General features: G+C 35.2%; 4 protein-coding genes across 15 annotated transcripts; 2 read left to right on the top strand and 2 right to left on the bottom strand.

The window, feature by feature from the left end:
* The first annotated feature begins 70,506 nt into the window (after window positions 1-70,506).
* GPR45 (G protein-coupled receptor 45) lies at window positions 70,507-72,153 on the top strand. Its single transcript, XM_003765677.2, has one exon. The coding sequence runs from the start codon at window positions 70,933-70,935 to the stop codon at window positions 72,052-72,054; it is 1,122 nt and encodes a 373-aa protein (XP_003765725.1). The 5' UTR covers window positions 70,507-70,932; the 3' UTR covers window positions 72,055-72,153.
* A 21,241-nt stretch (window positions 72,154-93,394) lies between these two features.
* Window positions 93,395-153,721, bottom strand: TGFBRAP1 (transforming growth factor beta receptor associated protein 1). 5 transcript variants are annotated; one of them, XM_031958800.1, is made up of 14 exons: window positions 153,503-153,592; window positions 143,988-144,209; window positions 137,506-138,790; window positions 136,199-136,903; window positions 130,489-130,683; window positions 128,317-128,471; window positions 119,182-119,264; window positions 115,193-115,534; window positions 112,985-113,042; window positions 111,577-111,720; window positions 108,001-108,147; window positions 107,010-107,169; window positions 98,091-98,524; window positions 93,395-96,277 (listed from the first exon to the last, which is right to left on the bottom strand). In XM_031958800.1, exons 4-14 carry the CDS (start codon window positions 136,884-136,886, stop codon window positions 96,101-96,103), a joined length of 2,583 nt encoding a protein of 860 aa, XP_031814660.1. In that variant the 5' UTR covers window positions 136,887-136,903; window positions 137,506-138,790; window positions 143,988-144,209; window positions 153,503-153,592; the 3' UTR covers window positions 93,395-96,100. The 5 variants fall into 5 exon arrangements, 4 of the variants coding, with proteins under 4 accessions (XP_031814660.1, XP_031814658.1, XP_031814659.1 ...); XR_004232865.1 differs by lacking the exons at window positions 137,506-138,790; window positions 143,988-144,209 and having other exon boundaries at window positions 93,395-95,077; window positions 95,930-96,277; window positions 153,503-153,721; XM_031958798.1 differs by lacking the exon at window positions 137,506-138,790.
* Window positions 153,722-160,503: 6,782 nt separating this feature from the next.
* Window positions 160,504-199,358, top strand: C3H2orf49 (chromosome 3 C2orf49 homolog). 3 transcript variants are annotated; one of them, XR_002769889.2, is made up of 6 exons: window positions 160,504-160,665; window positions 163,121-163,287; window positions 165,840-166,206; window positions 167,433-167,510; window positions 193,251-193,299; window positions 199,257-199,358. XR_002769889.2 is itself a non-coding variant. In XM_003765679.4 (5 exons), the coding sequence occupies exons 1-4, from the start codon at window positions 160,567-160,569 to the stop codon at window positions 167,487-167,489; spliced, it is 690 nt and encodes a 229-aa protein (XP_003765727.1). In that variant the 5' UTR covers window positions 160,504-160,566; the 3' UTR covers window positions 167,490-167,510; window positions 169,254-170,505. The 3 variants fall into 3 exon arrangements, 2 of the variants coding, with proteins under 2 accessions (XP_003765727.1, XP_023356213.1); XM_003765679.4 differs by lacking the exons at window positions 193,251-193,299; window positions 199,257-199,358 and adding an exon at window positions 169,254-170,505; XM_023500445.2 differs by lacking the exons at window positions 193,251-193,299; window positions 199,257-199,358 and having other exon boundaries at window positions 167,433-170,505.
* FHL2 (four and a half LIM domains 2) lies at window positions 181,249-278,157 on the bottom strand. Of its 6 annotated transcripts, XM_031958793.1 has the most exons (7): window positions 277,986-278,157; window positions 222,584-222,655; window positions 220,494-220,673; window positions 199,275-199,449; window positions 187,926-188,095; window positions 186,223-186,409; window positions 183,345-185,543 (listed from the first exon to the last, which is right to left on the bottom strand). In XM_031958793.1, the coding sequence occupies exons 3-7, from the start codon at window positions 220,647-220,649 to the stop codon at window positions 185,344-185,346; spliced, it is 888 nt and encodes a 295-aa protein (XP_031814653.1). In that variant the 5' UTR covers window positions 220,650-220,673; window positions 222,584-222,655; window positions 277,986-278,157; the 3' UTR covers window positions 183,345-185,343. The 6 variants fall into 6 exon arrangements, with proteins under 6 accessions (XP_023356209.1, XP_031814653.1, XP_031814651.1 ...); XM_023500441.2 differs by lacking the exons at window positions 183,345-185,543; window positions 222,584-222,655 and adding an exon at window positions 181,249-182,023 and having other exon boundaries at window positions 277,986-278,131; XM_031958791.1 differs by lacking the exon at window positions 222,584-222,655 and having other exon boundaries at window positions 277,986-278,155.
* Between the last annotated feature and the right edge of the window lie 10,201 nt (window positions 278,158-288,358).

Genomic DNA, 288,358 nt, shown 5'->3' with positions numbered 1-288,358 from the left:
TAGTCTCTCAGACCAAATAATTTCTAATGTTCCTCCCCACTCTAAATCCTAGTATTCCAAGAATAGTGTTCTTTATATTATACCACATTCACTATCTTTCTTTTTCTGTCTCCACCTTTCTCACAGTTATTTGGTAAAATATGGACTTTCAGACCAATTTTCTCAGCTGTCCCTGAATCTGTTTCATGGGCTTCTAGGGTGCTAAGGGGCATGCAGGAGTTTCATTTAACACCTGTAAGAACCCAGCAGAGAGTCAACCAAAGGTGCTGGGACCTGCTAAGCAAAAGCATCAAGTTAAAGCAAATTTGTATTTGATTTGGGTGAGTGATGTAGAGAAGGAGGAGAGAGGAAGAATGGGAAGGAGTCAGTCACCTTTGTTAGAGATGTGTGTGTGTGTGTGTGTGTGTGTGTGTTTCTGGGCTCAAGATCCAGGCTGTACTTAGATTTGCTGAGATGGTTTACTTTCCCTTCTAAAACATATTTGGATTGACCTTGTGGATTGCCTGAAAGAGAATTGATATTGCCAATGAGACCAATTCTAGAACCTATCTCAATGTTAGTTTAACCTAGGGGAGGAAGTAATGTTGTTAGAGTCTGGAGTGGACTGGCATGTATCTGGATTAGATTGAGGCTCTCCTTATTCTTGGGAACTCACAACAAAGTTATTAGTTCTGAAAGTAATATGAGAGCTATGGGAGTCAGCTTATGATTTGGTTTAATACATTTGGAAATGTTCTAGATCAGTGATTAAGATCAAATTACAATACTTCAATTTGTCCATTTGTAAAAGAGGAATAATTAAAAACTTCTATCTCTGATTTAAAACAAAGGGAGAAGCAAACATAAAGTAAAAATTGAGGTATCTCCTGTTTCATGGTGAATGGAAGTATGATAGTACATCTATAGCTAAAGGTACTCTGGGTTCAGATTTTAAGATTTGATGGTGTATTTGACTTAGAAAACCATAACTTAACATTAGATATGCTGTATTTTTATTTTTTCACTAAACATTTAATTTTATTTTGTTAATTTTTTTTAAGTACTGGGATTTTTGTTGTTGTTAAACATTTCCCAATTACATTTTAATCAAGTTTAGGCAGCACTTGGTAAAATTGAGGTTGCCTTGGCCTTTTGGGCATCCCACAAGCTACTGTGGGAAAAACAATGAATTTGTAGGCAAAGGCAAAGTCTAGCTTCAAATCTCAGTTCACTTCCCCTTCAGGCTTCAATTTCTTCATTTGTAAAATTCGGATAGGGTGGACTAAGTGTTCTCCAGGCTTTCTACTCCATCAATCATTGTTAGTCTAAGTTAGTAAACTTACTGGATTCACTTTATCTTAAATGGGACTACATCCCAGAGTGCTCGGCAAAGGATAATTTGTTCTTAGATTGGCTAATTCATTGTCTTATAGATAGAGAAGTCCTTTTCTAGAGGGGAAGTTACCATTCTAGTCTTTCTGGATTAGCAGATGGAATAGTGATCTTTATCTTCCACTGTGTGCAAGAATAATATTCCTTGTCAGCTCCAAGTTCATGAGGGCTCCTTTCCTGAGCTACTCAACTCTTCATTCTCCCTTCTATCTACCCAATTCTTACCTATGCTTTTTCTCCAGTCCTGTGTCATCTCCCCACACCCCATCATAAGATCTAAGAAAACCATCCTAGGATACAGTGAGTCCTCTCTTGTCTGAATTTTCTTAGCCTTTGAGGTCTGTTGTGAAATTTAATTATTTGCCTCCTTGGTTGGTTAACTTTGCTATTTCATAAGGACTGTGTCTTTATTTCTCCTGTTAATATCCTGAAGTTCAAGAACTTTGACTGAGGATCATGAAATTATCAATTTAGAACCAAAAGAAACCTTATAGATCATCAAGTCCAATCCTCTTGTTTTTAAGATGAGAATATTAATACCCAGAGGCAGAGAAGTCATTGATTTATCTAAAATCACTTAGCTAGGAAGCCTCGAGGGAACAATTCAGACCCTGGTCTTTTTGATTTCAAGTACAGCATTCCATTCATCACACCATATTTATGCTTGACCTCAATTTTCTCAATTTGTAAAATGAGGGAGTTTGGATTAGATGATTTAATTCTTTTGAATGTTGATCTTGTATAGTTTCCTAACTTTTAAAAAAAATTTCTTCAATTGCTTTGAATTATATATAAATGCTAGAGGCAGCTAGGGCTCAGTGGCTAGAAAGGTCTCGCCTCCAGCACTTACTAGCTATATAACCCTGCGCAGATCATTTAACCCTGTTTGCCTCAATTTCTTCATCTGTCAAATGATGTGAAGAAGTATCTTTTCCAAGAACATCTTAATGGAGTTAAGAAGAGTTGGACATGACTGAAAAACAACTGAATAAATATATAACTGCTATATATGTGGAGGAAAAGGGAGTTATTGTGATCAGATCTATGACTGCAAATATAGGGAATTCTCTGTGACATTCTCTTAACTTCCTCTATTACCAAAGATCAATACCTGTCCTATTAGACAGCTACCTTAGGGTGGATTTGTTAGTCAATTATTTCAGTTGTGTACAACTCTTTGTGGCCTCTTTTGGGATTTCTTGGCAAGGATACTGGAGTGGTTTGCCATTTCCTTCTCCATCTCATTTTACACATGAGGAAAGTAAGGCAAACAGGTTTAAGTAACTTGCTCAGGGTCACACAGCTATTAACTGTTGGAGGCCAGATTTTATTAGTCTTCCTAATTTCAAGCCCATGTTTCTATTCCTTGAACCAACCTAACTGCCCACGGAGTATGCCCTCAGAAATGGAGACATTGGTTTGTGTGCTAGCTCTACCATACTGGCTGGCAAGTTTTTTAAACTTCTTAGTGTCCCGAGCATTCTGTAAGACCAAGCTTATATAGATATATGATGCTTACTAAATGAATAAATGAGTTATGGGGGCAGGAGTCTTCTCAGCAGTACTGGGAAGCCTCTAGCCATTTTGTCTCCAGGGCTTGGAAAATAAATTTTCCTTAGCTGCACCAAGCTTTTCCATAATGGTATTTGGCATTGCAAGATAACCCCACAGTTCTAAAGAAGCTCCCTTAATTCTATCTTTCTTTAATAAAGGATTTGTGATTTCTGTTTGAAATCAGTCATTTCAATTCTGAGGATTGTTTCCACCCCTAATAGAAATCAATAAGACAAGCTACTGCCTAAAGGAGAAAGAAAGGAAATATCTGGCTACTTCAGGGTAGTAAATGAATGTAATCACTCAAAGTGTATGCTTGCTAATTTATAGCTATATTCAGGACAGTTGGTTCAATGCTTTGTCCTCTACCCTCCTGCTGAACAGTGCCTGTACATGGATGGATGGCACCCCTCAGGGCAGCATGTTCAAATCCTTTTTTAATATACTTCATATATTAAACTCCTTTCTGAGGTCAGGCAACTTTGGAAAAGCTTACTGAGATAATGTTACAGAAAGAAAAACCATCATCTTTGTTATATAGAGCTGAAAAATAGTTTGGGAACTAGCTAGTTGATTAACTTTTCATTCAAATTTCATTAATTTAAAACAATTATATGTCAAATACCTACAATATGCATAATACTGCAAAAAGTCCTCAGGATGGGGGCACAGGAAGTATAGAACAGGGCTAGTTGAGGAAAACACAGATGAAATATAAGAAAATATATAAACAAGGGAATGATAGCCTTATACACATTTTGTTCAAATCAGCCAAAATGTACTGAATGCCTATTAGGTATCCTTAGGGGGTTGGATATATCAATGTGAAAAAATAATCATCCCTCTCCTTAAAGAACTTATTGTCCAATAAAGGAAAAATGACATAAATGCAGAAAATTGAATGTATAAGAAAAGTATACAATGACCTATTCATAGGACAGAATCCTTCTATATACTCAACTAGATCCATGAGCTTATTGATGTGGATATTCTTTCTAATTTTGCAGATTGAAACTCATCCATATCACTTTGTCCTGCATTACTTTTCAAATTTTCTTATAATTTCCCCATAAGATAGGAAGACAATCCAATGTGCTAATGGCTTTCCTCAATTTCTTTAGATATGGCAGGAATATAGTGAAGAACATTAGCCACCTAATGATTTTTCCTTACTTTAAACACTTGAGCAACCCCTAGAAAAAATTATATAATAAACCAGAAAGGCTCTTAGATTTTATTGTTGCTGTTGATTCATGCCCAATTCTTTGGGACCTCATTTGGGGGGTTCTCTTGACAAAGATACGGGAGTGGTTTGCCATTTCCTTTTCCAGTTTATTTTACAGGTTAGAAAAATAAGATTAAGTGACTTGCCCAGGGTCACATGACTAAGAAGTATCTGAAGCAGGATTTGAGCTCAGGAAGATAGATCTTCTTGACTCCAACTCTTGCATTTTATCCACTGCCTGCCATAAGATATATATATATATATATATATATATATATATATATATATATATACACATATGTGTGTGTATATATATTCTAATACCAATTTGATACTAATTTCAGCCATTGTTATCTATACTATCTACCCAGTAAATCATATTCAATATCTAAAACCATTTCCTATTTTTCTGAAAATATTTAGTAACAGGGATAACATAAAATTTGATGGACTCTGATCCATTTATCAAATTGAGGAAGGGAATAAACTGGCTTTCTCTGCTTCTATCCTTACTCTCCTACTAAAAAGCAGAGAGCAGAGGAAAATTGTGAACTGTTTGCAAAGAACTTTTTAGGGAGGTGAATGTTTGAAGGAGACTGTAAACACACTGCCATGTAGAGCCTGTGGGCAAGTAAGGATAATTGGAATCCTGTTCAAAGAAGACATTTGCAGCTTTTTATCACAAGTTTCTACTTTATTTTTCCCCCTACTGACAGATCTATCTCCACAGATATTTATAGTTCATGTCCCCAGAGGGTTGAAACCTTTCTATCTTTGTTGCTCACAAGTTTTCTTCTTCTGACAGAACAGAGCTGACCCTTTCCAAAGCAGTAATGCTAAGGTTAAATAGGTTAGACAGCCTACAATCTGTCAGCAGGGATCCAGCAGAGATGGTTTTAGGCTTTCAGTCAAATGAAGGTAGTTTCTACTTCTCCTTATGGAAAAAGAAGCCCCAATAGAGTAATTTTAGCTGTCTCTTCCCATATATAGCATGTGCTATACAACAACCATGGTTTTCCTAACAGAAATACATTTCTTCCAAATAAGAATACAAATCATTCTATATTCAAAGATTATTTTATGACTATTATTAAGCATAGATAGCAGAGTGGATAGAATTGCTTCTTCTGAAGTCAGGAAGATCAGAGTTTGAATCTTGCCTCAGATATTAGGTTTGTGACTCTAGGACCTTTCTCAGCCTCAGTTTTTTTTTTTTTCCATCTATCAAATAGATGTTTAACAACAATACCTGGCTTAGAAGATTATGTATGCAGTGTTTTGGAGACCTTGAATTTCAGTTTTTATTACTATAGAAGTAATGACCATTTTTTGTGAGCTTCACTTCACTAAAGAGGAAACATCTGTGCCTTATTATCTTATTTATGTTAGGACTATAAAATCCTCATTAAAGGTGTACTCTGATGGTATTATGGTACAAACTAATGCTTTACTACTCCAAGGCTAGACCATTGGAATCTAAGCTTAGATGAATCTTATCACTGTAATAAGGGATTTAAGAACTGCTGTTTTGGGATTTGAAGTATAACATAAAACATGCAGTCCCAGGCAAGCATCTCCCTCTCAGCCCTGAAAAGCGATTGTGGACCAACTTGGTCTTTGAGCCAGAAGAAAGAACTAAGTCATGTTATAGAATTATTAAAGATATACACATAGTTTGAGAGAGACAGACTGAAAAAACTGTGGAGGCCTCAAGAGTAAACAATAGAGTCTGAAGAAGAATATCAGTCTTCAAAGGCACTTCAAAGTCAAAGATTGGCTCAAGCCACTGGAATTACTTTTACCTGGAAAGATGTGCGCTTTCTTCAACTTCTGTCCTTCTGCCTATCCATTAACACATTTTGTGACATGTTCTCCAAAATTTTCTGGTAACCTGAATTTTGCTTCAACTATAAAGAGATGAGGCTAGAGAGAAACTATGTCAATCGGGACAGAGCCAAATCTTTGCCTAAATGTTAGAATATTTTAACTGGGAGCTCTAAACAACTATTATTGTACTACTAACTTTTCATATTATATTCATAATCTCTCTAAAGTGATAGAGGATGGAACCTGAGTTCACTGTATTGTCCTCAGGGTAAAAAATGAGCTAATGTAAAGTAGTAGGGATGATTTACTCTTTGGAAACAAAAAGGAGTAGGAAGGAAAGAGTGATGGGTGACAACTATTGTCAGTCACCTGTACCCTCTAAAGCAGTAGTCCCCACCTTCAAGGAACTTATTATCCAATAGAGGAGAAAGCTTGTACCCTAGATCTTACACCAGAATCATAGGATTTGAAAGTGGAAGGGAGCCTCAGTGGTTATATAATCTAACCCATCCATAAAATAAAGTCATGCTAATTCATTGCCCATAAACCTCTGATTAAAGACCTGAATTGGAATTATTTTTGAGCATAAGCAGAAGGATAAACTGGTTATTTTCTGAGGACCTATTTACCTAAGCACAGAGAGGTTTGTCGCTGACAAACCTCTCTGTGCTTAGGTAAATAGGTAATGCATGTTTCACACTGGCAACTCTTAAGGATCTGCAGTCTGTCTTAGTGCAGGAGGCTACCTTCTACCTCAGGAGAAAATTATCTCCCTCTCTTCATATTTCTTACAGCAGCATTTCCCTTGGGAGAAGGTAGGCTTGGGTGCAAGATTATAAGTTCATAGAGATAGTCACTCTAATGCAACCTACTCATTTGACAGGTGAAAAAACAGGCTGAGAAGTTAAATAACTTAAACAAGATGACACATTTGAGCAGCAGAGCTGGAGTTTGAACACAAGTCCTGACTTCCAATCTAGTTCTCTTTATACCTCATTATCTTTAGTAACATTATATATTTTATATTGCTATGCACCCATCACCCAACTCTCACCTGTGGTTCCAAAAAACTGCACCATGCACAGTGATCACAGCTGGATAAAACCGTCTCTGCAGATGGGCTAAACCACACTGAGGATAACTGACAGGTCTCAGATTCATCTGTGAGTTTGGGGATGTCTGTCCCAAGCATGTGAAAACTTTGCCCAGTAGAATGGGTAGATGAAAAGAGTTTGTTCCAAAGGCCATATATAAAGGTGGATAGCCAACAAAGATACCAAAGTCATTTTGGCATCCTAGGCTGTCACCATTTGTCTTAACTTTTGTCCTGCCAGTGGATTTCATAGACTCTGGAAGAGGTGATGACTTTGCGCAACTCTGCCTCCCTTTAATCCAATTCACAAGCAAGTCAAAATATCATTCATCATCCACTATTTTATTTCCAAAATCATGATGTCATCAATCCTCTTTAAAAACAAAGGATGAATAACATTTTATATTACTTGTGTACATGCCTTATCCTGCTCCTATTAGATTATAGGCTCCTAACTATGGAGACTGAATGTGGATCAAAGTATAACGTTTTTACCTTTTTATTTGTTTTTTCTCTCTCGTGTTTTTTTCCCCCTTTTGTTCTGACTTTTCTTTCATAACATGTCAAGTATGGAAATATGTTTAAAATGATTGTACCCATACAAATTATAACAGATTGCTTACTGTCTTGAGGGTAGGGGAGGTAAGGGAGGGGGAAAATTGGCATTCTAAATCTTACAAAAATGAATATTGAAAACTATTTTTACATGTAATTGAAATAATAAAATACTATTGAAAAATTAAAAGAATAAAATACATACTAACTGAAAAAAAAAGATTATAAGATCCTTATGGGCTGGAACTTTGTTATTTTTCATCTTTGCATACTTAGTATTTAGCATAGTGCCTTATACAAAAGAAGTTCTTAATATATGTTTATTGACTTGAGCTAATAAAATCCCAGATTTTTCAAAGTATCAAGGTATTATAAATTAGTTGAGAGGAAGATGGCTTCCTTCTCCCTCATCCTAGGTGACATTCTGTTTCTATTGTGAACAAAATGAGCAAATATATTAGATGTCCTCAAGAGGATGATCTATCTGTCACTAGTTTTCCAAAAGCCAAAAGCTATAGAATTGGTAATGAGCAATAATGGTAGCACCATGCTTTGGAGTTAGCTCACACCCTTGAGAAATAAATCTCCACCCTAGTAACAATTCTCAGGTCTTTTCTATCTGGTCTTGTAGGACTGTGTATTCTTACTCATTTTTCTCATGGAAGCAAGTAGAGAACTTTACTTCTTTATGGGTTCTTTATTTTTTTTCTAATTCTGGATCCCTTTGGCAATGTGGTAAAGCCTATGGACCCCTTCTCATAAAAAAAATCAAGTGCAAAAAATAAATACATAGAATTACAAAGGAGAACAATTATATCAAAATAGAATCATCAAGATTTTTTTTAAGTTCATAGACTCCAAGTTAAAAAATCTTGCTATATATTGTACAGTGTAAATTTGAGTCTCACATAACTGACTTCTAACCTCTCCAAACCAAAGTTTATCCCAATCAATGCACAAATCAGGAAAGATTCATTGTGTCCAGACACAAAACAAAGGATTACTTATTGATTTTTTTCCTCTAAAACCAACTAGCTTCTTGAGAATTTCTACAGTCCTGATAAAAGTGGTTCCTTTTTTCCTCCTGAAATCACAAAAATTATAGGCTATAATTCAGATTCTACCCCTCTTATGCCCCCATAAAATGGCTGGAAAGTAAAATGTTATCTGAGAGCTGCTATGTAGTACAACAGAGCATAAACCTCTCTAGCTTCACTCTTCATTGTTTACTAATTTACAGAAATTTCATCTTGATGATAGAAATGATCTTTTAATGAATCTTTAAGAGGATCGCAAAGAATTGGATACAACTGAACAACATAACTGCTATTTATTAATTGTGTGACTTTCAGCCACACCTTCACCTATGAAGTCTAAGTTTCAGTTTCTTTCATCTGAGATGAAAACATTGAACTAAATTACTTGTAAGGTCTCTTCCAGCATAAACCCAATGATCCTTTGCACAAGTGGGGAATTACTGACTCGTACCTACATGGCTTCCATAGCTTCCATAGATAATGTAGTTTCCTAACTTATTTCAGCAGCCATCTGGCTTGCCACCAGGCATATGGAGGCTACAACTGGGAATTTAATATTCTAAACCCTGCAATTCTGGTATCATGCTCCAAAGTGGTGTTCCTCAGGTGCTGACACATTCAAAACACTTCAGTACCTAAAAGAGATGTTCTCTTTCCCATCCCACCCTTCATTTCCTTTAAACCCCACCCCCACCCCTCCCACACTAGCCCCACCACCACCACCATCAAAAAACACTTAAAAGACTTCCCTAAATAGGTTTGTTGCAACCTATAGTCTACCCTTAGAGGGAAAATATCATTTATTAAAGAGGAAATCAACAAATTAGCAGTGTAACCCAAAACTACAATCAACCAAATCTAATCACATTTACAAAAGAAAAAAATATACTAGGTTGATTGTTTTAGCTTGATTTCTTAGAAAGATAGCTCAATGCATGTCTATCACTGAATCTGTATATCTATGTGGACCCAATCTTAAATCACCTCATTCTATACTCTTATGTATTTATGGTCTGCCAGGAGGGAGATGAGTATATTCTATAGCTAAGTTAGCAAGCCAGAAAAGTTCTCCCACCTCACTCCATTGAAAGTTGGAGTAGAAAGGTAGTGTATTTTTTCAAATGATCCATCATTTTAAGAGGCGAATGTGGCACATCCTTCATCTCAGCTGGAATTTAGTTTCCCTAGGAGCAATTTTGCCAATTTCATAGGTATTTCCATGAGTAATAAAATTACAGAATGTCAGAGTTGGAAGCAATTTATCCTTTCATTTTATATGTAATATGGTCTGGCCTTGTTTAAAAATAAGATGTGTCCCCCTTAAAGTAGATTTTGCTCTTTGATCTATTATATCTGCTGAAAGTATAAGAAAATGAGTGAAAATAAGGCCAAAAAAGGTGAATCCCAAAGAAGTCAAATAACTAATCTTAAGTCCAACAGCAATTAGAACTCTTTGTTGTTTTTTTTTTCCAATTTTTTTATGAACAGACAATTTCCAGATAAAGGAATTAGTGAACATCAAAAATCAAAAATATGTGATATGGAACAGAAAAAGATTGTACATGAAACTATAAATCTCTATTATATAGTGTGCTTTTCTTTTTTCAGCACACAACAAATTCAGTGTACAACCTTTAAAATTATCCTACATTTCTGAATATCCTTTTCTTCTTTTTTTATTCTTCTATTCTAATTATCCCTCACCATTCTATCTGCTTCCTCAAATTAAAAAAGACCAACAATCCTTGCAACTAATATGCACAAACAAAACAAATTCCTATGTTGATAATGTACAAATATATATCTTTGGAATCCATCATGAAATCCATATGATAGAATCCATCACTTTTCTCATGATGGATAGCATGCATCATCGCTGGTCTTCAAATCCTATTAAAAACACCAGAGAGTATAGGAATAAATGGATTTTTCCTTAAAATGAGCAATTGCATCTATTTAAAACCATCAGCAAGCAACATATATAATGGGGAAACATTAGAACCATTCCCAATAAGGTCAGGGGTGAAGCAAGGTTGTAAACTATTACCATTACTATTCAATATTGTATTAGAAGCTTTGGCAATAAGAGAAGAAAAAGAAATTAGAGGAAACATTTGCAAATGATATGATGGTATTTTTAGAAAACCAAACTACTAAAACAACCCACAACTTTAGCAAAGTTTCAGGCTACAAAATAAATCCACATAAATCATGAGCATTTTTATATACTACCAACAAAGTCCAGCAGCAAGAAATACAAAAAAGAAATTCCATTCAAAATAACTGTTGATAGTAAAATATTTAGTAATCTATCTGCCAATGGAAAGTCAGGACTACATGAACACAACTACAAAACACTTTCCACACAAATAAAGTCAGATCTAATCAATTGGAAAAATATCAAATGCTCATGGGTGGGCTTAGCTTATATAATAAAAATGACAATGTTTCCTAGATTAATCTACTTATTTAGTGCCATACCAACCAAACTCCCAAGAAATTATTTTACAGATCTAAAAAAATAATAAAGTCTATCTGAAAGAACAAAAAGTCAAGATTTTCAAGAGAATTAATGAAAAAAAATGCCAATGAATGTGGCCTAACTGTGCCAGACCTAAAACTATATTATAAATCAGCAGTCATCAAAATCATTTGGTACAAGCTAAGAAACAGAGTAGTTGATCAATGGAATAGATTAGGCTCACAGGACAAAATAGTCAATGACTATAGCAATCTAGTGTTTTGACAAACCCAAAGATCCCAGCTTTTGAGATGAGAACTCACTATGTTTTGACAAACCCAAAGATCCCAGCTTTTGAGATGAGAACTCACTATTTGACAAAAACTGGGAAAATTGGAAACTAGTATGGCAGAAACTAGGCATTGACCCACACCTAGATTATTAAGTTTTTGTACAAACAAAACTAATGCAGACAAGATTAGAAGAGAAGCAATAAATTGGGAAAATACATTTGAAGGTTCTGATAAAAGTCTCATTTCTAAACTATATAGAGAATTGGCTCAAATTTATAAGAATAGAAGCCATTTTCCAATTGATAAATGGTCAAAGGATATAAACAGACAATTTTCAGATGAAGAAATTAAAACCATTATTAGTCATATGAAAAAGTGCTCTATGAATCACTATGGATCAAAGAAATGCAAATTAAGACAACTCTGAGATACCACTACACATCTCTCAGATTGGCTAAGAAGACAGGAAAAGATAATGATGAATATTGAAAGGAATGTGGGAAAACTGGGACACTAATATATTGTTGGTGGAATTGTGAACAGACCCAGCCATTCTGGAGAGAAGTTTGAAACTATGCTAAAAAAGATTATCAAACTGTGCATACCCTTTGGTCCAGCAGTGTTTCTACTGGGCTTATATCCCAAAGAGATCTTAAAGGAGGGAAAGGGACCCACATATGCAAAAATGTTTATAGTGGCAAGAAACTGGAAACTGAGTGGATGCCATCAGTTGGAGAATGGCTGAATAAATGGTGGTATATGAATGTTATGGAATATTATTGTTCTATAAGGAATGACCAACAAGATGATTTCAGAGAGGCCTGGAGAGACTTACATGAACTGATGCTAAGTGAAATGAGCAGAACCAGGAAATCATTATGCATAGCAACAAGATTATGCAGCGATCAATTCAGATGGAAGTGGCTCTTTCTAATAATGAGAGGATTGAGGCCAGTTCCAATGATCTTATGATGAAGAGAGCCATCTACACCCAGAGATGTGGGAACTGAGTGTGAATCACAACATAGCATTTTCAGTCTTTGTGTGGTTGTTTGCTTGCATTTTGTTTTCTTTCTCATTTTTTTCCTTTTTGATCTGATTTTTCTTGTGCAGCAAGATAATTATATACATATGTATACATATATTGCATTTAACATATATTTTAACATGTTTAACATATTTTGGATTACTTGCCATCTAGGGAAGGGGGGAGGAGGGAGGAGTGGAAAATTTGGAACACAAGGTTTTGCAAGGGTCATTGTTGAAAAATTATCCATGCATATATTTTGAAAATAAAAAGCTTTAATAATAATAATTTTTTAAAAACTCAGAAAAAAAAGGAGGGAAAAAGAAGAAAATTAGACCTGACCTCCTGAACTTCTTTGGGCCACTACTGTTCATTTTCATCACTGAGGCTATAGTTATAATTCAGGAAAATCAAACTAGACTGAGATTATAAAAACCATAGAAACACAAAATATAGAGTTCAAAGTATTCTCATTAGCCATTTAGTTCAACCAACACCTGTGAGAGAATCCACATTATAATGTATTTAATAAGTGATTGTTCAATGGTCTCATCCATTTGATTTTTCCTGTGTAACTAGTTATAGGGGTATATGGGAGAATATATTCCCTAAAGTATTGGGAGGAAAATGTTTGTACACTTATTATTGGTATAGTTTTGAAGTAAATATCACATTATAAAAAGCTAATTTGTGTAGAGTGAACCATGTACATTTATATAGGACTATTGGTTGTTATTTATATAGAATGAAACTGGTACACTAGTCACTAGATTGTGTGTGAAACCTTAGGCCCTTTTAAAGGCTAATAGCTTTTGGTTAAATCCCTAGTTGTTATAGAATTATAGCTATAAGAAATTAGCCTGGGGGAAGACCCTCAGAAAGTTGTATTGATGAATATTTAGGGATGGAACTATGTGGCCTCATTTGACAGATTCTTCTCCTCTTTTGCTCTTCTATTACTAAAATTGAATTTGCATGATTTATACTAACCCATTAAAAAGAAATTAAGTATATTAGAAAGTTGAGTCAAAATCCCAACAGTTTTGGGATGGAAAATGCCATCCACATCCAGGGAGAGGATTAAAGCATAGTATTTATTTTCATCTTTGGTTTTTTCTTTCTCATTTTTTCCCCTTTTGGCCTGATTTTTCTTGTACAACATGACAAATATAGAAATATATTTAAGGAAATTGCACATATTTAACCTATATCTGATTACTTGCTGTCTTGGGTAGGGGGCAGGGAAGGAAGGGGAGAAATTTAGAACACAAAATCTTACAAAAATAAATGTTGCAAACTAAAAAAGAAAGTTGGTCTCAAAACTACAGTTTGAGTGGTCTCTGGGAGGATTGGTTTGCAATTTATTTCAGTTTCTACATTGCATAAGTCTTACTAAGATCATATCCAAAAGTTAAATATGGATGGTAAAAGACTCAGTGAGTTAATTACAGTAGATCTGGGATTATTTCCAAAAGTCATTTTTTGCTTCTTTGCTCCTTGTGTCATTGATGCATTAACTTTGAAATTATCCATGGACTCTGACTACTGGATTCCTGTGGCTCATCCTCCTAACCTTTCACAACTCCCAAGGTTGACTGGTCTTTCACCAGATATAATAACCTAAGGAATCATTAAATGAAGCCAGAAGAAGCTAAGCAAAAGAAGAAAGAGAGAAAATTGACAGACCCTTTTGAATACCTCTGCAAATAATCAAAGATCTTCTTCAAAATGTGGTGAGCATTTTGTATGTACAGTATGTCTACACATGTACCACAGTCTTTCCAAGGCATTTTTCTTACACATTACAGTTTTTCCAGAATCAGACATCATCCCAAATTCCCATGTAATGTACTCATACATCAGATCCCTTTACATATTCAGTTGTTTTTGGTGAAGAAATCCACCATTCAAAGAGTTAAACCTGAGCTTAACATCAAGAATAAGGCCTAAATTAGGCAGTCAGGAGGGGAAAAGATGCAAAAAAAGAGAATAAGACAGGGTTTTGGTCTATCAGAAAACTGTTGGTAAGGAGTAATAATGCCCTAGAGCAAAGTAAAATAAGGAACAACAAAAAGAAACTGATCTTATTGAGAATGGATCATTATCCAGGGAGTAAAAAGTAGTGGTTCCCCAAAGTATGAACTCCAGAGAAACAAAAGATTTAATATATGTGAGGATACAAAAACCTAAGTTTTCTTTCCCTGAGGCCAGTTGAGGTAGTATTTGATAGTTCTTTCCCTAAATGTCTATGGTGGTGACAAGAAAGGGGAGGAGAGGAAAAGGCTCAAAATTTTATGTAAAATGGGGAGATTCTTCCTCCATTGCTTTCTATAATACGCTATAGTATTCAACATATTTTAATTATTGAACTGAATGTGACTGATGGATCCTTATTCTAGCTAGTCCTCCATCCTTTTGGGAAGCTTTTGTGTACAAACCAAGGCAAGACAGTGATTATGAATGTAATTTTCTCTTTTTTTCCTTAGTGGAAATTGGAAAAAAGCCAAAGTGCCTAGTATCTCTCTCATTCCTAGTTGTATTTTCCATTCTGGGAACTCCTTGCCAGGTGAAGACAGTTCTTCTGTACCTTCTTAATGCCTTCTACTGCCTGAAATATCTTTTATCTTGTTTCCTTGTGACTTACTTGCCAACCATCTATAACACAATATAATCTCTAGATTGTGTTTATTGGGGGGGAAAGAACTTATATCTTTTTGATTGTGTCAATAGGGAGTGATTTTTTCATTATAGAGGTTTTCTCTTTGAGTGATTTTATGCTTTCCTTTATTTGTTGATCCATTATAGTTTAGAAGGAATAATTTTGATAGTATGTGAGACAGAGATAGAGAAACTGAGAAACAGACAGACAAAGAGACAGAAGAGATAGACCTTTTTGACAATCTGGTAAAGCCTATGGAATATTTCTCAGAATAATGTTTTTAAATGCATAAAACAAAATACATTGGATTACAAAGGAGATGAACAATATTAAAATACAATTCCAAAAACAATTTAAAAACCAAGTTCACATGATTTATATTAAAAAACACCTTGTCTAGAAGGTATTATGGTGGAGCCAAGTAGCCTTTGACTTACAGCCTGGACTTCAAGTTCTCTCTCTAGCAATAAGTGCTATCCTTACCTCTTGTAGGTGTGAGTATCCTGGCTCACAGGCATTGATATTACCTGTTGGTTTAGATGTAAAGGAAATCTCAGGCAGCTCATCCAAGCTGCTAAACGGGATTCAGTCCTATTCAGGCGATAACAATGAAAAGACAGCATCCTCCTTGCCTCAGATAATGGAATTAGTCAGAGGAACTTTCAGAAGAGATCCTACTGGGGGCTAGAGCATAAGGCGAGAGATATAGCATCAGCATTAGTAAGTGTAATGTTTTTAGAAGCAGCAACAGAAGCCTCCTGCTGGTTCTTAGTGTATTTTGGTTCCAGGTCACTGAGAATTCCCAGAAGTGTCTAGAGTTGATGTTGTCAAATCTCCTCCCCAATGCTGACATGGCCTGATACCCTCCCTGGGCCTAAACCTGATGAGCTCTCAGGTGCTATATAATGCTACTGAAACTTATCCAATTCCACAATTCTTTCTCCTGGAAATTTTGTTCATAGAAATCATATGGCATCATTTCTCTCCAAAGTCTGGATGGGGGGATGGAGCAGATCTAACTCTGGCTCTATGACTCACTAGCTGAATAATTTTGACCAAATTATTTGACCTCTTTGGGTCTTGGTTTCTTCACTTCTAAAATAAAGGAGTTGGACTAGACGATCTCTAAGATCTCTTCTAGTAGTAAAGTGCTATGCTAGGGGAAATGAATTGAGATGGGGAATAGGACAGTAGGACATAATTGTATGTATTTTTAAATTTTAATATGAAAATAGAAAATGTCAGGGAACTTTGTCCTGAATTCTTCAGAATTACAAAGCTATTGGTTTCTTTAAAAATAGCATTTTTAGGATCACTAAATTTCAAAGTAGAAGGATCATGAAAGATCATATAGTCCAATTATATATATATATATATATATATATATATATATATATATATATATATATATGAAACTTAGGTCCAGAGCGCTAAAGGGTCTTGCTCAAACATTTAGTCTATAAATAATATATTGAGAATTTGGACCCACCTAATGTTTAAAAAATGTTTAGGTCATGTCACTAGGAGCAACTCTAGGTTTCACTGGCCACTCATTTAACATGCAAACCTGTTGCAGTAAGTTATTAAATATGTACTGATCAATCAAATGTAGTCACATTGCTATTTATTCTGAGAGAGTTGTATAACCTACTCACTGTGAAATCAAAAAAGTAAAATATGCATATGATGAGAAGCTAACTCAAATGAGAATAGACTATAACCAACCAAGGCTCCAATCCAGGGAACACCAAAGATATTTCTTCAGAGGAGCAAAGTATTTATAAGAAAAGCAATATGCCAGGGCAATCCTTTCCCCTGGTAGCAATTCTGGTACTTGTAGCAAGGAGCAGGAAATAAATTCTCAAAGTTAACTTTTTCAGAGAAATACTGATGATGTAGGTTGAGACAATAATTTTAAGGAAAGACTCTGTACCTCAGGATACAAAGCCCCTTTTGGTGAGAGAATTAAGATAGATATCAACCACAGTTGGGGAAGTAGAGAGAACAGGGCTGGATGAAGCTGTGTGCTCCTACAAAGCATCTACAGGGTGCTAGGTCTACAAAATAACATAATCATTCTGAATGGGAAGCCCATTATTCCAGGAAACATAATTATTTACTGAAAATTGCACTAGTCAGAAAATATGAGCTTGACCTTTGATTCCAACTACTAATGTTCAGTTCCCTCACATACAAAATAAGACCAATGACACTTGCACTAACAACCTCACTATGGGGGCAACTAGATCTGTCCTCAGACACTTAGTAGCTGTGTGACCCTGGGCAAGTCACTTAAACCTATTTGCTTTAATTTCTTCATCTGTAAAATAAATTTTAGAAGGAAATAGCAAACTACTCTTTGCCAAGAAAACCTTAAATGAAGTGACAGAGTCAGAAAAAACTGAAACAATTCAACAACTACCTAGGGTCATTGTGAATTTCAAATGAAACAATGCATGTAAAGAACATTGTGATCATCTGGATAGCCAGTATTATTATTGGCTGTTTAATGGGGAATAATAAAAAATTTTTGAGTTAAATAAATGTCAGGATCAAAACTGTGCATTAGATCTGGCAGTATTATATCCCATCATCAAATATCTCTTCTCTTGCTTTCCCATGTCCTTTCAGTGCTTTCTGGTTATGTGGCAGCTAGGTGGTGATTTGGTGGATACAGTACTAGGTCTGCAGTCAGCAGTACCAGAGTTTAAATCCAGCCTGGAATTAGTCATCTGGCTCTAGACAAGTCACTTAACCTCTATATATCTCAATTTTCTCAATTGTAAAATGGCAATAATAATAGTATCTACTTCCCAGGATTATCAAGCCCTTAGCACAGTTCCTGCAACAAAGTAAGTCCTATATAAATGATACCTTATTGTTATTATTATTATTATCATGTATATTATTCTTGTTAATTATTATTTAGGGCCCCTGAGACCTGATGTCCAATCTCCTTAAAAACCTTCCCATGTATTAGATATTTGACTCTCTTAAAATAAGACTTTACAGCATATTTCTAACAGGAAATTTCTAATAATAATAATAATCCTGACGCCCACAAATAATAATAATAAACAGGACAATTTCTAATAAAAATTTCTTATTTTGTGTTTGCCCCACCCTCATCCTTAGCCAACTAATTTGATTTAATTTAAATACACACAGAGTTCAATATGCAGGAAGTGTTGATAAGTTAGTTCAATCTATCCCTTAGATAGAATATTTTCAGACTATGATTTAACCCAAAGAAATGATATTAGTAGTGAATATTTCCCACTAGTGGGGAAGATTTTTTGGAGGGGTAGAATTCTTGATGTCCCTAAAAAATATACCACCTAGGTGGATTAAGTACCTACTCCAGCTATAGCTTATGGTTCATTTTGTATAAGATACTTTCTGTTTTCTGATATTATTTCATAGTTAGATGTTGTCCATCTTTGAGACAGATTGTAAATTCATATTTTCTCTTTGGAGGATTTCCACCAGTAGCCCAAACAGTGCTTTAAAGAGTAAATACATAATGAATGTTTGTAAACAAGGTGGAAGGGGATAGTGTAATGATCCCTGGGCTTGATACCAAGAGACCTGAGTTTCAGTTCTAGCTCAAACTCTAGCTTTAATTAATAATAAATAGGCTTACCATTTAAATACCCTGATATATGAATTCCCTAATCTGTAAAATGGGAATGATAATACTTGTTCTATCTTTTTTACATGGTTTCTGTACCTCAGAAATGACATGTAAGTGTGATTCATATTACAATTTACTCTTTGGAACTTAGAACAGAGCAGGAAAGATGATTCATTTATAAGAAAAATACTTTCCTAAATTCTCCAGAGCTACCAATATCTATTATCACCATAGAAAACTACATTATCTTCCCTTTTTGTGAAAAGGTAGCTTTACCCATATTCCCATTGCTTTTTCCTCTTTGGCCTCCCATCTTCTTCTGATTGTGAAGATCTGAGATTGCTTTTTATAACCTTCTTGTTTTGGCAGATTTAGCTATTATTAGACCATTTTTATCTGTTTCTAATGTATTCAAACTTAATTACATGTTTTTCTTTTTTTCTTTGGTTCGATTGTACTAATTATGTGGTATTAAGTCTGTCTCAAGTATATTAATAGACATTTCATTGTCCCTCCATTTACTAAATTGCCCAGGATTTGTACTTTTAGAGTTCTTGCCATTCAGTATCCTCATTTGTATAAAAAAATTTTTTTTAAATAGTGCAAGCTAAATCCTGTATAGTTGATTCTTTATGTAAAACCATACTTACTGGGTGAAGGAGGACTGGATGCACTCCAAGAGCCTTACCCTACATAGAAATAAAATTCTATAGATTGCTCACAATCCTACTCTGGGGAGTATGGAAACAAACAGGGTTGGAATAAACATTGGAAGTAGAATAAAATATCCTAACTTCATACACTGGATCTGCCACTAAGTTGTTGCTATGTCACTTTTAGAGCCAATCACTTTTCCTTTCTTTGCCTTATGTTCTTTTTCTGTGAAATGGCACGATTGGTAGTGTAATGCTAGAAGGGGCTTCAGTACCGAATCCTAATTCAACCCCTTTTACAAATGAGGAAACCAAGGACTTAGTGAGGTAAAATGATTTGCTCCAGGTGATACCTTTAGTCTTCATCAAAGAAAGGATTTGTACATAAGTTATTAGATTCTAATACCTGTTATAATTGTTTAGCTTCTTTAGGATCCTGCCTTTTCCTTCACATAGTCTCCTTTTTGACCACTGCATTACTTGTTAGAATAACCTAGAGTCTGGGTAGGAACAGGCAAAGAAATGAAAACCAAGCAGTCTCTATTTTGCTTCTCTTGATAGCTCTGGTAAAATGTTAATCAATTTAGAGGAAATTAAAATAAATTAGTAAAATAAAGTTCCCAGATGACATAGGGACTTTAATTCTCTATCCTAATCTTTAATAAACACAAATAATTTTAATATGGTCATAATCTGTGTAAGTATCAATTTTAAAAGCTATTATCCTGAATAATCTAGACAAAATACTAATCATAGAATCTAACAGCTACAAGAAACACAAAAAATCATCTAATCTTTCTCCTCCTTTATTTAAAGATGAGAGAACTGAGACTCAGAGATAGGCAACTTTTTTTCAAGATCATGTAGCTAGTTCATTGCAGGGCCAAGATGAGAATCCAGGTGCTCAATCCTATTATGCCATATTGACTCCAAGTTTTGTTCTTTTACTCTGGCCTTTCCAGAAATTTTATACAATGCTGGTAATGGTGACTTGACATAGACCACAGAACTCTCAATAAAACATTAGAGCTGGAAGGGACTTTAGACATCATTTAATCTAAGTCTTGTTTTGAAAAAAAAGAAAATGAGATCTGACTTGCATTTTTGTTTTTCTTGCCAGGTTATTTTTACCTTATGAATCCAATTCTTCTTGTGCAACAAGAGAACTGTTCGGTTCTGCCCACATATATTGTATCTAGGATATACTATAACATTTAACATGTATAAATGACTGCCTGCCATCTAGGGGAGGGAGTGGAGGGAGAGAAGGGAAAATTTGGAACAGAAGTGAGTGGAAGGGATAATGTTGTAAAAATTACCCATGCCTATGTTCTGTCAATCAAAAGCTATAATTTAAAAAAAGAAAAAAGAAAATGAGATTCAGAGTTAAGTGATTTATCTAAGGTCACAAAGCTATTACATGTTGGATCCAGGATTAAAATCAGGTTTTATCGCTATCAGTTTAGGAGTTCAGGGTATATACTACACTTCAGTTGATTTTTTTTCATTGTCCTATCTCATCAAAGTTGAAAGGAATATTATTTCTGTAAAGACCTGATAATTCTAAAGACATAAAAATCAATGTATAAGTTTGGGGGCAGGGGTTATATGAATGTGAGCTTCTATTTGACAAATTTATTATATAATTCTGTATTACTGATCACCCTGAAACTGCAGTTAGAACTAACTTATTTCTATGCTAAAAATCCATTACATTGGAATATTAATGAGGATTTAGTAGTAAATTGAGAAGAAAATCTTATTCTAATAAAGGCTATAGATGTGTGAATACTGTCAATCACTTTCCTTGAAAAAATAGTTTAAATATTTTGCTAATTAAGTTAAATTAAAATAAGAATTTTAGTATTTTGGGCAATGAATATCTTGTTTTATTAAGGAATGAAACATTTGAATTATGGGAAATGTGAGATGGATAGAATTTTTCTTATTTCATGAATAATACATTAAGACAAATAAGAGATTTTAATCACTTATTTAGGTGGCATTAGTGTTCAGAGAAAACAAGTACTTTTGGTGTGAGAGTTTGCTGAGCACTGAAAAGAGCTTCTCATATATCTTTGGTATCTGCTTATGACCTACCTCTTATATATGGCTCCAAGAAACTAGAGCATGTACAGTGATCACTCCTCAGTAAAACCATCTCAGAAGATGGGACAAGCCTACTAAAGGTTAAGAGTAACTAATAGGCTCAAATCCATCAGTGAATTAGGTGAATGTCTGCCTCAAGTATGTGAAGACTTCTCCAGATAAATAGGTGCATGAGAATGATTTGTTCCACTGTCCAATGAAGGTGGCTGAAGCAGGTGCTGTAGAGCACTTAGAGCATGGTCAGACATTGAAGATACCAAGGTCATCCACTGCATCCTGAGCCATCGCCAGTGATCTTGACTCTTGTCTTGCCATTGCACTTCAGTGATTCTGGATGAGTGAAGCTGATGATTTTGTGCTCTTCTTCCTCACTTAAGTCTAGTTCATGACATGAGTTAAGATATCACCCCATGATGTCTTTGGTCCTCTTCAAAAACTAGGAACAACATTCATATATCTCCCAGAAATCATAACATCAGACCAAATATACTCCTTGAATCAAAATAACAGGAAAAAAAACAAAGCCTCAAGAAGGGCTTTCAAAAGAATTGGAGTCAAATTAATCTTGGCATTATGCTGTAATAGAGATGTGATATTTTCCCTTTTCCTAAGCAAAACATACTTAAAACTCTCCAGCAGAAAGTGCTTAGAAGTACTCAGAGGAAGAGTTGTTCATTGGGGATGGAAATAGGCTAATTAGAAGAGAGGATTGGGGATTGACTATTAAGGAGGGATCAATATGAAAGTTGTATTCACAGCTCCAAAGAGGTCCTTAGAGGACAGTATTCTCTAATTCTGTACAAAAAAATCTCAGAAATTAGCAGAAGGCCCTGTGGATGGACTAACTCCATACCACGTCTGTGTCCTTGTATTAATACTTTAAATAAGCATGGGTTGCTGACCTGAAAAGGAAGTGATCTCCAGGGCATTGAGTGGCAAGACTGAGAGACAACAAGCATGTATCCTGGTACCCTAAAGATAGAAAAAGAAAAGAGTAAGTCCTCAAGTTTGTTGAGTAGAGCATTAACTGGGAAAGTCTGGGTAAAAAGTAGAGAAGAATAATATAGGTAAGAAGCCATGGGAGAGATTTCAGTCATCATCAGTGGAGAAAGAGCCAACACTAAGAAAGATATTATTCAAAGTGAGGTATCATTCAGGGAATCAGAGGAAAACACAAAACAGTGACTTAGAGAAAACTAGGTGCCAGAGTGGATAGACTGCTAGATTTTGAGTCAGGAAAACCCGAATTTAATCCTGCTTCACACACTTAATAGTCATGTGACTCTAGATAGGGCAAGACCCTTAACCTTTCAACCTCAGTTTCCTCATCTATAAAATGGGGATAATAATAGCAGTTACATCCCAAGATTATTGTGAATCACAAATGAGATAACAAATGTAAAAACTTAGAGAATCATATAAATACTATTTTATAGTAGTAGTAGTAGCAGCAATAGTTGCAGTAATACTACGGTATTAGTAGTACTATTAAGTACTAAGTACTACTTAGTAATAGTAGCAGCAACAGAAGCAGTACTAGTACTATTAGTAGTAGTAAAGACTTGCAAGAGATTATCTCTTTTCTTTATGGGTTGTATATGAGTCCTGGATTCATAGCATTTCTTAACTAAAAAGGGAACATGGAAAGCCACAGCCTCAGAGATATCAAGGCTTTTGCTTCCCAGATAAGCAGTAATCAGTGAAGTTAAAGTCATAGAGTGGGTAAAGCCAGAGACTAGTCAGATTTGCTGTTACTTTCTAATTTGATAGTATTGAAGAAAGTCTTATGAGAGTATATACTTAGGAAAAAAAAAACAAAAACAACAACAAAAATCTATACTGTCATTAGTTAGTGCCAACAAAGCTTGTATAGATTTTTTTCATTCACAGAGGAATTACCTGTGCCAATGGAATAACAAATTTGGACCAAACAATTTTTGCACAACATACTCCTTTCTGAAAGAGAATCTTTATTTCTATATTATGCTCAGCAAAGTAAAATATTTTGGGATTTTGCATATGAAAATCTGTTTCCTTTCTTATATTTTCAGCAAGAATATCTTCAATATGTGTGTGCTGTACACCATTCTCATAATCATTTTGTAGAGCTGAGAAAGAATAGAATGCTGTCTTTGTTATTTTTTGGTGATAACAAAATACTTTATTTTTTTCTCATTCTTTAAGTCTTAACTTGAAAAATCTTTGCCACCTTCAGAATGAATATCTATTATGTGTATATGATATGGGTCAGCTGATGATGAAGATACATTGCTATAAAAAATGTGTCCTAATTTCTTCATATTTGTTGTCCTTATTCCAATTTCACCCATAAGTGATTTTTGAAATGATTATGTTTAGCCAAATCTTGTACAAAGTTTGCTTCAAAATTGTTTGTTCCTTCATTTTTTAACTGTTTTGTGAAGTGACAACACTTATAATCTTCTATCATTCTATTTCTTAATGATTTTAAGTGATTTGTACTCCATGTTTCTCTGCTAAATGAGGAGCTGACGCATTTATTGGCTAAAACAGGTTCTGAGCTCTTTTGTTATCCTTGTAATAATTGTTTTATCTATCTACTAGATTCAGTGATTTTTATCTTTATCCTCCCTTTTTTTTTTCAAATGTAGTAATGTTTAAGTAGATCCAATTGGAGATCTATTTGTTTTCATCTTTTTGTAATTGTAGGCTGTATCTTTTACTAATCTTTATCCTTTCTGCTTATTTCATATTGAATTTGATCTTTATTCTAACAATTTGATAATATGACTGTACACAAGCATCTATGTTCGAAACAATTCCCACATCTGTAACAAACCATTTCCATGGCTCAGCCCTTCTTTTCAATCCACAACTCAAGGATAGGACACTGTTTAACTGTGGGAGGAAGAAAACATATATATTTCTGGAAATTAAGGGATGTTACAACAAAAGGGATGTTCACCTTTTGTCTGGACATTGAGAAGCCCATATAAAATCCACCATATGGTTCCAACACTTAGCTGGTTAGTATGATATAGTGATAAGAGCATTGGCTCTTGATCTGAATCTTGCTTCTAATATCTACTGCCAGTGGTTAGTTAGATGACTTGCCCAAGGTCATGGGCAAGTAATCTAACCATCCTGGGCCTCAGTTTCCTCATATGTAAAATGAGGAAGTTGGATGAAATGGAACTTGAGGTCCCTCACAATTCCAGTTTCATGATGCTAGGATTTTGTAAGCCTAGTTCTAATTGCTAAAAGCTCACAGAAAGCTCTCCAGAATGAGAGAGGAGAAAGAGAGCACTTGGCCTAATGGAGGTGCTATTTCTTTGCTGCACAGATTGATATACTTAGAAGGAATAAAAACGTATCAGGTAAAATCACAGAAAGCCCTGATTTCTGCAGATACCATAAGTATATGGAAAGACAAAATCTGGAGTGTTACTTTTGTGAAGGGGTAATTACTTAGAGGTTTGTGCAGAGGATAAATGCAGAAATTACTAAGAAATTCAAGCCTTTGGAAGAGAGATCAGTAATGAAGATTTAAAGAAAGCCTGCCAAAGAAATTTTAGCCAGTTAGGAAGTGAACACCTGGAGCCTCAGAGGCTTTTAAAGCCAGAGGGAATGCCCTTACTATTCTTAGCAATCCTGGCAAAAGACTACACTGTGATAAATATGGAGATGAACAGGTGATTTTTGCTAGGTCAGACCCCATAATTATCACAGGGATTTTGAAACTGACATTACCTTAGAAAAGGTATCAACTTGCTCATTAGAGCCATTTTCCTACAGGAAATACTAATGCGCTCTCAAATATGTTGAATGACACACACTTTTACAAAATTAGAGGGGGAAATCCAGAAAGAATAGAAGAAAGAAAACCCTCAGAATTCATATTTTGCATTTCTTTATTTGCTTCCATCTTTTGTAATTGAGGCCATATCTGTTATAAAGCTCTTCATTTTTTTATTACATTTCCAGTGCTTAACATATCCCATAAAATTAATAAATGCTTTTTTTTGTTTTTAACGTTCAGTTGACTGCCAGTAATCATCCATTTAGTTTCTCTCAACAAATTTCCCATTGGCCATGGAGTGGTCCACAGAAACACAAAATCTGCAAGTGCTTTATTTTATCAATTAACATTTTGAAAAAAAAATCAACACCTCTAAAAGCCATCTCTGCATGATCCAGAAAAGATTGTAAAAGAGAAGTACATAGATTCTATCCTACTGAGTTTCTGGAAAGAGAAATAAGAGAAGTTAAGGTTAACAAACTTAGCCAAATTACTCTAGGATGATAACTTAAAACAAAGAGCTGCAACATCAAAATGAAAATGCTGAAAAAAAAAACAGAATTAAACAAATAAACAAAAAACCCTGCTCACTCTTACAGGCTTACATAGAGATGGTTGATTTCATTATAGTTAGATCCACTCTGAGGAGACAGGGAGTCATTTTGTTAATGTTTCTAATTCCATTCTATAACAGAAAATAAACAAGAGAGAAGGGATGAAAATAGAACTGGCATTTATTAAGCACCTACTATGTCCAAATAATATCTCATTTTATACTCACAACAACCCTAGAAAGTAGGTGTTATTATTATCCCTATTTTATATGAAACTGAGGCAGAACTTAAGTGACTTGCCCAGGGTCACACAGCTAATAAGTTTCTGAGGCTGCATTTGAACTCAGATCTCTTGACTCTAAGCTCAAATTTTTTTATTATTATTATGCTTTTTATTTACAAAACATAAGCTTGGATAATTTTTCAACATTGACCCTTGCAAAACCTTCTGTTCCAACTTTTCCTCTCCTTCCCCTTACCCTCTTCCCTGGATGGCAGGTAGTCCAATACATGTTAAATATATTAAAGTATATGTTATATATTATATATGTATACATATTTATACAATTATCTTGTTGCACAAGAAAAATCGGATTTAGAAAGAAGGTAAAAATAACCTGAGAAGGAAAACAAGAATGCAAGCAGACAATAACAGAAAGAGTAGAAATGCTATGTTGTGGTCCACACTCATTTCCCATAGTTCTTTTACTAAGTGTAATTGGTTCTTTTCATTACTGAACAATTGAAACTGATTTGGTTCATCTCATTGTTGAAGAGGGCCACTTCCATCAGAATTGATCATCATATAGTATTGTTGTTGAAGTATATAATGATCTCCTGGTCCTGCTCATTTCACTTAGCATTTGTTCGTATAAGTCTCTCCAGCTTTCTGAAATCATCCTGTTGGTCATTTCTTACAGAACTATAATATTGCATAATATTCATATACCACAATTTATTCAGCCATTCTCCAATTGATGGGCATCCACTCAGTTTCCATTTTTTACAGGCTCAATTTTTTATCCATTGCATCATTCCTCTAGGAAATCTGGGATTTAGTCAATGAATCATAGGTCCTAAAAGGAACCTCCGTGGTCATTTGCCACCTTTATTTTACATATTTTTTACATTTTGCATACTGCCCAAAATAACACAAATAGTAAGCATAAAAGATAGAATCTGAACCCATTTCTCCTGACTTTACAAACTATATCACATTTCTGGTCCTGCTATCTACTATTTATGTGACTAAAAGTGCAGAGACTAACTAGTCACAGAATCATTTTCACTTCTTAGTAACCTAAGAGCCTAGATCTTTTCCTTTTATATCCTTCATCCCTCCTTAAGCAACCCACTAGTTTTCTGATCCTTCAGGCTCAGCATATTGATGCTGAATTAATGTGACACATGGTCAGTACAACCTGCTACAACTCAGAGCTCCTCAGCCTCCCCAGGAACTGGGATTACAGGCCTTTGTCATCCTGCCCAGCCAACTTTTTCATTTCATAGACAAAGATGCTAAAGCTTAGTCTTGCCCATTGTCACACAAGTAGTTAGTGTCAGAGGCTGGATTTGAACTTGAGTTCTTTGACTCCAGAGCCAGTATTCCTTCTTCTAATTTGTACTGCTATCTTTTTAAGATGCACAATGCACAATCTGTAATACCCATTAATATTCAAAGACCCACTTGAAGTCCCTTGGCGTCCATAATGCCTTCCCATATCCTCATGAGATCTTTTTCTCCTTCATCTGGACTTCTCATTTGTCCTTTGTCATTTATTGTCTTTTATTATTAGGTATTTGCTTTATTTCCTTAGCTAGATTCCAAATGGTGAAAATAGGGATAGTCATATTGTATTTTGCATATATAAAATATTGATTTTAATAAATGCTTATTAATTAATCAATTCTTGTTGATGGATAATTAAGCACAGATGTATCTTTTTCTTGAAACTCCTGCTCTTCAGCTGTCAACAAAAGCATCAAATGACTTCTTAGTTCCTTGCTGGTGTTAACTCATCTCAATGGGCAGAGACTCACATGGGGTCACGGTTGCTCATGAATGTGCTGATCTGGTTTCCATGGCAACACTCATTTGAGTGGAGAATGGCAGTCACACTGAAGGAGGCATATCAGTTAATTCCAGGACTGATCAGATGACAGTTCTATTTTGGTGCACTTTCTTATCAATTAGAAGAAAAAGTAACTGACATGCATAGATTTCTCAGCAGTTTTGCCTTTGTGTTATTTTATAAGCACCAGGGAGGAGAGCTCAAACTGACTTGTAAAAGAAAAGATCACAGAGGATTTTGATGGACTGACTAAAGGTTATGGTAAAAATAGGATATGAAAATTTTTGCTTCCTAAACTAAAAATAGAGTTTTATGGACATGTGACCTCCTAGTGTTTCTCTTTGAAAATTACTGTCACTAATGATTATAGTTAATAATTCCTAACATTAATATAGTGCTTACTCTATGCCAGGCACTGTGTTAAGGACTCTACAAATATTATCTCATTTGATCCTCACAACAACTCTGTAAGATTAATACTATTATTATCATTATTTTACGGATAAGGAAACTGAGGCTGACAGAGTTAAGTGAACTGCCCAGCAATCCATATCTAGTAAAATGTCTGAGGCTGGATTTGAAATCTGGTCTTTCTGACTCTTGACCCAGCACTCTGTACAGTGTGCTGTACAATGATCATAGCAGGAGAGGAGGCAAGGAATGGGCAGATAGGAAGGGGAAAGTTAATCATAAGGTTAAAAAGAGTTACTTTTAGGTAGGGAGTCAGTGGAAAGAGTATTAGGCTTGGAGTTAAAAAAAACAAAACAAAACCTAGATTCAAACTACTATCTTTAATACATTGTAAGACAGTGGACAAACCCAGGCAACTCTTTTATGACTTTGTAGATGTAGATGTGTTACTTAGTGGAATTAGTGGAGAGTGTCTACACCACAAGATCCCTATATTGATAATCAGTCCAACCCACTCCCCACCACCACCACCAAAAGAAAAGTTTGTTGCTTTGAGTTGATGATTCTAGGAAAGGAAAAAGAGCCAGCAGAAGAAAGGGGAGATTGAAGGTCAGAGAGTGAAAGAGGGTGATCAATGAATGACTAAGAGTTCCAGAGGAGAGAAGAGATGAGATCAATGGCATATGAAAAAAGGATTAACCTTGAAAAGCATGAGGGCCACTATCTCATCCTTAAAGATTAAAATGAAAGAAAAGAGGAGAAATGAATAAATCTCTATTCTGTACACATCAAATGCAATGAAATATACAAAGAAGCATATTGTATATTGAAGGAATGGTGAATCACCTTGATGTCTCCTTCACACATATGCACATTCAGGTCAAATGCTATGGTATTAAAAAATTCTAGGAGATTGTACCTCTCTCTCTTTATCTCATTTTTTTTTGTTATACCTGCATTTAATTACATTATATATTGTTTGAGATTTACAATTTTTTTTACTGCATAGAGGTTTTTTTTAATGGTATTTGATATGAGGAATTTGACTTTTAGTTTCATGGAGGTGCTAATATATTATGTCAAAATATTTTCTTATATAAAATGTTTTTAAAATTTTGCACTTTAATTGCAAATGTGCTGAGTATTTTTCATTTTTAGCCAGAAGATCAAGTTTCAAACCTGCTACCTCAGTCCTATTTACAGAGCTGGTTTTGGGTACATCATTTAAACTCTCTGGGCCTCAGTTTTCTCATCTGCAAAATGAATGGATCAGAATGGATATCAATAAAGACACTTCCAGCTCTAAATCCGATGAAATCAATAGTTTTAATTTAAGTGATCAGTTGGTATCTTATTTTAAACAACTATTATGTGCAAGACTCTGAATTGTATAAGATAAAATGAAGTATAAGAAGTAGTAGAAATGAATAGCAGAAGTTCAGAAATGAATTAGCAAAGGAAATAGTCTATGAATTAGAACTTCAAGGACAAATAGAATTTATATTTATTATAACTGGATAAAATTCTGTTTGGTTATCTATTTTATTCTTAAAATAGAATAAAAGGATGTAGATTTGAATCTTGGAAGTGCTACTTTTATGTGTTATGTGTTATGTGAACTCTGAGTGTCAAGTTTTCTCATCTACAAAATGGAAGAATTGGACATGATAATTTCTAAGATCCTTCAGTTGTGAATTCTATAATCTTATTCTTTGCTTTTTTAACACCTCACCCTCATCATTGCACATTAGAGCCATTAATTTATTTATACTCACCCAGAGCATTTACCCTTCTTTCAGATCACTGCTTTGGTCAATTTATCCATGCTTCTGGGGAAAAGGTCCCAGGTTGAATGTAAGACTTCTGCTGAATAGCCAATGGAAATTTGAAATACACTCAAGAAGTAGCAAGATGTTCAGTATTCCCAGAACACTGTCTTGCTACGGTTGAGCAATTTGTGTGTGTGAATGGCAGTCCTTTAGTTCATTTCTTGCAACATATATGTATTCAAGGCATCTAGGTGGAGCAGAAGATAAAGCACCTACCCTTGAGTTAAGAGGACAAGAGTTTGAATTTGACCTTAGACACTTATTAATTGTATGGCTCTGGGCAAGTCACTTAATCTCAACTGCCTCAAGAACAACAAAAATATGTGAATGCCTTAAGAAGAAAAATGCCAGCAAGATTCATTAAACAGATGCCTCCTCAGAGCCAATAGGAAGTCCAGAATAACATGCCTTTTTCACTTTGTAGTTTCCAAAAGCAATACATTGCCTTTAGGGCACACATTGTGGTTTATTTTGCCCTAAAACTTTAAGCAGAAGTATGCACAGCCCAGGGAGAAGTACCCTTTCCACAGCCTTAAAATCACTAACTCAACAGACACACAAAAAGAACAGATATTTTAGATTCCTTTAGAAAGAGTCATGGCCTCAAAATTGATCTAGTCCTACCTGCCTAAAGAATAACACTTGGAGGCATTCACTTTTCCTCACTCTTTTTATACAGTCTCAAAACTATGACTTGAATCCAAATTTGGTAGGATTCTAAGCTGTGTAATCTAAGGATCCAAGTCATGTCACAAAGCTTGTTTTTTTTTTTTTGTTTTGTTTTTTTTTACTTTGGTACACCCTCAAGCAAGTTCTTACTAAACTGTGCTTAGAGACTCGAGCGGATTGGGTGAAGAATCTCCCCTTAGAGCTTAGAGTCCTCATTGTGAGTTGAGAGAACATTAAGCTGAACCCCTTTGAACTTCTGTATGGGAAGCCCTTCTTAACCTCTGACATTCTTGTATCAGAACAGCATCTGGTCACTCAGTTGGCCGCATAGCTTGGTGCAGTCCAGAAAGCCCTTTCTGAATATGAAAATGAGCATCTCTCTAAACCTACAGATGCTCATACTCAGACTGTCCCCCCTGTAAATCCCAGCGCCGTGGTCTTGGAAGCCTCAAGGTGCTGACCATCTTGGGATAAAGTGGAAAGGTCCACACAAGATCATTCTGATCACTCCAACATCAGTGTAACTGGAAGGATTCCCCCAGCTGGACTCATATTTCTAGGATTAAAAATGCTGCTTCTGTTATCTCTCCTTCAGATAGCTCAGAATATTCCTGTGAGCCCACAGAGGACCTGAAGTTTCTCTTCCACAAGACCCCTGAAAAATCTCTGGAGAAAGAAGGGTGGAATTGTCTGTCTTTCTCTCACTATAATCTCCTTCCTTCCTCTCACCATGAGAACTCTACTCCTAATACTCTCTCTCCAGCTTTCTTGGTGTTACTCTGTGAGTCCTCGCCAGTGAGGAGATAACTTCCTGGTCAGACTAGGGAACCCTGTGGGTAATGGGGGTGTCCAGGATTGTTGGGTGTGCCCTCAACACCCCCGAGGCAGCTCATAGATATGACCTAATGCATTTTATGCAAAGGTCCCACTCCCAAATGTCACCATCTCCACCCTGGAGGTCACCCCATTTGTACTAGTTACCCTCCAGGGGAACTACTCTGATCTGACTCCCGTTTTCTTGCTGGGAAAGATCTCATATTTAGACATTACCACACCCATACCACAGAGACAGTAGTTGTCACCGTGGTCCATAATGGCCACATTTAGATCCCTGATGTGGGGATGCTGACTTGTAACATTAATAGTGTTGGTGCAAGTGAGTGTGACTCCTCTCAAACCTGCCACAATTTCACCTCAGCAACCTGTACCAGCTGCGCAGAGGGGTCAAGGACTAGATGTACCTATGACTGTGAACCATCCTGAGAAATATCTGTAGGATTTCCATTCCAAGAATATCTTGGCAAACTCACTCATAATGCTTCTGCAGCACCTTCTTTGAAGCTTCTTCATAACCTCCTGAAAACTAATTTCCAATTGATAGAATGTCACGTAACTACAATCATCCTTGGCGACAAGCAACCAGGAAATTACTAGAGAACCTGACTTCAGGTACCATCTGAGCACCTAAGGGATATGCTTTTCTCTGTAAAGTAAGTTCTCCATTCTACTTCAATGTTTCTAAGGGGCCTGTTAAGAGGAATACTTCTGACTGGAACCCTCCCCAGCCTGCAATTAATTCCTTTTAAGCACTATGGGTCCTAGGTGTGTTCTTCTCACCGTATATAATGCCAGTACTTCAAACACTGCTCCCACCCCTTCAAGGTGACAAAGACAGGGATTCTGGGAAATGTTTTGTGGTACTTAAAGAAAGGCACAGCAATGCTGGTTCCCTGAGTGGGATGCTTAGAACATGAAAACATCCTCTCCAAGCTGACTGCCATAATCAACCAGCTGGCCAATGAAAATGCACACTCTCTCCCGGAGATCCAAGAATCTTTGGACTCTCTTGATAACATGGTTTTAGATAACCGAATGGCCTTGGATTATCTCCTTGCCTTGAGCAGAGGTTTGTGCCCTGGTCAATTCTTCCTGCTATATGTACATCAACAACTCAAGGAAGATTGAGCTTTGTACTGAGAGAATCTTAGAGGAAGCTGGCTGGATGCAAAACATTCATGGAAAACTCCTCACACACCCCCAGTCTTCTTCTGGGTAGGGTTCCTGGTTATGTTGTCTACTCACCCTTATACTAACTCCACTTCTAATTATTATTTTTTTACTCATATTTGGCCCCTGCATTTTTAATCTGCTTGTAAGATTTGTTTCCTCCAGGCTCCAAGCTACAAATTTTCAACTGCTCCTTCAGCCTGAAGATCATGACACATCTGACTTGAACACATAGCATCCCTTAGATGCAGCTGCAGATCTCGTACTTCCCCTCCTGGCCTGAACTCCCACTGAACATAGGGACAACTCTACGACCCTTGTCAGCTTAAAGAAGCTACAGAAAATGAAACCTTCATCTCTTTGCCCCAAATGAATTTGGGGGGACTGTTTGAGGAAATGATATAAATTGTGTCCCCTTTTAATCTGCAGGGGGAGGGTTGGAAAGGAATCTTTGGGGGAAGGGCGATTCAGGGTGGAGGGACACATCCTCCTGTTCCTAAGGAGAACTCTGAAGATAACTAATCTCATTCATTTTTGAATTGAATTGAATTGAAAATAAGTCTCTCAGATTCATCTGGAGATTGTCCCCTTGGCTGAGGGCCAAAGATCAAAGCAGCCCCAATATATCTGCTGTATGCCCAGACATTTTACAAAATTATCCTAACAGGATTCTTTGCCCACTAAGAAAGCTGTCTTCTTGGTGCAAATGAATCCCCTTTTGCCACAAACTTTGGATTTGCAAATTCTTTTGCAAAGAATCTGCAACATCGACCAGAGGGGATCTCTTACCCTCAGTTCTTACACCTCAACATTAGGGGCAGCTGCATGGTAAAATGGATAGAATTCTGGCCTGAAAACTCATCTTCCTGAGTTCAAATTCAACTTTAGACACTTACTAGCTCTGTGATCCTGAGCAAGTCACTAAACCCTGAGTTTCCTCATCTGTAAAATGAACCAGAGAAGGAAATGGCAAACCAGTATCTTTGCCAAGAAAATTCTAAATGGAATCATGAAAATCAGACACAACTGAACAACAAGACTCCAGTTTTAGTCAATGTCCTTCATTTTACCAATAAGAAAACAGGAGAATTAAGGTATTTGCTCAAGGGAACACTTACTTTAAAAAAAAAATGCATTGACTTAGAGGTGAAAGGAAATTTAGAGGTCATTTTCTTTTTCTTTCTTTCTTTTTATTCCTGTGAACCACTTCAATTTTTTTCTTAGTGTTTTCAAATTTTTAGTGTATTCTCTTTTTAAAGAGGAAATTACTTATTTATATTCTGAACAATAATCACCAAAAATAAAAAGAGCATTTCCTATACAAATTAGAACACAAAAGAAGATTATATATTTATGAATCTTGATTCAATGACTTACTCTTTTAAAAAAATATATATATATATATAAAGTAAATTCAACCCATTGCTTTACAGGAAATCTGGTTCATCTGTATCTCCTTATGAACTTCCTTTTTCACTCTCTGAGAAATTTATTTTAAAAATTGTTTCAGTGTCCCTTCTCATTTTCTCTATCTCCCTTTTCTCTTCCTTCCTTCTCCTTCCTCCCTCCCTTCCATTCCCTTCAATTTTTTTTCCTTTTTAAAAAATTTATTTGGTATTATTTTCCCTCAATTATAAGACAATTTTTAACATTCATTTTCAAAACTTTGAGTTCCAAATTCTCTCCCTTTCTTCCTTCTCACTTTATCCTAAACAAGCAAAAATAAAAAAAGCAAATCCCCAAAAAAGGTAATAATAAAAAAAGCATATGCTTTTGAAGGAGTATAGCTTCTATGGAAGACAGTAGTAGGGGAGGTCTCCCTGACCTTGGGGTACTTCTGTTCTAACAATCTGTCAGTGATTCTAAAGTCTTCTGGCTTTAGAATCAGTGATCCTGAGGTCCCCCCCTCCCCAACTTAGAGTGCTATTGTTCTAACAATCTGTCCGGCAATGATTGTCTCAGGATTCCTAATCTTCCCTAAAATCTAAGGGGAAAATATTATTATATTCCTAGATCAAAAGATTTTTACAATCATTGATGGACAGATTGTTAGAAAATAGCACTCCAAGGTTGGTGCACCTCAAAACCACTGATTTTAGAAGATTTTAGAATCATTGTCAAATTGTTAGAACAGAAGAATCTAAGGTCCAGGGGGAGGGGGAGACTCTCTTACTACTGTTTCCCTTAAAAATTTTATCCTGTGAGTTATACAAAACTGCCTTTGAACCCAACCTTCAGGCTTAAAATGCAGTGCTCCAGATCCACTCCACTTGACTGAATAAAGTGCTGACTTCTGAATTCTAATTTAAAAAAAAAAAAGTTGAATTGATTTATTTTCTTTGACAAGATGAAGCTTGTCAGGATTCAAAGAAGAGCATTCCAAGTCATTAGGAAGGGGAGTGTAATGATTCAAGTTTTGTCATCATAGGAGCAAACCTTGAGGAGTCAGCCTCTCCTCTCTGGCCAAGTTTTTTATTTTTATTTTTATTTTTTTTAATGTGCCTGTTAAATGGCAGAACCACATATTGTTTAGTTGTAGAATTACACACTATGGGAATTAGAAGGCAACTAAGGGATTATCCAGTTCCTGTTCCTTATTTTATAGATGAGGAAATTGAAGCAAACAGGGTACTTTAATCCAAATTTAGCATTTTCTTCAGTTACTTGTATTGTTCATCCAAGCATGTAAGGACTTCCCCCTGCAGAATGGGCATATGAGAAAAATTTATTTTTAGTGGCCATGAAGGAAGTTGAAGCAGGTACTGTGGAGTGCTTAGAACTTGGTCAGGCATTGAAGTAGCCACTGCATCCCAGGCCATCACAAGTCATTTTGACTTTTTTCTTGCCACTAGACTTTGATGACTGGAAGAGGGAGGCTGACAACTTGCTGCAACTCTGCCTCACTTCAATCCAATTCACAAGTCAAGATATTGGTCCTATTTGAAAATGAAGGATAAACAACATAAGTAATTGGAAAAAATGCTAAGTTTCAGTTAGAGATCAGTGATAATTAAGATACAGTTTTCTCTCATCTGAGTTCCTGGAACCCCTGGAATTTATTCATGCACTACTAAGGCATTCATTCATAAGTTCTTCTGTAACCCCTAGTTTTGACAGTTTTTGGAGTCTCTTCCAAATCTATGATGCTAAGAATTTCAATAAGCAGAGACGAATATTTTATAGGGGAAAAATACCATTTTTAAGTAAAATATTGTTTTCTCTTTTTCCACATTCATGTTATAACCTTCTGCCCTTGTTCAGTGTAATTCAATAATCAAGGATCTTCATTACAGAATCCCTTTTGATTTATCTCATAATGCATTTTCTCCTTATTGTTTTCTATACAAAACGAGGGAGCCTTATTACTATTGTTGCTTTAGTAATTAAGAGAACCATTTAATCAGGCACTTGAGAGAAATGAAAGGGCTGAGAAGTTGCCCAAATTATAAATATTACTAGAATCTCACCTCTCAGGCGAGGTTTATATAATGCCACTTAGAGAACAATCATTAGTTTTGGTTCAATTTGTTCAGTTTGGCTCTTTTTAATTTGTATCAAGCCACCTGTAATTGGAGTCTTTTCTTTGCCACTTTGCAATCAATGAAGGAAGATCAATGCTCCTCCTTCACCACTCCTTACCCTGTTTTGTGCATTAGTCAGTATTCTCAAAACACTGAGGAGCTCCCAGAAAGGTTCAACTTCTTATTTTCCAGAACCTTTGCAAGGTATTGTAGGAGGTATAGCTAGAGCATGATTTTAGGTCAAATTCAGAGAGAAATGAGCCACTTGCCAGTCATTAAACATTTAATACAACGAGGTTTATTTTGCCCAAAACAACAAAAAAGGCCACCTAGTTTCTCTAGATGCAATTCTTGCTACCTTTTCCACTAGCCTAGAAGCCCTCTCATGTAAACTTCAGAAATCCAACAACTGTGAAGGGCCTAGGTTCATGACTGGAATTGTTTTAGTCCTTAGATGACCAGAAGGGCAGCTAGGTTGCTCAACAAATAGAGTTCAGAGGTTGGAATCAGGGAAACTCCTCTTCTAAGTTCAAATCTGGCCTCAAACAATTTAATTATTGTGTGACTTTAGATGTCACTTAATTCTTGCTTCAGTTTCCTCATAAAATAAGCTGGAAAAAGAAATGGCAAATTAGTCCAGTATCTTTGCCAAGAAAATCCCAAATGGGATCACAAAGTGTCAGACATGATTGAAAAATGACTGAACAAGATTACCAGAAAACTGCATCAGGGAAGCTAGAGGCAGTCAAATCCTAGGAATGCCCCATGGTGGCTGTGATGGGATAGAAGAGGGAAGGAAGGAAAGTATTATGAGGAGAGGCCATAGAAGGAATATGGATCAGGGAATTGGACAGGCCAATCATGTCCATTGGTAGTTTGTCTTTTTTTTTTTTTTTGTATAGCTTTTTATTTACAAGTTATATGCATGGGTAATTTTACAGCATTGACAATTGCCAAACCTTTTGTTCCAATTTTTCCCCTCCTTCCCCCCATCCCCTTCCCCCAGTGGCAGGTTGACCAATACATGTTATGGTAAAGTATAAATTACATACAATATAAGTATACATGTCCAAACAGTTATTTTTTTATACAAAAAGAATCAGACTTTGAAATAGTGTACTATTAGCCTGTGAAGGAAATCAAAAATACAGGCGGAGTTTTGTCTTTTTTTAAATAAAGCATCTCCAAGTTGTAGAGGAGAGGGAAAAAAATGTATTGGGGAAACCCTGGTCCTGTACGGGTGTGCCATTCTTTTTGTTTTTGTTCTCCTTTCATTGTTTTTAGGTGGTATCATAAAAGCATCCTACTGACTTTAAAGTCAGAATACATGTTTCCCAATTCCCACACTCCCCACCTTCCCCATAACCTTTACCAGTCATAAGATTCAGAGCATGCAGATCTTAAAGATCACCTAGTACCCCCTCCTCACTTGACATATCTGGAAACTAAGGATGCACAAAGAAACTAAAATTCAATGAGGTTAAATGACTTGTGCAGTGACACACAATTGAAAGTAGCAGAAATAGGAATCAACATCAAGGATTACAATATAGTGGATAGATCACTAGGCTGGGAGCTGAGAAAACCTAAAATCAAAGTTTACCTGAGATAACTTGTTAACTATGAAATTATTTAACTTCCTGAGTTTCCATTTTCTCATATGAAAAATGAGAAAGGAGCAATAATACTGCTTTCCAGAGGTATTGTGAGACTCAAATGAAATCATGTATATTGTCACTTTTTAGATTATATATTACATATTTTTTAAATTACATGTAAAAATAGATGTCTTATTATTGTCTCTTAGCTCTTAACTAAATCTCTCTGATAAACATGATGATAGGGCCAAGCATATCAATACATGCTAATATGCCAAGGCTGGTGTTTGTAGTTGGGTGTTCTGAACTGCTGACAAATTTGGGTGTCAGCTATGGAGAGATGAACACATCTAGGTTGGAAACAGCAAGTCAGAGCTTCCACACAGATCAACAATTGGCCAGACTGAGAGTGGCTGCTGTTCGTCTAGTTTGGTGAGATGGAAAGCCCCAATATCAACATATAAATAATCAAACAAAACCCATGCTCATAAAAGCCTTAATCTTTAAGGCTCCTGAGTTGTGAGTAGGTCAAAAGATCCTTTCTCTATAGCAAAAGGCAGTGTGAGTAGAGAATGAACTGGGATTTCAGTCCTAGGCTCTTCTTCTCACCTCAGATACTTACTAGCTATGTGACCTTGGGCAAATTATTGAATTTCCTGAATTGTGATTTTCCCATTCGTTAAAAAAAAAATCAGGATTTTACAAGATTGTTCTGTCAGATGAAACTTTATGTGTGTGTTTGTGGAGTATGTATATGTGTATATGTGGGGATATATATGTTTGATCATTTCAGCCATGTCTGGCTTTTCTTTTTCTTTTTTTTTTATGAATCTTTTTTTCCTATTTTTTTATCTTATATTTTATTTTTTATTATAATAACTTTTTATTGACATAACCCATGCCAGGGTAATTTTTTTTTTACAACATTACCCCTTGCACTCACTTCTGTCCCGATTTTTCCCTCCCACCCTCCACCCCTTCCCCTAGATGGCAAGCAGTCCTCTATATGTTGAATATGTCATAGTATATCGTAGATACAATATATGTGTGCAGAACCAAACAGTTTTCTTGTTGTACAGGGAGAATTGGATTCAGAAGGTAAAAATAACCCCGGAAGAAAAACAAAAATGCAAACAGTTTACATTCATTTCCCAGTGTTCTTCTGAGTTAGGTCTCTTTGTTGAAGAAATCCACTTCCATCAGAATACATCTTCATACAATATCGTTGTTGACATATATAATGATCTCCTGGATCTGCTCATTTCACTTAGCATCAGTTCATGTAAGTCTCTCCAAGCCTCTCTGTATACATCCTGCTGGTCATTTCTTACAGAACAATAATATTCCATAACATTCACATACCACAATTTACCCAACCATTCTCCAATTGATGGGCATCCATTCATTTTCCAGTTTCTAGCCACTACAAACAGGGCTGCCACAAACATTTTGGCACATACACCCTTCTTTAGTATCTCTTTGGGGTATAAGCCCAGTAGTAGCCATGTCTGGCTTTTCATGAGAACATTTGAGGTTTTCTTGGCAAAGATACTTGGAGTGGTTTGCCATTTTCTTCATATCATTTTATAGATGAAGAAACTGAGGCAAACAGGGTGAAGTGACTTAGTTTACACAGCTGAGTCATACAGCTCATGTTTGAGGTTGTCTTTGTAATTAAGTCCTCCTCTCTCCAGTCCTGGAGCTCTCTCCATTGTGTCATTTAGCTGCTTATATATACACACATACATACATGCACACACATACACATTTATGTGTATATACATATCTCTACAAACACATATATAAATATAACAAATAATTTAAAAACCCTAAAGTGACTTACAAGTATGAGATATTATTATCCTCTTTCCCCAAATATCTTTTAGCCATCATGTTTGTATTTGTTTGCATCCAGTGTCTTTTCATCTGAAACTAGAATTTTCACCTGCTAGTTTTAAGCAGTTTGATTCAAATTCAATTTCTCACCTCATCTTAGATGTCAACCACAACCTTAGATCCAGACTCTGTGTACACTGGAGAGACCTCTGAATATCAGAATATCTGCAGGGATTTTCCCTTTATCCTATCAGAGCAAAAAATAAGGTTTGTTCTGGAAACCTCCTAATAAACTATTGCTTGAACCTGTTATGCTTAGAGGACTTTCTTCCTTTCTACAAAGGAACAACTATCCCACTTCTTTCTAACCAGCCTTTGTAAGTCCAATAGGAATAGGGATTGGGATTCATTGTATAATTAGATCATATTTATGTATACACAAATACGATAAAGAACTCTTAGGAATTTGACCTCTAGTTTTTCCCTGAAGGAGAAAAATATCCTTTTATTTTAAATTGTGGGTTTTTTCCTGTTTTTGATATTACATGTTTAGAGAAAAGAAGACTTGCATGATTTACATTAGCATTTTCAAAGGTATTGGTTAAAAGTTGTTTTGAACAAAAGAAAATGTGTGTTTGATTTCACTAAGTGCAATTGGTCCTGCCTTTGCCCTTTCATTTCCTGTCTCTCCCCATGTCTTATAATGAAAAATATATTATTTTGTTAGATTTTTAAAGATTATTTACATTAACCTAATGACTATACCAGTCTCAAGGAATAAACCAACGGTCAGGCATAGCTTTTCTTTTATCCTCAAATTGATATAGACATTGACTAAACTGAGGAGAACTGCAGGGGAATAAGGGACTGCCTTGAGTCAGAGAAGCACTAGGTGGAAGTGGATAGAGCTCCAGTGTTGGAGTTAGGAAGACCTGAGTTCAAATCCAAGGAAATGGCAAATCATTCCGGTGTCTTTGCCAAGAAAATCCCAAATAGAGTCATGAAGAGTTGGAAATAACTAAAACAACTGAAAAAAAAAATCAATATTCTTGGTCCTTCTTTGATTATCCTTTGACTATCAAAAAAAATTAGAAAACAACCCAAAAACTTCTTCTTTTTTCCTTAGACCTACTGTCTTCTGGTTTCTTTACTCCATAGACTTTGCAAACGGAGGTGTTCAGTCTTTTCAAATATTAAGTGCAAGGTATAGGACAGAATTTGGAGCTAAAAGATTTGGGTTTGAAGTCTAGCTCTGACACGTCCTACAGTATGACCACTCACAAATTAGATGACCTCTCTAGAGCTCAATTCCTCATCTATAAAATGAGGAAGCCAAACTGGCTGGGCAAGCCAATCCTAAATCTATGACTTCTTTTGTCAAGAAATCAAATAAATGTTCACATGATAATAGTTGATAGTACATAATGACAGAAATCTACAAATTTAACAATGTTTCATTTAAATTAAAATTCACTTAAAATGAATTTGTATTTTTATGAATCAACAAAATTATATCTCATTTGAATAGAATACATATGTGTGAGATAGTTATTCAGACTATAGAAGTTTGCCTATTAATATTCCTATATAAATTCAGATGATATCTAACCACTTGCAATAGCACCACGATTTTCTAGAAACTCCTCCAGACCCCAGACTCGGAATCACTGCTGTAGAGTTTTATGCATAGTAATGATGTGTTTGAGGTACAGCACACCAAATGATGAGATTGATGTAGGCACACCAAATGTTGAGATTGAGGAAATGGCACCAAATGTTGGGGTTTGATACAAAATGTTGGGGTTTATTCATGTGAAGAATTCATAATGGCCATTCTCTTTCCCAAAAGGGACATTTATTTAGGAAAGGAGGTTACAGACAAAATGAAGAGGTAAAATAGGTAAAGTGGTAAATATGAAATAGATTTGAGATAGTATTATAACAATTAATAATGGAAAAATCAAGTTCGTGTAACTCAGTTAACCAGAACAAAGGAAATACTCCCTGAGGTAGAGTACTGCCATCAACTGGCAGGCTAAATTCATAAAGGAGTTTAGTACCCTAAAAGATTTAATTAGCTATTAGAAGTAGAAAAATACCAGGAAGCATGAGGTAAGGGTGAGGCAAAATGTGATGGCATGATCCCAAGGCCCTTCAACACTCTGCTTGCCCTCCCTTCCCACCCCTGACAATTTCTAGCTTACTATTGTACCTCCTCATATGTAATGCCCCAAAGTAAGCATTATATTCCAATATGTTATCAGATCAGGAAAGAGCACAGCCAGCCTTTTACCTACCCTAATCCTCAACAGGGGTAGTTAGTGCCTCAGTTGATGAGGACTTTGAAACCAACTTATTCTCTTCCCTTATCCGAAAGAAGACCAAGATAGCTACTATCAACCATAGTGAAGTCTGTTTGTGTAGAATGATGAGAAATGAAACTTTTTTTCAGCCTCTGCAGTCTCCATCCTCTCAGAGACTATCTTGATTAGTGCATCTTTAGACAGGACTGGGATCTGATCAGCTAGATGGATTCCACCTGGCTCCTCCTAGATTTCACTTTTATCTTTCCAAACTCCTCTTTGATTTCTCCCCTTAAGGAGAAATATAGGTCCTGCCTCTGCTCTCCTGAGACTTTTCTGACTCTAGTCCTGGCACAGATTACAGAGTTTTACTATTTATTATGTTTTCCTTCTAATGGCTTCTGGTTAATTGTGAATTCCATCAGAGAACTTATCTCTCCCCTTGTTAATTCACATAATAAATAGTAAAACTGTAATCTGTGATGGATGGCTTCTCATGGTTGCTCTATGTTGTGAACTGAATCTTTATTATGCTATTTTTATATAACATTCTTTTTACAATTTATTACTCTCCTAAATCTATTTCTATTAACCATCCCAAATGCCTATTTTATCTCATCACAGTGAGAGGGCCAAGACTAGAGGCAGAAAGACTCTTCTTGAGTTCAAATTGAGGATGAGGATTGAGGAATGAGGAAACTGAGGCAAACAGGATTGTGACTTCCCTAAGGTCATACAGCTAGTAAGTTTTCTGAGGTTGGATTTGAACTCATGTACTCCTCACTCCAACCTTGAAGCTCTAAGCACTGAACCACCTAGCTGCCCCTTTGTCTCATTAGATTAGGCCAAATGTTTTAGTATGATAGGATTTTTAAAAAAAATCTTATCCCTCTCATCTTTGTATTTCCAACAAGTTTAATGAACATGTCCTCTGTGACTTTATACACATGTAAGGATTAGTCAATCAGTCTTCCCATCCCACTTAGCCTTAGCCATCACCAGATGAAAAAAAAAAAACAATTCCTCTGAGGCAATCTTTCCTAGCAGCCTCTGCAGAATAGTGTGCATCCTCTGGAGCTCAGGACAAATACACTGAGGAAAGAATTGGTATAACAATCAAGCAAGCAAGTATTTAAGTATTTTCTAGCTGCCAGGCACTATGGTTGACAATGAACATGCAAGAGAATGAAATAATCCTACTCACAAAGAACTTGCATTATAATGGGGGAGATAAGTACATATAAAAATACAGCATCAATATAGAATAAATACAAATATACATATATATATGTATATATATATACATATATATGCCCGCACATGTACACTGAATCAGTTGATCAAAAACATTTCAAGTAGGGGTGACAGGGAGTCTGGATCAGTCACATGCCTTTGGAACTTTTAAAAAATCATTAAACTAGTTTAGAATTGGGAATTTAAGACTAGCAGCAGAGAACAGAAAGCCATTCCCTGAGGAAGAATCACTTAGAGGAGAGGAAATAAACTAGCTTTGGTTTCTTCTTCTCTCCTTGCCCTGAGGAGACTTGTAAATTTTACAGAACCAAATCTTTTCCCGACTTCCCCATATTTGTGTCCTAATCCTAGCAGCTTCTCCAGAACAGCTGACTGAATTAGGAGCCAAGGACAAAGGAGACCTGTGAGAAAAGGTAGCTTTAGGATTTTGCAAACCCAGTAGAGCAACTAAGCTATACTCAAGAGGTACTTCGTAAGTATGCCATGAATGAAAGAAAAGAACTTAATAGCAGCCTGGAGCTTTGAGTTTACCCCTTTGCCATATGTGTCACTCTTCCTGGACTCTGTATATACTGTTAGGAAAGTTTGTTACAAACATTTGGGGAAGTTTACACCAGTTGTTCTCACCTTGTAGGGTTTTGTGGGCATCCAATGAAATAACATAGGAAAAGATTTTGCAAACTTTGAAGTGTTATATAAATGCTATTATTACTGCTTTATCTTAGGAAATCCCTAAAAACTACTTAGGTCTGGCTAACTGGACATCAAATGATAATCATGAGAGGAAGCACACTTGTGGGAATTTGTGAATTGTAGAATTAGAAAGCTGTCTCTCAATCCCTTAGGGCTATGCCTGTTAGGAGAGAGAGCCACTCTCAAGGATCCTGACCAGTTGCCAGTAGGGATCATAAGTGCCAAAGTGTGCCCTACCTGAGTTATTGATAAAAATATTAAACACTGGGCCAAGCATAGATGTAGGGCAAGCTCATTCCCCCAGACCATCAGGTTCATTCCTGACTTTTCACTGTCTTTCATCCCTCATATTCAATCTGTTAACAAGGCTTGTCAATTGTACCTTTGCAACATCTTTTGATTATGTCCTTTTCTCTCTTCTGATAGTACCACTTCTCTGGTACAAGCCCTCATCACTTCAGAGATGAATAATTGGAATAGTCTTTTGGTAGGTTTGCCCTGCTCAAGTCTCTCTCCACTCCTATACATCCTCTTTAAAGTGATTTTCCTAAAGCACAGGACTGACCATGTCAGTTCACCCTTATTCATGCTCAATAAACTCCTGTGGCTCTCTAGCTCCTCTAGTTTCAAATATAAAATTATTGATTTGACATTCAAAGTCCTTCATAACCTAGACCTTCTCCTTCCTTTCCAGTTTTATACTTTATCCCCTGCCATATATTCTTTCATCTAGTGGCACTGGCCCCTTTGCCTTTCCATAAATATGACACTCCATCTCTTGACTCTCCATATTTGCTCTGGTTATCTCATCCCTGGAATGATATCACCTTCTCATCTTGACCTTCTAGTTTCTCTGGATTCCCAAGTTCCAACTAAAATCTCATCTTCTAGATTAAAACCATTTCTAGTCATATGAAAAAATGCTTTAAATAACTATTGATCAGAAAAATGCAAATTAAGATAACTCTGAGGTTCCACAACACATCTCAGATTGGCTAAGACTACTGGAAAAGACAATGATGAATATTGGAGAGAATATGGGAAAACTGGGGCACTAATACACTGTTGGTGGAGTTGTGAACTGATCCAACCATTCTGGAAAGCAATATAGAACTTGCCCAAAGGGCTATCAAATTGTGCATACCCTTTGATCCAGCCATGTTTCTACTGGGTCTGTATCCTAAAAAGATCTTAAAAAAGGGAAAAGGACACACATGTTCAAAAATGCTTGTCACAGCTCTTTTTTTCCCCTCTGAGGCAATTGGGGTTAAGTGACTGGCCCTGGGTCACACAGTTAGGAAGTGTTAAGTATCTGAAGCCAGATTTGAACTTAGGTCCTCCTGTTTTCAGGGCTGGTTCTCTATCCACTGCACAATCTAGCTGCCCCTGTCACAGCTCTTTTTGTAGTGGTAAGGAATTGGAACCTGAGCGGATGCCCATCAGTTGGAGAATAGCTGAATAAGTTATGATATATGGATGTTATAGAATATTATTGTTCTATAAAAAATAATCAGCAGGATGATTTCAGAGGCCTGGAGAGCCGTACAAGAACTGATGCTAAATGAAGTGAGTAGAACCAGAAGAACAGCATACACAGCAACAAAATTATATGATATTCAATTCTGACGGATGTAATTCTTTCCAACAGTGAGGTGATTCAGGTCAGTTCCAATGGTCTTGTGGTGGAGAGAGCCATTTACACTCAGAGAGAAGACTGGGGGGACTGAGTGTGATTCACAACATAGCATTTGCACTTTTTGTTGTTTTTTGCTTGCATTTTGTTTTCTTTCTAATTTCTTTCCTTTTTGATCTTCACATTCAGCATGATAAATGTGGAAATATGTATAGAAGAATTTCACATTTTTGACATATATTGGATTACATGCTGTCTGGGGGAAGGGTGGGAGGAAGGAGGGAGAAAAAATTTGAAACAGATTTTGCAAGGGTAAATGTTGAAAATTATCTATGCATATGTTTTGAAAATAAAAAAGCTTTAAATAAAATAAAATCACATCTTTTACAGGAAACCTTTCCAAAGCTTCCTCTTAATTCTAATAGTTTTCTCTCTCTTAATTATGTCCCCTTTATCCTGTATATAGCTTATTTGTACATATTTGTTTGCATGCTGTCTCTCCTAGTACTTTCTGAACTCCTTCAGGACAGGGACTATTTTTCCTCTTTTTATATTCCCAGCACTTAGTATAGTGTCTTTTTGTATTCAAGCATTCAATTATATGCATAGTCATATAATTATACTATAGCCATATGATCATACTATCTTCTAGGTCAGGGCCTCTTAAACATTTTGCCTGAGAAATTTTTCCCTGACACTAGGTATATAGATATATAAAAATAGGTATAGAAATTCTTTGGTATACATATAATTTTAGCATTTAATAAAGATGAAAGCAAATTTGCAAACTAATGAAATGGATGTACTCGTTTATTTTTATATAAAAAAATTAAATCATGGTAGAATATCCAATGCTTTTTACTGTGGCTAAATTTTTCATGATCTTCACATTCAGTTATACAACCCCATATAGGGTCACAATCCAATATTTAAGAAGCTTTGTCCTAGGTCATATGTCTGTATCTCCTGAAAGAATGTTAAATATGTAAAATGAAATTAGCAATAAATTATAATATACTATATTTGATCATATATTATATATCATGTATTATATATTTTGGCTATATATGTAAACTTAAATATGTAAAATTAACTGATGAATTATAATAGATTATATTACATATAAATATGTAAAATAAAATTTAAAATATTTTGTAAAATATAGGTAAAGTGAATCTATGACATTCCTCTGATCCAGTTTTAGTTTAGTTGGGTTTTTTTTTAATCAAAAAAGAAAATTAGATTAGTCTGGGGCTACCTTTTCTTGAAGCTATATTGGCTCTTCATGATTATGTCTTCCTTTTCCAAATAATCACTAACCAATCCTTTGATAAGGCATCCTAATTTTTTTTTGGTAATTGATGCCAAACTCATTGGTCTCTTTCCTTTTTTGAAAATCCAGACATTTGTCTTCATCCAATTTGATGAACCTTTCTTGTTCTCCACAGTCTTTTATTTTCTTTTCTTTTAGTTTAGTTTTTTGCTGAGGCAATTGGGATAAATGACTTGCCCAGAGTCACACAGCTAGGAAGTATTAAGTATCTGTGGTCAATTTGAATTCAGATCCTCCTGACTTCAGGGCCAACACTCTATCCACTATACCATCTAGCTACCCTTTTCCATAGTCAATGATTCCATATCAATGATTTTAAAAATCATTTATAGTTGCTTATGAATTACACTTGCCCATTCTTTCAGTGCCCTAGGATAGAGTTCAGTTGGATCAGATAATCTGGGCTCATAAAAGGTGCTCTTTTACAATTTTGCTACTTTCTATTGGCTATCAATCCCCATTACCAATTTTCCATCTGCCCCTTCAAGTCCAAAGGTTATTTTTTTTTGTTAGAGAAAACAGAAGCAAATTGAGTTAATCAGCTCTGCCTTTTCTCTGAGTAATTTCTCAATATAACTGTTCTCTTTAGTTTTCCTTACTTGTATCAGTTCATTCTGTGTTTTAGTACTCTTAACACTGCCATTATATGGTCATACTATGTTTTTATATTCATTCTTCTTCACGTGCCTTTGCTTCTATATACATTCCCCATATAGGCAGCCAACAAAGAAATCACATATATGTTTGTGATCTAGATGATACAGAAGCATTGTTTTTGCAAGCTGAAACTGTATTTCCACTATGGAAAACAAATATTTTCTACTATTTGATTATATGAGCACAGGAACACTATAAATTGTTAACTTGAGGGTCATTTTACCCACCTCCAGCTTTGACGTGTAATTCACATGTTTCAAATCTCATCTGTTTTTGAAATATGTTCCTCATCCTATGAAAGACATCTGTGGTGTCACCAGAAACCTGAACATTTAAAATATGTTTGTCATTATTAGAAATCTGAGCATCTGGCATAAGTACATATTGCCCTAGGTTTGATTTGGTGAGTTGACTTTTTAAAAATATAATTATTGAAAAGGGGAATATTAAATTCTACTTTGGGATTCAAAAAAGAACTTGACTAAAATCTGGAAAATGGCCTATAATGGTAGGTTATATACCTCTCTCCTTTCTTCTTCCCCTCCACTTCACCCTGTTCTGATAAAATCTTGACTTTAACTAAGGATGCTTTCAAATGGAGAAGGCAAAGTATTTATTAAAGCAGGCAGCAATATAGCAGGGAAGATTTGGAATTCTTTCCCTGGCTGGTCTTTCCAGAACACTTTCTTGACCCAAATCACATGTGACAGCAAAGTTTTTAGAACTTAATATTCCCTTCTGTAGCTTTATAAAAATAAACAAAAACAAATTTCACCAAAATCTTCTTAAGAAAAATAGTAGCTTTATACACAAAGGGAATAATAAACTATTTGAATTAGGCATATCCTACATAATTGTTATTCTACTCAAATCTTGTAATAATTGTATTAACACATTATAATTACCATTATTCTCTTCCTTCCTCATCACCACTTCAAAATAAAAAATCCTTTTGAGATATTACTTTGGTGATCACTCTTATCGAAAGTTTATCCTACTTCTGCACACTCACAGGATGCCTGTTACTATTGTTCAAGGAAAAGGTCAGGGAATTATTTGAGGAACTCATTTGGATGCCTTTGGATCTGATACACATTTCTAAGCAAACTTAGATTTGAATTAATCTCCCTAGCGTGGGTTCCAAAAACTAGCTGCAAAACTGAATTCCATTCATACTCTCTATATATTTTTCTACTTCTAATGTGTTTCTTATTAACAATATATTATAGGATTCTGGTTTTTAATACAATCTGCTGTCCACTTCTGTTTTATGGGAGATTTTATCCCATTCAAATTCATTGTTAAGATGACTAATTTTGTATTTCCCACCATACTATTTTCCTCAGATTATACTTTTCTCTTTCTTGTCACCCTTTCTCTACCCACCAGTGCTTTGCTTCTGATCAACACTCCCTCAATCTGTCTTCCCTTTTTTCAGCTCCCCTTTTCTTATTTGTTTTCCCTTCTACTTCTGCCCTCCCTTCTATTAGCCTCCCCCCTTTTCTTCCTACTTCCCTATGGAATGAGAAAAATTTCTATACCAAGCTCTCTCTCTCTCTCTCTCTCTCTCTCTCTCTCTCTCTCTCTCTCTCTCTTTCCCTCTTTGAGACAATCTGATGAGATTAAGGTTCAAAAAATACTTATCCCCTTCCATTCTTTTGTTCAACAGTAATAGGTCTTTTGTTCATGTGACATAATTTACCTCCCCTTTCGTCTTCTCCCAGTACAATCTTTTTTCTACTCCAATTTCATTTTTATGTCATCACGTATACCTACACCATCTAAATATATCCTTTCTAACTACCCTGACAAAGATACATTTCTCAAGAATTACATATATCATCTTCACATATAGGGTTGTAAACATTTTAATCTTTAAAAAACCTTTCTGGAAACTGAGGAGATGCACATCAGTTGGAGAATGGCTGAATAAGTTATGGTATATAAATGTTATGGAATATTATTGTTCTATAAGAAATGATGAACAGAATGATTTCAGAGAGGCCTGGAGAGACTTACATGTAACTGATGCTAAGTGAAATAAGAACCAGGAGATCATTGTACATAGCAACAACAATATATGATGATCAATTCTAATGGACATGGCTCTTTTCAACAATGAGATGATTGAGGCCAGTTCCAATGATCTTGTGATGAAGAAAGCCATCTACACCCAGAGTGGATGAGAGTGGAACTAGAGAGTGGGAACTTAATATAGATCACAAGATAGCATTTTCACTCTTTTTGTCGTTGTTTGCTTGTATTTTGTTTTCTTTCTCATTTTTCCCCTTTTTGATCTGATTTTTCTTTTGCAGCAAGATAATTGTATAAATATGTATACATATATTGGATTTAACATTTTTTAAACATGTTTAACATATATTGGATTACTTGCCATCTAGGGGAGAGGGTGCAGGGAAGGGAGGGAAATTTCAAACACAACGTTTTGCAAGGATTAATGTTGAAAAATTATCATGCATATGTTCTAAAATAAAAAGTTTTATTAAAAAATCAGGATTCCCCCCCCCATTTACCTTTTTATACTTCTTTTGAGTCTTATATTTGAAAATCAAATTTTCTGTTCAGCTCTGGTCTTTCTATCAGAAATTATTAAAAAATCCCTATTTCATTGAATATCCATCTTTTCCCCTAAAAGATAATGCTTAATTTTGCTGAGTAGTTGATTTTTGGTTGTAGTCCAAGTTCCTTTGCCTTCTGAAATGTCATATTCCAGGCTCTCCAATCCTTTAATGTGGAAGCTGCTGGGTCCTGGGTAATTCTGATTGTTTAGGGTTGTTTACATAATTTTCTCCTTGGTCTGATAATTCTGAAATCTAGCTACAATATTCCTTGGAGTTTTTATTTTGGGGTCTCTTTCAGAAGGTAATTAGTGAATTCTTTCAATGACTATTTTGCTGTTTCTTGTTGTTTTGGCTCCTTTTTTCATCGTGGCTTTCAGGTAGCCCAATGATTCTTAGATTGTCTCTCCTGGATCTATTTTCCATATTATTTATTTTTCTAATGACATGTTTTACATTTTCTTCTATTTTTTTTTCATTTTGGGTGGTTTTGTTCATCTGATTTTTATTGTGCCATTGAGTCATTCACTTCCATTTATCCAATTCTAATTGTCAGTAAATTATTTTCTTCAGTTAGCTTTTTTACCTCCTTTTGCATTTTGTCAATTGTACTTTTATTTATTTATTTATTTTGCAAGGCAATCCCAATTGACTTGCCAGAGTCAGTTATATATTATATAGCTATATGTGTTGTGTCTGGGGCCAGATTTGAACTTGGGTCCAGAGCCAGTGTTCTATCCATTGAACCATTTAGCTGCCCTCTCCTCTCTCCCAACTCCTGCCATTGTACTTTTAAAGAAGTTGTTTTGTTCAGTGAATTTTTTCCATTTTGCCAATTCTATTTTTTTAAGGAATTGTTTTCTTTTTCCATTTCATCAAATTTATTTTTTAAGAAGTTGTTTACTTCAGTATTTTTTTCTCATTTTGCCACATTTATTTTCAAGGATTATTCTTTTTAGTCAATTTCCTAAACTCCTTTTGCTAAGGAACAGGGGCCTCTCACTGACTGCACTGGGACCAGTGGTGCTACAGGCTTTCCAACTGCTTTGGGTGAGCCTGGTCAAGTCCCATCTGTTATGCTGGGGCTGAGGGCTCACAATTTGCCTTCTACAGTTGCACAACTGGTCTGCTGATCCACTGGCCTTCTGAGTCATGACGGAGTAACCAGCATTGCTATATTTTGGCTAAGAGTTCTCTACTAGATTCCCTGTACTAGGTCTCCCTACATCAAGTCTCTCTGGTCTGAATCAGCTCTAAGATATATTTCCCCCCTACCCAATTGAGACAGATCTTTCCTGAAGTCCTTCCAAGACATCTTAAACTGGAAAATTGTTATAATCTGAATGTTTGTGGGTCTGTCACTCCAAAATATGTTCAGAGGTTTGATGTAATGTTGATTCTAAGGGAAGCTGGGGAACACTTAAACAATATCCTGTCTATTCTCTGCCATCTTGGCTCTACCCCTCTCCATAATTAGAAATCTTAACTAAAGAACAATTTGTTCATATGCCATGAGGGGAAAAGGCACAGTGCAGCATCACTGAATTTTATAACTCCTACTTTCCTAATCCTATTCTCTCATTTTGGAATGATTTTCTTTTCTTTTCTTTTTAGCAGATCCCCATAGATACTCAAATCTCTTGATTTGTGTTTGTAAAAACATATTGTCTAGAATCTATAAATCAGCTTTATTCTAGAACTTGGCAAATATAAGTTAGAATTTAAAATATATCCTTAATAATAACAGTAAAAACATTATTTATAGTGTCTTTTCTCCTATGTGGTATAAGTATTCTCTTTCTTCTAGGCATTTATATCTATCTATGTATGTAAGTATGATCCCTATCCATCATTTATCAATCTATTCTATTTCTATCTGTCTATCTCTCTCACTTGTCTTCATGTTTTTTGGTAGATTTCATAAATTTTGATAGGTCTATGATTGCAATGATATGAGTATTATCTTTAAGGTGTGGTCCATCCACGTAGTCCCATAGCAGTAAATACTCTGTAATGGTTCTATCCTTGTGTTGAAAAGATGGTGGAGCAGAAGAGCTTTTCTCTTGCTTTTCTGTGCTTACCAATGGAGTATAGAGGCTATTAATTTTACTAAATGACTCAACAATCTTTTATTTAATCATGCTTTTGATGATATTATTTATATTGTTTGGATAATATAATTCTTTATTGGAGATATACCACAGTCTATTTGCATTCATAATGTATTCTTCTTTTTTTAGTGTCTCAAAATGTTTGATTCTTTAGAAATGGTAGGTTTCCCTAATAGGTAGATTGGCAACATCAGTGGGAGAATACAATAAGAACTTGTGATACTTTTGGTATGGGAATTCCCTCAGAGGCTGTAGTCCTTTTTTAACTTATAATTTTAGGGAAGTGCCCAAGGCATAAAAATAAAATGACCTGCAAAGATAGTTTTCAACATTCACATTTGCAAAATTTGGTGTCCCAAATTGTTTTCCCTTCTCTTCACCCTTTCCCCCTCCCCAAGACAGCAAGCAATCCAATATAGATTAAATAAGTGTAATTCTTCTATACATATTTCCATATTCACTATGCTGCACAGGAAACATCAGATCTACAAGGGGGAAAACAGATAAACCAACAACAATAACAAAAGTGAACTTTTGCTTCGATCCACATTCAGTCTCCATCGTTCTCTCTGATTGCGGATGGCACTTTCCATCACAAATCTATTGGAATTGCCTTGTATCTTCTCATCATTGAAAAGAGCCAAGTCCATCACAGTTGATTATCATATAATCTTGTTGTTACTATGTATAATGTTCTTTTGGTTTTGCTCACTTCACTTAGCATTAACTCATGTAAGTCTTTCCAGGCTTTTCTGTAAGCAGCCTGCTCATCATTTCTTTTTTCATAGTATTTTATACAAAGATAGTTTTCAACATTCACCTTTGCAAAAACCTTGTGTTCCAAATTTTTTTCTCTCTCTTTCTTCCTGTCCTCTCCCCAAAACAGCAAGAAAGCCAATATGGTTAAATATGTGTAATTTCTCTAAACATATTTCCATATTTCACACGCTGCACAACAAAAATCTGATCAAAAGAGAAAGAACACAAGAAAGAGGGAAAAAACAAGCAAGCAAACAACAACTAAAATCTACATTGTCTCCATAATTTTCTCTTTGGATGTGAATGGCATTTTCTGTCACAAGTCTATTGGAATTCCCTTGAATCATCTATTGTTGAAAAGCTGCTCATCATTTTTAATAAAACAGTCATTACATTCATATACTATAACTTATTTAGCCATTCCCCAACTGATGGACAACTGCTCAATTTCCAATTCCTTGCTATTATAAAAATGGTGCAAATACAATTTCAATGTAATTGATTTTCTTTGCAATCTTGGGTATTTTATATGTCTAAAACCATTATTCTAAGAAGGGGTCCGTAGGTTTCATCAGATTGTCAAAGGGATCCATACTTTAAAAAAAAAGGTTCTAGTTCTTTAAGGAGGGCTCAAGCTCTAAAACTCTGAGATTAATAAGGAAAAGTATAAAAGAAAGGAAGAGGGTCAAGAATACAGCTTCTGTAAATGCTAGCACCTAGAATCAGGGAAGAGGTAGATAAGCCAACAAGGAGTTGAAATATAATAAGAAAAACATCTTAGAAATCAAGGGACACAGGAATGTTTTAAAAAATGATGATCAAGAAAGTCCAAAGTTATAGAAAATCAAAGAAAATAAAGACTTAGGAAAATCCTTTTTGGATTTGACAATAAGAAGATAGTCCTTGTGAGAGGAGTTTAATAAAATTGTGTGGATGGAAACATTTGAGGAAGAATTGAAGAAAGAATTTGAGGACAGAATGACTAGTGAAGACTGAGTATTTTCAAGGTAAAATGGAGGAGAATAAGGTAATGGTGGCTTAATAGATAGAACACTTGCCTTACAGTCAGAGGACATGAATTCACATTTCATGTCTGTTGCTAACTTCATGTCTGACCTCCATTTCCTCATCTGGCTGGCCTCTGAGCTCCCTACCAGCTTTAGCTTGATGAATCTATGAGATTAATTTAATACAAAATTAATAAAGGAAATGACTTTTCCTTTGTTTCGTTTTTGCCTTGAGGAACTTGAGTATATTTAAAAGGATATGGAAGCATCAGTGGCAAGGGAAAATATACATGAAAGAAAGGAAATGATCGATGGAACCAGAGAGGCGTCAAGGGCAAGAGTACTGGGTATGAACTTTGGCAAAATCCAGGGGACACCTTTTTCCCCTGAGAAAGGAGAGAATAAATAAAACTACAGAGGAGTGTTGCAATGTGAAAGAAAGGACTGGAGTGACCTCATATCAGGTAGTCTTATAATAATATAACATTTAAAGATTCACAAAGTATTTTACATGCATTTTCTCAGTTGAGTACTACAGAAAGCTTTGTTAGGTGAGTTTTATTATTCCCCTTTTACAGATAATAAAACTGGGGTTCAGTAAAGTAAATGAATTCAAATTCAGGCTCTCCTAATTCTAACTCCAATGTTCCATCAATTATATCCTCTTGAAAGATGTATTTTCTGAGAGTGGAGGAAAGAATTGGAAATAGGTAGCAACAAATAAATCTGTGTGGTTTGGAGTCAGGGACTCATTTAAGTGGGGACATCTAGCACATATAGATACCTAACAAATGTTTGTTTATGGGTTCTAGAGCAGGAATGGACCTCAGAGACCATCTGGCTCAACTTCTTATTTTACATATGAGAAAACTGAGGTTGCCCTAAGTGATATAATATTGGGAGTGGGATTTAAAACCAAGGGTTCTGACTCCAGAGTTTTTCTCTCTAGAGCTCTTTAATATCATTAAGAAGCCTTCCCCAGCTCCTCTTAATTCTAATGAAGTTATTAATCATTTCCTATTAATTAATTTCTGTTAATTATTTCCTATTCATCCAAAATATAGATTATTTTGTATAAATTTGTTTGCATTTTATCTCCCCCATTAAATTGTAAGCTCCTTGAAGGCAAGAATTGTCTTTTCTTCTGTTTTTATCCTAAGCACTTAGCACACTGCCTGACACATAGTAGGTACTTAATAAATATTTATTGATTGTTGAAGTGGATTGAATAGAAAGGGATGTTTCCAGGTCCTCCCATTCCCTCTAAACCAAACTATCACTCCTTCCCTTCACTGCACCTCCCCCCCCCAAAAAAAAGCTGCTATTTTAGGAATAATAATTTAAAATTAATTAATTAATAAAAATTTAGGTTTAGGAATTGGAAGACCATGTATAAATTAAGTCTTAAAAATAAGGGGAATTTTTTGAGCTATAAGAAACAATCTTCTTTCAGGTTAGAGAAATGATGTCCCTAGGAGAATGTATAATACTGTTTTTTGGAGGAAAGCTGGTCTATACAAAGGGATGAACAGGTGAGTGGGAGAAAGCAGATGAGTGATGCACACCATCTACTGGAGGAGAGCTCAATTACAGAGAGGAGTGAAACCTAGAAAATGCCATGGGACTGGAAGTAGGGAAGTCTACCATCTGCTGGAAACAGAAGTGAACTGCAGTAAATTAATGGAGGACTGCCCCATAGAGTAGTGTAATAGAGATTTGTGATGGCCCTGAAAGAGCAACAGGAGGTATACACAGATGGAAACAATGTAGTATAGCGGACAAAATTGCTATGTATGACAGCATTGAAAAGGGAAAACAAATCCCAATTATCTCTTAATCAGATCCTAAAAAAGTATTGTAAACTACAAAAACTAGATAGGTCTTGGGGAGATGACAAGACAGAATGGCTCACTTAAAAGACACAGATGTGAATCCTATTTATTTCCATAGACATAAATAAGTAGTGCATAGTTTGAGCCTTGTGAGTCTGTGTGCTTGTAAGGGGAGCCGGTGGCTACCCATTGTGGGGGGATGACAGATAATGAAATTCTAAGATCTCTGGGTAAGGACTCAGAGAAGTAAAAAGATCCTTTGTGGCTAAGGGTGAGGGTGAGGAAAAGTTGACAAAACAGTTACACTAAAATGACTTAAAAGCCATTTTATAAAAACATAGAATTTTGTTTTTATAAAATTAGGTCCTTCATTTCTCCATGATGAATCAATCTTGCATCAATCTCTCTGGGCCCCCAGTGGAAGACTGATACAGATTCCTAAGCACTTGACATTAGTAGAAGGGATTTAGATATTGAAGGGAATAGCATCTACCCAAGTTGTACTCATTCTGGGAAATCACTTTTAAAAAATTTACCCCTTGAATGATTAAACAAAGTATGTAAATAGACAATGAGTTAGATTTCCTTGGCACATGATGGGGGAAGATAAAGGCATTAGGTGAGAGCATTCCTGGTACCTAAAACTTCTACTTCAAAGAACAGTAGCATCTGATTTCCTTCCTCAGTCTGACAACATCCTTTAATAGTATTACTTCCTATGGGTTGCTTGGAGGTAATGTTTAGAATTCTGCATACCCATTTAGCTAAAGCCTATGACTCTGAAAACATGGAAAGGCTTTAAAAATTAAAGCTTTTATAACTTCCTATTTTAAAATATGCTATTGTGTTTTATAATAATGCAATTATAGATAAATTCCATTTATTTGTTGGATGACTAATATGGCAATATGCCATAAGGCTCAGCCAGCCTTTTACTTCCTATCATAATTTTCCAGGTCTTAGAAATTTGACCCAAATCATGACTCATCACCAATGTCCTTTTTGTAGCACTATGAAAAAGCCATCAGCTGACTCATTTGTCCCCCTAGAGACATCACATTTTCATGTATATTCCCAAGATAATTTCAAAATGGAAAATGTTCTATTTTTTGCTTGTTATAGGGAATCCAGAAAAGGAATTAACCCAGGATTTCCCATGTCATGCAAAAATAGTGTGTACCTTAGATATATGTGTAATATGCATACATGCTAAGATAAATAATTTACAAATGAAAAACTCATCAACAAATTGGCTTGTTTCCACATATAAATTTTGACATCATATCAAAGGGTTTGTGTCAGTTGGATAGCATATTAAAATGATGAGTAGAATTTGGCTAGTTTCTCAAATTCTTGAGAACCTTTAACAAAACAACTCTATTTCATCCTCCCAGTGCATTTCAAACTATGTGAGTTAAAATGCCAATATTATATGTTGAAAAAATGCATTGAGCTGAGAGTGGAAAGACCTGAGTTCTCATCTAAGTTATATCATTGACTTGCTGTGTAAACATTAGTGAGTCACTTAACTATTTGAGTTTTTCTCAATGTAAAATTAAAATAAAAGAAACTAGTAGTTAAAGTAAATTTCATGTCAGAGATTCCTTCTTTACATGAAGAGCCTAGATGACGCAGGGGTCCTCAAACTTTTTAAATAGGGGGCCAGTTCACTGTCCCTCAGACTGTTGGAGACCCGGACTATAGTAAAAACAAAAACTTTGTTTTGTGGGCCTTTAAATAAAGAAACTTCATAGCCCTGGGTGAGGGGGATAAACATCCTCAGCTCCTGCATCTGGCCCACGGCCATAGTTTGAGGACCCCTGCCCTAGAGATACACTCAGGACCTTGTAATGGGCTGAAGCTCAGGTTGATGCACTGAAGTCCCAAGCATGTGAGGTTAAATAGTAATTGGACCATATTCTATTAATATATATGCTTAGAGAAAGAATGCCCCCCGCCCACTCTGTGCAAGTCCTGATGTGTTATATAGGAAATGACGAATTTGGTGGGTGGAGACAGAGGGGCAGGAAGAGAGGCAGGGAAAGACTGCTGGCTGGTTTCTTGTTGCAGCTGCTCACATTGCTATTGTGATCCCCCTTCACCTCTGATCCCTCTTCACCTCCACAAAGAATAAAGATTGAAGATTTTCCCTTAACCTGAATTCCTGACTACAGCTGATTTTAAAGTACGCAGTCATCACAGGACCTCTCACTTTTTTAGCTTATCACTCCAGCTTTGGTAGAATATGGGAAGTTTAGTGTATTTTTCACCCCAATGATTAACACAAACTTTCTTTACAAGCTCTCAATATAAAAAGGCTTAAGAATATAATTTATTGTGCTGGAAATACATTTATAACAAAGAGAACAAGCAAAGAATGGTATGTTAATGGGTAGAAATAGACAAAAAACCCCTTATTTATAACACTTTTTAAAAATTTATAGGAGAAAAAGGTACAAAACAGAACACAAACCAATAGAATAATGCTTTTGAATGCATAAAACAAAATATATAAGATTACAAAAGAAGCCAGTTGTACTGAAATGCCCTTATCAAGATTAAAAAAAAGTTTAAGAAAACTGACCTGGGGGTCCACATATTGGGAGGTGACTCAGTCAGTCCAGATATAATGACTGATTAACTTTGTTTTCAAGACTAAACTTTCTAGCTGTCTCAAGTAAAATATTTTGAGTGAGCACATGAGCATTGTTTGGGGTGTTTAGCCTGTTGTTCCTCTCAGAGCACCCACTGAGGTAAAAGAAACTAAAACTACTCACATGCTAAGTGAAAGCATCTTTGTCATTTCGGCATTGTAAATATCAAAGTAATGATTGGTCAAGTGACAGAAAGTTAAGAGAGAGGCAGTGTAATGACAGTGCTTAGAGGGCTTCCCTTGGAATCAGAAAGATCTCCTTTTGAATTTTGCCCCAGACATTTCCTAATTTTGTGATCCTGGGAAAGTCACTTTAATTCTCTGGGTTTCGGCTCATCTTTTAGAACAAGGGATGGATTCAATGAAGTCTAAGGTTGATTATAATTCTAAATTTATGACCCAGTGATTTTAAGAATTTCAAGGAAATGATTTATCATTTCAGGAGGGACATAACTTCTTCAGTAGTAGTCTTCTGTTATGGGGACACATGGGAACACAAGGAAGAAGGTTGCTATAGCTACCAATCATCCTCCATTCTAACATACAATTACCCAGAAGTACTTGATACCTTTTTCTCAAAACCCAATGCAATCTCTCTACACACAAATTCAAACAATGTCCATTTTAATCCTGTGCTCAGATAACATTACATTGGCAAAGGAAAAATGGCCTTTTCCGCTGTCTCAATTGCTTTTACAACAGGAATGTAAAATAAAATTGCAAAAGTTTTATAAAAGTTAAAATTTGCTTTTTTGGAAAGGCCAACCAGGCGGGTGAGTCCACAGCTGTTCTTTTAAGGAAGGAAAAAGTTTTCACAAGATGACTCCTCTGGAGTCCTAAGATATCAGAGCTGCCAACATCCTGGACTCTCTGCCAAGACAAGTGACATTACAGCTGTCCCAAACTCTCCGTGGGTCTAGGAAAGTAGTGATGTCATCTGTTCTGCCAGGAGAAACAGGCCGTTTGTTGGCAGCTCTGGTTCTTCAGGATCTTGGGGAGGTGCTAATTGTCTCAGATTTTGTTAAAATACCACGCTAAGGCTTCCATTTTTAAACAAGAGCCATATGCTTTCTTCCTGCCTTAGAATCTTCATACAGGATCTGGGGATTTAATAAAAGCACCTTAATAAGGCATTACTAAACAGTTTAAAAGGGAGGGAATATTGCCAAAGTTGCTTTTAGCTATTTAAAAAAAGTTTAAATAAATTGAATGCTGCATCTGAAAATTCCCAACTTTAAATCAAATAAGAATTAAGTACTTTTGACTTCTGATAAAAGGATATATATAAATGTAAAGCTATTAGAGAGATTTTACAAATGCCAAATTTTAATTTTAAGGTTTTAGAAAGGAGATATAATGTGCTTCTTTGTGCAGTAGATATGCCTTTTGACTCATTGAAATAGATGTATCCCCAGAAGGAGAAAATCTGTCCTTTATATAGTGTTTGCACCCTAAGATTTTCATGTTATAGTGGAAAGAATACTAGTTTTGGAGCCAGATGATATGAATTCAGATCCTGCATGTGATGCTTATTAACTTGGTCAAGTCATTTATACTCTGTGCTTTAATATCCTCATTTGTAACTAACAGTAGTTTGGACTAGATGACCTCTGAGGTCCTTTTCAGTTTTCTTTATATGATCCGTTGATTTTAAGAGCATAAAAGAAAACTCAACTAAATTAGTCCCTAAAGAGAGTCAGAATAAGCCAGTTTGTTTTTTCATTCTTCAAATCATTTGGAAAATAACCAGTGTCAAACTGTATAGCCTCAGAAAAGAGAGTGACTTTGATGTATTGAGTCTTCTAATGATTCTCTTATTCCCTATTCCATTCCTTTATACCTACCTGAACCCCTTATCCACATCTTTTGTCCTTTCATTCTGAAGAAATAATCACTTTCATTCTTAAAGTATTCATTCAATTCCAAAGAAAAAAGTCTAATGTTAGCTCACTCCTAGAGTTGTAACAAGGATAAGATGATGGGATCTTTGCCCCAAGGCTTTGAATATAGAGGATGCTGACAGCATTCACAAACTTTTAGCAGTGAAGAAGCAACAGAGCTCAGCACCTGGTTAGCAAAAATAATTAGTGAAAACAGAAAGCTATCAGGTGTTGGAGTGAGGTGAGCTCCTCTCCTATCCTGTTATAATCCCTTTCCACCCCAGTTTGGAAAGTAGTTTTAGTGCATAGTTTTCAAGGGGTCCATGAACTTAGATAGGAAAAAAATGCAACTTTATTTTCACTTATATCTAACTGAAATTTAGAACTTCTTTAATTCTTTTAAAATATTTTGAGAAAGAATCCATAAGTTTCACTGAAATTCCAAAGGGGTCTTTGAAACACACAAAATTAAAAACCCCTGTCCTAGATGCTGTGGAAACCATCACTCATAGTCCAGAGCTATTCTCATTCCACTAACAAATGGACAACAACTAACAAAAGCAAAAAAAAAATACAAAAGTAACAACTTTTACACATATGCATTATTTAATGGGGATAGTAGTTTTAATTTGCTCACACAGGTTATGATACCAAAACCATTAGCTAAGTTGTTTTGCTAATAATAATTTTCTTCTCTAGCAGTTTTAACTCAAAGAAATGGAGAAACAAATCCTTTAAGACCCCCTTTTTTTTCAGGAAGTTAGGACACATGGTGTAACACCTGTTCTTAAACATGACTATTCGATATATGTTGAACAGATTTCACATATTTTTTCATTGCCAATAAAGTTATTGAAATTGAAGTATGCCATCTGGTGGGTTGTCTGTATCAGAAGACAGGTGACAGGTAGTGATGGATTCAAGCTGTTTCCACAGGAAAACTGTTTCAGTCTTTCTCATTTGCTTAAGTTGATTCCATTTCTTAAATTTTCTATTTTTAGACCCATGTGTTCTTAGGAAATGACAGTCCAGTAGAGCAACCATTGATTTGATAAAGGGACTAATATTAAAGAACAGCTTATTTCAGAGGAAAGATCCTGTCATATCACTCTCCATTTGACTGAAAATTTACCCCTCCAAAATATACATATATTATGAAACATACCTGTGATTTGAAATAGATGAAAATACTGTTCTTTTCAAAGCTGCTACATAGTTCCAAGACATTTAAAATTTGTGACTTGGAATAGCAGAAGAGATTCATTCAAGTAAAAGTCTGAGATACTTGGAAGGTCAGGAATAATGGCTTTACATTATGTTATTCACTTATTTCAGTTGTATTCCACTCTTTGTGAACTCACTTGGGTTTTCTTGGCAAAGATACTGGAGTGATTTGCCATTTCCTTCTCTAACTCATTTTAGAGATGAGGAAACTGAGGCAAACTGGGATAAGTGACTTATCCAGGTCACATAGCTAAGAAGTATCTGAGACCAGATTTGAACTCGGTAAGTCTCATCTTCTTGACTCCAAACCCAGCCCTCTAGACACTGTACTACCTACCTAACTCAACTTATACTAGATGGCTTCTGTTTTAAATTATATATTGAATTAACACAGAAATAATGCAATGTCCTTGTCTCCCCCTTTTAAGCTTTGTTTTGTTTTATTTTCTTCTCTCTGTATTTTCCTGGCTTTTTATTCTTTTCTTGCTTTTTTTTTTTTTTTTTTGCACCTATCTCCTCTCACCAACTTATCTGCAAAACACCAACCTTTCATTATAATGAACAGTTATACTAAAGCAAAACAAATCAACACATTGGCCACAACTTTTTTAAATGCCTTATTGTATATCTGTAATCTATCACATCTCAACAAGACAATCTTTTCTGGAATATGTTTGTGTATGAAAATACAGACAGACATATATACATAGAGAGAGAGAGAAAGAAAGATAGAGAGACAGAGACAGAGAGTTCAGATATCATCTCCCAGCTATGGGAAGTTCCTCTACTGATATGTGTGTGAATGTATATATATATATATATATATATATATATATATATATATATATATATATATATATGCTAATCTGTAACTTATAATTTTTAAAATGCTGGGAGCACTGAGAAAATAAGCAAATTTCCCATGGTCTCACAGCTAGTATGTGTTCAAAGCTGGGCTTGAACTCAGGTTTTCTTGACTCGAAGGATCTGGATTCAAATTGCAGATCACCTACTTCTGAGCTTAACATCTCTAGTCCTGTTTCTTCCTCTGTAAAATAAGGGAACGAAACTAAATGGCCTCCAAGGTTCTTCCTGCTTCCACATTTGTGATTCTTCTCCCTCCTTCCCACTACACCATACTACTTTTCAGAAATGTAAATGGTGAATCAATCAATCTGATTTTCCTTTTCACTCCTTTCTATGATCCATAGACTGCAGTCTGTCTGGCAAAAAAATACCAGCACTCTGCCACCTCCCATCCAGATTTTTTCTCTAGCCTCAGGTCAAAGTGACATTGAAAGAAGAGAATTATATTCCTAAAACACAGAACCTCTGAGAATGTCAGTAATGTAGTTTTCCTGTGTCCAATAAAAGACAACAGAAAACAGCTCCTCAAGGTTTGGGGGAGGTAAGGAGAAGCAATTAGATGGTATGGGGTGGATCTCGCCATCCAAATCTCAGTTTCGCCCACAGAGTTTTAACCTTTATGATTTTATAACAACAACAACAAAAATTCTATAAGCATTTGTCATGGTACTTGAGAAAATTTGATGACTCATACTCCTAAAACTGGGGAAAGGGTAACATAATCATTAAAAACAAAAAGAAAATTGTCTTTTAGAATAATGTTCAGACTAGGATTGGTGGGACTAGGTTATATGAAAGCAGATTTCAGTTTAGAATAAGAAAGAACTCCTAGGGGTAGGAACTAAAGTAGGAGTAAAGTCCTTCTGTCCATTTGTAAGAGTCAGGATTTGAACCCATGTCTTCCCAGCCCTATGGCCAACTCTCTATCCATTAAGTAATGTTGCTTCAACAACAGTTAGAATTGATCAAAAATTAAATAGTGTAAAAAGTTAATAAGTAAGGCCCTGGGCAGAAAATGGGTGACACTTTTTATATGCTATAAAAAGGTGATTCATGTTTCAGGTTGTTATTTTTCTGGACAACCTCTATTTCATCTCTTATATGTATTCTCTTCTCTTTTCCCACTGCCACTACCCTAGTACAAGCCCACATTATCAGCCTTAGATTATTACCTCGCCCAGAGTCATTGGGAATCGGACTCACCTCAACTCAGAGAGAACCTTGGATCTCATCCGAAAGGGCATGCCCCACAATCTCTAGTGTAGTAAACTGGAGACAGAAATAAGGTGAAGACTTTCAGTTCTTCTCATGTGTTCTCTATCTTTTCCTTCAGGAACCTAGTGGTATTGCTCTCTTCCATTTTATCTCTTGAAGGAAAAAGCCAAAAGTGCCTGAAACAACTGGATGCTTAAATTGTCCTCAGGAAGAGTAGTCAAAACAGAAGTACTCTTGCCTCCCTAACTCTGCCCTATCCCTAATTCAGAGGAAAGCATTCCTCTCTGTAATCTTGTGCTTAAACTTTGATTGACTCAGTTTCCTCAGTCTTCAGAAAGAAATACTAGCAAATACTGCCATGAGGATAAAATGAGACAATACATTTAAAGGCGCCCTTTTTGTTTATGTTGAGTTGTTTTTTTTGCAAAGATACTGGAGTGGTTTGCCATTGTCTTCTGCAGATCATTTTATAGATGAGGAAACTGAGGCAAACAGGATTATACTGTAAATGTGCACTACTCATTGGGCCACCTAGCTGCCTGAATGAGCACCATGCAACACAAAAGCAAAGCAAAGCAAAAATGTAGGGAGAAGCAAGGTTATTTAGCAATGACATATCCTCGATTCCTCTGTCTTCTAGTGCTTCTTTGGGCATCACTCTGGCAGAGTATATTAGACAATGGACTTTGAATCAGAAAGTCTTGAGCTTAAATCTTGCCCCAACAATCATTAAGACACCATGTGGAAAAAATGCTCTAAATCACTATTGATTAAAGAAATTAAGAAATGCAAACTCTGAGGTACCACTTCACGCCTTTAAAATTGGCTAAGATGACAAGAAAAGATAATGATAAATCTTGGACAGGATGTAGGAAAACTGGGACAATAATGCACTGTTGGTGGAGTTGTGAAATGATACAACCATTCTGGAAAATAATTTGGAACTATGCCCAAAGGGCTATAAAACTGTATATACCCCTTTGATCCAAGAGTGTTTCTATTGGGTCTGTATCCCAAGAAAGTCATAAAAGAGGGAAAAGGACCCACATGTGCAAAAATGTTTGTAGCAGCTCTTTTTGTAGTGGCAAGAAACTGGAAACTGAATGGATGGCCGTCAGTTGGAGAGGGGCTGGATAAGTTATGATATATGAATGTTATGGAATATTATTGTTCTATAAGAATCAATCAACAGGATGATTTTAGAGAGATTTATATGAACTGATGCTAAGTGAAGTGAGTAGAACCAAGAGAACATTGCACTTAGTAACAACAAAATTACATGATGATTAGCTGTGATGGACTTGACTTTTCAACAATGAGGTGATTCAAAACAATCCTCATAGATGGAATGAAAATGCCATCTGCATCCAGAAGAGAGAACTATGGAGACTAAATGTGGATCAGTACATACTATTTTCACCTTTTATTGTTATTGTTTGCTTTGTTTTTTCTTTCTTATGTTTTCCTCTTTAAAAGAATTGCACATGTTTAACCTATATCAGATTGTTTATTATCTTGGGGATTGGGGGCAGAGAGAGGGAGAAAAATTTGGAACACAAGATTTTGCAAGGGCAATTGTTGAAAACTGTCTTTGTATGTATTTGGAAAAATAAAATACTATTAGTATTTTATATATTAGTATATTAGTGAATTCACTAGTGAATTAGTGAATTCACATATATTAGTGAAAATAGTTTAATCAAGAAAAAAATAGTTGAGAGACCCTGGCAAAGTAATTTAATTTCTCTGTGACTTAATTTCCTCATCTGTAAAATGAGATGATTGTACTAGATAGCTTTTAGGTCCCTTTTAGTTCTACATCTGTGATCTTATGACTCAGTGGAATGTTTTATAAATATTCATCAGAGTAGCTATATGAAAATACATATATACAATAGGATAATTCAAACAACCCTGGCCTTTTCTCTAGGACCTGACAGTGAAGTTACATATATTTATTTAGCTTCTTTATTCTCTTTTCTGATCATGAATCTAGGTTATCAAACATTCAAAATTGCATATTTCAATCAGTGAACTTTTGTAAGCATATACCCCCAATATGCACATATGCTACTGTAATTAATAATAAGGTATACTATAAAACATAAAATAGTCATTTGAAAAGACTGAAATAAAGGCAAAGAACATTTGATTCTGGACACATTCAATTTAGGAAAATCACCTTTCAGGCAGTTTGGAGTATGAAATGGAGTAGGATAAGAGTTGAAATATGGAAATCAAGTAGAAGACCACAGAGTAGTCTATATGAGAGAGCTTCTTGATTGCAGAGACTATGTTTTGCTTTGTATCCTTAGTATTTAGCACAGTCCCTGGCACATAGTAGATAGTTAATAAGTGCTTATTGACTAACTGACTAAAAAAAAAGTGTTGATTATATGAGCAAAGAAAGGGGATGGATAAAGAGATATTATAGAAATAGAACAGATGAGACTTGGCAATGGGATTGAAGGTGTTAGATAAAGCAGAGCCAGAAGTCAAGGATAATACCAAGTTTACAAACCTGAGACACTAGAAGTTTGATGGTTCTTTTGATAGAAATGGAGAAGTCTGGAGGTGAATTAGGTTTTGAGGGAAAGGTAATGTAATGAGATCTAAAATGCAGATTATAGTCCATCCATTCTTTCCTATCCTAAACAAATCACTCTGCCCACCTAAAACACAAAGTGGGCAAGGAAGGGTTTTATACTGTCCTGGAAATCAAGGCCCCCAGGATGGTGTCTTTCACATTGAAGTGAACAAGAGATAGACTATAGATATCCTGGGGGGAGGAGGAATTTTGTCTATAAGGCTAATGGTGTGGGTCATAGTTGAATTATGATCTAAAAGGCCAACATTCCAGAGTAAAGAGTTTGAAATCTTGTAGAGTTACAGAAGGCTAACTACGTTAACTTGTGGAGTGCTAGGCAATGATGGTTAAAAAGGGAGTGGGATTATGCTATAAACAAGCCCTACAACTGGTGATCCTAAAAGGATATGACCAATCGTCTTACTTTCAAATTAATTACCTGCCCCTAGAGTTTATGCTGTGCTTAATAAGATTGTGGAATCCCAATTTTGCAGACAACTAGAATAGAGTTTGGAAACTATGGTAAACATCTCATAATGCATCAGATTCCAACCTTACATTTTCTCTTCTTTCTCTTCTTCTAGTTTACATTCATTATGGTTTAAATCCAGGTAAATATCAGATAATTATTCTCTTAAATTAAATCAGTAAGGAAATATGTCTTGCACTACCATTCATTTTCTTTGATTACTGTAGCTTTTAGGATTCCTGTTGCCATGATAAATTCTATTTTAAAAAAAATTTTAAACTGTATACATCTTTATGTTTTAAGCAATAAATTGTTGGATTCTGCTTTCTTATCCATTCTTCCACCTTTATCCTTTTTATGTGCAAGTTTACTCCACAATTATGGATTTATTTATGGAGACTGAATATGGATCAATGCATACTATTTTCAGTTTTATTCTGTTTTTTTTTCTCATGGTTTTTCCCTGTTCTGATTTTTTTCTCCCAATATGACATATAAAAAAATGTAAAAAATGATTGTACATGTAGAACATTAAAAAGAAAAAAATTTAAAATAAAATATTAAAAAAAATAAAGAAAGAAGATGTTCAGATTCATGGGACAGGAAACCACTGGAACTTGAACATCAGAGACAATTGAGGAATTGTGGCAGGGAAAAAGGAAATTATCATTAATTATCCATTTGATTAACTGATCAATTAAATTGACTGATGAAAAAATCATTTCCAAAGTACACCCCTAAAGCATAATTGAATTGTTTCAAAAAGTCTCTGATGCAGGTTTGGGGTTTATTTTTTTTTTGAGGATTTTTCCTTCATTTTAATACTCTTTTATTTTTTCACTAGTTACATGTCAAGAAAAATTTTAGTATTAATTTTTACAAGATTTTGTTAGTCATAGTTGTGAAAGAAGAAACAGATCAAAAGAAAAAAAAACACAAGAAAAAATAAAGTAAGTGAAAAAATATGTTTTAATTTGCATTCAGAGTCCAGCAGTTCTTTGTCTGGATATGGATGGCATTTTCCTTCACGAGTCCTCTGTACTTGTCTTAAATCATCATGTTGCTGAGAAGAACTGAATCATTTATAGTTTAATCATCACACAATGTTTTTCTGGTTGTGCTCATTTTGCTTTAAGTTGTCCAGATCTTCCTTTTGATTATGGCTTTCAGATAGTCCATTGATTCTGATACTGTCTCTTCTGGATTTATTTTCCAAGTCAGTTGGTTTTTACACGGGGAGTTTTATATTTTCTTCTAGTTTTTCATTCTTTTGAATTTGTTTGATTATTTCTTGATGTCTCATGAAGTCATTATTTTCTACTTGCCTATTCCTAACTTTTAAGGTATCATTTTCTTCAGTTAGCTTTTATACTTTCTTTTCTTGGCCAATTCTACATTGTAAGCAGTTTCCCCACACTGTTAACTCTTTTTGCATAATTCTTTTGCATCGTTCTCATTTCTTTTCTTCTATTTCTCTTTTATGAGTTTTAAGTTCTTTTTTGAGTTCTTCCATGTGTTCTTTCTGAGACTGAAATTACTTCCCATTTTTCTTTGGCATTTTGCTATTTTGTATTGTTATCCTCTTCTGAATTTGTGTCTTAGTCTTTCCTGTCACCATAATAATTTTCTATGATCTATGATCAGATTCTTTTTTAGTTTGTTTTTTATATTTTTATATTTTGTCTTTTTCTTATCTTGTAAATTTAAGCTCTGCTCTCAGGGTGGAAGGAATACTGTCTCAGGCTTTTTGTGCCAGTTACAGTAGTTCCTGGCTGTATATCTTGTACTACACTAATGTTGGCTTGAGGGAGACCCTCCAGGGAACCCTCATGTCTGGTGCTGAACTGAGGGGTAATGCTGGTGGGTAGCTGGCATTGCTGGAGACTGTAGGAGTCTGGCAGCTCACCTGGTGCTGAACTGGGGCTAATGGTGGTGTGTGGCCTGGGCTGAGGCCTGGTGGGATGTTTCTCCAGTTCCCCAGACTTATGGTCTAGAGGATTCCTGTTGCCTGGGGCTGAAGCATGGTGGGGGTTTGTGCTGGAGGCTGCCTGCTTATTGAAGTGCCTATAGGGTTGCAGTCCACCTGTTTGCCCAGGGATGTGCTGAAGTAGGGGGTGATATGAACAGTGGAGGATGCCTGTTTGCCCAGGGCTACACTGAAGTAAATGATAGTTCCCAGAGTTGGAATCTGATGGCTGCCCTAGCTATGCTATGGCACAATGGAGAATTTTCATGTTGGCATTTGTTTATTCCACTACACTGTGGGACTTAGTTGTCCTTGAAATTCTGTCTAGGTTTGGTAAAATTTTAGAATTGTTTTGGTTTTCAGTGTATTTGAAAAAAATCAGTCCTTTCTTAATGACAGAAATGTGGAAATATTATTTCTGATCTGGACCCATTTTTCTTTTTCTTTTTTTTACAAGAAAAAAAAAAGAGAAAATATGGCCAAATTCTAGGCTTACCTAAACAACTTTCACTCACTTTTATTTTGATAGATGCTCATTTTAAATTAAGTGCATCTTGAGAGAATTATAAATTGACTTCATAGTAAATCTTGCTTTACAAAGCCCTTGAAAGCTTCTCCAAACTTAAAAACAAAAGATGCAATTTTGCCAAATGAATATGAATTTCCAACACTTGAGCATGGAAAAGTGGCAAAATTTTTAATAAATAATTCTCCAAACAATAAGACTTGTGTTTTCAGATTCTAGCACCCCTTAATAAGCATGAACCAGATAAGCTAATTACAATGGGAGAATTTAAAGGAAATTTTTATAAATTGGAATATTAGTTAATTCAATTCCACCCCATGATGGCATGGCTTCTCTTTGAAAGGAAGTAGGTGCTAGGCATCCATGTTAAATACTAGCAAATGATAACAAAAATGAAATAATACTTGTCCTGAAGAAATTTATGTACTATTGGAAGAGAGGAAAGGAAGGAAAGCACTAATAACTAGAAAGATCAGTAAAGGTTTCCTTTAGGAGATGACACCTGAACTATGCTTTGAAGAAATCTAGACTTTCTACAAGAGGAAGGAAAGAAGGAGAAGATCCCTACTTTGGGAAATAGCCCATGTAAAATCTCAGAGGTAAGAAATTAAATGTTTGGTTAGCAGACCACCAAACAGGCCATTTCTATTGGAGTACAATAGCATGAGGTAAATCTGGAACAAAAGACTGAATCCATATTGTTCCTAATAAAAAATCAAAATGTAATCCAAACTGTAAACCTTGAGGGTTGACACATAAAAACAAATGAGGTGAAGCCAAACAAAAAAGAACTTGTTCCAAACCAGTGTTTTTGCACCCTTATAAAAAACTGTCTGAATATATTCTAAAATAAAGTAGGAATTAACAAATTATTTTTAGAGGCTTTAAGAGAATTTCCTAAAAAGGCTTTTCCTATGCCTTCAAGGAGTCAAATTCAGCTCCCAAATCTGGAAAGTCTAATTTCAAAAGACAGATTTTAGACCTTACTGAGAAGGCCATCAGCAATCTGGGATTCTGCCAGACAGAGGCTATTCTACTAGTGCAATTTCAAGGAGATTATGGTATAAAGTCTTATTACAAAGAATTCACCACTTCAGCCTTTTGAAATGAGGACCATTGACTTCTTTTCCTATGGTACTTCCCGCAGACCAAATAAAACCTAGGCCTATCAAGCTTTGTCAAAACTCTTGAAATGTCAATAAAGAAATAAATCTTTCCTCTCTTCCCCACTCTTCACTGTTGTTTTTAGAATAGGTTTAAGCTATGAAGAATCAGCTATCACATGTGTGTACTTGTGAAGAATAATCCTTTTCTTCCCTGTATTCTTCCTTCCTTTAGGTCAATTCCCAGGAGAAAATGGAATGGAAACTACAATCAATTGTCACCAAAAAGAATTTTGCAAGTCAATGATTTGTGAATATAATTTCCGAACAAGCCTTTCATGTATGAAGCAGAATCCTTCAAAGATTTTTCTTTTATCTGTTAAGGACTAACAAAGCTCTCTAGGTGTGTCACCAGACATGTACCCAACAGATCAAAAATGACAGTGATTGTTGCATTCGTGGCAACTCTTTCCACCATTGTTAGTCTACCTAAAATTTTTTTTCAGTGATGGCTTGCAACGGTACTCCCCCTGATTCTTATGATTCCCTTTTGCTGAATATGAGCAACCTGTCCCCAGCATCCAGATCTGTGGTTTTGTCCACCCCACTCAGGATTCTGTTGGCATTAGTCATGATGCTGATGATTGCCGTTGGATTCCTCGGCAATGCCGTTGTCTGCCTCATTGTGTATCAGAAACCCGCCATGCGTTCAGCTATTAATCTGCTCTTGGCCACCCTGGCCTTCTCTGATATCATGCTGTCCTTGTTTTGTATGCCTTTCATGGCAGTCACCATGATCACGGTGCACTGGCATTTTGGTGCCTCCTTCTGCCGTTTTTCAGCCATGCTTTATTGGTTTTTTGTCTTGGAAGGTGTTGCCATCCTCCTCATCATCAGTGTCGATCGCTTCCTCATCATTGTCCAGCGCCAAGACAAACTTAATCCTGGAAGGGCCAAGGTGATGATTGCAGTCTCCTGGGCTCTGTCCTTCTGTATTTCATTTCCCTCCCTAGTGGGCTGGACTTTTGTCGAAGTGCCCACCCGGGCCCCCCAGTGTGTGCTGGGTTACACAGAGTTTCCAGCAGACCGGGCTTACGCCGTAATACTGCTGGTAACAGTTTTCTTTGTACCGTTCAGCATCATGCTCTATTCCTATTTATGCATCCTAAACACTGTGCGCAGGAATGCCATCAGAGTCCACAATCACACTGAGAGCCTCTGCCTGAACCAGGTGAGCAAACTAGGGCTGCTGGGTCTCCAGCGGCCGCACCCCCTGAACGTGGACATGAGCTTCAAAACAAGGGCCTTCTCCACCATCTTCATCCTCTTCATTGGCTTTTCCTTCTGTTGGTTGCCCCATACTATCTTCAGCCTCATGTCTGTGTTTAGCCGCAAGTTTTACTACAGCTCTTCTTTCTATATTACCAGTACCTATGTTCTGTGGCTTAGTTACCTCAAGTCCGTCTTCAACCCTGTCATCTACTGCTGGAGAATCAAGAAATTCCGTGAAGCTTGCATGGAGTTTTTACCCAAAACATTCAAGATCTTCCCCAAAATGCCTGGACGGACAAGGAGGAGGATCCATCCAAGTACCATCTATGTTTGCAGTGAGCATCAGTCTGCAGTTTAGGGAAGAACCAAAGAAGAAAGACCGAGCAAATGGTCATGGGAAAGAATCTAGCTTTTGTTCTCAGCATCTAATAGTTTTTTTTTTTTCCCAATTCTATTTTTTTTTATTTCATGGCTTTTTATTTACAAGTTATATGTATGGGTAATTTTACAACATTGACAATTGCCAAACGATTTGTTCCAATTTTTCCCCTTCTTCCCCCCACCTCCTCCCCTAGATGGCAGGATGACCAGTAGATGTTAAATATATTAGAGTATAAATTAGATACACAGTAAGTATACATGACCAAACTATTATTTTCTCAGCATCTAATAGTGATAGTGGGTTGGCTACCTTTTGTGATAAGTATTATGTGCTGTCTTTATGAATTATTCAATTAAATAACCTACTGCTCCAAATTGGGCGAGGATATCATTCAACAAATTCAGTTCAATAAGTCTATGTTGAGTACCTGCTATGTGCAAGAAGTTGCAGTAGACATTGGAGATGAGGATTTAAATTATTTTGTGATACTGTGGGAAAAGTTCTAGATTTGGAGAAAGAGGCTTAGGTTCAACTTCTGGTTCTGACCACTTGAATGAACTTGGGAAAGTCTCTGGATCTCAATTCTTCATTTATGAAATTAGGGGGTTGGATTAGAAAATCTTCCAGATCCCTTTTAGTTTGAAATCTATAATTTGATTACTGAAACAGTTCTTGCTCTCAAGAATCTGATAAATTGTAATCTGGTAAAAAAAAAAAAAAAGTCAGTTGGCTGCTTATTCATTACAAATAACATGGTCTGATGAAAACTGTCTGGTAATTTTAAGAAAATACTGTGTGTGTGTGTATATATGTGGAGGAGGTGGTAGGTTATATTAAGATGATTTAGGTTTTCACCTTCACCTTCTTCCTAAACCTAATTCCACAGAAATTCATGGTGCCATATTGGAATAATATAAAAATACTCAAAGCAACCAATATGGTCAGTATGATGTATGTCTTGATATTATTTTTATTTTTAATTGCAATTTCTCTCTTTGCAGCACTCTTTGTTGTTATTTATCCTTTGTTTTGGAAGAGGATCAAGCACACTTCAGATTTGAATTTAATAGATACTAAGAACAAAATGCACCCAAGTTTTAATAACTGAAATAGTATTTGTTTCCAAGAGTTGCCATTGCATACACTTGCAGAACAATATCTCTTGGCTTTCTATTTCAATCAGTCTACAAACATGTATTATTATTGTGGCCAGGCACTGTGTTAGGTACTGGGGATACAAGTACAAAGAATGAAATAATCTGTACTCAGTTTCAGAAACTTATTGAACTTTTCTGAAACATTGATCTTTAAAGCCTAGATTCTATCTTAGTGAGGCACAATGAACTAAGTTTGGCTTCTGACTTGCCTTATCTGAATATACATGCACATACCATGATGCCTTTCTTTTCACTTGACCACATGTAAGTTGTGGAAGCACAATGACTTTCTTTTCTGGTTTTGTTTTTCAAATTCTTTTTCCATTAAATGTACATTAAAAATGTGCATTTTTAAACATTTTTAAAAATCTTGAATTCAAAATTCTCTCCTTTCTTTCTTCCCCTCTTCCCATTGAGAAATAACAATTTTATATAGGTTTTAAATGTGGAATCACACAAAACCTATTTCCCTATCAGTCATGTTGTGAAAGAAAATACAGACTATAACCCAAAAATAAGAAAAATAAAGTAAAAAAGTATGCTTCAATCTGCATTCAGACTCCATCAGTTCTTTCTCTAGAAGTTTATAGCAATTTTTTATAAGTCCTTTGGAACTGTCAAATAGATCATTGTGTTGCTGAGAATAGCTAAATCAATCACAATCGATCATTGTTTATCATATTGTACTACTGTATAGAATATTCTCCTGATTATGTTAATTCCACTTTGCATCAGTTCATATGTCTTCACAGATTTTTTAAACAATTCTGCTTATCATTTTTATAACATCATAGTTTCCTATTAAAATCATTTGTTCAGCCACTCCCCAATAGATGGATATCCCAATTCCCAATTCTTTGCTATCACAAAAGGAACTGTTATAAATATTTTTGTACATATAGATTCTTTTCCTTTTAAAATATCTCCTCTGGATACATAGTAGTTCTGTTGCTAGGTCAAAGTGTATGTCTTTTGAGCATAGTTCCATATTGTTTTACAGAATAATTGGATCAGTTTATAGCTCCACCAACAGTGCATTAGTATCCTAATTTTCCGACATCCCCCCCCAATTAGTTATTTTCTTTTTCTGTCATATTAACTAATCTGATTGGTGTGAGTTATTTTAATTTCCATTTATCTAATCAATAGTGATTCAGAGTGTTTTTTTTTTTCATATGATCATAGGTAGCTTTGATTTCTTCATCTGAAAACTGTCCACATCCTTTGATCATTTGTCAGCTGGTTTATATTCTTATAATTTTAAATCTATTCTCTATATAATTGAGAAATGATGCCTTTATTGAGAAACTTTCTATAAATCCCTCCCCTGAGTTTTCTGCTTTTCAACTAATCTTAGCTGCATTGGTTTTGCTTAGCACAATGAGCACAATTCTTATCATAGAATTCTTAACTTCATGGAGCAGTGCTTTAAACCCAGTTTACTTTCTGTACCACTATCCCTCTCTATTTTCCACCTTCTCCTCAGATCCCATTCTTCTATCCTTTCCTTTTTTCTAATTTGTATTCTCCTATTCTTTTTGTTTTCTCAGATGTATTCTTTAATTCATTCAACAACAACAAATCCTATTTCTTTGTTTTCATTGATTTCTTCTGCCTTTTAGGAGTGGAAGGGTGATAGTTATTTACAAATTGCTTCTTTAAACTTCATTTTCCTTCTTCAGTTTATAAGGTTATTGGTCTCTAGGCCAGTATATTTCATGAGCACAAAATCTGCTTCAGGAGAGAAATTATTGCTTCTAAGGAGAGGAACAAAATGCTATCTTCTTAGAATAGCCTGTTCACTTTAATGCTCCTCCTGCTTCCCTCTATGAGCATTCCTCTACTTTCCATGCTGTCCTTCACCTGGATAGCCCAGTTCCCAGAAATCCAAGCATGTTTTGAAACTCTAATAAGTTGCCTAATTGTGTGTGTGTGTGTGTGTGTGTGTGTGTGTGTGTGTGTGTGTTCTTCACACTGGTCCCTATGGCAGACTTTGCCCATTCCAAGTTTTGCCAGGAAGCATTTGGTTGGACTTTTCTTTATTTGGGTTATAGTGATATAAGTTCTTTGGTTTTATTTACAGATTTAGCTCAGATTTAGGCTAAACAGAGTATTAAAGAAAAAACTCCAGAGTAATAGAACTTCATACCAGCCATGGGACTAATTTGCTATGTGACCTTGGGGCAGTCATATGATCTCTCTAGGCATCAGTTTTCTCTCATTTGTTAAATGAACTAGATGATTTCTTCAGGTGCCAAAATCCCATGATTCAATGGGTCAAAATCTTGCATGATTTGTAATTTAGATAGGTCTCAGAATAATCATAGCCCAGATTTAGCCCTACATCTAAAGGAAACTAAACTCGAGCTATACATATCAATTTCTATCCTAAAGTCTTGCCAAGGAACATCATCTAAACCTTTTTTATCTTCTTTCTGTGAATTAAGAAAAGCATGCAGAGAAGCATTGATCCCTGGCCATTTCCTCATTCTACATATTATTATTTCCTACAAAAAGGAGGTTAGGTATTTCATTTAGTTTCATCTATTTAAATAGGATTCATCATGAAAATGAGCTGAGATCTTTTTTTTCACCAATTGCATTAACATCTATATGCAGAAAAGAAAAGGCTGATTGCCTTTGCTTTGGAGCATTGCCCCATGAAGTATTCAAATCAATTCAACTCTATTTCTGTCCTGAATGCCAACATAGTATTTGACAGTTTTTCCTTGTGGCTTCCTTTTGATTGGGATATAAGAATTCAGTCTATTTGTTCAGGAAAAGTGGCAAGACAGAGTGGGTGCACATTTGAACCTCTGCCTGTCCCCAAGAATTAGATGATAGTTTGTAACACGTTATATCTGGGATACAGAAGTAAAGGGTTTATTTCCCTCTTTTTTCAGTAGTTAAAGAAATATATTTATGGTAATCCCAGGTGAAAAATGCATATTTAGAAGGAAGGTTTAGTTTCTCCAGTGTACAATAAAAAATGCTGTGTGGTTTGAGGCTAAATATTGTTAAAAAGTAATATATATGTCTCAAAGGAATAATTTTGTATGTCTTAAATAGTTATTGTTGTAACAGCCATCTTTAAGATTATGTTGTTGGCTCCAAAAATCATCAAAACTAAGCCATCCCCCAAAGTTAATCTTGATATGTAGGTCCAGTCCAAATGATGCTGCATGTTATACCAGCTGCCCAATATCCCCATGGGACAGCTAGGTGGCACAGTGGATAGAGCACTGGCCTTGGAATCAGAAAGACTCATCTTCCTAAGGTTAAATCTGACCTTAGATACTTACTATCTGTATAATCCTGGGCAAGTCATTTTACCCTGTTTGTCTCAGTTTCCTCAACTATAAAATGAGCTAGAAAAGGAAGTGGCAAATTGATCCAGTTTCTTTGCCAAGAAAATTCCAAATGGGGTTACATCAGACATTACTGTAATGCCTGAACAACAACAATAAAACAACACATTTCTCACAAAACAAAAATTGTAATTTCAGAATACAGATGAACTGACAAATTACCAGGAAGCTGGACAAATGGAAAAGAATGAATAGTGGAAAAGCACTAAATTTGGAGTCAGGGGCCCTACATTCAAATGCTGATTTACTACTTACTACTTGTGTGATCTTGAACAAGTAAGTTGCTTCATAGTTTGCCTATCTATAAAATAAGAAGAGTGGATTAGTTGGCCTCTAAGATTCCTTCCAGATCTAAAGCTGATTCTATGATACTAATATGAGATGGGTAGGTGGCAGAATGAATAGAGCACTGGGCCTGGAATGAGGAAAATCTGAGTTCAAATTCATTACCAAATAGTAGCTGTGTGACTCTGGGCAAATCAATTAACTTCTGTCTGCCTCAGCTTCCTCGACTGTAAAGTGGAGCACATTCATAGCACCTACTTCCCAGGGTTTTAATCAAATGAGATATTTGCAAAGTGCTTAGCACAGGACTTGACATATTGTAGGTACTTAATAAATGCTTTCCCCCTCTTGTGCCATTCCTCTCTCCTTTAAGATGCTGAGAGATTATGGTTAATGCATTTGTCAGTAGTTAAGATTCTTTTGTGTATGAGTTAGACTAGATAGTTGTCTGTGAAGTTTCCTTCTAATTTTAAGTTTCCGTGATTCTGTTAAATATAGACTAGATTCATCACAGTGGCAATGTAGTGGTATGATGGAAAGATTTCAAGTCAGAAAGTCTAGGTTCAAATGTCAACTCCGCAACTATATAATATCTGTGTGACCTTGGATAAGTCACTCCCTGGGCCCCAGGTCCCTCAGCTAGAAAATGTGTTTGTATTTTTGTCTGGGAAAATGAAAGAAAATAGCCACATTCAAGTACTGAAGCTTCTCCATAACCTGCTCCCCACACTAAATAACACCCTCAATTCACTTCTCATGTCAACAAAGCCTAGGTCCCTTTGCAGAAAAAAACCCATAGCCTGAAAACAGATGTAGATGTGGATTTTCTTAAGAAAAAAGCCATTTTTTTTAACAGAAAAACAAACACATTTCAAGCTTACCAATATCCGTAATTACTTCAGCTGAGCAATCCTTTCCTCCTTCCCTCCTACCCCTTCCCTCTGCAGGATTGAAGAGAACAAGATGTTTCTGAGAACAACAGTGACATCAGATGATGCCAGTTGCTCAGAAGGAGCCAGCTGTGGCCAGGGCACAATGAGATTTTTCCTAATTAGCATGTGAGGTACAGGAAGAACTAACTTATCTGCATGAACAGCACTTCAGATGTGCCTGGAAATCTTACATTCTGTGTTTTCCAAACTGATAAACAATCACGCTGCCAGTCTCCTTTCTCTTAAGGTGCTTTGGGCAATGTCTACAGACATTGCCCTAAACAGCGTGACTGAGCAAGAAGCTGGGTATTCTGTTCCTACGCCCAAATCCCCCATTACTGTCTGAATATTGGTTTTTCTTCCTCCTTGCTCCTACTGTCTGATGTTTAGCTCTGGAGGGGAAAAAAATCTAATAGTCACTCTGTGTATGAGAGAGAGAGATCAAAATTACAGACTGTACAATTATTACTAAGGATGTTTTGTTTGCTTGTTCTTTTCCCCCCACTACAACTATTGCATTCCTTTCTCATCTTCTCAGTCTCTATGAAATCATCATACCATATTCCTTGTAGCAGCAAGGTTTTTTGTCTTAGCATTTTGCTGAAATAAAATATTTTTTAAAAATAAACCAAAACAAGTTTTGGACTATTGGAGTTATTGTCCAAAATAAAAAAGGCAAACCAATAGACATTTTTAATATTATAAAGTAAGGTAAATAAAAATGGTAAGAAAAGGTTTTTGTTTTCATTTTTCTCCCTCTCCTACTCAATATGCACAAAGGAACAACAGACTTTAATTTCCCAGTGTCCAAGTAAGTTGTGGCCAAAGAGTTAGATATTTGGTACAGTATAATTCCCATTTCACATTGAATCTCTCAATCAGGCAGGGTGGTTTTTGATTGGGAAAAAAATGAACACTGTAGAACTTTTAGTCCTAAAAGCTCAGAGCTGGAAGGGACCTTCAGGGTCACCTAGACCAACTGAACACAAACAGGGATCTTGTAGAACATTCCTGGAAAATGGATAATCTCTGTGATTACTCTACATTGAGGAGAGCCCCCAATTTCTTGAGGTTGCCTATTTACTTTTGAAATGACTGATTGTTAGGCAGTTATAAATAAATTTGGAACACTCCCTCCCTTCCCTGCAAAGCTCTGCTCTAACAATGAGCATTAATTAAGAACCTACTATGTTCCAAACACTTTGTTCAGAAACTTGGGAAAATATAGAGTTAAAAATTAAATTAGCCCTGAAGAATATCCAGTAGACTATATGCTCTCTTAGGCTCCTTTCAGCTCTAAATGCCATGGCAATCCATTAAAAGTTTTCATTTTGTGTTTTCATTTTGAAGGAAGACTATCTATGGAAGGGTGTCTGGGAATCCCTTTTTACTATTGTTGAATCCTGTTGTACCTGACTCTAAATGATACCATTTTGGGTTTTCTTGGCAAAGATACTGGACTGATTTGCCATTTCCTTCTCCAGCTTGTTTTACAGATGAGGAAACTGAAGCAAACAGGGTAAGGTGACTTGCCCAGGATGACATAGCTAGTAAGCGTCTGAGGCAAGATTTGAACTCAGGATGATGTTTTACTGACTCCAAATTTGCTCTAATCCCTGAGATGCTGTAGGAATCTGAAAGAATGAACCTGCCTCCATACAAACCCCTAATTACCAGGGAGGGAATCACTTTAACTGTATCATTGACTCAGTGGCAACTGTTGCAAGTTTCCTCCTTTTTCTAATCCAGTTAAATTTATCTCCATGCTCTCATGATGTTGAAAGATGATGTTCTAACACCCCCACTTTAACCATCCTTCCCGCATGCAATTTTTTTCTTACCTGGATCTGTCACTTCGTTAGGACCTGTGATCTTTGACCTGTGTGAATTAGCCCTTTGTCAATGCTGATTTGCCAGTGTTATGCCAATAATACTATTAGAGCATTGTCTTTCAGTAAGTCAACAAGTATTTGTTAAGTATTTACTGTGGCAAGAATTGTACTGCAAGCTAGAGATACAAAGTAAGACAAAACCCTCAGGGAGATTATATTATAATGGAAGAGATCTAAAGAGTAATCAACTGGGGCAATGAAGGGTACCACAACCAATATGTCACAGGTAGAGTATAAATCCAGACCTTTCTGACTCATGACAAGATGCTTCTCCACAATTCATGAATTCTCCCTCTCTCTTTTTACCTTTTTCTGTATTTTATTGCTTCTTTTCTCCCTTTCTGCAAGCAACACAAGACGTTCTGTCTATTTATTAATTTATCTAAGTTTGACAAGTATTTATTAAACAATTTTTTCAACTCCTCCTTATGTAGAGCATTGAAATAATGCTTTACTTTCAAAAGAAGCCAGAGACACTGTTTTTATTCTAAACAAATGGGCTTGACCACTCTTAAACCTGGGAGGTCATTTAAACCAAAGCAGATTAATAGTAACTAGTAAAAGTACAACCTGGGAGTATAAACACCACCACTTTCACAACATACATCAAGTTTATCTTCTTTACCTTTACACCTTATGTACCATGGAACCTTTCCATCTGACTTCCTGCTGAAATCTCCAATATGTGTTATCTCTTCTACAAGCAAGTGAACTTCTTAAAAGCAGGGATTGTCTTACTTTTCTCATTACACATAGTAAGTATTCAATAAATGCTTTTTCATTCATTCATTCATTCATTTATTGATACGTTCATTAGTTCATTCATATTGACAGGTAAGTGATACAGTGGATAAAGTTCTGGGTCTATAGTCAAGAAGACATGAGTTCGAATCCAGCCTCAAACACTTATTAAATGTATAACCTTGAACAAGTCACTTAATCTTTGCCTTGGTTTCCTCAAGTGTAAAGATAAGGATCACAACACCATCTTCCTCTTTTTTATTATAGCTTTTTATTTACAAGATATATGCATGGGTAATTTTTCAGCATTGACAGTTGTAAATCCGTTTGTTCCAACTTTTTCCCTCCTTCCCCCCAGCCCCTTCCCCAGATGGCAGGTTGACCAATACATGTTAAATATGTTAAAGTATAAGTTAAATACTATATATATGTCCAAACAGTTATTTTGCTGTATAAAAAGAGTCGGACTTTGAAATAGTGTACAATTAACCTGTGAAGGAAATAAAAAATGCAGGCAGACAAAAATAAAGGGATTGGGAATTCTATGTAGTGGTTCATAGTCATCTCCCAGAGTTCTTTCCCTGCGTGTAGCTGAACACCATTTTCCTCTTGTGAGAATCTAAAATAACTCTTAGGACATTATCGGCATATACTATGTGCTTAATAAGTTCTTAATTCCTTCCTTCCTTTTCTTCTTCTCTAATTCATTCATTGATCTAGTTACAGATGGCTAGAGATAGATATTACATGATTACAAAGGAATGAGACTGCTTTCCAGAAGCCATACAAAAGAACCACAACCACTTTTATTTTCATTTTGACATAATTTACAATATACCAGGAATGGTGAAGTAGCCACTGGTGATGTAAAGATGGATATGGCATAGATCCTCCCCACAAGATATTTGTAATCTAATAAGGAGAGGGACAGAGGGACAAGTACATGTAGAAAAGAGCATACATTTTCCTTCCTACCCTCAACGCGTGATAGGATGTTTGGCCCCTCCTGGGCTATATATGAAGGAAAACAGCTTTAGATAATTTAGAGAATTGATGAGCACCCCAGAGGCACCCATGGAGCTGGTGAAATAACTTTCAGGAAAAATGAGTTGTTTTGTCAAGTTTCTAGACTTGTGCTAGAAAGTGCTGGTACGGGCAGAAAACACACTGCCTGGGTACTGAGAAGAGAACAGTAGATTTTGGTTTTATTTTGTCCTCATTTCAGTTTCCTGGTGGAGTCCAGCTCAAAGATAAATGTTATAAGCAAATTGGGTTCTTCACTACGAGGCAAACTTTTTTATGAGATCAGAGTTCAGTGGGAACTATGTGTGTGCAATGAAAAAACTTTGGAGTGACAGCATCTTGGGCTGGTCCAGTGTTTGAACGACAATGCTGACAAGTCAAGATACCATGGGAACGCTGAAATGCCCACTTCAGTCGTACTGAGAAGGGATGCTCACTAACATGACTTTTTCTCTGGAGGGAAAACAGGACTGTAATGCCACCTGCTGGGAACTATAGAGAACTGCAGTGGGTACTAAGAGGCTATGGGAGGCAATGGCAATGGGGCTACATCCAGCACAATTATAAGTGACTAAGGCTAACAGAATTCCAGAGAAAGGAGGCTTATTGATTAGAGTTAATATTATTGTTTCTTCAACTATGAATACTTTTTTGCTTCTTCTCCTTCTTGGAGCTGTATGATCATATACTCAGAAGGGGTGTGGGTGACAAAAAGTGTACTGTTATAATGAAGACCCCATATTTTCTGGGATTGGATCATCAGCCAGAGGCAGCAGAAATCAATTATGACATATGAAAACTGATCCCAGTTACACACACGAATGACCTAAGTCATGTGTGGTCCAGACAAAAGGTTATAAGAATTTTCAACTGGGGTGGGGGGGGGGGAGAGGGAAGATCTCACAAAAAAATATAATACCTAGAATGGCTTCATGAAGGAAGGCAGAGATTTCAGCAGATGGAGATTAAAGAAAGTCCCTTCTAGGAGTGGTGGAATAAGCAAGAGCATAAAGATAGGAGAGGGTGGGACAAGAAAGAAGGGTAAAAAATAATCTAGTTTGCCTGAAGTGACATGACACTAATGATAATTCATTTCTATAGCACCTAGAGGCTTAAAATGCATTTTCCTCATAATAATTTTGTGAGGTGAATAGTGTAAGCATACCAAATGAAGAAACTGAGGCTCAGATTAGCTAAATAATTTGCCTAGGGTCACAAAGCTGGTAAATAAGCTGGTAAATATTAAAGTTAGAAAAACCCATGTTTTCTGACTCTCAGGTCATTCCATTCTGACCATGCTACCCAAATCAGAGTCATGTTAAGACTAGTTAAGAAAGTAGTCATAGTATAGGGCTCTGTATTTGAAGATCCAAATTCCACCTCAGAAACTTAAAAGCTGGTCAAGTTACTTAATCTCCATGTACCTTGATTTTCTCATCTGCAAAATAAGGGGGTTGAACTTTATAATCTTTAAAATCCCTTTCTCTCTAAATCTATGATCCTATAATCTTTTAAAGTTTAGCATGGAAAAGAGAAAGCTTGGATGGAACAGCAAAACCAGTTAAAGAATTATTGCAATAGTTTAGCTGGGAAAAGATGAGAACCTGATTCTTGCATGGTTTAGGGGGGAAAATGATGATGCTGAGTTGCTAGGTTGCTTTTTAAGATCTACCTGCTTTTCTCTATTTTTTAATTATAGCTTTTTATTTACAAAACATATGCATAGGTAATTTTTCAACACTGACCCTTGCAAAACCTTCTGTTCCAAACTTACCCCTCTTTCCTTCCACTCCCTCCCCTAGATGGCAGGTATTCCAATGCATGTTAAAATATATGTTAAATCCAATATATGTATACATAGCCATACAGTTATCTTGCTGCACAAGAAAAATCAGATCTAGAAAGAAAAAAAAAACCCGAGAAGGAAAACAAAAATGCAAGCAAACAACAACAGAAAGAGTGAAAATGCTATGTTGTGGTACACACTCAGTTCCCACAGTCCTCTCCCTGGGTGTAGATGGCTCTCTTCATTGCTGAATTTTGAAGAGAGTCCATCAGAACTGATAATTATATAGTCTTCTTGTTGCCACATACAATGATCTCCTGGTTCTGCTCATTTCACTTAGCATCAGTTCATGTAAGTCTCGCCAATCCTCTCTGAAATCATCCTGCTGGTCATTTCTTACAGAACAATAATATTCCATAACATTCATATACTATAATTTATTCAGCCATTCTCCAATTGATGGGCATTCACTCAATTTCCAGTTTCTGGCCACTACAAAGAGACCTGCCACAAACATTTTGGCACATACAGGTCCCTTTCCCTGCTTTGATAACTCTTTGGGATATAAGCACAGTAGTAATACCGCTGGACCAAAGAGTATGCATAGCTTGATAACTTTTTGAGCATAGTTACAAATTGCTCTCCAGAATGGTTAGAGCCATTCACAGCTCCACCAACAATATATCAGTGTCCCAGTTTTCCCACATCCCCTCCAACATTCTGTATTATCTTTCCCTGTCATTCTGGCCAATCTGAGAGGTGTGTAGTGGTATCTCAGAGTTGTCTTAATTTGCATTTCTCTGATTAATAGTGATTTGGAGCACTTTTTCATATGACTAGAAATGGTTTGAATTTCTTCATCTGAAAATTGTCTGGTCATATCCTTTGACCATTTATCATTTGGAGAATGGCTTGATTTCTTATAAATTTGAGTCAATTCTCTATGTATTTTGGAAATGAGGCCTTTATCACAACCTTTGACTGTAAAAATGTTTTCCCAGTTGATTGCTTTACTTTTAATCTTGTCTGCATTAGTTTTGTTTGTACAAAAACTTTTTAACTTAATGTAATCAAAATTACCTATTTTGTGATCAGTAATGATCTCCAGTTCTTCTTTGGTCACAAATTCCTTCCTCCTTCATAGGTCTGAGAGGTAAACTATGATATGTTCTTCTAATTTATTTATAATATCATTCTTCATGCCTAGATCATGAACCATTTTTACTTTATCTTAGTATGTGGTGTTAAGTGTGAGCCAATGCCTAGTTTCTGCCATACTAGTTTCCAATTTTCTCAGCATTTTTTGTCAAATAGTGAATTCTTATCCCAAAAGCTGGGGTCTTTGGGTTTGTCAAACACTAGATTGCTATAGTTATTGACTTTTTTGTCTTCTGAACCTAACCTATTCCACTGATCAACTAGTCTATTTCTTAGCCAGTACCAAATGGTTTTGATGAACGCTGCTTTATAATATAGTTTTAGATCTGGTACAGCTAGGCCACTTTCATTTGATTTTTTTTTTCATTTGTTCCCTTGAAATTCTTGATCTTTTGTTCTTCCAGATGAATTTTGTTGTTATTTTTTAGGTCATTAAAATAGTTTCCTGGGAGTCTGATTGATATAGTACTAAATAAATAGATTAGTTTATCTACCTGTCTTTCTTGAACTGGTAATTTATTGTCATATATTTTGAATCTCCTCTGATGTTTTGCTGGGTACATGACAATGTTCTGTTTTGTTTTGTTTTATATTATTTTTCTGTTTTTATTTTTCCTTATTGATTTTTCTTAATATAATAAATAAATAAATTTAAAATTCCATATAACAAGTTGCTGAAGCCAGATGGGATTGGGTCAGGAAGATTTCATAAAAAAGCAATCCTAAAGAATGGAAGAAAACCATAATTTAGAGGGCCAGGAGAAAGAGGAGGAATTGCAGGCAGTCAGAATAGTGAATATAATGCAATAGGAAGACATGCTAAATACTATGGAATTGTGTCTACTCAGAGAACAGCAACTACAATAGAGTGAGATGAGGCAGATAGGTAAGTTGGTGGGGCTAGCAAGGACCAATATTTTGGCTCTTTAAAATCCCAACTTCTACAAGAAGACTTTCCCAGTCCCCTATAATGCTAGTGCTTTCTCTCTAAGATTAATTATAATTTATTCTGTATAGAGTGTTTGTACATAGCTATTTGCATGTCGTGTATTCCTCATTAGATTGAGAACTCCTTGAGGGCTCCTTCTTTATCTTCAATGCTTAGCAGAGTGCCTGACATACAGTAAGCACTTAATAAATGCTTATTGATTGATTGACTGACAGAGGATTTTAGATCCTAAAGTCAGTTTCCAGTCAAAAGGTAATTTAGGGGCAGCTAGGTGGTACAATGGATAAAGCTGGGCTTGGAGTAAGAAGGATTTGAGTTCAAATTTGACCTCAGACACCTTTTAGCTGGGTAACCCTGGGCAAATTACTTAACTTCAATTGCCTTCCCCCCCACAAAAAGGCAACAGAATCACTATATAATTGTCAACCATTATATGACATTTTAAGGAGAGACAGTGCTTTAAACTCACCATGCTAGCTTACAAAAGAAACTCAAGTGGCTTTGAAAGAAGCTGAAGTGGCTTTTTCCAATGTGGTTGAAAGAGTCACTCAAAAATCCTTGGAAATATCAGTTTTTGCTACATATAAATTTAAGAATAGTTGTCTTTATTAAACCCATGTCCATTTTGAGGGTCATATTTCATCATTAATAATGAAGAGAGGAGGTTTGTTTGTTGTGACTTAATCAGTAAAAAGAATTCTCAATATAGAAACTCCCTTACCAATGCAGATCAACAACATATCTTTAACATATAGACTTGGAAAGCTGACTGAGAGGCACTAACAGGTTAAGTTATTCAACTATGGCTAAATAGGTAGAATATGGCTGACACAGTCTTTGATCTAGGATACCCCTGACATCAAGGTCAGTTCTCTATCCACCAAGCCAAAATTCCTCTAATTGAATAATAAAGCCTTGATTAAATAGAATGCTTAGAATATTATATGTTCTGGTTAAATCATATTTTTATTTAAGGATTAAGCAGAAATGTATCTTGTATAGAATCACAAAATTTGGAAGCTGGAAGAGATTTTAGAAATCATTTAGTCCAGCAATTCTTAACCTGAAGCCCATGAACTTTAAATATATATTTTAATTATTATATTTCAACATAATTAAAATCAATTGTCTTTTTTATCTATTTAATTTGATGCATTTAAAAACATTAGCCTGAGAAGGAGTACTAGACTGACAAAGGAGTCCATGAAGGGAAAAAACTAAGTTAGTTGAATTCCCTCATTTTATATCCCTGAGGCCTAAATAAATTAAGTGAAATACTCAAGGTCACACAGATAGTTAGAGGCAAAATTTGGATTACAATCTTATTTTCCTAACTGGCTCTATTCCTTTCCTAATAACTTTGCCATTAAAAATCTTCAAAAATGAATTAGTTTATTTTTTCTTTATAAAGTATAATGGGATGAGCATAATTTAATTGAAATGATTCTAAGCCACTTTTCAGCTATTAATCAAGAAGCATTTATCAAGCATCTACTATATTCCATAATACAAAGAAAGGCAAAAGAGTCTGCTTTCAAGGGTCTCAAGAAGAAGATAACATGCAAGCAATTGTATATAAATATGCTGTGTACAGGATAAGTTGGAGCTAATCAGAGAGAGTAACTAACATTAACACTAACATTAAGGAGAAATCAGGAAAGACTTCTTGTAGAAATTGGAGTTTTATCTGGGATTTGAAGGAACCAAGAAAGTGTAGTTGACATAGGGAAGTATGCAATTCTATCATCTTTATGAGAAAAATTTTATAATGCTTCTTAGTCAATATTCTGACCATCACTAGTCATAGATATGAGTTGTATAAGTTTTGTCGCCTTGCCACTAAGATCAGGACCTATCTATTTTAAAACTATTGGGTGCAGGAGTAGAACACAAAATATATTGGGGTTTGGGGCTAGTATCATGAGGTGTCTCAAAAGAATTTTTTAGCTTAGACCATTTCCAAATCAAGTAGCAAAGATTTTATTATTACAATAGTGTAATGGCAGGCTAACTGCCAAAAGGGGATGATTAACAAGGGGAAAGACAAGGTTAGGTTCCCTAGCAGAACTCACCATTAATAAGGGGGAAGATGCCACTGAGGCAAGCTAAGTTCCTATATAATGGAGTATTGTAAGTTTACCTCATTGATGATAAGGCTAAATTCCCAAAAAGGAGTTAGTCATTAATGACTTAGTAAGCAGGCTAACCCTGAGAGGAGTTAGCAAAGAAGCAGAGTACCAGCAGGTTGTTTAATAGGGCAAAAAATAACTTCAAGGGTTTACATCATAATTTGGCTTTCTTAATGGGGGCAGAAACAGTAGGATCATGATGATTTTTTGTCAGTGCAAGCAATTCAACAAGGGTCCACTGCAACAAAGACCCACTTAAGGACAAGATAGTCAATGCCCCTCTCTGCTTGCCTCAGGGAGTAGGAATTCAACTAGAACCCACTGCAAGAAGGTCCATTTAGATTCAACAAAAGCCTTTTCCTATTAGTGCCCCTCCTGGCTACCAAGGAGACCATCAACACCATAGAATTTAGAGCTCGAAGACTTCTAAATGGACCATCTAGCCCAACTCCCTCATATTTACCATTTGAAAAATGCTAATAAACCTCTAATATGAATTTGTATTTTGATTTTCCCACAATTTAGAGAGATTGGTGGTGAAGACAGACAGACAGACAGAAAGAGAGAAAGAGAGTAAGTTGGAAAAGATCTGCATGATGGAGGGGATGTTCTTACCTGGAAGTTTTCAATACCAATGAAATCACAGGTTCATTCCCTAGCCATAATCTTCTAAAAGTAAAATAAATAAGGATAGGATTGGTGGCTATTGAAAGTTTTAATTGTACCTATTGAATATTGAATAGCCATATATACCTATTTGCTTCACTATGGGTTTCCTTCTCTGTTTTTAAGCCCCTCTCTCTCTCTCTCTCTCTCTCTCTCTCTCTCTCTCTCTCTCTCTCTCTCTCTCTCTGTTTGTCTCTCTGTCTGTCTGTCACTGACCCTAAACATGATTGTCTCAATGAATTATGACATGTCCCCAATCTGGCTGAGATGGGTTGGAGGCAATTTCAGCTCCAATTTTTTGGCCTAAGGGGATATTTTTTAATCAATGTCATCCTGGGGCAGTAAATTTTAAGTAAATCACTAACCATTTTGAACAGTAGCCAGAGAAGAATCAGGGTAATTTACCAATTGGGTAATTCTCCAATTTACTCTGCAGCCCAAGAAAAATGAATTTGCCTCCTCAAGGCAAAAAAATTACAGGCAGAGAGAACCTTTCACCATCTTCAGGTCACAGTAGATTCTAGTCCATCAGACATATTCTTAACATTCATGTTTTCAGGTTTGAAAGGGCCTCCACTCAGTGTCAGCTGCTTCAGAGCAAGCAGTTTTTTCCCCCTAGTATTTATATAAACACAAAATATCTGAAAATTGCACCATTAGGCAAGCACTGAACATGAATGGAAAATTGGCACTGTCCCCATTTATCTCCAATATCAAATTGCATGAAATTATAGTTATGATGTCAGATATGATAATGGGTTTACAACACGTTTGCTACATCTTATGTATCATGTTGGTATATCAACACCTCCAAGTGTAATTAGAGAACTCTTAATGTCATCTGCTCCATACGAGATTACCCCAGGACATAGCCCTGCTGTGCAAGTGCAGAAATGCATTAGTCAATTCACCAGCAACAAAGTTGTTCACTGCAATGTAAGCAGGTGCTTCTTATGGAAGACTTGGGACCCTCTTAATTTAAGATGGAACACTGATCATCCCTGGATGAACTGAGAAATGTCTTTTCTTCTCATTAATGACTTCTCCACCACCTGCAGAAAGCAATACAGTGTGACTTCAAGGAAAGGGGAGTGAAACACTCTGGGTTCCAGGCCTACCTTTGCCATTAGCTAATTGTGATCTTAAGTATGTTTCTGAGGCTGGTATACCTAGATAACAGGTATCACCCTAGGATATGCATACTACTAGGGGCATGAGATTGTCAAGGGGTATATTGTTATTCAGTTGTTTCAATCATTCTGACCCTTCATAACCCTACTTTGGGGTTTCCTTGGCAAAAATACTGGAGTGATTTTACATTTTCTTCTTTAGCTCATTTTACAGATAAGAAACTGAGACAGAGTTAAGTGACTTGCCCAGGGTCACTGAGTTCATTTATCAAATGAGCTGTAGAAGTAAATAGCAAATCATTCTAATATCTGCCAAGAAAACCTCTAATGGGGTCACAAAGAGTGGAACATAACTGAATGAAAACAAAAAAAAAAAAAAAACTGTAAGAATTTGCCTCTTTGTTAGTCAAAAAAGAAGCATCTATTAAATATTTACGAATTATCAAGCACACTAGTTACTAGTATGAAGTAAGAGATACCAAAAAATAGTTAAAACGATTCAAAAAACCAAAAAGCACTTCCTGTCCTCAAGGGGTCCACACAATGGGGAAGACAACATGCAAAAAAACTATATATATATATATATATATATATATATGAAAGGAAATCGCAAAAAGAAGGCAATAGCAATGAGGGAAGTCAGGGGGTTTATTTAGAGTAAAAAGGAAAATAGTAAAAAAAAAAAAAAAAAAGAGGGGATTGAGAGGCAATGATCAATATATCTCCTTTTCCTCTTATTTTTCTTATTACTCACTTCCTTGCTCCTTCCCCTTTCTTCTGATAGTATTTTCTTTGGGGTTCAATCTCATAGCATCTCAACTTCCTCTCATACTAGGCAATTCACAGATCCTCTGCCTAGATCTGCCAAAATAGACCTCTAAGTGTATAAAATGGGCCCCAACTGGATGCAACGTCCCTTCCTCTGGTTTAGTAGAGTGCCACCCAGCTTCCCACCTGTATGGGGTCCTGTCCTGAACCCCTTCCTTTCAGCACCAGCCTCCTTTCAGTCTGCTTTCCCCGTTACCAGCAGTTCAGAGCTTTGCAGGGTTAGTACTTCTGGCTTGCAACCCCTTCAGGCTTTTCCTCCTGAAAGGTTGTGACCAAGGTGATTATGAAGGCCTGAGCAAACTTTCATAGTTTGGAGTCACTACTGCACTAGGAAGAGGGAAGGAGGAATGAAGTCAAGGGATGGGTAAGGCTGTAAGCTTTAGTATGCCGGCAGCACAGATGAGGGCACAGGGGTGCTGAGTGAACTCAGGGTCAGTATCAGTTCCTAGGTTTGGGTGGTGGTATTTTTTTCTCCCTTCCTTTGCATTTTGGGTGCCCAAGACCATGGAAATAGATCAAATTGCTTTATCTGTAGTAGATAATTTGTTTTAGAAAAGTTTGAGAATGTAGATATCAGAGAAAATGTCTAGTCCTTCATTCTATTGCTTATGTGACCATCTCAATATATTTCTGCTATAGGGTTTTTCCCTAAGTTTTGTTCCTGTCTCCTTACCATCTCAAAGACAAAGTCTGAGTGTGAGTCATTATGATAGTAAAATATTTTCCCTAATGACAGTAGTTTCAAACATAAGAGAATGTTTTGCCTTCCAAAAAGCCACGCTCTAGGGAAATGTTAGCCTACTTCTGCCTAGAAATCTTTGCTAACTATCTCAAGGCAGAATACCTTTTGGCTTGCTAGCCTGATCTCCTGTTACCAGAAAGCTTATTAAATCAGGCTGTGCAGGATACCTGAACTGCTATAGAAACTCATCTTAGACATTTCCTACTCTGAGCACTGAATGATGGCTGTTTATTTCATTTCTCAGAATGCAATCCTCAGAAAACTAGGCTTCATTAATTCAAGTGACCTGTCTCCCAACAATGTGTTAATAAGCTTTTAAGATGGTACCGAGTCCATTTAACTTTTTTAAAAAGGTGAAAGGACTCCTGGTCCATATGGTCTTTACTGACATACAGTTTCATTTTAAATGCTAAGGTTGACAGATTTGCTCAGAGTAAATGAGGTGTTAGTTAATGTCTAATTACTCTATACACCAGTCACAGTCCATTTAACTGATTCAGATACCAGCCTTTACTTCTACCACCAGACACATTTAAAACTTCAATTGACATGCTTGCTCTCTCATCACTTTGGATTTCCCTGCTGTTTTGAAAATTCACAGCATCTCATGAGCCACTTTGGAGGAGAATGGGGAGGGGTGGAAGATGCTGGTTGGAATCCATCTTCTGACACTCTCTAGATGTATTGTTGGGCAAATCTCTCAGGATCTCAGTTTCTTCATTGATAAATAAAAGTTGAATTAGATTTCTAACATTGCTATTTTCTTCCTCCAAAGGCTATTTTTAAAAGTTGTAAAATCGCATTTTCTGGCCTTCCCTGAAGGTAGTACCCAGCAGAGTTCCAGATCACACAGAAATAAACGAAAGAGCAAGGATTTATTTCAACCAGGTTTTCTGATACATTAATATTAAGTATCTGTGACTTGATATAGGCACTACTTTCACAGATTGTTGTTCAGTCTATTCAGTTGTGTCTAATTCTTTGAGGTTTTCTTGACAAAGATATTGTAGGACTTTGCCATTTCTTTCTCCAGATCATATTACAGATAAGGAAACAGACAAACAGGGTTAAATGAATTCCCCTTTGTCACACACCTAGCTAGATTTGACTTCGTGAAGATGAGTTTTCCTGACACACATTCAGTGCTTTATCTACTGTGCCACCTAGCTGTCCTCATTTACACAGATATCACCCATTAAGCCTTGGAAAATGCTTTTTAAAGGATTGCTATTGCCAAAAATGTATCTTACAACTAGCCTAGTGACAACTAGCCTGGTACAAGAATAACAGTCAATTTTCTTTGCCTGGAACATTCAAAGCATTTGAAGCTTTAGATTATGCTGAAGATTGCAGGCTGCTAGTTTGCTTTTAAGTTGCCAAGACCATTTCCATACATAAGTAGCTTAAGAGGGATTTAGTGAGAGGTTCATAGTTTCTCCATCTGCAAAATGAAGACAACACAGAACAAAAAGATGATCAGGCTCAATTTCCTCATTTGTCAATCAGAAAACTACCACTTGCCCTGCCACAAGGATTTGGTAAGATGTCCCATGATTGTTCTGAGGATCAACTGTACCTGAAAGCATTTTGAAGAGTTATAAAAACTCACTTAAGACATTGTGCTATGTCTTGATTTAAGGCCTTGTTAAAGAAAAGGTCTTGTTAAACTCCCACAGATGGGAGAATATTACTGTATTCTTTGAAAAATGGTCACTACTGAAACCCAAGAATTGCATTAACTTATTACTTGCTTAATTGGACCGAATTAGAGTTGAAAGGTACAAGAGAGCTTAAATGTTCTTTTTTAAAGCGACCCTTTCACAGAGAAACTAACCTGAAGGAAGTTAATGGCAGTGAACAATGCAAGAATCTGACTTTAGCAGCAAAAGATTTGTAAATCTGTTGTGTGTGTATATATATATATACACACACATATATATATGTGTGTGTATATATATATATATATATATATTTTTTAATCAAAGCTTTTTATTTTTCAAAACATACACGTGGACAATTCTTCTACATTAGCCCTTGCAAAACCTCATGTTCCAATTTCCTCCTCCCCCATGCCCTCCCCAAGATGTGTTGGTATGTTAAGCAAGGTAGAAATATATGTTAAATCTGTAGTATAATTTTTTAAAAGATCTACCTGTTTAACAAATGCTGGGAAGAACCATTGAAAGATTTAAAGTGATCCTTTCACTGAATAACTAACCTGAAAGCAGTTAATGGCAGGGAGCAGTACAAGACTTTAGCAGCAAAAGATTTTTAAGTCTAATATTAAATCCCCCCCCCCCGAGGCAATTGGGGTTAAGTGACTTGTCCAGGGTCACACAGCTAGGAAGTGTTATGTGTCTGAGGCCAAATTTGAACTCAGATCCTCCTGAGTTCAGAGCTGGTGCTCTGAGTTGAGAAATCAAATGCTGAGAAGAACCACTGAAAGCTTTAAAGACAATGAAAACAACAAAAATTCCTTGAAATACATCAAACATTAAAAAGGAAAAAAAAACATTGAGAAGAAACCAAGAATTAGAAGAATTTTAATAAAATCCATATGTTTACATTTGTACATTCTGTGTATTTCTGGCCCTGTGTATTGACATAATCAGAAGTCAAAAAACTGAGTAGCAAGGATAAAAATTTTCTGCAGAGCGCAAGCAGAAAATAGGGGTTCTCTTTGTTGCATTACAGGCATAAACTTGATTGCAAACCACAGCTAACACAATGTGCCTGTGTCTTACCCCCTTTTCAAGTAGCAGCATATTTCATTATTCTTATGGATGTCAACTCTTTAGCTTGAAGTTCAGATGACATTCTCTAATGCAAACATAATATCTTTAATGCACATTAATACTTTATAGGCAATAGCAGATAAGTAGTTCATTAAAATAGCACATTATTGCCCACGAAGTATTAATGTAAACAGTTTATATCATGCTGAATGAAACCAGAGTTATGCAAAATCTACTAGCAAGAATGAGTGAACAAACATTTTAATTGTTCTATACAGTAGCATGATTACAAAACAGTAGATATCCTACTGGGAAGGACCTCTTTTTTTTTTTTTTTTTTTAAGTTATAAAATAAGAAAGAGGACTTCAGCAAACAGAAGAAAGGGTTTACTTCCAAAGTTTAAGATAATTCTGCACAAAGAGGCAGACTATTGTTTGTGCCAAACCCCCAATAGGGTAGAAATGGAGAACTGCTCAAATCTGGTTCCTAATATATATATATGCTTAAAATAAGTTTCACAGGATTATTGTTTGTTCAGTGAAAAGATGACATTATCATCAAGACTTATCCAAACTTCTGTGCAGACCATGGAGGGAGTACTTTAAAAAGTGCATTGTTCCACATAATTGTGTCCATTCTTCATGGAGCATAAATTCAAACTCACAAGTTGTAATTACAACATGTGCAATATTATAATCATTCTGTAAGCAATAGAGTCATTGGCTGTGCAAAATTCATGAGCAGGTTCTGAATTAATCACAAGTTAATTTACATCCGATATAGTCCAGCTACAGAGCATAATTTCTTAATAATTTATTCTTCAGATAACAGTGAGTTGAGAGAATGATAACCTTCCCCTAATCCCCAAATAATGTAGTGACACTTAATTTTTTACCCACTTGGAATTAGAAAAGGGGAAAGAAACAGTAGATTACAATTAGGATATTTGTAATGGAACTGGAAATGGGCTAAACAGCAAATCTTTACACGTCTGTAGTTGATGAAGAGTAGTAGAGGGCACCATTTAGTATCATTAAATTATCACAGGTAACAAAATAGTGCTTGTATTTAGAAAGTAATAGCTGCATGGGTGGTTTTCTTGAATGTCAGTTAACCACAAATCTGTGTCCTATAATAAATCTTAAAAGAGGACAATGCAATAATAGTGGCTTTAGATGATCAGTAATACCAAGAATACAACATGAATTCCAAATCTTTAGAGAATGAAAAGCATTTTCACGTTTTATTAATAAATGTTTAAAAAAGTATGAAGATATCAGGAGGCAAGACTGCCTTATGGTTTTTTTTCCTTGTAGTAGTGGACAAAGCACTCATCAGGGAAAGTATTTCTCCATCATCTGTGCAAAGGCAGCTTTCTCGAACCACTTGTCCAAATACATGAGGTTAAAACAGGCATCTCATGAAGACAACATTCCATTTGTCCCCACTGAGTAATTCCCTTTTAATGATCCAAGTTCTGGATAAGAGGTAAATTGTTAATGAAGGAAAAAAAAACCTTAAGTAAATCAAAAGGATTTAGGGACGACAAAAAAAAAAAGTCAATGTGAATATGATTTAAGTTAAAAATAAAATCTTCTAGTACAATGTTAGATGTAAAATTTCACAGAGGCAGGTGAGGGAACACTTTTATAGGATGTAGGAATGAAAACGTGACCACTAAGTAGGTAAACTAACTTGATTACTGTCTGTCACTGTCTTTTAGGTCCTGAAAGTAAGTTGTTTGTTGTTTTTTTTTTTTAAAAGCCACATGAGGCTATTTCCAATAGATACGATCATATTCCATTGAGAAGAAAAACAAAAAAATAAAACTAGGGCTAGGGCTTAGTGGAAATCTAGCCAACCAAAATAACGGGTTGGGAAACTGAGGACAGTAACAACACAGAAGTGGCTCCCCAAAGCCAGCAATTTCAAAGCGAAAGTATAGTTCATGATCTATTCCTAGAAAAATGGATGTAGATACCAAAAATGGATGTGCTGTATTGACCGTGATTAATGCAGGATCTTGAGAGTGAGCGGCACAATGTGAGCCCTTCTATTTAACAAGATCTCTAAACAATGACCACTTCCTTGGATTAAAAAAAAAATCCTTATCACCATATCACATTATAGCAAAATATTTTTCAGTGCAAATCTATGTTTCTTGAAAGAAAGAAGGGAATTTGTCAGTCTTAAATTCCCTCACGATTTGCCTTGATGACAAAGGTTCATTTTTCTTTCAGAAGAAAGTAGACATTTGTTTTTGATTACTATGTACAAGGAGAAGTTCACTCTTGAATGTCTCTACTTATATAAGGTTATTTTCACTTACATTCATAAAAAAGATCAGCAATTAAATGTTCATGTTTCACATCAACTGAAATCTTCCCAGCACCCCGGGTATAATCCCTTCATCTTGATGTTAACAGCAGCTGTACTCTAGTCTTTTTATCCAGCACATTTTGTAAAGGAATAAATGTTTGCAAATGTACATGTGCCTTTTTCAAGTCCGACTGCCAGGGCTAGATGAGTGAGGGTTCGTGTGTTTCTTTGCAGCACAATGAGTGTGGACAACACCACCATTTGGATACCTAACAAACACAGGCTCACAAAAGGGACTTTCACATATCTGGCAAAGGTTTCTGTCTGACAGCCGAACTGGGTTTCCTTTTAACTTTATCTGTAAAAAGGAAATAAAAATCATGAATCTTAAGTGTCTTCTAGCAATATTTAAAAATACTGTCTTTTTAATTTTCTGGAGAGATATATCAAATCATTGGTTCTATGAGTCATTTATCATCAGTTTCTTGAAAAGGTTAAAACAAAATGGGACCTTGTACAAAATACAAACTAAATAAGATCACTCACTGCAGCTACAAGTTGCAGATAACACTCATAAAGTACTTAGCACCATGCCTGGCACATAGTAGATACTGAATAAATGCTAGGTATAAGTTAATGAAACAACTTCTAATTTTGCAAAACCAAGCCAAGTCCCAGCCAGCTTTGGCTGCTTAGTGGTTGGTCTAGTTGACTAAAGCATTTCAATTCTACTCTGAAGTGTCTGTTAATTTTAACCAAAGCTAGATCTGCAAAGGACCTAAAGGTCATCTTTATTGGACTCTTTCATTTTCAAAGGAACGAAACTAAGGCCCAAAAAAGTGAAATAATTTCCCCAAGATCACACAACTAGTTAATGGCACAGAGGCACAAATTTAGAAAATATTCTGAGATATTTCTGTTGTTGACAGTCTCATTCATTCCCAATTTGAGCCTTGTGTTTCCTAAAATGCAAAGTTACTGTACAATATATATAAGCACAATTGAGCAGGCTGACAATGCATATCTAATGTTAACTGTTAGCTAGCCAGTCATTAAACATTTATGAAGTGCCTTCTATGTGTCAGAGACCATACTAAGCACTGGGGATACAAAGAAAAGCAAAAGATGACTTCTGCTTTCAGATGTTCACCATCTAATAGGAAAGACATCATGCAAAGAACTGCGTACCAAATGTATATATAGGACAAATTAGAGATAACTTCAGTGGGAAGGAACTAGAGCTAAAGAGGATTGGGAATCTTCCTGTAGAAGACAGGATTTTAGTTGGGTCTTAAAGAAGACTGGGGAAGTCAGGAGATGAAGTAAAGCATTGTAGTCACGGGAGACAGCTAGGGAAAAGCCTGGAATTGGGAGATAGAAAGACTTATAAGAGGAAAAGCAAGGAAGTCAATGTAATTTTTTAGGGAGAACATAAGGAATTCTCCGGGGATTAAACATCCTTTCCCGACGCTTTTCTTTCTGATATTGCCAGGAGGGAAGAAGTGGAGCCAGAAGCATCATGCTTCTGTTTCCCTCCCCAGTTTCTACTTGGCTGCACCACTGATACCATGTTTAAATGGGGACTTATTTTTGAATTATCATGATTACAGAGAGGAAAAAATGGTAAACAACAAGCTATGTGGTATATAGAAATGTTATGTTGAATCTGAAGTCAGCAAGACCTGGGTTTGACTTCTGCCTCAGACACTGATAATCCTTTCAATTGTATCGAACTCTCTGTGATTCCTGGGATTTTCTTAGTTTGCTAAGATATTGTCTTGGTTTGCCAATTCCTTCTCTAACTCATTTTACATATGAGGAACTGAGGCAAATAGCATTGACCTGCAAACAGGGACACACAGCTAATAAGTGTATGAAGCTAGATTGAACTCATGACAATGAATTTTCCTGACTCTAAGCCCAATGTACCATCCCCTGGTGCCACCTAGCTGCCCCTGTGTGACCCTGAGACAAGCTATTTAACCTCTCTGTTTCCTCATCTGTAAAATGAGAAGGTTGAATTTGACTATTTCTAAGACCCCTTTCAGCTTTAAACTTATGATCCTATGAATGAAAAACAAAGCAAAAACAATACAGCCACCCCCTCCACTCTACCTCAATTTTCTTTTATAAACAGGTCAAACTTGACCAGGTAAAAATAACCTCCTCACCTTATCATGTTTGTAGAGTAAGTTTTCTGATTTGGCCAAGCCCAATGCAGCTTGAGTCATCCTCTTTGTGTGAAGGCTTTCCCTCATTGCCCTGGTAAGGAAAGGGGCCAGAAGCTGAACTGACCAGGTGTCAGGCACCAGCTGTAAAACCTGAGCTGCATCAAATTCGGTGGCGTGCTGGTTCAAGAGGTCCACAGCAGCCAAGACTAGATCACAGTCAGAGGGTCCCGGCTTTAGGTAAACAGAGAGCAGCATGTGGAAGAGCTGCTGCCGGTACAAAGGGTCTTTACCCTGAGAAATCCACAGGCAGTAATCCTTAGCTGCAGAGAAGTCTTTTAGCTCATGTACCAGAATGTGCAGGGCTCTGTCATGCTTCTCCAGCTTTCCATGTAATATTGCACTTTCCATATAAAGACTGGTCCCCTGGATTTTATCTGTCAGAGAGAACAAGCTATTTAAAAATGAGAGGGAAATAGAACCCAAAGGAGCATCTGAGCTTTTGCCTAAGTTCCAACCCCATTCAATTTTCTTTCATGTTCCTTTTACTTTAAGAACACATAAAAGTAAAATTCATTATAAAAAATATAACCTAGCTGGGGAGATTACAGATGTTGCTAAATACTGCCATCTAGATGACTAAGTTAATGTTTTCATGCACCTTCTTGCTTGGTATTCAGGCCCTGGAAAATCAGGCATAATACAAATTCTCTTTATATAACAATTACAAATGTCTCTGGAATGGATATTTTTCAAAATTTCAGAATTGGGACATCAAATGTTTCAACAGAGAAAAGGCCTTGGTTACAGCTTCACCAATTACTTCCAGTTCTAATAGAAAGTCTCTCATTGGCTTCAGAGTGACACCACCACATACAAAAGCATCCTAACACAGTCCCTGGAATATAAGAAGTCTTATAAAGTCTTATATAACTGCTTATTCCTTACCCCATTCCCCATTGTTAGCATACACTGGAGGAATAGCAGGCCCATGGTATCCAAGCACTGACTCCTAATGCTATGTCAATTTATGTTTGCCTTGAGAGAAATTTACATATTAATTGAGTGAATCTATATATACAAATTATTTCTAAGTATGTTTTAATATTTCTAATCTTTCAAATTAGAAAAGGCAACAATAGGATAGAAAAAGGAAAACTTGAGTTCTAATCTCATTTTTACCCTCGGTAAGCTGTGTAAGTTACTTTATTTCTGTGCCTTCAAGTAAAAAGGTGTAAAAACTGGAGTAATAATAAAGGAATCCTTCCTATCACAGAGGGATATTCTGAAAACAGATGATGAAATAGAGCAGAACTGTGGTATGTATAGTTACATGTAATTCTGGTTTGAGTAGGACAAGTTGAAGACTTTTCTAATGTATTCCTTGTTTTTATTGTGTCCCTTTAGCCTTCCCTGTTTTCTCCGTAGAGACTTTACTGGTTCAAAATTATGCTGTCCTCTGACCCTGAATCCCTTTATTCCTCTTCCTCTCACTGCATCTACTTTGCTAAATTCCAACTCTCTTTTTCTCTTCACTTATTGCCCTCCATATGCCCGTCTGTGTTTAAGTCAAGTTAATATTTATTAGGTGCCTACTAAATGCCAGGCACTATGTTAAGTAAGAAGAAAACAAAGATAGGCACAGAGAGTCTTTGCTCTCAATGAGCTCAAACTAGAGAGAGACAATATGCATACAGAAGACATTTGTGATACAGAGGACATTTATATGTCATGTGTATTACACATACCTTATCTGTGTGTCTTATGTATCTACATATATAACAAAATAAATCTTACATATGCATATGTATATATATTGTGTGTCACATCTATCTTGCTTATGTAGTTGTGTGTATGTTTTTTCCCATTAGACTGATATATATATATATATATATATATATATATATATTTCACATGCATATGTATATAGATATGTATATCATAAACACATACACACACAGGATAAGCTGGAGAAAATCTTAAAGGAAAGCCACTAACATTAACAGAGACTGAGAAAGGCTTCTTGCCAAAGGTGAGATTGTTTAGATTAGATCTGAGAGAAGCCAGGGAAGCCAGAATTTCAGACATGGGAGGGAGCCATGAGAATCCATGGAGTTGAAGACAACCTATCTTGTACGAAGAATAGCAAAGAGAACAGTGTCACTGAATCACAGAGTATTTGGAGAGAAGTAAGGTACAAGAAGACTTTAAAGGTAGAAGGGGATCAGGTTATGAACTCTCCAAAGTTTTAAAACTCAAACAGAGGGTTTTGTAGGGGGTCGACATGATTAGACTTATGCTTTAGAAAGATCAATTTAAGAAATGAGTGGAAGACAGATTGGAATCGGGAGGAGACTTGAGGCAGGGAGACTAAGCAAAGGCTATTGCAGTGGTGCAGTGGTATAGATCTGAAATGACAAGGGCTCGCAACAGGATGGTGGCAATGTCAGAGAAGAAGGCCATATGTGAGAGATGTGATTGAAGATACCTGACAAGATTAACCAACTGATTAAATAAAAGAGGGTAAAAGAGGGGACCAGTCTTATGTTACCTGGGTAACTGGAAAGATAGTGGCAATGGGAAAGTTAGGAAGAAGGAAGAGTTTGGGGGAGAAGATAATGAGTTCATTTTTGCACATATTTAATTTAAGGCATCTAAAGGATATCCAGTTTGAAATATTTCATAGGAAATTAGAGATGTGCGACTAGAGGTCAGGAGAATAGTTAGAGCTGGATAAATAGATGTAAGAATCATCTGCATAGAGACAGTGATTGAATCTATTTGAACTGAGATCACCAAGTGAAATAGCACAGAAAAGGATGACCCAGGGTTAGCAGTGTGACCTGGATAAAGATCTAAGAAACTGAGTCCTCAAAGACTGAGTATTCAGATAGGAGAACCATGAGAGAGAATCAGGAAAACTCAAGAAAGTATTAAGGAGGAGGGGATCAACAATACCAAAAGCTAAAAGGATAAGCATTAAGAAAAGACCATTAGACTTGGTGATTAAGAGATCATTGGTAATTTTAGAGAAAGCAGTTTCAATTAAATGATGTCAAAAGCCAGACTGCAGTTGAGTTTAAAAAAAAAAAAAATTAAAGTGAGAAGGAAAAGAAAGTGGAAGCAGCATGGATGAACTTCTTAAAGAGTTTAGTCATGAAAGGAAAGAGAGATATAGGACAATAGCTAGTGGGGTTGGATCAAATTAGGATTTTTTTAAGGACAATAGCAACATGTGCATTTTCATAGGCAGCAGAAAAACATAGAACACATAGGAAGAGAATGAATAGCACATAGGGAAGAAGATTAATAAAGAGAGAGGATAATCTTTTGTAAAAGAGAAGAAATGGGAATCATTTGTGCATGTGAAGAGGTACATATTCCTTGCCTTAGCAAGGAGAAGAGTCATGTTTTAATGTGAAACAAGGATTAAGGAGGAAATAGTAAAAGAGACAATTAAATGATGTAAGGAGAGTGGGCAGTAGTTGGAGAATGGCCTCAATTTTTTCAGTGAAATAGGAGGCAAAAGTTCTCAGCTGAGAGAGTAGAGGGAGGGGGTGCCCTTAGAAAGATGGAAAGATCAGGGGAAAAAACTTGTCATGAGTCAGACAGTGAATCTGAGGAAGCTACAGAATTTGTTAAATCCACAACAAATTTATGTGATATAATCTCAAAAGAACCCTAAGAGCTGTACAGTAATTTTCCCCTGACATTCCATCATACCTCCTTCAGATACTGTCCCTCTATTGGTCTCAAATCTCCTAAGCCTCTTCCCTATTCCTTATTGATAGAGGATTTTACTTTTTAATAGTAAATTGGAAATCAAGGCTATCAGTCATGATCTCTCTCTCTCTCTTTTCTTCCTATTTCACAATTGAAAACTTCAGTCTATTTTCCTTTATTCTGTCATTTGCTTCTGGAGTACCTGGACTAGAGATGGCTCTTTTCCTTGATAAATCCAGTAGCTCTATTTAATCCCTCCTTTCCATAAACTTTCCCCTTCAATCATTTCTTTTGCTCTTCTTCAGTAACTATTTACTGGCTCCTTAGTTGTCATCTACAAACAGGTTCAGGTTTCCCTATCATCAAAAACAAAACAAACAAAAAAACCATTTAACTCTACCAGACTTCCACTCTCATTCTGTATTTCTTCTCCCGCTTACAGTCAAACTCTTATGGAAGAAAAAAACATTACCCTATACTGTTGTTTCTACTTCTAAATCTAAACTCAAAAAAAGTTTTAATTTTGAACTTAAATACCAAATAAGAGCATTTGCATAAACAGAACATAAACAGAACACAAAAAGTTAACTCCAAATGAAACCATAACTCTCATTTCATTCCACTTACTTGATTAAAAAGGATATAATGAATTCCACAAGTCTCCATCACAAACTGTTCTGCTTGCTGTACCTCCCTCCAAACCTTTTCCAACAATGTCTCAATGGCTATCTTCTTTTTTTGGTGGGGGAAGAAAGGAAGAAGACAATCCACCAACTAAAAATAAAGACAAAGGATCCCTACATATTTCTAAACCTTTTGTAATATGGTTTCTGATTATACTATGGGCTGAAACTGTCCTCCCAACAATCAGTGCATGGTATTTTCTCAATATTCACTCTAATTGTTTTCCTGGTTCTTCCACGCATCTGTTTCTCCTCAGTCTCTCTATCTCTCATAAAATGCTAGATTTGAAGTCAATTAGACCCAAGCTTGAATCCCACACTTCAGCCACTATGTGATCATTGTATGATCAATTCATTTAAATCCACCTGGGGACTTAGTAAAATGGAAATAACAATATTTACAATATTTACCTCACAGGGTCTTTGTGAAGACCTATGCAAACATTAGCTATTATTTATGATCTTCATACCAATTATGATATGCATAAATTCTTATATTTAACCTAATCTCTTTCCTGAACTCGAGTCAATTGTCTGCTAGACATGTCCACTTAGTTTGTCCACTGGCATCTCAAATTCAACATATCCAAAATAAAACTAGTTCTCATCCCACTAACATTCAAATTCCAATTTCTCTTATTTCTGCTGAAAGCATTCTCATATTTTTTAGTCATCAAGGTTCTCTACCTCAAGAATTAACTCTTCCCTTGCCCTCACCTTCCAAATCCAATTAACTGCCAAGTCTTGCCACCTGAACCTTGGCATCTTATTTCCATCTCATCTATTCACATGGCTACCACCTTATTTCTTGACTGGATTTGCAATGACATCCTAGTGGTTCCTAGATTCATTTCTTTGATGTTTTTCCTCCCCAATTCATCCTTCTTACAGATGCCAAAATCATCTTCTTAAGGTATTTGACCATGTTATTAGACTGCTGAAAAATCTGTGGTGGCCCTAGTAATGCTGGGATAAAATATACATTTCTCAGGTTGGCATTTAAAAGCCTCCACAATCCACTCCTTCAGGTTTATTTTGTATTACTCTTCTTCATACAATCTACTTTCTGGCCAAAGTAGCTTACTAATTGTTTCCCAAATTTGAGACTCCCTCCCTTTTCTCCATGCTTTTACAGACTTTCCAAATCGTGTAGCTGAAAGGTACTTCCTCCTCTCTTTTTCCTCTTAGAACTGTATGCTTCCTTCAAGGTTCAGCCAATGTATCACCACTTTAGTGAAACTCTTCTTAATTTTTCTATTTGTTAGTGCTCTCTCTCATTGCAAATTATTCTCTTATTATAGCTCTCTGACAGAATGGAAGATACTTAAAGACAAGCACTGATTCATTTCTGTACCTTTAGCATCTAGTATTATACCTTGCATATTGTGGATGTTTGATAATTCAATTCAATAAGAACTGACTAAATGTCTACTCTATGTAATACAAGATGAGCTGAAAGGCACCTAAGAAGACATAGACTAACCCCCTCATTTTACAGATGAGAAAACTGAGGCAGAGAGATAATCTTGTCTTATCTAAGATATACATACAGATAGTAAGTGTGTAACAGACAAGACTTGAATCTCAATTTCCACGCACTCTTTCCACTATACTATACTGGCTCTAGGGATATAAAGATTTAAAAAGGGTACTATTTCAAAAAATTTACAATATGATAGAGGAATATGGAATCTACAATAACAATTACATGGCAAATGTGCATACATTTAGCTAAGAGCATATAAAAGAAAGATTCAAACAAAGTGGGAAGAGAATGCTATCACAGCTAGTGGGAAGTAGGAAAGACTTCATGGAAGCGGTATTGTGGTATTTCTGTATTTCTCTTGGAGCTGGAAGAAAGGCAAGCACTTAAACAGGAAAAGGGAGTAAATGGGCCCATTATAGGCAAGGAAAACAGGGTTCGAAAAGGCACAGAAATGGGAGAGGGAACCATATGAATAAGGGCAAGTATCCATCAGTCTAGTTTGATTGCTCTAGCAATTCATCAAGTAGAACAAGCAATGTAAGATCAAATTATAAAGCTATCTTGAGGACTACAGTACTGGTAATCAAGTCACGCTAACGGTTTGAAGGTCTTGAATACCAAGAGAGAGTTTGAAGCTTTTCTGCATATTTTAGAAAATGTTTTTAATAATCAGTCTTCTCTAAAATACTCTATTAAGTATTTAACATATGGTGTCTCTCTTTTTTTTTAAAGTCGAATTAATATTTAGTTATGTTCAATTTTCTTCTGGACTAGACCTGTGATTTCGAAGATACAGGGAACTCTGAAATGAGGAAAACTCCTTCCATCAAGGCAAACTGGCTTCTTTACTGCAACTTATACTCTTGGAAAAACCTCCTGAGACCCTGAAGGTAAGTGACTTACCCAAGGTCAGAGACACTGTTGAACCATGACTTCCTGAACCTGAGACCAATCCTTTATCCATTAGAATATGCTGCTTCATTAATATTAATAATACTGACCAACAACATTACAATTTACATTACACTTTACAAAGGACTCTCAAATATATCTCACTGTATCCTTACAAAATGTCTGTGAAAAAGACAAACAATTACTATTATTCTCCTTTTACAGATGAGTAAACTAGAACTCACAGAAGTTGAGGGAGTGAGGAAGCTGAGGTTTTCTAAATTGAAAGGTACTTCCTCCTTTCTTTTTCCTCTTAGAACTGTATGCTTCCCTCAAGGTTCAGCCAATGTATCACCACTTTAGTGAAACTCTTCTTAATTTTTCTATTTGTTAGTGCTCTCTTTCATTGCAAATTATTCTCTTATTATAGCTCTCTGACAGAATGGAAGGTACTTAAAGACAAGCACTGATTCTACTATAATATGGCCATCTTCCATATAAACATATCTAAATATAACAAGGAGTTTTAGGACAAATTTTATCATGCCTAAAGCATGTTTGGAGGGCTTCAAAAAAAAATCACTATAAAACTATTATTCATATTAATTTACTTATTAACAAATACAAATCTTATAATAAATGAAGCAAGAAAACACAAAATTCAATATGAAGTGTTCATCAAGTGAAGTTGTTACCATTAAACTATACTTTCATACTTCCCTATTGGTCTGCAGCCTTAGAATAATGTCATTTAGTAACCCATGAGAGCATGCTACTACTGTTCAGCTGGGCTACATGGTAAAGTTACTCGTTAAAAAAATTAATTAGAAAAATTTATTTAATTGTACTTCCAAAAAAACAGAAGACAAATCACTGACTCAAGGAGAAGGAAATGGGATGGAGGTGATGGCTTAAGAAGGCTTGGAATAGCAGCTATGAAAAATATAATTAAGTTAATCCAAGATTAATTAAAGGATTTATGAAAAGTCAAAGCTGAGGTTGGCATAAATTTGTAGCAGGCCTAATCAATGGTTCTATAATGTCCTCTAAAAGCATTCAGCAGTTTAGAAAATGGCTGCTCTTAATAAGTGTAGGTGTGATTTACTGGTACCTTTAAATGTAAAATTAGAACTATTATTGCCAGTTGAAGAACTGTGCTTCCATGATGAATGAACCTTCTTTTTCTGAGTGAGGGAGAGAGTATTATAATCTACTTTTCCAGGTCAAATTCAAAAGGAAAAAGCATGGCAAGCATCAAAAAAAATTCCAAACAATTCTGGAATCTTATGCTAAATTCATGGAAGTAACAGTGATCTGTAATGGCTAGACTACCTCTCTAGAGGATCTTGGTACCCACCTGAGTCCTTGATCTTAGGCGAGACTCATGTGGATGGTCAGACATGGAGTCCGTTTATTCCAAATTCTCTCAACCTTATATACCCTAATACCCTTACATATCTATAGCACATTGTGCATGCGCTAACTATATACTGCGCATGCAGGACCACATAAACAACTTGCTATATAGTTTGCCTTGCTATAGAGTATCACTCTTCTTCAATCACAACACAGGTTGTCACAGCCCCCTGACTTCTCAGGAAGGCGAGAGCCCTTAGGGAAGAAGGGGAGCCGAACCAGACATAGTCAACAGGGTTCCTTTTAGTGGACTAAAGGGTCTTATTTGTGGCCCTCTACAGTGACCAAGTCATGCTAACTCTTTAACTTAAAAAACAGATACTAAGGAGAGCAAAGCCTTATGCTATCCATATTTCTGCTTCTTGTAGATTTAAATCAATTTAACTTTCATCAAGTAAAGTGAAAACAATTATAGTCTGAAACTTCAGAGAGGCAACTGTGTGTGGGGGGTTGGGGATGCTGTGAAATGATGGAAAGAAGGCTGGACTTTGAAGATCTGTTTCAAGCCTGGCCTCAGAGACTTAAAAGCAGCTGGGTGACCTGTAGTCTTTTAACCTCTCTAAGTACCTGTTCCACCATTTGTAAAATGGGAACAAGAGACCCTTAAGGACCTCCCTCAAATAGGGAGAGAGTGGTTTGTGATTGTAAAGGACCCTGCAGATGTGAGCTATTGCCTCTAAGTCAAGAGGATGCTGAATGCTCTTGAGATGAAGAGGATCTTACCTATCAGACAGTGGACTCGGTACAGATCAGATTTTTGAAGCAGATTCCGCAGCTTTGCCTGAGTTTCAGTTAGTTCAGCACAGTTCCCATTTGCACTGGGCTTCTGCTGAAGCACTTTCTCTAGATAGAGGATGGCTAAGTGGGTGTGATATTCCTCCTTCTGCAGTAAAGGAATAAATAATGAATACACTACATCACTGCACATAGGAAAATTAAAAAAACAAACTTTGCCACAGGAACCAAAAACAACCCTCTTTTAAATGAAATTACTAACATCAATTAACAAACACTCCCACAGAATTTTACATGGCACTGTATTTTAAGGTTTATAAAGTATTTTCCCTGCCCTATGAAGAATAAGACAAAAGGCCAACATGTGACTTCAAAGCTACCCTAGAAATTCAAAGCTGTTCTAGAAACCACAACTTTTTAAAAAAATGAATTAGAAATCTTAGGGAAAGAAATCTGCTTCCTGCAATGGAATATTTTAAATAGGAATTTACTTAAGACTCTGTAGAAGGAAGGTAGCAAGATTTAAATAAAATCATTATAGAGATTGTTTTGGAAAAACAAGAAAACCAAATTATCCAAACTGACAATCTTCTTTAATCCTTTCAAGGGAGAAACAAGAGGAAGATAGGGAAGGAGGAAAAAGCTGAATGTGGGAATGAGGGCAGAGGAGAGGAGGAGGAGACCATTACAACATAGAGCTCAAGGTCTTCTCCTCCCAAGACCTCTTGAAATCATCTAGACAGTCCAAGTATTTATTGAGTACTCATATGGTATATAATACAATTTTACTCAATGTGCTCTGTAAAAAATTCTATCATCTAACTCAGCTTCTTCCCACAATAACTACAAAAGTATCGCCTATACTTTTTTCATGGCATCTTGGACTTGGAAGGGATATCTGAGGTCATCCAATCTAAGCTCTTACTCAGTGCATCAATAGCTTTGTAGAAAGAAGACTAAGAATTTCTGAAGCACTTACTTGTACTTTCCTATCCACAACTAGATGTTCCAGGTACTTAATAATGGAATTAGGGTATCTTTTAAGGCAGTTGATGATGTCATCTGGGTTAAAGATATCTTTCTGCTGTTCTTCTAAAGGTCTCTTGGTAAAAATCTGAACTCCAACCTGAAAAAAGGTGACATTTTAGATATTAGGCTTTTCCAAGTCACCTTATTTTTTTCCTGTTGTAGTTACTGTACATTTCATACTTCAGTTAAGGAATTATTAATAATGCTGAATAATACAAAGCATGCAAGCACAAAGCAATGTGACATTCATACTAGCAAAGATTTAACAAAATGAGATCATAGTAAGATACTGACATCAAAATAAATGTTAAAATTTTTTTATTAAAATGATATGAAAAGACACAGCTAGGAAAAGAAGGGGACAAGCATATGCATGTTTATACATAAACACACACATCACCAGACATGTGCCAGACACTGTGCTAATCACTTTTTACAAATAACATCGCATTTGATCTTCACAGCAACTTGGGAGGTAGGTGCTATCATCTCCATTTTATAGTTGAGGAAACTGAGGCAGACACTTGCCTGGGGTCACATAGCTAATTAAGTGCCTGAGGCCAAATTTGAATTCTGGATTTCTTCTGGTCCAGTGCTCTAGCCTCTGCCTCATTACACAGTAAAGGCTGAACAGAGAAAATAAAGTGTTTACTTTTTTGGCAATATGAGGTATAGCAACTTGGATCAATCTACAACTCACTTAAGAAAAATAATATCTTCTTGCTGAAGAACAACTGAAAGATCATTATGAAAAAAAACCAAACCTGACCTGGTAGAATATTACTGTGCTATAAGAAATGTTGAGCAAGTTAATTTTAGAAAAATAAGGAAAGAACAACTTGCATGAAATAATGAAGAGTGAAATGTTGTATACAGTAACAGAAATATTAATAACTGTGAATGACTAATTTATTCTGAGTGTTACAAATACTCAAATCAACTACAAAGGACCTATGAAGATATATCCATCTCCAAAGATCTAATAGAACTATACATAGTATAATTTTATATACATGCAAATACACACATATATATATCACATGTGAGCATATATATATATGCATACACACACACACACACATACACACACACACTCTCACATCCCTATCTATGCCAAATGGTGTCCTATGATGAGGGGAGAAGGGAGACAACTTGGAACTTAAAATGTAACAAAAAAATTAAATTAAAAAAATGACCATTAACTAGTTGATTCAATAGAGTTAAATGCATACAGATTGTCCAAATAAATCTGTGAATTTTGTAAAGTGGCAAATGCTTAAATACGATGGTTGCCGCTTGCCACCTTACAAGTTCCTATCAGCTGATGTGTACTCAAAAAACTGAAAAGTTATTTCAAGGGAAATTTAATGATAAAGTTAATATGTAGGAAAGGAAGAGATGGCAAAATAATAACAAAATGAAAAATTTCATAGAAATGATTTTTGAATCATTCATTATTTTAGACATTTTTAATACTACTTCCTTCCTCTGCTAGATAATCTCTAAAAAGATATAGAACTGTTATTTGTCTTTACAATATTTATAAGTGTTTTCAATATAACAGGTTTAGGAAAGATAACAAAATAAGCTCTTGTGAGAAAATAATATGGTCAAATTCAAGAAAATATTCCAAGAAATGTGTAGATATTGTCAAAAGCAAAATCTATTTTCTGGGGAAAGAACTTATTTACTGTACAAGTGCTCTTCAGACTTCCTCACCCATTGACTAAACCTCTTTAGTACCACAGGATCAACATTTTTATTTTTGCAGAGGCAATCAATATTAAGTAACTTCCCCAGGATCACACAGCTAGAAAGTGTCTGAAGCCAGATTTGAACTCAGGTCCTCCTGACTTCAGGGCTGGGGCTCTACCCACTGTGCCACCCAACTGCCCCCAAGATCAACATTTTAACAACAAAGCATGATGTCCGTTTCCAGTGCTATCACTAACCAATAGCAACTTCCATGTCCTCTCTGAAAACAGCTTTAAGGTGAATAGAGGCAGTACTATTAAGATATGTGGCACAACTATTGCACATTCTTCACCAAACCACCCAAGGGTACTTAAATCCAAGATGACTTGTTCAAGATAAAAAAAACTAGTTTTAGCCACAGGTGCCCCACTGGACTGCAAACTCTATCCCCATAGTTGTAGGTGAACTCAGACAGTTCAGTGCTTTTCATAGAGGGACAGATTTTTCTCCCACTTCTTTTAATCTGCATCTGTTCTGCTTTTAGACTCCTTGCCACAAGTGTCTCCACAGTCCAATCTATCCTCTAGCCCTTTTTTGGGGGAAGAAGGGGGCGCAAAGCAAAAATTCCAGTTAAGCGACTTGCCCAGGGTCACACAGTTAGGAAGTGTTAAGTGTCTGAGGTTGAATTTTAATTCAGGTCTTCCTTACTCCACAGTCAGTGCTCTATCTACTGTAACATCTAGCTAACCCCATCATCTATGCTTTTTAACTGTAAGAATAATTTTCCTAAAGTATAGGCCTCACCACTCCAGCAGGTCATGCAATGTCCTTTATAAACTAGCCCTTGTTTACTTTTTCCATCTCCTTACACTTTACTCTCTGCCATAAACTCCTAGAATCCTAGACTTTCATGACTGCTCTCATCACAGCTTCTATAGGAGGCTCTCTCCATCCTCTTTGCTACTCGTGTCTCCCCTCTGAGATTGTCCTCTCTCTTCATGTACACTTATTCACATGTCTCTTCCATTAGAACGTGAACTCCTCTTTATGAGGCAGGAGAGTGGGTTAGTTTTTCTTTGTAACTCCAGAACTTCACACAATGCTTAGTACCCACAAGGTCTTAATAAATGCTGACTAACTAACTTGCTGACTGTTGAGTACTTTGTGCTATGTGGATGCACCAACTCCACTCTTTCCTAACGCCACCCCTATCCCTACCTCCTGGCATGACCACAACTTTACTTCTGCCTTCTTTTCTCTCCTATCCCAAGATGCAACAGCTTCTTTTCCCCCCACTTTAGTTTATAGCTTCTGCTTTCTTACCCAAGGGGGACCAAACCGTAGGCTTTAATCAGAAGGACTTAGCAATGGAAATAGGAATGGCAGGCAACATGGACAATGGATTATCATATGGGAGTGTACTTAGTTGGTAGGACTGAGACAGTTCTGCATTTCCAGCTTCTATTTAACTCCCTCCGCCAGGAAGCCAAACAATGGAACACTACCATTTATTCTAACTTTGCTTTAGCCCACAGAAAAGGAAATGATAGACTTTAATCTCTTAAAATGAAGTTTCAAGAAAGCTACAAAATATGACCTGGCAAGAAATGACTTGCCTCAAGAGAGGCAAAAAATCTGCAGCAGTAGTTCTAAAATATGGTACTTACCTAAATATTCAAGTTAAAATGGGTGTTATGATGGAAAAGTGTTAAGGGGAATAGATTAAAAAAAAGTAAAATACAAGTCAGAAAGTAGCTCAAAATTTTTTTCTCTAAAAATAACTTCCCCCCCCCCCCCAATCAAAGAAAGAAGACATCTGTGAAGCACGAACCTCCTCACTTTTCTGTAATACCCACTCAGCATATTTCCACACTAGTTCTTGGTCTAAGCAGTAGGTTAGGAAATCAACAATATATTCATAAAGGTCTGCACGAGTAGAGTCATGAATTTCTCCATTCACAATGTTCACCCATAACTGCAAAAAAAGGAAAAGAAATAGGTTAATTAACTATATATCCCCTAGAATTAGCTTAAATAAGTTTGAGACACTTGGTCTTTTTTCTTTTTGATTTATATGACATTGCTGTCATTTCCCCAGCAATTCCTGCTCTCCCTAATAGAACCAAAGTAACAAAGAAGTACAATTAAATAAAACAAAGAAACTTATGTTATATTCTGTACCCCAGGTCCACCACTGCACTACAGAAAGCAGAGATTACTTATTCTCTTTACCTTAACATTACTTTATGAAGAGTTTGTGGGGGAAAAAAACAAAGCAGAACAATGTCAAGTGGCTGATAACTCCTCTCAAATGAGTCACTTCCCAAGAACGCACAGTTATGACTAGAATCACTAGAAGTATATGACTTAAGAGATATTCACTACCTTCATTACTTTTTGCTGAAGCAATGCTACCACATATTGAACTAAGTAATAGTTTTATTTTATATTTCAATCTAATTATTAGTCTATTATTATGTTATTAGTCTAATTATTATGAAATTTGTGTAGATATGTGAGAATAAGAAGAAAGTTTTTGGAAACACTTTCTTAGGAATGGTCTTTCTAGCAAAAAAAAAAAAGAGAGAAATAATTATTAATAACTAATGATGTGGGAAGATTCAGATTTCCCCTTTTTTCTATTCTCATTTCAAAATCTCAGTTTCTGAAGGTTGACCTAATCTTCTCCTCTATCTGACCCCATCCAACTTTACAAAGAATCTCTAATCTAAGATGAATTCTATTCAATCAAGCCTGGGTAGATTTTGTCTAAATTGCCCAAGGCTGGAAGTGGACTGGATACAGGGATAGTCCCACTCACTCTGGAGCTGACATGATGTCACTCATAGCTCCTCATGGAAGTAAGTTCACTTCTTTTTATAAAGTCCACCCTCATTAATCGTTAACCAATAAGAGTTGGATTGCCATCCTCAGGATTATTCTTCTTCCAAAAAGGCAAATAAGCCATTAATCTGCCATAGTTGTCTTTGGTCTAAGAGAGAGAGAGGCCAGTGACTATCCTTTTTACAATGCTGACATTATTAACAAAATAATTAAATTATCCCAAAATTATGTCTCTTGAACCTTTTAAAACATCACAAAAACAAAAACTGCATCTTTGTTGGTTTTAGAAAAGTGTTATAAATTAAGTTAACATGACTAATCAGTCTAGTGTGATTTAAAAAATACATATGAGAAATGCAGTAAGTGCATTGCCACTCTCAAGAGGCTAAACAAACCTGTACTGCAGCAGCATCCTGACCATTATAATGATAAAGGAGTCCAAGTGCAAAATATCTGAAAGGAAAAATAAAAGTGGTCAGCACAGTGTCTTCTCCATCTTACTTATGGAGAACTGGTCTCTCTGTCTCTCTCTTTCTCATACACACACAGCTTATGTAGACAGATGAGTTTTGGTTTTCTATGAAAAATGTATATATACATATATCCCAGAATAGCCAACGTGAAAGGGGAAGAAAGATTAAACATCATATGGTTCAAATCTGAGGTGTTGAAAAATAAAAACTCAACCCTGATGAAATTTTTATCTTAAACACAAAATCTTTTTCAGCATAAAATGTGTTACTGCTGGCCCTGAAGTGCAGTGTTTTCAAATAATTTTAGAAATACATACATCTATATGTCACTCACCACTTCATAAACAGTCTCTCTTCTCTACAACTTCTAGTTGTAACTAGCCATGACACAAGAGGCAACGTAGCATAATGGAAAGAAAAATCAGGGAGACTTGAATTTAAGTCCCACCTCATATACATCTTGGTTGTATGACCCTGGACAAGAGCAAAAGGATCAGAAACCTGGGTTCTAGTCCCAGCTGTGCCAGCTAGATAGCTTTGGCCAATTTGCTAAATTTCTGTAAGCCTTAGTTTCTTCATCTCTAATGGAAGCCTAAGGTTCTTTCCAAATTTAAAAGATTGCATAAGCCTACAATAGACAGGTAAAGCATTTATTAACTACTTACTGTGTGTGCCACAACATATGCTTGAATAACATTATGATGTCCATCATTCTGACTAAAGATTTCAAGCATTTCTTTAAAATATTAATGATGAGCATGGGACTCAGTAATGTATTAGGCATCTTTTTGAACAGAATTAGGTACCGTCTCTTATAGAAGGTCGAAACTCTGGAGAAGTATACTTGAACCAAAGATACTTACAACAAGGTGTTAACTCAGTGGAAGTGATGAGATAATGGTTCCCTAGTTCACATATATCTAGTATGATATAATGATATAATCACTTTAGTTTGATATAATGAAAAATCACTTTAAAATTGGCTTATACTCAGTATGCTGTAATGATGCAATTGTGATAGGGTACTTACAGGCTGAGAGAACTGGGGACACAGTCAATCAGACTAGGACAGACTGTGAAGGAGTCAGACTGACACAGACTGTGAAAGAGACAATAAAGACTTTAAACTCTATTCCTGACTATCCTCATGGTGACTATCCTGCTGAGACCAAGGCCCGTCCAGAAAGCTAGCCCGGACATACAGTCTCCTACTCAAATATTCAATATTAAATGACCAGGAAAAGGTCCCAATCTTGTGCCATTCTTTTCAAGAAGAAGCCATGATATACCAAAAAAATGTCTGGTTCTTTCCTTGAAGGGAAAAACTCCCTAGGTCTCTTTCAGTAATCTTCTAGGTACTCAGTTCTCTAAAGCACTAAAATGTATTTTCTTAATATAATTATATAGATTCCAGTATTTTCTTAACATAATTATGTTATGTAAGACATCATTAATTTTTAACAGAATGTCAATGAAGCTTCTTTCATCTGTATAAATTTATAGATTTAAAGCATAAAGCCCTCCCAAAGTAAAAGAGAAATGTAAGAATTACTTTATTCAAGGAAAAAGCTATTTAATAGTGACTGATGTTAACAAACTTTAATAGACTGACAATATTGATTATGCTGCCCACAGATCCCCTGATGTTAGAATTAAATCTGAAAACCAAGACCATAGCAATAGAATCTGAGTTGGACTTTGCATGTTTACACATATTTCTGCCATCATCCTGACTTAGAAGAATCATTCACTTAATGTCTATCCCTTGGAAATCTCCAATTTTAAGATTATACCATTCAGGCCTAATTTCCAGACTGGGGGGGAAGGGGTTCTTAATTATTTTTGTATGTGTGATATAAATACATTTGGCATTCTGGGAAGAAGACCATGGACCCGTTTGCCGAAGTTTTTAAAACTACAGAGAATTGAGAAAGGAACTAATAAAACTGAAATACAGTTACCAAAATATAAATTTAAAAAGTTCATGGACCCAGGTTATAAACCAATATTCTAAAACAGTAGCCCTTACCAACTGTATCTTTCAAGAATGTAGGATTTGGGATTCAGTTTTCAATGGAGTGTGGCTAGTACATGCATCACAGCTATCCCATCTTGGAAAGAATGACTCACTTTTTGTGTTTCTCAAGCCATGCCACACTGTCTGTTAAAAGGCAGGAATTCTCTGTGACCAGAAGGTCCAGCAAACTTTCATGATCTGTTTCTGCATACAACTTGAGCAAGGCAGTGTCAATGTCTTCTTTGTAGCCATTTGCCACTTCCGTGCTACGGACCTCATTTAAGTAGCTCATGAGGAATCTTTTGCATTTGGTCATCTTCTCCTGGTCCCCTTGGGTCAGCTGGTTCAGGTCTGCATACTCATGCAGAGGGGGATGAGACCGTGTGAATGAAGAAGTAGTAGGCAACAGGAAGGGATACAGAGATATCAGCTCCCGGACATCAAGCTGGCCGCTTCTGCAATTACAGTGTCAAACTAAATGAAGCAAAAAAGAAAGAAAGAGTACACATAGGCATACACACATTTCTGGTCTTGGGATGTTCTTTTTTAAAAAAAGACCCATTTCTAAGCATAACTTGGCATGAATGACAATTTATTTAGGCTTATTTCTATAAACATACATTCAGAACATAAAACTAATATAAGAAGAAAAAAAGAATGATGAAATATATACTTCCTGAGTAAGGAAGTTGGGAACGTCATAAGAATAAAGGTTTCCCAGAGGGGGGAAAAAAGCCTAAATCAATGTGAAGATGAGCAATTTGTTTCAGCTAGGAGGACACAACACTCTTTTCTTTTTTTTCCCTCAAAAGTATTTTATTTTTCCAAATACATGTAAAAGATAGTTTTCAACATTCATTTTTGTAAGATTTTGAGTTCCCAGTTTTTTTTCTCTCTCCCTCCCAAGACAGCAAGCAGTCTGACATAGGTTATACATGTACAATCATCTTACAAATATTTCTATATTAGTAATGTTATGAAAGAAAAATCAGAACAAAAGAGAAAAACCATGAGAAAGGAAAAGCAAACAAACAAAAAAAAGTAATAATGATACTCTTCAATCCACGTTCATTCTCCATAGTTCTCTCTGTATGCAGATGGCATTTTCCATACCAGGTATATTGGAATGGATACAACAATCTTTAGAATACCTAATCATAATACATGGTCTTCATAAAGTTAGCAGCTTTCAAGGGATATTTACTTCAACCCTTAATCTAATTAAATGAAAACTTCTATAATAGCTAATAGCTAGCATTTTATATGACTTTAAGATTTACAAAGCATTTTATTTATGTTATCTCATTTATTTTACTCTCAAAGTATTTTCTCAAAAAGCTAGAATTTTATTTGAAACAACTTTTTCTTCTTTTTTTTTTTTTTTTTTAAAGAGAGCAAGTAAATGCAAGAGGAGAGTTCCTTATCTTAATTATAAACTACACTTTATATAAAGGGAATTATGAGAATGTGGAACCAGATTATGAAGCAGCATGACTTTTACTTCATATTTTGGTTTATAATTGTTTACTAAATAAAATATAAATTCTTTAACCAGGCATTCAAGGTCCTCTACAATCTGTCTCAAGCTTTTCAACCTTACTATAATTTCCCTTCACACATCAGCAACTCAGACTAACTGTGCATTTAACAGGTGTAAAGGCTTGTATGCCTTTACACCTGTTACTTCAATTCCTAAAATGATGACTCTCTAATTCTTAACTATTAAAATACTTCCTCCTTCTTTTATAGGCAACTTAGATGCTATTTTGTCCCATGAAGCTTATTCTGTGCCTGATTTTTCCAAGAGAAGAGTCATATTTTCCTCCTTAAATTTCTGATACTGTTTTCTTTATTCTTCTAGGCATCTAAACTATAACTTATATATTCTGTTAAATGGGGGACAAGAACTATGCCTTATCTCATGTTAGTATAATCAGGATTTAGGAAAGCACACTGAATATTGTCAGCATTTCATTAATGGCGAATTGAAATTAATCCCTGTCAACATTTTACAAGTAATTTTCTATCTGGTCATGCAATAGTGCAGAATCTCAAGTGGGAATGAGTAAGATTCACTTTTGATGGAGTAGTAGAGAGAGTGCAGGACTCAGAAAGAACTAGGTTTGAATGCTGAATGACACCTACTGGCCATGAGAACATGCACAAGTTACTGAATTTCTCTGAACCTTAAGTATTTTTATCTGAAAAATGGAGATGATGATATTGTAGTACTCACCTCACAGTACCGTGAGGATCAAATATAGAAAGGTTTGAAAACTTTACAATGCTTTCTGTCAGTTATTATTAATTGCAGCAGCAGCCATAACATACATAAGTATTAGAAGGAAAACTATAAACCTCTTCTATAAGCAACTTAACATTTTTAAAAAACATAGTAAATCTTTTCTCTTTGTAAATTGGGAGAAAAGAAAGTATGCAAAGCTGCTGCTATCCCATTTAGCTCAGAGGACAGGCAAAGTGAAAAGTGCCAATCACGAGGAAGTGATGCACAGAGAACAAAAGGGAGCTTCAGAACACTGGAGCTCCTGTTACCAAGAGAAAAGAAAAAAGAAGAAAAGAAGGAAAAAAGCAAGAAAAGAAGGGAAGGAGGAGGGAAGGAAAGAATGTATACCTTTGAAGAGGGATAAATTACAAAGAGGGAGGGTATTTCTAAGAGAATATAACAATTTAAGATAAGCAGTCTTTCCCATTTTTAAAAAAAGGACAGAAGAAGCAGAACAGTAGAGATAGCATAGATGTGGGAATTTGGAAACTCTGATTTGAATCTTGACAATTACTAGGTATGTCACCTAGGGCAATTTAACTTTTCTGTGCCTCAGTTTACGTATCTGTAAAAAAAAGAGGGGACTGGAGCATGATACCTAAGGGCCCTTTCACCTCTAAAACTATGATTCCATGATTCTATAAAATCAGCAGAGAAAACAATTTCACATCCTTCTAGATGGCCTGTTGTGGGACTTATATTTAACCAACTAACTTCTTGTTCAATTTTCTATAGAAATAATAAAAGTAACATTAAGAGAGAATGCTCTGGATTTGGAAAACAGCTTCAAGTTACATTTTCTTTTCCTTTGTATTTCATTAAGCCTCTTTCCGCACCTGTGAAATAGGATTAATTATACTAATATGAGAATAATGATCATTCTATTAATATTCGGAGGTTCATTTTGAGGCATGAATTTGGCTAAAAATAAAGTGCCCAATAAGTGTAAGTACACAGATTCATAGATTTAGAGCTAGAAGGGATCTTAGATTCATTTTAAAGTTGAGGAAAATTAGACATAGAAAGGTTAAGTGACAACATAGGTAATTAAATAATAGTCAGGATTAGAACTCAGGATTATAACACAGGACTTCTGATTCCAAATCCAGAACATTCTCCTCTTCAAAGTCAGTGTCTTCCCTTTCATCTATTATTAACTTTCATCTATTATTAAGAGTTATGAAAGTCATCCTTTTGATTTTTTTTTCAACAGGTTAAACAACCTCAAAACCTTTAAAAGAGCTTTCCTTTCACAGAAATTGCCAAAGCTTGGTCCTCTGATTTCACTCCAATTAAAAGCATCAAATAGCTGGAGAGTGAGATTTGTCAAGAGATCAGCATTAATTCAGAAGCAATAACTAACATTTCTGCTTGATATACAAGATACAATGGTATTATTAAAGCCAAAACTAGCATAAGGGTCAGCAGCTTTCTACCTGAAGAAGCTATACCTCAATAGGGGAGGGCATGCTGTCCCCTCTGGCACTTCTGGGCCTTGTAGTCCTTTACAAATCATGTTATATAGTCTCCTGGATCTTACCTAGCTGGACTGCTTGTTCTAAATGCTAGGCTTGGGAATCCATGTCACATATGCCTAGTGATAGCATGTGCCCCAGCAGAGGCTTCAGGATTTCAATCTTCTCAACTGAATTTGCCCTAGGGGGTAGAATTCCTATTTATAATTTTGGTTATTATTCACCCTAAAGCGTTGTATTTTAGAAAGATCTTTTGATCCTGAAGAGCATAACCTACTTTTTTTTTTTTTTTTTTCAGGAGGATCAAGGTGATGACAGCTTTAACACCAACATTCCAATTTACCTGAAGAGTTCTTTAGCTTCTAGGAACTGAAGCTGTGCAAACTGTATAAACCCCGCCTGCTGCAGGATTCTTCTGTACATTACCTGCAAGGAAAGAGACGACTTGCATTTCTAAAAGACAACAAATCATCACTTCTTTAATACCTTAAAAGATTCAGGATTTTATCAGAGAGAAATTCTCTCTATCAATATACATTGGAAATTCTTCCATCCTTTGGTAGATTATCTTATGAGTTACTATGGTTAAAAAATAAATCAATAAAATCATCCCAATGGCCAATCTTTGGGAGATAAGCCTCTCCAAAATTAGACAGGATAATCTTCAAATGACAAATAACATGGCCTGTTTCCAGGATCATATTCTAAGTTTTTCTTGGATGGTAAGGCCTGCTGGAATTTATGCTCTACTGCCAACACTGCAGTCAAAGATCCAAAGCTATTTGCCACAATGTGAAGAGGATTTGGACTTCAGTGAATTTTGGCTAAGATCATAACTATGATAATCTCTCAAAATCTCTTTTAGTTTCTCCTTCTAATCCATGCAGATTAATTATCCTTAAAGGATCATTTTTATCACATCATTTCCTCATTTGAGAGCCTATAACAGCTTCTTATTGATTATCATATCAAGATTTCACTCTTCAGTTTGATATTTAAGTACATTTCCCAACAACATTCACACTGTTATCTGTCTAAACTTCTCTCCTAGTACTAACAACCCAATCTCCTCATCATCTCCACATGTGCCATGCTCATGCCATGCCAGATCCAAGTTTTATAATTTCTTTGAAGGCCCATCTCAAGGCCCTTTCTTCAAGTGCCCAAAGGAACCAGGTTACATAGCTTCTATCCAGTCATCTTGCTCTTAATTCTCTGAATTATTTTTATGAATACATATTTTAACAGAATATCTTGAATCTGTGTATATGCTACCTTGAATTATTCTGTTTCTCATATATACATATATATAATATACATGTGTGTGTGTATATATATATATATGTATGTGTGTATACATACACACACAAAACGCATGTAATCATATTTAACATGTATTTTTTCTTCCTTCCTTCCTTTTGTCTCCCATCTTAGGCATCTCCTTGTCCTTTTTCCCCTCCTATTCCCAGGAACCCTCTAGATTTAGTACAAACATCTCAGCAACTTTAACACACTGAATCTCACAGCTCAAGGAAATCACTAGCCTAAGTCTTCCCACTTTCAAGGGAATATAGGCATGAGCCAGTTACTACCTGTAGCTTAATAATTAACTTTAATACAATTATATCATTTGGCTTGAATACAGCTCCAGAGGCTAAGCACCTTAAACTAAGCTTAAAGATAATTATATAACTGCTAGGAAAAATAGAAATTGAAGCTGGTTTATTTCCATACTGTTGGTTTATTTCTGACATTAGATACATTATTTTTTTCCCCAATAAACTAGCATTTTAGCATTTATTTTCTCTCTCTCCTACTTCTCCTTCTCCATCTTTCTATCTCTAATACAGAATTAAAAAGTAAAACAAAACTCTTATGACAAATGTAGAGAAGCAAAACAAATTCCTACCCTGGTCATATTCAGAAATCTGTGTGTTACTCAAGTTTCAGTATTTCAGAGACTCAAAAATTTAAAAGTTGGGAAGGAATCTTAGTGGAGGAGGGTTAACCTCCTGATTTTACAGAAATGAAAAACAAAGCCCAGAAACTTGCCTAAAATCACCTGATTAGTAGTAAGCATATTTAAATCCAGGTCTTCTGACTGAAAAGTCAGTATTCTTTCCACTATGCTAGTATATTCTTTTCTATAACAAAGGATCATAACCATCAAAGAAGGCTTTCCATTGAAGGAATTTTAGAGATCAACTAGAACACCCTTTATCTTGCTATATGAGAAAAGTAAGATTCATGTTCTTGGAAGAGGTGGGCATTAGTCTCATAATGTAACATTCCTTTCAGATCTAAAACAATGAATCTAACATTGAAAAGTAAAATTTTATAGTAAAAGAGAAAAAATTATAATCTGAAGATTTTGGATTCTATTTATAATATCCTCAATTCATTTAATTGTCTTTACTATTCTTTCAAGGCCTTTTGTAGGAGAATACATGTGCATGTTTGTATCAGGTTGTCCCAAAATTTTTAGTGAATTTTTAACTTTTACTAAAACTTTTGGAATATTGCATTTGGGTGTATATATGAGACATTAAATTGATATTTTTGCTTTATTCTATTTCATTTGAAGAGAAAAGATATTCTTTTCCAACCCAAAAAAAGGTGTCAGAATAAATTGAGAGAAAATTTTTAAAGTATTTTTTCAACTAGACATTAAGAATCAAAGATGGTACAGTTTTACAAAGGTGATTTCAGTCAATAACCACAAGATGGCAGCAAAGGATAAGAAATAAGTTAAGGGTAGCTGTCACTTTAGACAATAGGTTTGAGTTAGATATAAAAAGAAATCAGAAACAAAAAGCCATCCTGAGTTTTCTCCTCTTCCCTCTTTTGCTGCAAGCTCAGAAAAGGAATTGGCTCCTTTGCCTGCCAAAGCTGGTGCTTGTAATCAGTTCCATACCTCTTTTGGAAACTTTACACATATTCACTGATCATTACTACTTTGTGATATCCAATTTAAGAAACATTCAGTGATAATGTACAAATAAATTACAAACTTAAACATGCCTTGTCCTTGAGGCATTTTTTTTTTGTAATTAGATAAATTTGGCTATAAGAGAAAAGTTATTTAGGGAAAGTTTTAAAAATTACCCTTGGGTTAAGTTTAAGAGCCAATATTCCAGCAAAAAGATAGAGTGATCAGTGCAAATGATGATCAGTTAGATAGCCCATAAGAACATAAAAACTGCCATCTCTAGCCTAAATAAAAACGATTATCTTATTGCAAATAAAACTTTCTTGAAGCTGCAATGGATTGAGCTTGGTACATCAAATCCTATTATAAAAACAAGAACTAAGTAAAAAAAATGGTCAGAAGATAATTATAGTGAGCTAGTTATGGTACAATGAAAACACTGGCTAGGACAATAAGTTTTAATCTTACATAGAAGTTTTTCAGGCAAAATATGTTTGAAGACCCTTGTTTCCCAATAAGTTAGCTCAGACTGGCGAGTCATTTAATCCCAGTCAAGATGTTAAATGACAGTTAAAGTGTTAGAAGATAAAGGCTAGAGGTCTGATCCTTTCTAAAAGTGTTTGCATTTTTAAAAAAAGACCGTTTAGAGAGAAAAAACAACCCATAAAGCCAATCTAAGGCACAGCTATATAGCTGATATAGCAATTTTTTGGGTTTTGTAGTTGTGGTTTTTACAAATTGAAGATTTATAGTGAGCACATCAATCCACACCATTTTTCCAAAAATATGAAGTCACATCCTATGTCTGTTACATTTTGGTAACTTTTACAATGTTTCAAACTTTTTCATTCTTATTTTACCCGTTATGGTGATCTGTAATAAGTAATCTTTGATACTATTATAATTGGTTTTTTTTTTTTGAGGGGGGGGTGAAGAGTATGAATTTAATTGGTAATGTTGTGTGCTCTGATTATTCTACTGATATGCCATCATCCCTGCCTCTCCTTCAGTCTTCCTATTCCCTGAGATATAACAATATTGAAATTAGGCCAATTAATGCAATTATCAAAAGTTCAGGAATCCCAAATTCAGAAATCTCTAATCTAAACTAAAGGGTTCTTCTGCACGGTCTAAAACCTTGCAAATTTCCATCAAAATCAATCAATCTTGCAATCACAATTGTTAAAAGAGGTTGGGAGGAAGGGAAAGAGATAGCAAAACTTGTGGCCATTTTCTATCACCCCATACATAAACATTAAATACTGCAAATGAAAAGCATAACAGAATTATGCTATTAACATTAATATTAAAGTAAGGAAACAGACCACATCATTACAGATACTATATGCAGGCACAAGCTAAATGAAGCTCACCTATTATATGACCGTTTCTTTATTAAATTATTCTTCTCTATTTTGGAGACAAAATTGTATGATCATTAATCTATGATTATGGATTGAGCTTAGTACAATTGAATTCAGGTCTTCTGAATCCTGAAGTTTAATATAATAATATTTTATTTTATAACTTTGTGTTATGCTTAATCAAGAATAGATACTACACTTTCCCCCTAACATGCCGAGTCTTTCCTTCTGTTTTGGCTCCTTTGAGTTCTAAATAACCCTCTAAACCTCAACTAAACATTCTGAAACCATGGTTTCATGTTCCAATTTCTTGCTGTACCACCCCTACTTCTGTTAATGAACAAAACAAAGGTGAATGAAAGCTGATGAGAAAGAAAGGGGGAAAATGGACAGGAGTGGACACCCATGTATCATCCTCCTTGACCCACTCCTATTTCTCTCTGGCCTACCATTCTTTCCTCTTCTCAATCTTCCTGCCATTAAGAAAAGAAAGGAAGTTCTTACTCAAGAGTTTTTGAGCTTGAAAGAACCTTGGTTCTCTTCCCCCTAGCCCCCAATTTGGTAGATGAAGCACAAAGAGGTGATTTATAACAAAATTGTGCTACTAAGTATTCCCAAAGTTCATTAAAGTTTTTCCTAAGATTTGCTTGAGATACACTGTTATTTTTAAATCACAAATTGACACTTTATAAGTAAAATAACTTTACCCATCTTGAGGGTGCATTCCATTAGTGTGTCAACATTCCTAACGGCACATTAGCATTAACAGTCACCCTCCTTTTAAGTATTGTTACAAATATCTCATAAAGAAATGCACAAATGACTAAAGGAAACTTATGTTATAATCTATTTCTATTTTCTTTTTATTTTTTCTACTTCATACATTTACATATATGTACACACACATTAATCTAGTATTTTGTTGCTAGCACTGTTTTGCTTTTCCCTAATGCACCACTATAATATTTTATATATTTTACATAAATCTATAGATGTACACACCATCTTTCCTGATAAAACTTTTTGAGGACACTAATATCACTTTTGTCTGTATAATCCCAACCCCTAGCACAGTGCCTGAAATATAATAAACACTTAATGAATACTTATTGATTGCTATTAAGTGTTACAATTGTATAGATTTGTATTTTATCCCTCTTCAGTAAATTCCATGACGGAATTTACTGTCTTCTATCATCTTTATGCTCTGACAAAGCAGACACTTTAATGAATGTTGGTTCAACTGAATTGATCCCAGAAAACCTTTTCTTTCTACCCAATGTAGTCTTTTACTATTCTGATTAAAATGTTCACTCACAAATTTAAGTTCAACTTGGATATCACATGCAAAAAGTATAATAGTTTAAGGTATCAGATCAAATCACTAGTGTTATTAAAAATCTTGAAACAGAGCTATAACTAGGAATTTTTACACTTGAGTCACAATAATCACTTTTTTTTTGGGGGGTGGGGGGGTGGGAGGGGGTGGAGTGAAATATGGAAAGAAATCTCAAGCCACTGGCATAAAGATTTGGAGAGGAGCTCCATCCTTAGGGATCTAATGTCTTCTAACACAATGCAGCAAACTTATGAGACATACAATTTATGCAAGATATTAGACTAGTCTCAGGGGATAAAAATATAAAACAAAATCACTTCTTCAAGGAGCTCCAATTCTACTATAGGGATACATATACCTACATACCTACATACATATATACATATATATATACATATATATATATGTATATATATATAAACAAGCATGTAATTATTTTAAGAGGAAGATAATACCAAAAACTAGAGGAATCAAGAAAGGCTTCCTATAGAAGGTAAGAGATAAGTTGAGCCTTAAAGGAAACTAAGAATTCTAAGGGACAGAGATGAGGGAATTACATTCCAGGCAAAGGAAACAGCTATAATGGAAAGAACAGTAATAGGTTGGTTTATGGCATATAGAAAGTTCATGAAAACAAGTAACATAAAATAATAAGTTTAGAAATATAAACTGGAATGTGATTATGAAGGGCTTGAAGTGTATAATAAGTATACTTAGTACACTAAGGAGTTTGCATTTTGCAGTATGAAGTCACTAAAGTTTCTTATGCAGGGGAATTAGGGGCAAAACATTGTTTAGAAATATTATTTTGAAAACTGTATAAAAGATGGATTGAGAGGGAAGAGGACAGAAGACAAGTTAATTAGAAGGTTTTTGCAATAGCTCAGGGAAGAAGTGATAAGAATCTCAAACATAGGGTGGTTAGTGTTATTTGAGCAAGTAGGAAGGATGTAAGATAAGAAATGCTGGAGGAAGAACTGAGACATGGCAACTCATTATATATGGAAGATGAGAAAAAAGGTTAAAGTGGAAGATGATGCTAAACTGGCACTCTCAGTAGAAAGATGCAAGTTTGCTAGAGGAGCAGGTTTAGACTAGACGATCAGGAGTTCAATTCTGAACATGTTGAATCTGAGATGTTATCAGATATTGAGGTGGAGATGACATAGGGAGGTGGTAAACGGGAAAAAAGGTGAGAGATTATGATCAGATATATAGATCTGGAAGCCATCTGCAGAGATAACTGAACTCAAGGGAGCAGATAGAGCACTGAGAGAGAAAAGAACAAATATACTATAGAGTATATTTACTCTTAAAGAAAGAAATGTGGATGATGAGCAAGCAAAGGAGACTGAGAAGGAATGGTCAATTAAATAAAAGAAGAAATAGAATCAAGCAGTATCCCAAAAGCTGAGGGTAGGAGAACTACCATAAAGACGGTGGTCAACACACAACACTATCAAAAGCTAAAAAGGAATCAAATAAGTTGAGGATTAAGAAAAATGTATTGGACTTATTAATTAACAAATAGTTGGTTGTCTTAGGGAAAACATTTCAATTGTGTAGGAAGGTTTGAAGCCAAATAGCAAAGGAGTCTAGAAAAAGTGAGAGGTGAGGATGTGGTAGCAATGAGCATAAATAATTTTTTCCCCTAGAAGTCTGATTATGAAGTGGAAGAGAGCTATAAAACAATAGCTTCCTATTTTAACTAATTATTCTTGCTAACTAGGTTCAAATCAGGAAATATGTGGTTGGTTCAAAAAAGGAGAGAGATGAGTTATTTTCCAAACTACCATAATACTAGCCAAAATTGCTTTAAGTAAGAAAGTTACAGACCTGGGATAGTTTGGATTAATTTGACACAGGATGGACTGATATAAGACCAACCTATAGGAAACTGACCCAAAGGAGTTATAAAAGTCATTTTTAGGATTTGGGTGGGTGCCAACCACTTCTTGCCAATAGTTCTTATTTTTATCTTCCTAAAATGTTTTTTAACTATCTCCTTCTATTGAAAGTTTTAAAATATGATTTTAGTAAAAGAATTGTTTGAACCTATAGGCTCTGAAGGATATCCACCTTGGTGCCAAAATAGATGACATTGAAGGGTTGTTTGAGTGAATACCCTTTCCCAACTACTTGCCTATTCCCTAGATCACTACTCTTCCTATTTTCAGGCAGATATGATCCTGGCCACTCATCTTCCTTGTTAAGAGGGTGGGGGCAAAAGTCCAGAATCCTTTACCAACTATTGAAGGTGGTAAGAGGGCAGTTTACCTTTGCACAAGAATAGGGATACTTGCTGAATGAAGTTTCACCCCTACCATAGGTATTAGGGTAGGTTGAGGGATAATGACAGAAGGGTACACTGTCAGACACACATAGCTCTCTTTTACCGCTGGTGCCTCCCCACCCTAACCCCAAAGCATTCCTCAAGGTCTGTGGGATTATTTGAGAACTTAAAAATTTAGGCACCATGAGGTAAAGGCTAGTCTGCTCCATTCTCATTACAACTCTATCTCTAAACATCAACAGAAGATACACAGAAAAAAAAAAAAAGCATGAAGAACTAAATGGAGCCATGAAAAATGTTACACAGTTAAAATTTGGGCAAGGTAGAGGCTCCTAAACAATTTTAACATGAGTCTTGCTTAAGACAGTCTAAATAGATTCCAATGTTTTAAATCAAAACTGAAATAGAAAGATCATTACTTTAACATATAAAGTAATTTTTCTTCTACTTTCCTATATCTTAGAAGAATTAGAAAAGTAAAGTTTTTCAATTAAAAAAATTTTTTTTTCATATTCTTCCTTCACTTTAATTTAGAATATGCTCTGATATAGAACTCCAAAGAATAAACATGTGTTGTATTTCTCCCCAATGCCACATCAATGATTCTTTATTTATTATGCCCATTAAATAATAGTAGTTATTACTACTATTGTGTAATAATGCTTAGTTATTATATAATATAAAATCATATTTTATGTACATCATATGATTATATATGTATGTAAGCACAAATACAAGTATGTGTGTGTGTGTGTGTGTGTGTATAAAATATGTGCAAATAAACAAAAACAATTCTATCTCAGTTTTCTATGATTTCAGGTCATGCTCTCTCTGCTCTTTTTATCTGGTATAGCATGCCACTGCTTGGTCATGTACAACTCCTACATGTTAGTTCCCTTTTAGTGTATATATATTTTCTCTCCATCTAAATTCTAAGCCCTTGTGTCTTACATTTCTTTGTACCCTCAAAAGCACTTGGCATGATGCTTTGCACAAAAAAAATTTTTTTAATGATGCATTTCATACTTTTCCCCACCATCAATGGCATTAAGAATACTGCTCTGCATTTCCCCATCAAAGCTATGTATGTATGTGTATACACAAATATAAACATATATACAATATCTTTGTGTGTAATTTTGTTACTGTCAAATATAGAGAATAATTTGTACTAAGATAACAAAGTACTAGCAAGATGGAGTTCTTAAGGCTCTAATTTAACAAAGGAAGAAAAATGATTCATAAATAACATATCTAGTAAGTTCAGGTTTTAAAAAGTTTGTTCTCTAAAATAGATGAAGATTCAAAAACAACTTCAAAAATAACTAAACCCATTTAGCACATCCATTTGCTTAATAAACTTTTTGCCTATATACTGCAAAGGTAAACCAGTCCATCTTGGTTCTAATGATCACAAATTCTAACTGACAAAAATAAATTGTGCCCTTGATTCATCTCTGCATTCCATGAATAAGAATAATCTGAATTTTTTTTTAACTAGGTTTCATTATTGTTTGGAAGGTAAATTTCTTACATGATCAGAAACTACAGACCTGAAATTTTTCTTTTGGAATGTTCCTTCGTGCTCCTTTTGCTAAAACTAAAGCTTCGTCCACTCTTCGACTTGCAAGGAGATCCTGAATTTGTCTTTCAAGAGGTAATGGAACCAAGATATATACTCCTTTACTGGTAGCTACAATCACTCTTCCTGTGCAGAAATATAAAGTTGTTGTATAAGAACATAAATATCATATTCTACATAATTTTTTATAACCCAGGTTTTTGATACATGATGCAAACAATTTTTAATTCAACCTAAATACTTATTAAACTAATACTTTGTGCAAAGCATTGAATTAAATCCAGAAAAGATAGGGAAAAGACATGATGATCCCTGTGTTCTACATGCAGAGATACAATTCACCCAATTTAAATTTATAATTTTAAAATATCTAAAAACACTCCACCTTATTTTTAGTTCAATTAAAATTTGATAATCTTACCATAACTAAAGACTAACCTTAATCCAATAGGATTTCTTCCCACCCTGGAGCACTACAGGATTTTATGTATAGTCTGTACCACTTACCAAGACAATACCTCACATTATGTCACTAATGTTTGCAAAGCAGTTTACATACATTATTTCATTTGGGCTTCAACAGCCATAGGTATAAGTTTTATGATCTATAATTCACATAAGTGGGAAAAACTGTTGCAGCAAGACTGAATTGCTTTTCATCACAGAATCAGAGGCAAAATTCTCTCTCAGTTCTCTATGATTTCAAGTCAGGCTCTCTTTGCTCTTTTATTTTAGTACAGCACGGAATGCCATGCTACTTGGCCTGTAGAACTCCTACATGCCAATTGTCTTTTCAGAAGTGTATGTGTGTGTGTGTGTGTGTGTGTGTGTGTATAAACATACACACACTACATACATATACATTTTTCCCCTCTCCATCTAGATCCTAAACCCTTATGTCATATTTCTTTGAATTCTTAAAAGCACTTAGCATAATGCCTTGCACAAAAAAAAAAAAAAAAAGATTTGATATAATTATTTTCACCATCTCAATGGCATTAAGAACACTATTTCTCTACTCCTTCCTCCACCTCCATACCCTATTAAGATTAGATATAATTATTAATTCAGTATTTCAAAAGATTCATGATTTCATTAATGTAGATACTCCCTTCCTTGACCCATACTGAGACTTCTCCATGTTTTAGTTCAAGGTTTCATAAACTTTTGCCCTCAAAAATACCAAGTCATATATCTGGTGACAAATCTTTTAGTGCTAAGCCTAAGGGCCAGCTGTAAAGGACCTATTAAATCTTGTGCTCTTATGACACAGTATTCTAGTAGTTAACCATCATCATAACACATCATAAAAATGAAGATTTTAGTGGAGGATATAATCCTTAAACACTGAAATCTAAAATGCTTTCCCTCAACCCCTTTTTTAACCAGAAGTTGTCTCTAAATTTAGAATAAATACATGATCAAGAGTAAGGCCCCTTATTTTGGAAATCAATTAAAGAGTACTATTGATTAAAATTGCAATGATCTATCATTTAGAATTGATTCTTTTTTAAATTAAAAAAGAATGTTGTTGTTTGCTTGCTTTTGGTTTTCTATTTTTTCCCTTTTTGATTTGATTTTTCTTATGCACATGATAAATGTGGAAACATGTATAAAAGAACTGTACATGGTTAACATTTTTTAAAAAAAGGAAAGAAAAAGTACTTTTCAAGATTCAGAACATGTTTTTTTCTGAACTGATTGTTCCAAAATCTAGAGCCTTACAGTACAACATTCTGAACCAAAGTACTATACGGGGCATTTTATATATAGCCTTCTTTCTGAAAAGTTATAAAATCTTTACACTAATTTACTTTTTCAAAAATCCTGAGTTAATTAGGCAAGTAAGCAAAATTCTTTTCATTTTACTAATGGGAAAACTGAAACCCAGAGAAACTAAAAACTTTACCTAGTGCCTATAAGTAGTGCAGGGAAGATCACCCTCTAGTTCTAGCTGCTACTACAAAGGACTTCCAAATATATTCTGTTGACTCTTGGGAAAGATCTACAAGAGAGTACTGTTCACCAACTCTCTTTTGTATAAAGAGAAATATAAAACATGCTTTGCTAACTGAAAGTTAATTTATGATACCATTCAAAAAAATTAAATATTTTTTGCATAGTTTTTGCTATTTGTTAATACCTTCAAAGTCCTGTAAAATGTGGCCTTCCTTAAAAGGCAGTGTCTGTTTTTGCTGTTGATCCAACATGCTATGCACTGTAATGAATTCATCATCTAGAGCTATTACATATGGAAAACAAATAGCTGCACCAATCACATTCTCTGACCAATGCACAGGGGCACGCTGGGATATCCCATCTACTGTGGCAAACATGCCTATAAAAAAAAGAGATAAAAAATTAACTGGAACAAAAATAAATTGTGAGTGCTGTTTTTATACAAATAGGTTTGACTACACAATAAATTTATCATAAAGTTTTTGGAAACTAGACTAGATTGAAAGGAGGGAAGATGAACAGTCCAAGAAATTATAAGGCTTAATTTTGTGAAGGGATTATGCATATCTTTCCCCAGGATTTAGATTCTAGATTCATTTCTGAGAGATAATGATAGTAACTAAAAGCAGGGAAGGTGCTTTTAAACAATTTAAATAGCTTAATCGTTCACATTTTAAAGCTTGCTTTGTCCCAAATATTTTTAAATAACTTTACTGCTAAAGTCTTTAGATTTTCTTAACCCTACATATTATACTTTTTCAGCACTGTATGCATCCTATATATAGCTAATTTCTTTAACCCATATTATCCTAAACTGAGACTATTATTTCCCTCCAAACCTGCTCCTCTTTCTTATTTGTCAGTGGTGCCACCATTCACCCAATATTACAAGATATCTAACTGACTAGTTAGACTTCCCAGTCTAACTGATTGGATGACAACTTTGTGTCAGTCCCATTTCTATAGCCCCTCTCTCATCCATCCCTTCTTCTCTATACCCATTGCCACTACTCTAGTACAGATCTTCATTACTATCCTGCTCTTCAGCAATAGCTCTTAACTGATCTTTGACTATTTCCTTCTTTTTTGCATTCTATATTACACCTTTCACATTACACAAAAATGCCTTCTTTCTGCTCAGATTTAGTCAGGTATCCATGTTGCTTCACTCATTCTTTCTGTCGCCTGAGGGTAGTTGGTCAAAGGAAGCCTTCCATAATCTGTTGCTACCCTACCTTTTCAGATATTATTTCATTAGCTCCCTTAGTTATACTCTAGGATCCAATCAAAGAGGACTACACTCTGTCTCCTAACAGTCCTTGAACTTTCCAACCTGGATGTCTTTGGCTCAAGTGATTTCTATCCTCTCTTTTCTTTATTTAATTCTTATCCATCCTTTAAAATCAAATTCAAGTATTACCTCTTCTAGGAAATTTTTCAGATTTCTCCAGATTGTAATTCATATGACCCCTTTCAGACTTCAATAAACACTGTTTTCAGCTATATTTCATGTGATAATTATCCGTGTATCTGTTCTGCCTTGTCTATTATATTATCCTGGAAACTTCAAAAAAGCAGGAATTACATTTGACCTAAACTCCCTAACAGTGCCCTGTACACAAAAGCTAAAACTAAATTCTGAGTTAATAAATTAGTCAAACAGGAAAAACATAATCAAACAAAGACACTTTAGGGGTAAAACTTTCACCAAATGTAAGAAAAAATTTAAAATGATAAGGAAATAGACCCAAACCTGGCTTTAACTTTAGGTTAGATACATCTGTCCCCCACCATAGTCAGGCTGTTGTGCAAAGCACATTCTCACAATAAATACAGAAAGCTGATAGTACAATAATCCTCCTCAGCTGATACTAGCATATAATAGTGTTTCTGTATACAGAATGAGAAGGGTGGAAGTCAGAAGTCAAAAACAAAGCCTACAGACAGACAAAAAGAAAAGTGCACCAGGCTTTTGCCAAATTAAAAGAATCATTTTACTGTCTGTGCTGAGTGGAGACTGTTGAACTAGCTGCTTGTTTAGAATCACAGAGGTAGACTATGGAAAAGGTTAGATCTCTCTCAGGATCTAATTCAGGAGTCAGAGCTCTCAGGAAGCAGCACTGACCCTCAACTATCAACAAAAAAATAAAGTACCAACATGATATATAGCTAAGAAAATAAAAAGAGTAATGTTAGATTGAGAACAGTGTGGAACAAAAAGGAAAGTTATATGACTTGAGAAATGGGTTAAGAGAAGTTTTGGCTGAGACAGAAATCAAAATAATGACCAAATGGGGAGGTAATGACAATAAAAAAAGTGATCATAAAATTTCTCCCATTGTCATAATGATCTGGAATTTCTGAAGCATTTCCTTCACAAAAACCTAGGGTTCCACAATCTCTAAGTAGCAGAACCAAGATTTGAACCTAGGTTTTCTGACTGTAAACCCAAGTATTCTACAGTTACAAAGTAAATATTACTTTTCAAAATCCTTTTAGAACATACTAGGAATGGCAGTGTGATTTTTTATTAAGTATGTATAGCAAATACCCAATGATAGAAACTTATTTTACCCTTGTAATTTAGTCTTAGAGAGTTATGTGGAAGTCTGGAAGGTTCAGTGCTCTTTCTATGACACAACTAAAAAATGTCTTCCTAGCTCGGAGGTCAGTTAATGTACACATTGCCTCTAACAATTTAAATGAGTTGTTTATGAAAAAAGAAGCTATATGGTGGCAATGTTGTATTTTGATGAGCTCTACCCCTCTGTAAATATAAAAGCACCTCAATTCAGTCACTTCTTAACATGCTCACAGTAATAGCAATTCATAGCTAGACATAAAGAACTTTGGTTGATATTCTTGTCCTGGTAGAAATATGGGTTATAATACAGTTTTTAAAGAAAATAAGTGAGTGTAACAATCTGTAAATGCACCTGAAAAAGTTATTTCTTTTTAAAGAAAAATTAAATTCCTAAAAAAAATATATATATGTATATATGTCTGTTTATATGAGTGTATGCGTGTGTGTTACAATTACCAAAATTATGACAGAGGACTCATAATGGCAGAGATGAAAAATGGACTAAAGTTTTGTTGACTATTTTTCTTAAAAATAAAGAAGGAACCTTATATAATATCACAACATAGGAATTTACTCTCATATGGGTTGAAGAGGAAACAATGTATATAAATCTGAAAGGTTTAAAAGTTTCCTGAACTTCTAGAAAGATAAGATTGGATGAAGAAGGGATTTTTAGAAGGCTATCTAGATTAAGATTAGGAGGGCAGAATGAATAGATAAGATAATAAAAGACAAAGGAGGGGCTTATAAAGAGAAGGGCAAAATAAGATAACCCAGGAGAGATGCAGAGAAGAAAAATAGTAAGTAAAAATAACTGAGCATAGACTAATATTTTACACCATTTGCCAAAATAAGGTCAAAATGGATACATGACCTAGATATAAAGAGAGATTTTACAAGGAAATTAGAAGAACAAGGAACACGTTACTTATCAGATTTAGGGACAGGTAAACAATTTATAACACGAAATAGAGAACAAAGTTAGGTGTAAAATAAATCATTTCAATTCCATGAAATTAAAAAGATTTTGTACAAATAAATGTAGCCAAAATCAGAAGGAATGCAGAAATTTGGGAAGAAAAAAATTATAAACAGTTTATCAAATAAAGTTCTCATATCTACAATATATAAAAAACTTTGCTTAATCCATAAACATATGATCATTCCCAATTTATAAAATGGTCAAAGGATATAAATAGACAGTTTTCTAATGAAGAGATCAAAACAATGTATGGTCATATGAAAAAATACTATAAATCATTATTGATTACAAAAATGCAAATTAAAACAACATAGAGATAGCATTTTATACCTACCACATTCATCAAAATGATAGAAAAAGAAAGTAACAAATGTTGGAGTAGATGTGGAAAAATTAGTAAACTAATTGTTGATAGAATTGTGAACCGATCCAAATATTTTGGAGAATAATCTAGAATTATATCTAGAAACCCAGCAATACCACTACTTGGTTTATTTCTGAAGATGATTAAAGATAAAGGAAAAGAACCTATATGTTCTAAAATGTTTATAACAGCTCTGTGTGGTGGCAAGTTGTGATATATGATTGTGCTAAAAGAGATGACAAACTCAATGATTTTAGAAATACATAGAAGCACTTACACAAAATAACAAAGAGTAAAATGTGCAGAACCAAAAGAACACTGTATATAGCAACAGCAATACTGATTTAAGAACAACTTTGAGCAAATAAGCTATTTTGAATATTATGAATACTCAAATTAACTATAAAGGACAAAGAAGAAAGCTGCTCTCTGCATCCAGAGAAAGAATTGATAAATAGATGTATAGAATAATTTTACTGATAATTTTGTTGTATATTTGAAAGAAATGTTAGGCAAAGTAGATTGATAGTTTCACGTGCAATCATTTTTTTTTTTTGTACTATGTTATAGAAATGTTTAATTCCATAAACTAAAAATGAAATAAAATAAAAAGGAACATACAATGATTGTTTCATGTCCTGCATTTTTTCATTTCACGAAAAATGTCTTTGTTACATTGGCTTGCCACCAAGTTGCTTCTTAAAACCTTGGGAAGGATGAAATAGACTTTGGGTGTCTCTGTTCACACTCCTCTCCATCACTAGTAGTACCCTTAACACAAACATTCTAATTTCAAATCAACCAGTATTTGTGCAAAGTACTGTGTGAGGAGGCAAGGAAGTTTTGTGCAAGGTGTTTGAGGTACAAGGCCAAATTTTAAGAGGTAGTGGCCTCAGCAAAGCAACATTGGTCTTTACAAACATAATAGATTATATATATATATATATATATATATATATACACATATAGAGAGAGAGACTAATAAAATGCAATATAATTTGAGATCAGAGAGTACACTAACAACTAAGAGGCAGAGGTATGGAAAATATGCATGCCAGGCATGTAAGATGGCCTGAGAAAAGGCAAAGAGGAAGGAGATAGAATGATAAGTTGGGAAAGTTGGGAGGAGGAGTAAGAACAACAACAAGAACAATGAGAATAACTAGAACAAAGAGAACAAGAAGAACAAGAACAAGAAGGATGTAAAAGAAACAGCATGAAGTTCAATACTGGCTAACTTTGCTATTCAAATAAACCCACCAATATTAATTGCTATCAACACTGAGGTCAAGGTATTTTATTTTATGCATTTTACAAACATTATTGTGAAGAGTCCACAGGCTTTACCAGACTGCCAAAAAAATCAAGAACCTCTGTTCTTTCTTTAGGAAAATGCCAAGGGTATTCCACACACACCCCCTTTTAAAAAATAAACTAGCTATCTGGTCTCAGATACTTAACACTTCCTAGCTGTGTGACCCTGGGCAAGTCATTTAACCCCAATTGCCTCAGCAAAAAAGCAAAAAATAAATTAAAAATTAAATTAGCTATTAAAAACTTAGGGGAAAGTTGACAGAAAAGAAATAAGTATGGACCTGGAATTGAGGTTTCAGTTTTTTTAAAGAAGGCTTTAATGTGGAACTTATATTTTTATTGCCATTTTGGTTGTGAAAGGATTTTCTTAGAGATAGGAATTTTTAAGGTATATGGTAGCAAAAACTAAAACTAATTTTCTTAAAACCAATTCTACTGCAAAATATTATAACCCTCCTTAATAACAAGATAAGAAATTGCCACCTTTGTAGATTAAGATATATGCTAACAGAATTCTGGCACTTTCTTTTTAAAAGAAACTAGAGGCACCAATCCTACATTTTAGCAATGGTTACTAAAATGAATAGAAAACAAAATGGTTGTTATTGGAAATGTGAATGTTACTGAAAATGCCATTACATTTTTCTTACCTAGTCCTCCAGGGCCAGCCAGCAGAAATTCTTGCCTCCCTATCCTCTTCACAATTGGCTGTCTTTCTTCACTGCAATATGGGAACAGATCCTGGGAGGTCCCTGTATTATAATTCAAGATGATGTACTGTGTAGTGAGTGCCAGGCATAAAAAGTGGCCATCCACAGCCACAGCAAATGGTTGCTCTGGGGTTGACACTTCTTTTACAATTTGGACTCGATCTTCATAGACCATAAACATCTGAATGGTTCTACGTTTGACTGAAATGATACAAACCTCCACACAAAAGGGGTCCCCACTTACAGGGTTCTCATTTAAAGCAAAAGTCACTGCCCCTTTTATTCGAGCACCTGAAGGGATAGGTTCAAGGTTTATCATGTTAACCAATGCGATGGTATTGTCACAAAGCACTAGGAGCCTATTGAGGGCTGATGCTGCTTTCAATTCATTCACTGGCTTCTTGAAACCCAGATATTTGTGCCGCTGCTTTGTGGCAGAGAAAGTGACCTTTCCAGTTGGTGATATATTTTCTTCCAATAGGAAGTGGTAGATGAAACATTCATTGGTACCAACATAAAGGTTCTTTCCACAGCACTCAATGCATTCAATATTGATGTGATCTTTGTCGCCCATCAGGAGCTCCCGCTCGATGGCAGAGACCAGTCTGAAAGCCTTGATGTTCATCATTTCTCTCAAATGATCTACTGGAAAAGAATGAAGACAAGCATTTTAATCTGCAGTAGCAAAGAAATCAAACAAAAATGTTTTAGATCAAGCTACAAACAAACACAGTCTAATAGATCAGTGGAACAGACTTTAAAAAGCAGAAAAAAAACTGAGCTCAACAATTCATTGTTGAATAAGTCTGAGAGTATGAATTACTTTGGAAATAATTCCTCATTTGACAAGAAGAGATCAGAAAAGTGATTGGAAACAATCTGGCAAAAGTTAGGTTTAGACCAATATCTTATACCACATACCATAACAAGCACAAAATGTGAATTATTAAAGGTTATAACATTAAAAAAAAATTAGAAGAGAAACAGTTCAGATATCTTCCACAGGTATGGCTTATAGGAGAGATTATTATCAGAATTTAGAGATGCAAACATAGGGGCAGGAGATAGGGTGGCAGCAATGTGAATGAAAAAGAAGAGCGATATTAGCAACACTGTCTAGGGTAGAATCAGCAGGACCTGACAAATGAATAAACATGCTGAGATGAAGGAGAAAGAAGACTCAAAGAAGATTCTGAATCCATAGGATTTAGAGTTGGAAGAGACCTTAGATATCATGAAAATTCTACCTGAGAACTTAAGTGATTTGCCCAAGATTGCACACACTAGATAGCAAAGCTGGAATTTGGATCCAGGTCCTGACTCTAAATCCCATGATTTTCTCACTACTTTTGAGCCTGTAGGACATAAAATGAAGCAATTAGGAAGAGGATCAAGTGCTTTTGTGTAGGAGGAAGCTCGGAGGATGATAAATTCAATTTTAGCTACGTTGAGGTTGAGGTATTCATGGGAAATCTAGGTGAAGATGTATGAGAGAGTGAAATAAGGAACTGGAATCCTAGGGGATATTACAGGTGAGGATAAAGATGTGGAAGACATCTGCACAAAGGTGATAACTAAAACTATAGGAATAGATAAAATTATCAAGGGAGAAAATGTAGAAAGAGGGTCACGGACAGAATTTTAGAGGCTGTCTTATTGCCACATAGAATGAAACCATGGGCTACATAAATAATTATAAGACCTGGAGTTGGCTGAGGTCCAAGAGGTAATGTGGGCACAGAATCTTAAGATTTGGACCCAGAAGGGACCTTAGAGACTATTTAATATTATACGCTTTTTTTTTAACAGATGAAGAAACCGAGGACCCAAAAGTTTAACTGATGCCAAGACTTTCCATTTCACCTCTGTAACATTTTTCTAATAGTGCCTCCTCTTTTCCTGGAACATTGTCACCACTCTGGTACAGATCCTCAATACTTTACACCTGGATTACTCTAACAGCCTACTGGTGAGTCAGTCTGCCTCAAGTCTCTCCCCACTCCAATGCATCTTCCTTCCAGCCATCAAAGTAATTTTCCTAAAACACAGGTTCAACCACGTCACCCTTTAGTCATTAAATTCCAGTGGTTCCCTAGATTGCTTCCAAGATCAAATCCAAAAACCTTCTATTTGATATTCAAAATTCTTCATAACCTAGCCCCCTCCTACCCTTCTAGTCTTTATTTTCTAGCAAGCATTTTTCAATCCACTGACATTGGCTTCCTTGCTGCCTCCCAAATAATCTTTCTACCTTCTACCTTCCCATGTTTCCTTTAAATCTCAAAATTTCATGTTCTTAAAGGAAACTTTTCCCAACCTCTCTTAATTTCAGTGTCTTTAAATATCTTAATTATTATCTACTTATCTTGCTTTTATCTTGTTTGCAGATAATTGTTTGCTTGTTGTCTTCTCAGTTATACTGTGAGTTCCTTGAAGCAAGGACTGTCTTTTGCTTGTTTTGGATCCCCAACACTTAATACAGTGCCTAGCACATAGCAAATGTTTATTGAGTAATCATCGGGAATTTTTTGTCTTGAATGAAAATAAAAACAGATTATTGTGAAGCTCTTTATACTAACACAAAAGCTAAATACTTAGATTTGTAACCAATTGCCTCATAAAAAGGAAGTAAAAATAGGCAACCACAGTTTACAATTCTATTACATTTTTTAACTATTACTGACAATCCTGTAACTTTAGTTACTATAAGCAATAGAGCATTGAGCTTGGAACACATATTCTACCCAGATATTAAGAGATACAATTTTCTTAAATCTTGATCAATATGGGGCAGTATGGTGGATTCTCTATGAATTAATTACTTACCTTCACAACCTACACAAAATACTTTAATAATGTACTAATGTACACACAAGTGCCTCAAAGGTCTACACAGAATATACACACAAATATATTCTCTGGGGTTTTACTCTTCTTCACAAAAGATCATTCTACAATGACCTGCTGACTAGCAAATTTTAAAAGGGGGGGAGTTTAATGATTTAATTTTAGTTACAACTATATGATCCAGAAGGCCATGAAAAAAAAGTGATTTTTCCTGGTGACCACTCTAAGTATGAATTAAAGCTATTTCTTAAAAGTTCAATAGTCACTGTCATGATTGGGTTCTTCTTCTTTATAACAACAGCTTTTTATTTTTCAAAATACATGCCAAGATAAGTTTTCAACATTCATCCTTGTAAAATTCTGTGTTCCCAATATTTCTCTCTTCCTCTCCACCTCTCCTCACACTAGACAGCAAAAATTCAATAGAGGTTAAATATGTGTAATTCTTCTAAACACATTTCCTACTGCACAAGAAAAATCAGATCAAAGGGGGAAAAAATGAGGAGAAAAAAAAAAAAAAAACCACAAGCAAACAACAACAAAAAAGGGAGAAAACATTTGGTCTACATTCAGTCCCATAGTCCTCTCTCTGGATGCAGATGGCTCTTTCCTTCACAAGTCTATTGGAATTTCCTTGAATCAGCTCATTGTTGAAAAGAGCCAAGTCTATGTTGGTGGAATTGTGAATACATCCAGCCATTTTGGACAGCAATTTGGAACTATGCTCAAAAAGTTTTCAAACTGTGCATACCCTTTAATCCAGCAGTGTTATTACTGGGCTTATATCCCAAAGAGATCTTAAAGAAGGGAAAGGGACCTGTATGTGTAAAAATGTTTGTGGCAGTCCTCTTCGTAGTGTCAAGAAACTGGAAATTGAATAGATGCCCATCAATTGGAGAATGGTTGAATAAATTGTGGTATATGAATGTCATGGAATATTATTGTTCTGTAAGAAATGACCAGCAGGATGATTTCAGAAAGGCCTGGAGAGACTTACATGAACTGATGCTGGGTGAAATGAGCAGGACCAGGAGATTCTTTTATACACTTCAACAACAATACTATATGATGATCAATTCTGATGAATGCGGCTCTCTTCAACAATGAGATGAACTAAATCAGTCCCATTTGTTCAATAATGAATAGAACCAGCTACACCTAGCGAAAGAACTCTGGGAAATGAGTTGTGAACCACTACATAGCATTTCCAATCCCTCTGTTTTTGTCCACCTGCATTTTTGATTTCCTTCAAAATTTAATTGTACATTATTTCAAAGCCTGATTCTTCTCATGCAGCAAAATAACTATATGGATATGTATACATGTATTTAACATATACTTTAACATATTTAACACGTATTGGTCTACCTGCTATCTGGGGTTGGGAGTGGGGTGAAGGAGGGGAAAAATTGGAACAAAAGGTTTTACAACTGTCAATGCTGAAAAATTACAAATGGATATATCTTGTAAATAAATTAAAAAAAAAAGAACCAAGTTCATCACAGTTGATCATCACATAATCTTCTTGTAGCTGTGTACAATGTTCTCTTGGTTCTACTCACTTCACTTAGCATCAGTTCATATAAATCTCTCCAGTCCTTTCTAAAATCAACCTTCTGATCATTTATTATAGAATAATAATATTCCATAGCATTCATATACCATAACTTATTCAACTATTCCCCCAACTGATGGGCATCCACTCAGTTTGCAGTTCCTTGCCACTACAAAAGAGTTGGCTATAAACATTTTTGCACATGTGAATACTTTTCCCTTTTTTCATGATCTCTTTGGGATACAGGCCCAGTAGACATACTGCTGGATCAAAGAGTATGGCCACTTTTACAGCCCTTTGGGCACAATTCAAAATTGTTCTCCAGAATGGTTGGTATGATTGGGTTTTTAATGAAAAATGTAGAGGGTTAGATTATAGAAAGAAGAGTCAGCTGGCTCATCAAATAAATCCATCTGAAGTCCTCAAGGTAATGTAACGTGGAAATTAGGAGAAGCATATAGAAACAGAGAAATGTAATGAGAAACGGGAAACATGAAAATATTGATAACATTGAAGCTTACTAGGAGCAGAGAAAGGGAAAATAGAATAATGATGCCTCTGCTACTATCAATAACTTTCTTGAGTATAACATAAACAGTACAGAATTGAAGTGAATCATTAGTGTTGCTCCAGAAACAAATCTGAACGAACCCCAGAGAAAGGCAAGTAAAGAAAGGATGAAGAACCTCAACAATAATCAATTAAAAAGAAATTATGGCATGGAATCTGAGAAGAGCTAAAAAGTTCTTTTCTAATAAAGAAGAAAATGAGCAGAGCAAATGACCTAAAACTGACAAGGAATAGAGAATCTCAAGGGTGAGGTTTATTAATTGAAATAGTTCAGGATTTGTAGTCAGAAATTCTGGATTCAAATCACATTAGTGTGGCCTTGGACAAGTCACTTAATTTCTCAAAGTCTTTGTTTCCTTTTCTGTGAAATCAAGAATTCCTAGATTAGGAATTGTATGGTGAGTAAGAAGGCAGGGAGAGAGTTTGAATCTAAATTTTATGACTAAATCCAAGGCTCTCTCTACTACAATTCCATTTAATACAAACATTCATTATTTACACCATGCTGATAGTAAAGCTGGTTTTCTGGAAAGCTAACACTAAAATGTCATTTTAAAATATCTAGGAGGAAAAAGAATAATTCTTAAGCATCTCATCTTCTGACAATACACATATACACACATATATGCACGTATGATAAATAATAGCTAATAGTCTTAAGTATGATAATCTTAAAAAGAAATAATGTAAGTACTATGGGAAAAAAATATTTCCTCTTAAGGAAGAAGACTTGGGTTCAAATCCTGCATTTGTCCATGGGCAAATCACTTAACATCTTTGTTCCTGAGTTTTTTCATCTGTAAAATGAAAGAACTGGGGTAAAGGCCTCTGAGATTCCTTCTAGTTCTAGATCTATGAAACTATGATTTCTTAACTGCCAATTCTTTTTTAAATTTTTAAACATTTTTATGTAAAGTTTTGAGTTCTAAATTCTATTCCTCCCTCATCCCTCCCTGAGATGGTAAATAATCACATATAAGTTATACAAGTGAAACTATATAAAACATTTCTATATTAGTTATTTTATACAAGAAGATTTGAATAAAAGAAAAAAATTAAAGTAAAGAAATAACATGCTTTAAGCTATATTGAAATAATTTCAGTTATTTCTCTGGAGGTGCATAGTATGCATTGTCACGAAGGATTGTCTTAGATCACTGAATTGCTGATAGTTCACACAATATTGCTGTTACTGTATAAAATGTTCTTCAGGTTCAGTTCATTTCACTACGCATCAATTCAAGAAAGTCTTTCCAGGTTTTTCTGTAATCATCCTGCATGTCATTTCTCATATACAATCATATTCCATTACAATCTTATACCACAGCTTGTTTAGCCATTCCCCAACTGATGGGCATTCTTTTGATTTTCAATTTTTAGCTATCACAAAATGAACTGTATAAATTTTTTTGTATAAATAGATCCTTCCCCCCACCTTTTTTTTTGGACATCTTTGGGATATAGACTTAACAGAGGTATTACTGAAAAACATCAAGAGACCTAGATTACTGATAAGCGATGTTGTCATTTACTAGCTGTGTGACCTTAGACAAGTCACCTTATCTTTCTAGGTCTCAATTTCCTTAGTGCTAAATAAAGGGACTTGGACTTGGACTAAATAATCTCCAACTTTTTTTTTTCCAGAAATAAAATATTCTATGGCTATTCTCCTAGAATTTGAGTCAATCTGATCAGCCCTAGGCAAATCCACAAAGCAGATAAAGATTAATTTCAGATACTATCTTTTCCATGAAGCCTTGAAGGAGTGCTGGACCAGGAGTCAGAAAGCCCTGGGCTTGCATCTCACCTGTCATTTATTAACTGTGTGACTGTAAGGAAGTCACTTAACCTGTTTCCTCATCTACAAAGAGGAGACAATGATACTTGTATTACCTACTTCATAAAGCTGTTGTGAGTTTCCAATGAGAAAATCTGTATTTAAAATGTTTTGTAAAACCAAAAGCAATGCCAGCTATTAGGATTTCCTAACTTCCCTGAAAAAAAAAAAAAAAGGGTATTTTTTGCTCATTTTTTACATAACATTCTGTCTGGACCTCTTCTTTCCACTTAACTTACCTAATATCTTAGTTATAGGTATACTTGTACTTGTTTTTATCCCTAATTTGATTATAAACTCCTTGAGAACACAGCATGAGATCCATCTTTGTATTAGTGGCCACTTCTGACCAGTCCCTTCCTTTCAGCTCTCTGCATCCCAATTTTCAACCAGACCTCCTTCTCCTGTTTTGTTGTCCAAGATTCTTTTGTCAAAGAAGTGAAGTAGCAAATTAATTTACATTGAGGTAATAAAAGACTGACTAGAGAATTTTGGTAATTTGAAAATTGCCTTAGGACTTGGGCTAAGGAATGAAGTACTAGAGAAAGCTCTCTCTTTGAAATGATACTCTGAAAAAGGTTTAGGTTTATGGAAGCTGAAAGTGGATTTTTTCTCACTGGCTACTTAGTGGCCTGCCATGGGCCCTTCTAGAGAATTAAGAAGGCCAGAATGCAGTTTTAAAAATTGTTATGATTTTGGCGTAGAATAGCTAAAAATAAGCTGTAAATCACCTGAGGACTCATTTTAAAGGAACCCAGGTTAAGAACTTAATCCTAATACTTGTTTTAAAGTCTTATCTTATCACAAAGAAGGCTTACAGAAGACAACTTAGTAAGCCCTAGAGTGGAAAACCAACCATTATAACTTGAGCATTACCATTAATTTAAGATGGACCCTGGAAAGCAGTGTAAGTAGTTCACCTGGAAAGATAGTTTGGAGATCTGGTGTCTAGTCTTGTTGCTGGTAGAAACCAAATGTTTGACTTTACGGAATTCAACCTCTGGACTTCAGTTTCCTTTGCTGTAAAATGAGGGACTTGGGCTATTATTGGATCATCTCTAAGATCTTAATCATCTTGAAAATTCAAAAGTCCATGGTTCCTTCTGGTCGATATATGACCTTTTGCAATATGTCACGTTCTTCTGCAAAAAAAAAAAAAAAAAAAAAAACAGAGAGAAAATTAAAATAATTTAAAAAAAAAAAAAAAAAACTGTGAAGGAGGTACAGGAATTCTCTCAGAATTTTTTTTTTGTCCTCAGTATAGAGAACTCTTGGTGAGAAAACTCCCTCTACCCATGCAGATCAGTACCTTCTGTGCACTTTACTTTCTTAGAAAATGTCTAGAGGCACAAAGAAGCTAATTGACCTGTCCCGGATCACCAGATCAGTATGTGTCAGAGATGGAACTTGAAACTAGATTGTCAAATCTTTGAGTAGTCTTCTAGACACCAGACTTCCTCCTTAATATGTCAAAAGATCTGCGTCCTCAATTCTTCAGTCCTCCAAAAAGACATGAAATGAAATTCTAAAAATAAGTCTCTGCTGGGAAGCAAGTCACTTATCATTTTGGTTTAGAAAAAAATTCCCCCTCCTTATCAAATACATACTTAATCCCTGCCAACTGTATTTCTACCATCAGCAGGGTCACCTAACAAGAAAACCTTTCCTATGAAGAGAAATTAGATTTCAGCTTTTCCAGCACTTTCTAAGAACATGGTCTCTGTCCTCAAAAGGTAGTTACTTGATTCTGTCTTCCAAACACAATCCTGCTACTCTATAATTAATCTTTGTTCAATTTCTCTATTTCTCTATTCTATTGTGTTACTTCTACAGAATTGCCCAAAAGAGTGCTTAGATTGTAAACCAGGGCTAAATATAAATTAATGTACAGAGAGTTCCTAGGAATACAACAGGAAGTACTTAATAAGTGATATGAGATACATCATGATATCTGTAAAACTGTCTTTTACTTTCCCAATGTTTTGTAGTAATATTTTATAACAGTTTGGTCATGTATACTTATTGTGTATCTAATTTATATTTTAATATATTTAATATCTAGTGGTTATCCTGCCATCTGGGGGAGAGGGGTGGGAGGTAAAAGGTGAAAAATTGGAACAAGAGGTTTGGCAATTGTTAATGCTGTAAAGTTACCCATACATATAAACTGTAAATAAAAGGCTATTAAATAAAAAAAAAGAAAAAAAGATTAAGAGGGGAAAAGGGAGGAGAAAAAAAGAGAAAGAGGGGAAAAATTGGAATAAGAGGTTGGCAATTGTCAATGCTGTAAAGTTAGTTACCCATATATATAACCTGTAAATAAAAGGCTATTAAAAAAAAAATTCCATTCCTACCATTGTAATACTTTGATTTCTTGTAGTTATTATACAAATAAACAATAAAGTTCACATTTTTTAAAAAAGTAGTAATATTTTAAACAAGATATGAAGTTCACAGGAATAATCTTCACCTATAAGGTCTCCAGCATTAGTTTTCATTTTGCCAAAATATATATTTTATATAGGGGGTACACACCACTCAAGAACTTCTTTAGAAAAACTATCAGGAAGGAAGATATTCAGGCTACTGAAAATAGACATTGAAATACATAAGAGTTTCCCTCCAGGTAGCATTGTACTGATTAAAATAATTTCCCTAGATGATACGCAGTCCAACTACCTGGTGACAAATGTAGAAAACAAGCTGAGTAGGGATAGCCCACAGTGAACCAGCAAGTGTCCAGATGGTATCCATCAGCTGGTGTGAGATCCGGGACCTTAGGACACAATTATGCAAGTTTGTACATGTGTAGCCTGACTTCCTATAAATATAGTAACTACATCCTTTTACCTTATTGGGGGCATTTGTTTCCTACTGTTCATATGCAAACAAAAAAAAAAAGACTTTGGGAGCAGAAAAAGCCAAGACTTTGAAATATGAGGATTTACGTTTAAATGCAGTCTTGGATCTTACCTGTGTGACTGAACCATTTAAAGTTTATGCCTTTCTCCTCATCTGTAAAATGAGATAAATGAACTAGATAAATCTTTTATCTCTAAGTTTACAATTCTATGACTGCGGGGGTGGGGAAATATGGGGATACCATATTTTAAAAAGTGATTGAAAGCAAATTTCAATTACTAAGACTTATTTACTCATCTTTATTAAATCTTTATATGAATGGCCCAAATATTAAAGACATCCTTATAGTTTTCATAGCATTATGACACAGAAACAGATGTTTTCCAAAGTTTTCTCCAGCAGACCACATCTTCACACTTATATGACTAAATGAAAAGTACAGGGAATATGAGATCCTTTAAACCTAATATCAGACTATTGATCCTTGTTATATTTCACTTTTTGGTTTTGGCCAGTTTTTCTAATTTATGGATATATTGTTGAATCCTGATTCTATCAAACAATACACATTTATTAAATATCCATAGTAAAACAGGCACCAGATGATAAAAAGTCAAAAAATAAAATTATTGCTTTCAAATAGCTTACATTCTATTAGAAGACACAATCTGTAATATGCAAGTATATATTACACGTACACACACACACAAAATAGTCAATTTCAAGAGTGAAGACACTAGCCATTGTCAGAGGGATCAGGAAAGACTGTATGAAAAAGGCATCATTTGAACTAAGTCATGAAGAAAGTAAGATTCTTCTTTTTTTTTTTTTTTCCTCTTCTATTTTGTGATCAATAATGGTCTCTAGTTCGTCTTTGGTCACAAATTTCTTCCTCCTCCACAAGTCTGAGAGATAAACTATCCTATGCTCCTCCAATTTATTTATAATCTCGTTCTTTATGTCTAAATCGTGGACCCATTTTGATCTTATCTTGGTATACGGTGCTAAGTGTGGGTCCATGCCTAATTTCTGCCATACTAATTTCCAGTCATCCCAGCAGTTTTTGTCAAATAATGAATTCTTATCCCAAAAGTTAGGATCTTTGGGTTTGTCAAACACTAGATTGCTATAGTTGACTATTCTGTCATATGAACCTTACCTGTTCCATTGATCAACTAATCTATTTCTTAGCCAATACCAAATGGTTTTGGTTGACTGCTGCTTTATAATATAGTTTTAGATCAGGTACAGTTAGGCCACCTTCATTTGATTTTTTTTTTTCATTAATTCTTTTGAGATTCTCGACCTTTTATTATTCCATATGAATTTTGTTATTTTTTCGATTGGTATAGCACTAAATAAATAGATTAGTTTAGGGAGTATTGTCATGAAAATAAGATTCTTCAAGACAGAGGTGGGACAATATTCCATGAATGAAGACAACTACAAAAGAGACCTGGAAGGTTTAAAAAGAAGGCTGCATGTGAAATAAGTCAAGAAGGTCAGGATGGCTAGACTGTCAAGAAGGGGAACAGGAGTGATGTATACTGAGGCTAGAAAGGTAAATTGGGCCCAGGTTATAAGAGGCTTTACAAACCAAAGAGTATTTTATATTTGATCCTAGAGGCAACATGAAGTTCATGAAGTTTAATCACTGAGGACTGATATAGTCAAACTCATGTGTAAGTAAAATCACTTTAGTAGACGTATTGAGTATGGATTGGAATGAGGCAAGACCTGAGAAGGAAGACCATTTAGGATGCCATTGCAATAGCTCAGGGGAGAGGTTATAAAAGCCTGAAGTAAGAGTAAGAGAATATGACGGATGTTGAGAAAGGAATATGATGGATGTTGCAGAATGGCAAAACTTAGTGACACTGGATATTAAGGATGAAAAAGAGTAATGAATCTAGGATACAGCCAACATTTCAAATTGAAGATAATGACAATGGTGTCACAAGTATGAAATGTGGAAGGAAAAAGATGAGATTTTTTTTGGACATTTTCAGTTTTAGATATCTAGAGTTATCTAATTTGAAATGTCCAAAAGGCATGGAATGGATTGGATCTCAGATTGGGAACGAATATATCAAGATGAGGTTGCATAGAAATATAATTAAATTCATGGTAGCCTATAAGATTACCAAGTGAGAAAGTATATAGAGAAAGAAAGACCCAGGATAAGGCCATGGAGTGTGAAAAACCAAACAATAAGAAGTTGGACATGTAGAATCAGAAGAAAGGAAAACATAGCTAACTTGACATTAGCTATCTCTTTTTTAAAAAATACTTTTTATTTAATATTATTTTCCCAGTTACATGTAAAACAATTTTTTACATCTCTTTTAGAACTTTGAATTTCTCTCCCTTCTTCCCCACCCCCATCCACCATTAAGAAGGCACATGTGAAATTATACAAAACATTTCCATAAAAGTCACTTTATGAAAGAAAACATAGATCTCCCCCTCAAAAAGAAAAAAAAATCCCTCAAGAAAATAAAATTTAAAAAAAGAGTATGCTCTTTTTTTGTACTCAATCTGTATTCAGAGACAATTAGTCCTTTCTCTGGGTGTGGACAGCAGTTTTCATCATAAATCCTTCAGAATAGCCGTGGATCACTGTATTGCTGAGAATAATAGTCATTCACAACTGATCTGCCCACAACATTGATATTACTTTGTACACAGTACATTTCATTTTGCTTAAGTTCATGAAGGATTTTCCATGTTTTTCTGGGAGCATCCTGCTTATCATTTCCCACAGAATAGTAATCCATCATAATTATATGCCACAATTTATCCAGCCATTCCCCAATTGTGGGCATCCCATTAATTTCCAATTCTTTGCCCTGAGAAGAGAGCAGCTATAAATATTTTTGTACATATTTTTTAAAATTTCTTTTCAGATCCATGCCTAATATTGGGTATTGTTAGGTCAAAGAATATGCATGATTTTATAGCCATTTGAGCATAAATCAGTTACCTATACATTTGAGAGATGAGACCTTTATCAGAAAAACTTGCTTCAAAATTCTTTTCCTAATTACTATTGCTAACAGTATTTCCTTCCTGTTTATTCTATTCTCCCTTTCCTTTTTCTCTGACCCTTCTCAAAAGTGTTTATTATTGACTACCTTCTCTTCCATTTAGCTATCCTTCTTGGCTTTATGCCATCCACAATTTTAAAAAGCAAATTTTCTATATTTCTATGTTGTCTATAATTTCATCTAGATCATAAAAATGAACAGAATAGGGTCTTATGGAAGCAAACTAGAAATTCCTCTACAAGTTGATAGCAATCTACTAATCACACTTTTTGGATATGGTTATTAAAATCCGACTCACATTTCTAAAATTTGTTTACAAGGATATACTGTCAAATATTTTAGAAAATAACATCTTTACTCAACAATAATATTACTAATTAAGATTGTTTCCCAAGGTGATCAAGAAAAAGGAAAAAAAAAAAACTATATGTTCTAAAACATTTTTAATAGCTCTCTTTGTGGTGACAAAGCACTCAAAATTAAGGGGTAGTCCCTCAATTGAAAAATCACCAAACAAGTTACAGTGTATGATTGTGATGGAATAATACTATATTGCAAGAAATGATGAATAGATTGATTGTACCGTTAACACCAGTCCAAGAGAGACTAGCTTATAAACATGGAGTGAAGATCTTTAGACTATTTTTTAAAAAAAACAGTGCTTTCCTCAGTGTAATATTTCCAAAATATTGTGTTCCTTTTTTTAAAATTTTTTTTTGGGGGGGCGCTACATTTTAACAGTTAACAAATTAGCTACTTTCAATTTTGCTATTAAAGAAACATCTAAGTTTCATTTAATTGTACATTATGAAACCAGTGTTTAGCTTTTTCTTATATGAGATAGTAATTTTTCTATTAATATTTAACATTAGGAAACCCTAGCCAATATGAGAGGTTATTCTATATTCATTTAGCAGTTCTGTAAGGATGTGTGTGTGTGTGTGTGTGTGTGTGTGTGTGTGTAAAATAAAGAAAGACAGGTCAGGTTTGCTACAGAGGAAAGGGTTGTAAGTATGGGCCAAATTATGGAATATCCTTCAAACATCTGGCTCCAGAATATAATTACTTTAATGTATTTCTAATGAAGACTGGATTCTAACCAAGATGAGAAAGCTTAAATTCATTAAGTAAAATATCGAGAGTTTTCTTTAAGGGAATCTCAAATTCTTAACACTAGTAGGAGGAGGTCTATTTAAAAATTAATATATATTAATTTATATATATCTAGACTTTTAAAATATATCTTTAAAATATATCTAGACTTCATTTTCCTTCGATAAAAGGGCCAGTAGAAGCACTTCAGTGACTAAAGTCATCCAACAATGAAACAATTACTTTATAAGATATTGAATACTCTCTGATAAGATATAGCCATCTATGAGCCACCACAGTCAAGGATCTTTTAGAACATATGTGAGATGCTGAATGAGATGACATCTAATAATCATACTTTCTTAAAGCTGGACAAAAACTATTTTAGAAATAAATACATGACTGAAAATGGCACAGAAAAATGAATGACAGCTAAATGTATTGGTATAATTTCTATTCTAACCATTAGCCTAAACAGAAATTATGCTACAAAATCTACAAAGGACCTTATTCAGAAACATAGATCATTTATTGTCAAAGATATCACTCAAAACACACAGAAATGAAGTTGTGTACTGGAAACCTAGAGGTCTTCCTAACTTTAGAGAGAATGAAAAGAGGCTTAAAGATCAACTGATTTTTCCGAAGGTCCCTATAATTAGTCTAAGAATCTGTATTAAACTTCCCAAGCCAATGCTCTTTTCACATTACTGCAGCTGTTTAAAAAAAAAACAAAAAAAAACAAACTGCTGAGCCAAAGAGGACTGGCCTCAGTGGGTGTTTCGGAGAGGGAAGGTAAAAGAAGTAGATTCAGCAAGCAGAAAGGAAGGGGAAATGACAAAAGCTGTCCAAATGTCTTTTCCCCCTATGTTTTATAGTAAAACTTAGCTGTCTTCCTACTTTGTTTTAACTATTTAAGAGGAATATATGGAACACAGATACTACAAATGAGTAGTGGACAGAAACTTCAGCCTTCATTTGGGCTAAGGGCCAGTTCTCAACATCAGTTCTTGATGCTGAGTGAAATGAGCAGGACCAGGAGATCATTATATACTTCAACAACAATACTATATGATGACCAGTTCTGATGGACCTGGCCATCCTCAGCAATGAGATCAACCAAATCATTTCCAATGGAGCAGTAATGAACCGAACCAGCTATGCCCAGAGAAAGAACTCTGGGAGATGACTAAAAACCATTACATTGAATTCCCAATCCCTATAGTCATGCCCACCTGCATTTTTGATTTCCTTCACAAGCTAATTGTACAATATTTCAGAGTCTGATTCTTTTTGTACAGCAAAATAACGGTTTGGTCATGTATACTTATTGTGTATCTAATTTATATTTCAATATATTTAATATCTAGTGGTTATCCTGCCATCTGGGGGAGAGGGGTGGGGGGTAAGAGGTGAAAAATTGGAACAAGAGGTTTGGCAATTATTAATGCTGTAAAGTTACCCATGCATATAACCTGTAAATAAAAGGCTATTAAATAAAAAAAAAATTAAACATCAGTTCTGACCTACAAATAAAATTATATTGGAGATTCATCTCATATTCACATACATGACTTTTCAATGCTTTAATTTGCCAAATACAATAACATGCTAACATGCTGATTTTCCTGAAAACAAATGGATGAAGCCTCTCACAATGCAGTAATTTCAATAGTGATTAACCCCTCACTCAGTTAACTTTATTTTATTTTTTTTATTTAATAGCCTTTTATTTACAGGTTATATGCATGGGTAACTTTACAGCATTAACAATTGCTAAACCTCTTGTTCCAATTTTTCACCTCTTACCCCCCCACCCCCTCCCCTAGATGGCAGGATGACTAGTAGATGTTAAATATATTAAAATATAAATAGATACACAATAAGTATACCCGACCAAAACGTTATTTTGCTGTACAAAAAGAATCAGACTCTGAAATATTGTACAATTAGCTTGCGAAGGAAAACAAAAATGCAGGTGGGCATGAATATAGGGATTGGGAATTCAATGTAATGGTTTTTAGTCATCTCCCAGAGTTTTTTCTCTGGGCATAGCTGGTTCGGTTCATTACTGCTCCATTGGAAATGATTTGGTTGATCTCGTTGCTGAGAAGGGCCTGATCCATCAGAACTGGTCATCATATAGTATTGTTGTTGAAGTATATAATGATCTCCTGGTCCTGCTCATTTCACTCAGCATCAGTTTGTGTAAGTCTCTCCAGGCCTTTCTGAAATCATCCTGTTGGTCATTTCTTACAGAACAATAATATTCCATAATATTCATATACCACAATTTATTCAGCCATTCTCCAACTGATGGATATCCATTCAGTTTCCAGTTTCTAGCCACTACAAACAGGGCTGCCACAAACATTCGTGCACATACAGGTCCCTTTCCCTTCTTTATGATCTCACTCAGTTAACTTTCAATCCACAGAACTATACACCTTCCTTTTATATGAATAATGACTACATGAATCCTTGTGGGCATCAGGTAATCCACACCCTTGTCAGCTTTGTGAAGACAAATTCAACTAAAAGGATTCCAAACAGGTGAACCGAATAGCAGTATTTACAAGTACAGGTGCCTAAATGACTAAGTCTCCTGTCCATATCTATGGAAAACTCTTTAGTCAGTGTTAACTACAAGTGAAAACTAATATCTGCATCTCACAACTGGAAACATTGGGAAAATCTCCCAAGATTTTGCCTTCAGCTCTTCTACTTGTCCTAAAAATCTGAATCCCACACTGGATTCAGTATCTTTTCATCCATGAGGTTCTCTCGTCCATTTGGGAAAAGAAATAGCTTCAATATTCTAAAACTTCAAGATCGCCAGAACTTAAGATTCATACACACTTGCAACTGGACCCCAAAGAGTCCTAGGTTCGGGGGGGGGGGGAAAGAGACCCTAGGGGTATGTATTCTCTTCCTTCTCTTCCCTACTCTTACTCAACCTCACCTCTGAGATCAAACAATGACTCTCCAAGCCTTCTCCCTCATCCCGCAAACACACAGATACCCAGGGTTCCGTAGTTCTGAGGTTAGAACATACACCCGGGTCTTCTTAAACCACTCACACCCGCTAACTGAACACACACACACACACACACACACACACACACACACACGAGACACACAGAATCCCATCCTCCTAGAACCACACACACCCGGATATCACACATCCTCCTGTATCACACCCGTACCACGAGATCTCACACACGCAGTCTCCTCCTCCTAAATCTCTCTCTCTCTCTCTCTCTCTCACACACACACACACACACACACAGACGCGCGCACGCACGCGAGAACCCGTGCGGGCCCCGGAGCCCCGTCCCCTCCACACGCTCATTCGCCCCTTCCTCAACTGGCAGTGACAGCCCGGCCCGCCCAGAGTCCCCGCGGCCTCGCCGCCGCCGCCTCTCCCTCCCTACCTAGGCCTCCCTGGTCAGCTCCGCTCCACACCGAGCCCCGTTCCGCCGCCCGCCGGCGCCCAGCCAACTGCACGCAGCTCCTGCTCAGCCAGCTACCGAGGCCCGGGACTGCTGGGTCCCCGCACACGCGCCCTCGGCCCCACAGCCCCGACTCGGCCGCGACTCGGCCCCGCCCGGCCCCGGCTCCGGGTTGGCTCCGCAGCTCCCCCAGGGGCTCAGTCCGGCCCCGCCGCCGCTTCCCGTCACGTGGGGGCCCGCCCCGAAGTACGACAGAGCGACGGCGGCCGCCTCTGATTGACATCTGAGAGGGGAACCCTGCACTTGATCCTCCCCGCTGTGGTCTCTCCCCCGCCCCCCTCTCTCCTTCCAGTGACAGAGGAGGAGGGTCATGGGAGGTGGGGGCTGGGCCTTAAGCCCGCGCAGTCACTCCGCTTTTTCCCTTAGGAGTGGGCGTGGGGGATCCCCTGTTCTAGAGCTTCTAGACTAGGACATTCGGGCGCCCGAGAGCGCAGCTGGGCAGGTGTTTTCGTAGTAGCTGGGATAATAGTAACATCAGTTCCGCCTACATCTCCTTCACTTCTCCTTGCTCCCGCTCTTTATCTTCTCCTCCTCTCTTTCTCCCCTTCACCCCCCTCTCTACTCTGGCTTCCCTCCTTTTCCCTTCTTTCCTCCCTCCGAGCTCTTTCACCCCGTTTCCTTCCTCCTTCCCTCTCTTCCCCTCCCCTCTTCGACTCTCCCTTTTCCCTCTTCTCTTTTCTTTCCCCCTTTCCCTTTTTTCTCCTCTCTTTCTTTCTTCCTCTCTCTTTCTCTTTTCTTCTTCCTCTCTCTCTCCCTCTCCCTTTCTTCCCACTCCCCTCTACTTTCGCCCACTGCAAAAGGAGAGGTGGATCTTCCTCTTGTAAAGTAGGGGAACGTTCTTGATTTCAAAACAGACTTTCAGATTTGAAAGACGAGTTAAAGGAAGGTACCTCCTTGACTTTAACTCTTTTTTGCTTCCAGAGATTGAAATTATGCCATTAGAGATTTATTTCACTGGGTCAAGCTTTGTCCTTTCTGGTTAGTTTTTTAAACATCCAAACTCTACTCTTGGGGAGTAATAACCCTTTAAATGTTTCGTGCTTTTAGTGTAAATTTGCTTGTTTGAAATCGTAGGTTGGAGTGCATCAAAGATCAATCTTGGCTTTTTGCAGAAAGATTTATATAATTCCGATTCGGAAAAAGCTTGATCATTGGTTGAAATTCTGAATATGAATGAGCTTCTCCCAGAAGCCTTAAGAAAAACCAAAGCTCTTTGCTGAGACAGGGAATTTTGGGTGTTGCCTTTGTAGACTTAATGGTTGAATAGGCTGATTTGCCTTATTTCCCCTTTTTCTTTTCCCCTTAATTACAGGAAATGGCTTTCTGGCTGAAAGGGGGCAATGAATTTTTAGCAAATGTGTACTGATTAAAATGGTACAAAAAGAAATTATATCAACAAAAATAGAATTATTAAAAAAAACAAAAACAAAAAACAACTACCCAACATCTTCCTTCCTGACAATCAGGACCCCAGAGTCATGTTGAGTAAGAATGCTGATCTTGGATGGAAGTGATGAAGGCCCTTTGAGACAAAATTTTGCCTAGACCTACTTTACTTTGGGTTAGCCCTGGTACTAAGACACAAAGCTGTTCTTGGCAACATATCATTTCTTTGTCCTCCCTAGTCAACCCTCCCTCCATTCCCACAAATGTTAAATCTCGGTGGAGGGGAGGGAAGGCAAATTCCATATTATTTTCTGGAGTAGTTTAACTAAGAGGACAAGAAAATATAACTGAAAAATTCATTATGGTCAGGAAAGTGTACTCTTAATTTTTATAAAAAGTATCACTATATTACCTCCATTTCCAAATGTAACTCTCCCCCATGCCACTCCTCTTTCATCCCCCTGCCCTCTCCCAGGGAGCCATTCCTTACAACCATAAAAAAAAGCAAGGAGGATAAACAGTTTGGTAAAACTAACCAACACTTTAGTGGAATCTGATGGTACATGTAGTGTCCCATATCCTCAGTCTTCCACTTCTGCAAAAGGAAATACGTACATTTCTTTTTCCAAGTCAACCTTAGTCTTCATAGTCAGAAGAGATACTCCTGGCAAAAGCAACCTGTAGGAAGCAAAATACTTCTCAGCTGGTAAATCACTCACTGAAATATTGTCTTTTATCTGTCTTAGTAAAGTAAAGGTTAGTTAAAACATTAGTGTGAAAGTGCTAAATGCTTGATGGCCATTTTAGCCTACTTTATGTCATTTTCTCCTATCAACTAATCAATAAATGTTGCTCCCTTCTCTTACTCCTAAAACCCCTAAATGGCAGGGAAATGACATTCCACATATCTACTCCCAAATTTCCAGCCATACATTACACTTCTACTAGTTCACATTTTGAAAAATATAGAACCCTCACCAACATACTTTTTTTTAAAAAAATTCATATTTCCATTTAAAAGTACATTTATTTAGAATTCATATTTCCATTTAGATATTTTTTCTTTATTCTTCTTGATTTATATCTATATCCATCTAATATTCTTTGGTATCAGTGTTCAAGAATTAAGCAAAGTCTTTCAATTTTATCCCCATTACTTTTTAAGTGTTTGGTAGCAGATTTTCTAATCTCTATTATAGTTTTAAATAAAATCACTGCATGATCTAAAATACATAGTTATAAATAACTATTTTTATCTTCAGTTAAATAGAAGGAGAAGAGCAAACTAGATTTTCTTTCCACAGTTCTTTTAAACTCTACTTGAAAGAAAGGTTTACCTTTTTGATAGCAATAATTTTTCACTGATGTATGGTTATGAGTCATGGAATACCATAATCCTCCAAAATCTAAAGTTGATCACCAAATGGGCAATGAAGAGTTATATGATAGGTTTGAATAGGCTACAAACTGTCATGTATGACTAAATATGCAAGAGAATTGATATAACATATATCAATTAAATATATGATGGGGAAAAAACTAAAAGGGATAGCTGATAAATAACATTTAGAATTGATTGATACCTTCTTGATTTTGAGAGAAAGTAAGAAAGGGCCTCAGCAATTTAGGACTCAATTGATTTTATTGGAGGATATAGACAATAATCATATAGAATTGGCAGGTATGGATGGGTTATGTATGGTTTTGAAACGATTACCAGATAAATGGTATCACAAATCCACTAGAATTGTTGTTCATCCTTTGTTCTCAAAGAAAACCAATGATATCGTGGGGGTAATATTTTGACCGGCAAATGAATTGGATTTAAGTGAAGCAGAGCTGTGTAGATCAGCCTCATTCCTCCAGACTCATTGGAGTCCTGTAGCAAAACATAAGGCTAGAGGATCCCAGATGCAGTGGGGACTTGTTTAGAAAAACTGCCTTATGGATATATACAAATACTTTTCATTTATCTGCTTTAAAAGGCAGAGGTAGTGCTTGTATTACTGCTTTATATAATCTACAATGCTATTACTGCAATGCTTAAATCTTCTTTATTAAAAAAGAGAGAGAGAGAGAGAGAGAGAGAGAGAGAAAACCCAACACCCTAATGTTAACCCTGCCACTTCCTTAAGCACTTGTCATATATGTCCTTACCCATTCACTATTGAACTTTCAAAAAGAATAGTCTGTATTTGGTTGCTTCCACTTCTTCAACACTCACACACTCCTCAGTCCCCAGAAACCTGGCTTTCTTTTCTATCCACTCACTGAAATTGCCCTTATCAAGGTCCACAATATGACATATGTCAGCCAAATTTATAAATCAGTTTATTTAATCATATGTATAGCATAAGGAATGAAACCTGAATTAAACATTAAATTGACTATTAGGTGATGGTCTGCACATTCTAGTGCTTGATGTTTCACAGATCAAGAAAGAGATATGAACTGAAGGACTGATGATTAAAAATAAATTTCAAGCTATTAAATAGATGCAAATATATAAACTGAATTAACAGTTATCAGATGTGCATGCTGTTTCAAAACCCAACTTTGATATTGAATAGTTAGCTGCTGAACTAGATTCATTTCAATAAGCATTTTATTAATCAATCAGCAAGCAATTATTAAATGCCTGTTATGTGCCAGATGCTACTATGTAAGAAAATCCTTGTACTCAAGTTTTTATGTGGCTGCATGCAATTACAAAAATGTTAATTTGCTTCTATATATTATGTCTAATTTGTTTCACAGACCAACCTTTTTGTTTCTTACCCAATACCAAACTGCTTAGTGCTTACAGATTTGTAATTTAGTTTTAGATCTGGTACTGCTTCCTTTCCTTTTTTTTTTCATTGATTCTCTAGATATTTTCTCAGGATGCATTTTGTTACTTTTTCTAGCTCTATGAAATAACAACCAATTGATTGGTATGGAACTGAATAAATTAATTTAAGCAGAATTGTCATTTTTATTGTTTTTGTTACCCATGAACAATTAATATTTCTCCAATTATTTAGATGTTTGTGTAAAGACTGTTTTGTAATTGTGTTCATATAGTTCTTGTATGTGTATTGGCAGATAGACTCCCAAGTATTTTATACAATTCATCCTTATCTTAAGTGGAATTTCTCATTCTATTTCTTTCTGCTGGATTTTGTACTTATTTACTGAAATGCTGGTGATTTGTGTGGATTTATATTATACCCTGCAACTTTACTAAAGCTGTTTTAATTATTTAGTTGATGCTCCAGAAATCTCTGAGAGGTGAGATGCTTTGTTTCTTCGTCTATGCGTATTCTTTGGATTTGTTTTTCTTTTCTTATTGCTAAAGTTAGCATTTCTAGTACAGTATTTAACAATAGTAGGGATAATGGGCATCTTTGCTTTACCCTTGTCTTATCCAAATACACCCTTAGCTTATCCAAATTACAGATATTTTGGCTCTTAATTTTAGTTACTACATATCCTTTTAAGGAAAGCTTCATTTATTCCTATGCTTTCTAGTTTTTTGTTTTGTTTTGTTTTTAACAGGAATGAGTGTTGCATTTTTTTTCAGAAGCTTTTTCTCATCTATGGAAATATTTACTTGATTTTTGTTGGTTTTGTTATCAATCTGATAAATTATGCTTATAATTTTCCTAATATCAAGCTAACCCTGTTTCTGGCATAAATCTAGCCTGTTCTGAATGTTTGATCTTTGTGATATACTACTACAAGCAAGGCCTCTTATAAAAATGACATTTGAGATGTAACTGGAAGAAAGCTACAAGCTCCAGGAGGCAGGAATAAAGGATATTCCAGGCATACAGGACAGTTTGTACAAGGACTGGCATGGGAGAAATGCCATATATATGGAAAAGCAAATAAGTCTGACTGGCACATAGAGTGCATGAGTCTTAGTTATGTGTAAAAAACTTGGAAATGTAAATTGCAGCTGAATTTTAAAAGGTTTTAAATGTAAATTACACCCTGAAAGCTTCTCACTTATATGTTCCACACTGAGTATACAGCAATCATTATATCACTAGGAAACCATCATTTGTTATAGTATTAAATCAGTGCTAAACCAGATTTAACCATTGTCTCCTCAATTCCACTTAGTACCTTGTTTCAAGTTCTGGCCCATAACATCTCCTTGTAGGATTAAATCAGTCATACTGAACCATGCTATATTAGATAACTATTGTCTCTATTAATTCCACTGACTTAGTATCTTATAAGAATCCTTTGTTTCAAGTTCAGAGTTCTGGCCCATAACATATTGGGGAAAAGTTAATGAATTCTGTTTTATGTATACTGCATTTGAGATGCCCATAAGTAGATGATATCAAGCACATCTTTGGAGACAGGGGACTGGAAATCTGGAAAAAAGATAAGAAATGAATTTTTTTATGATGATCAAAACTTTATAAAATATGCAAAACTCTTACTATTCTAAGTGTGATTCATATTAAATTCCTTTCTCATTGAGGTAGTACACTGTCATTTTCACATTAAAGAAGGATTTTAGGAGATTTTTTTTTTTTTTTTAGAATAAACAAACACAACTTATCTCCAATATGTGTATATACTGGAAATTTATATAATTATGACATATAATTATATAATTAAGTTGCCCATCTATTTCAACTTTGTAATTTACAAGTTATTTCCTTTGATATTCACAGCAGTGAATGCTGCAAGGAAGGGTTGCTATGAGGTGTTCAGGACCAGTTTCACGTCCTGCCACTTCTGGGTATCTACAGAAATGAATATCTCTTCTGCACTCTATAGACTTCCTCTAAGAATCTGGTTTGTGATTGTATTATTAGTTTAAAACTCAGAACTCTTAACTACAACTATTATTAAGGCATTGAAAGAATGGAAAAAGGATTTGACATTAGAGAATTTAGGGCCAAATTTCAGTTCTGCTACTTATTACTGAATGGCTTTGGATAAGTCACTTAATTTTTCAGGATTCAAGTTTCCTCATTTGTAAAATTAAAGTAGAACTAGATGATCTTAAAGGTCCTTTCTGCCTCCAAATAGAAAATAGACAATCAGGCAGAAATACTCCATGATTGTTTCCTAACTGGGAAAATGAATAATTTTATAATTATTTAGACACTTATTTAAAAACTAAGTATGTATTAAGGGCCCGCTACGGGATCTAGGAATTTTTGGGTTTCCTAAAATTATTTTGACGTCAGAGAAAACGCAGCCAATTATCTCGCGTTCCGTTCTTTTCATTATTTCCTCCCTTTCTATGGCCAGTTCATTAGTGTTTTTGCTTCTTGCTTATTTTTTTAAATACCCTTAAAGCACCATGATCCACGTACTTATTATATTATATAAGATCAGTGTGGCAAATTCCCATATTAACCACAGTGCTGCGCACGAGCCGTATCAGGACCCCGCACCAGCCCGTACGGAGGTGAAACCTCTAAATACTAGGGTCACCCAATCTGAAGGGGAGCGGGCGGGGGCGGGGCGGGGCGGAGCGAGGCTTGCTCACGGAAATGACCTTGACCGCCCCGCCCCCTTTAACGTCACTTCCTGCCGGGCTTATTTGCTAGGCATTGTGGGTGGCCGGCCGGGGTCTCCTGGAGACGACTATGGCCGGGGATGCGGGAGGTCGTGGTTGCCCAGGGTCGGAGATGCTCCTGCACCCGGAGCTGCTGTCCCAGGAGTTCCTGCTGCTCACGCTGGAGCAGGTGAGGCGCCCCTCGGCCAGCCCTGGGAATGGGCCCAACCCGAGAGGGGGGTCCTCCGCCCCACAGGCCGCCGCAACTCCGGCCCCCGGAATGGGTCGCGATGGCGATCGCCGCCGCTCCCGGGAGCCCCAGCGGGCGTGTTCTCGTGTTCTCGCCCGAGGCTTTTGCTGGCGACTTTTGCCAAACCCCTCGGCGTCTGAAATGGTTTTCTGGACGGCGAGGGGGTGCGGGCCTCCTCACTATCATTCATTCCACTCGAGCCTCCGGGTGCCAACTGCAGAGGCCCGGGCAGGCCTGCGGAAAGAGGCCTGTTAGGTGAGAACGGAGGTAGGGAATTACCTTATGCACTGCCTCAGAGCAAGCCCGGGAGGTAGTTGCTGCAAGTCTTAATAGCCCATTATCCTGGTGAAGAAACTGAGACTCAGGGTCTTAAGGGAATGGCGGAGGGCTGGTAAGTAGCAGACTAAGTCCTGTATTCTAGACTTTAACTCCAGCACGTATTTTCACTACAACATGTTGCTTCACAGAAAGAAGAGAGAATAGAAGCCAGGGCAGAGGGAGAAAGTGAAAAAAAAAAAAAACAAACCAAAACCTAAGGGTAGAAAAGTGGAGGATGGTAGAAAACTACCAAAAATGTGTCAAACTTTGGGTGACCTACTCTATCTCGGCCTTGTGTTAATTCTAGGACTTTCCCTCTATTGATCATTTCCAGTTTATCCCGTAGATGTCTACTTTGCACACAGTTGTTTGCATTATTTCTCCCACAATAACTTGTGAGCTCCTTGAGAGGGGACTGTCTTTTCCTTACACATCTTAAGTATTTAATAAATTAACTGATACTTAGGGTTATTTTTTTTTCTCTACCCATCACACATACTTAAATTAAAATAAATACAGTCTTGTAAAGTAAATTGGATTTTAGAAACGGGATGTAGAGTCAGAAAAAAAAATTGGGGTTCATTTCTACCAGTTAAGTAGTTTGAAACTAAAGAAGTCATTTGACTTCTTCATGCCTCAGTTTCTTCATAAGTAAGATGGTAATATTTACATTACCTAGACTATGTGATAGGTTTGTGATGAAATGAAATCACATCTGTAAAACACTTTGTAACTATACAGATTTTACATATTGTGCACTTTTTCATATTATGATAAATTAGTTCAGCTCTGAAATCCCACAGTGGTGTTTTGTTTATTTTTCTACTGTTTTTAAATTAGTAAATGATTTAAATATGTAAGCAAGTTATGATTCCACATAGAGGAAAAGCTAGAACAGAGCACTTTGTGTTCATTTGGAGAAATAGCAAGTAGTATGTTTAGAAGTGGGTGATACTTTGGACAATTGTATTAAAAGATCACTGTACTTTCAGGCCTTCAAAAAAATGTAGGGGTAACATTCCACTTAATTTTCCCCTTTGCAATTCAGCCTCAGTTCTTGAATCAGCTCTGAAAAAAATAAGCATATCAGTTTCTTAGTTGGATTTTTTAAATTTTGAAATTGCTCTATTATGTCAAGCTATATATTATGGAGCACAGAGTTTGCAAATTTGAGTGAAGGGCTTGCTTCATTCTTTGTGTCTTCATCCCCCAGTGCTTAGCACAATGCCTGGCACCTAGTAAGGCAGTTAATAAATGCTTGTTGATTGATTGTTTAAACTTTTTCATTTTTTCGTCTTATAACTGCTTCTTGAACGCTATAAATGGATTGGCAGTTGGGTGGGGGGAATAAAAGATTCCCATTCTATTGATAAAGGGAAAAACTTATAATAATATCTTGTCTTTTGTTTTCCAGAATAGCTAAGAGTGGAAGGGAGTGAAGTGACAGAAACATAGTTGAAGCATTCTTTTGCTGTGTTGGAAAAAGTAAAACAAAATAGAAAAGTAGTTGTTGATAGTGTATACAGAGCAGATTGCTCTGATTTACCACTGCCAACCTCAGCAATAGTTTTTGAAAGTAGGGCTTTTGATTCTACTACCTCCTGCAGGTACCATTAATGAAAGGAATAATGCTTTTAGAAGCTGGCATAATTGCTGTACTAGGTCAGACCATTGGTTGTCAAAACAGAATTGAGACTTTTAATGGCAATAAAAATAGTTTTTGGGAGGATGAAGTAAATAGTCATTGTTAAATTTAGTGAAGTTCATACTATTGAACATTGTTCTGGTTGTGTTTGTGTGGATAAAATGACCAATGTGTAGTGCTAAGCAGCCTTTTTTCTCTTATAAGTAGAGTAGATTTTAGGTGTAACTACTGTTTGCAAACTTGATACTGTTACAGAGCTTCTTGCATTTTTCCACTATGTGTATCTTGGTCTTTTATAATTGTTATTTTTAGACTTTTTTAGGTGAGTTGAGAAGGAACTTTTAGATTACGAGAATGGTCTAAAAGCTTATTTCATCATCATGTTAATATTAACAATGTTAACAGAAAATACTTTTGTTCTTTTTTCTGCAGAAGAATATAGTTGTTGAAGAAGAAATAAAGATCAACAAAGATGACCTTACTGATCTCTATGTTCAACATGCCATACCATTGCCACAAAGGGAATTACCAAAAAGTAGATGGGGGAAAATGATGGAAAAGAAACGAGGACAAAATGAATTAAAAAATGAACATAAAAGGTACTTTTGTAGTTCTTATGATTTTCATTTCATTTCTTATGGTTTGCACCTTTAAAAGCATTTAAAGTGTTAGAAAAATGTATTATGTAAAGGTAACACTATCAAGTTAAATGTTTCTCAGGACTGAAGGATTGGAATTCTATAGAGTGAAAGAAGTATGGTTCAACACCAATTAGTGTAAGAAATATCTGGACGATTCTGTGATTGCAAGTTCAACATGGAAGCTAAAGCTAATAGATTCTTGGACTTCATTAAGATCTTGGACATCATACAGAATGAATACCCTGGTTAGATCATAGTTAGAATATTTTCAGTTCTGTGAACTGCATTTTAGCTTCAAACTAATTTTTTTGAAGGCTGAATCATGCTCACAGGAAGTTAAACAGGCTGTTTAGGAAACTGGAAACTGCTGTAAGAAACCCAGTTGAAGGAACTCTATATGTTTAGTCTAGAAGAGAAAACTTAATGCACTGGAACTGTGTGAGAAGAGATATGATAGCTGTCTTGAAAAGGCTGTCTTATGGAAAAGAGATAATGGACCTACTTAACTCCAGAGGATGGAACTAGGAGCAGTGGGTAAAAGATACAGAGATAGAGTCCTAGGCTCAATAAAAGGAAAAACTGCTAGAAATTTAGGGCTGTCTCAGTTAATGGTTTGGATGGTCATTTGGTAAGAATGTTTTAAAGGCTATTCCTGTTTAGATACAACTTGGACAAGTTCTTTTTCTAAGAATCTTTGTGCTGACAGAGTTGGGCACTGGAAAACTTGGCTGTAGGATTGGGTCCGTCTTTTTATTTTACTTACTTTCTATTCTAGTTCTATGTATTTTCATGAGAGTCACTTCCAGATTGGTGGGAATTACACCAGAGATGATTGCAAATCATAGAAGCCCTCCTAGCTCTATTTCTGCTGTGTATTTTTTTATAAGGGTTGACAGAAGATCATCATTTTTTGGTACATGTTGTATTGTAAATTGTATCTAATTCAGGAAACAAGGAATAACATTCAGCTTCAGTTATAGTACTTTGATGTTTCAAGAACAGTGTCGTTAGTTCATTGAATTAGAAGAATTGCTGAACAACATCATTGTTAGTATAGTTGAGAAAGTTTTGCTTGTTCCTTAGCTACAGACTTCACAAGAAATCCTACCTGACAACTCACAGATATATGCCATTGATCACAAAGTAAGAAGACTAGGAAGGAAATGGTAGATTGATCCATAGGAAATTTGTTACTATTATTGGAAAGACAACTGAAAGCCCTTTTCCCCAGTTGCAGTGTGTTACCAGAGATATCTTGATAACACAAAATCCATTAAATTGTTAACATTAATATTGAACATTTTGTTAATATCTTGGTGTCAAACTGTTTGAAAAGTACTATTACATACGTTTAATTTAATTAAATAGTTGGGCCTCTAAGTGTAAAACTTTTTATTTGCCTGGTAGTGAACATTATTTTAACTCAAATTATAGCAATCTTTGTCTTAAGGGTTATGTGATAAAGCATAGAGGTCATGTGTTGCTATTGGTTCCCAGTAATTTGTAACATATGTGGTGGCAGTGTTTTTAGGATTGTTGATGAAAAAAAATTTTATATACAATCTTATTGTAGTTGCCTGTTTTGATTTTTGATATCCCAGTCCTCACATGATTCCACTCAGTGTTTTTTGAGCAAAGATTTAATGATAATATAGCTATCCTTAAGAAAAGCTGCCATGTAAAAGTCCAGATTTGCACAAAAAATTGATAGAGGGTGATTTTGGTTTATGATAGGCATCACAGTATAGTTTTCTTCATCAAGTTCTCATGCATTTACAATTATTTGATTTATTAGAATGAGCTAGCTAACCAATTTTTTTTAAATAAATAGATTTCCATAAATTTAAACTCTTTATTGTATTAGCTGCACAAATAAATCTCATGATCACTTTACCATTTATCATTAAATGTATAGATTAGCTACCAGCAATTAAAATATTGCAGACACTGGATGTGATGCCACTAATAAGGCTTTACAGCAAATATACAATTGCTTTGCATATCTTTTATTTAAGGAAATGGAATTAGTATGATACATTGACCATAGATTTTGCTAACATGTCAAAATCTTAATGCATTTGTATAATTCACTATATAATCTAAACTATTGCTCAAGGTAAAGGCAGCAAAAGAAATGAAACAGATATTTCTAAAGAATTAGGAAAGTGTCAGTTATCTAAATTTTTGGAGAAAGTCTGATTCTTAGTGTACATTTTCTTTATTAAACAATATTTTACTTTGAATGCACAATTAAGTTGAGTTTCACTGTATTGCTCATGTATGTATAAAGCATTGGGATAAATTATTGATAATTTTTTATATTTTGCAAATGTAAACCTAGTTTTCAAGTACTAGTTAGGCATAGTTTTATAAATTCCCTCCACACATTGTTTCATACCTTTTTTGCCCTTTTAAAAAACAAAATATCTTATTTTGCATTTGAATTTCAGCTAAATGATTTTCTAGTCTATATGATATTTTTCAGGAGTTAAAAGTTCTGTATTTTTCAGGGATATAAGTGTGGAAGGTTTACGGAAAAGACCCCTCATTGTCTTTGATGGAAATTCAACAAGTACAAGCATAAAAGTGAGAAAGACTGAAAATGGAGCTAGTGATCGTCTGAAGCCTCCATCAGTAGGCATCACTAACAATACTTTTAGGAAGTTATCAAATTCAAATGCTTCCTCCTTTATTCTGCCTTCCACCTTGCCTACAGACATTAAAGTGGAAACCAATAATGACACTAAACAAAACCATGTGCTAATGACTAGTAGGAGTACTTTGGCCAACGTGAAATCTCCACCTTTATCTCCTGTTGGGGCAACTACTGTCGTGAAATTAAAGAGAACTGCTCCGAAAGAAGAAGCAGAATCAGTGGTAGGTATATGATGGTTTTCATACTAAATAAGATTCCTGAAAAGTGAATGCTGAGACTGGATGTCACTTGTTCATCTTGGATTTTTATAATGTGTTTTTTTTTTCTTTCTTATTTTTGAATACTTTGGAAAAGTAAAAAATAACCATGTTTAGTGTCTTTAAAAAAAATCTCATTCACTTGTATTCATTTATGATATGTCTTTACGAGAACTATTTTAGGTTTTTTAAAAATTACATTCTACTCTTAATTCTAATTTCATTTGTTTTTACTGGCAGAGAATTTTTTAAAGAAGGCTGTTTAGAGAAGTCAGTGTTATGCTTATTCAATTAATATCATTTAACATTTGAGTGTTTGGAATTATCATAAGTTGACAAAGTTGCCGTAGAAGTATAATATACTTAATAATTCATCTGCTAGGATTTTAACTGTTAAGGTGAATATTTTGAGATGGGTTAACTAGCTAAGTAATTTCTCTTCATAAGAGTTTATTTTGTAGTGCTCATATGTGTGTATACACGTACGTATATATTCATACATATATTCACTGTTTAGCTTAGCTCGTTTCCCTAATTTGTTTCTTATTATGCTTGTTGGGAGTATTTTAATTCACAACGAAGTGTTAGGAGGCTTTTTTAGTCTGTAAGATTCAATTAAAATAAGTCTTGTTAATAAAGATTTCAGATGGGCAATCCGCTACAAATATTATGATATATGATGATTTAAGTAGATTTGTACAAGTAATATTTTTGCACTCACCATGTAGTTTCCTTTTGGGGGGAGGGAATGGGAAAAGTTCTACACTTGTGATTTTTATTGGTATAGGAAGCTTCTGCTAAGGAAACCTCTTTCTACTCATGCAGATTATTTACAATTTAGTCTTAGAATGTTGTGTTGGGCCCAGAAAAGTTAAGTGACATAATATATCAAGTTGGATTTGAAACCAGATCTTCCTCACTTTGAGGCTTGCTCTCCAACCCTATGTCATGCTACCTCTCCTTAAATTAGAGTTTACTGTTAAATTTTCATTTTTTTTTTTGGTTAGTTAATTCTATTATGTTTTCCACTATCTGTGGCATATGCTAGACAGGAAATAAAATGTATTTCCACCAGATGGCAGTATTAATCTATTGCAACATTATCTTTGTAAATCTGTGGCTGTTGTGTGTGAGGTTTTGTTTTCCATTGAAATACTTATAATAATCTGTTTAACCATCTTTCTTTTCAGAGTGAATTAAAACCAACAGAAGCAAAGAGGAAGATCCAACATGTTACATGGCCATGAATGAATGGGTTTCCCCAAAATGTAAATATATCTTATAACCATAGATTTCATTATAAAAAGGTCACATTTATTGACCAGTTTAAGTACTATATTTACAGGGGTTCTGATTGCTATGGAATTTTCTTAACAGGTTTAAGACTGCCTTGCAGATAAGTTCCAAAAATTTACCTTCCTCTTAAACATTATTCTTTGTAACCCTTCTCTCTCATACACTAGTAATCAAATAGTTAAAAATCAATATTTTTTTATTAAAGAACTGATATGTCATTAATCACCTCGGCAAAATGACTATTTGCAAGTTTGATAATAGGCTTCCTGATACAGCACAGAAATAGTTTTCACCTAACAACTTCAGAAGATGTAACAATTTTCTAAATTTTTGTTCATTTCCTATTCTTTGTTATAGACTGGATTTCCTCTGTCAGTGTGGAAGAATGTCATATAGATGTATCAGCAAATATTATTAAACTAATTCCCAAGATATCACCTAGTAAGGTGATTTCATAATATGGTTCTAAATATAATCAGAATTTACTTGTAAACTGCTGTTGCTTTTATGGTCTTTTAGCCATAGGTGACAAAAGGAAGCAGCTATTCCTACTTTCATTGCTGGAACTAGTAATAATGGCAGACTAGTTTAGTTATGAATTTATTGGGTATGATAATGTTTAAAATTTACCCATCTGTGGGAATTTACCTGTCATCCTTTGATCTATTGTCATGATCTTATAGTTGAGAAAGTACAGATAACACTCATTGCAAGTGAATTTGAAGTTAAAGAAATTTTGAACATACAAAAATGATCAACTCACATTTAACCTAAAGGCCTATTAAAATAGTAGCAGCTGTTGACAATATATGCTATGGCAGGTATCCCTATTAGATTGTCAATACTCCTAGGTAAGGAAAAAAAATGTATTAGTTGTATGTAGAGGCAAAGGGAAATGGTCTGGGATGAGTAGGAGAGAAAATTTTGGAGCTAGAAATTTGCTAAAAAAGAAATATGAACTGCCTGATTTAACTCTTAACTAGTAAAACACTGCTGGTTGTATTTTAATGGCCTGTCATATGCGTGGCCATTGTCTTAACTCTTTAATCACCAAAATGTATTAATTTATTGAATAATTTGTTTTAATGGATCTGCATATCTGATTTTGCAGTGGAAGTCAGTGGTAAAGAAGGATTCACTTTACATTAATATGCTTTACATCTAACTTTTCTTGAAAACATTGCTTACGTAAAGTTACTTGTATGGTTGATCTTCAACTTGGGGTAGGGTTTTTCCACCATTCTGTAGAGTAGAACCATTACCTTTTGATGCTGAGCTTATTTGCTTGAGTTTAGTTCTTAAGGAGCCTTACAAATTGTAATTTACCTTTGTGGATAAACATTTTATTAAATTCCAACCCATGATATATTTTTTTTTAACATCATATACCCTCATCTAAGGTTGTATAACCTGTACTATGTATAGTAAAATAAATAAAACTAGGTGTTGATGATTTTTGAATATATGGTAATCTGCAGGGCTGATGTATATGATCTTGGAGGGCAACTACATTCATAAATGTAAACGAGTATTTACACAACTGCAAATTTGGAGTAGTATGATAGATTATATTCTGTAGTCACATTTAGCTTTCATTTCCATTTCTCTCAGTTGAGTGAAAATTATCCTATTGGCAATTCTTAGTCAATGGAAACATTGTATTTGCTTTTATTACTCGATGAAATTAATTTCTTATTTGTGTGTTTAACATACAGGTTAAGTTGGTAATAACAGCTGAACTGTGTAACACCATTGCTTCAAATTGAAGTTTATATTATGATCATTCAGAGTAAATGCACATATGGCAGCACATTATTAAGCTATTTTTTCTGTTTGAAACATTGTGGAGAAGTCAGAATAGAAGAGTGCCATGCCACGTACGTATGTAATATGAGCATCTTCTCAAGGTATAGATGCATTTTCTCTTTCTCCACATAATAATGCACGTTAAAGGACAGGTGTTAGAAAGTAAAAGTGTTGGAAGCTCTGTTTAATTTTTTGTGTAATGTGTTTATGTGTCTCTTTTTATGATGGTTTTAAAGGATTTTGGAAAAACTTGGTTTGAACTTAGAAGAACTTCTTTCCAGATATTCCTTTATTCAATAACATTTTTTTCAAGTCTAAGTCTACAACTTATTCTACCATCCATGAGAGCCAGATTCTCTTAGTGTAGGGGTAGGTAATATGGTATTGGTGTCATTATGTGGCCTGATGAAATTTTAGTGACATTGTGTCACTTCTCCCATCACATATCTTTTTTCTTTGATTTTTTTTTAATTCCTTTTCCCTTCCTCTTAAGTTTCCTTTCTTTTTCCTATTTTTTCCCTTTCTCCACTGCCTAAAGCTTGAGTCTTTCCAATGTATCCCTTGGGGATTTGGCCTATTGATGACATTGAGGGCAGAAGGGATTACTTGCTCCTTCCTTTTCTCTAAGCTCTGGGTGTTGCTTTCACTTTTGAGCCAAAAGGCTCCTGTAACCTACAGATAGCATTGTACAGAATACAAAATAGCATCACTGGTCTAAAAAAGTAATGTACCATTCTCATATTAAAACCTAGAAAGGTACTAGGCACTAGGAGAAGCTGGCTCAACTAATATGACCATGTTCTGTATGTCTTTATTGAAGCTCTTCACAATGTGCTTCTTAGGAAAAGGGTCCTAAAAGTGATCTGAAAGCTCATGAAGTAACAATTACCTTTTTAAAAGTTTACATTAAGTAAAAATACCAATAGATTGTCATAATATGTATTAGCTTTCTTTCTTCACTATTGTGGATTTTCAATTACATTTAAATACTGTAAAATGGTCAAAATGTTCTTTTTTTAAAAATGTGCTCTTTTACTAAATACTTGTGCAGGTTTTGTACTTCAGTACAGGAAAGTTTAATATTGTAATGTACATTTTTTTGTATGTAAAGATTCTTTTAAGTAGCCTTATCCTTATTTAAATAAAATTAATTCAACTCTACTTTCAAAGAAGTCTATTATTTGTAAAAGCACATTCTATAATATGAATATGAGGTAACAGTCCTTTTTATTTTAATAAATTATATTTTAAAAAATGCATAATTTTTTATAGCATATCTTGTTTGGAATATGTTCCAGCTTTCCTGAAATGCCAGTAATCTTGACATATTTCAAGTCCCACTCCTCAGCTCTCAGTAGAAGAGGTATAAAGGATTGAGAATAGAGATGTATACAGTAATAGAAATTGGCACACAGGACCTTGTTCAACCTCTTTATAATTCCAAAGAAATGGACTGGAGAAATGTTTTTGTGTGAACTAGTTACTCAAGAAAATAATCAAAAATAATTGAGAGATACATATATGGAAGGGAGACAGAGTAAATTATTTGCTCTGCTTCCTAATTTCTATCCCAGAATTTTAAGTTTAAAGGTTCTTTTAATTAATAAGCATTTAAAAAATTCTTTTCTCTCCTCCCTTTGGAAAGGGAAGGAACTTGGTAAGAAATATTCATAGTTGATATGCCCAAAAGGCTATGTAATTGTGTATACCCTTTGATCCAGCAGTGTCATTACTGGGTCTGTATCCTAAAGAGATCATTGTCATTACTGGGTCTGTATCCTAAAGAGATCATAAAAGAGGGGAAAGGACTTACATGTGCAAAAATATTTGTAGCAGTTCTTTTTGTGGTGACAAGAAACTGGAAATTGAGTGGATGCTTATCTGTTGGGGAATGGCTGAATAAGTTATGGTATGTGAATGCTATGGAATATTATTGTTCTATAAGAAATGATGAGCAGGGTAATTTCAAAAAAAAGCCTGGACTTACATGAAGTGATGATGCCGAATGAAGTGAGCAGAACCAAGAGAACATTTTACACAGTAACAAGAAGAATATGTGATAATCAATTGTGATGGACTTGCCGCTTCATGAGGTGATTCAAGGCAATTCTAGTAGACTTGGGATGTAAAAATGTCATCTGCATCTAGAGAGAGAACTATGGAGACTTGATATGGATCAAAGCATAGTATTTTCACCTTTTTCGTTTGCTTTTTCTTTTTTTTTTTTTTTTTTTGTCCCCATTTGGTCTAATTTTTCTTGCACAGCATGACAGATATGTTAATATATTTAAAAGAATTGTACATATTTAACCTATATCAGAATACTTGTTGTTTTGGAGAGGGAAGAAAGGAGGTAAGGGAGAAAAATTTGTTGAAACTATCTTTACAAGTATTTGGAAAAATAAAATATTATTTAAAATAATTTTTAAAAAACAACAAAAATGCATAGTTGAGCAAAAAAAAAAAAATCCCACATTTACTATATGAATCTCATTCTGCATTAGAGGCTTGGAAATGGATAACATTTTCCCTTATAGAATTGTGGTCATTGCATTGATCAGAATTCTCATGTCTTTCAAATTTGCTTATTTTTACAATATTTTATAAATTTGATTCCATTTACCTCACTTTACATAAATATAATAAAACCATCCCTATCATTACATTACAATTGTGTCAGACTCGGGCAGCTCAGTTCCCTACCCAGCCTAAACCAAATTAAAATGCAAAATTAAAATTGGGAGATGTTTAACAAAATACATAAAAATACAATGTAGCACATAATGTTAATTTGAGCATTTTTCTGTCAAAATGCTGTGGGTTCCAAAGCAAGAATCCCTATTTGAATGTGACACAACTACATTTATATTAATATAATTTGTTCTTATACCATTTGATGACTTGCCCCTTAATTTCCAGTTCTTTGCTTCTATAAAAGATTACTGTAAATACTTTTGCATATATAGATCTTTTTCCTCATATCTTTTGGGGCATAAGCCTAGTATTGGCATTGTTGTGCCTTAAGACATACACACTTTACTAAGTTTTAGCTAGTTCTAAAATGCCTTCCAGAAAGGAAGGACCAGTCATACTAACTGGGCATTAATGTAATTCTTTTCCTGCGGCCCCTCTAATATTTGTCATTTTCTTGTTTTGTTAACTTTGTCAATCCAGTAGGTGTGAAGTAGAACTTCATAGTTGTTTTAGCGTGCATTTCTCTCGTTATTAGTGATATGGAGCATTTTTTTCGTATAGTTATCTATATAGGGTATATTTCTTGCTTCACAAAACTGCTTATTTGTATCTTTTGATCATTTATCAATTGGAGAATGGTTCTTGATATAAATTTAAATCAGCTTCTTATTAGAAATGAGATTTTTATTAGAAAACCTTGTGTCAGAGTAGTGTGAAAGTCCTTTTGTTTATATAAGATTACAGGCTGCTTTATTGTATTCTACATTTTTAGTTTTTTGATGCACTAGATCCATAATCTTGATGATATGGCCCCAAATTCCCTCCAAAGATACATAATAAAACACTTTGAGTTTAATTAATATAGTAGATAAAAAGCAATATAATGACAAATTAATAATTTAAAATTAATGAAATAAAACTAGTCTTTAGACAACTTATTTATTTCTGTGTTGGTAATTCCTGTCTTGTTGAAATTTAGGAATATGTCATCAGTTCTACTGTTAGAGAAATATCTAAAACAACTATCATTTATGCAAGCCTATTCCAAATATTTTATACTTATACAAAATAAAGTTAACTGTAGTGTTAAGTGAAGTTATGAAGGAAATAACAGACTTATCTCAGTTTGAGTCTCATTTGAATTTTGACTACATATTCAGAAAAATAGAATGGAAGCCAATGAATGCATAAACTTGAAGATCTGAGCAAACATGGTCATGATGTTTTATGCATTGCAGTGGTTACTTTCTTTTGGTGTTATTTTTTAATACTTTATATTACTGATCAGGTTATTAACAGCTGAGACTAAAAAGATAATTCTTGCACTGCCTCTGAATTCAAAACTAGATTCTGTTGCTTAGTACTTCTGTGACTTTAATCAAATTTATGAGTTCTATGGGTCTTTTCTTCATCTGTAAAATTGAACAGCTTGCCATTTTAGTTTCTTTTGAGATATTTATAAAGCTTTAATCCTATTCTGTAATGTGTGAATGATTTAAAAAAAATTTTTCCAATTCCTTCCTAGATACTTAGAACAATTATAAGCATGAAGAGATTACGATTTTAATGTAAATATCTTAAGAAAAAATTTCAGGTCTTAAAATATCAGCTTCTTAATTCATAAACTATTTTCAAATATGTAGTTTCTAGACTGACACTTTGCTCCCAAATATCAATAACATCAAAAAATTGAGTATTTAATTCATTTTCTCTTGATCAGTACAGGGGTAGAGTGCCAGCCCAGAAGTCAGGAATTCATTTTCCTGAGTTCAACTCCAGCCTTAGATTTTGGCTGTATGACCTTGAACAAGTCCTTTAACCCTGTTTACCTCAGTTTTCTATTATAATAAACTGGAGAAGGAAATAGCAAACCATTCCAGTATCTTTGTCAAGAAAACCCCAGTTGGGGTCACAAAGTCAGACACAACTGAAAAAAAAATGAACAAAAATTGTTTAATATAACTTTAGTCCATCCCCCTCATTTTGCATATAAAAAATCCTAGGCCCAGAGAGGTATACAGTAGGTTAATAACTACACTGGCACTTTTAAGTTTCTATGGCCAGCATTCTTTTTTCTTTTTTTTTTTAATTTTTAATTTTATTATGGCTTTTTCTTTACAAAATAGATGCATCTTTCAACACTGACCCTTACAAAACCTTGTTCCAAATTTAACCCTTCTTCCCCCACCCCTAGATGGCAGATAGTCTAATATATGTTAAAATATATGTTAAATCCAATATTTGTATACATATTTATACAATTATCTTGCACAAGAAAAATCAGATCTAGAAAGAAAAAAACCTAAGAAGGAAAACAAAAATGCAAGCAAACAATAACAGTGAAAATGCTATGTTCCCATAGTCCTCTTTCTGGATGTAGATGGCTTTCTTCACTACTGAACAATAGAACTGGTTTAACTATCTCATTGTTGAAGAGAGACATGTCCATCAGAATTGGTCATCATGTAATCTTGTTGCTGTGTATAATCTGGTTCTGCTGATTTCACTTAGCATCAGTTCATGTAAGTCTCTCCATACCTCTCTGAAATCATTCTGAGGGTTGTTTCTTACAGAACAATAATAGTCCATAATATTCATGCACCATAATTTATTCAGCCATTCTCCAATTGAGGGCATCCATTCAGTTTACAGTTTCTTGCTGTTACAAAAAACGCTGCTACAAACATTTTTGCACATGTAGGTCCCTTTCCCTCCTTTATAATCTCTGGGATATAAACCCAGTAGAAACATTGCTTTTTGAGCATAGTTGCAAATTGCTCTCCAGAATGGTTGGATTCGTTCATACTTCCACCAACAATGTATCAGTACAGGGCCAGTATTCTTGCCACTATTCTATATTGTTTCTCAATAGGTTATGGTTTAAACTCTCTGCAAGTAATTTGCTCATAGACAAAAAAAAAAAAAAACAACTTGAATTTGTTGAGTTGAATTAGGTTGCTTCATAGATAAGCTCATGTAATGTAGACATTTGTTACTTGGGTAACTAAGCTCCATAGATAACATTCAAAGGTGACTGGTCATAAGTTGAATTACCAGAGTTAATGGGGAGTAGAAGATAGTAGCATAATAAAATAAAAGAAGATGACTTCGCAGTTACATTCAGAGATATTACCTTACGCCCAACCTTTACTCTTTAATAAAGATGTCCTGTGAAAAAGCACAATTACAATGTAGGGACAAAAAGATTCAGACAAAGTGCCATAAATAATTTAAGGAACCAGAAATTACCTAACGCTGGTAGAGTCAGAGAAGATTTTATGAATGTTATGGCACCTGAGTTGGACCTGAAGGAAGAAGGGAATTTATGCCTTTGTTTTTGCCGACTACCATACCTGGTAGGGATTCTTCCTCATTGCTCTCCTTGAACTTATTTTCCATTTCATATCAGTTCCCAATCCTCTTAAAGCCCAATTTAATTGTTACATATTCCAAGAACGCTTCCCTGGTGTGCCACCCCGCTGTCCCCCTTTTCCCCACTAGAAGTGTTCCCTTCAAACTAGAATTTCTCACACTGCTCTTTTTGACCTTGGAACATCAGACATTTATTAACTACTTAGCATGTGAAAGATACTTTGCTAAGCAACAGACATATGTAGGTGGAAAATGACCCTGTTCTTGCCCTTCTTTATTATAGCTTGAAGTTGTATAGACATAAAGATGTCCTGTGAAAAAGCACAATAACAATGTAGGGACAAAAAGATTCAGACAAAGTGCCATAAATAATTTAAGGAACCAGAAATTACCTAACGCTGGTAGAGTCAGAAGATTTTATGAATGTTATGGCACCTGAGTTGGACCTGAAGGAAGAAGGGAATTTATGGAATTATTGAATTTGAGATTGAAGGTAATTCAGTAGCCATCTCATCTTACCCATACCCTAGAGAAATCCCCCACTAATCTTCCTTAAGGATTGGGGCTATTACAACTAGAGGCAGCCCATTTAATTTTTGGAAAACTATGGGCAGGATCAGGAACAATTAGTTTTATGAAAGAGCTGAGGGAAAACAGGTATACTAATGTGGAGCTTTAAACTAGTGCATTCTGGAAAGCAATTTTGAAAAATTGGCAAAAAATCATCAAACTATATTCTTTGATATGGTTAGAGATCAATGATGTGCACAGATACATTTAGAGAAGCTCTTTTTTGTAGTAACCCAGCAAGTATAATATGGTGCTAAGTGGTCACAGTATGAGTGGAGAAAGTAATAAATGGTATTCTGAAGATATAATTTATAGTATTTAGTAGCTGACTATAGAATAAGAAAAAGACATCAAAGGAATGGCTTACCTATTAAGGAATAGTTAGACAAATTATGGTATATAAACGTAGTGGAATATTATCATGCCTTAAACAACAAACTTGATGGTTTCAGAGAAATGTTAAAAGACCTACATTAATTGATGCAGAGTAAAGCAAGCCTATGGAAAAGATTTTCACAACAGTTTGAAGTAACTTTGAAGTAGTTAAAGTGACAGACCAATATTCCAGAGGACTGAAGATTCAGAATGAGTCAAACAGTTTTGGACATGGGCAGTGTTGGAATTTGTCTAATGTACATGTTTTATTTTTTATTCAGTTATAGGAAGGGAGATGAAAGGTAGAGAAAAGAATTGCTTAATAATTGGAAAGAAAGTTATATGTTAAAAACTACAAAAAGCCCTCTATCTTCACTCTACTGTCTCTTCAAGCTATTATTCTATATCTTTTCCTTTCTCCTCCAAATTGGAAGAAAAAAAAAAAAACCAACTATATTTGCTCTACTTGCCTCCATCTCTTTTCTACCTTTTGCAATCTGAAACTGCTTTCTTCAGACCTCTCAGTGATCTCTTAATTGCTGAATCTTGCTAGTCTTTTCTCAAATTTATTCTTTTTGACTCATCTGCTACATTTGACCCTGTTGTCTACTCTTTCCTTCAGGAGGATATTGTATTCTCTCCTTTCTGGGTTTTAGTGATGATAATTTCTCCTAAAGGTCATACTATAACTCAGCTCATCCTCCACATCATGCCTTGTAAATATTCTCCAAGGCTCTATCTACTCTATGCCTTTTTTTCTTCTTCCTTCATACTCTTGGTAACCTCATTGGATCCTGAGGGTTTAACTATTATTTCTTTGCAGATGATTCTCAGATTTATATGTCCATTCTCCATTACCTCCCCTGAACTTAAGCCCTGAATCACCAATTGCTTATTGAACATTTCAAACTGGATGTGTCACAGACATCTTAAATTCAATTATGCTAGTACTGCATATGTTATTTCCCCTATTCCCCCATGTAAAGTCACCTGCTACTCTGTATAGTACAAGATAGTGAGATCTAAATGTATAGTTTTCTATTTTCTGTGTTTGTGTGTTTTTAAATCCAGAAGAAATGAGAAACTTGGGAAGCTAAACAGGATATTATAACTCAAAACCTCATAAGAGATAAGAAGCAAAGTTGGGATCTGAATCCAGGTCTGACCCCAAATCTCTTTCTATCATGCCACACCACTTGTATCATCCTGTTTAGTTTTTCAAGTTTATAATTGCCAATTTTGTAACCTTTCTGAACTTGTTTGCTTATCTGTAAAAATGAGTGGATTAAAGGATCTCTAAATTTTCTTCCAAATCTAGTTGTGATTCCATAACACAAGATGTGACAGAATGATAGTTTATAACCTTAATTCAAGGAATATAATGAAAACTGTCTTGTTTTTGACATTGAATAGAATTCTAAGTGGTGGCTGCTTTTAAAAGACATTATAGAGTTATACAATTAGAATTTTAGAACTGGAAGGGACCTTAACGGTTTAGCTCATTTTATTTTACATACCAGAAAAATGGAATCTCAGAGATATTAAGCAAGTTGCCCAATATCATGTGGTTAATTAGTGGCAATGCTGGTAGCAGAACTTGAGGTCTCTGACTCGGTCAACAAGTATTTATTAAATGTTTAGTATACATCAGACACTAGGCCAAGCTTTGGGGATACAAAGAAAGGCAAAAACAGTCCCTATCCACAAGAATATTCTCAAGGAATAACTAGGTACAAACATACTTAAAAATATGAAGGGGTGGGGGAACACTAGTAGCTAGAGAGACCCAAAAAGGCCTTCTTTAGAAGAAATTTGATTTGAGCAGAACTTAGAAAAAATTCAGAGGAACTAAAAGATAGAGGTAGGAGGGCAGAGCATTCCTGGCATAGGGTGTTTGTATGGGGACTGCTAGTGCAAAGGTGCAGAGATAGTAGATGGAGTATTCTATTTCAGAAACAACAAGGAAGCCAATATAACGGGCACATAGAATACATGAAGAGAAGTAAGATGTCAGAAGACTAGAAATGTAGAAAGGGCATATGATATGAAGAGCTTTAAATGCCAGAGGAATTTTTATTTGGTGATAGGGACTGATTAGAGCTCACTGATAAAGGGAATGATGTGTCATGCCTACACTTTAGAAAGATGACCTTAGTAGCTGAGTGGAAGATAGATTGGGAGCAGAAAGAGGCTTTGAGGTAAGAATACCAATTAGAAGTTATGAAATAAGGATATGAAAAGGAAGTTTTCAGAAATAGAAATCTAAGCTGTCTATAGCTATATACAAAAAAAAAAAAAAAATCTAAATCACTAATAATTAGAGAAGTACAAATTAAAATAACCCTGAGATAACAGTTTATATCCATTGATTGGCAAAGTTACAAAAAGAAAAATGGCAAATGTTAGAGGGACTATGGGAAAACAAGTACATTATTGCATTGCTGGTGGAATTGTGAACTGATCTAGCCTTTCTGAGGAGCAGTTTGGAACTATGCCGTAAAAGCTATTCAACTGTGTATATCCTTTAACCCAGCAGCAACTATTAGATCCATGCTCCAAAAAAGATCAAAGAGGAAAAAGGACCCATTTGGAAATTGAAGGGATGGATGCCCATCAATTAAGGAATGACTGAATAAATTATTTAGTAAGTTTAAGATAGAATGTTACTATACTGTAAGAAATGATGAAGGAGGTGCCTTTAGAAATACCCTTTTAAACATACATGCAAAATGAGGTGAGCAAAACCAGAAAATAATTTATCAACAACAATATGATAAAGACAAACAGCTTTGAAAAACTTAGGAACTCTGATTAATACAATGAAATCATCTACGCTTCCAGAGGAACCATATGCTTTTTATATCCAGATAAGTGGTAGACTCAAAGTGCTGATTGAAACTTTTTTTTTTTTGGTGGGGGAGGCATAGCTAATTCCAAAATTCATTTTGCCTGACATACTTTCTCAGTTGCTGTGGGATGAGGAAGTGGAAAGGAGAGAATTTGTAAATGGAGAGAATAGTTCAGATGTGAAAGCTGTTGTGAAGATAGAAATGATAAGATTTGGCAATGGAGTGGATATGTAAGGTAAGTGAATAATAGTTGAAAATGACTCCTTAATTGTGATTCTGGGTGCCTGGGAACATGATTGAAATAATGATATCCAAGTATCTTTTCCATGATATTTTCTTTAATTGGGTTCTTAAGATAAGTGATGTAACACAATGATATTAATTAATAATATTAATCATTAAAATTAATATTAAATACATTTGATGTCAGAAATAGTTTGGGCTTACATGTGAGTTTGTAGTATTTCTATTGAACTTTTAAGCAATTTAAAATTTTATCTTTCATGAGATAAAGGTGTATTTATGGGGGAAAATTGGAGCCAACATACACACACAGGAATATTTAGCAACTTTATGCTAGGTCTATAATGGCAACTCTATGCTAGGTCTATAGGTTTTGAGCATGAGACAACATTCAAACAAAGAGTAAATCTATGATCCTTCTGGTCTCTTTATCATTAGTTCCAATTAACTGTGTCTTTGAGCTTGTTCATCTCAGATGTTATGTGATCATAGCATGTTATTTATATTTCTTCTCTCACTCTTCTTTTACTTGTTAAATGAAGAGGTAATCGTCCTTGCCACCACTAACCCCTCTATTTATACCCTGATCCCATTTCATCTTGTTGGAGATTGGTCTAGCAGATTCCCTCTCCTTCATCACAATTCTCTCACTAATAATCTTCTTGGCTACACCATGAAGAAAAAACACGATTATCTCTCCTCTTTATAGTTCAAATTCTTAGGAAAGCTATCTATAAAGGGTGCTTCCACTTTTTGTCGTCTTTCTCTCTCTTCTAAACTTGTTGCAGCCTGGTTTCTGTCCTCATTATTCAATTGAGACTGCTCTCTAATGAGACTGCTCTCTAAATCTATATCCTGTTTTCAGACTTCAAACTTCTTAGTCTCTGTAAAGCCTGTGATACCATCACTATTTCTTAATACTTTCTTTCAAAGATTTTAGGACCTTTTTATCTCCTATACCTCTTTGGCTCTTCAGTCATTGGTTGCTTAGTCCTTTTCAGTTATCCAGGTAATAGAATTAGATGTCCTATATCAATCTTATACTCCGGATATCCAAAAGTGAACTCATTTCTTCTAATAAACCCTCCCCACTCTTGTGAGCTTCTTTATTACAATTGAAGGTAACAACATCCTCCCAATTACCTAAACTTATAACCACGTATCACTGTCATTTGCTTTCACCCAAATATTTCTCCATGTTCTACAAGTTTTTCCCACTTAATGTACCTTCACTTTAATCAGTATATATATTTTTTATGTACATAGTTATTTGCATGTTGTCACTCATCTCATTAGGATATGAATTCTGAGGGCAAGGATTGTTTTTGTCTTCCTTTGTGGTCCCAGCTCAGTATGTGTTAGCATAATTTAGCACTGAAAGCCTGTTGATAGTTCAATAATCCACGACTATTCTGAAAGATTTATGATGAAAAGTCCTATCTATACCCAGAGAAGGAACTATTGTGTCTGAATACAGATTGAAGCATTCTTTCTTTTCTATCTCTTTTTAACTTAATTTTTTTTGAGGGTATTTATTTTAATTAGGATGGGAGATATATGTTTTCTTTCACAACTTTTATGGAAATGTTTTGCATAACTTCACATGTGGTTTCTTAATTGTGGGTGGGGACAAGGGAGAGAACCTAGAACTCAAAAATCTTAAAAAAACAAATATAAAAAATGTGTTTTGATGAATGCAACTGGGGGAAAATATAAAATAAAGTAAATGCCTGTTGATTTTACAAAGCTATAAATTTTAAGCAAAATATATTTTGAGGGAGAAACACAAAAGGGAAATTTGAGGTTGTTGGATGACAGTTTTTATTATTTTGAAAAAGATAAGACATGATGCAACTTCATTTAACACTGATACAGTCAATCACCTAGTTATGCAACACAGGAGGTGTCACAACACTTCTGCCTTCAGTGATTAATCATAATTTCACACTGTGTGTGGCACAAAGTTTTGTTCTGATATATAACACATTCTAAGCCACAAGAATTTGCTCTATACCTTGTATTACATGTGGTTACACAGTCCATGCACAGCATCCTTACCAAAACATTCACTTGTGTATTTTAGAAAGATTTTCAAATCCTGCACAGATCATACTATCTGTTTGATTAAAGTAAGAAAATTAGCTCATATTGATCAATTATCTATCAACTCTTGGACCTGCCTCAGTTACAGAAATTCAGAATCATTCCCCCTGCTATAACTTGAAGAAAAAGTATTTGCTGTTTCCTCTGAATTTGTCCAATCTGGGGTGGGAGAAGTTTTATAGATGTGAAACCCACTGCAAAACCTCAGTCTGCATGTGGATGATTAAAGCTAGTACACAACATAGGCATATTTCAGAAAAATATATATATATGTATGTATGCATGTATTTGGCAAGCATAGTTTTCCCCTTGCTTTGAGCTTCAAATATCTTTTCCACATTCTGGACAGAGGATATCATCCCTCTCAGTGAGGAAACCACGTCCAACTAAGGACAGAGAACACTTCTTGCAGTTGAAGCAGTCATTATGCCACTGGCGTTCTTCAAAAGAGATATACTTTGTTCCTCCAAGTCCTGGTGAAAGGAAAATTTGCATCAGATGGAGTAAAGACATATTGACTAGGGACTTAAACTGAGATGAGTGAAGTAGAAGATATGTTCATCCATGGCCTATAGCTGGGGTTAGTTTTTACTCAAAGGAAATGGAGTCCATCTAAGCTTGACTGCTTGGTCTTTTCTATTTGTCTCTTTCCTACAAAGATCTTTGAGGGAATTAACTGATTGTGACTGAAAAACATTACTCCATTAGAAAAAATAGTATACTTGAAAGAGTATTAAGAAGTACATTAAATTCAGTAATTTAGTCAACAAATTTTTATTAAGCACTTTCTGTGTGCTTAGCACTGAGAATACAAATATAGAAGAAAGAATGTTCCTGCCATAGAGTTTACATTTCTAAGGCAGGAAGACAACACAGGAAAAAAAAAACTGAAAAGGAGAGAAAGATGGGGGACAAAGGTACTCCACAAAAATACATTTAATTCTGAAATTCTGTGTACCAACTGGAAAAAAATAGTTGGTTATAATTTCCAAATGGACATAACTTCTGTGCTTTTATATGTGGATTCCTAATGGGGAAAAATGGTTGTAGTTTAAAGCAAAATGTCCCTATTTACTAAGGAAAAAAAAATCCACTATTGAATAATGTCTGTGGTTCATAGAATCCTTAGTGCTGAGTAACTCGGGCAGTTAGCTGGCTCAGTGGATAGAGCAATGAGCCTATATATAGTGAGGAAGACTCAAGTTCAAATTCTACTCCATATAACAAGTAGCTGTGGGACCCTGAGCAAGTTAGTTATATGCTCTCTGCTTCAGTATCCCTATTTGTTGCTTGTCCTTCATTCTCAAAAAAGACCAGTGACAATTAAAAGACTGATGTCTTTCTCGACTTGCAAGAGAACTGGGTAAGGCATAATTGGGTAAAGTTAACTGCCTTATTCTCTCCTCCAGAGTCCAAAGTCCAGTGGTGATATGTAGGTCAAGACAACTGGGATGGCCCTTCCCTATTTGTAAAATGATAATAATAGTAACACTTACCTTCAAGAGTTGTTATGTGGATCAAATGGGATCAAATGAGATAATGTATGTAAAGTTCTTTGCATATCTTAAAATGAGACATACACACACACACAGATTGTGATTGTTGTTTAATCATCTCCAATTCTTCATGACCCCATTTAGTGTTTTCTAGGCAAAGATACTAGAGTGGTTTGCCATTTTCTTCTCCAGCTCATTTTACATATGAGAAAACAGAGGCAAATAAGATTAAGTGACTTGCTCAGGATGACATAGCTAAGTTTTACTGATTCCAGGCCCAGCATTCTATCCACTGTTCTACTTAGCTGATATGTACATATATGTGTACATACATACTTATGTATATGTTTTTGTATATTACATACTTATGTATAAGTATATGTTTTTGTATATTACTATCAGCTGCTTATGGTGAATTTAAACCATTGGTTATTTCTAGTCTACTATATTAGAGTATATTAATCCAAATTCTACAACTCTTTCATAATGGATTTTAAATAATTGAAATCTTTTTTTTTTTTTTTTTTTTTTTTTTTTTTTTTTTTTTTTGGTATTTTCACATAAACTTATGCAGAGTAAAGCAGAGTCAAAACATTATAGACAAGGACTAAAACAATATACATGGAAAGAACAACTACACACACAGAAAAATCAAAAGTAAATGTTTTAAAGTTATATAAAGCATGGTTCAAAAAAAGAGATATGAGAGGATTATCCCAAGCTTCCCCTTTGATGAGATAGAAGGTCCACAGGTATCACAAATTGCATTTGTTTTTAGATTTTTTCAAAGTATTGATCAATTGTACTGATTTTTTTCATTTCCTTTTTCTTTAATCTTTAAAAATACTAATTGTTATATGAAAGGGCTCATACTAGGATATTGGAGAAAATACGATGATGTAAAAAAAGATATAAAAATTAATTTTAAAAATTAAATAAAAGATCACTGTCATTTCCACATATATCTTCTTACCCTCATGAATGGCATCTCTCAAGACGAACTAGACTGAGTTGTAATAAATAACCAACAAAGACCTAATAACCAAAATACTTAGTAATTTTGTTAAAATTTGAATTTTATGAAAATGAGTGACCATATATTGACCATATATTCTAAACCAAGAATACATGGTCAAAGAATTATTTTTTCAAATTTTATTAAATTCATTAGGTGTATCCCTTCTTTCCTTGAAACTGAGGCTATCCTGAAAAAAATCAAGTCCATATAAACACCATCATTATAAGGTACTTTGAAGTTTTCTAACAACATAGATAGGAATGGTTTTGAAATCATTTAACCATCCCTTGAGTTATGCAAAACCTAAATTAAGAGTTCAATTCAATGAAAAAAAGCATTATGTATCTACTTTGTGTAATCATAGATACTGAGGCTGTAACTAAATTAATAAATGTGACTAGGTTAATTGTTATTGACTGATTGAAAGAAATACAGAATTTGGATAATATGCAGTTCTTCCTGTCCTCATGGAATTGAGAATGAGACATAAACATATAATATACAATATCCTACAATAAATGCATTAGATAAGTGCCAAACAAAGTACTTTTTTACTTTGGTTTCTCTTTGATAGCCACTTTCTTTCCACCGAGGAAGAATAGAAGAAAGGAGCAAATAGAATCTCATTTATTCCTTTTTCAGTTCCCTCATTTTAATAAAACTGAGGCCCCCAGAGAGTCTCTGAGTTCAAATCTATCCCACTTTTTAACACTTTATTGAACTGAAGTCATGGAGAAGTCATTTTATACTTGGTGTTACTTTATTCACCATGCTCCATAGGCTGGAGTCAGTGGGCAAACCTTGAGAAAATAGAATACAGCTTCCATCCCAATAAAAAAGCCCAGAAACCCCACTGTTGGTCATACTAAGTCTGATAATAAAAGAATATAGCAAAGGAGGCTTAAGGGATGGAAGGAGTCTGGAATTAATTTCCCTCTTCATGAAATTTTCTAGTTTCTATCTAGAGACAAATTCATTCTTTTTTTTTTCCTAAAGCAAGTGGGGTTAAGTGACTTGCCCAGGATCACACAGTTAGGAAATGTTCAAAGTTGAACTTGGGTCCTCCTGACTTCAGAGTTGGTGCTGTATCCACTGTGCCACCTAGCTGCCCTGAGAAGACTTTATTCTTATTGTTACAAATCTTCCAAGTGCTAGATGATATTATTATTCCTACAATAGGAATGAAGATGAGGTAGTGAATTCAATATTTTATTGTCCAATATCATGAAATCTTTGTATTAAGAAAGAAATCTGAAAAAGAAATATTGGAAGGTGAATTTCAAATAAAAATAAATTCCATCATTCCTTTTTCTTTATATTTTAATTCCAAAAAGTCTCCTTCCTTACTTACCTGAGCTTTAGGTTTCTTTTCTTTTGGTCTTTTGGTTTTGGTCTTTTTGGTTCTTTTGGTTTTTCCTTTTTTATTGACCTGGACCTGGGATCTGAAGCCCATCCACCATTCAGAAGGATACCGAGGAACTAAGAAGCGTCATATTCTCAATATATGTCAGAGAGGGAAATGTGAACCCATTTCTTTCTCACCAGCTCTACATCCACTACACCTTATAATTAAAAAAAAGTCAACTTGACCTTGAACCGGAGTTCCAATGGGGTAAAGCTGCCAAATCTAGAATCACCTGCTTTCTTTTATCTCATGTGCTTGTCATATGTTAATAAACAGTAGTGCAGGAAATAATCCAACTTGAAGTTGGATTAAGTTAAACTCCATGACAAAAGAATTTATAGATTAGAAATGACTAGACAAGCTAAAGTTGACTAGCAATCTGTGGAAAGGGATAGGTCAAAGAGATTAAAACAGTGTTTTTCCCAGAACATTAGACTATGGCAGGGGTTTTTAACTTGGGATAGATTTTAAGAGATTCAAGAACCTAGATGAGAAAAAAAATCACTTCTTTATTTTCACCTATTTCTAGCTGAAACATTTCCTCCAGTTACAAACCATGGTAGTGTTAGACTGTTCCAGACTACACAAAGGGTCCAAGGAACCCTAGTCTATGGTGAATAAAGTTCAGGCAGTGAATAAAATCAGAATAATTTTATAAAATGCTGTACTTTAAAGTTTTAAGTCAACACATGTATAAACTGACCCTCCTCAGATTTATAGGCATTTTCTACTTAATTCAAAGCAAATACCTACCACTGATGGGGTTGGTGCATCCAGCACACTTCTTGGCATATAAATTACAGAAGCAGTTGAGGCAGTAGGCATCCTCATCCCGGGAAGTGAAACGCTGTCCAGACAGCTGCTTCTTGCATTCAGTGCAAACAAAGCATTCTTTATGCCAAGGCTGTTCTCTATAAGTGACTCCCCCGGTAGTAATAGCCTAATATGAAAAACGAAGCTTTTTATAGGGTCAGCTTCTTAAAGACAATTGCCTGACAACTGATCACAATAATGAACTTTTTCAGTTGTCAATGTTTAGTCCTTTTCAGGATTCTTTCAACACAAGTATAAGTTAATTTTTGGAAATTTCCCTAATAGATTGCTTCATAGAACTCACCTTTTCTTCTTGTAGCCTCATCACACAATTTTATTTTCCTTTTAATTCTGGGGGATTTTTTTGTTTGTTTTTGTTTTTTAGCTTTAAAAGGGCAATTGAAGTATTTCTAGAGAAAGACGTTGCAGCATTCTGTTGTCTGGGAGTATAATCAATCTACATGCCTTTGTGAGGGTCCTATGTTAGGGGCTAGGTTACAATTCAAAAGTGAAACATTCCCTGCCTGGAAGGGGCTGGCTATATATATAAGCATAAAGGGTACCCCTGCATTCCAGGATTTAGGGTGGAAATATTGGTGACTCCAGAATTTTTTTGCTTATAGTACTTCTAGGCTGGGCTAGAGAAAGAAGGTGGCCAGCACAAGATTAGCTCTCATTAGAAAAATAAACTCATCATTGTGATGAAAACATTGTAAATAGCTTTTTAAAAGATCTTGTTAATTTTATTGTTGAAATATTGTGAGACTTAAGTTTTTTTTTTTTTTCCTTAAAAGAGGAGTTGCTGATCTTTTTAGGTTCAGTTATGTTTCAGTCATCTTTGTGACTCAATTTAGGATCCTGAGTTCAAATTTGACTCCAGATACTAGCTGTGTAAACCCTAGGCAAGTCACCTAACTCTTTTTGCCTCAGTTTCCTTATCTGCAAAATGAGCTGGAGAAGCAAATGTCAAACTACTCCAATATTTTTGCTAAGAAAACCTTAAATGGGGTCACAAAGTTATACGTAACTGAAAAAATGACTAAACAATAACAAATCCCATTTTCAGATAAGGAAACTAAGGTAAAATATCTTTACTATGATCACGTCACTTTTAAGTGCCAGTAGTAGTAGTAGTACTCAAATCCAAGTCTCTTGATTTAAAATCTAGCATTTTTTCTACTGTGTATTTTGACAGTACTACTACTAGTACTGCTACTACTATTACTATTACTATTATTACCACTACTACTACTACTATCACCACAATCATCATTATCATTATTACTACCACCATCTAGCATTTATATAGTACTCTAAAGTTTGCCAAGCACTTATGCTAACTCATTTTGATTACATTATGATTCTTAAGTTCCTTTCCAGCTCTAAAAATCTATTAAATTTGAGCCCAAAAAGGACTTAATCAGTACCAAAAAGGAGTGGAATTGAAACTGGAGGTAGGTTGTAAATAGTGTATGCCTTCCTCAAGAATTATATTATGGAATAATATGAAAGTCAGGGAATGTTAATCATGCTATATTGAGTTAAAGACCAAAATCATCCAGGAAAGTCCAGAATCCCCAGAAGAAGAGCCACGGGAGCAAATTAATAAAATTGTGAAATGTCTCAAGTAGAGTAAAAATTACCTTCTTGCATTGAACACACTGCATTGCAAATTGCTTCTCATAGCATGGCACGCAGAAGTTCTGATCATCCTTAGGAATGAAGCTCTTAGTTCCAATTGGCTGCTGGCAGCGATGACAGATGAAGCAGGTCTCATGCCAGCTATTACCTCTGTATTCCATCTTGCGAGTACCTATCATCAGAACCAATGACAAAATTATTATTTTTTTATGTAAAAAAAAATGCATAGCTTTCAATACTGAGGTCTTTACCATGAAAGACTCACTGATTTAGGGACCACATCTTCAACAGTACTTATGTGCTCTACAGGCACAACTTGAGTTGTCAGTAAAGTATCCCTGCTACTTTTTGGGAAGTACAGTTTTTTATGAGTATATCCGAGAGAAGAGAAGATGGTTAGTCTTACAATTTTCAAACACCAGACCACAGGCCACAGTGCTGCTCACAACACTCCAAAGTGCAATATGCCACTTCAGAATCCTTATGTATATTTTAGTGGTCTGTTTCTATTTGAATTTGATACATTGCTCTTCAAAATTAGCTATTTAAACCAAGTTGTGATACTTGTTCTAAGTTTTTGATTGCTATGATATCAGACAATCCAAAATAGAAGATCTTAATAATTGGTGTTTTTGTAATTTTATGTATTTCACTTTCTGCATCTAAAAGCGTTTACCCTGAGAAGGTAATTTTTTTTCTCATATTCTGTTTTAAGTATAACCCAAGCTCCTTGAAGCATGGGACAGTATCACTTTTGTTCTCTTATCCTCCAAGACAGCGCCTTGCACATCATAGATGCTTACTGTAGGTATATTTTCTTGAATTGGAATGAAATCTATGAAATGAATAGGTGATCTTTAAGGTCCTTCTAGCTATAAATATGTGATATGAGATGTATAATATAATGTAACATATCATTAATCCTGTATAAATGTTTCATGTAAAAATATCACATGGATATTACATACAATATATAAGAATATCACACATGCCATCAATCAAGAAATTATGTCAGTAATCTAGGGGAGAAATAATAAGATTATGAATCAGGGTAATGGCTGATATGAATGAGAGAAGACATTTCAAGATATGTCACGAGGATAGAACCACTAGGATTTTGCAAAAGGTATCAAAGAGTGTGAGAGAGAAGCCCCTAGAATAAGCAACAGCTATTTTATGTTTTACTATAAAAATATTATTATATAAACACACATTTATAAATTTATATTTACATGATTTTTATATAGCTCTTTAAGGTTTACAAAGTACTTTAGGGAGATGGCTTCAGTTGACTCCGACGTTATCATCCTGGGTGACTGGAAAGAGGATGGTTGGTGGTGGTCACAATAGACAAAAGGAAATTTTGAGAGAAGCACATAACAGGACAGATGTTGAAATCTATTTTAGGGAGGTAAAGTTTTTTTTTTTCCCTAAAGATGCTGATTAGACATTCAGGTGGAAATGGGAATAGACATCTAGGTGGCAGAGTGAAGTGTTGGACTTGGCATCAGGAAAACCTGAGTTCAAATCCTTTCTTGGAAATTTACTAGCTATGTCACCCTGGACAAAACACTTAACTTCTCTCAGCTTCAGACTTCTTATCAATGAAATTCAATATCAATTATGGTAGTAATAGCAACTGCCTCATAGGGTTTTTGTGAAGATCAAGTGGGATAAATAAATGGTAAATGAGATAATATAAAATGCTTTGCAAATTGAGGATACTTTATAGACTCAAGATATTTTCATCATCAGATAATTAGTGTTGCAGGACTGGAATTCACAAGAAAAACGGGTGGTTATGTAGCTTTGGGAAAAATCTGTGTAGAGAGGAAGATTGAACAAGCCAATAACATCACAAAGAGAGTACACAGAGAAAGAGCAAAGGTTCTTGGAAGAAGCTCTAAGGAATACCCTTGGTTTAGCAATAAATCATTAACCAGCAATAGAACCTGAAAAGGAATAGTCAGATAGGTAAGAGAACTAAAAGAAAATAGTGTTATGGAACCCAAGGGAAAAGAAAACAGTAGTTAACAATATTCAGATATTTCAGAAAAATAAAAAAGATGAGGGCCAAGAAAAGACCATTAGGTTTACCATCTAAGAGATCTTTGGTAACCTTGGAAAGATTTAGAAGCAAGATGGTAAGGGACTGAGAAGTAAATTAATATCGCCAAGTAGAAGAATTTGGCAGTGAAAGGAAGGAGAGTTAAAAGTTTGGTAATTTAAGGGACTGGCAGGGTCAGGAAGATCAATGAGATCTTAATACACACACACACACACACACACACACACACACACACGTCTTAGAAGAGAAGAAGCCATTTGAAAGGGAGAAAATAGAATTCAATAGAATGAACTTTTGGAAGAATTGGAAAGGGTTAGGCACAAGAACATTGAAAAAAAAAAAGGCACCTCTTTTCTTAGATCCTGGAAAAAGAAGGACAGTTGAAGATATAGAATGATTTAAAAAGTAGGAAATTCATTACAGATGGTCTAATTTTTTTAGTAAAGTATGAGATAAAGTCATCTGTTGTAAGAAAATAGTTGGGGTGGTATTCACTTCAATTCCTCATTAATTAAATGCTTACAAGAAAGCACTGGGAACTTGAGGAGAGAGACAATTTTGAAAAATTTCTCAGTCAAAATGGTACTTCAGGGAACAAACATAGTACACATTCAATCAGTGAAGAGTAAATAAAAAGCTTGCCATACACCAGCAAGAGCCCAACTTAAATAATATATATTTTATATATTTATATATATATATATTTTATATATTTATATATAATTTATAAAAGACACTCTATCAGTGTGATATAGTGATAAAGTTATAAAATGAATATAGCCAACTAGAAGAATTTGGCAGTGAGAAAGGAAGGAGAGATAAAAGTTTGGTAACTTGAGGGATTGGCAGGGTCAGAAAAGATAAAGAGATCTTAGTATACAAACACACACACACACAGAGACACACACACACACACACACACACACACACACACCCCTATATTTTTATTTGTGTGATATAGTGTCTGACTTTGACTATCAGTGTTCAGCAGTTCAGGAATAGAAAAGAAGAAGGGATGTGATAGGAGCGAGAACTGATAGGGAATGAATGAATTATGGGGAAAGACGCAAGGGATCCAAGTTCTAAATTCTCTATCTATAGGGTCAAGAAATAACAGACTGGGAAAACAGAGTGTTAAGAATGATCAGAGACGATCTTGGAATTCATCGTCATGGAAATCAAATAGTTTTGGGAAATGGTGAGATCTGTGTGACTGTGCCTTTGGGAGCATATACATCAGAGCAGATACAGAAGTCAAAAGAATCAAACAAATTGATGATCTCTAAGGAGCAGTTAGAATGCCCAGTATGGAGTCAATAAGATTCATCTTCTGGAATTTAAATCTGACCTCAAATACTTACTACATATATGACCCACGGTAAATTACTTAATCCTGTTTGCCTCACTTTTTCATCTGTAAAATGAACTGGAGAAGAAAATGGCAAAACACTCTAGGATCTTTGCTGAGAAAATCCTAAAATGGGGTCACAAAGTAGTCAAATACAATTGGAACTAAATCTCCTAATTTTGAAATTTTGTTTTACATTATGACATATCATGAGTTCAGGTCTTAGGTTTCACTTAACAACTCCAATTACATGGTGATTGGAAAAAATAATTTTTGTGATTCCATTATTCCTCAGTGTATGGATAATTGAAAAGTTATCTGAAAACCCGATAAGTGTAAACTCCACCAAAACACAATGGCAATTAGGGAATAACAGAAAAGTCAAAGGTAAGGACACATTTGGCTTCTGTACTCCAGCTTTGTATTATCCTTCTTAAAGTATATTATTCAATATACTACTACACTAATATTTTTTCAATATTAAAGATGAATTTGACCAGCATAAAGTATGATTAGCCTATTTCAGAACTGTTGAAACTTAATCCAGGCCAAGAACGTTTTTTAATTTGGGGGTTCCCATACCACACACACTCATTTGAGCTCAAAATTCACTAAATTCCTAAAAGCCTTTTTAATGAGCTGCTTTACATTCATGTCTTTCCCATATCACACTCATGTGGTTAGTTTTTTTTAACTCAAGTTAAGAACTTTACATTTATATCTTTTAAGTGATGTTTTATTAGATTCAGAATGTTGATTCTAGTTTATCCAGGATTTTTTTTGATTCTAATTCTTTCACTCAACATGTTTAACTATTCTTTCCAACTTTGTGAGACTCACAAATAGACCATATATACGCCTTTATCCAAGTTAAAACAAAATGCATTGAATGAAGCAGGACCAAGGAGAAATCTCTGGGGGTACTCCATTAGACACTTCCTCTCCTGGCTAACATCAATCTACTTATCAACATTCTTTTCATCCAGTTTTTCAATCAGTTCTGAATTTACGTAACTAAAGATGTAACCGGCCCATTTTTTCTACCTTTGTCCACCAGAAATATCATGAGAGATTTTCTCAAATGTCATGTTGAAATATAAGCATATTATATCTCATGTATTTTTGACATCTACAAGTCTAATAACTCTGCCAAAAAGAAAAATGAAGTTAAATAGATATGGAATATTCTTAATAAAAATTCTTCTCTCTTTTTAATGTTCATAAACTTTTTTGTTTGTTTGTTGTTTTGGAGTTTCTCTAACTCACCCAATTTAGAAGTTCAGTAACTATTTGTGACCCTTACTCTACTGCTGATATGCATGGAAGTTTTGTTTGACCTGCTCCATTTCCATTGTAAGCCTGACCTTTCTTAGCCAGCGTGGTGCCTCTTTGCTCCTGGGGTTTCTCCATATTTCTGACAAACTTAGTGTTTGTCATCTACTCAATTTTAGTCATACTTTAGCCAAAACTCCCAAGTTCACTCAATCTACTAACCTCAGCCTCAGTCTTCCTTAATAGGGCTTACATACTTTTAAAAACTTATTTTAGAATTTTGCCAGGCTGGGGCATAATTTGAAGGATTCAGAAGGATTCTCTCTCCATGCCTGCTACATTCTCTCCCAAGGTCACAAGATGATAGATATAGATTCAGGAAGGAATCTTAGAGGCCATATCTAGTCCAATTCTCTCATTTTACAAATAATGAAACTGAGGGCCAGGAAATTAAATGATTTGCTTATGGTCACACAGTATCAGAAATGAGATTTGAACACAAGTCTTGTTCCTAGTCTAGTTCTATCTTTACCACTGTGCCTTCAAGTTAAGACGACAAATTCATCAAGAGCTGATAAATGAGGAGACAAGACTTTTTTTTCATATTCCTCTTAAAAATTTTATGTCTATCCTTCCTAGGTGGAAGATTATTCTCTGTGGTACAGGGAAAAAAGAAGCAAACTAGGAGGTGAGTAGTTATGCAGTTTCTCCTGTATCATACTGTGTGTGTATTCTGTCACTTCAACATTCTGGACCTCAGTTTCTTCTTCTGTAAAAATCAAGTCAAAAGCACCTGTCATTTGTGAAATGAAGATGTTAGCATAATAACCATTAAAGCCCATTCAGTTCTCAAATTTTATGATTTAAATATTCAGATGCATTCTGGGATAGCCCATATTGTGTATGGACCATTCCCTTTAACATGAATTAGAGAAGAGATATGGCCTAATGGGAAGCAACCCTCTACTTGGAATCAAGAAGGACTTGGGCTTGAAACTTAGCCCTGACATTGGCTAAGGACTTAGATTTGAAACTTACCCCTGGCATTGGCTAGTTATGTGACTGGCTAATTTATTTATATTATATATATCACCTTCTCTGAACCTCTGTTTTCTTACTTTTGAAATAGGGCTATCATTCATTCTTTCTGACTCAGAATTGTTCTGAGGAAAGCATTTTGTACATTTTTAGAACATAGTCATAAAGAAACATAGTAATAATTTCAGGCAGGAAATATATTTTCTCTGTCTTGTAGTGTCACCACTAAACAAAGAACTCTCACATATACTCTTTTCCCTTGAGATTTTATCCATTCTAATAGCTTCAGTCATCATTTCTATAAATATGGACAATTCTCGAAATTATATCTTCAGCCTTAGTCTTACCTGTCTTCCAGTTTAACATTTTAATTCATTTCTTGTGCATCCCTATTTAGATATCTTGCTATCATGTTAAACTCAATATGTCTGAAAACAAAACAATCTTTCTCTCCTAAAACAGCTGCTTCTCTCAACTTCCTGTTTCTCTTAGGAGTACCAACATTCACCTAAACATCCAGGTTTACATATACTTTGAAATTATCCCTAATTTTCCCATCTTCTGTCATCAACAAACCTTGGGGTAGTTCTTTAATATTTTTTCCTCAGTTCTGTGCTGACCTTCCTATTCTCATTCCTACTACCTCAATTAGAGCCCTCACAATTATTTCATTTTATACTATTGCATTTCCTTATATTAAACTTTTTCCATCTATTCTACACATTACTACAAGGTTAATTTTTTGTATATTGACATCATTCTTGGGTTTTAGTAATATCTTCAGTGTCTTCCTACTACCTAGAAAATAAAATCCAACCTCAGAATAGTTCTCTGTATTCTGGTCTCAGTTTACCTCTCTTGTCTTATATTCTATTTACATGTAAAGAAAAATTTTAACATTCATTTGAAAATTTTGAGTTCTAAACTCTCTTCCTATTAATCATGTAGTAAGACAAAACAGATCAAAAGAAAAAAATACCCTCCCCCAAAAAATAATAAACCCCAAAGAAAGTAAAAATAGTATGCTTTTATCTTCAGACTTAATGAGTTCTTTCTCTGGATGGGAGTAGCAATTTTCCTCATGAGTCTTTTGGACTTATCTTGGATCACTGTACTACTGGGAATAACTAACTTATTTATAGTTGATCATTGTACAATGTTGCTGTCATTGTATGTACAATGTTGTCCTGGTTCTACTCATTTCACTTTTCTTGCCTTAAATTCTACCATTTCCTTACACAAAGCTCAGTTCTTCATTGATCTATTGTCAAAACATTTGCCAAATGTCTACTACATAAGAAATGTTGTTTTAGGCATTGAAAGAAATATCTCACTATCCCAGCTATCCAAGCCCAGGATGAAGTGATTTTTGGGATATCCTTCACCTTCAACAAGTGAGGAAACTGGACTCAGTTCAAACTGTTCTGGTGAAATCACCAAAATAATTTTTTTTTTTTTCCTGAGACAACTGGGGTTAAATGATTTGCCCAGGGTCACATAGCTAAGAAGCATTAAGCTTCTGAGGCCGGATTTGAACTCAAGTTCTCCTGACTGGTGCCCTAATCCATGTGAAATCCAATTTTAATATTTTCAGTGTATTTATACCTTGGAAAGTGACAAACAATATACGTAAAAGGTTGATTTGCTGTTTTTTGATTGCTTAGACTTAAGAAAGTGATGGAGAAAATATTACTAATTCAGACTACACTTAAAAGTATATGTACTTTTTTGGAGGGGAGGGTAACTGCTTGTTAAATACTTACTGGTACCCTTCAGGTCATTCTACCTCACAGTGATTTCTCTGTCCTCTGAACACTAACATCATTTATTTGGTGTTTATCACATGCCATTTTGTAGTCTTAATTACTTTTGGTCCAGATAGATGTGTGGGGTTTTTTTTGGGGGGGAAGGGGAGATAATATCTGAGGATCTTCTGGTGTAGAAATTCCTTCCATTAAAAAATCAACAATTCCTCTATAGTTTTAATTTTCAAAAGTCACCTGAGGGTCTGAGAATTTAAAAGATTTACACATGGTCATATGGCTAGTGTTTGTCAGTTATAGAATTTGAACACATATATTCCTGACTCTCTGGCTTACTTTATCTCCTGTGACATGCTGTTTATATAGTGTTATTATTATCTTATTTATGTATTTTATCAAACCTGTGATTTCATTGGTTTAAGGAGCTTTGGGTAAAGAATCCCTTTACCAGGGCAAAAAAAAAAAGCACTTACTCTGCAACTTTCAATCTAATCCAACAGACATTTCATAAAATGCCTACTATGTGTTAGGATTGCAAAGATAAAAGAAATAACAAAAATTCTCTTTCCTTTGGGGTATCTTGGGCAGTTAGGTGTTACAGAGACTAGATTGTCAGGCCTGGAGTCAGAAAGACTTATCTTCCTGAGTTCAGATCTAGCCTCAGATATTTACTAGTTGTGTGATTCTGGTCAAGTCCTTTAACCTTGATTGCTTCAGTGGCCTCATCTGTAAAATGAGCTAGAGAAGAAAATGGCAAACCCTACAATATTTCTGCCAAGAAAATCTTAAATGGGCTCATGAAAAATTGGACAGTACTGGGAAAAAAAAAACCCACAACCAAACCACTACTGAATCTCTTTCCTTCCCCTCCATCCCCACACACCAAGGAATTTCACATTATTTTGAGAAAAATTGAGGGGAATATAATATGTACACAAATTTGAATAGGTGAGAAATAGCACTAACAACTAAGGGAAACGGTTAGATAATTAACCATTCCTTGATGGAAGGGACTCCTATTTCATAGAACTCTTTTTATTCCCAGCATAAAGTATGGTTCCTTGCTTCTAGTAAGTACTCCATAAATGTTCATCAATTTTTTATGGTATTCATAATGATAATCAAATTCAGAAAATATTGGATTAGATGTAAAGTAAATATGCCAAGAAACTTTAATTAAAGGGTTCCTGGGAATCTTCAGATCTCCCCCCCTCTTTTTTTTGAGGTCAGGGAATGGAAAAACTGAATCAAAATCAAAATTCAAATAACCTTGACCTGAATCTATAAGTAAAAAGTTTCATTTGGAACCAGTCTAAAAGTACATAAAAGTACATACAGACTTCTATTTTGACAGCACACTAAACACTAACTATAACTGCTCACAAAACCTCAAATATTTCTACAAATATGATACAGACATTCTGGCTCTACCTGGCTATATTTGGGAAATACTGGAAAACACTTATTTGTAAGATGAATGTTTGAAAGCAAATCTCTTCCACATGGAAATCTGTTTGATTTAGACTGAGAAAAACTATTTTTTAAAAGATAAGAATCAAATGAATGCTTAATGGATATTATCATTATGAAACTAGCTTCCAAATAGAACCTTTCTCCTTATAACAGTTTGTACAAGCCAAAAAGAGATATGTCTTCCCCTCTCTCTTTTAGAAGGAAAAAAACCGAGGGTTTTCATACCACAGGTATGAAATTATTATTTCTGTCTTGGGTTTCTCATAGTAAGAGGAAGTTGCTTTCAACTTTTGAAACAGCATCTCAGACAAGAACAAGGAAAATTATATGACCATAGTAAATTATTGAATTTTGGAATGAGTTTTCTTTTTTTCTTTTTAATTAAAGCTTTTTATTTTCAAAACATATGCATGGATAATTTTTCAACATTGACCCTTGCAAAACGTTGTATTCCAAATTTTCTTCTCCTTCCCCCACCCCATCTCCTAAATGCCAAGTAATCCATTATATGTCAAATATGTTAAAATATATATTAAAACCAACATATGTATACATATTTATACAATAATCTTGCTGCACAAGAAAAATCAAATCAAAAAAGAAAACAAAATGCAAACAACAACAAAAAAAGTGAAAGTGCTATGTTGTGGTCCACACTCAGTTCCCACATTCCTCTCTCTGGGTATAGATGGCTCTCTTCATCACAAGATTATTGGAACTAGCTTCAGTCATCTATCTCATTGTTGGAAAGACTCATGTTGGACTGAAAATTTTAAAGAGGTTGTAGAATCTCAATGTCATTTGGCATCAGAAAATTTCTTCTGTTATAAGAAGTGATTTGGGGATCCTCTGAATTGGTGAATTCCCAGGGAGCTGGATTTCATCTTGACTACTTGCTCAGGGACATTTACAGGAAATTTCTGATGAGTTCACCAGCATTTTGGAATATAGGGAATTAACAACATATGGCCAAGTATCAGAGAGTTCAGACTCATATTGAAGAAACATCTTCTCTGAACTGAGTCTATATCTTATAGATGTTATATATGTATATAAATAGATTTTATATAGAGAGAGATAATTCTACCTTCCTTCTTAATTTAATTTGTTTTCTTTCCTTTGAACTTCCATAAGAGAGTAAAGGGGCTTTCTCCTTATCCATGTAGACCAAAGAGAAGAGGAAAGGTTATTTTAGCAATCATCTGTCTTTACTGATTACAAACCTTCCACGCTAAATTATTAGTCATCTTTAGCTCAAACCCTTAGTGAATGGGACCCAGTCAGCAGTTCCCTGGCCTTTCCTAGCATCCCTCAGCCAAAGTCCAGCTTTATGGAAAATGTTCTAAGTCAAGTTTTTTAAAGATTCCCCTTATCATTGCTGAAGCAATCTTAATTTTGATGCCTGCTGACCAAAGGCAGGACAGATGTAATGATTTCTCTCATGGCTCTAAGGTTTTTCAAAATTTACTCTGATTGGTATTATGTCTGAAAGTCTAGTCTATGTTGGTAAAAGTTGAATAGAGGGCAGCTAGGTGGCACAGTGGCCTTGAAGTCAGGAGGACCTGAGTTCAAATATGACCTCAGACATTTAATACTTCCTAGCTGTGTGACCCTGTAACCTCATTGCCTCAGCCAAAAAAAAAAAAGTTGCATAGAAGTGGTGATATGGGTGATGGTGATTTCATTTAAATAGTAAACTTTATCAATTCAAATTAGCATTTTCTCTCCAACAGTCTTAGAGACTTACCTAATACACTGAGATGTTAAGTGACTTGTTCAGAGTCATGAAGCCAGAATATATGTTAGAGGGAGTACTTGAAACCACTCTTTTGACTTTGAATCTGACTCTCACACAGTAGTAATGATTTTGGGGGGAGGAAGGGTTACCTCTCCCAACCTTCATCCAATTTTATCAGCCTCTGAATACTCTCATCATCTTCCTCATCAATAAACATGATTTCATCATCAAAATTCAATTGTTAGTGGAGGATAAAAGAAAGAAAACAACCTGACCATGAAAATGTATTTAGATGGCTTATGCTTAACAATTAGTTACTTGGTATGATCATTCCTTTAGATATGCTAGAAAAGCATACATCCACTAAGTAAAGGTACTGTTCCTAAAGAGCATGACCCAATAAACCCCACCTGCTTTTTCTGGGTGCTTAAACTACTTCTCAGCAATCAAAAACCGTAAGCAAAAAGATGTAACTAGTCAATCTGCATATACCCCTGGACTAAAGACAATGTACATGGCAGATCAAGGTAACTTTCTTGTAAGGGAACAATGTTAGGATTATTAAACCCATTCATTTGCTCTCTTGATGGCATTCAATTAATCCTCTTTTATTTAATCCTTTTTCTGAAATAGAAAACAACTTGTCCTGACCTGGCATGATTGTCTTCTTGCACTCTGAACATTTGGAAGAGTATTCATTGGAGTAGCATTCAGTACAAAGGAGATGCTCATCTTTGGCAGCAAAAGGCTTGTCCACTAGAGAGTTCTTGCATTGGAAGCAGTGAAAGCAATTCTCATGCCAGTGCCGATCCTTGTAGGACAGATCCTGCAGAAAACCAAACCACAAAGAAAATGGTGAATATTTGGCAGAATTAAGAGTCAAGGAACGATAAAGACATCTGGGCACAGTTCCTAACTGGAGTTTATATATAGTACAAACATCCAATGTGAAACAATCAAATGTCCAGGGTGAGGATAGAAATTGATGGAGGGTTTTTGAATCCCTGCCTGACTGCTGAAAAGAGAATAAGATTATTCATTTTAAGTGTCTATTAATTCTGACCAACACATTGACCAAGAACCATTCTTGAGGAACAGTGATAAAGGGTAGTAGTGACCTGGTGACAGAACAGTAATGGATTTAAGATGCAGAATGAGACAATTTTTTTTGACATAGTCAATGCAGGAATCTGTTTTTTTTCTTGACTACATTTATTATAGTGGGTTTGCTTTAATTTTTTTTAATGAGTATGGGTAGGGAAGGAGGGAAAATAAATACTTGCTAATTGAAAAAATAAATTAAAATTTAAAAACAATAGCATCTCAGTTGGATTTAAAAAAAAAAAACAAGCAGAACTTCACTTAGAAACCTCATTTTTTAAAGTAAACAATGTATCAGTCTTCATGATGGATAACAACTGTGATGGTGACAATTTAGAATACATTTTTCTTATTTGAGAGGACCATTAAAGCTCTTTGGGGCCAAAAAGCAAAGATAATTTATTAAATTGCATTCTAGTTTCTTGAAAAAGGTAATGCATAATAAAAAAAGTCAGATCCTATTCTGTCCTGCTTTCCTCTTATGATTGATGTTTTTTACATTACTTTTTCCTTTGGGTTTTTATTCACAACTGACCAGAAACTAATTTATTACTGAAGAAGAGACAGAATGATGAACTAGCAGCAAGTTCTCTCATGATGCCTTCTGTTTCCTAGGTGACCCAAGCTACTAGGCAGTAGTAGCAGAGGCTGCCTGTTAAAAATATCCTTCTCAAGGCATTTCTGTTACTGAGAATTGTTAACAAGAATCATGTTGAGAAACTGCCATGTGCAAGAAGGTACCCTAAAGCAACCCACTTTCCCTACCTCTCTCAAATGTAGAAGGTACTTAGTTAGATATATAGAAAAAAGAGGACTGGCTAGGGTATAAGAAGATCAAGGCTTAAATCTAGCTTCTGACACTAGCTTCCCTTAAACTCAGTTTGCTCAAATATAAGATGAAGAGGATGGATTAGATGGCCCCTGAGGTCCCATTCAGCTCTAGATCTATGAGTTAGTTGGGGTGGGGGAATGCTAGAGTGTAGAATTTTGAACTGTACCGACTTGGAGACAAAGAAAGTGAATTTGGATGAGGACATGGACCCAAATCGGAACAAAACAATCTTGCTGAGATGTAAACTAAAGCAAACTCATAAATGCATTTTTTCTGATCTATAGTCCAAACCAGAGGTTTATTTACAGAGATTTGACCATCACATTATGACTTTTTTTTTCAGTCCTAAAACTCATGAAGACTGTATACATAAGTAGGCATGAAAATGTTGGGATCAGCTTTGGTCCTAGGAGCACTATACCAAAGAAATCATAGATCTTTTGATAAAAATAAACCAAACTGAAGTCAATTGGTTTGCTTTTCACTTACCACTTGGTAAGCAATTTGAAAAATGTTAATACTTTGCAAATATGATTTTTATGACCTGCTATAGCAGTTGGGATCCTGGATAAAGTTTAGGATAGATTTCAGAATCAGGAAGGCACTGGACCAAGTGCAGTTTCTGACACAGTCTGCATTACTATGGGCAAGACACTAAATCATAGGTTCTTAACTATCTCTTCATCTCTATCCCCCCCCTTCTAGATACCTATGAAATATGGGTGAACTGTACAGATGGCTGGCTTTGGAGTCAAGAAGACCTGGAATCAAATCATACCTTTGACACATATCAGCCATGTGATCCTTAGCAAATCACTTAACCTTCTAGTGCCTCTAGGCAATTCTAATAGTATAAATGACAGTTGACTATAAGGTTGAATTGCTTCCCCATCAAATATTTGTTAAACCAATAAATTCATAGGTCTATACCAAAAAACCCCCAAAGAAACAAATCCATGAACCCATAATTATATATATGAACATATATCTGAAAGGATAAACCTAATTCTAGTCTTGATTTTCACATTTTCCTTCTTCCCATTTTGGGAGGACACTTTTTTTTTACCCAACAGTTTGAAGTAGTTGGATAAGATAATCATAAACCTGTTCCAGGACATTTTTGTAGGCATTTTTTCATGATGTCTTTGTATCTTTGTATATTTGCACAGGCCTGGAATACTTCCCCCTCCTCACCTCTACATCTTGGGACCCCTAAATTTCTTCAAGACTTAATACTTCCCCCTCCTCACCTCTACATCTTGGGACCCCTAAATTTCTTCAAGACTTAGCTCTAGTGTGATCTCCTTCAAAAGAACTCATTGGTCCTCATTGAGAACAAAGATTGAACAATCTTCAAGAGACCTCTTGGTTATGGGGATATAGTTGTTGATGGTCCACTCCAAAACACTTTACTTTTTGTGTGTGTGTGTGTGTGTGTGTGTGTGTATATGTATGTATATATATGTGTGTGTATTGTCCTTGAGGGCAGGGACTGTTTCATATTTGTATTTGTAAGCCCAGCTCCTAGCACAATTCCTGACACATAAAAAACACTGTAAAATGTTGTATTGATGTATTGTATCTTGATGTATCATCTTGTCTAGATCACAGTTATTCACTGCATGACCTGGGTTCCTTTAATAATAGGACAATAAATGTATCACATATCATGATAACTATTTAAAAAAAGCAAAGTGAAGTATCTGGTCTTTGCTCCTCTTACTATAAACAAAAAGGGGAAAAACCATGAGATGCTAGAAATTTGGAATATCATGATACAATGTAGTATTCTACAAAACTGAAATGCATACAAACTCCTTCAGCATTCATGTCTTTTAGTCGTTGGCCATAATACATCAGCAGACATCTGTGCACTCAAAAAAAGGTTTCAGGTTTTGCCCTATGTGTATAAAAAGAAACCTTCACAGGTATTTTCTTTTATCTGCATATTATAGTCATATCCTGATGTTCATATTTCCCCTTTCTTTTTCAGGAATGATTTTGTATAATGAACTCTGTTTTGTACCATTTCAAAGCTCTGGAACAACCAAAATCTCAAACCTTTCAGCATCACACATTTTGCAATAATTCATTTTCCCCCTCAACAATGGACATTGAGGGGGAAAACACTCTGAGGGAAACAATCTTTTTTTTTTTTTTAATTTTTTAACTAAAAAATGCAAGTTAGATCCAATCGGGAGTTGTTTTTGTTTGTTTAAAACTCTGACAATTTCCTTCTCTGTAAAGTGGGAATGTTAATAGCATCTACTTCCCAGGATAGTCATGAGAATATTGGCAAAGTACCTTACAGACCTAAAAGCCAGCTTTTATTACGATTTGTGGAAAGGGCACAGGATTAGAAGACAGAGACTTATGGCTTTGGTCAAGTCTGTCAGTTTTCTCATTCTGCAAAGTGTGGAATGAGAAGAGAGATGTTGAATTGGGTGACATCTAAAATCCTTTCGCCTTTAAGTATATATGACTAAACTGAACCACTTTCATTTTTCTTGTTTGGCTTTCTTTGGTCATTCGAGAAGCCTAAGAAAGCAACTTCAAAGAATGCATTGAAAGTTTAAAGTGATATTGTAGTCCATCTGCTCCATTCCCTGTATTTGACAGATGAAAACTGAAGCCCAGAGTGATTTGCCTAAAGTCACACAAGTAGTGACAATTCCAGAAAGGACATTCCCATTCAGGGCCCCTTGCTCCAAATCCAGAGATTCTTTCCTCTATCCTAATTACTTGATTACTTTCTTTGAGACAAAGTGAAAAAATTCTCTTCAATCAGTCAACTGTTTCTTCTGTACTCATCATGTCACCTGATAAAGTACTGCCCTCCCCATCGTGGAAAAACAGCAAAATACTTTCCACATCCAGTGATTCACCCCATAGCATGAGATGAGAAACCTAGGAGCAGAGGAGGAAAGGGGAAGAAATATTAATGATTTACATCGTTTGATGCTAGTTTGTTTATATATGTTAGCTACTCAGCTCAGAGGATAAACCTCAGGCAGAGACCTGGGATACAAATTATTAATGGGGGGAAAAAGAAAAATAAATAGAGGTTCAAGGGATTTTGCCTTTTTAGGCTGAACTTCAAAAATTTTTAAGAAAGAACCTCCAAGCAAAACATCATAAATATTGAAAGCCATAAGGACTTCATCATGGTAACCCGTCTTGCTTATTTGTCCCCAGCAACCACTAAAGGAGCAGTTCAGGGTGAAGAAAGTGAATTTAATAAACCTATCTTTCCTCTTGAATTGCACAAAGAAAAATCACTTTAAGCTTCTTACATTTCTTAGTATTTACTAAGTGCTTTTTTATATAGAATTACTTGGACCTCCCTAACAACCTTGTGGAGTAGGTATCATCATTCCCCAGGCATCCAGGTGGTGCAATAGATAAAGCGCAGTTTGGAATCAGGAAGATCTGAGTTCAAATATAACTTTAGATGCTTACTAGCTATCTGAAACTGGGCTAGTCACTCAAACCTGTTTACTCAGTTTCCTCATCTGTAAAATGATGTATAGAAATGGCAAACCACTCCAGTGGTTTTTTTTGCCAAAACTCCAAATAAGGTCGCAAAAGGTTAAACATGACTGAAACAATTGAACAACAAATACTTTATTATATTCAATTTCCATAACAATCTTGCAGAGCAACTAGGATAGATATCTCTCTGTACAAATGAGAATAAGACTCCATGAGCTTAAATGACTTGCTCAGTCACTCAGCTGATGTTATGTTGACAAGATTTGAATCCAGACTTCTGATTCAAGACTGATGAGCTTGACTTAAATTCTAGGCAAATTTTCAAACATCTGAATGGAATGATTAGGAACATTTCAGAAAAGAAGTGTTGATCACTAAGAGTCAGTTGATAAGAACAAATATTAAGCTAACCTAATTTCTTTTGTTCACCATGTTATTTAATCAGAAGAAGATGCTAGAGTTATAACTCACTTAGATTTTAGCAAGACAATTTAACAAAGACTTCTCATTCTTCTGAGAAAGATAAACATAGAGGAAATGGGTTAAAAATGATTTTCTAATCCAAAGGATATTTATATAACTTTGATATAACTTGGAAGAAAGTCTCTAATGGAGGGTTCTAGAGATCTGGGGTTAGGTCCTATGCTATTTAACATTTTCATTAATGGCATAAATAATTATCGAATTTACAGATGACACAACTCTAGAAGTGATAGTTCATACTTTGAACCATGTAGTCAAGATCCAAAAAGAATTCTATAAGCCTTCATGCTAGGCTGATTAGATTAAATAAGTTGAATTTTAACAGAAATAAGTGTAGAGTTATCTAGACTAACTACTGAATTTAGACCCTCATACTATAGTCTTTGAAATACTGTTCAAAGAAGCAGAAATGGTGCTAAAGAAAAGATGAAAACAGTAGAGTAAACCCAGAAGTGGTATATGTTATAAAGTTATACTGTACAGAAATACGGAGAAGATCATCAAAGGAGACACAATTTTGAGGAATATTCAAAATAACTGAAAGGAAAATGTCAAATATTAGAAAAAAATCAGAGAAGTCATTACTATGTTTTTAAACATGCTATCAAGAAAACTAACCCATATGACTCTATGTCAGAATAATCTACACTTGAATCCACCAAAGATATCCAATAACAATGACAGCAGGAGAACAGGCAGATTTTCATAAACAAAATTCTATAATAAGCATATCCTTAGTTACACAGTTGTCTGAAAGAGACTCAGAATATATGATTATGCTGTTCCTAGTTTTTGTTGACTTTTTTTTAATAGCACTTGATTTGGGAGAACAAAATGCTGCCTTCTCTCTAAAGTTACACAAGAAATATAACAGTAGAAATAACTTTTTGGTGATTAAAATCAAGTAAGGCATAAAACAAAATGAATGAATTGCAAAAGAGAAGTTAATCAAGGAACAAGGATGAAATACAGCTCATGATTGGAGGATCTACCATCACTTGGACTTAGCCTTCATAACATAGTTAACTATGACATCAGCTCCTACTATGATTTCATCTGGAACCTCAATCATGTCTGCTATTAATCTTCACCTTAGAGTCATAATATCAATGTAGCCCAGTCTTTAAAAGTCAGAATGGACCTTAGGATAGACCACCTAGTGGAGGATTCTCCTATAGGAGATTATGAACAATTGCTGCTTAGAAAGAAATAAGTATTGCTGGGTTGTGAGTTATCTCTTTGAATAGAGTACCCACATTGCCATGGTCACAGATCCAGTATAATATTAAAGAGTCAAATCTTACATTCATATTCGAAATTTTAATTTCACAATTTAAGATGAAGGTCTAGTAGCTAAACAAATTCATCTAAAAAAGATTTTGGGGATTGGTGGTTAGTACTTTACAAGCCCAAGAAATCAACAGTGAAAGATGGCAGTCAAAAACATTAATGTAATCTTAACTTTTACTGAAGAGAGTAATACTGCATAGGATTAGGGGGAAGATCTATCCTGGTTGTTATACTCTATCCTGGAAGACTGTAATTAGATCATTATATTCAGTTCAATTGTTGAATTGCCACAATTCAAAAAGGATATTAATAAGCTAGAGTGCATCCAGAGAAAGCCTACGATTCCTGGTCAGGTGTTTAGAGGATATGAGATGTGTCATATGAGATGAAATTGAGGACATTTATTCTGTAAAAGAGGAAGACCTAGGGGAAGAGATCATAATGGCTATTTTTGAGTATCTGAAAGGAATCATGGAGGAGGTCTTTGTTACTTAGCTTTGCAACCTTGAGTAGAATTGCAAAAAAGGCACCTTTAGACCCAATATAAGGAAACACTGAGGAAGCTAGGTAACACAGAAGATAAAGTGTCAGGCCTACAGTCAGGAAGATTCATTCTTCCTGAGTTTAGATTCAGCCTCAGACACGAGCTTTATGATTCTGGGAAAATTACTTAACCCTGTTTGTAAAATGAGCCAAAGAAGAAAATGACAAACCAGTATCTTTGCCAAGAAGACCCCAAATGGGGTCATGAAGAGTAAAACATAACTGAACTACAAAAGGAAATACTTCCCCAAAATTTGAATTATAAAGAAGTGTCATGATTGAAAAATATTACATTTGCCCAGGCTGGAGGTCTCCATGCTGGTCACCTGAGGTTCCTGTTGAGACATGTATTGAATGAAATAATCTCTGAAATCACTTCCAAGTCTGATAATCTGTGAGCCTCTGATTATGTTTTCACCATTCTTTCTACTAAAACATATTCTCAGTTGTTTAAAAAAATTCTAGAAATTAGACTCTTCTAAGATTCAAACTGTTCCTGGTGTTTCTCAGTTATCTAGATGATTTCTTCAGATTCTGTGACTTGTAACCAGCTTGTCACAGGGCAGGTGCTCAACAATGATTTTATCTTCTATCTGCCTTTTTGATGATTAAGAACAATGACAGAATAAGGGAGGCACCGGACATTCTGATAAGTAGAGAAGGTCTGAGGTCATGATGTCTAAGATAGAAGATCTTTCTCCTTATCAAACATCCTGATGATTAGGAGGAAGGGGTGGTGTTGCAACCAGGGAGATTGGGGCAGAACAACTGAGGTAGGACAATTCAAGGAGACTGTGGCATAACAGTCCCTATTCCCAGAGCCAGAAGATCAGGTCTTGGACCTTAGATTGCAGGGAATCACATGGTCTCTAAAGGTCAGACCCTCAGAAAGTTACAAGAAGTGATGTGACCCACAGGAAGCAGACAACATTGGTGACAACTGGTCAAGGATGTGTGGAAAGGTGAAGAATTTACAGATTAAGCACATATTGATCAGAGGCTATTAGCTAAAGTAGATCAAGCTTATAGGCGTGATTTTAGATAAGGCCTGGACTGCATTCCATTGTCCAAAGAAGGGATTATGGCTGAAGAAGCTGTGTATCACCTGCATTCCACTGGCCAAGTAGGGGAATAAAGGCTTATGTGACCAATCACAATATATAGAGGGTGTGATTTTGCAGGTTCTTTGTCTGAAATGTATAAAAGCTGTGAAGCTTTTCAAGGGAATGGCTCTCTCCTGCTGTTAATTTGGCTCACAGATCAGGATGGGGTCTGCTTCTCGAGATTCTAATAAATAATTCTGCTTTCTATGAGTGATCTCTGAGTAGTCAATTTGGGTAGATCTTTTTGTCCCAAACAAGGATGATTAAGCCCTTTTAGTCTATCCAATGAAAAGGCTCGGGTCTTTTCCTATTTAATTGGTATTCTACTTCCTGCTAGTCAGGTTGAGCACATGGTAGGAACTGGGATGCCTCCTGAGTGTGCTGGGCCTCTCCCTGCAGGAACTAAAATGCTTTCTCTTTGTACTTGAAGATGTCTCTGATTAGTTAATTTGGGAAAGGGAGTCTAGCACCCATCCCACACACTCCTTTCTTCCACCCTCCATGTCTTTTTGTTGGATACCACTCAGTTCCTCTTTACTCCCTCCTCAACTTACTGCTTCATAAAATCCTTTTCTTCCTTCAAGACAAATTTCAAGTATCACCTTCTACATTAAGCCTTTCTCTATTCCTCTCCCTATCCCATTTCCCATTCTCCAAAGCTTATACTTTCCCTTTATAACAACTTATTTATTTTATATTTATATATTGTTCCACCTTTTCCTCCCCTAAGATAAACTAATTTAAATAGTTATTTCATTCTATGGAGATCCAGTGGCTGCCACAATTTCTGATACATAATAGGTGCTTAAATGCCAATTTGCTGATAATTGTCTTAAGTTTGTAGGTTACAAAGTCATTTTAAAAATCAGCATTTCTACTGTTACTAGTAAAACCTAGAGAGAAGAGAAATTCAATTAAAAAAAATTATAAATTGCAAAAATGGGAGGGAGTTGCCCTATTGAGGAAACACACAAAGTTATATAGAAAGATTCTCACTCATGGTTGGGGCCTGCTAATATAATAAAATGACAATGCTAACCATATCAATTTACAAATTTAGTAATATACCAATCAAATTACTGATAGGTTACTTTGTTTTTGATAGACAAGTTAGCAAACTTAAATTTGGAAGAACAAAAGATATAGAATTTTAAAGAGGATTTGAACATACCTATAATAGCATTATTGTAGTCTAATTTTGTCTAATTCTTTGTGACTCTCTTTGGGGATTTTCTTAAGAAAGAAAACCAGAGTAGTTTGTCATTTTCTTCTCTAGCTAATTTTATAGATAAGGAACTGAGGAAAACAGCGTTGAGTGACTTATTCAATGTCACACAGCTGATAAGGGTCTGAGGCTAAATTCGAACTCATGAAGATGAGGGTTCCTGCTTCCAAACAGAGTGTTCTATCCACTGCTCCACTATAGCATATCATAGTATTACTAAATTAGAAAACAGTAATCATCAAAAAATATTTGGTATTGGTTAAAAATAAAAATAGATGAGTAAAAGATACTTGATGATCAAGGAATATAAACAAGCTAAAACTATAGTCCAGTATCTGATTAATTACTAGGGGAGGTAATTTAACAAGGACAGTTAGGAAAATTGGAAACTGATTTGGCAAAAGTTAGGTTTAGAACAAGATCTTGTAACATAAACCATAGTATAATTAAACCTGATTATAAAGAGTCACACCATAAACAAATTAGAAGAGAATGAGATGAGGTACTTTTTACAACTACAGAAAAAAAGAATTCTTACCAATGAACAGACATCTAAAAAACAGATAAGGATAAAAATAGATAATTTTGACCACATAAAATTAAAATGGCAGTATCAGGAATTTGGATAGAGATATGGCTTTGGAATCAAAAAGATCTGGGTACACAATTGTCTAAGATTATGCAGCATGGACAGCCATGTTGCAATGTCTAGATTATCAGGCATGGAATTAGGAAGACTCATTTTGCCAGGACAGGGAGGGAGGGTTCAAATCTGGCCTCAGACAAGTACTAGCTTTGTGACCTGAACAAATCTCTTAACCTAGTTACTTCATTTCTCCATCCATAAAATGAGCTGGAGAAGGAAATGGCAAACTACTCCAGAATCTTTGTCAATAACAACCCCAAATGGAGTTACAAATAGTCCAATGTGATAAAAAACAACTGAAAACATACATTATAGAGAAGATGCTAAATTGCTTTTATAGAAGTTTCTCTCTGGAAGCTCCCTATGCTAATTAACTAAATTAAATTTTAAAAATTAAAAAGCTAAATTAAATTCCTACCCTAAAGTTACAAATATTTGGTACAAATATGATCAGTGAAGATTTTATTGACAAATATAATTTACATTATTTTTATTATGACTGTTCAAATTGTGTTATAAAAATTTCATCAAGTTGTTAATTTTATTGGAAAAAATTTTAACCAAGAGAATTAGTGAGTAGATTGCATTATTTAAAAAAAATTAATAGGGAGGAGAGTTTAACATTTTTTAAATTGGTTTAAAAAATGAGGGCTTATTACATGGGCTTTGAAACAGTCTACATTATCATAGATAGACATCTTTCAGAACTAAACATGAAAAAACTCTTACCCATTCAAAACAGCTCATTATACATTCCTATACTTAAAAGGATTCTAAATTTGTACTCTCATTAGAAAGAAAGAAAGGGAAGTGAATAAACATTTTTTATAGTACTTAATATGTGTTGTGTACTTTGCTAAATGATTTATAAATTATTTCACGTTAATCCTACGAGGTAAGTGCTGTTATAATTCCCATTTTATAAATGAGGAAACTGAGGTAAATAGAAGTTAAACAACTTGCCCAGGAACACACAGGTACTAAATGTCTAAGGGCTTAGATTTGACAGTTGGTTTTCCTGGCTCCAGGCCTAGAGATCTATTCATTGTAACTCTAGCCCCAAACTGTATCTAGAAGACTATGTAAAATAATACATTTATCTGGATGCCTTCCTACTGGAATTCCATCTTAGGGGAAGCCATAATAAAAAAAATAACACAAGACCTTACAACAAGAGGATAGTAACTAAATGGTGGTCAGCTTTTTTCATTCACAATCTAGAGTTGATGTTGACAGCTCATAATTTCAATATATGATACAAGATTTTAGAGCTATGACTCCCCTAAAGTATATTTAAAAATAAAGCTTAAAGAAGCTAAAAATTAAAATAATATATAAGTAACTTCATTTGCATGAAATTGTGCTAGGTAAAAATAATCTATTTGTCCGTGAAAGACTATTACCCAAACTTTTTTTGCTGCTTATAGTATGGGTTTTTCAGTAACTGATCTGAGAGTTTGCTGCTTCTTTACTTGCCAAATTAACTTTATACAAGAGATGACACAGCATGACACAAATGAATAAAGAGCTTTATTATTAAGCTTTACTTTTAACATATATAATAGTGATGTAAACCTGGGCAAATCATTTAATTTCTCAGTGTTCCAGGTAATTCAATATGATCCATGTCCCCCCTTCCTCAGCTGTGTGGCCACACAGCTAGTAAATGTCTGAAGTCAAATTTGAACTCAGGTTCTTCTGACTCTAGGGCTGCCCTATGATTGGTATTCTTAACCTATATAGTCTATGGATAAATTTTAGAAGATCTTTTGCCAGAGAACATGATTAGGAAGAAATGCAGCCATATATGTCTGTGTGTGTGGCTATGTATGTATATTTCATTCTTAATAACACTTGATTTTCCTGTATTTAAACACTTTATCCTGAAAGGGTCTACTGATTTCACTAGACTGCCAAAAGGGTCCATTTCACACACACACACACACACACACACACACACACACACAAAAAAGGTTGAGCCCCTCCTCTAAATATTTACATATTTAATATTGCAGAGAAGTTTCAGACTGCTAAGAGATTTTCCTCATTTGGAAGTTTCCAATATTTGGGGGCTTTTCTCTAGTCATCAAACACCCACCATCCCTGACAGAGTAAATTTACAAAAGATACAATCCTTGGAGCTTTAATTGTTTATAATAACTAGCATTTGCATAGTATTTTAAAACTCAAAGAGCATTTTACATATTATCTCATTTGATCCTCAAAAAACTCAGGTACTATTGTTAACCTTATCTTACAAATGAGGAAGTTAGTCAGAGGTTGTGACTTGCTGAGGGTCATATGACTATTACATGTTGGAGGCTCAGGTTCTTCTAACTCCAAGTTTAACACCCTACTCACTTTCTCCCTTACTAGTCTAAATAACAATACTTAGCATTTATATATATATATATATATATATATATATATATATATATATATATATTTTTTTTTTTTTTAAGGTCTATAAAGTGTTTTATATATGTTATTCCATTTGCTCCTGACATCAACTCCATGAGATTGGTGTTATCATCCAGGACAGAGGTACCTAATTATCTCTGAATTTTATAATCATTTATTTATCTTCCAGAAACTTAAATGATCCTAGTTACATATGGATATATGTATGTAAATATATGTGTATATATTTCTATATACATATACAGACACATATTAATATATCCATAAAAGGAGAGCTTTAAAACCTCATTAACCTACTGGAAAAAAAATACTAAAACAAATATAGTTCCTATAAAAATCTTCTAAATTAAAAGAAGAATACTGATAATTTAATAAGATTGGGACCAAACCCCCCTTCCAAATTTCAGAATTTTTCATTTCAGAAACATTTTAAGACATGGAAAATGTTTTTTTTTAAATAAACTAATAGCTTTTTATTTTTCAAAATATATTTTCAACATTCACCCTTGCAAAATCTTGTGTTCCAAATTTTTCTCCTTCTCTTCTTCCCCCCTCTCAGAGATAGAAAATAATTCAATATAGGTTAAACATGTGCAATTCTTCTAAACATATTTCAAATTTATCATGCCGCAGAAGAAAAATCAAATCAAAAGGGAAAAAAATGACAAAGAAAAAAACAAGCAAGCAAACAACAGCAACAAAAGGTGAAAATACTATGGTGTTATCCACATTCAGTCCCCATAGTCCTCTCTCTGGCTGCAGATGGCTCTCTTCATCACAAGTCCATTGGATTTGAACTAAATGACTTCATTGCTGAAAAGAGCCAAGTCCAACCCAACTGATCATCACATAATCTTATTATAGTTGCTATATACAATGTTCTCTTGGTTCTACTCACTTCACTTAGCATCAATTTATATAAATCTCTCCAGGCCTTTCTGAAATCAGCCTGCTGATCATTTCTTACAAAATAATAATATTCCATTACATTCACATATATCATAACTTATTCAGTCATTCCCCAACTGAGTGAATCCAGTGAGACTGGACTGGATCTTTTCTCTCTACTACTTTATCTTTTTTCTTTCCTTCTTTCTTTCTTTCTTTCTTTTTTTTTTTTTTTTTTAGTTTCCAAATTCGGAATGTTGCCTTAACATTTTTTTCTTCTCTTTTTCAAAACTTATCCTTTTGTAAGGAAAGATACAAATGTATTTTCTGCATTTTTGGTGCTAGTTATATCCTGGGTGTCCAACTATTACTAGTAAATTCCTAGAGAGAATAATTATCTTTTGAGAATATAGAAATACCTTCACCAAATTAACAGAAATATAAGATTGTAATTAAGAATGTGGTAGTGGGAATTAGCAAAAATTCAGTGGGTCAATTAATAATAACAAAAATAACTATTATTATAACTAGCATTTTTGTAGATAAAGTTTACAAAATGCTTTATATGTATCTCCTCACTTGATTCTCATAACAACTCTTAAGATAAAAATACAATTATTATCTCTAATTTATAGATGAGGAAAATGAGGCATACAGAAGTTAAATAGCTTGTCCAGGATCAAAACTAATACATGTTAAATCATTCTGATTCCAGGTCCAATGCCTTCTGCAACATACTAACTAGCTGCTTCAATGTTGAGAATATGTAGTTTTACCCACTTCTATTCCTGGAAAAGAGTAATGATTTTTTAAGGTCACTCCCTCAGACTTACAGATAATTCTGTCAAACCACAAGTCTCAAAGAAGGTGGTGGTGACCTGCATTGAAAAAGGTAGTTTCATCAAAGGGAGTTCCCTATAATAACAAAATCAGAGGTTAGTCCCTGTCCTATTATAAGTAAAAGGTGATCTAGAAAGAAAGAAGTATGGTTTGTGAGCTTGATAGTGCTGAATTTTTTCCTCAGTGTTTCAAGACTGTCTTCAGTTATAGAACTTAAATTTGTTATCTATCCATCAATAATTCTGTCAATATTAAACTAATGTAATCCATGTTTCCAAGCTTTCCCAAGACTTCAACTTAAATTAACCAGGTTCTTTCTCAGGAGTTGGCTTCCAAAAGGGTCAGTCTGCCCTTAGTACATTGCTTCCTGCCTGGAATTTCTCTAGGAAAATTTCCTACTATGCTTGTGCAATTTTCTAAATGTTTCCATTGGTGGATAACTGATCCTATATGATCATTTAAAGACATATGAGTGAGTACTTGAGTTTTTGCCCCCAGAAGATGCTGAAGATACAAAGGTCTCAGGGGAAACCAGGATCAGATTCAAAAATACAAGAAACATTCAAATAGTCTGTTAGTTCACCTTAGAAAGGGATTAAGCCAGACTTCACCATCACAACAATGCTGACATTCTGTTGATACCTGGCCCTTGTTACACATTTCCTCACAGCCAGATAGTATTAAGCTGTGGTTTGGATTTCAGGCCGAAGGAGAAACACAGTGTGGGGCTGATGAACAAGGATCAGAATAGCTAAGAGCAGCTAGAAAGCATGTTCTGGAGTCAGGAAGCCTGGAGTTCACACACTTTATACATACTGGCTGTGTGACCCTGTGCAAATTATGTACGTACCTCTGCTTAGCTGAGTTTCTTTATCCATAAGATAAGATGGAGAAGGAAATGAAATGCCAAGCCAATATCTTTGCCAAGAAAAATCTAAATGGGGTCACAAAAAGCTGAATATGACTGAAAAATGACTACTGGTTTTATTTTCTAAGCAGGAACTAACTGGGTTTTCCTTCTCTTTTTCCAAGGAGCATACTATGGGAGAAATTCCCTTATCTCTCTGAAAGATCCAATCTCTGAGCTCTCAAACTTTGATTCAGATTCAAACTCTTGAATCTGAGGTCCATGAGAAAATGTCCAAGCCTGGGAGCATGTGCATGTCCACTTCTGAAGGTTAATAGCACCCCTTCTTGAGCTGGGAAAACCCATTCTCACAATCTTTTGTCTTGGTTTATATATAAATATAGGCGACTCCTATATTCTTCTCCCTCAGGGCAACCTTTCACAGTTCCTGGGGACAGCTAATTGAGCATGAACATATTTCCTTCTCCCCACAAAGTCCCTTACTCTGTTGCTCACTGATCTGTCTTCTGTGTGTAAGAGAGAAGTCCAAATGAGGGATCTAGTTGGAAGAGATCTGGTCTGGGAGCCTACTTTTACAAAGCACTGAAGGAGATAAATCTTCTGTGTCTGACCTCTAGAATTAACTATCTAATCATCTTTGAGTCAGCTCTAGTCAGTAGGATCCACTTAATAATCCATTCAGTTAAGTTCCTTCAGCTAGATGTTGTTCAGTTATTTCACTCATGTCTGATTATTTGTGATCCCCTTTGGAGTTTTCTTGACAAAGACACTGGAGTAGTTTGCCATTTTCTTTTCCAACCTATTTTACAGATAAGGAAGCTAAAAGCAAACAGTTACATGATTTGCTCAGGGTCACACAGTTAATACCTGAAGCAGAATTTCAAACCAGATAAGGTCTTAGGCCCAGGGCTCTATCTACTGCACCACCTAGCTCCCCCCTTTTGCCAGATACCATCTAGCATATGTCTTCATTCTCCATGAAGATGATCCTCAAATATCCATGGTGCCTCATGTCCTATAATCTTACCAAACAGACTGCGAAACTCAATTTTCCCTGATCAATGACTCTCATATTGGTAACTTTTATAATTAGAAGGATGGTCTCATGCCAATTTTTACTACTAATATAACATTCTCCACTTCACCTCCCCCTACCCAATGTTAAATAGAATTCTACAAAAAACAACATTTTAGAAACATAATGGATGTAATTTCTGTAGCCAAGCTGCCATTATCTGAGAAAGCCATCAGGGAGAATGGCTGTATTTACAAAATATTTCTTAGACCCCAAATTATACCCAAGGAGAGACTTTTACCTCAGCCTTAAAATCAACCTCAATCATAGCCTGAACGCCTCTGTGTAGACTTCCTTCCAGTGACAGCCTCTGGGTGCTAGTCTTAGATTTGTAAAGGATTTTTCCTTCATTATTTTTCCTTCACAGTAATTTTGCTTATAGGTTTGACTCTATAGTACCTCTTGCAGGACTAGAGGGTATAGAAACTCTTAAATTAGGATTATATTTTAGAAAGCTAGTGTCCTTGCTATTTTGCTGAATTTACCTGGGGCTGACCATCAGTCTTTATTACCAGCCCACTTAGTTTTCCTGGCTTCTTTCAAGACTCAACTCAAGCCCCATTTCTAGCAGGTCTTCTTCCTCTCTCTATCCACCAGTGCCCTGGCCTTTTAGATTATCTTTCTGTTTCTTCACCTTTATAATTTATAAAATTACATATATATTACAATATATATTTCCTAGTTATTTGGTGGCAACTAGGTGTCAGTGGATAGAGTGCTGGGCCTAGAGTCAGTAAGTCCAGAGTTCATATCAAGTCTCAGACTTGATATTATTTATCACAATTAATTGACATATTAGCTGTATGACCCTGGAGAAGTCACTTGACTTCTGCTGAAGAAGGAAATGGCAAACCAATTCAGTATCTTTGCCAAGAAAATCCCATCCAGGGTTGCAAAGAGTCAGTCATGTCTTTTCCATTAAAATGTCTGCTTCTTCATTTTAAAAAAATTGTTTGTCTTAATTTTAGGCCATAGTAAGCATCAGAACAAATTTGAGGTCAAATCTGGTCTTAGATATTTACTAACTGTGTGATTCTGGGAAGTAAAATAGGGATTATAACAGTACCTACCTTTAATATTTTTTATGAGGATCAAATGAGAGAATATTTGTTAAAAAAAGAAAAAAGTACTTAGCATAATATGCCATGTAATATGCTCTACATAAACATTTATTCCCTTCCCCTTAATAAATGCTAATAAGCTGCCTGCTTCAGTCCCATTCGTTCATTTCTTAGCTTCTTTACTGTGAAACTATCTAGGGTTGTCAGTCAGGTAACAAGAATATATTACTAATGGCAGCAAAGCCCCACAGAGTCTATATATCTGGGGGAAATTGGCAAAGTCCTTATCACTGCCTGCCCCAAATCAGAAAAACAAGAGATCTTGCTTTTGAGAATTACTACTTTTTTTCAGAGTTAATTAAAAATAATAGAATTATAACAGTAACATAGAATGTGCTTAAAGAACTCACAGGGATGGACTATAAGCATATAGGAATAAGGATAAAATTTGAAAGTTCTGAAATCTCTCCCTCTGCAATCTTGAATTTGCAATTACCTATCAGACATCTTGAACTGAACATCCTCTGAACATCTTAAATTCAACATATCTAAAACTGAACTTATGATTGTTTCCTTCCAACCCTTCTTTCTTCAGAACTTCCCTATTACTATAGAGAATATCACAATTCTCTCAGTCATTCAGGTTCACACCTAGGTGTCTCTCAGCCTCTGTGTCCAATCAGTGGTCAAGTACTGCCATTTTTATCTTCATAACTTGGTGATATCATCTCCCATGGTAATTCCCAGATATATTTACTCAGCTCTAATCTTTCCCCTGAATTCCATTCTTGCATCTCTAACTAACTCTAAGACATCTTGAACTATTCTTTGTGTCCAATGTGTCCAAAATTAATTTTTATTCTCCCACCCCAAGCTCCTTTTTCCTCCTAACTATAAAGATTTGCCATCATCCTCCCCATTACCCTGTCTCATATTCTACATATAATCCTTGACTATTCACCCTCTTTTACTCTGCCATATCCAATCAGTTGACAAATCCTGTTATTTATACCTTCATAATATCTCTCATACATACCTCTTTCTTTCCCTTGATATTGCCTGGTGCAGGTTTTCTCATTACCCCATGCTCAGATTATTGAAATGACCTGCTATTTTGTCTTCTTGTGTCAAGTGGCATCCCACTACAATATATCCTTCACTCAGCTATCAAATTGAGTTTCCTAAAATACATCTGACCATACCACCTCTCCCTACTCCATTCAATATACTCCAAGGGCTCCCTACAACTTCCAGGATCAAATCACAAAACTCTCTATTTGACTCTTTATAACTCTTTATTAACTAGACTTTTCAATCTTCTTATAATTCCTTTCTGCATATATTCTTCCATACATATACTGGCTACCTTGTTGTTCATTGTATACTATACTCCATCTCTAGACTCCATGCATTTTCCTGGCTGTCCCTCATGCCAGAAACACCCTCCCCTCCTTATCTATGCTCCCAGCTTCTCTGACTTTCTTCAAATCTCATTTAAAATCTCACTTTCTACAATAAATAAACCTTTCCTAGTCCTCCCTAATCTTAGTGCTCTCCCTCCAAATTTATTCCTAATGTATCTTATGTAGCTTGTTTATACATATTCACTTTTATGTTGTTTTCCTCATTAAATTATTACCTCCTTGAAAGCAAGGACTGTCTTTTGCCTCTTTTTGTATTCTCTTCTGCTTAGCAAAATGACTGGCAAATAGTAGGTGCTTAATAAATGCTGGTAGACTGACTTACTGACCCACACTCAAGTCTGTAAGCCAAACTTCATGCTCTTAAGCTTGTCGATGTTTTTAAATACTATGCATAGGTAGGGGTAGGGGATAAGGGGAAGAGACTTGTGGGCTATCTTGTTATTTTAAGAAAATTGAAATGCAAACCAGATTTATCAGTTCAATTACTCTGCTGGGTACCTTGCCAGGAATTTTTGCTTCATTTCTTGAAAAAACAGACCATTTTTCTGTAGGATTACATTCCTTTTCCCCAGTCTCCCCCCAATTAATTTTATTCATTTTTAATATCTAAAAATACCCTCCCCCAAACAATTCTAATATTAAAAATTCTCCAAACCGAGTGATCTTGCCCCAATGATTTCTTTTTTACTTTAAAAATACAGAAAGTCATATTGAGTAATAATACCACATTTCTAAGACCTCTAAATCTAAGTTGAAAAGTTCAGGCTGATTAATTCCTGACTCTGGTAAAGACTTATTGATTTTGGCCCTATTCAGTGGGATTTTTGGTCATTAACACATAAAACATTTCTTGAAGGATTACTGTTTAAAAAGATTTTTAACTAATTCATGTTCACAAGACGGGAAAAGTCATTTCAATTTTTTCATTTTATTTCACTGGGTAAGAGAGACTAGCTCCAAGTATTTATAACTATCTTTAAATATCTGAGCTTTCAAACTGATGGACTTCTCACCCATTTGAATTATAAATTTTAGCCCTTTAATCTAAATGCACATAAAAAAAAAAAAAAACCCTGAAATTTCCATATTAGGAACTCAATAGTGAAGGATAAGGGTTCCATGAGATATGCAAAGGAAATACATTCCAGAAAACTGTGGACATTGTTGGAAGGAAGGAAGAGGTTTGAACTTTTACTCTTATAAATGTGAACATGCCTTGGCAGTGACTGTTCCGAATGCCTGGAATCCACTTCCTCCTTCCTTTAAGAGTCCCTCTCTTTCTTTAACATATCTCAAATACCATCTTCTACATGAAAACTTTCCTGATCTCCCATCAACTGCTAGTACCCTCCCTCCCCAAATCATATTTGGTTACTTTGGATTTACTTCTATTGATACAGTATATATTTATCTTCTATATATATTTTAGATATACTGGTTATCTCCCCCATTAGAATGTGAACTCATTTAGAGCAAGGGTAGTTATTCTCTGTACTTCTATTTCTGATACCTAGCATAGTGCCTCCCACAAAACTCCATTTAATGAACATTGGCTGATTGATTTATTGAGAAAGGGTACAAAAAATCTCATTAACCATCAGGGAAATGTAAGACAATTGACAGAAATAAGTTTTTGCATGACCTAGGTCAACTAAATTTTTAGTCTCTAAGCCTCTGAACTCTTCAAAGTTTACACAATATTACTATTAGTATTTTGTATTTTTGTTTCTTTTACATTTGGCATCTCATTCCTCTGCTATATCAGAAATATATTGCTATAGTTTTGTTTCATGAGATATAAAAAAGGCTATGCTTCACATAATTCATTTCATTTTTTTCTTCATAAGACTACCTGCGCATGAGAGTTGGGGGAAGGAAAGAGCAGGATTATTGCTCATTTGTCAAATAACATTTAGTAGCAGAAGGCAACAGAATAATCCTGTTAGAATTACCTTTCCTAGGGACAACTTGATAAAGCTAACAGTAGCTGAGCAATATTAGTATTATCTAATTGTAGTACCTTTCCCTTTGTCCATTAATGAATTCGGTATTTATAATCTTAGGGGATATATGATGATCTTCCCCCAAAGTTTTTAGTCACAGGGAAGAACAGCAGGACTAAAAAGATGGCATGTGAAATTCCATAAATTTGGGGCAAAGCTAGTACTCCTTGAGTTATAAACCTGGAAAGTTCAAATATCAGCCTGAAGTATTTTAGGAAATATGGTCAAATTTGTATCTTTCATACAACCTGTATGATCTTGAGCAATTCTCTGGGCTTCAGTTTCCTCATCTGTAAAATGAGGAAGTTAGACGAGATAATCATTTAAGAACCTTCCAGTTCTACAATTTCTATGTTTTCTATGTGCCCAATCCCAAATTAGGTGCTGTGGAGAATGGAAGAGAAATATGAGATGATCCTTGTCCTTTGTAATCTTATAATTTAGCTAAAGATATAATTCTAACACATGCAGAATATAATAGTAAACAATATTCCCCGATGATTGGTCCAAGGAACTAACTAGTTCAGTTCAATCTGACAGGGTTTTTATCAAAATAAAGCATGAGCCTAAAATACCTTGCAGTCACAGCCAATAGGTTTCTTGCACTCCTCGCATGTGTTAGAGTACAGGCTCTCAAAGCACTTCACACAGTAGGGATCCTCTTCTCTCAGGATGTATTTCCTTCCAAACAGGGATTCACTGCAGTGATGGCAATCAAAACGCTCGGTCATTTTGACACGTTAGTTTCCAGCTGCCTGTCAAATGGAAAAAAAATCAAAGCCCCATTAACGCTTCCTTGTCACCAAGCACACTCAGGAATCAAGCAGAGTGATATTGGTATCAATTTCAGTCAAGTGGTATTCTATTTCCAGTTGGTGAATAATTTCACATTGGCTAGTTTAAGTAACAACAATTTCATTTATGAAATTAGTGTGCAAGGGGGAAAAGTTCTTTTTTCTCCTTTAATGACATAGATTTTTCCCACAAATTCTCTCTGTAATTTATTTTTCTTTACTGGTAACTATGTAAGATTTTATCAATTTGGGAGAAAAGTTAAATACTGTATCAGGGCTTTTTAATTTCTCTTGCTTTTTATATGTTTTAAATATGTAACTATTATAAATCAATTCTTCCTTTTCTCCCTTAATTTATTTTTCTTTACTGGTAACTATGTAAGATTTTATCAGTTTGGGAGAAAAGTTAAATACTGTATCAGGGCTTTTTAATTTCTCTTGCTTTTTATATGTGTTTTAAATATGTAACTATTATAAATCAATTCTTCCTTTTCTCCCTTTCCCTGAAATAGATGAGCAGAAACTTAAAACAACATGTTCATTTCTATTAAAAGATTTTTCATGAGCTTCTTGTCATGATTCGCAAGTTTAAATGTTAAGAAATAGCAGTCGTAGGGGGTGGACTAGTATTAGGGAATAGTCAATCTGAGAGAAAATGGGTACAGTATCTTCCACTGTGAGGTAACATTAGGAAAAACATGAGCAAAAGAGAAATGACCCAAATGTTTTATTTATACCAAATTTAAAAAATATTCAGGTTCACGGGCATTACTGGAGCAAGAAGGAAGAAAAGGGCTCTCTTCAAAAATACAAAGACAATTGTACAGCTTCAAAAGCAGTGACCTTGAACAGTGGCACTGACAGGCAATTCAGGGTACATTTGAAAGAGAAGCAAGTATGAATCTCCGTGCTTTGGCAATATGTGACAGTCATGGTGAGTTTTTCCAGAATGAATGTGCCTGACTACTGTGGAGGTGGGGTGATGGGGAGTTGGGGTGAGGAATGTTTTTCCTTGTTCCTCACAGATTATTTTATACAGACCTGTTAAGATTTTTCCATAGATTTCTGTGTACTAAGTCAAGATTTTCAGACTGCTGGAGCTATCATTAGGACATTACCTAGTTCAGAGATCTTATTTTAGAGATGAGAAAACTGAGAAAAGGTGAAGTAATTTGTGTAAAGTTGCATAACTAGTTAGGAGTAGAGATGGGAATCATAACATCACATAATTAGAACTGGAAGGGACTTCAGAGACCTAATCTGATATATAGAGGAAAAGAACAGAATATCTGTAATGTGCCTAAATTCTCACAAATAATTAAATGGCAGAATCAGGAATCGAACCCAGATTTCCTGAGTCATAGTTAAGAACTCCTTCCAAATATTTTATTGCATTATGACTGATGCTACATGGCAGGAAATTTTTTTCCATTGTACTCATAATACTTGACACAGTTTTTTTTTCCCCAAAAGTACACATGCACATTTATGTATCTTTTTCTTTTACAAACAAATTAAGAAGGATGGTTAATTTGCTAAAAGGAAAAGGAAAAAAAAAGATTAAGTAGGTTAGACATTGCCACATGTGACCAGCTGTATGTTAAAATTTATTTAATGAACAGTACTCTATAAATGGAAAATGGCCAAGAATAAGTTTATTAAAGGAAAATAGGACTCCCTTTGTTTATGGTTATTGAAGTCCTGATTCTGGGTTTGAAACAAAACAAAACAAAAACACCAAACATCAATAAATATTGATTTGTGCCAGATACCTGACTAAAGTTCAAAAGTATAGCCAAGAATTGACTTCTCTTTTACTTAAAAGTTATTGAAATGACAAGAAAGTTACAATTAAAGTCAAATTAAAATACCTGCACAGCTTGTAGTGACAGCTTATGGGAAAGGACTCACTTGATGCTAGTGTGTGCTTGAAGCTTCAGTACCTATAAGCAAAGAAACTGCCATTTTTTGTGTATTCATTCTTAATTATTCTTGAATTTATAGAATACTATTCTTTCAAGGAATCTAAGTATATAGTTAGACACATGGGGTATTGTCCACCCCAATTAATTCTTCTTCTTGGAATCAAAGAAAACATTGTTTGGACATTTTGGGGATAGCATCAATGTGAACCTTAAGTGTTTTAAGTCGTTCTTCTAAAACTCATTGTGCAAAGATCCTTGGTACCTTTGCCATCTTGCCCTGCAGTGGTTGTGCTGGCAAGAGATTTAATAAGTTCCTTTAAGTCAACCGTTATTGGCAAAGTCAGCACTAATCAGGTATATTTTTGACAACAGCTTTTCCAATATGCATTTATTTCAAGGGAAGACTGCAAACTAACTGGATGTAAGAAGGTTAATACACACATACACACACACACACACACACACACACACACACACATATGAATCATGGACCTTCATCTAAGAGAAGGAATGAATATTCTACATCAACAAGATTAATTGACTTGAAAAGTCTGCTATTAATGTAGGTATTTAGTTCTTTATATAGTACCTTTTCTATGTTCTTTAGCAGGAGGATCTTTTTTTTTTTTTTTCTGGTAAGCTAGTGATCACAGTATATACAATTAAACATTTACTAAACTATATAAGTAAACAAAGTACTGGAAAACTTCATCACATCTGATATTCACATACTGCTCTGTGCTTTACAAAATGCCTTCTATACATTTTTTTAATTCAGGTACAACATATATCATCATCTTTATCTTGCAAGTGAGGGAACCCAAGTTCAGAGTAGCTAGTTGCAGAGCTAAGAATCAGAGTTGCAATTAGAACTCAACCCCTCATCCCAGCTTTCCTGACTGAGCTCCTTACGCAGATATACAGGTGTGATCACATGACACATAAGTGCCATAAAGTGAAACTTAATTGGACTTGGAGTCAAAAGAAAGGGAGGCAAATCTCAGTTCTGTTATTTACTAGTTCTGTGAGCTTCACCTCTGGGCCTCAATTTTTTATCTGTAAAATGAGAAAGTTGTTATTAGCTGATGTCCAAAATTCTTTCTGGCTCTGAAATGACCAGATAATATGTTCCATAGAATCCTGCTTATTCTAGCTGAGGCAGCTGGAAGACAGTGAACAGATTGCTGGACCTGGAGTCAGTAATATTTAAGTTCAAATCTTTATACATTCACTATTGTGTGACTCTGGGCAAGTCACTTAAAAACTCTGGTCTTAATTTCCTCATATATAAAATGGAGATAATAGAACCAAAATTAATTGTGATGACCAAATGAGATATGTGTAAAATTCTTAGCATTGTACCTGGTAGGTAGAAGGAGGCATCTGACAAAAGCTTCTTCCCATCCAATTTTAATAGAGGTTTTATGTAAAAAGAATCAGAAGAAATTACAAGATGACAAAACTTGGGAGAGTTAAATCAAGGAAGACTTTTTTATGGTATTATTTTTGACTCCTCACTTGAACCCTCCATATATCTCATCTATCTGTTGTTTTATTGTTTCTACTTTGGCATTTGCATCTTGTATTCATCCTCTTCTTTCATACAGAAAGTTCATCACCTCATTGTATTAGTCTTCTGGATTTTTGAGACTTTTCAGCCTCATGCCTCTCTTCATTTCAATCCATTCTTCAGATTCAATGGACAAAGTGACCTTTCTGAAACACAGGTTTGATCATGTCATAGTACCCATCTTGTTCCCTTCAACCCAACCCCTGCCTCATTAATTCCAGTGGATTCCTATTACCTTCAAGATCAATTAAAAAACTCATTCACTTTTAAAGACCTTCACAGTCTGAACTTTTCCTATTTTCCCAGTCTTCTTACACCTTAATTTTTTTACATATATGTATTCTACAAATCAGCAATGATGGTCTTTTTCTTGTTCATCTCACAAGCTACTCTACTTTTTTTTTTTTTTTTAATTTTGAGGTGATCAGAGTCACAATTAGTAAGTGTCTGAAGCCAGATTTTAACTTGGAAACTCCTGGTTTTAGGGTTGGTGCTTATCTTCCAACTCCTGCCTTTTCATTGGCTACAGCCATACCTGTCTACTTACTTCTATGACCTCCTTCAAAGCTTACTTCAAATCTCACCTTCTTCTATAGACATTTCTCTATCCCTCCCATCTTTAGTGTTTTTCCTTCATAATTACATTCAATTTACACTATATATATATATATATATATATACATATGATTGTGGCATATTGTTTTCCCCATTAGAAAGTGAGCCTTGAAGGTAGAGAGCATATTTTTAAAATTTATTTTTTATAATGGCTTTTTATTTTTCAAAATACATGCAGTGAAAAGATAGTTTTCAACATCCACCCTTGCAAAACCTTGTGTTCCAAATTTTTCTTCCTCCCTCCCCAACTTTCTTTCCCTAGACAGTGAGTAATCTAATATAGGTTAAACATGTGCAATTCTTCTAAACGTATTTCTACATTTATCATGCTACTCAAGAAAAATCCTATCAAAAGGGGAAAAATAGAAAAAAGCAAGCAAACAAACAACAACAAAAGGTGAAAACACTATGTTTTGATCCACATTCAACTGTTTCCTCTCTGCTTGTGACTCTCATCACAAGTCTATTGAAAATGCCTAGGTAGGGAGCATATTTTTGCTGTTATTTGTATCTCTGGAAGTTAACTTAGTGTCTGGTACAAAGTAAGCACTTAATTGTAACGCCTGCCCCCAAATCCAAAGCAATGAGTGTGCTGCTCTCTTCTTACTGCTGGAGATGAATGTCTTATAGTACATGAAGGGAGGGGTAGAATTGCTTGAATGTATTAGAGCTCCAGGCTTTTCCAGTTTCATTTGGGACTCCCCAAAGGCCAGTTCTCTTCACATCTCTTAAAATATTAAGTCTGCTTTAAACTTTGAGTTGCTTCAGATGGTACTGGCTTCTTACTTTGGGAGAAAAGATGGACAAACCAACTCTATTTTATGTGACTGAAGGCATAGACTCTGGGAAAACGCAAGAGGAGGTGGCAGACTACCACGACTGTATATCCAGCTTGATACTCTATATACTTTGAGAAGTTTCCCTTTGAGTGAGTTGAGCTGAATTACCCACCTCCCAAATAGAGAACTCCTTCATACTATATTGTCTGGTATATAGTCTCCTTCTGGTACACCTTCTCTGACTTTTGTTTTGTTAAGATTTGGATAAATGGGCTTCTTTGCTATTCTCTATGTGCGTTCATTGTGGAACTAGTATTTGGTGGGAAGGAGCTTACGGTTACCTGTTGCCGCAGTCTTTTAAGAGCTCAAAGCATATAAGCCCTTTGATCTCAGAGATGAGGTGAATGAGGTGGGAGTGTGAAAAGAGCTCCAGGTTATTATGTGGTACAGCCTTGTTGATATACATTTTTGCTAGTGTGACCAACGCATGAACAGCTGGCAATCCCCAATCACCATTCAGAGAAGCAGCTCATGGACTTTGGGTATGCATTTTATCTGTCAATGGGAGGAGAACAGATCCAGCAATTCAGCAACTCGCTCACAGGTGAGAGCCCCTGTTCAGGCATCCCTGCTTGTGTAGCCACTGACTGTGATCCTCTGGTTTACTGTTCCCATGATCACAAATCATTGCTTCTTGCTCAACAAGGGCGTTTCTGCACTGTGGCAGAAAACTTCTTATGCACCAAAGGTTGAAGTGGTGTCGGTACTCCCTCTTGGTAGGGTCCCATAACTCAACGGTTACCCTTCCCCCAAAAAATAATAATGACAAAGTAATCAGAAGATAAAGTGAACCCAATCATACTACCTAGAGCAGGCTTCTTAAACTTGTTCTACGTGACCCTGAGTATATATAGGTATATAAAATATGTGTACACATTAAGCATTTACTGATGATAAATCATAATTTCATGACCCCCCCCCCCATCATTCAATTACAAGAGCTCATATGGGATCATGAACCACAATTTAAGAAGCTGGCAACAAGTATCCATATAGGGAATATGTAATCTAAGCAAATCATACTTCTGGCTATGCAAGGTCCCAATGTCTTTTCTCTTTTACTGGTGTCCTATTGTTCCCCCAGGCACTGTTCTTTCTGTGATGACATTAGGGCTGATAGAAGGGGATAGGGAGGAAGAATGATTCTGTCACAGAAGTGAGAATCATTTCCTCTCAAGAGCTGAGTTCTTCTTTCATAACTGACTCTATTTTGAGGAAGGGGGAAATCCTTTCTTTCTTTTGTAATTTATTCAATAACTACAGCAAAAAGCTTGAGTGTACTGGGCTAAACAAATTTATCATTACTAAAATGAATTATAAACTAAAATAAACATTTAGGGGGAAAACAAAGGCACAAACATATAAGCTACTGATCACAGTTCAAAGAGTCTGGAAGGGAACAATGGAAACAGGAAGTGAATGGTCAAGAAGTAAATGGGAAATAGGTACTCCTTCCCTATCTATCTTTTGAGGATGAGAAGGGGAAAGAAAATGGTGTGGTTTGGGTTTATGCATCTCACCAGCTTGAACATACCATTTTTATATGTTTGTGCTGATGCTGTCCTTGGCTCATGCATAACTTCCATCAAACAATCTTGACTTCTCAATCTTGATTCTCCACAAAGCTTTTGAATTATTCTTTGTAGTCTGGCAAGATACCTCCAATGTCTATCCTGTATGTTTCCACTTCTCTAAGAAGTTCACTAAGATTCAAGGAACTGACTCTTTTCTTAATCATCAGAACTCACATTTCTCACACCTATCTCCTGCATTGTCTTCTTAGAAAGAAGGGCTTGGTTTTTAAAAGGTCTATGGGAACTTTAACTGATCCTTCTAATTCCATAAAGCTTGACTGACAAATTTCTTCACACCATTTAAGGGGTAAGAGAGTAGACAATGTAGAAAACTTTCTGCTCTTTAAGGCAGAAACCTAATGTCATTTTTAGACATTAAAACTCTCAACTTCTCTAATTGTATCAATGGATCTGGGAGAAAATCAATTGATCAGGGTTATCCCTCATACTACATATGATTTGAGAATAAGGTGAGTTTATTTCATTAAAGGAAGAAATAATAACAGATGTTGTGGTACTCATAAAATTTTAATTAAGAGTAAGAAGATGCTTCCATTGCATCCAGTCCTACTTGATAGAAAGTTTATATAAGAATATGGTCAAAAATCATATAGGATAATAAGGTATGCATGGGTTGTGATCTGCATGGGTAAATGGAATATCCACAGTGATGAGCTCATAGATTTAAATACAGAAGTAAAAGCACAAGTGAAATCCATTAGTTTGATCTATTTGTGATAGGACACTGGTCATTGTGATATCCTATGTGGTCAGGAGAGTGAACCAGTAAACTCCTGGACAAATTCACATGGGAAGACTCACCCCTTCCTCAGTTCAAATATGATCTCAGACACTTACTAGTTGTGTGACCCTGGGCAAGTTACTTAACTCTGTCTGCCTCAGATTCCTTATTTGTAAAATGAAGAGGAGGAGGAAATAGCAAACTACTGTAGTATCTCTGCCAAGAAAATCCTCAAAGGGGCCTTTAAGAGTCAGACATAACTGAAGACAACTGAACAACAATAAATTTGTGTGTGTATCTGTATATACTGTCCACTTTGCTCCAAGAAGCAGCAATAACTTAAGACCAGCTAAGGATTTGTAGTCAAGGATAGATATTAAATTTATCATTTCATTAGTGGGGAGGACACTCAAGTGAGGAAACTTTTACCAAAGCATTAAGAAGTTAAATGTCTTGCTCAAAATTAAAGAGAAAATACATATCATAAATAGGTCTTGAGTCCAGATTTTCCTGACTTCTAGACACTACTCCATGCTGTCTCTCACACAGTTTATTATTAAATATATTGGACTCTGGAGCAAATGGTCACCATTCCTAATGAAGAATATGTTAAGATGTATATTACTTGGTGAAATCATTTTTTAGTAGTCTAGCAATAATGCCACCATTATACATTACTATAATGTGTGATTAACATTTCACCTAATTCTTATAATGACCATGTGAGGGAAGGAGGACATGTATTTTTAAATTCATTTTACAGAGATTTTTATGGGCCTCAGGGAAGTTATATCTTGGCTAAAACCATGCATCTGGTTTGGGAAGCAGTCAAGGGAGGTTACTCCTTGTTGCTTTTGGATAAGATACAGAGTCCTTAGATGCTTGGTATCTAAAGCCCTTCCTACATTCCTGCGAATCATATATTACTCTTTTTTACCAAAATGGTGTTCTGACCAAATTGGCCTTATTATTATTCTCTATATATGTCACTCTCTCATTCAAAGTCAATTGGATGAAATCTACTTAGTGATAGACTTAGAAAATTAGAACTAATATCCTCTCCTACTCCAGCAAACTTTCCGTTGAAGAGGTTTTTATATTTTAACAATTCTATTGAACATATCCATTTTCCAATATTGGGTTAGATAGTCTACAAGCCAAGGGGAGACCTAAGAGTTCCTTCTTTCACTTCTAAACAGTTTAAAACTAATTCTTCCTTTCCTTTTCAAAGTGATACTAAACGGAAAATCCAGTCTCGAATAGGCTTTTATTTTTCGTCTTACACTTTATCCACCTCCCCAACTTCATATTTCTCTTAGATTATTTTAGAAGATAAGGTTTAGCCATATGAGATGAAGGATAGACAAAACTAATCACAGTGAATCTTCCTTTTTACTGCAGTATAATATACTTAGGAATAGTGTGCTCATACCTTTTTGAAGAGAAGTTGTACCATGGAAGGTCAACCAGTTATATCATCTTTACTGCCTATTACTTAGCTCAGAGGAATGTGAAAAGGATTAAGCAATGAAGACTCGAGGCTACAAGGAGACAGGTATCATACAAGCATGAGGTATGACTGCTGCAATGTTATTTCCATTGACTCTAATCCAAGGTACAAATTCACAAATTGGACAGACTTTATAAGGACTGAATTATGTCCTGATGTCATTTCCCAGAGCTGTTAGAAGACTTCTGAACAACCAGAGTAGGCAGGGCATCCTACTCACCTTCCATCCTGTATATTAAGACTCTGCATTTAGCTGTTCTTTTTGGGGACTCATCCAATGAAGTGGCTAACCAGTAATACAAAGTCCCACCTATCCACCCAGCTCAAAAAAACTCACCAAGTCAGTAAGCATCAATTTAAGTGTAGCCCCTGGAGTTTGCCCTTACAGGTTAAAAGCTCAGGCAACTACCAACCACATGAACCAACACCTTTGGGTACATGCAGGCTTTGTAATTTGGATCACTGATTTATAGTTGGAAGGTCATCCAGGAACCATGTGCTAATGGGCCACATTGAAAGAATTGGACTAAATGACTTTCAACTACAAATCTATTATTTTGTGAATGTTAGAATCAGGTTTGTATGAGGTACTTTCTGAGCAGTTTCTCAACAATCCTTGACAGATTTTCACTAATCATCCAGAATCCCACTACATAATTCTCCCTATTCACTACATGACTAGAAGCACAGTGGAGATCAGGCAAGCATGAAATTTACGGTAAGTTTGTTATTATTTTTTGGTCAATTTGTAATGTCTATCTTTTTACGACTCCATTTAGAATTTTCTTAGCAAAGATACTGGAGTGATTTGCCATTTCCCTCTCCAGAAGCCCCATTAAACAATCATAACCACCTAGTTTATGCTGTCAATTTTTCATTGCATGTAGCAACCCAAATTAGGTTAGCTTCCAAAATGCCTAATGCCCTTTTGCCAAAGCTGGGAATGTTCCCTCCCAATTTATAAGTAGTAGGATTCATTTCTTAAGAAAACACTTAAATATCCCTACTTATGGGTGTATCTGGATCCAAACAATGAGTCACTAATGGTATTGACGCATGGAGCTTTTCTCTCTTCTTCCATCCCCCCATTAACGAGTTAAGGGGTGGACTATTATTTTTACTCTCATTCTCCACCCTTCTTCAAATGAAGGGACATGAGAAGGGTTTCTTTTTTGTAAATAAGTATCATCAGGGAAGAGAGGGTATAAATTATTTTGTATTTCCTTAGTACCACATAGAACTTTTGTATCTAATAAATAGCAGTTGAATGAATCACTAAAATGTAAATTTGTTTTATATAAGACACCTCCTTCAATTCTTTTAGGATAAGAGATTTCATCCCTGTGGGCACTATTTCTACCAAAGCATACTGCAAGATCCTCTTCTCCTTAGTATCTGTGGCCAAAAATATTAATCACTCATCATTCATCATTTGTCAATGCTTAGGTGATCGTGGAATTTAGTTTCACTTCATCCAAGGGCCTTTCCAATCCAGATCTCTATAATGTGCACTCTAAACATTATAGCTTTTGAGAACCCAAGGTCACCCTTTCCACCATGGACTAAGAATCTGATTGATTCAAGTATCAGTTCTGGCATATCCTGACAATATGGATTTACAACATTTAACCTCTTGATGACCCTGGGCAGGTATTTCTAACATAAAATGGCTAGTGTTAAATACTCCTAATTCAAAGAATGGAATATAACATGCTAAGACTAATTTCCTTTACTGTCCCTCCATGTAGATGTTGATAAGTTTAATGAAGCATCATGGTTTTCCCACAGGAGAGAGAAAACATCTCTTCAAATAGTTCCTAAGGCCCTTGCCAAAAACTAGGGTGGCTATTATAACTTGATTAATAACAATCCACCATGGAACTAGCAAGTTACTAATAGATGAGAAACTCTGCTCAGAAAGTGCCATCATAAATACCTGATTCTGGCATTCATAAAATAATAGATTTAGAGTTGAAAGCCATTTAGTCCAACTCCATTAAATATATGAAAAAGCTGCTGCCCAATTGCACCTTCTACTTAAATAACCTTCCAACTATGAAAATGCAAATGGAGGTGCCTAGGACAAGAAGTTATCATCAAAAACATTCCTTTGAGGTAAATAGGTGGTGCAATAGAGTACCAGCCTTAGAATCAGAAGGACTTATGTGCACAGACACACACTTTGTACACTTTCAAAGACATGGAGATCATTTTTAAAACACAAATTTGGTCAAGGAATATTCTTCCATGGAATTAACAACAGTGGAGATACTGGGGAGGGTGTTCTTCATTTGGGAATTTCTAGTGCACTGCTAGAAGTTACTATCCTTACAGTTGCTTACATTTTTATCTGCCCCATAGAAATTTCTTTGATTTCATTAGAGTAAAATTCTTCCCTATCAACCCAATTTAATTCAATAAACAATGATTAGGTACCGGGGAGGCATGAAAAATACATAGACAAAAATAAAATAGTCCTCTCATGGAGGATAGGGGAGAAGATAAGTTATATTTTGAAAGATTACCACAGGAGATCTTGAAGGAGTTATTCAGGAGATAGTTGTTCACATATTTACAACTAGATTTCATGAGAGAGGTTAGGACTGAGTTAAAGAGTTGAAGTCACTTAACCTAGAAATGGTAACAAAGCTTATAAAAGCTGATAAAATTTCCAAATGTGGAATAGAAATGAGGATAGGTCCTAAAACATGGCCATGGGCTATATTCCACAATCTCCTTTGCTGAATTACCTTTAAGATAGGTGAAGAATCATAAAATAGGGTCATAAAAGCCAACCAAAGTGAGTCTCCAGGAGGAGTGGTTAGCAGTCTTGACAGTTACAGTGAAGTTTAAAAAAAAAAAGATAAGAACTGAATAAAACATTATGGATTTAGCAGTTAAAAGATCATCAGAGATCTTGGAGAAAGCATTCTTGGTCAAATAACAGGGAAGGAAGTCATGTTATATGGAATTAAAATATGAATGAATGGTGAGGAAGACAAGGAATGCAATGAAGTAAAGACTATTATTGCTAAGAGTTTGTCAGTGAAAGGTAGGTGAAATATAAGACATTAGCTTAAGGAAATGGCAAAGTTATGTCAGGTCTAATATGACATAACTATGATCTAACTATAATCATACATATAATACATAAATATGATCTAACTATGATCGTGGCAATTCATTTCACAATACTTGGTTTGTTGGTGCTGTCATCTTTCCCATAAAGAAAGTGCCATTTTTCCTCTGTGCATATAAATAGATTGACATCACTTACTAGGAAATGTATGCTCTTATTGGGAAATGTATAAATACTTTTTTATTTGGCTGCTAATCTATCTCATAAATGCAAGACACCTCAATATATAGAATACTGAGCTAAAGGCCCTAAGTGAATGCTTATCTGTAGATCACACTAAGTTTGTATAGTGGCTCAGAAGAATTGAGTTAAATCAGAACATTAAACCGTGAATAAATATAATGGCACTTTTGATCTTTGTTTAAACATGTAGTCCATAGACACTTTGCTGAAAAGTAAGCCCCTGGTCTCTGGGAATGTTTTAAAGAATCCAACCAGGGTCAAAAGAGTCAAGGCTTCTATGTCAATAAGAGCAGGCCCAAAGTTAGTTGTGAGGTGAGTCAAACACTCTTCCTGCCTTCCCTTTCTACCTCCTTTGACCTTTCAAACAACACTTTTCACTATCCATCAAACACTGCCTTAGAATCTCTAGAATTTGAGGAAAATTAACACACATCAGAGATCACAGTATTCTAGTAAAAAAGAGAAATCTGGGAAGCCATTCTGAAGATGTTATATCTTGGCTTCCTCTGTTGATTTGTAGCATTCTTTATCTCCAGATATCCTAGGGACTTGACCATTTGTTAAAAATGTCCTTCAATTAATTTTATTTGGATTAATAAGTATTTTTTGAGTGGATTACTTTTTTTTCTTCCCTAATGTGATCACCACCTTACACCACCATCACCACAAAACAACCAAACAAAAACATTTGGAGAAGATTTGACATCAAATGTAGGAGGTAGAATGGATCTTTCAATAATGAGGGGGAAAAGATGCTATGAATTCAGAAAACTAGCATTAATTCAAAGATCGAGTAAGTTTTTGTTTGTCTTGTTTTGTGGTGGTGATAGTAAGGCAGATCCAAACATACTGATAGGTACTGGAAATAGTCAGTATTCAGGGAGAGATAGAAAAAGAAAGATAGTAAATAATCGTTGAAACAAATGAATGGAGGAGGAGGCCCCAGCTAGAGAAGCTGGCAAGGGGATAAGTTACCTGTTCCTCTTGAAAGGGGTAAAGGATAGTTGAAGGTGTAATGGGATTCTGAGATATGGAATATAAAGAGGAAGGTAAAGATGTTTGGTATATTTTCATAGGAGACAAAGACACCTGCTGGGAGAAAGGGTGTAGGGAAGAGACTGAAGCTTTAAAGAAAGAAGAGAAAGTTTACAGAGTTCCTCCCCCTACCCCATTCCATGAAAAGAATCACAGACAAATACAGTATATTTATCCACTACAACAGGTCTCCTGACCCTAAATCTGGCTGTCTTTCTTTCCTTTACATTACATTGCCTCTTCATCAAGGACATAAGGAAAAAGTGAAATGAGTGTTTCTAGGTAAACTGTTAGATTTCAAAGATGTTAAGTACAAAACTTTAAAAAATATTCTTCAGAAATATATTATACAAATAAAATTTGATTAAACATATAGATTTTTTTAAAAAAATATTCTTTGAATATTGACTTGGAAATGAAAAGATATGAGAGAAGAAATGCCAAATTATGTATTTCTGACAAAGTGAATAATAATTCAATCATTCTGTATGAACTGTGCATAATTTTGGAATGACTGTATTGTAGAATTTAAAGTCCACAAGAAATACTAACTAGTACTTTATTCTCAAACATACCAGATCAATAAGTAGAGGACAGCTATAATCCTAGTACTTAGAATCACTGGTATCAGACAAATCTTTAGATAGGTTCTGTGATTCATGAAGCAGGACACTATTTTCCAGCTTTCTCATTGATTTTTAATACATCCAGAAAATGTATTTATACTTTGTTTCTTCACCAAGTATTAGTCTTGCAAAAGAAAAGTCTATCATGGAACCAAAGGCCTCTTTTCCAATCCTGTTCTTGGTCTTTAATCCTATCCATGGATCTTATCTTTAGTTTTCATTTGATGTACAATTATTCTCTATGAATTCCTCTGAACTCAATATAATGCCATGTGAGGACTCATTGATGAAATTGGGGGCATTTAGCCTGGAAAAAAAAAGACTTGAGGATGATCACTGCCTAAAAATATTTGGGATCTAGTCATGTGGAAGAATGACTAGACTTTTTCTGCTTTTATCCAGAAGTGGCAGAATTTATAGGGAAAGATATAGTTCAGTTCAATATAAGGATAAACTTCTTAACAATGATATACATCTAAAAATAGAATGGGCTGCCTCAAATAGTTGTCAGTTCTTTAGAGTAGAGGTCTTTGAGGACCTGATGGATGATAACCTGCCAGTGATGACAATCATGTTTCAGAGGCAAATTGGGTTAGCAATTTCCGAAATCTCTCTCAATTTTTAAAATTGTTTAATGAGTTTCACTAGGAGTTAGGATTTCACCAGAATCATATACAGATGCCTATAAACACAAATAACACACTCATACACACACACACACACACACACACACACACACACATGTAATATGTTATATCTATTTATCCATGGCTATATACACATATTTCCCCCTAATTTGTTCTTTTGTTTTTACTTAAAAGAATTACATCTATTTCAGTGACTTGGACTGATTTTGTGTCTGTGTGTATGTGTGTGTCTGTGTGTGTGTGTGTGTACACACAACCTTGCTTTTTCATCTCTAGCAATGTTAAATGTTACACCTCCTGGCAAAAGCCTCCTTGATCTTCTCCTTCTTTCATTGCTAGTATTCCCTCTCACCAAACCTCCTGCCTGTCCCTGAATTACTTCACATATACTTTGAATATATTTTGCACATATCTATTATATGCTGTGTCTCCCTATAAAATATAAGCTTTTTGAAAGCAAGGATTATTTTATTAAGCCAATCAACACACCCCCTTTCTTGGTGGCCAAATTTTACATTCCAATATATTTTTCCAGATAAGCTAGAGTTGGTTTACAGTGGGTCCTCAAACTTTTTAAAGAGGGGGCCAGTTCACTGTGCCTCAGATTGTTGGAGGGCCAGACTATAGTAAAAACAAAAACTTTGTTTTGTGGACCTTTAAATAAAGAAACTTCATAGCCCTGGGTGAGGGGGATAATCATCTTCGGTTGCAGCATCTGGCCCGCGGGCTGTAGTTTGAGGACTCCTGCGACTGATGAAGATGAGTTTTGAGATAAAAAATTAGCAATGATGTAAGGATACTGAAAATGAGAGCTAGTGGTCAGAAAATTGTTGTTACTGTCCTTTCCAAAATTCTACTAGACATACCCTTTGGTGACTGCATGACACAAAATGTAATCGGGTGAGATGTAGCTTTTAAAAAAAAAATGACATTTATTAAGTGCCAACTATGAGCATGACCTTCAGAATTAAAGAACAATGAAAAAAAAATCCTTGATATTAGGGAATTTATGTTCTACTGTATTACATACTCATCAAGTGAACTAGCCTATTATAGATAATAATAATTTGGATTAATCCAAATATTTTTAATCTTAAAATTTCAGAATATATATTTAAAGTGTAATGTTTATATTCAGAAAAATAAGGGTTCTTTTAAGTTTAGTTTTTTTTAAATTATAAATTTAGCATCACTGTAGAGGCTTCTGTTTGATAAAACTAAGGAAGAGCTAGTCTATTGGGGAAATTGTATTAAATAATTATTGAGTGGCTACTATGTATGAAGGCCTATTTTAGGAAGGTATTCAAAGATGAGAAGATATAGTCTTAGAATCAGTGAATTTGCTACCTAATAAGCAGAAAAGTAAACATGTACATAGCTTCTCAAAGCTGAATGACCCAGGCAGGAGAATTCAAAAGCACCTATTTTTGTCCAAACACAGGGTAGACATGTAGAGAAGAAATAAAACAATGAGTTAACTTAAACTGCCCAGAATCCAGATTAGCCTCTAGTCTAAACTCCAGTATAATGGAATTACAAAGGATAGTAACAGCTTGCAAGGAATTTATAGCTAAAACCTCCCCCCCCCTCCAAAAAAAAAAACAAAAACAAAAACAAAAAAAAAACAGGTAGATTCAAAGTAAGAAGAGTATTGAGAAACACAGGGGAAAATCAGGTTAGTTTATTCTCTTTACTCTTAGGCAAGACCTAAGGGTCTAAACACTATCTTAGACAGTTGAATATCTCTCTTATGTATAATGACCTCTTTCTCACATTTCTTTTGTTGACTTTATTTTTTTAAAAATAGTCCTCACTTTCAGGAAACTCTTCCTCATATTTAATAAAATTGCTCTATGGATTCCTAAGTAACATGTGTTATTACTCTTGACTAATTCTAGTCATGGAATTTCTTTGGGGAAAAAAAAAAATATATATATATATATATATAAAGGATAGATTAAAAACATGAGGATGTCTTTGACCATTCAGAAAACTTCATTCCAACATGTTGTAAAACAAGGGCATTTTCACTTAACTAATATTTAAAACAGAAGTGTCATATTTGTATATTCCTATTCAATTAAAATCTATACAAAATACCATTTTGAATATGAACATATGAACACTCAATACAACACAAGCAGCAATGGCACCAATACATTGAGATGAATTAGATTTTAGCATCTGGATTTGGAACATACTTCTCTACATATTTTCACTAATACATTCATTTTAACTTAATTTAAAATTATATTATTTCCAAATAAGTGATTCAAGTGGACACCTAAACAAAAACACATGTGCTTTACATTATCTCAGTAAAAAGTAAATATAAACAATTATGATTAAAGCAAAAGCATGAAAAAACATACAAACCAATGATTTTCATTTTATTTTCCTTCCAGTAATCACAGAGTAATCAAAGATAGCTATAGATGGAATACAGCTTAAAATTTGTTTTTCATTTGAATTGAGAACAAAGAAAGATTCTGGATTTTTTGGTTTTGCAATTTCCCCGTAAGAAAGTGAGAACTTTTCTATCTTCAGTATGTTTTTTCTTCTTATTTACAAGAAAATACTCTTGATTTAAGCAGATGGACCTAGATAATTTCCTGCGTTCTCAGACACTACTTTGGAGCACAAAAATTAAGCCACTCTTTTGTTGAGTTTGGAAGCTCAAAATATGTACGGGGATGTTAAGGACACTGAAACTCGGGATCTTATGCCAGACGCCAAGGCATTAGACCATCAGTATCACACAGAGTTTTGTTCAAATGTTTACTAAATATATGACACAGTCCTTTTTTAACATCTTAATACCGATCCAAAAGATCATCTGCCCAAGGAACCCTTTTTCCTGCCTTTCTTTACCATCTTTTTGGAAAGGTGAGGCGGTGAAGAGAGCTAAACCGGAATCCCTCTTAGACTTGTAATCTGCAAATTCCCAATCTTTTTGTCCTTCCTCAGCGGATCAGACTTCTCTCCGGCAGCCTTCCTTTGTTACTCAAACAACACACCTTCAGCCATACCTCCAGCCTTTCTTTTCTCTTTTAAAGAGATCTAGAATCAGATTTAAATCGATCGGGGGAGCGAGTGAGAGAGGGAGGAAGAAACAGAGAGAGAAGTCTACTTACTGAGCACCCACTGCCGCGTTAGTATGACTTGCTGGACCAGGGATGGGGAGTCACATCCATGGGCAGCCTAGAAACGAGCACAATGGCCTGCGTGCAGAGCGGACGCGCAGGAGCCAGCCGCCACCCTGCAAGGGGAGCAGAGGCGGCTCCACGGATTTCGGCTGAGCGGCCGGGAATGTGTGGATACAAGCTGCCTGCCTTCGCAGCCTAGCGAAACCCCCACCGTATCATTTTACCATATAAGGAGACAAAAGCATCGGAGACACTCACTCTTTAAGGCTCCCAGCAGCTGGCATTCAACACTTTCTCTCGTCTGTAGTATGTGTGCGTGCGTGTATGTGTTTTCTTTTCCTCCCAAACACTGTCAGGCTCTTGCTTCAGCCAAACTCTCACTCCTCCTTCTAGCCTCCTTCCTCTCATCTCCTGCCACCTCCATTCCCACCCCCTTTCAACTACCTCTTTTCATCATGTTTTCTTTCTTTTCCTTTTAACCCAATGATGTCTTTATGGGAAACAACTTGATGAAAACCTAGCTGTATCAACTTACAGAAGAGTTTTACACTCAGGCTGACACCAGCATTCCAGAACTCCTCACCTGGGGTAGAGTGCCAAGCCCGGGGCTGCTGCTGCTGCTCCTACTCCAGGAGTTTATCGGAACCTGGTCACAAGCGGATGATTCTGTCAGCCTAAACATTCACCTTCTGTTTACAAATGAGGTGGGGAAGTAGACTTTGGGAGGAAGGGGGGAGGAGGGAGATTGGGGTGAGAGCGGAGTAAAAACTGGCCATTTGAAGAGCAGGAACAGTAAAACCAAAATATTTGCATACTTGCAGCTTCCCTTTAGTATACTTTTCAGTTCATAAAAGAAGCCAGTAGAACGGTCAGGCAGAAAACCACCTAGCATTTATTAAGTGTCTACAATGTGCCAGGCACTGTGCTAAACGTTGGCGATGCAAAGAGAGATAAGAACACAACAATCAAAAAGCCAGTTCCTAATTCACAAGGCGCTCAGAGTCTAAGGGGGATCAAAACGAAATAAAAATGTAAAATCTTTTCTCTGAGAAACGAAGGCAAAAGATCAGCCCTTAGTTTCCTTTGCACTAGAAAAAAATCAAAACGTTGGGTGATAAATGAAAACTCTGAAGATAACAAAGGACTACAAACTCTACTGGTTCAGATCCATTAATTGAAAAAAGTCAACAACTCGACCCCCAGGGAAAGGAGATTGAGTAAGTGGGTGAGAGGGAAGAAAGGAGGGAAGGAGGGAGGGAGTTTGCATTGAAAACTAATCACAGGGAACTTTGGGATTGCAATTGTTTCTTCTTCAGTGTGTAAAGAAAATTCAAGTTGTGAATTGTAGATCCAGGTCCAAGGAGATTAGTTGATAACCTGTACTGGGTGCTGTTAATATTAAATATAACTGATAGTAGTACAATTCAAAGATTGGGTAAAGTTCATCATAATACATGCTCTGAAGATAGACAGACAAAGGCTGAATTGTAGAGCCAGAGCACCAGGTTCAAATTCCTGTTCTTCCGCTTACAGTCTATGTGTGTATAGGCAAATATGTGACGCCTCTGAGTTTTCATTTTCCTTATCTCTCACTGCAGGGGACTTGATGAGATGATCCCTAAGACCACATTTATGTTTTATAATTCTGTAAAAGAGATGTTCACTATTTTCTTGTTGAGCTCAGAATTCACCAAAGGACCTTCTGAATGATTAAGAGAGAGAACCCAGAATCAGCTCTTCATTTTATAGGTCAGCCAATTAAATCACAAAGTTCATTAGTGAAAGAATCCCAAACTCTTGACTCTCCATGAAGATAAGAGATTCTTATTTGTTTGTATAGAATTTTAAGGCTTAGAAACTAATCAGTCCTATTTGATTCTTCATTACCCCAAGTGGAGTTTTCTTGGTAAAAATACTGGAGTGGTTTGCCATTTTCCTCCCCAACTCATCTTACAGATGAGGAAACTGAGGCAAACAGGATTAAGTGACTTGTTCAGGATCATATAACAGCTAGTATATGTCTGAGGCCAAATTTGAACTCAAGATGATGAATCTTTCTGACTTCAGGCCTGACACTCTGTGCACTGTGGCACCACCCAGCTGACTTGGAGGTAACCATATAGATCATCTAATCCACTATTTTCATATTAGTCTCATGTTACTTAGTTCCAGAGAAGCTGTGACTTGTCTAAAGCCATATAGGTAATAAGTAACAGGGCTGAGGTCAGAACTCAGGTCTTCCTACTCCATAGCCAGTGGTCTTTCTATTGTACCATTTTCATCCTGATTAGATGGTCTTCATCATGCACTTTATACTATATATACATCCAGAAACTTCAAAGCTAGAGAGGAATTATGACTTAAACATGGTCACAGAACTAGGTTAAATAAATATTACAGATGGAATTTGAACCCAGGACTCTGAACCAGTGGTCTTTTTTGTGATCATGAACATCAACAGGGCTCTGAGACAGAACACTCTGGAAGAAAAGACTACTCACCACAGACTGGAGATTGAGAAGCCACGAGTTGGAGCTGGCTGGAGGCTGAAGAAAGCAGAGGCAGAAACCAAGGACAAAGCTACAAGATCTCTTGGAGCCAGGCAGAGAGATAGGCCTCAACTAACCGGGCGAATTTGTAAGGAGAAATAAACGTTTGCAATTTTTACCAGCTGGCTGCGATTTCGAAGTAATTATTTATTTCAACTAAGACTAAGGCTGGCCCCCAAGAAAACCTCCTTTTTGGTGCTTTCACCTCCTTCCCTGAGAAGTTAGGGAGGCTGTGATCACCTCCCCTTGGGGGCTCTGACCTCCCTGAGGAGTCAGGGATGGCATGACCACCTGTGTTCTAAAATAAAAGAAAGAGGGAAATGTAATGGGCTGAAGTTTGAGTTGATGCACTTAGGTCCCAAGTACATGAGGCTAAATCGTAATTGGGCTATACTCTATATTAATATACATGATTGGATAAAGAATGGTCCCTGCCCACTCTCTGTGCAAGTCCTGATGTGTTGTACAGGAAATGACAATTTTGGTGGGTGGAGGCAGAGAGAGGAACAGGAAGAGAAGCTGGGAGAGATTGGGCCTGGGTCCATTCTCCTGGCTGCTGGTCGTGTGGCTGCGGGTCTAGATAGCTTCTTGACTCAGCCGCACACATTGCTATTGCCGATTCTCTTCCACCTCCTATCCTTCTTCACTGAGAATAAAGACTGACGATTTTCCCCTAACCTGGACTCTGGACTCCTGCTGATTTTAAAATACGCGATCTTCACATATTGGTCTACCTGCTATCTAGGGGAGGGAATGGGGGGAAGGAGGGGGAAAGTTGGAACAAAAGGTTTTGCAAGGGTCAATGCTGAAAAATTACCCATGCATATATTTTGTAATTAAAAGCTATAATAAAAAATACATTAAATCTGAGTTTATCAGAACCCAATGATTTAATACAGCTAAAAAGAGGTTAATAGTAATAACAAATATTAACAATAATAATAATATAAGTATTATAAAATGTACCAAACCTACATAGTCAGAAAAACCTGCTTCAGGTACTTCCAAGACTCTGGGCAAATCAGTTTCTCAGGACCTCAGTTTTTTCATTTATAAAATGGGGCAGTTCACAAGATTCCTTTTAGCTTTGGATCTATGATCCAGTGGTATACCTACAGATGAATTCTGGCCTTCTTTGAAAAAATGGCAGATGCTAGATTGTCTCACATTTGTCAGGCAGAATGAGGGTATATGAATAGGTGAAAATCAAAACCTTATTATTAGTCAACGACATATCAATAACAGTTTTTACACAATGATTTCTTTCTTTTATGTCTTCCCTTCCTATTTCTGTACTGCCTTAAGTTTTGCAAGGATCTTTACTCCCAGCAAACCTCTGAAGTAGGAAGTATAATAATTGTTGTTCAGTCATTTTGGTTCCGTCCAATTGTTCATGGACCCATTTGGCGTTTTTTGGGCAAAGATACTTGGAATAGTTTTCCATTTTCTTTTTTAATATTATCTTACCCATTTTTACACCCTCATGAGTGAAAATGGGTGTGAGTCTCAGAGAGCTCAAGTGACCTCTCAAACTCAGGTCAAAATATGTTGATACTTTAGTCTATAAATTATATTTCAATGAATCTCTGAACTCATTTATATGAATACTAACTCCATTCATGTAGATTACAACCCTTCTCCACTTTCACAGCCTGTGTTAAATTTATCTTCATTCACCAAAATGCCAAAAATGTTCCACAGAGGATGCTGCCTCTGATGCTTACGATTTCTGTGAGTTTGGACAAGTGATTTCATTTTCCTGGGTCTCTATTTCCTTATCTATAAAGTGAGAATGTTGTATTTCTGTGATCTACCTAGTATGCTGGAGATCTTTCTGTATCTTTTTCCATTTCTTTGGTACCAGTATACTACTTGGGTTATGCCTACTGTATCCCTTATGACTCATGATATGAAACACCCATCTTTTATTCCTATTACACTTTTGTGGAATATCTCTTGTGCTAATTATTGTGAATAAGTCATCATTGGAAATACATGAAGCCTAAATTGTATATGCCATTCATTTCTCTTTTGCCATCTGAGTCACATCTTTGATTCTTGGAGATTGTGATGTGTTAAGATTTACAATCCTATAACATCACCTGAGAATATTTATGTTAAAAAGATGGGCTCTACACTATTACTTCCAGGTTCAAACACAAACTGTTTGGGGGACCTAAATCCTTTCATAATTTGATCCCAACTTATCTTTTCAGTCTTAATACATATTTGTGTCTCTTCACACCCTGTGGTTGTGAACAAAACTGGCCTCCTTGTTGCTCATACATGGCTCTCCATCTCTTATTTCCATCCTCCTATACTGGCTGTCTTCCATCCTGTATTTCAATTTCTTTTCACTTCTGCCACTTAGCATCCCTACTTTCCTTTAAGATGCAGCTGAAGTACCATCTTCTACATGAAGCTTTATCTAATCTTCCCTAGTGCCTCTCCTCCCTTATAATATTATATGACTAGATTGTGAGTTTCTCAAGGGCAAAAAAAAGGAAGATGGAAAGAAAGAAAAAAGATAAAAGGAGGAAGGGAGGGAGGAAGGAAAGAAGGAAGAAAAGAGAGGAAGGAAGATAAGAAGAAACAAAAGAAGAAAGGGGAAAAAAGAAATAGAGGAAAGAGAATATTTTTAGATCCTCATTACTCTTTTTTTTTTTTTTTTTTTTTTGCCTCAATATCTACAAGTTGATACCTAAAACGTATCATTTATGAACCAGGAAAGAACTAGCACAAATTACTTACCTGATTCTCTGAGTGTTATTGTTGTACGTAGAAAGGTTAATGGGAGTGAAACAACAAGAAGGGAAAGAAAAAGAGTTTAAAAAGTAGGGAGAAATGAGAGAAACAAATGATTAAGCTAGGATAGGAAGGAATAGGGAAAGATCTAATCTATGAATAACTTTGTATCTGATCTGGCTTAAGGATAACGTTTAGGTTCCAAAGGAATTGGGTGAAGGATCCTGTGCAGTGACTCAACACTAACATTATCCTCACTTTGTGAATATTACTCAGCCCAAGGAATGGATCTGAGGAGAAGGGGTCTTAAGAGAAAATGTCAGGAACTTGTGTCTGGGGGTGGAGGGTTGGGAAGGAATGCAGGATAACTGCAGGTTTCTCAGGATAGTAGTAGGGCTGAGTAGCAGCTTAAGATGAGTGTGTTCTATGTGAATGCCTTCAGCATCAATGTCCCAAGATAAAATAGATTTTTTTTAGTTGAAATCATGGCTTAATTCTTATTTTCACTGTTATCGCTATTATTCCCTTTCTATGCACATAAATTCTTTCCATATTAATTTTCTACATAATTTGTGTTTATGTGTAACACACTATACTTAGGAAAGTTATGCAAAAATAATCAAAATATATTTCCTATCCTCAAGTAGTTTATAATCTAATCTAATCTTTGCTGATGTTTACTAATTTTTATTTTCTCCTGGGCACAAATAATTGTCAAGACTGTGGTTAAGTAGAGGGGAAAATGGAAATATAAAATCAAAGATCTAGATCTAGAAGAGAACTTAAGAAGCAATCTTGTATAACCCTCTCATAGATGAATAAACTGAGTCCCAGAGAATTAAGTGATTTGCCTAAATTCACATTGGCAGCAAGCTTTAGAAGTAAGACTTTTAGAGATAAGAAAATATAGATTTTCTAAGGAAAGAACCAGGACTGTCTCTATTGTATCATATATTGTTTCTAGTGTACATATCAGAATGCAGATTGCTCAAAGATTCCCCATATCTTAATTTTCATCATACAGCTATTAGAGAATTTAAACCCCAGAATAATAGAAGTTATGGGGGAGGAAAAAATAACCTTATTTTTAGAAGAAAAATTAGAGTATGGGAAACGTTTCTTTTATGTTCTAAAATGACACTGTGGTTGTGTGAGTGCCTGATACCTACATGAATGCAATGGCACATTTTAATGTGTGATCTGCAAGTTTTACCACCTAGGAAATATGAGTCACCTCCACATTAGCTTTTTTGATAGGGTTAGTTCCTGTTATTTTCTTTGTCTTGAAGCAAGCATAGTTTGCAGCTCTGCCTCTGTTTGCTCAGAGGAAATGCTCAGCCCACCATGATGTCAGCTTTTATAGTCACAAATAAATAACAAAAGGCCAATATTCCCTATCTTCTTCTAGTTAGAAGGAGAAAACTTTGGTTTCTTTCTTAGATGCGAACTTTTCCATAACCAATTTCTTTCTCTGAAGAAAAAGGGGGAAAAAAAAGATTAAATGGATACAAATTGTAAATGTTTAAAGTCTCAAAACATTCCAGTGTTCTGGCCAAATCCACAAATAACTATATAGTCCTCAAGAATTTGCCATCATATTGTCAAAATAATTCCAGTTGTATTTGGTTGTCCTTAATACAAGTTCCCATTACAGCCTTGATAGATCATTAGAGAAAGTTGCTATTTGGTGATAATGACTAAATGTATGTAATCTTGCAAACCCAACATTTCAGCCCAATGGGGTTCACATGGCAGTTGGTTATCATTACATATTGATGGAATTATTCTATCTTCCTAATATTAAGAATAGGCACTGTCTTTTCCCTTTCTTTGTATGCCCAATACATAGCACATTGAGTGGCTGGCACATAATAGGGGCTTACTAAATACTAGTTAGCTGACTGATGTAATTCAAAACATGATATGAAGTCAAGGGAAAAAAAGCTTAAAAACCCATTCTTGTTTCTATGCTTTACTTGTGCTTCAAATTTCAGCTCTTATTTGTAATAATCTGTTCATTCATATTGACTTGGAAATTGTTTTACTTTTGAGTGGAGGCAATAATTAAAGGAGTTCTTTTTTCTTTAATCAGCTATTCTGAAATCAACTTTAAAAGGAACATTGAATAGGATTGGGGGGGGGGAGATAAATTCCTAGGATTGGTATAAACCTGGTGAAATTTTATTCTGATTCAATAATATTTGCTTTTTTAACATGCCTGAATAGCTTTCACATATTGTCTCTAACAATTACTCCATTGCTTCACTGAAACTGGAGAGTTTCATCCAAGATCAGCCATTTCTAAGAATGTTTATCTCAAAGTACATAACTCTCAGTTATCTAACACTATCTTGTTTATTTTGAGGACAACTGCTGCAAAATTTGTAATCCCAGGTTGGTTACCTTCTGCTATGACTACTCTTTGGGACTATTTCTTTTTTGTTCAGAGATTACAAGCTAATTTGTAAGGCATTATGAAATGGTAGAAAAAATAAGAAACAAACAAAAATCTATCTGGAACCAAAATTCAAGTAAGTTACTAAGACTCACAGAATGTTAAAGTTTATTCTCCTCATTAAAAAAAGTTTTATTATTGTCTTCAGTTTTTATACCATAAGCAACTAGATGACATATTAGAATGCTGGACCTGGAGTCAGAAAAACTTGAGTTTGAGACTTGCCTTAAATATTTATTAGCTGTATAACCCTGGACAAGTCACTTAAGATCTGTTTGTCTCAGTTTTCTTGACTATAAATTGGAAATAAAAATAATGTTCTTTCAGAGAGTTCTTATGAGGATCTTGAGAGATAATATATGTAAGGTAAGTGCTTTGCCACTTTTAAAGTTCTATATAAATGCTAGTTATTCTTAATTTGGAAAATTCTCTACTCTTTCCCACCAAGAATGGAATCCTCCCTTATAATAAAGGTTTAAGAAAAAAAAACAATTGATATGGTGACTGTCTCACAATTTAGCATTCTTCCTCCATCATTGTCCTTGCTTCTTTGTTGATATGTATTTCGTTATTTATTTTCTAGGCCACAAACATATGTGTGTATGGATATGCATATATGTATATACGCAGGCAAAACTACTTTGGTCAAGTTATACAGTTAGGCACAATTGGTAGAGTTTGGACATGAATTTAGGCCTTCACAGCTTTAAAGTCTTTTTGTTACATCCCATTGCCTTGCTGGGTAACTTTAGGGTGTAACCCTCCTCAGCTGTAAAATGAGAATAAAACCATCCACTCTACCTGCCTTATGGTATTGTTGTGAGGATTACATGAGAAAATAGATGTGAAAATACTTTGAAAAGAAAAACAAAACAACATACAAATGTTAAAGTTGTATTATGGTAGCTCAAATAAAATAGAATTTGAAAAGAAACATCAATCTGCTCTACTGCTAAAAACAAATTTGTTAAAAAAACAAAATAGCATCAAAACTCTTTTTTCCCTCCCCCAACAACTTTAATCACCACAGCTGCTGAAATTGCTACTCTTTTCAGTTATGAATCACTGTTTCTATTATCATGTGTAATTAAGAGCCGAATATACTTCAAATGTTTTCTTATGCAGATGTTAATGAACTACCAAAGGACACTTACAAATTCACTGAATTCTAGAGGTGGAAGGAGTCTTATAGATGAACTAGTCTAACCCTCTAATTTTTTCAGAAGAAACTGAATTCCAGAGAGATGAAGCTCCTAGCTCCAAGACCATGAAGAAAATTAGGCAGACAACTAAGATGGTATATGGAATGCATATAAGGAACGTAGAAAAAGCTACTTTTTCTAGATTGTAGAAAACAGGAAGGGGAATAATGTACTGATTATAACCCGGCTGTGAAAGGATTTAAAAGCTAAACAGAGGAGTTTATATTTTTTTCTTGATGTAATAGGAAGCCACCAGAGTCTGTTGAATAGAAGTATAAAGGTCACATCTAAATTCCCCATGCTTTTAAGGAAAATCATTCTGACAACATTGATCAAAATGAACTGGAGAGGGGAGAGACAGAATGACCAAATTAGTTAAAGTGCCGAATTAAGGTAATGTCGTGGAAGCAGAAATAAGGAGTTGGATTCAAGAGATATTTTGAAAATAGAATCAGCAAGATTTGACCACTGATAACATTTACCAACATTTGGAATTGAGCAAGGGTAAGGAGTTGAAGATAATGCCAAAGTTATGAACCAGGGAGACTGGAAGAATGGAAGCTTCTCATCAGAAATATGTTAATTTGGAAGAGGATTGAGTTTGGGAAGAGAGATCCTAACGAGTTCACTTTGAGACATACTGAATTTATTTTTTTTTTTTATTTAATAGCCTTTTATTTACAGGATATATACATGGGTAACTTTACAGCATTAACAATTGCCAAACCTCTTGTTCCAATTTTTCACCTCTTACCCCCCCCCCTCCCCTAAATGGCAGGATGACCAGTAGATGCTAAATATATTAAAATATAACTTAGATACATAATAAGTATACATGACCAAAACATTATTTGCTGTACAAAAAGAATCAGACTCTGAATTATTGTACAATTAGCTTGTGAAGGAAATCAAAATGCAGGTGTGCATAAATATAGGGATTGGGAATTCAATGTAATGGTTTTAGTCATCTCCCAGAGTTCTTTTCTGGGTATAGCTAGTTCAGTTCATTACTGCTCCATTAGAAATGATTTGGTTGATCTCGTTGCTGAGGATGGCCTGATCCATCAGAACTGGTCATCATCTAGTATTGTTGTTGAAGTATATAATGATCTCCTGGTCCTGCTCATTTCACTCAGCATCAGTTCGTGTAAGTCTCTCCAGGCCTTTCTGAAATCATCCTGTTGGTCATTTCTTACAGAACAGTAATATTCCATAATTTTCATATACCACAATTTATTCAGCCATTCTCCAACTGATGGACATCCATTCAGTTTCCAGTTTCTAGCCACTACAAAAGGGCTGCCACAAACATTCGTGCACATACAGGTCCCTTTCCTTCTTTATAATCTCTTTGGGATATAATCCCAGTAGTAACACTGCTGGATCAAAGGGTATGCACAGTTTGATAACTTTTGAGCATAGTTCCAAACTACTCTCCAAAATGGTTGGATTCGTCACAACTCCACCAACAATGCATCAATGTCCCAGTTTTCCGCATCCCTCCAACAATCATCATTAGTTTTTCCTGTCATCTTAGCCAATCTGACAGGTGTGTAGTAGTATCTTAGAGTTGTCTTAATTTGCATTTCTCTGATTAATAATGACTTGGAGCATCTTTTCATATGACTAGAAATAGTTTCAATTTCTTCATCTGAGAATTGTCTGTTCATATCCTTTGACCATTTTTCAATTGGAGAATGGCTTGATTTTTTATAAATTAGAGTTAATTCTCTATATATTTTGGAAATGAGGCCTTTATCAGAACCTTTGACTGTAAAAATATTTTCCCAGTTTATTGCTTCCCTTCTAATCTTGTCTGCATTAGTTTTGTTTGTACAAAAACTTTTCAGTTTGGTATAATCGAAATTTTCTATTTTGTGATCAGTAATGATCTCTAGTTCTGCTTTGGTCATAAAGACCTTCCCTTCCACAGGTCTGAGAGGTAAACTATCCTATGTTCCTCTAATTTATTAATAATTTCATTCTTTATGCCTAGGTCATGAACCCATTTTGACCTTATCTTGGTGTACGGCGTTAAGTATGGATCAATGCCTAGTTTCTGCCATATTAGTTTCCAATTTTCCCAGCAATTTTTATCAAACAGTAAGTTCTTATCCCAAAAGGTGGGATCTTTGGGTTGAGACATACTGAATTTAAATGTTTCCTGGAAACCCAGCTTGAAATACCTAATAATCATTTAATTATGTAGAGATTGAAGCTCAAGGGATAGAAGACATTTAAATCATCAAGACAGAGACATTTAAAACTTATGATCTGCCAAAGTTATTGTAATGACAGAAAAGAATATCTAGAATAGAACATTGGGAAACAATCACAGTTGAGAGAGAAATTGTTAACCTGCTAGTAACAAATCTTTATATACTTAGCTGGGAGCATGAAGAGTATGGGAGATACAAGGATTTGCTCCAAGATATTGAAGTGATTTTCCATTTCCTTCTCCAGCTCATTTTACAAATGAGAAAACTGAGGCAAAGAGGGTTAAGTAATTTGCCCAAAATCATATAGCTAGTAATTGTCTAAGGTGAGATTTGAGCTCAGGAAGAGTACCCACTTCTATCCATTTCATCACCTAGCTGCCCTCTATCTACATTATCAACTATCTAACACACACACATGTGCATTCATTCACACACATGCACACGTACATGCATATGTGCATACACACAAGGAACATAAGTGGATCATGAAGAAAGTACTGGCTCTGGAGACAGGAATACCAGAGTCCTATTTCTAAAATGAAGGAGTCATACTAAAAGACTTTTAATATCCCTTCAGGTCTAAATCTAAGTTCCTAAATTGTAATTTGAATTGGTGTGACTTTGGGGTTTTCATTCTCCAATGGAAGTGGTAGTACTCTGCCCAATGTGAAAAAATAAACACAGATTCATTACATTCTATTACAAAAATGTGTACTGTTGCATTCCTTCAGCTTCAAGACAACTGTCTTTCACTGGATTGTCTTCTTGTTTAATGATTATAATCTAGGTTAGATCTTTTGAATTTTAAGCTTCAGGAGTAACTACTTCTCAGATCTTTTTCTAGTATTAACAGCATAAGGACTGCCCTTCTTTTGATTTACAAGCCTGTTTCATCTTTGCATGTGTAGAATCCACCTTACTTAACCCTTCTTATCAGGCTCTTGTTTAGAGAGGTGTGTTAATGTAGGTAATTCCTCATACTGAGGAAATCATAGATCCTGTAGTCATGCAAGTTAGAAGGGATTTTTCTCACCTGATTGTGGGTTACTCTGTCTGCATGTGGGGGTTTTGTGGATTCAATGAGTGCTCAGTCTGGAGTCAGATCATCAAGTTTTGTTTGGGGAATCATTGCCCTAATTTTGTTTTGCCCTCTCATAGGCAATTCTTAAGACTAAACTGCAGGGACATTGTCAACTTGCATTAGTACACAGAATTTTCTCACCCAGGAGTTTTGTTTATTAGTCCATTCACAACTCATCTAATCCCTATCTTATATTCTCCTCTGGTATCATAGTAGATTTTGTTGGGGAAGGTGACAGAGGCAAGAAATAATAATAATAATAATAATAAAATCTAGTCTCAAGAAAGTCCCAACAAAGCTAAGTGCGATTTATCAGCTTCTTACACCATGCTTAGGATACTTAGAATGGATTTACATGTTTAGTGATAGAACCAGGCTGATCAGAAGATCCTGGTGATTCCAAATAACGTCCTCAATCTGACTAGCAGTATTAGGGTCAGGGATTTGGAAGTATTCCAATCATTCTATAGTTGTAGCAATCCATTCTTGATGAGTCCTATTCCAGGTTTTGTATAGTAAGAGTTGCCTTTTAATGGTTTAAATCAGGGATTCTAAGTCTTTTGTGTGTCATGAACTCTTTTGGTAGTCTGATAATGTTTTAAAATGCTTTAAATAAAATATACAGGATTACAAGAATAACCAATTATTTTGAAATAAAAATGATATTTTTTTTTCCTCATCCTAGTTTACTGTGAACTTAAACCCCGGTTTAAGAACCTTTGTTCTACTATATCAGATTGCTTGCTGTCTTGGGGAGGGGAGATGTGGGAAAAAGAAGAAGAAAAAAATGTGGAATACAAAATCTTGCAAAAATGTATGTTGAAAATAATCTTTACATGTAGTTGGAAAGATAAAATACTACTGTGAAAAAAATTTTTTGAAAATATATAAAAAGAAACCTTGGTCTAAAGCTGCCTTGAAATAGTTACTCTAATTCGAATTTTTAAACTCCATTTAAAATTTTGCCTCCAAGGGCAATGGAGAGACACATGATGGCCATAAATAGAATATGCCACATTAGCAATAATGAATCACATGGACAAAGCAGTGTAAGAAATACTGTTAAAGATATGTATGAAAAGGGAATGAACAAGTAACAAATTGAGCTATAGCTAAAAACTGCAGGTGTTTGATTATCTTAGATAAACAAATATTTCCCTCCTGTCCCCACTTTCTGACCTTTTCATTAGTATTTAAGTACCTAATACTGTAAAGAATGTGTTATTGACTAGCAGTCTTTGTTTCTGGGGTAGATATTTAGTCTTTGAGTAAATTAGAATTCCCCAGAAAATGGTAGAAAAGGTCAGAAGAAAAGGGGTGGTGACTTCTACATTAGGGTCTATATAATCTTGTGTTTTGCAATTTGTGCTTTTCACTTCTCTAGTGACACCTTGTCTGTTGGGAGTTGCCCTTTCCCCTAAGATCATAATAAATCCTTTTTTTGTTTTTTACCTTGAGAGTCTCTGATTTTAATTTGGGTAAGGGTCGCAGTCCCACACATTGGGGAAGGTGACAGAAATAATAAAAAAATCTAATCCTACTTTTTCTCCAGTCAAGAAAGTTGGAAGCAAGTTTACTTGCACTGATAAGGACTTGTGTCCATTGTTGAGATCATAGATGTGGTAAAAAATATTTAAAAATAAAAGAAAAACTCTCAAATAAATGTTATCTTTGATTCAAGCTTCATTTCTTTTTGTTTTAATAATGATTGTGAACAATTCTCCCTGTTGATTTGTATTCCCAGGCTCAACAAGACACTTACCAAAAACTGATATAATCATTCTAGTCTCCAGATGAATTATTAAGTTATAGGAAATTTATTGGATCTGAATGATCTATAGATTAGTCATAAACTAGATATCTTATAAAGAAACAAATCCGGCTAAATTTTATGCAGCAGTTTTTTTTTCATCTAAATGCTTTTCATAGTTGTATATCTCATGCCTGGCACATAGATGTTTAGTAAATTCCTGTCATTTGGTATAACTTATTACCTACATCTTAAAAAATCTACTTTTATTGATATTTTGGTTTTGCATCATCTATAACCATTTCTCATAGTTAAAAGTTAAAAAGAGAAGAAAAATATTTAAGCAGAACAAAAATATTGAAATAGTTTGGGAATATGTGCAATGTGTATTTCTTCCTACTTCTATGGGACTAAGGTTGACAAAGTTACCAATATTTAATTTTATTAATTTTTTGATCTCTCAATTTTGTTTTTTTAGGGTTTTTAAAAAATAGAATCTGAGTCTATTTTTCTCTTTCATCATTTTTGATGTAAAACATCTGCAGAGAATTTTCTACTGAATAGCCTAGTGACAGATAGACCTGTATATAAAAGAAGGCAAAGGAAAGCAGACCTAAGGAGTAGTAATTATCCAGGAAAGGAAAAAAACCAGGGATCAGAAGGAAACTGAACAGAAATAAAGGAAATGAAAAATCTGTTGAGTAAACTGTCATTAATTTCATGTATATGTTTAAAATACCACAAAGAATAAGGAATTTGCTCAGGAAATGATTCGTATACTCAGTCCTAATACCAAAGGCTAACTAAATAAGGTGACTTTGTATGTGTGCAATGAAAAAATAGTTGTTCAAACTAGAAGGATAGTTCTAGATATGGTAAAAAAATATTTAAAAATAAAAGAAAAACTCTCAAATAAATGTTGTCTTAGACTCAAGCTTCATTTCTATTTGAAGAATAGAGTACTAGAGTCCAGATCTTTCATACCCTGAGTTGATTACCCACCCCACATTCCCCATTTCACTCTATATTTTACCCCAATTTGGAAAACGTGTATGCAAATCACACAGGATAAAAAAAGTATCATTTTCATTAAAGTACATCTCTTGTCATTTTCTCTCTCATGAGTATGACTCCATTCTGGGGCCAGAACTGTGCAATGACAGGAAACTAGGCTAGATTGCTTAGTGCTTTTTAAATTACATAGTGCTTTCTATAATCTTAAAAATTCTCTGCTGCAAAAAACCTATAACTTCAACACCAATATTCTCACAGAAATGCTAGGATGTCTGCAGATCCTGGACTATCACAATTTCAGAAAGAATCAAAATTGGAATGAAAGAAAAACAAGGGACATTGGAAGCAACAGTAATAGCAGCAAAGTGTCTATCTGCAGAGTACTGAGGGAAATATAGATAAAAATAAAGGATTCTATCCCCATGGAATTTATAATCAATTAAGGGGACAGAGAGAATTATAACATCATGTTTTTGTTGGCTAGGCAATTGGGGTTAAGTGTCTTTCCCAGGATCACACAGCTAGGAAGTGTCAAATTTGAACTCAGATTCTCCTGACTTCAGGGCTGGTACTCTATCCACTGCATGCTCTAGTTGTCCTTAACATCATGTTTTGTTATGAGTACATCAGCGTTACAAAACAAAATGCTTTGTAATGTCAGAAGAAGGTAGGGAATCTATGTGACTAGCAAAGGCAATGGGATTTTAAGAAGTGTTAAAGATTTTACTGAGAATACATACATATATACATATAAACATGCAAACATGCTTCTATGCAGATAGCTTGAAAATAAAGTGAGCTGGTTATTAAGTGAAAGACACAGAAGTACAACTTGAGTACCATTAGTATCCTTTAGATAATAAAAGGATACAAAATGGATTCCATTATATTAGATCAATGCACATCCATTATGGAGAAATTTTGGTAAAGACAGAAAAGAATAGTACAATGCCAGAAGGAAGGGAGGGCTTTCAATCTTTGTAGGTGGATCTGTACCAATGAAATTGCATACATTTCCAAGTACCAAAATTAAGACTATAATCCCCATATACACAAAATAAGTACTGATTATGAACTGGATGCTGAAATGAAACAGTTCTTATATAAGTGAGTTATATAAATTACTTTGTATATATTTTTCTGCATATTGTCTTTCCCATTAGTCTGTGTTTTCCTTGAAGGCTCTTTAGTGATTTGCCTAGGGTCACATAGCTAATAAATGTTTGATGCCACACATGAACTCATATCTTCATGATTCCATGTACAGTGTACTATATTGTGTCATCTGGGTGCCTTCTAATTTAGAATCCCATATTAACATATATGTGTATGGATGTATACACACATACACACACATTTCCCTGAAAGGATCCTAGCAGTATGTAGCATCAACCCTAATAATTTGATGATATGATAGTGAAATAGATAGTGGAAAGACCATTAGACTTAAAGTCAGAAAGATGTGAATTCAAATCCTATTTCAGACATGTACTAGGCTGTATGATTCTATGGCAACTCACTTAAACTCTCTTGACTTCAGTTTTCCCATTTGTAAATTGGGGAATACAGTAGCACCTACCTCATAGCATGCTTGCTTGCTATCATTATTATTTATACAATTTATACAATGTTTGGTCAAGGGATCCTTCTCTTTCCCATATTGGTGGTGGATGAATTATTAATTATTCCCAGATTCAAGGGGAGAGAGTAAAGATGGGTGAATATGTCTCTTGTGTTATCTGCCATTTTAGAAAGTAATTTTCCCAAATTTATATCTTGTCATTTAGCACCTCATGCAGTCATGGAAACTCAATAGAAATTATTCAGAATTTTAGTAAATAATTTATTTACAATTTTAAAAAACAAACAAAAAATTATGGCGTCTGCTTTTAATTGTTGGTTTTCATGTCATCTAAAAAACTCTTAGTTTGATTCTATCCTCCAAAACCAAGCCTCCAAATTCTCTTACTCATGCCGGAAAGATTTCTTGGCATGAGAAACAAGTGGGAAGTGTGTGGTATGCAAGTCTTCTTGTATCTGCTTGTATTTCTACTATTCTGGTGACCAAAATGGTCCAGACAGGTGGGAAAAAAGCTAAAAGATTAAGGGTGAGATCCCAAAATGCTTAATCCTTTCAGATAAGGATTAAGTGTCTCAAAACAAACCCATAGCAAATGAGGAACAATAGCTTCTAGCATTTATATAAGCAAAGGGTTTCAGACATGCTTAGTTATTTTAGGAAGTTAACAGTACATGTTTAAATCAGCTTCAGAAATTGCTGGCACCTCTGCCTCCTACCAACATTAATGTTCATTTTGGCATGAAGTCGACCTTTCAAGAAATTTTAAGGCATCACTTGAAATGCTTGTGTGGGCAGATTGGTAACATGACCTAATAAGGTATTTGCCATGTGTCTGGTACAGAAAAGACCTTCATCTCAGGGTTCTAATGTCTCCCCTCCTCTAATACCATTGAAGTCCATTGTAGATCTAGTTTTCCTTCCTATATTTCCAAGGCTGTCTTTCCATTTTAAACTGAATTCTTATGAAAAAAGGGGACCCAAGGAACACACAGGAATGCAAAGTATTTAATTTAATTCAAGAAACATTTATTAAATATATATCATATACTATGCTTCTCAAGGGTGGGAATATGAGGAGAAAAGTCAAAAAAAATTTTCCCTCAACCAATGACCAGCAAACACACATTAATCATCTATTATGTAATGCTCTATGCTAAGCACTCAAGGAGTTTACAATTCTACTAGGAGAAAATATTATGCACACTATAAACAAAAAGGAGGCATGGGGTCATATTTCCAGTCCAGGTCAGTTAGAAAGAAAGACAGAGAGGTCTTCAGATAGAGTCTAGCAAAGAATAGCTGAGCAGAGCATTCCAGTACCGGGGAGAGACTGTGCACCAGGCCAGCACAGAGGAGCCTATACTTATTATGTAGGGTGAAGGAACATCTGCCAATTGGCAGCTCTGTTGCTCACAGCCAGGATATAGATACAGAGCAGACGACCAACAGGATGATTTCAGAAAGGCCTGGAGAGACTTACAACCGAACTGATGCTGAGTGAAATGAGCAGGACCAGGAGATCATTATATACTTCAACAACAATACTATATGATGACCAGTTCTGATGGACCAGGCCATCCTCAGCAACGAGATCAACCAAATCATTTCCAATGGAGCAGTAATGAACTGAACCAGCTACGCCCAGAGAAAGAATTCTGGGAGATGACTAAAACCATTACATTGAATTCTAATCCCTATATTTATGCCCACCTGCATTTTGATTTCCTTCACAAGCTAATTGTACAATATTTCAGAGTCTGATTCTTTTGTTCAGCAAAATAACGGTTTGGTCATGTATACTTATTGTGTATCTAATTTATATTTTAATATATTTAACATCTACTGGTCATCCTGCCATCTGGGGGGGGGGGGGGGGTAAGAGGTGAAAAATCGGAACAAGAGGTTTGACAATTGTTAATGCTGTAAAGTTACCCATGCATATAACCTGTAAATAAAAGGCTATTAAATAAAAAAAAAAAATTAGATACAGAGCAGACTGAGAAAGAAACATTTACATAGAGATGGCAACAATAAATTCTTGTCTCTGGTTATTTCAGCCCTCCTTGATGTGTTCAGAGAGGAGTGAGGTTTGTATCTGTTCCCCTCATTCCCTCCTCTATGATTGTATGTTGTTCTTCTTGCTCACCCCAATTCTCATAAATAGGAAATTTCAACAACCCTTTTCCATTTCTTCCCATCAGTATTCCTTTTCCCTCTCTTCTTTCTTCTCTTAAGACTTTCAAAACATAACAAAACCATGTTTCCCTCTGTTTTATTTATTTAACTCCCTTTCCAACTTCTCAAAGACATTTGGGTTCTACAAAGATACATTTAAACAAGTATGTAATTAAAACTTAAGTATATAATCATTATTTAACCCTTTCTAATTCCTCAAATATATTGACCTTTTATTTTATCTTAATAAATTACTGTTACAAAAAGCTATTAGAGACTCTTGGCTGACAACCAATAGGGAACACATCAGTAGGGACTGGTGAATATGGTTGTAGAAACCCCAGTCCCTTGGGATTTATCTTGGATTTCTGATGGAGAAATAGCTAACTGCTCTCTGAGATCACAGCCTACCAATTGGAGTGGGAGTTGGTGAAGTAGCTTTGGAAAGAGTGCTACATATGGAACCATTACAAATATATAAAAGAGATTCCCTAAATAGCCAAAGGATGTGAACAGGCTATTTCCAAAAGGAAAAATGAAAACATTCTAAAAACAATCAAAATGTTCCAAATTACTAATAAGGAGAGGAATGAAAATTAAAATAAATCTGGGGTCTAATCTCACACCCATGAGAAAATAATGGTACATCTACCAGATTAGCAAAGCTGATGCAAAACAAAAATAAAAATTGTTAGAGGAACTAGTAATATACTGTTGGCGAAGTTGTAAATTGTTCTGAGTGTTCTGGAAAGCAATTTGGAACTATACCCAGAGAGTACCTTAACTTGATCGAGAAAGCTCTTGACTTAGAGATATTATTACTAATATATATACTCCAATAATTAAAGACAGAGGGAAAGGATCCACAAATACAATAATATTCATAGCAATACTTTCTGTTATAATAAAAAATTGGAAACAAAGTATATGTCCATCAAAGTGGGGAATGACTGAACAAATTGTATGAGAATGTATTGTAATATTACTGCTTTGTAAGAATTGATGAAAGGGGGTGATGATCCAAGAGAATCCTAATTCTGGCTAATGGTGAATGGAAGTTAAGTGTTATAGACAGATCTTGGGTACCCAAAGAGTCATAATTGCTGACTTTTTTGTGCTTTAACCAAAAAAAAAATTTTTTTACCTCATTTGAGTTTCACAATAGCATTGTAAGATAGATAATGCAATTATTTTTATCTCCACTTTAAAAAATAAGACTCAGAGAGGTTATGTTACTTATCCAGGGTCAGTTAGTAAGTATCAGAATAGGTATTCAAATCCTGTGCTTCTGTCTTTAAATCTAATGTTCTTTTCACTATTAGTGACAATAAGAGTATCAAACATTGCTATTGATTAGTAGTTTTTCAGTTTAGTCTTAAACTTTGTGACTTCATTTGGGATTTTCTTGTCAAACATACTAGAATAGATTGCCATTACCTTTTCTATCTCATTTTGCAGATGAGGCAACTAAGGCAAATAGGGTTAAATAACTTGCGCAGAGTTACACAGATAATGATGTCTGAAGTCAGAATTAAACTCAAGAAGATGAGTCTGATTTCATGTCCAGCACTATCCATTGGGTTATCTACCTCTAGTGAACAGAAAATGTTTTTAGGTGAATTTAATTAAAAATGGCTAGTCAGGTTTAATAGATTTCCAATAACTTCTTTAAAAAATACCAAAACACGTTTTAAGGACAATGTGGAAAAGAGAATAGTGGGAGACTTAGAGCTATGAGATCTGAATTCAAATTCTACTTCCAACATTTATTACTAGCTATGTAACTATGGCTAGTCACAATCATCTGAGTGTGGGTTCCTTCACTGGGGAAAAAATGAGCCAGTCAATCCAAAAGATTTTGTTGAATTTCTATTCTATGTCAGGCACTGTTTTAGGTACTTTTAAGACAAATATGGGGTGTCCCAAAAGTCTTATTGCACTTTTAAGTTTTAGTTTTTTTAAACGATACTAAGGGTTTTTAGGACATCCTAAATAAAACATGAAATCATCCCTCTTTTTAAGGAGTTTACATTCTACCTGGGGAGGCATATAGAAGTACATGCAGAGTAAATACGAAACAGTCAAATACAAGGTAATATAAAAAGACATTAGCAATTGGGAGAGAGGAAATAAGGAAAGATGATCTTTATGTTGTCTCATGAAGGAAGAGAGGGATTCTATGAGACAGAGGTAAGGAGGAGGTACATTTTAGGCATGGGTATGGCCAATGCAAAGGTACAGAGATGGGAAATGGTCTGCAAGTATGTGAGGGAAAGAAAAAACCATTTAATGGTTTTTATCAGAGAGTACAGAAAAGGAAGTAATATTGAAAAAGTAGATTCAGGCCAGGTTTTAAAAGGTTTAGAAGTCAAACAGAGGCATTTATATTTTAACTCAAAGATACTAGGGCGCCTTTGGAGATTCAGCAGGGGAATGACATAGATCTCTGGTTAACAAAAATCATTTTGTTGTTTGACTGAGAAAGATGAGGCAGAGATTAATTAGAACTCAGAGATTAATTAAATAATCTAGGGTAATTATAATGAAGGACTAAATTAAGATGTGAGATATACAAGGGCAGTGATGACTGCAAATTAAAAAGATGTTATAGAGGTAAAAATCAATTCTGTCAATTTATATGTGGGGAGAGAGAAACTGAGATTACAAATTTGGCATACTAGAGGAACAATGATGTCTTCAACAGAAGCAGGGAAGTTTAGAAAGGAGTGGATTAAAGAGGTCAAGATAATGAGTTCTGCTAGGGGTCTGTTGAGTTTAAGAGCATTCCATTTGAAATATCTGTTTTTTGACCTCTGCTTTGAAAGAGGACCAAGGACATCATGAGTGATGTCTTTACTTGCCCAGGAACTGGATTAAAGTGAGGCAGAGTTGCTCAGTCATCAGTCTCGTTGTCTCTTCCAGAGTCATCAAAATCCAGTGATAAGGCAAAAGTCAGGACAACTGTCAATAGCTTGGGAGGGAGTAGATGACCATGTTGTCTTCAATATCTGGCCAAGCTTTAAGTGTTCTACAATGCATGCTTCACTCATCTTCGTAGCTGAGTTCTCATCTACCCATTCTGCCAGAAGTTATCACATGCTTGGGGTAGAAGGACTTGAGGCCTTTCAGTTACTAGTTTAGTACATCAGTTGGGACATTTTTTTTCCTCCTTTTAATTTTGTTTTATTTTATGCATTTACAAACATTACCCTGAGTGGGGAATATAAGGAATTCACCAGATTGGTTAAAGTGTCCCACAACTCATTCCCTTCCTGCAAAAGTTACAAATCCTTGGTTTAGATTTAATTTTTTTTCTATTTAACAAACATTTTTTGACTTTTAAAACATTTTTATTGAAAGTTTTGAGTTCTAAATTCTATTTATCCCTCCTCCCTCTAGTGCCTCCTCCCTGAGATGATAAGCAATCAAATATAGGCTACACATGTGCAATTATGTAAAATATTTCCATTTTTGTACAAGGTACCTCAAATAAAAGAAAGAAAATGAAAAATAGCATATCTTAGTCTGTATTCAGTCAATATCAGTTCTTTCTCTGGAGACAAGACAGTATTTTGCTTTGTCATTAGACCTTTGAGATTGTCTTGGATTGTTGTGTTGCTGAGATTTGTCACTTACAATTCTTCATCAACCAATATTGCTATTATCATATATAATATTCTGGTTGTGTTCACTTCACTTTGCATCACTTCATGTAAGTCTTTTTAGGTTTTTCTGAAATCATTTTATAGCACAATAATATTCCATTAAAATGTAACACAGCTTGTTCAGTCATTCCCCAATTGATGGACATCCCTTTGAGTTCCAGTTCTTGGTGACCACAAAAAGAGCTGCTATAAATATTTTTGTACAAATAGGTCCTTTCCCCCCTTTTTGGAATGTTTTTGGATATAGATCTAGCAGAGGTATTGCTGGATCAAAAGGGATGCATAGTTTTATAACTACTTGGGCATAGTTCCAAATTACCCTCCAGAATGGTTGGATCAGTTCACAACTTCACCAACAATGCATCAATGTTCCAGGTTTTTCACATTCTCTCCAATATATAACATATTGTAGGATTCTGGTTTTTAATCCATTCTGCTACCCAATTCTGTTTTATGGGAGAGTTCATTACATTTACATTTATAAGTATGACAACTGTGTATTTCCTTCCATGCTATTTTTTTGCTTGTTTATACCCATCTTTCTATTACTCTCCCCCCTCAACTCTTTTACTTCTTACAGCTCTTTTATTTCTGTTCACCTCCTTTCCTAATGTACCTCACTTTTATCAATTCCCCCATCCCTTTTATGATTTCAGTCCTTTTTTACTTTCTTATAGGATTAGATAAATTTCCATATTCAACTGAGTATATATATTATTCTTTCTTTAAATCAGTTTTGATGGTAGTAAAGTTTAAGCTTTGCCTGTCACCCTCTTTCAACTCCCCTTCCATTATAATAACTCTTTCGTGTCTCTTTTATGTGGAGTAATTTATTCCATTCAATCTCTCCCTACCCTCCTCTTCCAATGCAATTTTCTTTCTCATTCCTTTATTTTTAAAAAAATTATCATCCCAACAAAGTCATCTTTTATCCATTCCCTCTACTATATATACTTCTCCCAATTGCTCTTATAATAATAAAGTTGTTAAAAGTTACAAATATTACCTTGCCATATAGAAAAATAAACAGTTTGACCTTATTGAATTTCTTATTTTTTCTTTCTTGTTTCTTTTCCACCTTTTTTGTTTCCTTTGAGTCTTGTATTTGTAGGACAAATGTTTTTTATTCAACTCTGATATTTTAATTAGAAATGCTTGAGAAGACATTCTCATGTCATTAAATACCCATTCCCCTCCTCTCTCACCACCTCCCCTAAAAGATTATATTTAATTTTTCTGGGTATGTTATTCTTGGTTGTAATCCTAAATCCTTTGCCTTCCTGCATATCATATTCCAAGTCCTCCAGTTCTTTAATGGGGAAGCTGCCAAAACCTGTGTAATCCTGATTGTAACTCCATAACATTTTAATTGTTTCTTTTTGGCTTCTTACAATACTTTTTCCTTGATCTGTGAGCTCCTGAATTTGGTTATTCCTGGAAGTTTTCATTTTTGGATCTCTTTCATTTTGGGACTGGTAGATTCTTTCCATTTTTATTCTCTTTCTTTTTCTAATACATCAGGGAAATCCGATAATTTCTTGAAAGATATCGTTCAGGCTTTTTTTTTTTTTTTGTTATCATGGTTTTCAGGTAGTCCAATAATTCTTATATCACCTCTCTGGAGCTCCTTAGTAAGTCAATTGTTTTTCTAATGACAAATTTCACAGTTTTTTTTTTTTTTTTTTTTTTTTTTTTTTTTTTTTTTTTTTTTTTTTACTTTTCTGATATTATTGTATCTTGATGTCTCATAAAATTATTAGTTTCCACTTGTTCAATTCTAATATTTACAGAATTATTTTCTTCAGTGAGCTTTTGTACTTCTTTTTCCATTTGGCTAATTATTTTAGGGAGTTATTTTACTCAGGATATCTTTGTATATCTTTTCTCATGCTACTGACTCTTTCTTTAAATGATTCTTTTGCATCACTCTCATTTCTTTATCCAATTTTTTCTATTTCTCTAATTTTCTTTTTAAAATATTTTTAAAGTTCTTCCAGGAAATCTTTTTGGGTCTGGGATCAGATTACATCGTCACATGTAGCCATTTTGATGCTATTGTCCTTTTCTTGTTTATATCTTGATCCTCCCTAGTACCATAGTAACTTTCTCTAATCAAACTCTTTTGTTGTTGTTTTTTGTTCATTTTCTCCTGTTTTTGTGGCTTGGTGTTTTATGTGAGAGTTGGGCTCTGGTCTTGCACTGTCCTAAGCGATTTGTATTAGGACTCTGGATCTTACTGTTGCTTTCACCGGGCTTCAGGGCTTAGATACTTGCTTTCTGGGAATGGTAGACTTCCTTTCTGGCTTATACTGGGGAGTGGGACCTATTGGTCACCTTTGGTGTATGTTTAGATGTTGGCCTGTTCCAAGGGTTGGACCCTATAGGGTTTACTTATAGTAACAAAGTCTTTCTGGTGGCTTTCCCTGGAGGAAGAAATTTGTTGGTGGTCTGCCCCAGTGTTGGGGGCCCACTTCTGGATGGTTATGGAAATAGCCTCTCAGCTGATAGGTCTCATGGGTGGGGTCTTACTATTGACTAGCCCCTGGGAAGGACTTCATTGAAGGTCAGCAATGGGGTCAAGCCCTTGCTAGTGGCTTGTGCTGGAGGGGATATTGCTTGGGTAGGGCCACTGGTTAGCCTGAAGATGGGACATTGCTGGTGGATTCCCCCAGGCTTGAAACTTTGCTTCAGTCCCCTGTTGTGAATCTGGCTGCTGTTTCTCTTGAACCTGTCTCCCCTCCCACCCCAGTGAGACATTTCCTGCATTGTTGGTAAGCTCCTTGCTCTGAGATCAATTCTGAGATGGTTTTCTGGCTGTTGGAGGGGAATTTGGTAGGGCTTCAAATGGTTCTTTCCTCACTCTATCATTTTACACTGGAAGTCAGCCAAGACAAGGATGCAGCTGCTGTCTATGCTACGGCTTTTTGGAGTCACAGATGGACACTAAGGTGGACGAATAGCCCTGAAAAGGTTTTGGCAAGCCCTCACATCAGAGATGTTAATCCTCCCTGAACATCCCATAGTGTTGCGATTGAAGCTCAGGGTTGGATACCCTTTAGAGCTGATCATTAAATCCATAGTTATTGATGAAGTCAGAGAAAGAGAAGAGTTAGAGGAAATGGATGATGAGTCAACAAAGGAAACTAGGAAGGAACAATTTCACCTCTGATCAGTTCTGGCTGTGCAATTCAGTTAACTTCTAGGGCATCAGACAACTCTCTTATACTATAAGTTTGCAGGATATGTGTATTAGTAGAAGGCAGCTAGGTGACACAGTGGATAGAGCATTAGCTCTGGACTTGGGAGGATTATCTGGTTAAGTCACTTAACTATGTCTGCCTCAGTTTCCTCCTCCAATATCTTGGCCAAGAAAATGGAGTCAAGGAGAGTTGGACATGGCTGAAACAAACGATTGAACAATAAAAATATATTGGTAGAGGGTGTTTCTTTACAAAGAATTCCCCAAATGGTCTGGACAGAAAATCTACCTCAACAGGTTTGGAGATTAAATTAAATAATACACATAATTGAATTTTCATCTATCAAAATGTTAGTTATTATATGTGAATCATCACGATGCCTTTTTATAAATGTAATGGTCTTTGTTTTCTAGGAAGGGAAACTGAGGTGCCTAGCAAGGAAGTTTCTTGAATCTTAGTGAAAAACTCCAATAATTTCAGGAATAGGTTTGACTTGTAGCCGGGTATTTTTTTTTTTTTAGCAATTAACCAGACAACACTGCTCCTTTTTAGCATTTGGTCACTGAAAAAAAAGTATATAGAACTTTCTACAATGGGAAGGATGTTGATCTTTGTATCTTCACATGTGGAGCAAATTCTGTAGGATAAAAGGCATGTACATTCTCCCCTAAGATATCAAATTATCCTTAAATTTTACTTTAGGAGAGAACACCTTTCAGTGATGGTTGAACTGGGATAATAGCTGAAATTTGAAAAATGTTACAGGCCCATATAAAAATACTGTGCTATAGATCCAAAAGAGGATGACAATGATGATGATGCTAATTATAATAGATGAAATTTCTATGACTCTTGAAAATCTATAAAGCATTTGATCTTTAAAACAACTTTTTGAGTTAGGTACTATTGTTATTTTTTTATTTTTATTTATTTATTTATTTTTTTTTGGCAATTGAGTAAACAGTCTGAGCAGTTAAGTGACTAGCCCAGGATTACATACTAGTAATGTCTAAGGCAGTAATTAGACTCAGATCTTCTTGACTCCTAGTCTAACACTGTGTCCACCGCACAATTAATAAACTTTTCTGGAAAAACAAAGTCATTCAGTTAACACTAAATCCTTTCTTCTTAATATCTAATATTTTTGCCTCTAGGCCTCAAAATGGAACGTATTATATATGTGTATGAAATCTCCAATAAATTGTGGCATAATTTATGTTCATCAAAAGATATAGCTTCATAATAACTCAAACATTACCCAAATGAATGAAAAACACATGGTTAAAAAATGGAACCATCATATGTATTAATTAAAATTCCTTTACAGCTTGCTTTATCTTCACTACCAGACATCCTGCCTAAGTCTACTCCTTTCTGATCTCCACTAAATTTCACCTCTCTTTCCTTCCCTCTAGCCATTAGTGATAAGCAATCTTTGATGTCAGGGAGATCACTGGTCCTTCCCTTACTCCCAATACCCCCCACATAATTTCCTTTTTTCAGAATAAAGGGAAGAATCTGGCTGATAGGGCTGTGGTATTTCAGAGGCCTCAGATTTCCTGTCCTGCATCTCTTCATAGAAACCCTGCTAAAGTTGCAAATATTCCTTACTCAAGTATTTTTAACTTGATCTTATGGTCAGCATGAAGGTAAAGAAATATTTATACATCTGCCCACATGTGTGGTACAAACACATGCTCACACACACAGAGATGAATATAAAATGGTGAATTATTCTACCATGGGCTGAAGGCTTTGGGGAATGGGAAACTAGAGGACAAAAAGGTACAGAAAATGTGGTGGTGGGAGGGAGAGGTAAGAGTAACAGATGAACTAATCATTTTACAATTTTCTTTTAAATATCTAAAAACTCATTCAGTTCTTCTCTATTCTTCCCAGTGCACATTTCTAAATCACTGCACTTATCAGGTAATTCTAAAAGAGTTCTTAACCTTTTTGGTATCATGGACTCTTCTGGTAGTCTGATGGAGTTTATGAAACTCTTCTCAGAACAGTATTTATTTTTTTTTTAAATCAGGTATTTTCAAATGAGGTCAATTTTTAAAAATCAATATGTTGACAATTATATTTCAATATAATTGGTTTCCTTTGCAATTTTATTTATATATTTAGAAATTTTAATATATGTGTTTATATAAGTATGTGTATTTGTGCATATAAATATACTTACATAAGTACATCACCAATATTTCAATTATTAATGTTTTTGGTTTTTTTTTTCCTGAGGCAATTGGGGTTAAGTTACTTGCCCAGGATCACACAACTAGAAAGTATTAAGTGTCTGAGACCAAATTTGAACCCAGGTCCTCCTGACTTCAGGGCTGAAGCACTATCCACTGTGCTACCTAGCTGCCCCTATTAATGTATTTCCTAAAAAAAATGTAACTATTAAATTATCAGTGATACTTTGATAAATTTTATTTTTATAAAACCTATGGTTATATCAGTAAGGGAGCTCCAGGTGTGGAATTACCATTACAAATTGGTACCCACTCTGAATCTTGTGGTCATAGAAACCCTGATAGCCCTAAGAAGTTAAGGGACTTGGCCAGGGTTGCACAGATCATAGCAAGAGGCAAACCTTGAATTCAGATCTTTTTGACATCTTTAGCACTCAGGCTTATCAAACTAGGCCCTTTTGCCTCTTCAAATTTTAATTTATACTTATAATTCCAATAATGTAATATCTGTGCTGTTATATCAAGGTTCAAACCAACAATTCAACAGCTAAGAACATGTTAAATAAGTTCCTTGAGGTTAGAAGATGGTGCAGTATATAGAGAGGCTAGAGTCCAGAAGGCCTGGAGTTCAAATCCTGCCTCAGACACCTAAGAGCTATGTTATCTTGTGTATGTCACTTAACCTGTCTGTCTCAGTTTGTCAACTATGAAATAGGGAAAATAATAGCACCGATTTCAGTGTTGTTTTTTGGTTTGTTTGTTTTGGTGAAGCATTTGAGGTTAAGTGACTTTCCTACAGTCATAAAGCTAATAAGTGATTAAATGGTTAGATTTGAAGACAGTTCCTTTTGATTCTAGGATAATGTCTATCCACTGCTCTATCCATCTAGCTGCCCCTTTCAGTGGCTTGTTTCAAGGATAAAGTACTTAGCAGAGTGCCTGGTTCATAGTAGGTACTTAATAAATATCTGTTTCCTTCCCTGTTCTTCACCTTTCCTCCCTCCATGATGTCCTTTTCATTCTGAGGCTTTTCATTAACATTTGACTCATTCCATTTCATTATCCTTTAAAACAGCAAGCATGGCATTAAATAAGTTGGGGTGATGTTCTATTTCAGAGGGTCAAAGTCTATGTGATTGGAACACAGGATTTGAAAATAACCATCTCAAGCACGATTTATTAATCATAAATTGAAAAAAGATGGTGATTCTTTAAGTAGGGGCAATATTCAGAATCTTCTTTTAAACTATTTTAACCGTTTTTCCCAGTGGGTAGTTCTGGGACTATTTTCTCAATCAGTTCTTCACTACACATTATAAAACCTTTACTAAATGCTAGATACTGTTCTAAGTTTTGAAAATACAAAAGCGAAGACAGTCCCTGCCATCAAAAACTTACATTCTAGTTTAAGAGTCAATAGAAAAATACTATGTACATAAAAGATACATGCAGTGTACGTGGAAGGTAATATGAGAGGAGGATAGGACTGGGGAAAGTCTTCTGGATAGGTAGGTTTTGAGCTGAATCTTGAAGGAAGACAGGGAAGGTAAGAATGAAATAAAGGAGGAGAACATTCCCAGGCATAGGAGAGTCAGAGAAAATGCTGAACCAAGAGATAATAGCTTCATGTATGAAGAACAGTCAGTATATAGCTGGATTATAGAGTACACAGAGAGAAATAAAATTTAAATTGGTTGCAAAAGCAAAAAAGGTTCAGGTTATAAGGGTTCTAAATAGCATAGAAATTTATATATGATCTAGAAGTCATTAAGCAGCCAATTCAGTCTATTGAGTGGGTAACATTCACTGGGTATTGAATCGTTAACATTCATATTGAAGGGGATAATACCAACAATTTGCACTGTAAGCAAGTCCCTTCATAGCTAAGGGGGATAGATTAGTTTGGGGAGAAATCTGAGGTAGGGAGAGTTGCAATAAATTTGGCAAGAAGTAAGAGTAATACAAGAGTAATGACTGCATGGAAATAAGAGAATATTTATGAGAGATAGGAAGATAAATGTGATAAAATTTTACAATAAATTGGATATGTGAAATGAGTATATAGATTGAATGTATATTCATCTATGCTGAAATGAGTGAAAATAAGGAGTCAAAGAAGGCACTAAGATTTTTAGCCTGAATGAAATGGTGGTTGATTCCTTTTCTTTAGCAGGAAGAAGAAAATTCAGGAAAAAGGTTTGGAGAAAAAAAAAAAAAACCCAGCAAAAACCGAGTTTGAAATATCTAAAGGACATCTAATTTGAAATGACAAATAGGCAATTGGTGATGTAGAACCAGTCCTCAAGACAAAGATTAGATCAGATTATATAGGTTGGGAAATTATCTGCAAAGAGGTGTGGTCAGATGTATAGGAGGAGAACTCCCCTCTGATTGAAGGATAGAGTCCTAAACTCTCCCCAATGTTTTTTCTTTATATAGGACAGAAACCAGACTTCCAGCTCACTTCATTCCCCATCTGCAGCTCTGCTTAGTTTCAATTCTATGAAACAAAATACCCCAAGCTGGGTGTGCCTTAGTGTCTCTCCTTTTTCTAGCTTCCTTTTATTTGTGGTCTTCCCTCAACAGAGTAGGGTGTCACAGTGGAGAGACCTGCAGAAATGGAATCAGGGACACCTGAGTTCAAATGTTATCTCAGACACTTACTGGCTATGTAACCCTGGGCAAATGATGTAACTCTGTTTGCCTTGTTTTCCTCATCTATAAAATGAGTTGGAGAAGAAAATGGTAAACTATTCTAGTATCTTTGTCAAGAAAACCCCATAAGGGATCACTGAGAGAGACATAACAGGACAACAAAAATGCCCCATTAGATTGTAAGCTCCTTGAGGGCAGAATGGCCTCTCTTTTTTTTTAATTTTTAAAAAATTTATATCCAATTCTTTGCATGGTGTCTGACATATAATAATTACTTAATAAACATTTATTAAAGTGAATTGAGTTAAAGGAGGAGATCATTTCTTGAAACTTAAAAAGGAGAGGCTGGGGGAAGAGGCAGAATAATAAAACAGAAACTGTACTAGAGTAAAGGATCTAGATTCAAATCTTCACTCTGACACAACACTTGTGAGACCTTGTAAAATAAACAACTCAATCACGCTATTTCTCTAGATCTGTTTCCTTAATTATAAAAAGAAAGGATTATATTGGATGGCCTCTACCATCCATACTAGCTTTAAATAAATGGCTATTTGTGTGAGTCTACATGAACTATGTTAAATAGTTTGAACTTTATCAGTTATTTTGGTTTTTGAAACTTAACAAATAATTCCTTAGCTTTCTTTTTTGTTGAATACCATACATCAATTATTTTATACTGGACATAATTAATATGAGATATTTTATTATATTTTTGATCTTTAGTTGAATGGAGAGAGGGATAAAATAGGTGGTGTTGTCTACAATTTTATAATTGCATCTGGGATTTTGAAATAACACAATTATTATCTGAGCTAGTTTTTCTTTTCCCAAAATTGGATCCAACTGAAAATATGTTTTACAGTTTCTGGTAAATGAATAAGTAGTCAAACATTTGTTGAATGCTTATTATGTGCCAGACACTGTGTTAAGTGTTGGTTCTAAAAAGCTTCAATGCAAAGTAGGAAGGATTCCCCCCCAAGTTATTTTAAAAGGACACATATTGAATGATCTTTAAATAAATTTTAAGAAAAAAGTTCTGCATTGGGATGAAATTTTCTAGGCAAGAAAAGAGACATCTTAGATATTCTTTATCTTTTCTTTTTCCTGAACCTGTGATTTTATGAGTCTGAGCAACTTTTTAATGTGTAATATATAGTTGTTGTTTGTTTGGTTTGAAATGCAATTGAGATGAAGTGACTTGCCCAGGACTACATAGCTATTCGTATATAATATATTAATATATAGTATTAAGTGGCTGAAGGCAAATTTGAACTCAGATCCTCCTGACTCCAGGGCCGGTGCTTTATCCACTGTGCCATTGGAATATATAGAGTTTTAAAGAGTTATCTGTGACATTGAGAAGTTAAATGATTTGTCATTTAGTTAGTCTTATTCAGAGAAAAGACTTGAATTCAAATCTTGTTGCCTTTATCCACTATACCAGTGATTTTCAAAATGTGATCCAGGAATCCATAGGGTCACTGAGACTCTCTCAGAGGTTTTGCAAGGTAAAAACTAATTTTATAATAGTAAATAGTATTTATAATAATACTAAGATGATTTCATTTCTAATGTGGTAAATGAACTAAGTAAACAAAATCTTTTAGAGGTTCTCAATAATTTTTAAGAGTGTAAGAGAGTCCTGAGACCAAAATGTTTAGGAACTACTGCATGATATCACACTTCCTCTCAAGAAGACTTATATATACAAGATAGTAATATGTATATTGTACAGACATTATATTATATACATTGTATAACAATATTGTACATGTTATAATAAACAAATAATGTATTTTTCTTATTAGCTAATATAGATAGTAATCTCAGATATGCTATGAACAGGGATTGTTTTGATGAAAAAGAAGAGAAGATATCTTATGGTAGAAGAAGATGAAGTTATAATGAAGAAGAAGACCAATTTGAATGAAGAAAAATTTCAGTAACCAACTTAAAATTTTAAAAGACATTTTCATCTTTGAAGATGAAAACAAGGGGAAAATGGAAGATAAATATAAATGGGATGCATAGTACTTTAAAACCAATGATAAGGGTGGAAGCCCAAAGTAGCTAAAGTAGGTGATGAACCAAAAAAATAAGGACTTTTAAATTGTTAAAGGCAAAAGGATGAACAAAAATGGGATAGGACCAATGCTTAGAAATGATGATAATAGACAAAGGAGAAAAGTTAGACATACCAATCTAATTTTGCTTCCAGCTTGAGTGGGTTTTTTTTCTATCAAAGGAAATTATCTTCACACAGACCAAGATAAAACAAACGTAACTAAAAAACTGCTTCCCAAGCCAAGTGTGGTGGCCAACACCACTAGTCCCAGCTACAAGGGATGCTGAAGTTGGTGTGTTGCTTAAATTTGGGATTTCCAAGCTTTAGTAGGCTAAGCCTGCTTGGTATCTCATTGAAGTTTGGCAACAATATGATGATTATTTGGGAGCCATGGGCCACCAAAGTGATGACAGAAAAGTGAACTGGCCCAGGTTAAAAACACAGAAGATTAAAGTGTCTCTCAACAGTTAGATCAGATCTATAAGTAGCCTCTGTACTTTCAGCCTGGGTGAGATAGGGAGTTCCAGTCTTTAAAAACAGCAACAACAACAAAATGAAAACAAACAAAAACAATTCTAGGAGAGTTTCCCTTTTAGTGCTTTCTCCTCCAAGATTAGTTTATATTTGATTTGCAGATTTGTACCTACATACACTATGTTTCCACATTAATATATAATCTTTTTTTTCCTTGTATTTGTTTGTGAGAGTTTTATGCCTTAATACATGATCAACTTTTATAAAAGTACTATGCACAACTGAGAAAAAGGTTTATTCCTTTCTATTCCCATTCAGTTTTGTCCAGAAGTCTATCATATTCAAAGAATGTAAAGTTTTTTGGGAGCAAGGATTGTTTTGGTTTTGTCTTTGAATTCCCAGTGTCTAGCACACTGTCAGGCACAGAGTAGGAACTTAAATAAAAGATTGTTTGATTTGAAAGAAAGTCTCTAGCTATCCAGCTCAAGCTACTAGAACCAGCTAAATTATACATGAGGCTATCAAAAGACCTAGCAGATGTGATTATTGAATTGCTCTCACACCTCTTGAAAAGATTGGAGAACTGGAGAGGATGCTACAGGACAGGAGACAGATAAATAAATGTGGACTTCTAATTCAGAAAAGGAAAGAGGGTAGAATAGGCATACTATAGTCTGGAAACTTTTATTTTTGGCAAAATTCTAGAACACTTGTTTTTTTTTTATTATTATAGCTTTTTGTTGACAAAACATATGCATTGATAATTTTTCAACATTGACCTTTGCAAAAACTTCTGTTCCAATTTTTCCCCTCCTTCCCTCCACCCCCTCCCCTGGATGACAGGTAGTCCCATACATGTTAAATATATTAAAGTATATGCAATATATGTATACATATTTATACCATTTTCTTGCTGCACAAGAAAAATTGGATTTAGAAAGAAGGTAAAAATAACCTGGGAAGAAAAACAAAAAATGCAAGCAAACAATAACAGAAAGAGTGTAAATGAATGCTATATTGTAGAACTCATGTTTTAAATATACTTAACACTTAGAAAGGGAAGTGATTGTTAATAGAATTTTAGAAGTCTATTCAACCTAACTTAAACAAAAACAAGTTTTGTCAACTTTACCTCATTTCATTTTTTGATGAAGGTACTGATGAGAAGATAGAGGAATGCCACAGATATAGACTACCAGTCCCTCTAGTTATTATTATGGATGAATTGCAAAGATGTATATTAGAATATAGCATATAGTTAGGTGAATTTAGAACCGGTTTAATGCATTAATAATGGATTCAATGTCAAATTGGAGAGATATCTATATTATAGATGCCTGGAATCTATCCTTGGCCAAGTGATGTCTAACATTTTTATCAATGGCATATTTATAAAATTGACATATAGACATGAAGCAGAGATAACAGGTTACATATTAGAGTTCAGTTCCAAGTAAATAGGCTAGAATGAAAGATCAATTTTAATTTGAGGAAATTTAATAGGGAAATATATATATATATATATTTATAACCTAAATGTCATTTAGATTTTAAAAAATCAACTTTGTTGGCAGAGCACTTATGATCTAATTTATCTTATAATTATTTAGGGCAGCTAGGTGGCACGATGGATAGAGCAGATAGGTGTCTTAGATAGTCCTGGATCAAGTAGACTCATTTCTGTGAGTTCAAATCTGGCCTCACTTACCAGCTGTGAGAAAGTCATTTAACTATTTGCCTCAGTTTCCTCATTTGTAAAATGAGCTAGAGAAGAAGGCAACCACTCTAGTACCTTTTCTAATAAAACCCAAATGGGGTCACAAAGACAGAAATGACTGAAACACAACAAATGTAATGTAAGCTAAATGTCATTTAGGCAAAATAAATAAACTTCAAAGGTAGAATATTTATATTCTAATTTACATTATGGTTATGGACATCTCTTCTATGCACCCTCTCTATTAGGTTATAATTTCCTTGGAAATAAGAACTTTGTCTTATTCTTTTCTCCCCTCCCTCTGGTGTTTAGCATAGTGAATTACAAGTAGTAGGTGCAAATAAATCTTTGAATTTAATTGAATTAATGAGCAACAAATATGACTTTACTCGAGCTAATAGGAGGATCTGTTGCTTAAAAACTGAACATTTATTTAAGATAAGCAGAGTGATTGGTAGTTTCTATTCAATGAATTCTTGAAAGGATAACATGATTGAACTCAGGATGGATGACTATAAGAAGTATTCATGGTGAATTTTCTAATAAGTCATTCTGTACTTTAAGATAATGAATCATGATTTTTCAACTGCTTTGGTAGGCTTAAAACTAAAAGCAATAATACTGATCTCAATATTTCTTACAGAACTGTGCTCTGGCAAATATGCAGCTGGTGTCTTAGAAGAAATAGGCTAAATCAGTATCCTGTTGTCCTTCATTGTTCTAGATAGACTAGCCTAGGAATGAGCCCAAGTAGAGAACATTACAAAGTTACAATTAATTCACCACCTGTAAAAACAAATGACTCTCCACAACTTCAGATATACCCATCTTCTCTCTTTCCAATGTGATGTCATAGTCAACTACAGAAATGCAAAATGCTTGCAAACCAAAATGGAATTATTGTATTTTTCACTAGTCTATTTCCTCAATATCCACTCTAGCTCTCTTTTTCCTCTACTATAGGTATTTTTCTAAATTTGAACAAATATGTTACACACAAATAACTATAGCTTATATAAATTATTTGAATGGCTTGATGACAACATTAACTTGTTCTGATTTCATTTGACCATTTTCAGCATTATTAATAGAGAAAAAGATTGCTAAAAAATGAACAAAACAGAGTTTTTCTTCTTTCTCCATCATTACTCTCAAACTTTAAAATGATCTTTCTAGTTTAACAGCCTTAGGTCTTAAAAATTCTCCTTGTGCTAGAAAAAAAATTGTTTTTACAAGATAGCATTTTAAAAAATAGCATGACATTTATAAAATACATCTGTTAAATACCAAATTCTTCAAAGCATATGTTTTGTTGCTTTTAATTTTCTAAGCATGATTTAAGAACCTTTGAGAATACAATTACAGAAAGCCAAACTAACCTGGATAGAAAATAAAATTAGATATTTGGTGATATATAGACTAAACTGCAAGTTATTAAACTAAAATTTTTACTTAATTGATAATTTTTTTAGGGTGGAAGTAGCCTCATAGTACCCTGGTACAATTTTATTCTTGTGCATTAAACAAGGATTAAATGAGATAACATATCTGAAGTGCTTTGAAAACCTGAAAGTGTTAATCTTATTGTTATCAATGAATTAATTTGATTTTGAATTCGAGATTCTACATCAGAATTAGTGAACTCTCATTCATTCAGATTGACTTGGGGAAAGATGGCTCTAGTTAATTTTATATTCTATTGAATAACAATTTGTAAAGAATTAAAATGGAAAATAGGTAATTAATAAAAAAATACTATGACAATCAGATGGAATGACAGCTTAATGAATCACTATAAGTGTATATGTGTATGTATGTTTATACACTTATTAATATATACATTCATATTTATATACATATACATTTATACTATATATATACAAATATACATTGCATGTACACACATATACACATAGACACATATGCACATATAAATATGTATATGTATTTTTTAGGCAACACAAATTAGAGAAGATCTGGGCTCTGAAATGAATAAGGGGGAATCAGGGAGATTGGATTGGAAAACTATGCAGCCCTTTCAATGATTACAAGCTGTTTACTTTTACATAAATACCTCTTTTTATTACCACCATAGTGAACAGAGAGCCAACCTCTAAAATCAAGAAGACCTGTATTCAAGTCTTACTTCTGACAATATTGGTTTTCTGTGAATCTAGACATGTCATTTAATTTCTCAGTACTCCAGACAACTCTCTAAGAGTGCAAATTGCACATTATTTGCTGGTCTGCATTTAATATTTGTATATCCAGTGCCTACAAGAGTGCATGGCACATTTTGTTATTGTTGTTGAGTTATGTCTGACTCATTGTGACTCCATTTGCAGTTCTTTTGACAAAGATTCCGAAGTGCTTTGCCATTTCCTTCTCCAGCTCATTTTACAGATGAAAAAACTGAAGCAGAGTTAAGTGGCTTGCCCAGTTATTAAGTGCCTAGGGTTGGATTTGAACACAGGCCTTTTGACTCTAGACTTGGTGCTCTATCCACTGTGCCATCTAGCTATCCAGCCGCCTGGTACATAAAAGCATTTAATAAGTGATTGCATTACTGTTGATTGTCCTGATGACTGTTCAGTGCCATCAAAACTTAAGAACACATTGTCCTTCTTCAAATCCAACCAGATGTGTACTTACTGTCTGGGCTCCTGTGTCAAAACTTGTTTGCTTTGTGACTTAGTCCACTTAAAAAGAACAACTATATGTGCCAGATAACCACCTCAAAATAATTGCTTGTTAGCTCATAGGTTAGATTAGGTTGTATATGATTGATATGGGATGATAGAGTAAAAATGATGGTAGAGGGTATTTTTGTGTTGGGAGTTTCCTACATCATATACCAAACCACTCCTTCCCCCATATCTCCCAGTAATGCTATATGACTGAGGAAAGAAAAAAAAATATATATATATATATAAATATTTTTAGGCTTGAAAGTACTATTTTGTGTATATACATATATATGTACATATATACATATACATACATACAAACATATATAATTTATTTGATTCTCACAATGACCCTATGAATTTGGTGCTATTATTATCCTCATTTTATAGATAAAAAAACTGAGGCTGAGATGAACTTAGTGTCTAAGGTGGAAGGTGAACTCAAGTCTTACAGGTTGTTTGTGCTAAATGCTAAGTTGGATGAATCAAAAACCAGAATTAATATTTCTCAAATGTGTAGATGATGCCATTATTATGGAAGTAAGTGAAGAGGAATTAAGAAGTGTCTTATGAGGGTGAAAAAGGAAAGTGTAAAAGCCAGCTTGAAGCTTAACATCAAAGAAAACCCTTAGATCTTGGCAACTGGCTCCATCACTTCCTGGCAAATAAAAGAAAAAAGAAATGCAGTGTCAGATTTCATATTCTTGGGTTCAAGTATCACTAGAGATGGTAACAGCAAACATGAAATTAAGATATTTGCTCCTTGGAAAAGAAGCTATGGCAAATTTGGATAGTATACTAAAAAGCAGAGATATCACCTTACTGACAAAGATCCATATTGTCAAAGCTATGGCTTTTCTAGAAAGAATGAGTTAGACTATAAGGAAAGTTGAAAGCCACAGAATTGTTGCTTTCAAGTTGTGGTATTGGAGAAGACTTTTGAGATTCCCTTGGATAGCAAGGAAATCAAATCAATCGATACTTAAGGAAATTAATTCAGTCTATTCACTTGAAGGTCAAATACTGAAGCTGAAGTTTAAATACTTTGGCTTCATAATGAGAAGATAAGACTCATTAGAAAAAAATCCTGATATAGAGAGAGATAGAAGGCAAAAGAAAAGGGACAGGAGAAAATGAGATGGATAGATAGTGTCATGAAAACAATGAACTTGGAAGATAGTGGAGGACAGAAGGGCCCGGAGTGCCCTGATCCAAACATCACAAAACACAACCGAATGCCTATTTGTGTTCGACAACAAATACTATTTGCCATAAATTCTTTTTTTAAAAAGTATATTTGACCATGATCTCCATTATGGAATAAGTACTTATCACAAATAATTGGCTCCACCACTTGTCCATTCCTCCTTCCTCAACATTTCTTAAACACCACCACAAGTACTTAAAACCTCATGAAATATGACTAGTTTTATAAAGTGTATTTTAGACTTGGCCCCCCCCAATACCAAAGTCATAAAGAGGTTCAACACACACAGAATTCTTTTATAGATTTCATGTAGGAAATAACACTTGTGTGGCTTGTGAGCAACAGGTCACTAAACAGCCAGTGCCAGGTGCCAAGTAGTTGATTGGGCTCTAGTATTCATAGCTCCGTCCTAGGCACATCAGACTAGAGTATACTGCAAAAGCATGACTGCATTCCCTTTTGAAAATCCCACAATATATTGTACTTTCGTACCATAAGTCAAAACAAGTCATTTTGTTTAAACATACTTTCCCAGTGTGTAATCAGTCTCATCAGTAATTTGCCTTTCACCCAGAGGCATTCACAGGCCATCAGGAAATACTGTCACGGAGCAAAGCAAAATGTAATGTGGAGATTTTCATTCCTATTTTTTGTTATCATTTCGGAATTTTCCAGTTTCCAAATATTCAGTGTAATGAGAAGAAAAAAAAAATAAATCAAGGTCTTTTCCACGAAAATTTTCTATTCAAATGGGAAGGACAATCTACATTGAAGGAAAAATGCTCTATTTTTTTCACAACAATCTGCTGAGGGATAAGATTTTGCTAATGTCAGGGGTAACACTGTATAATGAGTCCAGCTGTTTAGCACCTGGATGGCAGCCCCAGACTGGCATTCATAAAGAGAAATTATGTAGGCAGAAACAGCTAGAGGGAAAACTTAACAGTTTTTAATGCTTTCTCCTCCCTACATAGCAAAGCTTTCTTAAGTATTTGATATCTTTTTGGCAACCCAGGAGCAGTAGAGGAAGGAGTGGAAAAAGAAAATGACTATGGATCAAGTAATTTTGTCCTTACCTCAGCTACAACCCAGTGGCAGCTCCTCTTGGTCTGCTCTTTTGCCTGAAATAAGAGAACAGCGGCCAGTGCAGGGTTTACTGCTTTATTGGATTACTACGAACTATGTCTTTAGTAATTAGACAAGTCTTCCCTTGCCAAGGGGAAGCTATAAATACAGTATCACCAAAGAAACAGCCATCCACAGGAGATAAGAACTACAGCACTTCTGCTGTGGAAGCCTTTTAAGGCATCCAAATTAAGGCAGCACAGCCTTCCTATTGAAGAGGGACTGCCAGGCTTCCCTTTTAGTCTGTTTACTCCAAGGACATACTAGACCTATGTAAATATCTCAGAAAGCAAAGTGCTGTGTGGAAGGTATGAGGTAGGGGTAGGGAGAGACTTTCAGCTTTATCAAACTATGACAGATTGTTTGGCTGCCACAACTGTGGTGTGTCAGGAACATATTACAGGTTTGGAGGGCCAAGGACAACTTCTGAAGTCAGGAAAAGAAGAACCTTTAACTTAGTCACCATAAAACACTTGTGGAATTGATGAGGGTTCTTCTGTCATCTTCTAGTAATGAATTATAAGCTTCTTAAAACTACTATCACAGAAATCTTTCTTTAATATGCATGGAAAGATTCACAGGGTGAGAATCCTGGCATCATACCCTTGGATAACTTGGAGGAAGGGGGAAGAATAATGAACAACAATGTTTGTAACTCCTGAGCTAAATGTGTAAGCCAAAGTTTTTCTAATTCCAGTGATTTCTGGAACCAAGAATGGTTTCCTCTTAAGTATTCAATAAGAAAAGAACTAATAGATCAAAATTTTATTCTGTGGCTATGCCTAAAGAATGAAAAAGAATGAATTGTAAAATTGCAACACTTATAGGGTGTGTAATCTTTATTTTAAAAAAATTCTTTTTTGGCCATTTTTGGTAAACCACATAAGTTCTGGTTCAAAAACTTGGGGACAGTGAAGATTGAAAGAAAGGAATTCTTACCTTAATTACATAAATATGTTGAAAATATACATAAATATGACTTAATTACATAAATATGTTGAAACAGTGTTAAAATCTAGATTCATGAACAACTGATGAAAGCCTTCAGCATTTCCTATAGAGTTATTCATAGACTTGATATTTCTTGAAAAGAATGATTTCCAGTGTCAGAAAGCTCTTGATCCTGAGTACCAACACTACAACAATTTACAGAAAACTCTGTGTATAAGTGATAAATCTAAGATGGAAATAGATGGAGGAGAAGAAAAGAAAGGGAGAGAGAAAGGGTTTTAATGAAAGGAACAGAAGGAGAAAGAGGAAAAGGAAGGAGAAAATTAAAATGAGCATAGGACAGGAATGGTGGAATGCTACTAGCAAATACTTATAGGGTGCCACTCAATCAATAAGCCCTTCTTAAATGCCTACTATATTCTTCAGGACCAGAAATTATATAACCTTGACATAGCACACTACAATTTAACTTATTTTAAGATATTACATCAGTCCAAATATTTAAAGAGTAACTTTTGGTGATCATTTACTTTATTTCATGCTTCCCTTTGATGCCTCATAGTACTATGGAAGCAAGACTTGGTTCATTTAGGTTATAGGAGTATATGCTCTGGAGGCATTGAACATATTATAGTATGCAACATGGGAGTCCTGCCTGAACCAAATTAAAATGTAATTGGAAAGATTCATGAACAACTGATGAAAGTATTCAGCATTTCCTATAGTTATTCATTGACTTGGTATTTCTTGGAAAGAATGAGTTCCAGGGTCAGAAAGCTCTTGATCCTAGGTACCAACACTACAATGAAACACTCTACAGAAAACCATATGTATAACTGTATATCTAAGATGGAAGTAGATGAAGAGGAAGGAAAGAAAGGGAGAGAGAATTATGTATAAATTATTAATTAACATTAATAATTAAGTGTGAGTTAGTGGCCCTCGTTTCAATTTGAGTTTGAAATGTCTGCCTTAGAAGGTCCCACCCATAAAGCTAAACAATTTTCATAAGATCATGAATCTAGAGTTGGAAAGATATTTAGAGGTCACCAGCTCCCACTCTCTCATTTTCTAAATGAGGAAACTGAAGCACAGAGAAGTGTGACTTGCAAACTCAAATCTTTCTGATTCCAAGAATTTAGACAAAGAAAAAATTTCCAATAATGTTATTGCTGGGGAAGAGAACTATAATATGCTATAATTTCAGGAGAATTAAAGATGACTGAAAGAAAGATGGAAAAATGATGGTCAATATAAGTAGGCTTCTCTATGTACTATAATACATAATATAATACTTTGATATTGGGAGTAATACACTGACTTGTCCTTAGTAGGAGCTTAGATGCTTGGTGAATTGAACTGAGAACAGTAGAGGACTGTCATTTAAAGAATAGTTTAGTTTGGGATCCTGGAAATGCTGAAATATTTGATTCAATTAGCTGGCCGTAACCAATTCTGATTATTTAATTTAGAAAAGTACATTCACACAAAGCCTTTTATTCTTTAAGATGAATAAAAGTATGGGATGAAGATAATAAATATGAAATAATTGCTCATTGATTATGTATATCACAAAACTACAATAGAACCAATTTACTTGCATCTAACAAGAATTTTCATGCCCTTTCCAAAAAGCATGGTAATTTTTGCCCATTTTATGCATAAAGGGAATACATTTCTAAAGCTCACACGAATTAGCAATGGAGCTAAATTCTACTTCTCAATCCAACTTTCTGGACCCAACAGAAGGTATAATTCCCCCCCCCCCCAGTTTTCAAAAGAATATAAGAGAAAAAGGGAGGCTAAATGACTTTGGACTTCTTTAAGATTATACATTAAGACACTGTCTGAGTTAAGTAAGATGATCTGCTCCTTGAGTCCCCAGGATTATCATTAACTCATACCATATCCAACACTGTTGCTACCCAACAGTGTTATGGAGTGGAAAATTTTATGTAGTCATGGAGCAGGGCAAAAGTAGTAGGTTTTTGCCAGGGAAATTTTCCCTTCATGCCTCTCCAGATTGTACCCTGGACTTTCTCTATCATGCCTGAACAGCCTTTTCATCTTGGAAGCACATTTCAGCCCTGAAATTTAAATAGTGTTAGTACTCTCCATCCCTGTGGCTTCTCTCTCTGATCAGATGCTCTTCCCAGAAGCTCTGTTTAAAGAAGGTACCCAAGCTAGCCATGTCTCATTTCTCTCCAAGCTGTACTCTGGATTCTCTTTATCATGCTCCAGAAACCTGTTCATTATGGAAAATGAGGAAAAAGAACCAGAAAATAACCATTTGTCTGAGATCTCACAGGTAGTGAGAGGCTTTTTTGGATTGTATTGTATTTGGATTGGATTTTAACCCAGGTTCCCTCACTAAAAATTTAGAGTTCTTTCTACTTCAAATCACTGTTTCATTAATATAGTCCACCTAGGAGTTAAGGAGTGCTCCTTTTAACGTGGTCATATGACAAGTAATTTTCCTTCTCATATTAGTGTAAAGAGGATTGACGTGGAAATCTGATTAGCATAATCATATCTATCTGGTTAGATGACAATGTACCACTAAAACAGTTGTCAAACTCAAATAGAAAATGAATCCCAAAGCTTAACTTAGAAAACTATAAATTAACATTATATATGTTGGCTTATATTTTTACTTATTTTGTCAAATATATCCCAATTATAATTTAAGCTGGTTCCAGGAATATTGGGGGAGTTTTTCTGGCAGAGGAGAGTTTGATATCACTGCCCTAAAAGGTAGTTAATGATCATTTGCACAAAAATTCAATAATTTGTACAGCATTAACCAGTTACTATTGCCAATTATTACTATTATTATTTTTATTGAAAATTAATCAGGGTTAGTTGACTTGTCCAGGGTCACATAACTAGTAAATGTCAACTATCTGAGGCTGGATTTGAACACAGGTCTCCCAGACTCCAAAGCTAGTGATCTACCCACTGTGCCATATAGCTACCTTTCAAATATTTATTATTTACTATGTGCCAGGTTCTGGGACAATTATAAGCAATATAGGAAAACAACATGTGCACAAAAGAAGTATATGCAACATATAGGTACATGAATGAAGTAATTTTGTTGGTGCTGTTGGTGGTAAGGACAAAAGTAGGATAGTCTACCCCTCAAGAAAGTTACAATTTATACTTTATTTTTATTTTTTTTAATTCTGAATTTAAACACTAAATGCTATGATTGCTTCCATTTACCCAGTGAAATAGGCAAAGAATTGTATATGAAACTGTGACTCTATTATGTACAGTTTGCTTTACTTAGATATACAATAAATTCAACATGTAACTTCCAAAGTGCTCTTGTTTGTTTATAATTTTTTTCTGATTTTCTTTCTGTATTATTTTGTGCATTAAAAAATATATTGAAGAATGCTTAAATGACCCTCCTTTTTCTCTCTTTTTTGTTAGTTTTATGCCTAGTCCCCTGCTACTTCTGCTCCCTTCCCATTCCCAAATTAAAAGAAAAATTATTGCAATAGTTTTTGCATAATCAAGAAAAATAAATCCCATGCATTATTTGCACAAATAATTGACTTTCTAACAGGTAGAAAAGATATATTAGAAATCATTTGGGGATGGTGTTGAAAGGAAGAGGGAGATGAAGTCTTTTTAATATGTCATGAAGAATGATCCTGAATTGTGGGATCTTAGGTTCAATGGAAAACCACAGTAGGAAACTTGATAGAGTATTAGATTACTGACTCAAAAGACTTAGGTTCAAGTCCCAACCCCAAAATTCAATATCTATGTGACAGTGGGCAAATCACTTAATTCTTATGAACCTCAGGCAAGTAGGGACACACTTTTAGTTTTGTGTCATATTATTAAGCAGTTATTAAGTACTTAATATGTGCCAGTCATTCTGTTATGTGTTAAGGATACAAAAAAAAAAAAGGTTTAAAAATTTAAATTAAAAAAAAAAGAAAGGTAAAAATGGTTCCTGCCCTCAAGGAACTTACATTCCAATAAGGAAACTACTCATTCTGAGGCATGTGGAGTCTGGAAATTCAGAAATGTAGTTGGGGGAGAAAAAAAAGGAAGGAGCTATCTCTGACCTGGAGACTTAGAAGGATCTTATTAATGGGAAAAAGGAGCTAGAGTGAAGGGATGTTCCATGGAAAAGCCCTACATGATTAGGAAAGATCCTCAGTGGTAAAATAATCACTGGTTATTGGGAGGAAAAGACTTTATGAAACTTAAATTGTTATAAAATATGAGTTATTAAGGAGTTCAAAGCAAGAGTCATGTTGATAGAATCTCAAGACAACATATCAAGAGATGTATATTCTAGTACAGTGTACTAAGTCTGTATTCAGATTTCATTAAGAATTAGTAGTGGAACTGAGGGTAGAACAATTTCTGAGTCTCAGCTTTCTCTTCTGTAAAATGAACATATGGATTTCATGATTCATCTATAAATCAGTTTCTAGTTCTAAAATGCTATGACTTTATGACTCTAAAATTGACTGGAAAGGACAAGACCCAGTCAACTTTATAAGTAAGCAATATGAGTTCATATGTCTCTGGAGGAGGGAACCAGTAGGTATAAGTGGTATTGATGGTGAGTTCTTTATGAGATCATAGAACTTATAGAAACCTTGAAAATGACTTAATCTACCCTCTTTTTACATTTAAGGAAATTGATACCCAGAGAGTTGTTAGAGGGTTTTGAAATTATAGATTTAAAAAGGGGCAAGAATCTTAGAGCTCTAATTCAAACCTCTCATCATACAAATGAGGAAAGTGAGGTCCAAAAAGATATTGTGACATGAATAAAGTTATGCAGGTAGATCATGGTGAAGCTAATATTTAAATATTTGAAGTCCTTTGACTCCATATTTAGTAATCTTCTGATTATAACAGCAGAATTGGGATTCAAACACAAGATCTCCAAAGTCAGTGCTCTTTCCATTGCACTGTATTGCCATCAAACTGAATTTCCACTAAGATTCCTAGAATCTGTTAATATAAATATGGCATTTGGTGTCGGAGGTAAAATAGCCTCTCATTTCCTGCAGAACCCCTCCTACATGGCAGGGCCAGTTCTGTAATGTAGCCTCTATATAAACAGTTCTTCTCCATTTCCCGGAACGATAAACAGAAATGAAAAACTGCATAAACAGCCAATGGTTATGACATCTCTATGAACAAACAGCTCTGGAAAATTTCAGCCCTTTCAAATGTTTCCTTTAAAAAAAAGTTCAAGGGGAAAGATCCTAGGCATCTCTTTTATTTTAACTGTTTTAAGTATCAAAATGACTTATAAATGATCCTCTATCTTGCAGACTTATGGTGTCAATATATCTTAGTCTATTTAGTAGAATTTCATTTTCATGCTATCCAACTCAAATTAAGATGGCACAAACCTAAGAGAATTAGCTAGCATGATGCATGACAAAGTTGGGATCCAAAGAAGTCTTCATAAGCTAAGATTCTGGGCTGAATCAAATAGGGTAAAAATTAATAGAGTCTTATAATTAATAATATATAATATAATTATATCATGTGATATAATTAATAGAATTCTTATACTTGGGATAAAAATGTCTTTCATATGATCAACCTCATATACATAAGGTGTGATTAGATAGTTATACATTTGAAAAAAGATTTTGGCTTTTTCAGTATGAGTCTGCAATGTGACTACTGTCACCAAAAAACATTAATGTAATTTTAAAATGAATGAAGAGAGATATGTGAGAACTCTAATCAAAGCATAATTTTTTATTGAAATTTTTTATTTTCAAAACATATGCAAGGATAATTTTTCACCATTGACCCTTGTAAAACCTTGTGTTCCAATTTCCCCTCTTCCCCTCACCCCCTCTTCTAGTTGACAAGTAATCTAATATATATGTTAAACATGGGAAAATATATATAAATCCAATATAGGCATACATATTTGTACAATAATCTTGCTGCTCAAGAAGAATCAGATTAAAAAGGAAAAAAATGAGAAAGAAAATAAAATTCAAGAAAACAACTGTTTATGGGCCAGAACTCTGAAACAAGGATCCTTACAAGGTGTTAAGTCAGTGGAATTGATAAAGACAGTGGTTATCTAGTTTAGCATGGTGATTAATAGTTCTCTAGTTCAGTACATGTACTTAATACTTAATATAGTTTTACAAGATTCACACCTATGATAATATAATTATAAGAGCATATAAACTCATACAGACTCAGACTCAGACTCATAGGCAGAGAAGACAAGCCGACTGGAAGTGGGAGCTCAAGCCTTTGGACTCAGAGAGATTTAATTCCATCTTGAAGAGCCTCATGGTGGCTGGCCTATCCTCCTGCCCTTCTCCACTGGAACCAAGGCCTGTCTGAAAGATTTCAAGAAAACTAGCCGGGCCCCAGGGAAGGAAACTAGATTGTGAAGGAGATAAAGGATATGGACTTTAACACCTGGCTATTCGTGTGGTGATTACTCAACTGAAAGGAAGACTGCTCCCAAGACCTCTAGAAAACCAAACAAGAACACTACAAACAAAAGAAGTGAAAATGGAAAGCACAATTTTAGAGGAATGAATGATAAAGCATGCTGCCCATCTTAGGACAGAGAGATGACAGACTTAACAGGCAGAACAAAACACACTTTTTCAGACATGGACAATGTAAGAATTTGTTTAGCTTGACTATGAATATTTGATATAAGACTTTCTTTGTCAACAGAAAGGGCGTGGGAAAGACATAAAATAAGTGCTTATTAATTTTTAAAGTGCTTTTTCTTTAAAAGGGGAGGAGAAATGTCTAGAACTAAGAATAATATTGCTGTACTCTGCTTTGCTCAGATGATATCTGTGATACGGTATTCATTTTTGGACATCATGTTTTAACAAGGATCATTTTGAAAATCTAGAAGAGAGTGACCAGGATCAAGATCATGATGTATGTAGATAAGTTGAAGGAAAATGGGCATGTTTAGTCTAGAGAAGAGACACCTTATATGAGAGCTGTTTTCAGATATTTGAAGAGCATGGAGGAAGAATTCATCTTCTGCTAGTAAGCATAATTAGAAACAATGGGTTGAAGTTGCTAAAAGGAAAATTTAAACCTGATTGCCTCTGGGAGATAGCCACCTTTTTCCTCAAGCAAAACTTGAATTGCTACTTGTCAGATAGGTTGGAGATAGGATTCTTATTGAAATACAGGTTAGAGTAGAAGGTCCCTAAACTTCTTTCTGGTTTTGAGATTCTGTATCTCAGGATGATTTTTTTTTTCTCTACTCATTATATCCATGAGAAGGAGAAAGTGATTTTTTGAATTGGATTAGATGTGATTCATTTAGTCAACAACTATGATTAAGCCCCTAAATATGAAAGCCTTTCTTGAATTTTCCAGTGGAAAATAATGATCTTTTATTTCTTGGACTTTGAACTTTGTGCTTTTGTTTTGAGGTTCTGACAATCTATTATGTGCCATAGATAATATATTATATTATATATATGTATATATATAATATATATATATATATATATACATGTCTGCGTCTATCATCCTTTATTAAATTGTGAATTTTTTCTAGGCAGAAACCCTACTTTCACAATTTAATAAAGAATAATAGACACAGACATGTACATATATTTAGATATTCAAATTGCAATGGAGTAGGATTAAGAGAGAAATATACTACTGTGATCAAGATGAGAAGGGAGGAAAAGAAGGGCCATAGATCTGAAACTAGACAGATTTAGACATTATAAATTTCTTGGTTTGGGCAACCCATGAAAACCCTTAGGAACTGCAAGGAACACCATGTCCACATAAAAATTTGAAGGTTTTCTCCCCAGAAGTTCAAAATCCCTAAAGAATATGTGGTCTATGTCTATGTCATTCCCATTGCTTGTCTAAAAAGTCTTAAATTTTATCCTTGAATGGTAATGGTATACTCTTCAAAATTAGAAAGAGCTGAGGTATGAACAGTAAAGTTTCTTTTCTGATATTCAGTATTTTAATGAGAAAGCTAAGAATGGACCCAATTCTTTGATTCTATTATTTATAAAATGTACCAATGCCTGGGCTTGGGTAGTCTACCGAAAGCACCATTTTCAGATTCCATTCATAGTGCTAAATGGGTGGAAAGTTGCCTGCCTCTCCTGCCCTTAGGCAGAGAAGCTATCTATCAACACTTAAGCAAGCCAGAGCCAGGGATTGAGTTACCAGTTCTATGGCCTGTGCTGCCTTTGAAAAGGTCCCAGAAAATAAACATTAGTCATCAAGACAACAGCTGAGTTGCTTTTACACATGTTCCAATATGTCTCAAATATATTGAGTACAAATGAAATTCACTGACTATGGACTAAAGAACGAACCTTTCTTGATATTTTAAAGGTAAAATGGTCATAGAAAATTGCGTCACAACCATGTTTATTTGAGACAAATTATACTGTAGTTTAGGGGTGCAAATTATTATTATTATTACCATTTGATTACACAAAGGTAAAAAGAGCTATAAGAGATAAGACCCTGGGGAAGATGACTTGAAGTGACTCATCAAAAGCCAATTAAGAAGCAGTCAGGAAAGAATCACTAATTCAGGAAGCCAGGAATAAATAATTGACAGCCAATTAAGAGATTTAAATTCTGCAAACTAAATTAGCCCCAGGATTGACAGTGGTGCTGATCATAAGATTGTAGCTTTAAAACTGGGAAAGAACTCAGAGACTGAATGGTCTAACCTAGACCTGAATAAGAATCCCTCTATAGTATATCTGACTGAATTAAATTGGCACTTGCTTTTAGAGATGTCAGCACAATGCCTTGAAAAGGAAATATTTGTTTACTAAATCATGAAATGTTAAAGTTGAACAGGACATTGGAAAGTACCCAATTCAACTTCTGCATTTTTTTTGGTGAAGAAAGTGAGAACCAGAGAAATGAAATGATTTACCTCAAATGACTAGAACTCTAACCTAGGTCTTCTAATTCAAAATTCAAATTCTTTCCACAGCTTACTCAGCAGAGAGAGTGCTGAATCTGTAATCCAGTAAGAACTGCCTTCAAATCTGGTCTCACTTACTAGTTGTATGATCCTGGACAAGTCACTGAACACTGTTTACCTCAATTCTTCAAAATCCATAAAAAATGAGCATGAGAAAGAAATGGCAAAACTAGTAAAATATCTTTGCCAAGAAAATACCAACTGGGGCCACAGAGAGCCATACAAAACTGAAACAACTGAGCAACAAGGACCTTGTAAATGCTTTAATTCTTATTTATCCATCTGTCTATTCATTCATTAGGTAAAAGGAATTCCTATACTTGAAGTTCTCATCAAAGATTAAATCTCAGATGTTTTACATATTAAATATGCATAAATGTTTCCACATATTCATGC

The sequence above is a fragment of the Sarcophilus harrisii genome, chromosome 3 (genome assembly GCF_902635505.1).
Source record: "Sarcophilus harrisii chromosome 3, mSarHar1.11, whole genome shotgun sequence".
Lineage (NCBI taxonomy): Eukaryota > Metazoa > Chordata > Mammalia > Dasyuromorphia > Dasyuridae > Sarcophilus > Sarcophilus harrisii.
This window is presented reverse-complemented; position numbering and strand designations above follow the sequence as displayed.

Excerpts from the sequence above, each read along its gene's own strand:
- GPR45 (XM_003765677.2), top strand. The coding sequence starts at position 70,933 with ATGGCTTGCAACGGTACTCCCCCTGATTCTTATGATTCCCTTTTGCTG.
- TGFBRAP1 (XM_031958797.1), bottom strand. The coding sequence starts at position 136,886 with ATGATGAACATCAAGGCTTTCAGACTGGTCTCTGCCATCGAGCGGGAG. Across the intron at positions 108,148-111,576 it reads TATTACAGAAAAGTGAGGAG|GTTGGAGTTCAGATTTTTAC; the intron begins GTTCGTGCTTCA and ends ACCTTTTTTCAG. Across the intron at positions 96,278-98,090 it reads TACTCTACAAACATGATAAG|ATAAAGTTAAAAGGAAACCC; the intron begins GTGAGGAGGTTA and ends TCCTTTTTACAG.
- C3H2orf49 (XM_003765679.4), top strand. The coding sequence starts at position 160,567 with ATGGCCGGGGATGCGGGAGGTCGTGGTTGCCCAGGGTCGGAGATGCTC. Across the intron at positions 163,288-165,839 it reads TTAAAAAATGAACATAAAAG|GGATATAAGTGTGGAAGGTT; the intron begins GTACTTTTGTAG and ends TGTATTTTTCAG. Across the intron at positions 166,207-167,432 it reads AAGAAGAAGCAGAATCAGTG|AGTGAATTAAAACCAACAGA; the intron begins GTAGGTATATGA and ends CTTTCTTTTCAG.
- FHL2 (XM_031958793.1), bottom strand. The coding sequence starts at position 220,649 with ATGACCGAGCGTTTTGATTGCCATCACTGCAGTGAATCCCTGTTTGGA. Across the intron at positions 199,450-220,493 it reads CTATTGGCTGTGACTGCAAG|GATCTGTCCTACAAGGATCG; the intron begins GTATTTTAGGCT and ends GGTTTTCTGCAG. Across the intron at positions 185,544-186,222 it reads ATGCACCAACCCCATCAGTG|TTCCTCGGTATCCTTCTGAA; the intron begins GTAGGTATTTGC and ends GACGCTTCTTAG.